We start from the raw sequence: 231,061 nt of genomic DNA, 5'->3' as shown, positions 1-231,061 counted from the left end.
GATCTGGGCACGAGGTAGGTACGTTTTTGCTAACGATCTCAGCTGCTGAGAGTACAAAGGGGAATTCGGCCACTATCGAAACACCTGCATACCACTATCGACGATGTCGATGTTCGTGGTACTATAGAATACATCGATAATATCGAAGATACCGCTGCCAGCTATGATTTTGAGCGGATATAGGACTGACTTCTCGAGGGGGGGGGGGGGGGAATCTGGAATATCTTCTCCCCAATAAAACCGGAGGACTGTTGAAGTTCCCTCAAATAAATTTACCCAAATTGAGCGTAATTAAATGAATATGTGTGTTTTTGTATATATATATACTCACACACACACACACACCAACACACACACACACACACACACTAAAACCTAGTCTAGTAACCTTAATCTAGTAATATCTATAATTTTAGTTTCGTTATAGGAAGTTATCGGTAGGTACCTAGTAATAACGAACGGTCGAATTAAAAAAAATTGGTTGTCTGTAAAGTTGGTTAACGGACGATAGTTTAACGTGACAACGTCATAACAAAACATTGATGAAATGATTGCATACTTTTATGAATAAAAGTGAATCATTTTTATTGAATTATCACTATTTTGTATGAATACAAAGAAGGAGTGAAATGAAATCTACATTGTAATTCAAATATGTTTATTACTTTAACGAACAGATTATTTTAACTATAACTTTTATACATGTTTGCTATTTAACTTCTTCCAATCTGTGTTATTCTGTTAAGGATAGGACGGTGATAGGAAAAGTAGGAAACGAATGGGAGTGTTTCAAGTTTAATGTGCCTCGAAAAAGTCAAATCGATGGTTGTTCGAATCGAGTGGAAGAGAGATAGATGCGGCGCAAGCGTACAATGAGCGTAACGGGACAATGAGCGTAACGGGACAATGAGTCATCCTTTTTCGTGCGTGCAGCCGGCGTTCATCGATTTATTAGACGTCACGTCCAAAACGTTTCCCACCAACTAAAGGAAATAATTTAAAAGCTGCCCTAAATGAAATTCTGCGTATGATCCTGGCTCTTTGTCGTGATCGATACTTTTTGGCATTGAGTAGTTTTCTTTCGATAGGTACCAATTCTTTTACACTCTACACTTTTAGCCATATAGTCTTTGGCAGCTTTCGTATAGAATCTTATTTTTAAATATAGTTTTCGTCAAATTAGTTCGAACTTATTAAAAATCTGGCTGTGTGTTTAGCTCAAACAGTTCTATTGCCGTTCTATTTATTTACAATAAATTAGCGTGTGAGTGAGTGAATGAGAGTTACGATCAGGGCCGGTCCTAGGGCGGTGCGAGCGGTGCGACCGCACTGGGCACCATCAAGGGAGGGGGCGCCGAAATCAAGCGACACATGAGACGAACGACGGTGACGATCGGTCTCACGGGAAAATGGACGAATTGAGGTACCCGCCCTCCGAAGTCACGGTGTCAGATCTCCAAATTGAATGAATCCAAATTAATAATTATTAGGTGTACGACAGCTCTTTTAACGTGGCTCATTCGTATTACATTACTAGCAATTGTTTTTTACATCCTGTGTCCCACAGTTCACAGTGGCGCTTCATCCGGCCGTTACTTGAACTGCTTGGCGCCTGAGTCTTCCAATTTCCAGTCGTTCATTAGGGGCAAGTGGGGCGCGGGGTTAAACTTCGTCCGTCACTTGTTTCGCTAGGCAAGCATTGTCTATTGAATTGCCAAGTCGTTCAAACATGCGCGAGTGTATATCTGTGTTGTACAGTGTGTGTGTCGTTAGATTATTACAGAATAATTCTTAATAGAAAACAGAAGTAGGTAAGTATTGTTTATATATGTTCCTTTCTAGTAGTGGAGCACAGATGCGGATACCGATTAATCGCATATTAACAGCAACGTATCCAAAGTTTTGTAAATATGGCGTCTTCGTGCATGTTCGGCGAAGTTTGTTTTAACGAATAAGAAATACATATTGCGACAATACGTTGGCGACACTTAATTTCCATACATATACATTGCATTCAAATGTTATTAACGTTTACTTGTTCTAAACGTTCACAATCGTTCTGAAATTATCTCCGTTATTTTAGTACAGTTATTTTCCGATAAGAATCTTAACTTATTTAAATGTTAACATATGATTATACACAAAGGCCAAACATGAATAGCGTAATAATTTATTACCATATAAAGCGGACGTTTCAAGAATCGGTAATCAGTAAAGTCATATCAGTGCACCACTACTTTCTAGTGTATTCTGCGGTACTGCGATAAGACATATCCACTTATCAACGAACGAAACCGCACGGCGAGATTAAACACGGTGTCTTAGGCATTTAATGATTACGTGCGTTTGTCGAGTACGTTTCTCCTTGCAGCCCGATGTACTGCGCTTTTGTAGTGTATTTATTATAGTGTATGTATGGTAGCTTTTGTATGGAAGTGATGTACCTGTTACGTAATAACTATTATTTAATCTTTGCCTATACTGCGTTTTATATATAAGGTGGTAAAGGTGTAGGTACTAGTTTGTTTTAACAAATTTGTATAGGCCTACTAAATATTATATATCACTCTTGTTAAAGTTATTTATTTTTTGTCCAATAACTATTACAAAACGTTTTGTCTAAGGGCCTGTTTTACTGCCTTTATTTAAGTGAAAATTAGCGTAACTGAGTTTTTACGTATTTTGAATGGAAAATAAATGAAAAATCAATCAGTTATACTAACTGCCAGTTAAATAAGGGTGGTTAAAAACAGGTCCGTAATTAATTAAAAGTGAAAAAAAAAAACGGGTATTTTAATAGTCCCTGAACTTAAATAAAGGAAAAAAAAACTTAATTTAATTATTTTATAACTGGCTACTGCCGGCGATTTCGATCGCGTGGGTCCGTGGGAATAGATTATCGCACATCAGAATTTAAATCTTTAACTCAAGTATGTCCTATTCTATGTCACTGATTTCCTGATATCATGTATGTAACGAGTGATGGTTAAATGTGTCTTTTACAGATTAAAAAACATGTCACAGTCTTCAAAAAAATTGTCTGGTGCACAAAACTTAAAAAGAAAACGGATAAAGCAAGCCGAAACTGAAAAATCTGCAAATTTGCTATCAAAATTTTTGAGAGTCGAAAAGTTATCTGACCCTTCATCACCAGAACTTCAATATCAACAAGCAATAGAAGAAGACCCGCTTGAAAAAAGTTCTGATCTTGAAGATACACAGCATCATTTTCAAGAAAATTTAGCTGTTCCTGGAACCTCATCTGCATCTCAAAATATTACAGAAGAAGTTGTAACAGATGAATCGTTATCATCATCTTTTAAAAATAGAAAACTAGATGATATTTCAAAATGGCCGCTTATTATTGACTCTGCAACAAAAGATGAAATCCTTCTTCGAGGCCCTGTTTGTAATGAAATGAACAACAAAAATTACCCAAAGAATTGTGACAGCCGTCATTTTTCAAATTCGCATTTTGAAAAAGTAATGCCAAATGGGGAGATTTTAAAAAGAAGATGGCTCGTGTACTCTAAATCTGCAGATAAAGTATATTGTTTTTGCTGTCGTTTACTCAACACAAACCCAAACTCTAATTTGGGAAAGAAGGATTTGACGACTGGCGGCACTTATCAACGCGTCTCAAAACACACGAAACATCCTCAGATCACCGACGTGCTTTGAACAGTTGGATACAAGCATCGATTAGGTTGAAGAACTGTAGCGGGATAGACAAATAATTACAAAAACAGATTGAAGATGAGAAATCGAGATGGGTTGCTATCCTCGAAAGAATGATGTCGATAGTGTTCTTCTTGGCAGGCAATAATTTGGCGTTTAGAGGGAGCTCTGAAACATTATACACCCCTAATAATGGCAACTTCTTGGGTTTGGTGCAATTATTAGGAAAATTTGACAATGTGATGATGGAGCACCTCCGCCGTGTTGTAAATAAAGAGACTAATGTCCACTATTTCAGCAAACGCATTCAAAACGAATTAATTGGCTTACTTGGAAGTGAAGTCGAAATAATATAGTGAATATGGTAAAGTCAGCTAAATACTTCTCCATCATTATGGACTGCACTCCTGATGTAAGCCACACTGAACAAATGTCACTAACATTCCGGTTCGTTGACGTTAATGAAGAAAAAGTGGAAGTGCGAGAGTGTTTTGTTGCCCACAAGCCAGTAAGTGACTCTTCGGGAGCAGGACTCACTGACCTCTTTCTTGATTCGATTGTACAAGAATTTGATTTAGACATGAACGATTGTAGAGGTCAAGGCTACGATAATGGAGCGAATATGATAGGGGCATTTTTTAATCCATGTGGTTGCCACAGCTTGAATTTGGTGATAGCAGATGCAGCCAAAAGTTCCGTTAAATCTGTTTCTTTATTTGGATTTCTCCAAAGACCATTTGTTTTATTCTCTGGATCAACCAAACGATGGGAAGTGATCCAAGCACATAGACGGATTATCATTAAAAAAAAGTTTGCGAAACTCGCTGGGAGAGTAGAGTTTCTAGTCTTGCTGCTGTTCGCTTTAACTACACTTCAGTTCGTGAAGCCCTTCAAAATCTTCATGAACAACTAATGACTCAGTTGCAGCATCAGAGGCATTGTCGCTTATTCAGAATATGGAGCAATTTGAGTTCATAATTACAATGGTGGCTTGGTATGATAGGGCCTATACTGTTTCAAGTAAATATTGTAAGTAAAGCTATGCAGTCTGAAACTATGGACTTACCAAATGCATCGCAATTACTGAAAAACTGTTCGCAATTCGTGAAAGAGTACCGTAGCTTTTCCTCAACTCTAATTACAGCTAAAGAAATAGCGTCTCTAGCCGAAATAAACCAAGTTTTTAAGGCAGTCCGATCGCGAAGAAAAAAACTGTTATTTGAATACGAAGCCTTAGATGAAACACCAACTGATCCGGAGGAATTATATAAAATAAACGTTTTTTACCCGATGATAGACACAATTGAGAATACATTGGTTACACGTTTTCAACAACTGTCAAAATTCATTGATACATGGTCATTTTTATACGACATTAAAATAATTCCAGAAAAATCCATGTTGGAAAAAGCCTGTGCTGAATTGCAAATCACTTTAACCGATGGAGAAAAATGTGACATATCTGGTCATGAATTGGTTGAAGAACTTGTGAGCCTGAACCCATTACTAAGAGATTTTCAGTCAGGATAAAAGTACTTCGACTTATAAAAAAATTATTGGCAAGATATTTTCCCGAATGTATGGACAGTGCTTCGTATCTTGCTAACTGTGCCTATAACTGTTGCCAAAGGAGAACGAAGTTTCAGTAAATTAAAACTTATAAAAACCTACCTACGGTCTACTATGTGTCAGGAAAGACTGTCCGATCTTGGAATTTTGTCTATAGAAAATGCTATTGCCCAAAAGTTGAATTATTCTGACTTGATAAAAAAAATTGCAAGTTCTAAAGCTAGAAAAGTGATTATCTAGGTATTTTTTTAATATTTTTACTACATGTCTACATACTTTTTGATTAATGTTTGCATGGAACATAGAATAAATTAAAGTTGACAATCATTATATTTATTATTATTATTATTTGTCATTTGTCCACTACATCTATCACATATAGGTAATCGCACAAACTGGTCAAACGAACATTTCTAAGATTTGACATTTTAGACAGCAGTAATTCGGCTTAATAATCTGAGGCGGCTGCTTTTTTTGGTGGAAAATTAAGCAACCAGTTTAACAATATTTTTTTTATTTAGAGGGGCGCCATTTTTAGATCTCGCACCACCTAAAAATTTTGATAGGACCAGCACTGGTTACGATGTCCTACTTGCTTGATCCTAGATACAAGAATATGCATTTCTATGATCTTTAGAGCTTGAACAATGGCAATAACTATTCGTGATTTTGTGTCGCGTTTCATGCTTTTTGTTGGTTGTAACTGAAGTTTTTGATTAAAATAAGTTTTAAGGAAAATCATCGATAACTTAAGGCATCGATACTGTTTATTAGATACTTTTATGATTACAATACTTTTCTTCCGAGACTGATACAAAAAAAATTAATCAGCATATTTAATCAAAATTCAATTCAGATTACGAGGATGAAATTTTTTAGTATATTTAATTCAAGGAATGCAAATTATTTAGCACGGAGTTTGTACTATAATGTATGATTTTTTGTTGCTTTTTTGATATTGTAACTGTTATTCATAACTAATCTATATATTACGACATTGGAACATTTTTAAAATACAAACACTTGCTGGTTATTTTTTATAGTTCCTAATAGTTAGAAATGCTTGCTACAAATCATTTTATTGTAAAGGTGCATCATGTATCAGTCAAAATTGACATTTAACATATAAATGTCGTATTTGTTGAAAAATGTGCTATCTTTATGAATAAACAGAGTTCACAATAATAATAATAATAATAATAATAATAATAATAATAACTCCGAAATCTCCTCTTTTATAAAAGAAATTGACCTAATAATAAAACAATCAAATGTTGTCTTTATCATTATTCATGGGTACGGTATCGACCACAAAGCAAGGAAGCTAAATAGTCGCAACTCAATGCCATAACTGTGCGGTATTCATCGGCAAACTAACAACATAACATTCGTTAACTTTTGGAAGAAAATGTAGGCTACATTGATTTTTTTTTTGGTCGTTCGTTGCTGGGAATATTTACCTTAAATTTTTCTGATGATCTATTTTCCAATACGGAACAACCAAAACACCATGTTTAAGTGCTTTATCATTTGTTTCAAAACTTAAAAACTGCCTAGCCGCAAAATCTGGTGATGAAAATCATAACTTCAGTTTCATTGCAAAAAAAAAAAAAAAAAAACACAGTTCACATTTGCACGTGTGCACATGACAGCCATGTTCATTTCATTGCCACCAAGATAATTCAGCAGTGTTAGAATATTTTACGAAGTATAATACATTGCAATTATACTCGACACAAGCGCGGCTCCAGAAGGGGGGCGGTGGGGGCGATAGCCCCTTCCGAGACAAATTTTATTGTTTAGTGTATATTTATGTCTACTTAAATATTTAATTTCATATGTTTAACTTTTATCTCATCAAAAGTTGCATGGAGATACTAAGGTTCTGTATTTGAAACCTGTAATTTGTAAATAATATTCCATGACCAATATATGACCACTTTCATTTTTTGCAATTACGACCTTTCTTTGTGCAATAGCCCCTCCCGAAAAGTCATCCTGAAGCCGCCATTGACTCGATACGCCACTCCTTCAACGCACCATTCCATAATTTCTGAACGATGAAAGTCTGAACAATTACTTTTTTTTTTAGTCATTATGTTAAAGAAATTTGTATGTTTTATTTATATTTAAAACTTAATTTTAGATGTTGGCATTCCTCAACCGCACGGTTTTTTCCAGTGGTCATATTCAGCCTGGTATCGACACCGCGTCCCGCTCACGCACGGAAGCAGCTGTCTCGCGGTCGGGCCGGGGAAGGGGAGGGGGCGAGTAGGGGAAGTAGGGGCGGTAGGGGAGGGGAGGCGCCGCTATCGACCCGCGCCGTGCTGCGGCCTGGCGGCGGCCGGGGCAGTCACGAGGCCCCAGTCGCGATGTGAGAGGCCTGGCGCGCGGACGGCCGCGGTGCTACCCCGCCTCCGCCATGGGGAACGGCATGAACAAGGTCAGTCCGCGCCGGCTCGCTTCCCCAGCCCCTTCCTTCACCAGCTCAGCTGTACGTGACTAGACTAGTCCCTCCACCCCCACTGTTTTACAAAACATTTCCCTACAAAATATCATATTGCCACCACATGTCAATCACACTGTTCCAAATAATCTTTTGATTAAACTAAGATTGTAAATAAAGTCGTTTTATTTTTAATACATCGCAAGTTGGATTATACGCGTAAAATTACAGTTTTTAAATATTTAACGATCTTTCAATGTGAATAATTCAGTTCATCTGCCTTCCAATATTTTTTTCTTTGTGTTCTAACACTGCAAAATTCAAGTAAATATATATATATATATATAAATATATATATATATATATATATATATATATATATAGTAAAATTTTCTCTGCCAGTTTAATTTACCCCCCCCCCCCCCGGCACAGCCGTGGCGCCCGGGACCCAAACCCCGTCTGCCCCCCCCCCCCCCCCTTCTTGTTGCGTCCCTGCCACTACGCGCCAGACACCGAGCTGTCGCGCAGTCTTCGCGTTCCGTAACGCCTCTCAGCGGCGAGCCTGTGTTGTTTCAGGCCGGGATGTCTAAGATAAAGGCGCCCTGAACGTCCCTATACTAGTTGCAATACTGTGTTTAGAATTTGTAGGGACTGGAAAAACTCGCGGTTTCAATGACCACTAAGATAGACTCCACGATTCTCTATGTACTCGGGCAACTATCACCTGGTCATTGGCTACCGACTCGGAACACCTGTTTACTGCGATTCTTATGATTCGATACTTCTTTTGTTGAGTGTTTGCCATTGGCTCAGAGTCCTTCAGGTAAATTGCGGTTCAATCACTGACGCAGCATTAAACTTAATGAGTTCGGATTCCAGCCTGTCTCGAAAGGAATCCGCGAATTTTTCCGGTCTCTAAGAATTTGTCATACTTAATAATCGGGCGTGAAAACACCCGTTAATAGACAAAACCACGGGACGAAACTTGCATAGGCAAATGCAACGGCTTGTAATCACTTTCAATAAATGTTGAGCTGTTTGTAAATGGTGCGTTTGACGCCCGGAGTTCTGCACGGCCAGGCAATCACCGCAAATGGCTATCAGGGAAAAAAAAGAATGGTGTAGGGGAAGGGGAGGGGGGGTTGTCTGCCCACACGCTGGCCAAATAGGTTAATGGCTCGCGTTTATAAGACCCAGTTCCCTCACTTCTCGTAAACGTCGTGACAAAGAGAGAGAGAGAAAGAGAGAGAGAGAGAGATGGGGGAATACGCCTCCCCTCCCCACCCCCCTCAAATTGGATCCGCACTTGGTTTTCTGCGAGGGTCTAGTTCAGGGGGGCATTACTAAATAGGCGGAATATTGCCACTAAAAAATCCACACGATTCAAAAATGTCAACGTAAAAATTAAAATTTTAATATAAATAAAGTATTGAAATTTCTTAAAAATGATAACTTAAATAAAAATTTACAAACATTGTTTGCTCATAATTTATGGAATGTTGTATTCACGAAGTGGCGTATTCAGAATGGCAAGATATTCTACTTTGGAATAATTTTTGACAATTATGAATTATCATGGTAGCAATGAAATAAGCATGGCTGCCTTGTGCAAATGTGCAGCTGTTTTCACGTGTGTAATTTTTGCAATTGGACCTGAGGTTATGTTTTTCAACACTCATAATTTGCGACTAAACAGGTTTTTTTTTTTTTTTTTTTAATTTTCGAACAAAATTTAAAGCATTTTAACATTTTTTGTTGTTGTTCCGTATTGCATAATATATCATCTTAAATATTCATAGTGAATAAATAAACAAAAATAAAAGTTGCCAACATTTACTTTCCAAACGTTAACGAGTTCGCTGATTTCGAAAGAAAATAAGAGCTTTAGTTAAAACATTAAGTTGCGCTTTTTTTCTTTCTTGTTCCGTATTGCAAAATATATAATCTTATACATTTATAGTAAATATTCCCAGAAACAAACGACCACAAATAAAAATCAAAGTTGCCAACATTTACTTTCCAAACGTTAACGACTTTAAGGTTAGGTTGCCGATGATACCACTTAGTTCGGATTTCAAAAAGAAAATAAGAGTTTAGTTAAAGCCTTTGCGCCTTTTTTCTTCTTCGTTTTGTGGTCCAGGATCTCCTTCCCGCCGAAACATCTCGAAACAACTGCTGGGTTGCGTGATAAAGATGTTGCGCTGGCCACATGATAGCTGACACAGACATGTCTAACTGTACCTTGGGGGCTGAAGACACTATGTCAACTTTAGGGGAAAAGGCACTTTTAACCATGTTTGACCACCATTTGATGTTATTTCTATTGATAAACAACACTAAATTCCACGATATTAAAAAAAAAATACACATTTTTGGGTAGAAAATAACCAAGTATAAAAGTGAGGCACTGTTCAAAATTCTTTAAATTTCTCTATTGAAAAATATGGTTTTTGTGACACAGTGTATTTATTATGTCTCCGATGTAGCAGGTATAAAATATTTTAAGGCGGGTCTCACATAACATGGTTCTTAGATATGTCAATTTCTTGGCATGATTGTTATTTAAAAGTTATGATATGAATTTTTTTCACGACATATCTATTGCACTTTACTTATGTTTAGTCTACTATTTTCCCAACCGATAATTTATTACTAAATTACACTAGTATTCATAATTATTATCACTTGTAAGATCTTTTAAATCTCGAAAATAAACATCTAGTTAATATCTGGCGAGGAATCTTGTGTGCCAACAACTGTAAAGGACCTATCGGGGTTAAATTATCAGAATAACCCTTAATTTTTACTGTTACGAGTGGGGAAAACGGGTTCGTAAGGATAGCCTAATTAATTTGTATACAGCTTTATCTACTACCTACTAATATTTACAACACTAATTAAATCACTACACTTAATGCCTGTTCACAAATCACTCCCGCTTAAAAATATATGTTCATTAATCACTAAATATCTGTCCAGTTCACAGTTCGCACTCCTCACTGGAGCTAGGCTCGACAGTGGTTCGCCCCTCACCTCGCACCTGTCAGCACACACTGTCTCGCGCCACTCAGTCGCGCCACTCGCAGAGGGGGGTCTCCCGTTCTCCTCGCAGAACTCGCACTTTCGGAACTCTCGGAAGCAACTCTCGCGGAGGCCGGAGTCACTGCTTTTATACCCTCGGCGGTCTTTCTGGAACCGACTGGAGCGGTTGTGACGTGTCGCGTCATCCCGACCCGACCCGACGCTCGAAGCATCCAGGACAACGGCGCTTATTCACGCCACGCCACGAGGAATTCCCAGGCCGATAAGGAATAGATAGCAGCGCCGAGGAAGAAGTGGGGGCGAGACCGGACCGCTGTAATCCCCGACGGTATGCGCGCGTGACTTCAGTGGCCGAGTGTGACCGCTAGACATCTGGAGCGCGTCGCTCCCCTGGCCTCCCACGTTCGTAACAATACTTATTGATTACAAGGAAATAATAAAAAAAACACCCTGAAGTGTGAGACCAAGCCTTAAGGGGGTCGCCTAGTCAGGGGTGTATGTGTGTCAGTGAGGCGGGATGATGAGCGCGACGCTAGCTGGTGCTTCTAGCGCGGTGTCGCCTCTGGACTGGCGCGCAGTCTTCTCCCAGTGCATTGAGCGGTGACCGTAACATTAAATGGCAGAGGAATGAAGATAAAGTTGTAATACAAGTTCAGTGAATGCTTTCAAGAATCTGTACAGGTTGTTTTATGCCTAAAAATTACTCTGAAAAGACGCCTTTTAGCCATTTTTTTCTCTTCTAAAAACACAGTTAAAAACTTAATCCGGAAACAAAACTACTTATCGGCCATCAGCGAATCCTTAAATGCTTTTTTTAAACACACCCCACTCGGATATCTTGAGTAGTTTTCAAATCGAAATAGTTTTTATGAATCTCTGCTCACCGTATGTGTGTGCAGGTAGGCGGGGTCAGTACAGACTATTGAAAAAAATTTCGTTTTGATTTTCCAAACAGAAGAGAAAAGAAAATGAATTTTTCAGTAAGCGGATTTGAGAGTAGCACTATTACTGTAGATCACCCATGACACGCTACTTCACACCTCTACCCCATCAAAAAATAATTAAGTCCTTGCTACCATCGTATATTCCGCTTAAGGTATTGATAGAGACCGGAAAAATTCGCGGATTCATTAGGCGATAGGCTAGAATTCAAATACATATACCTCTTAGATGATTTTGCTATTGGCTTACTGTTCATCTGGACGCATCTCAACCAATTATAAACCCTCAACCAAAGAAGGATCGAATCACAGACAAACCAACTGAGACGACTTACAAGTCAGCAGCCACTGAACTAGCGTTATTTACCCGAGTGTACAGGGGAATGTGCAGTCTATCCTGAAGGCCATCGAAACCGCGAATTTTTCCGGTCTCTAGGTATTGAGTAACAGCGTGAATCTCTGAACCCACAACTTTGGAAAGAATGCGAAAAATATCCTAGCACTACCTGTTTTCAATGATCTGTTAGTCTAGAATTAATTGTGACTTGTGACATAGCATGACGTACATTTCCCACTTTAATTACAGTTTGTCGCACTGAGAGTTTGTTTTGTTGTTTGTCGTACGTTTGCACACACATACACAGGGATGTTTTTTTTCTCCGCGGCCATAATGTTTGTCTCATCAATTAAAATTAATACAAAGCTATTGCTGGGCACGTATTAACTTTATCAGACGACGCGAGTATTTTTCGTGAAAACGTTATAGCTGTGCGGTATTTGCTCGTCCGTTGCCATAGCGAACCTTATCCTTAGATTTCAGTGTGCATTTAAATGGGCATTTACTTTCTCTTTCCAACGCACGATTTCTGCCATTAGCGCTGTCCTTGTTTGTGCGTGCCCTGTTGCCAGACGCACGCCATAGAGCGCTACAGTTTCAGACACAACTTTGCAAAGTAATGAAAATCGGTTTCATTTATATAAAAAAAATATTTTGCAAGAAAACATGTGAAATGAGAATTGTGAAAATCATCATCCGATAATTTCTATTTTTTTATTTCTAAGGAGATGTAATCGAGTGACGCCATCTTCATTTCAACCGTTGTGTAAACAGTTTGTTTATATGATTTAATTTTAAGAAGTTTGTCTCTTTTCAGCAGTGTTAACACCTTCATAAAATGCCTTGTTATAAATAGTGACTAACTGTTACAAATAGTTTCTCCGGAAAAATAATAAGTATTTAATTATTTGTCGGAGTGACCACAATTGTAATAATATTATCAGTAGACACTATTTTATGGTCTTAGAAAAATCAAGAAATAGCACAACTAAAAAATAAATAGTGCGTGTAACTCAGTGCACGCGATAGAAGTGAAACTTCAAACCTCGCCTTATAAGTGCTATCTTTATACCGCTTTGGCGCCGAAAACGTTCCAAAACAATGTTTCACAATAATAATCTTATAAAATTAGTGTATTGTCATCGGTCCTCGATAAATCTACAAAGTTCGAATGAAATCTGGTCGTTTAAAGTGAGTCAAAATCGCAGCCAAAGGAGTCGGTTACAAACATACAAACATGCAGGTGAAGCTAATATAAAGCGTGTAAAAATGTATAAAAATTCGGCCTTGAAATTGTAATTGAAATTTTTACTCTCATCGCATCCAAAGAAGTTTCACTTAAAAAAAATGAACACGTTTACCCTGGGAGTAGTGCAATATTACGTTTTTGTTGCTAATGGGGAAGTTACGCAATACGAGAATTTACCATTTACAGTTATGGCCATGGTAACTTTTAGTCTAACCAGCGGACTGTAACACCATTTTTCAACTCATAAATTGTAGCATGTGCTTTAAAATATATTTTGCTTATATTTATCACGTTCGGCATTGGACAGCCGTCTTTTCTAACACGTTATAAATACAAAGTTTGTAATACGAATCCATTCTTGGAAGTTATTTTCATAAAGTGAGTATTAATAATAAAAAAAGTTCTGTTATTCATATTGTAATGTCATTATAAAATTTGAGCTACATTCCTTTTGATGCCATGTTAATTCATCCTTTTAAAATTGGTACATAGGAAATTTACGAACTCATTATAAAACAAATAATTTCCTTAATAATAATACAATTTTCATCAAACATTTGCACATAATGTGTTTAATCAGTCTAATCAATACCCGTCTCTAATATTATTTCAATAACTATTTAGCTCGTTACCGAAGTTAGATGTTACACACCACTCGTGAGTACTAAAAGTCTCAATCACTTTTTATTTTTGACGTGACAACGTCTAATAAATCGATGAACGCCGGCTACACGCACGAAAAAGTGTTCCGTTACGCACATGGTTCCGTTACGCTGTGTCCCGTTACGCTCATTGTTCCGTTACGTTGTGTCCCGTTACGCTCATTGTACGCTTGCGCCGCACCGTTAAAAGTTAAAACTTAAAACTTTGTTTATAAATGTGTAATATGAAATAATTTTTACGTTAAATGTACGTAAGAAAATGAATATGATACTATTATAATTTCAAGCATTTATTCTTTTATTATTAAAAAAGGTAGCATCTGTTGGCGAGTGCAGTAATAATATGTTATGTTAGATATTTGATTACAATTTATTTATTTGAAAACTTGTTCATAATTATGTTTAAACTTTATAGCTAAACGCCAGTTTTTAAAATTAATTACAATTCATCTACACGTGAACTGTTTCGTCAACTGTTTATAAAGTGAAGTGAAAAGTTAATGTGGTTTTCATTGCTTATTACAACAACAATTTCGGCAATAAAGGTTAATTGTTCTTGCATTAAAAAAATCTGATTACTAGAATATTTCCAAGTATTTATTCTTTTATTATTAAAATAAAAATGATTCAATTTTATTCATAAAAGTATGCAATCATTTCATCAATGTTTTGTTATGACGTTGTCACATTAAACTATCGTCCGTAAACCGACTTTACAGACCACCAATTTTTTTAACATTTAACTTGGGCAGTGTAGCCCAGTGCGGTTGGGCGAGTGTTCTTTGTGGTTTAAAAATATCCTTTTGAAGCCAACATTAGCCACGTGTGAAACATTTATTATTGACTAGCAGATGTACCCGCGCCCTGCATCAGAAGTCTACTGGCAGAACACTCTCACACATCTCATTGCTAGAGACCGGAAAAATTCGCGATTTCGATGGCCTCCAAGATAGTCTACACAGTCCTCGGTACACTCGGGCAAATAACGCAAGTTCATTGGCTGCCGACTTGTAAGTCGTCTCAGTTGGTTTGTCTGTGATTCGATCCTTCTTTGGTTGAGGGTTTATAATTGGTTGAGATGCGTCCAGATGAACAGTAAGCCAATAGAAAAATCATCTAAGAGGTATATGTATTTGAATTCTAGCCTATCGCCTAATGAATCCGCGAATTTTTCCGGTCTCTACTCATTACTATACATGTCCCTTCCCTTGGGTACGCCGCTGCCGCGTCGTGAACAGAGAACAAAAAACTGAATATAATTTTTAAAAGCAACTTAGAACAATCATCAAAGTCAAGATAAACTCTGTGTGTGTGTGTGTGTGTGGGGGGGGGGGGGGGGAGGACGACCAAAGTCGCCATATTTTTTTAAGGTCCTTAAAATTAGCATTTTTTTAAAAACCAATACTGTAATGTAAAAAATTGGGTGCGTGTACTAATGTACGCACGTTAAAAGTTAAACTTACTGGACTTATAAAAAATAACTATAATTTTGAATTGAAATAATTAATATGAATAAAATAATTAAAGGAATAGAGTGATATTGTAAATACAGATAGTAGAGTATAAATACAATCAAATTAAATCCTCAGTAGTTAATATTAATATAAACACTTGTATTATTTTATTTACTTAACATATTAACATAAAATAAAAATTCATTCAAAAGAATTAAAAAAGATACATATCAATCAATAATGAAAAACAATAAATATGCAGAATTTTTATTCTAATTTATTAATTTTAATTATTTATTAAATAATAATGTAATAATTAATAATGAAATTTAATTATACATACGGTAACATAATCTCACTTATATAAATACACTTAAACTAATTTATAAACATAATTTATTAAACTGATGTTTACAACAAATAAATATTTTTAATTATATGGACCAGTAGGCCCATGGGCGCAAATCTGTAGGATTTCCAGGGGGGGCCCGTGAATTCTGTGGTTTAAGAATTTTGCGCTAGAGGTCAACCGAAACAAGTCTTCTCTGGATGATAAGCTCGTATGTTATACACTTTATTTTTACGTAAGTGATATTAACAATAAAGCAGAGCAACATATGTTTTAGTAATTATTAATTAATGACTATAAGAAATCATCTCTCAAACATGTTTGAATAATTTTCTAACCTAAATACATAAAATATCCATGAAAACATCTATTAAAATAATATACGTGAATATAGCGCTGTCCGTCCGTCTGTCTGTCCGTCTGCCACCAGGCTGTATCTCATGAACCGTGATAGTTAGACACAAATACTAAAAACATAGTAAAATAAATATTTAAGGAGGCTCCCATGCAACCAATGTGATTTTTTTGTTCATTTTTGCTCGATATTGAAAACGGCAACAGGTAGACACTTGAAATATTCACAGAATATTTAGTTATATATTCACTTTAAAATAAATGATTAAATTAAAACAAAACAAATATTTAAGGGGGCTCCCATACAACAAACGTAAAAACAGAATAAAATTTCACAAATGATGTATTTCTGTTGCCGCTATAACAAGAAATTCTAAAACAGAATAAAATAAATATTTAAGTGGGGCTCCCAATCCCATTCAACAGACATGATTTTTTTTTTTGCCGTTTTTATAGATAATGGTACGGAACCCTTCGTGCGCGAGTTCGACTCGCACTTTGTTGGGTTTTTTATGCCACATCACATAATTTATTACTGCGATTCAAATGCTGTTCGTGAAATTCTTTGTTCACAAATGTTTGATGCACCCTAAAAACCCAAAGCTCCAAAGCTAATAAACGGATCAACATCAAATGAACGATCGAATAATACTAAAACCCTTAAAGACTATTTTATTTAGTAAAGGCATCAACCAGGCAAAAAAGAAAAAAAAACTTAATGACACAAATGAAAAATCTCGGAGATAGAACTATGAAATTTATCCTACAGCTAATTGAACCACATACCTACATTTCTCGGCTTATTTTTAATATAATCAGTATTTTGGCAGTGAATATTATTTAGTTAAAATATACCGCTTGATTAGTTATTAAAGAGACGCGTTTGCTTCCTTATTAACTTAAATACGGATGTGTAACGTTTAAATACTTCTTTCTCAATCTTACTTCTGTATACTCGTGCAGTGTTTCAGTTATCAAATAACAAATGTTATAAAGTGATTATCGGCCATGAATTGTGAAAATTATCTTTTGATAATAAAAGGGGAGTGATTTTAAATTCCATATTGACGAGGAAAAAAATTATTCCCTGTATATTCACATGCAACGTACAGAGCAGCTAGCCTTACAGAATGGAGATGAGCTAAAAAAATTCCAGAAAATGGTATATTAGTTTAAGTTCGTAAATAAACTAAATTCTGCTATAATTACTGTTAAAGTATTAAGTTGTTTATTTACTGGAAAAAATAACGTTACATAATCACTCAAATAAAATATATTACCTAAATAATAGCCACTACTTATAAAACAATCAAGCTTACCAGGTGAGAATCAGATTCTGTTTTCCGTTTCTTCCGCGTCACGAAATCATCCATGTTGATGTTTGCCAAGAAAGCAGAAGACTGGCGCCCACGAGAGCAAAACCACTTTAAAAACAGACTACCTGAAACCTATAATACTGTCGTTTCAGAGGACAAGGTAGTGTGGGTAACAATGGGGAGGAAATGCTAACGGAACCCTACCCTAGCTTCGTCCTTTGGAATGAACGGTTTCTAGGAATTAAGGGTTTCAAAGTTCACACTGGAAAACTCCATACCATGGCTTTCGCAGAAGGGGTAGGGGAAAATAACTACGGAACTCGAAGGTAGGAATGTAAAGCATGTCAAAGTGTCTGTCGTCGTTGTAAATAATAATCTGATATATATGTTGTGTACACCATTAACTTTAAAATCACGAAGTGGGCCCCCCCAAGGAGGGGCCCATTAATTCCAGGGGGGGCCCGGGCCCCCCTGCCCCCCCGGGATCTACGCCCATGAGTAGGCCTATTCAATATCAAAATGTTCGATAACTTGGATCGGCCCCGGCTCCAGGTAATCAAGTTTAATGAGGTTCTACTGTACTTTTATTTCATGTATATCCCTGTATGTATACTACTATAGCTCTCCTGCATTTGTAGTTGGGTCATAAATGTTTACACCCGATATTTACTAAATAATATTTACGAACTGCAAAAGGTCACGCAAGTCATCACTTGCGAGACTTTTCACCACTTTTAAATAACAATACCGGTATTCCAAGACACGATAATAAGAGTTTAGGAGTTGAATAAGCTACACACGTACCTTAACCGTATTCATAGTGTACGATATAATATGACCAGACTCTTAGTTTTAGGGAACGGATTTTAGTTGCCGATATGTTGCCCGAATTCCGCGCAGGCGCAGAGCTCTCTCTTTAATTGATTTCGTTCAGATGGCGTCATTAACTCGTATAGAGTAATTTTATTGAGCATCAGGGGACGCACTAAGTGTGTTGGTGAGCCAAATGAAACTTTATGGTAGCGAAACTATCCTGTAATACATTTTGTACACTTTAATGGCAATAACAAGAATTAATTGCAACTTAAAAAGTACTTGAGGATATTAGAAAGGCGGTTCTATTTCTATGCGGTGGCGCTGCTATCTTTAGTGTTTTTTCTGTAACAATTGTATTGATGGATGCGAAACGTCTGCTAGAATGCGTTGGAACCAGTTTCTAGCCTCGCACAGGGCACAGTTTATTAAAAGGGTTGCCGATTTGTTTCCTTACGGGGATTCGGTTTGGACATGTTCTGGAATACGGCCAGCGAGTTAGGTCACAGCTATGTCCCAACAAGGCAATGCTTATTCGCTACCTTACCCGAAAAGTCTTGGAACACCGCCTAAGAAAACATTCGGCGACAAACGTTGTGACGAAAAATAAAATGCAAGAGAGCTTGCGGGATATATTTACAAGAATTTCGAATAATTTCGAATAATAGTGATGAAAATGAAACTAAATAACCAGAATGGCGAGAGCGAGAGAGAGAGAGAGAGAGAGAGAGAGAGAGAAAGAGAGACCCAGCCTTAAGGCCCCTACCTACCCGGGCACACACGCGGTGTGCAGAGCTTCAGGAAAAACAACGCGATTCCAAAACTACTCGAGTTATCCGAGTGGGGTCTGCTTACGAAAAGCATTTAAGAGTTCTCTGAGGGCCGAAAAGTACTTTTTATATCGGATTAAGGTTTTTAAACCATATTTTTAGAAGAGTTAAAATAACTAAAACGCATGTTTTCAGAGTAATTTTTAGGCGCAAAACAACCAGTACAGATTCTTGAAAGCACTTAAGGGACTTGCATTACACCTTTATCTTAATTTCTCGGCCATATAATGTTACGGTCACCGCTCAATACACGACGAGAAGACTGCGCGCCAGTCCAGAGGCGACACCGCGCTAGAAGCACCAGCGAGCGTCGCGCTTATCATCTCGCCTCACTAACACACACACACTCCTGACGAGGCGGGCCCCTTGTTTAGCGCACTACGAAAGAATAAAATTCGGGATAAACCACTTGCCTTTACGTGAGGCAAAAAAAAAAAAAACCGCTTGCGAAGCGCAGCCGTAAACGCAGTGTGTGCTTTCGGTGTAAACAGTTTTGCAATGAACGACGCAGCAGCGACATTATTCACAGCCCTCCGCAGAGCTTGCGTCAGCAACTGCGCGATGTGCACACGGGAAGACCACGATTCAGATTTTTTTTAATTAACTAAAAACCAAGCCCCGTCCTACAATGACACGGAAACGGACACGGATCACGTAAACGGACACGGATCTCACGGAACAGGGTTTATACATGACTTGATGTAAGCTTTTGGACATACGCCATTGCTAAAGCACATGCATGTCTGTAGAAGAAAACTACAAAAAACACAAAAGACAAAAACACAAATTAAGCACCTGTGTTTTCGTACCATGTGCGTCTCTGCCTGAGGACGGGAGCTGATCGCAGTTCCCGAAACGTCGCTTGTTTCTGTTTTAGAAAACTATTGTGTTTGTTTCGTCTTTTCGGTTTGTCGTGTTTTTGTCTCGTTTCAACTGTTGTGCTGAATTTTTTTGGGTTCAATATTTTTGTGCTGTCATCATTTGTGGTTTTTTTTTTTCGTTCACTTCTGTTTTTTTTTTTTTTGGAAAACAATTGTGTTTGTTTAGCCTTTTAGTTTTGCTGTGTTTTTGTCTCGTTTCAACTTTTGTGCTGAATTTTTTTGGGTTCAATATTTTTGTGCTGTCATCATTTGTGGTTTTTTTTTTCGTTCTGTTAGTCCGTTTTATTTGTTTTTCTTTGTTTGTGACAATATTCCTGTTATGGAATATTATGTGGTGTTTATCCTGTTGACAACAGCAATTTTTTGCTTAATTTGTGTTTTTGTCTTTTGTGTTTTTTGTAGTTTTCTTCTACAGACATACATGTGCTTTAGCAATGGTGTATGTCCAAAAGCTTACATCAAGTCATGCACTCCCATTGCACAAATCTTTCAAAGATAAGGGTTTATACAACATCACACAGACGGAGACGGATCAGCTCGGCAATGCTCAGCTCTTCCGTTTACGTTTCTTCATGCGACCAATAGAAGCCGAGTATTCGACTGCGGTGTTTGTTTATGTTCGAAATACGTTAAAAAAATGTTTCAAGTGCAAGCATAGTGTGTTTTATTCTGACTTTGTGGTTTATTTGTATTATATACGTGAACTATTCCCGTGCTATGGTCTTGAAACACTATTAATATTTTCATTAAATTAATATTTCGTAACCTTGAAATGCAATCTCATTGGTTGCAATTTGTTACAGCCCTATTGTGTATTGTGGAAGCAGCAGAGACGTGATAGTGAAATGTTCAGGGAAATACGTCTACGTCTACGTAAACCTTCTCCGTTTCCGTGCCATTGTAGAAAGGGCCTAATTGTATTTGGGAGTGATCCTGGTTAGGGAGGGACATAAGTGCGTCTCAGGCCGAAGCCTATACGCCTGGTCATGCAGGGATCAGCCACGCAGGGAGAGGGTCGCATGCATCGTGTGCTTTGTGCGAGGACTGGCCAGCCATAGCAGCTATTGAAGCCATGACCAACTACCCTACCTTAAAACTATGCTAAGTTGGGCCCAGGTAAAACTTGCATAGACACAGGGAAAACCCTGGACATAGACATGTGGGATGCAAGGGCATGCATTGATTGCGCAGGAGTATACATGATACAGAGGATGGTCTGGACGAAGAGTTGGACAGAGCAGAAAAGAGTCTACAATGTGTGGGAAGGAGGGGAAACTTGGACAAGAAGTACGCTCTCATATTTAGTATCCACTGCTGTATTTACAACCAGGGGCGCTCGCACCCTGGTGGTAAGTGGCTGCACTGACCACTCACTCCACTGCCAGTCAGCACCTGAAACTAGAGAAAAAAGAAAAGTAGTCAAACTTACATACGAGACACATGAATAATCAGTTTCTATGACATGCTCAGTTCACACCAGAGGCGTGGCGTACGTTGCTTTAAATTATACGTAATATAATATAATAAAACTATATTATTATTTTGTATTATTTATTTGTTTAGAAAATATAATTTTTATAAATTCTTTCCTTAAGGCTATTGCTTAGTATCTATACACTACTCCAATTGCTACTATAACGATACTAGTCATAGATGAACTTTCGGCGTATAGAAGTCACAGGCAAAGCAAGGGGAAACAAGCATTCATATTGAATTTATAAGTATTTTTAATGTGCAATCAATAACCAGTGACCCAAGTTCAGTCCCGAACATACCCGAAGATCGCTGCTGGCTCGTGCAACTTCGGTCGGAATAACAAACAATGTTTTCGATCTTTAAATGATTCATGCAATGAGAAATTTTGATTTCATGCAGTTTTTTTTGGACATACGCCATTGCAGTTTTGCACTGTTTGTCATGGAAATTTATCTTCCTATTTTTATTTATTTATTTTTTTGATATTCGGAATTTTTTCATGACAAACAGTGCAAAACTGCAATGGCTTATGTCCAAAAAACTGCATTAAAACTATTTTGCGAGATGATTACATTTCCGAGATTACAGAGTATTTATAATGTCGCTGGCAGAATGCAACCAACCTTTTAATTTTATTTTACGATCACTTTTACGTGCGAAAACCTATCCCCCAGAAAAAAAAATACACAGAGAAAGGTGCAGTTTGGGTCTGCACCGTAGATTTTTCTGTGAAAATGTCGGGATAAAATCACAACAAGTGTTTCGTATTAATATGTAATTTAATTATCAATCTCAATTTTTCATATCCTTTTCGGCGCTGCCGTAGCTTTCGCATTCGCTCGGCACTGGACATTTTTAACTTTATATACCTTTCGATGCGAATTTCCTCTGACTTACAGTGATCTGCAAACGCTTCACAATGACACCGGAATCAATATCATAGCTATACACGTTTCCACGCTACACGAAGTTCTACTTCACACAAATCTAATTCATAACAATCAACTGAATGCGCCTAAAAGGTACAATGACGTCCAGGCAAAATAAATACTACGTGACATACACTTACAGTCATGATCTGACTGGCTGTGGACTCAACCGATGACGCATTATTAGTTTAGTAGTTGTTAGCGATTCAAATCTGACGGTATGCCACACAAGAGAGTTCGACCGACTATCACTGTAACGAAAGAACACACGTTTTCAAGTCGAAAATAAAGGACGGATTGTTGCGACAATTTATATTATTGTAACACACCTAAAAAAAAAAAAATAAAAAAAAATATAAACGTGTAACTCAGTGCACGTGATAGAAGTGGAACTTCTTGGCCAATTCAAACCTCGACTCATGAAATTGCGGCTGATAGATAAAACGAGGACGGCGGCCGGAGGAGTCAGTGGAGTTCAGAGAGAGAGAGAGTTCAGGCCGGAGCCTTCCCGCGGCGGAGTTCCGGGGCGATAGTGCCGCGGGTGCGGCAGAGGGGCGAAGTCCTTGGACGAAGGTTCCAGGGCAGTGAGTGAGTGAGTTCAGTGAAGTCGGGAGTTTTCTCGCGGCGGAGTTTCCGGGTGATAGTGTCGCGGGCGCGGCGGAGTCCCGAGCGAAGTTCCGAGCGAGGCGTCGAGCGGACCCTCGGCGAAGGCAAGTGCGTCGGCGGCGGCGGAGTGCGGCGACGGAGTCCTGCGACGGAGGACCACGAGGGGTGCTGCGGCGAGAGTTGCGCCAGAGGTGCGGCCCAGTGAGGCATGTGGATTGTGAGAAACGAGTGACTGGAGGAAGCAGCATTTTTAAGTGCAATTGATTATTTGGCAATTTTTAGATTATTAGCTAGTGACATAAGTAGTGGCAATTAATAAAACTGTGTGTGTGATAAAAAATTTTTAATTGGGCTATCCTTTACGAACCCGCGGTAAATCGTAACAATATATATGGCAACACTACTCAGCGAAGAGCAGGTAACGAGGTCTGGCAACAATCCTCATTAATGAAATGTTACGAGGTCGGGAAAACTTTGCTTTGATGAAAAGGTCACGAGTTCTGGCAACACTGCTCCATGAAGAAGAGAATGTGTGATCTGGCAACACTGCTCAGTAATGAGGGGAATGCGAGGTCTGACAAAATTGTTCTGTGATGAATAGGATCTGAGGGTTGGCAAAACTACCTTGTGATGAAGAGGACAACAGGATCGGCAACACAGCTATGTGACGAGGTTCCAAGGTTTGGCAACGCTGCTCTGTGATGATAATGCGAGGTCTGACGAAACTGCTCTGTGATGAGTAGGATCTGAGGTTTGACAACATTATTTTGTGATAAAGAGGACACGAGGATTTGCCACAAAGCTATGTGATGAGGTTACACAGTCTGGCAACACTGCTCTATGATGAATATGATGTGAGATCTGGCAACAATGCTTTGTAATGAGGTGAATACGAGTCCTGACAACACTGCTCTGTGATGAATAGAATCTGAAGTTCGGCAACACTACCCTGTGATGAAGAGGACACGAGGACTGGCAACATCGCGACGTGACGAGGTTCCAAGGTCTGGCAACACTGCTCTGTGAAGAAGAGGACACGAGGATCGGCAACACAGCTATGTGATGAGGAGAATGCGAGGCCTGAAAACACTGCTCTGTGTTGAATAGGATCAGAGGTTCGGCAACACTACCCTCTGATGAAGAGGACACGAGGACTGGCAACATCGCGACGTGACGAGGTTCCAAGGTCTGGCAACACTGCTCCGAGAGGGAGTGCGTCGTTTGCCCTACAGGCGTTTGCCCTAAACGCATTTTCGAAGCATATTCTCGCATTCCTCATTCCAAACAGGCGTTTGCCCTAAAAGCGTTTGCCCTAAAGTCGTTTGCCCTACAGGCGTTTGCCCTACAGGCGTTTGCCCTACAGGCGTTTTCCCTAAAGGCGTTTGCACAAAATGTTTTATAATCACATTCGGACCAAGCTCCGGCATTTGCCCTAAAGGCGTTTGCCCTAAAAGAAGTTTTTCGACAGTCATTTGCCCTACAGGCGTTTGTCCTACAGGCGTTTGCCCTAAAAGTTTGCGAATTTTCAATAATCCGAAAATGAATGCTTGCCGGCGTTTGCCCTACAATCATTTGCCCTAAAGGCGTTTGCCCTACAGGCGTTTGCCCTACGAACCTTTTCGAAGATAGATGTCCTTACGTGTGTCGCCCCTGTTGACAAATGTTGGAACCATTCTCCAAATGAGTACAAAGTACAAAATTCACAAATTAGATGGCAGCACATACGGTTTGCTTTCCCAACGTTGAAGTCTAAGAATGCAGCTGGTAATTGAACCTTACAACAGATGGTGCGCCAATCTCAGTGACTGGATTGTATTTTTTAAATCATTTTTTAACAGAGAGGTTGATGATGTAATATTTTCCAAGGGTGGGGGGGGGGGAGGTTAACTAGCGAACGAATTAACTTAATTTAATATTGCTGCTATATATAAAAACAAGCGTTAACAAAAAGAGCTTACAAAATTTTATTATCCTTGCCTGCTGAAATTTTCACTTAAAGTCGTCCTAAAAACAATGACCCTAAAATAATATAAGGCAGAAGATTATACATATGCATTTATAAAAACATTTTCAGTGTTTAAAAGTTACTGTTAAAATAACCTCCGAGACCTTCATGCCTATTTTCAATTTTTATATAACATGTGCCCAACTGAATCTGTCGTTTTATTAATATGTTTGTAGAATGCGGTGAAAATACTTCCATCGAGAGTGTGAATATTTTGCTAATTCGCCCAGACCATCTATAGCTTAACCCCTAATAAGTTTTATGGGAACAAGTGAAGTATAATAAAAGACTCATTTTATGTGTGACAGCCAATGAAATGTACAACTTTTCAAAATGCATTTAATCATATCATCCATATTGCCACAATATTTGAATGAATTTCATAGGTATGAGTGTAAACGAGGAACGATTTTGATATGTCGTGGAATGTACAATAATGAATTACGTAAAAGTATAATACACAAGGAAAGATCATTAAATATAACTCTGTTTCAAATGCTAATGAATCAGCAAAAAAGTGCAAATTTAGTTAATATATTTTCAAAACAATTTAGTTTCAAAATTGCTATGATCTTGTTTTTAAACACTGAATCAACTTCTCTATATTTTTTGCAAGTGAAGCTTAGAAAATAAATATTTAAAAAAGTAATTCACCGAAATACATAATTTTCAAAATAAACCGTTGCAATTTTATTTAGTTAATTACATATTTGTCACATGCCCACAAACAGTCTTACGACTTTAACAGTGGGCACGATATATATATATATATATATATATATATATATATATATATATTCAGTATTTGGTTAAATATACGCAATAGGTTTATCCAACCCGACTTGCTTGCCTTGGTCGGCAAATATGTTGGCTGTTTTCTCTGTTAGAACTCTGGGTATCGTGTGTATGGAGTAATGAATTCTTTCTTCACTTCTGTTAATGAAGTTTATATACCCACTTTTATACCCATGGGTATAATAGAATATAAAGCAGAAATTGGGCGTCGTGTGGGGCGGGCTTACAGGACAGCAAACCATAACAAAAACTGTTAGCATAACAATCATGTATCAAAAATAGTATTAGTTGTGCACGCGCAGTTCATCTCCACATATTAAGTTTGTACGTGACTATAATTTTTTTTCTCCTGAGATTGTTTTTAGGTAGATTTCGCAGAGCGACTTACAGAAAATTTCACGATATTTTCTCCGATCTAGGTCATATGAATTTCAGAATTTCTAATTGAGGTAAATATGAATGTCTAATGTATTGTTGGATTGGATTTATATTCCATACATATTGATGAGCCAACAATTAATTTGCAATTTATTGTTACATTGGATATTCTAGAAATATTCATAAGATTTTACATAGTAATTGAAACTTCTGGAATTTTTCAGAAAGTTTATTTTTATATTGGTAGGCCGCGCGGCGAAATCTACCTTTACGACTGGCTGCCATCGGGGATTTTTCATTTATAATTATGGGATATATGATTTCACACTATAATGCACACAGACGCTTCATATCTAAAACAATCTTGTTCAAACGAAAGGTGTTTAATTTTTTAATAAGACATTTTTTTTTGTGACAGATATCTCAAAGAAAACAAAACCAGTAGTACGGCAGAATTCTATACGAGCCTCGTTGCCAAATTTAATGGACGCAATATATAAAATTACCTACACACAGACACAGCGAGGCTCTTTTCAGCGTAAATGTTACATGGCAGGACAAGATTCAAGAAAGGTTTAGCTTGTGAGAAGAGTCCTTTCAAAAAAATGTCAGGTAGGAGCCCTGGTTCAATAAACAAGAAAGTCATTCGTAAAAAGATTCGACACGGCACAACTTGGCGTAAACTGGCTTACCAAGAAGATAGTCGGTTGAAACTAAAACGGCGTAAACTCCAATCGACTAAACCAAATGTTGACTATGGATCCTCATCAGGGCTAGTTACTGATGTACAAGGGTGTGATCTTCCTGAAAATGAACTATTAAGTAAGTGTGAACATTACATCGCGTCACTGCAAGTCACTTTGGAAGAAGGAAGGAATATTGTGGAACAAACAAATATGCATACAATCCCGCAAGGAAAGTCGTTCTGTGTGTGGTGGGCTAAAGTCACATTATTATTATTGAGAAATACCATTACGTATCTTCATTATTTTATTTTGGGAATATAAGTGGAATCCACTATGGAAATATGGGAAATATAATGGATATATTTAAATATATATTATATTACGGATATAGCCTATTTTAAGAATCATGCCAACCAATGACTATTATCGGCCAACTCTTATAACTGAACGTCAAAATGTTATAACACAAACATTACAAACTAAATGCAAATTATGGAAAACCCAGAACAAAACGAACTGGAATACTTCTTCATTGTGTACTATAGCTGTATGTTGTGTATACATTCCAGAATAAAATAGTATGAACAATATGTAGGAGTTTAACCGCATTAGTACTATTATGCTAATTAAGAAAATGTTTAACAGCTAGTATTCGCATTATTTACCTATATGCTCGTAATATTTAAAGTAATTATAGCGTAATGCGCGTCTGACAGCTGAAATTGAAATAAGCAAAGCCCCGGAAAAAAAGTTGAACTTTTTTCCAGCGATATTTTTGTTAAATCACCAATACTGTTTTTTTATTAGCCTATAAGATTTTTTTTGGTGAAGACCTTACATCACCTAATGTTCCGAAACATTTTGCAGAAAAAGTATTCGATAACATTGAACTTAGCGCAGGGAACCATTTGTTGGTGAATCTAGGAAGTTCATACCACATTAATTTCCACCAAACCTCGATATAAGCTTACATAAGTGCCATCTAGCGACGGTTTTGTAAACTTTGAATTTAGAGGGAAAACATTTATTTAGGTACTGCAACCTGCGGAGGAAATATAAACTACAAGAACACTGTTTGAATCGATACATAATTGAAAAAACCTACATTACCCAAAATAACCTAAACTTCGTTTACTGTAAAGTAATTTGCCCTACAGGCGTTTGCCCTAAAGGCATTTGCCCCACAGGCGTTTGCCCTACAGGCATTTGCCCTAAAGGCGTTTGCACAAAATGTTTGATAATCCCATTCGGACCAAGCTCCGGCATTTTCCCTAAAGGCGTTTTCCCTAAAATAAGTTTTTCGACAGTCGTTTGCCCTACAGGCGTCTGCCCTACAGGCGTCTGCCCTAAAAGTTGGTGTGGTTTCGTTAATCCAAAACATAAGTGCTTGCCGGCGTTTGCCCTACAGTCGTTTGCACTAAACGGCATTTGCCCTAAAGTCGTTTGCCCTACAGGCATTTGCCCTACGTTTAGGGCAAACGCCTGTAGGGCAAACGATGTGTACCCCTCCGAGAGGTGGGTTCTGCGAGGGGCTGTACTGGAGCGCGTGGCAGGAGCGGCAGATAGCCGCCCGCTGATGGCAGCGAGTTGCCTCGCCTCGCCGCTGATCAATGGAGCGGCGCTGCGATCGCAGTCCGCAATCAGGGCGGCTCCGAGCCTAGCTCGTGTAGATAAGTGGGAAGCCTTCATTTCACAGTCGAGAGAGCCACACCCGAAGTTCCCGGGAAGTTCACTCTCGCTTTTTTTCCCGTTCTATCTCATTGTATAAACCGGTGTGGCATTAAATTTTGCGGTCGATTAGGATAGGTTAGCTACATTATAAATACTTTAAAACATTGTGGATGGTTGGTTATATTAGGTAAGTATAGCTACATTAAAAATACTGTAAAATCATTTTATGGTTGCTTAGCAAATAACATTTTAATATGTAGATATCCAGGGCTAGGAAACCGTTTACATGATTTCACAGTATCTTTAATGTAGCTATCCTAACCAAATCAACCGTCCACAATGTTTTAAAGTATTTATAATGTAGCTAACCTAACCTAATTGACCATTAGTTATCACGAGTTACAATGAACAAAAAAAAAAGATCCCGAAGATGCACGATCGGAGGTTTGGCTCTCTCGTCTGTGAAAAGAAGTCTTCCCGTAGATAAGTGGTGTGTGGCAGCTGCAGTGAGCTACAGTGGCCCCTCCTGCCTGGGCACACACACGGCGTGCAGTGCTTCAGGGAAAAACCCCGCGCGATATGGAAACTGCTCGAGGTATCAGGATGGTGTATTTTTACAGAAATAATCTAAGGATACGCCGAGGGCGGAAGAGTAGTTCTGTTTCTTTATTCCTTTTTCAAACTGTATTTTTTTTAGAAGAGTTAATATTACTAAAACGCGTGTTTTCAGATTAGGTTTTAGGCACGGAACACCCGATACAGATTCTTGAAAGCAGTCAAGGGAATTGCGTGTCACTTTTGTCTTCGTTTCTCCACCGTATAATGTTATGGTCACCACTTAAATCTCACAGTAGTCTTATGGACGACGAGAAGACTGCGCTTAGAGGCGACACCGCGCTAGAAGCACCAGCGAGCGTCGCACTTACCATTACTTATCGTTACTTATTGTCATTTTTGATGTGTAACATCTTAGTTATCGGTATACAGCATTTGGTGGGAGCAGTTTCGTGAATGGGACGGAAATGTGTAACAGGAAGTCGGGAAAAGCGCGGTGCTTCAGCGTGTCAGCGAGCGAAAACATTTCGATGGCGTTCGAAAAGAGAGAGAGAGAGAAAGAGAAGGAATACACAGCTGTTAAATATTTGTTCCGCCAACAGTAGTCTTGGACAGCACGACGCATTGTCATGTGGCTTTTATAATACGTTATAAATACTGAAATAATGTATACTATATAATATAAATTCAATAATGTTATAAATGTTGTATTAAAATTATACCCAGGGTCTGGGTACCCATAGGTCGTCAAAAGGCCTCCATCTCTCTCAACAGTAACCGGAGCATCACTGCTAGAACAACCCATTTCCATCTTATATTCTGCCTGTGCGGGACACCCCACGTGTCACACCGGTGGAACATTTCATTACATTAATAATGCTCGCAGGCTTTCACGGCCATTGATGGAGTAGCTTGGCTTCTGGGTTGTAGCCGCGTCCTTGGTGAATAATTCACCGACGTTTCAGTCGACATTGCAGTCGCCATCATCAGGGAGCAGTTACCTACTGTAGGTAGTAATAAAAGTGTCGGTTTCCGAACAGCTTGCATTTCATTTCATTTTAACATAGGGCGTTAGCTAATTGGTGACTCTATAGTTTTGAAAAATAAGTAATGGTGTCAATAAATGAAAACATATACCAACAAAATATTTTTTTTCCCCCAATTATTTTATTCAATATGAATGCAACCTAACATTTACAAAAGCAAAGATGCAGTTTAAAAAAAAATAGTTCAATCATTAAACAAATACTTTTTCTGAGATAAAACTTATATTTAATTCAGGGGTGTATTAGTTTTAGGCTGGATGATAAGAGCGATGCTCGGTGGTGCTCCTAGCGCGGTATCGCCTCTAAGCTCAAGGACGTGAATTGGCGCGCAGTCTTCTCGTCGTGCACAGGACAACTGTGAGATGGATTTGGGTGGTGACCATACCATGGCAGGGCGGAGAAATGAAGATAAAGTTGCAATACACGTTCAGTGAATGCTTTCAAGAACATGTACAGAGAGTTTCATATCTAAAAATTATTTTTGAAACTCGTGTTTAGCCATTCTCCCTCCCATAAAAATAAAGTTTTATAAACGAAATCCGGAAAAAGAACATCTAATCCTACCTCGTTGTAGTCTTAAATGCTTTTAATGAACAGGCCCTCCTTGGATGTCCGGAACAGTTTTAAAATCACGTTGTTTCTTCTGAAGCTATCAAATTGTGTGTGTGCCAAGGGGGGTTAATGAATTGTGTAATTGTGTTCTAGATCGTTGGCTATTGTGGCCAGAGTCCTGACCACTGCTTGGATTCCGGGCCTGGGGAACGTCCATAGGGATGTTAAGTCGTCCCGGTCGCTACTCGCATTAGTTCAGTTACATTAATCCAATATTTGAATGTTCTTTGAGTGGTTCTTGATTTTCTTTTTTAATTAGTGACATCCTAGCTCTCGGTACGCAGAAAACGGAAGGAGTAATTTCGTGAATGGAACGGAAGTCGCAAGGAACGGAAATGTGTAAACCACGGCGCTGCCATCTGTGGCGGATGGCGTGAACCAAAGTTCAAAATTTGGTTGTCTGTAAAGTCGGTTTACGGACGATAGTTTAACGTGACAACGCCATAACAAAACAAAACATTGATGAAATGATTTACTTTTATGAATAAAATTGAATCATTTTTATTGAATTATCACTATTTTGTATGGATACAAAGAAGGAGAGAAATGAAATATACAATTTAATTGATAAATTTAAATATGTTCATTACTTTAACGAACAGATTATTTTAACTATAACTTTTATACATGTTTGCTATTAAACTTCTTCCAATATGTGTTATTCTGTTAAGGATAGGACGATGATAGGAAAAGTAGGAAACGAATGGGAGTGTTTCAAGTTTAATGTGCCTCGAAAAAGTCAAATCGATGGTTGTTCCAATCGAGTGGAAGAGAGATAGATGCGGCGCTAGCGTACAATGAGCGTAACGGGACAGCGTAACGGGACAATGAGTCATCCTTTTTCGTGCGTGCAGCCTAGGTTCATCGATTTATTAGACGTTGTCACGTCAAAAACCAAGGAAAAATCTTTGTAGTATTAACTGTTAGCGATTTTTAACAAGATGGGCAGTATTTAAAAAAAATTCCTTGCTAAAAATGAGGTCCAAAGCCGGGGTTTGGTTGTTTTTTTCAATTCTTTTTTCGCTTCTATCGAAAACCATGTGATTATATAGTTTAAAATTTCGCTCTGCAAATCGAATGATTCGATAGTCGACGTAGCTGCTCCGGCAACGAATTCTAACGGCGGGTGGCTGAAACTACGCGTGATTCACGTCAATGAATGTGATTGAAAACACAATTTTCGTATATTTATCACGCTCGGCATTATTCTAAAAAAATTCTACGTTAAATTCCGTTTCCTAGTTTCGTATTGCAAGTGTGTTTGCAACACGAGAACACATGTATTTGCTGGTTACCGGGGTCATATGTCACACATCTCTTACGAGTACTGAAATACTCGCTCGGATTTTTTTTACATACGCCATTGATGACTATGTCATAGAGAATCCTCAATAACAAAAAAAAGTACGCAAACACAAATACAAGTCAAAATCAGCCAATGTTAAAAGTTAAATGCATAGACCGCCGAGGGGATTTGATGGAATACTGATGTTATCCGGTGTTCTGTGTGTTTGCGTATTCATCTTTTTTGTTGGTTTTTGAGGTTACGCTTTGACATACAGTGAAACCAACAATGACGCAAACAAACAAAATAATTGCATCATTTAATATAAATGATTATAACTAACATTTTATTGTTTAGGTTTGGTTGATAATATTTAAAAAAAATCCTTTCATTGGATAGATTAGACTTTCGATGCGATGATACATATGTAGAAGTCCGATAAGGAAAGTTTTTGCGCAAACATGCTTCAAGTTGAAAGAGAATTATAGTAGTGACTTTCCTGAAATTGCAGGCAGCATCCTGAGGCGATAAGAGGAGGAGAGAGACTTACTCCCGTCCCAGTACTAAATTGACTTAATGAAGCATGGGCCCGGATGTCTCACGCCACACAAGGACCGCCAAATGGCGGTATGAAGTTACAAATTCACCACATAATCAAGTGGATTAAACAACAATACAAACTACTACGATGTTCACATGATGGCTGATCAAAAAATATGAAAGGCAAGACAAAGGCACAGAATAAACAATTCTGTGACAAAGGTGACCTTCCTCGAAGTAGGAGGTCACAGATATTGACACAAGATGTCCAACTTGGTAGGCAAAATTATACAAACACAGGTTCAGTTCCGAAATGATGAATAATACAGATAAAGTAATTAGAAAGTTAAAATTATTTAAATTTCAGTTTCAAGACGTTTACCGGCCATAATTGTTTTTCATATTTTGAGGATTTTACTTTAAGTTAAACTTCACAAATATACATTGAGATATAATTAAATATATATTTAGACAACCTTAATAACAATAAGGTCTTCTACCCAGAACATAAAAAATTATTTTCACAAAATTGAGCTTACATAATGTCAGGTTTGCAAAAAAAAAATGGAAAAACACTTTGAGTACATGCCACATCACATAAAGAAACTACACACACTCCCCCCCCCCCTCAAAACCCAACACAGCCTGCAGATGGCAATAGTACCCAAACTAAAACTAAAATAACCCCTCACAAGGGTAACACCCCAATAAAAAAACACCATTTTAAAATTAAACAAGATACCATTACCCCTCGGTGGAGGATGAAGCTAAGGGAATCAAGCAAGATATGTCTATGGCAACTGAGTTAAGGTAGGAACTGGACTCAACATGCTGGCGGGGACCTAAAAGATCAACGACATCATGGAAAGGAACACCACTGGGTCGTGTGATACCAAAAGGTTACTAATATCCTTAACAAGGGAACTATTCCTGGTCAAATTAGGGAATGGAGAAAAGGCTATCTGACTTACATTAAAATGAAATTTAGGGATATGAATAGTAGGTAAAGATATATTTAAAAGTAGGGATGAACTAACAGAACCAAACATCTTAAAAAACGGGCTCACAATATCAAAATGAGATGCATTGCTAATGTATCCACTACCAATTATAGGTATGGTGAAAGGTGGAAAAGACTCAGTTGTCGTTCGACATAAAAAGGTTAACATCAAGGGATATGTTACTTGCAAAGATCCAAAAGTAATTAGATTTCAGAAAGAATAGAAATTGTAAAGAAACTATAGATTCAACAATAATTCAAAATAGGGTTTGTCGAGGAAAAGATTAAATTCACAATTATTACGGTGAGAATCGTGTATTTTGAGGGAGGTGTCATGGTTAGGGGAGGGACCTAGGTGCGCCTCAGGCCGGAGTCTATACGACTGGTCATGATGGGAGAGGTTTCTGTGCGGGGATTGGCCAGCCATGACAGAGATTGAAGCCATTACTAGCTCCTTTATCTTAAAACTAGACAAATAATATGTTAATTTGGGCCCAAATAAAACCAGCATGGGCACAGGGAATTCCCTGGGAAAATATATGCGGGGTGCATTAGGCATGCTTTAATGGTGTAGGAGAACACAGGATGGTCCGGTTGAAGAGTCGGTCGGGGCAGAAATAAGTCTCTCCCACGCGGGAGTGTGGGAAGGCTATATTTACACTAGCCGGCCGCTGTGACGTCACAGCCGGGCGAATCATGTGCCTTGGGCCGTTAACACCGACACCGCTACCGGGTGTTAGGGAAGTAACTTCACCTCGTTGGCGAACGAGTAGAGAGCTCTACTACTGCTGCTGAGTGACAGTAGCGGGTGTATGCCCCATTGCCCCTCCCACAATTTTACAGTCACGTGCTACATTATAATTGCATGTTTATTTCTCACCTACACCCTTTTTAGAATGTTATTTAACCTGAAAATACAGGGTAAAATTATGGTTCCCATTTTATAAGTCGAAACTAAGCTTTATTTATAAAATTATTTTACTTTAAAATAACCACAGCGAGTATGTACATGTATTTCACACACTGAGATAGGCCCGGGTCCACCCAGTCCCCCCCTTGTGGCGGCCATGGTCGTGTCCAAGTACTAAGTATCGGATTGCCTGCCGTGTCGCCCGAGGCGGAACAGAACCCGGAAGCCGGAAGCCGGAAGCCGGAAGCAGTGCGGATGTCCTTGGCGTGCTGACGACCATTGCACGTCACACTGCATCATTCAAGAGAGCGGACACGGCAGTTCTGCGGCGAGCGCAGTGTTGCCAGATCCTCGAGGCTTTGCTCCCGCCACACAGAGAAAAATGTTTGTTTGAACCAAACAAATATATTTTTGTTATATGTGTGGCGAAACAAATATTCACTTGCTGTAACAAAATATTTTGTTAGCTTAACCGAAATTGGTAAGTAACAAAATTTGATTTGTTACACCTTACCAAATATACAGTTGAGTTGAAAAAACCATTTTGGTTGGGTCAACAGAATCTTTCCTACTACAAAATATTTGTTTGAATTAACAAAATATATTTATCTCGCCATATACAATTAAATATTTTGTTGAGGCAAACCTTTCTCTCAGTGCAGTTTTCTGCAGACACTTTGGAGAAGACGCGGTGTTTAACAGCATCATTAGTAATCAGATAAACATCACAGTCGACAGTCAGTTTCGGCACAAGTGCGGAAGTTCCGTAGATCTGGCAACACTGGACGAGAGATGGGTCGACAGTTAACTTACGTAACTGGTACTGACCGATATGAATCTTTTATTTGTGAAAAAAATTGAAAGCATAAAAGAGAAATGATGGATCCAATTCGAGATATTCCTTCTTAGTTTTAGGATTTAAATATTTATATATTAGCAGTTATATAACTTTTTATGGACACAATATCTACCCTGATTTTGTACAAATTACTTTCAGACTGCAAATTAAATATAACGATGTAAAATTTGCCTCAGTTTCGTTAGTGGGCTTTATAGGACCAACATGGTATAAATGAGAAATGTATTTTTTGAAAATAAAAATAAAAATAAAAATCATAATTCTCTGTATATGTAAAATGTTCCATCTACTTAAAATTTGCAACTTAGAGCTCTAATTAAAATGTTTTATGAAATGTGTTTGATTACACCAACCATTAGCTCAAGGAGTAGATAAACATGGTTTGAAGGAAAAATTTCACAACTCTCTAAGAAGGCACAGCATCAAATACGTTTGAAATTATTCTAAACTAGCGACCCATGCTGGTTTCGTACGGATGTGATCTATTAATGTGGCGTAATTTAGATTCAATAAATAAGTACTTATTAGTAGCTTATGATCTATGTAAAGGCCAATTTTTATCTAGATTAATTGCCTAAGATAACTAACATAATTTAATAAGATATGATTTAATACTATGTCGGTCAAAATAGCTTCGCCAGTATCTCATTATTGTTGAAAAATTTTGAAAAGGTTACTGTGAATCATCCTTAGAAGATAGGCATATGCTATCCCTGAATTTTGTGTAGGCCTTTTTAAGACCTACAATTCTATAGTACATTAATTTGATGTATCAGTCATGTAAGTCAGCGTAAGACATGTAAGCGCTCTAAAAGCGTCTTTTTAGAACTTGATTACAAAATATCAAGATTTCTCTACTATTTTGAGATTTAATATGAATGTATGTATAATACACATAAACCTTCCGGAAGAAATTCTCTAAATGATGGGGAAAATCGCACAAAAACCCACTGTGTCTTTTAGAAGGAAACACACAGACAGAAGCGTATATTAACCTTTTTTATAGCTAAAACAATTTTTTTGTTTGACGAACAATTACTGCATGAAGTGAAAAAAAAAGTTTCAAATTAGAAAAATTCACAATTCTCTTAGTAGGTAAATTATAAATTTGTTTACAATTATTGGAAACCTTTGTCTGATTTTTTATAACTGCAACCCTAGTTCAAGGAGACAATAAATTTGTTTTAATAGTTATCTTTTGGGAGAAAAATGGTGTATTTTCATGGGGGTTTTCAGTAGCAGCACATTAAAGAACCTACCTAATTGCATCAGGCCAAGTCGTTTCGTTAAATGTGCGTAGTAAAATCTGCAATAGCTCTGAATATTTACATATTTACTGGTTCAAAACCTCTTGGTTTTGGTAAAACATTTATCAGGGATTCTGGTCCTTTAGTAAGAATAAAACATGTTCCTTTGGTCTTATTGCATGTAATTGATTTTATCGATATTGAGGTTTGAAAGTTCGAAACTCTGTCTTGACCGCTTGAAACATGTTGTTTTAGCTATCGACGAAAAAGGTCTTGTGGTTCGGAAATGTCTGGCTTATACGTCTGATATTAGGGATCCTATTGTGTAACCACCACGGTGCTGCCATCTGTGACGGATGGCGCGAACCAAAGTTCACAAAGCCAAAGGGAAACTTTATAGTATTAACGGTTTAATGCATTTAAACAAGATGGACCGTATTTAAAAAAAAAAAAATTGTTTCGGAAATTAGGTCCAAAGCCCGAATATTTATTTTTTTTCAAGCCTTTTTCGATTTTATCGCAACCGTTTCAATATATAGTTTAAAATGTCGGTGTGCTAATCAAATGTTTCAATTGTCGACGTGGAGCTCTGAGTTTCTTGCATAGTTTACAACCCCAGCCCTAAGCCACGCCTCCCCCAGCTGGTAGGTGGTACCTCCTCACCCCCACAGTGTTGATGCCCACAGTAGGGGAAGGGGGGTTGTTGGTACTATCTTCCCCGGAGCTCATTAAATTCATACGCAGCGGCAGGCGAGTTACCGCATGATGCGGTCCGGGGTAGTTGTTTGACGAAGGATGGGAGGGCGGGGTTTGGCAAGAACTGCTTGGCGCGAATCTATATGCAAATGTGGTGTCGTTACGAGACAGCCATATTTCCCGAATAGGCTCTACGCCGCAAGCAGCCATTGGTCGGTGACAAGCATTCACGCTAACACGTAACTTATACGCTGGAAAAAAAAAACCCATCAAATTTTCACTTTGAAATAAACTACTCAAAAAAACTTTTTGCATCACGGTTCTTAGGTTTCTGGATTTGTTTTCGTTAGATTTATACTGTGAAGTGAATGTTTTGGTGTCATAAAATTAGCGCTCTCATTAAATGTTCTCATTAATTTGTTAGTCACTTGCTTTCGCAGAATTAAAGGCGGCGCTAAACTTTTTTTACGTGGCAACGTCTAATAAATCGATGAACGCTGGCTGCACGCACGAAAAAGTGTCCCGTAACGCACATTGTCCCGTTACGCTGTGTCCCGTTACGCTAATTGTACGCTTGCGCCGCATCTATCTCTCTTCCATTCGATTGAAACAACCATCGATTTGACTGTTTCGAGGCACATTAAACTTGAAACACTCCCATTCGTTTCCTACTTTTCCTATCATCGTCCTATCCTTAACAGAATAACACAGATTGGAAGAAGTTAAATAGCAAACATGTATAAAAGTTAGAGTTGAAATAATCTCTTCGTTAAAGTAATAAACATATTTGAATTAATGAGTGCAAATAAAAGTAAATTTATCAATTAAATTATAGATTTAATTTTACTCCTTCTTTGTATCCATACAAAATAGTGATAATTCAATAAAAATGATTCAATTTTATTCATAAAAGTATGCAATCATTTCATCATTGTTTTGTTATGATGTTGTCACGTTAAACTATCGTCCATAAACCGACTTTACAGACAACCATAATTTTTTTTGGTAGTGGTGTAATCTAACGCATGTGAAAAACTTCCCCGTAAATTATATGAATGTCAAAATATTAGCCGAGGGGGGGGGGGGGGGGGGGCAAGTGTGTTAGTTCCGCGGGATGATAAGTGCGACACCCACTGGTACTTCTTGCGCGTTATCGCCTTTAGCGCAAGGCTGGGGAATAGCGCGCAGTGTTCTCGTTGAGCATGGGGTAAACATGAGAACTGAGCGGTGACCATAACATTATAGGGTGGAGTAATTAAGATGAAGGTGTAATGGAAGTACTTCGAGCGCTTTCAAGAATCTGTGCGGGATGTTTCATGGCCAAATTATTCTGAAAACACGCGTTTTAGCCAAACCCGAAGTTCCCTGAAGTTCATGCTCACTTTTTTTTTCCCGTTCTACCTCATTGTATAAACCGGTGTGGTTTAAATTTTGGGGTCGATTGGGATAGGTTAGCTACATTATAAATACTTTTAAACATTGTGGATGGTTGGTTACATTAGGTAAGTATAGCTACGTTAAAAATACTGTAAAATCATTTTATGGTTGCTTAGCAAATAACTTTTTAATATGTAGCTATCCAGGGCTAGGAAACCGTTTACATGATTTCACAGTATCTTTAATGTAGCTAACCAAACCAAATCAACCGTCCACGATGTTTTAAAGTATTTATATTGTAGCTAACCTAACCTAAGTGACCATTAGTTATCATGAGTTGTATATTTATTTACAATGAACAAAAAAAAAACCGAAGATGCACGATCGGGAGTTTGGCTCTCTCGTCTGTGGAAAGAAGGCTTGCCAACGTGAGTATTCGGGTCTGTGCAATACAGAATGTACATCACAGGCTTCCCTGAGAGAGCAGGCGAGGGTCGGCGAGAAAGGTCGTAAAGACGCGCGTAAACGTGCTTCTAGGGTCGTGACACGCCACGTCTCTGCCATCACGTCTCCTGGTGACTGAGGGGGGGGGGGGGGGGGATCACATGGCCACTACCATCTTGTCATCTTCCGGGCATGGATTTTGTTTCCCCATTTTAGACTGTGTCACATTCTTGGTGGTGTCGGAGCTGCGTAACCTACTCTGGGAGATTCTGGTTATGCTCGAGTGAGGTCAGCCAAATAATTCACAGAAAGACTCGGTCTCGCATACCATTTTTTAAAATATTATTTTATCGCCATTGCCCTTATTTGAGGGCATTCCCTGTAAACGTTTCCACGTAAGCTATCTTGCATTTTATGTTTCGTCTCAGATTTTCTCAACAGATGTTAACAAAATACAGTATGTCCATAGAAGAATGTCTCCGATGTGAATTTAAATAGTATCAACTGTAAGCGTTGTAGAGTGTTGGATCAAGGTGACAATTGAAGAGTTACTCAAACAGTTTTGGATAAGCGCATGCGCTAGTACTTCTTTGTTGTTTTCTCGCTTGCTGCGCGAAAGAATGGCTCTTTCCCCAATTAATAGAGGGCGAACCTGTAAACTTTATCTGGCAACAGGATGGAGCCCCTTCCCATTGGAATCTCTTTGCACGAGAGTGGTTGAACGGCGAAGTCCCTGATCGTTGGATTGGTCGTAATGGTAGAGACGACAGAGCTTTATTTCGCTGGCCTCCACGTTCACCTGACATAACGGAAGCAAATTTTTCCTTTGGGGCTTTATAAAAGATCGTGTCTACGTTCCTCTGCTACCTAATTATTTGCCAAAGTTGAGACAAAGAATTGAAGAGACTATTGCTTCCATTACTCCGGACGTGTTAACCAAAGTGAGGGAAAAATTGGACTTTAGGTTGGAGTTTGCCGTATAACTAAAGGTGAACATATTGAACATTTGTGAGAAGAAAACTAGGTTAGTTTAGCTTCAATTTGATGGATGATTTGTTGTAAATAGTTTAAATTAAACTGTTATAATATACCATTGAAACTGGACATTATAAACACTTTTTTTTTTAAAAATCTGATAGGAATAAAAATTCTCGCCTTTAGAAAATAGCTAACATATCTTTGACGGACATGAATTTTATCAATTGTAACTACGACTCAGCATCCTATTAGGCTCGTTCTACAACGACATGTAAACAGAGTACAATCACGTAAACGTAAACGGATCTCCCGGAATATTTACTATCGCGTCTGCCGCTTCCACAATGCACGGAAACGTAACAAATGGCAACCTAAGAGATTGCATTTCAAGGTTACGAAATATTAATTTAATTTTTAAAAATATTGTATTTCAATATCGCAGTGCAGAATTCGCATTTATAATAAAAATAAACGATAAAGTAACAATAGAACACTAGATATTCTTGTACTTCAATCAATTTTTAACGTATTTCGAATATAAACAAACATGGCTACCACCGCTGTCAAATACTCGGCTTCTATTGGTCGTATGGAGCAACGTAAACGGAAGCTGAGCTAATCCGTACGGGTCCGTCTCCGTCTGCGTGCTATCGTAGAAACTCTGTTCCGTGAGAGTTTACGTGATCCGTGTCCGTTTCTGTATCATTGTAAAACGGGCTTTAGTGTGGCCACAGTATTCTGTATTTCTGTCTGGACCTATAGAGCAAATATGAAAACAGGAACACGGTCATATGATATGAACGTATACAGGGAACAGTATGACCTAGATTATTGCAATGCACGTTGTTAGTTTTGGACATCTTGAAGTCTTAGTTCGTGGACTATAACTTCAGTTAATTGCATTTAAGACGGCATTCTATGGTTAAGAATATTCTGTAATCGGGCACCAATCGATCCATTCACGGTCTGATAATTTTTGCGGGTGGATTCAGGTTGTTTACCTTGGCCGCCATGTCTCATTCCTGTTTTCATTTCAGTACAGTGTTCCCTGTTATTTTAGTACTGTGGTTCCTGTTTTCTTTTCAGTACAGTGTTTCCTGTTTTCATTTTAGTACAGCTTTTCTTGTTTTAATTTCAGTACAGCATTTCATGTTTCATTTCAGTACAGTGTTTCCTGTTATCATTTCAGTACAGTTTTTCCTGTTTTCATTTCAGTACAGTGGTTTCTGTTTTAATTTCAATTTAGTGTTTTATGTTTTCATTTCAGTACAGTGTTTCCTGATTTCTTGCAATTACATTTTCACATTTCACGGGTACATTTACGTAATGATTTTTTTTAAGAATTTAAACTTTAATAGGTTATTATACTCTCAGTATTTTAATACTATTATGCTATACATGCATTTTTATTTGATATTCCTTTTAAAACTATTTTACGTTCAGTAATCCGAAAATATCTCTGATCCGGAATGCGCATGTTTCCGAACGGACCTGATGAAAGTTCTTTAGGTGAATTATGACAATGTAACAACGTAACACCAATTAGGAAGATATTAGTTTTGCCCAGTATTCAAAATAACTGGCATAATTGTGAGAAATTAAATTATAAGCAAAAAATCGCACAACAAACACTTTTGAACAATACTTAACTATTTTCCAGAGCCTTACGGTCGTGAAGTTAACTTCAATATGTACTCATTGTACAAAGGGAGTGTGATTTGATTGCTTATTTGTAAAAAGTAAACTCGAAAACTACTGGGTCATTAATTTTTTTTCACTTTCATAAAGCTACGTTGTTCATGATGAACATTTTTTTTTTTTAACAATATTTCTAATTAAATCCGGAGAAAAACGACCGAATCGACAACTTTCTTGGCTTCGCTGTAAACAACGCGTTCGAAGTATGCTAGCTTATATACATTATATATTTTAAGTCTGTGAGCATCATTTTCGGATCTCAATTTAATCTTTCTGTATTATTTCCACAATTCATTTGTTAAAAAAAATTTGAATTTGAAGACAGATATGAAATAATTACTTGGAATGTGAAATTGATTTAGATATTAGTTTATTATAGTGATTCTCAAAAGAAACCTTTTTCTGGTAACAATATTTATCCACACGTATGTATAACGCCAGAGACCACAGCTTGTGAAATATATAAAGAACTTTCTTCGCTAACACTTGGAAATGTGAATTTACTGCAGCTGCATCCGTATACAAGACTTAAGTGATTCACTAGAAGAGCATCGTAGTGAACGCGGCGATGTTTTCGTTGCTTCCGAATTATCACAGAGATGCATCGGCGTCTAGTGATGCGACACTCGCACCTACTGATGCGAACCCTACATCAATTACCTTCGGAATCGTGTTTTGTTTTGTTTTTATATAACATTACTTTACTTTTATGGCGTAAGAGTTGTTTAAAACTTTATAAGTATAAGTGATAACTCAAATAGAGACAAATAAAAACTTTAATAAAAATTACTAAAATCTGAAATTAAACTTACAAGGGAGTTTAATTTTTATTTTAAGTATTTTTAATATTTTAAAATTCATAAAAAAATTGATTTTGATCGCAGACTTTTATAACAGTCACATTATATATATTTTTAATTGGTCGTTGTTATTTATGTTTTGCCGAATATTCTTAGATATAACGACTCATAATGGCTACATGCACATTAGTGTGACCAATTGTCAGCAGGTGGTGCTAACAGTAAAAGTATTCGGATACTGCCCATCCCTTATAAATGCATCATTTACATTGTGGCTGCATTTGGTAAGTGATGCAGGGAGGTGTGTGCTGTGGACGCATCTTTATGTATTCGGACACAGCTGGTCGTTCTATTTCCCGTAGCTCCTGTTTTTCGTTATTGAATGAATGTTTGCCGAAAAGTTGTTGTCGCTCTGTTCGGAGGCAGCACCAATATCAGGCGCCAGGGTGGCAGATATTCTCTCTCTCTCTCTCTCTCTCTCTCTCATCCATTCTTGACGTCAGAGGGTGTACTTGTAGCGCGGAAGGGAAAGCTGGCAGTGTTGTCCACTAGCTGCACAAACACTCGACAACTTCGTTTCTTACGTCTTGTTTCTATGGAAACAGAGCGTGCGGCGGAGACACGAAAAATTCGGGATTTATTTCGCGTCATGTAACACTTGACTGATGTTCCAACTGGAGAATGAGACTTCAACGAAAGCTTGATCGAGATGTTACGGGAGGATACAGCACTTTTGCCAACTGTGCCCGAAAAATCTCTACGTCATTAGTCTCTCACTAGCATCATGAGTGAACGATATGTATCTTCAATTTCTATTTATTTGCACATTGAAAATGTGGTTTTTTAGAGCAGGGCCGGTGCAAGGAGTTTTTTCGGCACATGCGAGATCTGGATTTGGCGCCAATATATATATATATACACACACACATATTAGTGACTTCATATATTGGTGCAAACGCACATATATATGAGTAGTCCAGTTCCAAAACTCGCCTTGTCCATCACCAAGGAAAATTGAGTTATTTATTGTTTTGTGCAGCTTTTATAAGTGCGCAATAGATAGCATTATAACACGTTCCCCAACTCCCCATGTCTAATAACAGACACAATTTGAAAACCAGGTACTGTTCCAAAACTCTTCTTGTCCACAAGGATTTGTGTTACAAAACTCTCCTTGTCCATATATATAAAAACTGTTTCAAAAGTCGCCTTGTCCTATAAGCAGCCATGGACAAACTAACTGAATTAATCAAAAGTGGTTATGTCCACATAATATAAAGTCTAATGTAACATTGTTTTAGAAGGTAAAAACTGTTTTTTTTATAATCACATAAACATATTCATATTTTGGTATAACTCTATATAAGTATTATTAATTGTTGTAAACAATTTTTGACAATGATTACAATGTCAGCTTTCGTAGTCCAGCTACAGATAAGTGCTCTCGTTGCATTGAACTTGAAGGTAAAATAAAACTGAAAACAATGAGCATGTGAAACAAGGGTTGAGAGTCGAATTTAGGGTTCACAAACTCCGTTCGAAAGCTTTCTATGATATGCTGAAAGTAAATCATGATAATACCATCACATTTTCTTTTGATTGCCAAAAAAATATGGTACTACCAAAGGTACCAGATCAAAGTGCCTATTTTAGCAGACAATTCTATGTGTATAATTTTACTGTATGTCAAGGATCGTCTAAAACAGAACAAACGCGTTTATTTACACATGGACAGAACTTGATGCACACAAAGGCTCTAATGAAATTTCATCATGTGTTCACCACTGCTTGCAGAATACTGGAATCGATTACACAATAACAACTATAAGGCTTTTTGCTGACGGCTGCGGAGGCCAAAATAAAAATAGTATGATGGTAGGTATGGTATCAAAATGGTTAAAGTGTGAAGCACCACAACACATCAAGGAAGTACACATCATTTTCCCCGTACCTGGACACTCATTCCTGCCAGCAGACCGTGTTTTTGGTCGTATTGAAAAGCGGGTAAAAGCAAAGGAAGTGATAGTGTCACCCCAATAATATTTTGATATATTTGGAGAGTTCGGAACTGCAATCAAGCCTGGCAATGCTGGTTTTGCTTTCTACGATTGGAAATAAGCTATTGCAGAAGTTGTGCGACCTACCAGTTCATGGCACTTCAAATTTTGTAACACAAAGCGGTTCATTTTGAAGAAATCAAAAGAAAGTAAAGTACTTGTTCGAGGGGAACCCAATTACTGAACTGACCTTATGGAAAGTAAAGGTATTTGCAGACGTGGCAAGTGTTTCCAACAAATTAACCCAGTAATAGTTCCACTAGGACTCCACCCAAATGCTGCCAAAGCCAATGATGTGAATAAGCTACTGTCGAAGCACTATGGGTCTGAATGGAAGGAGAATGCAAGTTTGGCATTTTATAGAGATGTTATTGCCAGACAATACACAACTGTGCATGAAGAGGATGATGATGAACCTATGGTGGATGAAGATTTGAGAGTATGATGTTTTGAAATAGTTCAACATATTTTTTAGTTGACAATATTGAGAAAATAAGGAGAAACTTCAGTCAGTGTAGGATCTTAATAAGCACTAGAAAAAATATAATTTTTTGTTAAAAAAATGTATTTTGTATCATTATTAAAATACGAGATGTAATCAAAGAGTTGGTTACTGGTTTTCCTTACGAAAAAATTCATTTTGTATTATATACTGTTCCAAAATTCACCTTGTCCAAAGTATTGTTCCAAAACTCATCTTGTCCAATTTATTTTAACAGTTTTAATATTTGTGTATACTGTTACATTTCAAAGACCTTAAGAAACATATTTCAATTTAATTTTTGAAATGATTCATACCTACTGTGTGTTGGCTATGTCACAACCTCTTTGCATATCAGTTTTTCTCGATTTCCTCTGTTCCAGTGAAAGAGGACAAGGCGAGTTTTGGAACGGGACTTTATACACACTAGCCTACTGTAGTAATAAAAACAAAGGAAACAAAGACTAAAAATTTATGATACAACTATCTTATTTTATTTACAGTTTCTTGAACAGTCAATAACAAAACAATTAATAAGGTCATCATCATCAACATACTCATAACTTCCTAACTACACTTGTTCATCAGCAGTGTTCTACTTCAGAAAACCTTTCTTTCTTGATTTAGCTTTTGCAAAATCCTTTAAAATCGTATCTGTATCTATTGTGTTCAATATTTCATTTTCAATGGCCAATGTGGCAAGACCACTAAGACGTTCTTGTGAAATGCTAGATCGAAGGTAGTTTTTTTATTCTTTTTAGTTTTGAGAAGCTCCTTTCTCCACTGGCCACTGATATTGGTAATGTTAGTAGAATCCTCAACGCGATGAAAACATTTGGAAATATGTCTATTAATCTGTTTGTTGTGAGATAGCTCAGTGTTGTGTGAGGGGAGCTCTCTTCTTGTGACAACATTGGAATTAATATTGATATTTCCTTAAAGAGATCTTCTGCGTTAATGTCTCTTTCATCACCTGCTGTCAGTACTTCGCTCAAACGTTGACAATTTCCTTTGATAGTTTTTTTCTTCACCATTTTCTAATTTTTTCAAGTCATAAAGAAATTGGAAATGTTGGCTATGGTTGTGCATAAGATCAAATCTCTCGGACAATGAACTGATGGCTGTATCGAGAATCACAAAAAAGAAATTTATTTTGAAAGAATCTTTTCCTGTCCCTGTCTTAATTGGTTCGTCGACACCTTCATACAAAAATTGACGTTTAACCTTTCTTGCCCTTACTACCGTTTCATTAGGAAACTCAGAGCTGATTCCGAGTTTATCAGCCAACTCCTTTGCGTCTGTAACAACATTATTAAATCCATTTTCTGTTCTCATTTTGATCAAAAACGACTTTACGCTTTCAATTAGGGTCATGGCACTCTGCAGGTTGACTTCTTTTGCCTGAAGGGTTTTGCTTATCAAATTTATTTTGAACAAAACCTCATACCATGTGATCAAGCAACAAAGGAACCGAAAATCTGTTATTTTTTTGGCAATACCAGTGGCTGTATTTTTTCCAAAAACATCAATCTTGGCATCAGTAGAGGCTGCGTAAACAGCGTCGTATATTTCATCAATATGGTAGCGCAGAGGTTCAAGAGCGTCAATCCTACTTTCCCATCGGGTTTCACTTAAAGGTTTTACTGTTAAATTTGCTACGTGATGTTTCAATATGTCCCATCTATGGATGGATGCCGAAAAATAGTTATAAATCTCTTGAACGTTACTGAAAAAGTTCACGGCTACAGTACAGGAAAGAGCAGCGTCGTTTACTACTAGGTTTAGTGAGTGACTTCCACAAGGGACAAAGAAGGCTCTTGGGTTGAGGTCTAGGATCCTTTTTTGAACCCCAACATGTTTTCCCTTCATGTTAGACCCGTTATCATACCCCTGGCCTCGCATGTTGTTTAAAGCTATTCCTCTTTTTGACAACTCATCCAACAAAAGAGCTGTTAGTCCTTCTCCAGATGTATCAAACGCTTGCAGAAACCCAAGGAAGTATTCTTTGATTATTGCGTTTTCTCCTGGTATAGCGTGAACAAATCTGACTACTAGAGTCATCTGTTCTTGGTGGCTAACGTCAGGTGTACAGTCAAGAATGATGGAATAGTAGGTAGCTTTATGCAATTCACTTAAGATGAATTCATTAACTTTACGAGCAAGTACATCTATGAACTCATTTTGTATCTCTTTGCTTAAATAGTGTACATGAGTTTCTTTCGAAGTTATCCTGCGAAGATGTTCAGAGAGAACAGCGTCAAATCTGGAAATGTGCTCCACTAGTTTCAAAAAGTTTCCGTTATTTTCTTGGAAAATCTTATCATTAGTGCCACGAAAAGCTAATCCTTGAGCTCCAAGGAACTGCACTATAGTAAGAAGTCGCTTCAAAACTTCATACCAATGCTCTGTTTCTGATTTTATGATGCGTTGGTTTTCGTCGTCAATGGTTTTCCCTGACTTCAATCTCTGGGAAAGTTCTCGATAAGAAATGGCAGCTGTTATATGATGAGGTGACTTTTCGTGTTGGCGTAAGAATGTTGACATGTTTTGCCAATCAGAGTAACCCTCTGTTCCAGATACAGATATAACTTCATTACTGAAGAGTTTACAAAAGAAACAAAATACTGAATTTTTCGATTTTGAGTACACGAGCCATTCTCTGTCGATTTCTTCTCCATTTGACAATTTTTGTTTTGTTTGTGAAGCGTCTGCCAGATTTATGGTCAACAGGAAATTTAAAATGTTTAACCTGCACAGGGCCTTTCTCGACGAGAACTTGACGGATGTCATCGGTGATTTTAGCCGGCCATTCTCCACAGTCGTCAAGATCGTTCCTGTTTTCCTTGAGATGAAAATCCTGAAAACACATCAACACAGTGGTTAATTTCAGTGGGAACGCAACATAACGGCGTTCCCTTACCTCCCAAGAGTGCCGGAACGCAAGGGAACGCACGTAATTCGTAACTTGTAAAACTACAAATTAAAAAAAAAGTATATGGTTAGGATCAATTTTAGGCTTTGCTCGCGATCAGGGAGGGAAGTCAGTCATCTCGCCCGCGCTACACAATAACTAAACAAAACCCCCCGCCACTCTATTAAAACAGCTGTTTGTAAATGTTTGTTAGAAGTCTAGTCGGAAACCGAGAGGGTCAAAATCAGCACTTTAAGTATGTGTAATAATATAAAAATTGTTGTGATTTTTTACATCGTTTTTTGATTTGGATTAACATTAATAATAAAGTTAAAAACGAATTTTGAAAAAATAATTTTTGTTCATCCTCCCTTAATGGTGTGCTCCCTTAAAAAATAATAAAATAATTTTTGTTCATCCTCCCTTAATAATGTCCTCCCTTAAAGCTACGATTTCATGATCGGCTACTTACCAAATATAGAAACAATTAAACAAAAAGCACCTAAAATATATTCAAATTTACCTGCAGTGGATGTTGTTCGATGTTCTCAGATTCAATTTGAACAGTTGGTCTAGATGATTTGGGTAATGGAATAACCAAAGTTTCCTCGGAATCAGAATCCTGAAACACGTGTAACACATGTTGGATACTAAATCATCCCATAGAAAATGCACAACAAAAGTTGAGAAAATTTGTAAGTAAGATGGAGAAAACTTAATTTTTCGTTTAGTTTAAAAGTACAGATAAATATAATAATTGCTCTCTTACCTGCATTGTTTGTTGTTCTGCGGTGTCGTTCTTATGAGACTCAGACTCTACGGAAGAGCCAACTTCAGATCTAACAAAAAATTTACTCATTGCTTTCGCCTGTTTTTCGTTTTATCTTTCCATGTCCTTTTTTCTTTTTCTATAAAAAGTACCCGTAGGTTTCTTCTTGTCCGCCATGATACCACCACAATAATACTATCAAACTGGACAGTGGCGTGTGCATGCACTTGTCGAGTTGACAGATAGCACTAGCACTGAGACTGAGCGGTGCAGTGAGCAGGCACTTACGGTGGGGAGGGGGCAGCGGGAGGAGGGTGGAAAGGGCTTCACGTTGTGACAGGAAAGCAGGGAAGCACCGCGCGGCGCGCACCACCACCACATCGCCATCGCATCACCACCGATGCTCGAATATTGCTGTATTAGCAAACAGAAACACTCTATCTTTTATAAAATTATAATCATGTTCATGGCGTTTATTTATTTATAAAACTATTTTGCTCAAATAAATTAAAATTTTTTTGTATTTTTTTTTTTTCGATAGCTCCGTTGGCGCCACTGCCCGCGTGGCGCCACATGCGGCCGCATGTGCCGCATGGGCCTGGCGCCGGCCCTGTTTTAGAGTAATGTCTAAATTGATTAGGTCTATGCATGGTGTGTACTCAATAAAATTTGAATTTCATTCTGGTACCATGAATGTATGAATACTAGCTGTACAGATTGTTATATGTATGTCATTAAATGTTTACTTTAGTTTTGCTTCTGTTGGTTGTTAAGAAAATTCGAGAAGCACTGATTCACGCAAACAGCTGACCGATACACGGGCGACCCGCACGGGAAGGGACATGAGCTGGTAGTCAATGAACGCAAGGCAGCGATTTGATCATGCACGTTTTGTTTTTGTGGAGTCTAAGATGCAATTTTTGTTTCTTCTAACGGAAATGTTCATTTAAATATTACAGATGTGTGGAAAATTTTTACATTTACATGAAAACAAGCAGTGTTCTCAGTAATTCTGGGTTCTGATTCATACCCGGGAATTTATGCTTTGTGTTGTCCCAGTACCTCCAATTGTTATACACAGTTATTTGTAAACCGTTCCTTGAATAGCCTTCGAGTATCAACTACGCACATTAATATGCATGATGCAACAAAATAAAGCCGAGTTGATGAATATTCGATTATATTTTCTATGATTAAAATAAAGCTTGATTGAAAGATCAATTAACATATATAAATTATGTGCAAATTGTCGCAATAAGTAATCAGTATCATCTTGAAAGACGTATGTAATTTATGCAATATATTTCTTGTATTACGAACTATTTCTTGACAACTGGTTTCCAAAAGAATCTTTTCTACATGGTTCGAACTCTTAATTTAATTTTATATCAATAGAAAATAAATCTATGAATGAAGCTACGTATCTGATAATTCGGAGAAAGTTAGCAAAGTGGGTTTTAAAAATAATGAGATTTGTGAAAGTGACAATTAAAATACACATTCGAGGATTCAAGAGCCCCTGGTTAAACCTGTACGATGGTTCGCACTCTAAATTTATTTTTGACGTGATAACTTCTTATAAATCGATGAACGCCGGCTGCACGCACGAAAAAGCATGACTCATTGTCACGTTCCGCCTGAGCCGAGCGTGCAAGAACCGGCCAACCACCGTGCAAGAAAATCTTCTATAATATCAAACAGGTTAAGGCGGGCTTTTAAAAAGCAGCATTTAAAATTTTTTATTTATCTGTCCAACTTCGTCATTTCAAATTAACAATTTATTGACATTGCTTTGATTTCGTGATTATATTTTAAACAAATTATTTAAATTAAATTTGCAAAAACTGTAAATAAAATATGAAAATTAAAAAGTATGAAATTTTTCATCAATGTTTTCTTATGTCGTTATCACGTAAAATTATCGTCCGTAAACCGACTTTACAGACAAACACCCCCCCCCTTCTTATTATACATAGAATGTAGAGGAACCAGCGCGGATCTGGCGGGCCTCTGTTGACTAGACGCGAAGACAAAGCGCGAGTGGTGTTTGCCCGCGAGACAGCGCGTCACGTGCCGTGTGACGCGGCTTGCGGGGTTATGAACCCGGGGGTGACGCGGGCTCGCGGTTATCGAACCGACGACCCCCCGACACCGGTGCCTAGCTCCGCCTTCCCCCGCCGCGTCAACCCCTCCTCCTGTCGTCTCCCCCCCACCCCACCGTCCTAGATCCCGGGTCTAATAAGAGGAACCCCAAGATCCACCGACACGAAGTCAAAGCTACGCGAACACTCCGAGTTCTGGAACATCCGACTTTGTTTTTCCCGTTGTACAAGTGAGGTTAGGTCTTGTACATCATGTATGTGTTAGTCTATGGCAGGGGTCTGCAGACCAAATATTAAGTAAACATATTCTCCAATGTTTTAGAGAACAGCAACTGTATTTTCTTTGTATCTACATGGAATTTTAAGACGATTAAACAAACGAATTAAAATAAAAGTATTTTATTCACAATTTCAACACAGAGTCTTACAAATAAAGGCTACTTAAAAAAAACACGTGAATGTAAAAAAAATGGCAGCCATTAGTAGAGCTCTACTAATAAAACAAGAAAACCAATATTAATTTAATTAAATAATTATTAAAATAAAAAAAAACACCTGGGATTTGAAAAACTAATTATTAATTTATTTGGAACGGTGACCTTGTATCGCTTTCGCGAGTAATTTTTTTTTTTCAATTTTAGGCATGATTGTAAGTTGTTGTCGGTTAATTTACTTCTTAATTTATTTTTTTATCTGATTCGTTGAAGAGAACGGTTGTTAACATGAATGGGTAGACACAAAGACTGTTAGAATAGCAAATACTAGTTCTTTTTTGTTGTGCCATAGGTTCCACGAAGACTGTTCCACGTATCAAATATGATTTTCTCTATTTTAGGCATTGGTGAGATATAAGATTTATTTCTCTATTTATTAGTTTTCCAAGAGTCTGGTGAGCTCTTTGCGTAGCGCAGTGAGTTGTGGAGACGTGAACTATGAAGACCCCGTGGGAATGAACGTCTGTCCTGAGGTTCAAGCAGTTGTATGGCGAAAGTAATCGCAGATGCATAGCGACTAATGTTCTATAATGCCATCATGCAGTGAGTATTGCTGAAGAAACTCCGTTAACAACACATCAGCAAGGAATTAGCGTTAAACTGCATTGTAATGAAACATTATTTTGCTATTATTGTTTGGGAGTCGTTCTCATTTTGAATTCAGTTATTAACATGGCAATTATTGTACACATGAGCACCCATTTTCCTTACCTCCATGACCCACAAAAAAATAATCGAAAAGTCTATTGCGCACGTCTATCCGATCGTAAGTAAAATGAAAGGTCGTTGGGTTATGTCAGCAACATTCAAATTACTCTAAAATCGGTTGGAAATGTATGAAATCTTCGACCGCGAAGCTGCATAAAGCGAGCGCCGCAGTTCGGGTGTGTTCGGAACAGTTCGGGCGCCTGACTATTTCCCGCCCGATATGTAAAGACCGGAAAAATTCGCGGTTTCGATGGCCTTCAGGACAGACTGCACATTCCCCTGTACGCTCGGGCAAATAACGCGAGTTCATTTGCTGCTGACTTGTAAGTCGTCTCAGTTGGTTTGTCTGTGATTCGATCCTTCTTTGGTTGAGGGTTTATAACTGGTTGAGATGCGTCCAGATGAACAGTAAGCCAATAGCAAAATCATCTAATAGGTATATGTATTTGAATTCTAGCCTATCGCCTAATGAATCCGCGAATTGTTCCGGTCTCTACCCATGAGGCCGCGCGGCCTCCCTTGGGGGCGCTGTCCGATATCACACCCCGGCCGCCGCGGGATCTGGCCCCTGCCCCCGCTGCAGGGAGGCGCGCTCCGTTTCTCGCGCGGGTCCGCCGAACATGAAGTCTTTGGGCGCGACGAGAGTAACATTTCAAGGCCAAACTTTAATGCAACGTTTTCGTTAAACTTTGTTGTGAAACGTTTCTGACGCGGAAATGACAGGGAATAGGTACTCGGCCAAAGAGATATGAATAGAGCAGTATGCTATATACGTTACTGGGCTCATTTTCATTCTCCTTTTTGAGCAATGATTCGTTCGTCCCTCGCAAAAAAAAAAAAAAAGAACCGAGAGATATAAATGAACTAAATAATAAGACAGAGAGTCTGCGCATGCGCTTGTTTAAAATTATAGGTATAGGTATCCTATAAAGTCAGCTGTGACTGCCTTGAATTTTATATTTGCTACCAGCGTGCTACCGTTCTTCCTTCTTCAACCAGCAGCGTAGAGAGCGCTGTTGAGACAGTCCCTGAATTTCCCGCATAGATAGCGCTACCTGTTATGAATTTCACATTTCGTTCAGAGATTTGACTTGTTTCAAATGACAGAATTGTTTGAAGAAGTAGTAACACGCACATTTTTTCTTCATGGTTTATTTCAACAGTGAGTAATATTTATTGTTAAATTATAATTATTGATTGATCAATAATTATTGATATCCAGAGCAGTTATTTTGAAGTGAGTAAAAATTCTATTAATTCATGTTTATTAATTTATTTAGAAATTTGTCTTAAGTTTTAATAAAATGCTGACCATCTTGTTAAAATTTAAGTAACAGTTGATGCTATGAAGTTTCCGTTTGGCTCTGTGAGCTATTGGTTCGCTCCATCCGCCACAAGATGGCAGCACCGTGTGTCACACACATTTCCGCTCCGTGCGAATGGTAATGTAGATGTCGTCATGCAGTGCGAGACCGGGTCGTGGGTGGTATCGACGAGCGACGAGCGACGAGCGACGAGCGACGAAGCGCGTGTCGGCGTGGCGTGGCGCAGGGACCGTGAGGCAACCACGCGATGTCGAGCCGTGACAATAGTGACCCCCTCCCTCCTACCCTAGCTGTCCCGTGCGAGCGGGGAGCCGGTGTCACCCTTCTTTCCAGTGGGCTCCGTCTGCTCAGGGGTGTATCTTCCTAGGAGTTGTAAACAGTTAGGGGCAAATGAACCTAGGTCAAAAAGAGTTGGGAACTCTCCTATATGTGAAGAGAACGACTTGGGGTTTATTTTATATTATTTTATTTTATTTTCTAACATTGTACAAAACCAGACGTCTTGAAAAATACAAGTGCAAAGTAAGATTCGTCTAAAGGTGAAATTGACTTGGCAATACCTAATGTCGCACTAGAGATGATGAGAGCTCAATCAAATTATGTTGTACATATATATATTTTAAATGTAAGATCGTCGATACGAATATACAGAGATTTCTGCCAATATACTGCACGTAACCTTTAGTATTGAAATTTAAAAAAAACATGTTAACAAAAATACTTTATTCAAAATGTCATGATATATAGATACGCCAACATCACTGTCATATGTAACGTGATACATAAGTTATTTATTGCCCTAAAATCACAATATACTGGAAATGACGAGCAACACAGAAGTGTATGATCGCGCCGAAAAAATTTTACCGTGTGTATAGGTTGCAAGACTTTTAATGTTTTATTTCTGCTTTTAAAAACTTTTAAGGACACGAGAAAAACACTGAACCTTACCTGTTTACATGCAGATGTTTTTACATCATGTGACCATCACAAGTCATAGATAGGTTACTGCAGTGTGCTGGTAAATACCGTGTACTTCAAGAAAAAAACATTAAAGTTCCTTCCAAAACAGCTTCTAACTCAGGGGTACCAACCGAGATTTCAGTAAGAAGGAGAAGAATAACCGGAAAACTCGTCTGTGTATCGATTGTTTTGACTGTAGTGAAGATCATTCTAGAAATTTCGGTAGCATTCTCTAAAACTCGATATTCTCCTGGAGAATTGAGCGGTTATTAGGGGGGGATAGGTAATTTAGGGTATATATGCTCATGATTCGGGCAGTTAGAGAGGCAGCAGGACTGTCAGCGGAACATGGAATGTTAAACGCCGAGAGGTAGAGAGGCAGCATAGTCTGAATGGGTGTTTGGAGAGTTAAGAATAAAGCTTTTGTATGTAATGGTCAGCAGTAATTTTCTAAGTTCTATTTAATGTGGTTTTTTTGTACTTAGTCTTTGACCTGCCTGGGCGTGGCAAACTTGAGGGCGCCAGGTGTGGGAGGCAGGAGAACCTGTGCCCAGGTCGGGTCTATATATACTCCTCTGGTGCGCTTCCCTTTCGTTCCCGAACGAACCAGAAGGTGCTAGTTTCTCCTACTTCCACGTGGAAGAAAGGAGGGGTGATAAAGTCACGTGATCAGTCACGTGGTCCACCCCCACCACTTCACTGCCTCAGCCGAGGCGTGCGAAACCTGCTGAGAAGCCTTGCAAGGGGGAACAGACAAGCCACCCGCAACACGCGGGTGTTCGACGGAAGTGAGATCATGCAGGGGCAAACCAAGTCCGGTCCAAGGAAAGAAAAAAACTTCCGTTGTGGGCCGCAAATAGCAACCTCGACACCTGTCCAGGACTGTGCATTGCACGTCGAGTGTGTGCCTGCCAGCCCAGCACACCCGAGCGCGCTCACTTTCCCTGACAAGGACAGTTGAGTTTCGAAATTTTTTTTACGCTGATAGTGGAACAAAATTCGAAATTATATTGCTAATAAAAACTCATCGGAAACCTTACAAGTAATGGAATTTTTCTAGATCACGTTACAGTTATGGTCACAATAAAATATAGTTTTGCGAGGTTTTGAAAAATGTCTACATTGAATAATAGGAAGGGGGCCGAACCAAATTTATCTGCCCCCCGGATCTTTAGTATCTTTTGATGGCCCTAAGTACTGCCATACGTATGTCACTGAGTACGATCACTTTCCCTGGCCAGGACTGTGCATTGTACGTTGGGTGTGGGCCTACCAGCCCAGCGCACCCTTGCATGCTCACTTTCCCTGACCAGGACTGTACATCGTACTTTGGGTGTGGGCCTTCCAGCCCAGCGTAACCTTGCGCGCTCACCTTCCCTGACCAGGACTGTACATCGCGCCGCAGATACCATCTGCTGGCCGCTGCGCCGGCACTGACAGGCCCGCCAACCGCAGAGCGGAGACAAGTGATAGGCCGGCGCGACAGCAGGCACGCCAACCGCGCAGCCACACGCCACTCACGGCCCTGAGCTCGACCTGGGGACTGGCGGCCTAGCGGCATAGGGCGTGCGCAACGGCAAACACCAGAACATTCCGTGTTTTTGAATCACAAAGCTGTCGTAAAACTATTCAAAAATCACTAAGAAGATAGTAAAGGTAGCATCGTGCATGAATGAGATTATATATATATATATATATATATATATATATATATATATATATATATATATATATATATATATATATATATATATATATATATAACGAGGGTTGTCTGTAAAGTCGGTTTACGGACGATAATTTTACATGATAACGTCATAAGAAAACATTAATGAAAAATTGCATACTTTTTAATTTTCTAATATTATATATAGATTTTGCAAATTTAAATTTAAATAATTTGTTTAAATATAATCACGAACAATTAGTTAAAAATCCCGCCTTAACCTGTTTGATATTATAGAAAATTTTCTCGCACGGTGGTTGGCCGGTTTCATGCACGCTCGGCTCAGGTGGAACGTGACAATGAGTCATGCTTTTTCGTGCGTGCAGCCGGCGTTCATCGATTCATAAGACGTTATCCCGTCAAAAAAAAATTCAAAGCAGTCATGAGGACTGCCGAAACAAGTGAAAACGTTTTCGCAATTTTTACGAAACTATATGAACAGACAACAAATTTTTTTTATCACGTCAGTAAAATAACTCCTAAATTACTATAAAATACGCATTGCATAGTAATTGTTAATATTAAAAAATATTTAATGTTCTTAATTTTTAGGTTATATTGCTTGTTTTCTTCGTTATTCAAACTATATATCTATATGAGAATATGAATATATATTTTATACTCACTTTTTACTGCACAGTAATCGTATACTTAATATATAAAAGCGAAATGTTATACTAATAGGAACAGATAGAGTGTTATCGTTAACACGTCACGTGACTATGTCGATGACGACTTACATGAATTTACTCCCTATCCAAACCTTCCCATAAAAGTTTTCACTTAAAAAAAAGTGTTGTGTACTTATGTACGCGCGTTTGAATTAATACTTATTATTTATTTAAGACACCAAACTATTTTTAAATTTACTATAACAAAAATTAATTAAGTAAATACTAAGTATTCAGTATCAATATAAACATGTGTATAAAATTAATTATCTAGTTTACTAAATTTTGATTGATAATGAAAATCAATTAATATTCTGATATTTTATTGTATGTTATTAATTTTAATAATTTTTTATTAATAATGTAATGATTTATAAAGCATATAAATTATACTTTCAGGAAAATAACCTCACTTATATAAATACACTCGAAAATGTTTATAAACACAATTTATATCATTAATGTTTATAATAAAAAATGTTTTTAGTTATATGGACATTATTAAAAAACTAATTTAAAATTTTTATTCTAGCCTTTTTTTTAATTCTGTGAAACTTTCGTTTCATGGTGCGCGCGTATTGTAAAAACTCACTCTCGTCATTTTTCCATAACGCGCTTAAAGAAGTATGCATAACTTCAAAAACAATAATAGACTCTGAAATACTTGACAAAATGTAATATGACAGATTAGGGTCTGTTTTGTCGGCTATATATTTTCATTACAGAGGGCTATACGTTGAGAAATAGTCAATACAGTGTTTAGTGTTAAAACTTTTTGCAAGTGGTTTCTGTTCATAATAAATAAGAGCTTGTTATAAATATGAAAAAAAAAAAAATTATCTGTAAAATTATTAAAATCACATAAGAAAAGGAAAAGTCTCTTTAATAACCAAATCTTAGTAACGATATATATTTCAATTTTAATCTAATGTTCACTTATTTAAACATTCTAGTATGCAATTGTAAAATAAAATCATTTATATATATTTAATTAACAATGAACATTTGAAATACGACCAGAAATGAAATCGACGACAGTAGTATAGGATAGCCGGAACTGGCACAGGGTCCAGGGTGTGGATTGAAGATAGTTTACATTGTGACGTCACGGCGACCATCTTGGATGTGTATCGGGACACCGCGTAACGGGACACCGCGTAACGGGACACCGCGTAACGGGACATAACGTAACGGGACAAGTAGATCACGGCGGCCATTTTGGATCCGCCATCTTGGATCCGCTATATTGGATGACGTCATTGTGTTCTAGAAAATTCCGGTGATGTGTTTTCCGCCATTTTGAATTATGACGTCACCGCTGCAGTTTCCGTTACGACCGCCATCTTTAACTTTTTTATTTATTATCCGATTTTAATGAAATTTTTTTTAAAAATTATTAAAAAATTAAAATAATAAAATTTTAACAAAATAATTACAAAAAACAAACATGTACGACACGGAGTTCGGAGTCCTCGGTTCGAACCCGGTGAGGGCAAAAAAAAAATGGCGACCGATCCTTCCCTCACAGTGACTGCTGGCATACTGACTCCCACCACTTTTTTCAAAGCATATATATCATCCGGCAGTATGACGTCATATACGCCATCTTGAAATTTGGAAGCCATCTTGAAAATCTTTATTTATTATCCGATTTTAATGAAAAAAATTCCAAAATTCATCAAAAAATTAACGTACTTGAATTCTGTTTGATTATATCGATGTACGTCCTTGGTTCGATTACCGACGAGAGTAAACGGTCGATCCTTCCTCCATGAAAGCTACCTAGACTGATATACCACAACCAGTACCAAGGTATATATCATCAACTGGTATGACATCATGTCCGCCATCTTGTCTTCATCCGCTGGAGACCACCATCTTGTTTTCGTCAGCTAGAGTGTGCCGATACCATGTAGTATAATTATCTGGTCACTAAACTTGTGTCCTCAACTGTTGACATTGAACATTGACCTTGAACTTTGACCTTGACCTTGAAATTTGACCTTGAAATTTGACCTTGACCTTGAAATTTGACCTTGACCTTGAAATTTGACCTTAACCTTGAAATTTGACCTTGACCTTGAAATTTGACTTTGTCCCTGAAATTTGACTTTGTCCTTGTCGACCATCATGGATCCGACATTTTATGTTCAGTACATGCTACCAGAGGATACCACCTGCTGGAGTACGCCATCTTGTGTGTGTACTTGTATTATAGAGTACATTTCCATCTGGATAATTTTATTCTAACCCGCTACAGTGCAGTAATCATTTATTACCGAGGTGCCCCCGCCATCATGAAATTCGACCGCCATCTTGAAATCATGTAATAATGTAGCTAGAAAAGCGGGAAAAAATCCAAAATTCATTAAATAAATCACTCATTAACTTACATATCGATTCGATCCGCTCCAGTCCTTGGTTCGATCCTCGATCGATGCAAAACATTTAATTTTATGGAAAAAAAAAATAATTCCAATAAACCATGTTCAACATTCTTAAAGAGACTTTAAATCATCTACTACCATCATCCTATCAGACATCAAGACCACCATATTGGAAATTCGTAATTGTAATGCTAGAGATTCGGGAAAAAGTTCAAAACTCATTAAATAAATTTGTAATCTATATACTGATTGATTAGATCGACTAAGGTCCTTGACACGATCCTGGACGAAGCTAAAATAAATTTAATTAAAATACCAGAAAAGTGTAAGGTTCGAGGAATAAAACACCTAAAAGTCTTTTACAAACATAATATTTATTACACAATTTCTATCCTACTACAGAATCACTTGCGAAAGACAGCAATCTTATAAAAATTTAGCCCTGCATAGACGTACAACGACTACTTCTTAGCTCCAAATGGCTCCAAATGCTCCAAACGGCCTCCAAATGGCTCCAAAAGCTCCAACAGCCTCCAAATGCTTAACACAGTTCCAAATGGCTCCAAATGCTCCAAACGGCCTCCAAATGCTTGACAGCTCCAAATGTTTCCAGCAGCTCCAAATGCTCCAAATGCTTGACAGCTCCAAATGCTTCAAAAGGCTCCAAATGCTCAAAATGCTCCAAACGGCCTCCAAATGGCTCCAACAGCTCCAACAGCCTCCAAATGCTTAACACAGCTCTAAATGGCTCCAAATGCTCCAAACGGCCTCCAAATGCTTGACAGCTCCAAATGTCTCCAGCAGCTCCAAATGCTCCAACAGCTCCAAAAAAAGGCTCCAAATGCTCCAACAGCCTCCAAATGCTTAACACAGCTCCAAATGGCTCCAAATGCTTGACAGCTCCAAATGCATAACACAGCTCCAAATGGCTCCAAATGCTCCAAACGGCCTCCAAATGCTTGACAGCTCCAAATGTCTCCAGCAGCTCCAAATGCTCCAACAGCTCCAAAAAAAGGCTCCAAATGCTCCAACAGCCTCCAAATGCTTAACACAGCTCCAAATGGCTCCAAATGCTTCAAAAGGCTCCAAATGCCCTAAATGGCTCCAAATGCTCCAACAGCCTCCAAATGCTTAACACAGCTCCAAATGGCTCCAAATGCTTGGCAGCTCCAAATGCTTCAAAAGGCTCCAAATGCTCCAAATGGCTCCAACAGCTCCAAAAGACTCCAAATGCTTCAAAAGGCTCCAATTGCTCCAAGAGCTCCATCTTCAATTGGTTCCAACTGATTCCTATTACTTTTATCGAACTTGGCATGATTACTAACATGTCTTTATCAGTATACATTTTGACTGGCAGTGGTAACGTTTTTTACACCTTTAAGTTATAAGTTTTATTTAGAAATCAGATTTCGATAAATGATAGCTTCCATCTGGAAAGAAAATATATTAATTTATCTTCAAGTTTATACACATACATTTAATTTAAGCCATTATTGTATGTAGCATGCTTCCCTCAGTTCTTTGAGTATGAAGGATATTTCTTTAATGTTCGAATAGTTTCCTGCACAAAGCGATCCATGTAGTAGTCGTAGCCTGTTAACCAATATGTTAGGATCTTCCCATGAGGTATAATCAATCTCTTCTGCTGCCTTCATCATCCTTGCATGTTTATAATAAATATTATCTCTGGTGTCTATCGTTTTAACACCAACCACAAGGTCACTTTCGTCATCTTGCCAGTGATTATCACAAGCTTGATCAGGATAATTTATTTTATTACGTCGTTTCCATCGTTTTGGTCTCAAACCACCATCACAGTCTTCGCTCTTGCATGCTTTTGGTGCTTCAGTACAGTACTCAATCATGTCAGCCTCAGATGTGTCACCACAATCTTTAATCATGCCAGCTTCTGATGTGTCACCACAGTCTTCAATCATGTCAGCACCACAAACTTGATCAGGATAATTTATTTTATTACGTCGTTTCCATCGTTTTGGTCTCAGACTGCCATCACAGTCTTCGATCTTGCCTGCTTTAGGTGTTTCAGTACAGTACTCAATCATGTCAGCCTCAGATGTGTCACCACAATCTTCAATCATGCCAGCCTTAGATGATTCATCAAAGTCTTCGACCTTGTAAGCTTCAGGTGGTTCTCCATCTTTCACATTTTCATGGAGACGACTAGATATTGGAGTAAATATATTTTCATTTCTAATGTGGTTACAACTTCCTTCGTTTGTTTTAAATTTTAAATTATTATCTTGATCTAGATCAGTAATTTTAGCATTAGCTTTTTCGCCTTCGTTCCTCTTCCGCGATGTTGTAGCCCAGTATTCGTTATCTTTATTCATCTTAATTGTACAGGTCTTGTAATGTCTATCCAAGTAATATCTTCTACCAAAGGATTTCTGACACTGACTGCAATGAAATGGTTTTTGACAAGGACCCAAATTACACTCGCTTCTCTCATGTCGTTTAGCATTCTTTCTCAAGGTAAACACCTTGCTACAGTATCTACAGTGATGACGTTTTGATACAGCAACAAATCCCGTTTCAGGATTCATATTAGTTATTGAGACTAATGCCAGATGCAAACTAAGAGTTTTAAATTAGATATATTACTTAAATAGAATTTTTTAATTATTTCATCAGCGAGAATTAATTTATCTCATTCAAAGGTACTTGTTGCAAGTAGTTCTGCTTTTCAACAACAGATGTTGCCACATGTTACTTGCAGGTAAATAATATTTAGTTCTTTTATGCGGGATGCGGGATGCTCACTAACGATCGCAAAAGAAGGATGGCTTCGCTAGACTCCAAGGAGAAGGAAGTTCGTCCATCCTGTTAGTGCTTCTTAGATTTCTCAGAGATTATTTGACTGAGTAATGATATTTTTTTTTTTAAATTTCCACCTGATAAAAATATTACAAGTGCTGATTTATTGGCAGAATTTCAATAATTAAATGCAACCTTGAATAAAAAATGACATGACTCATTAAGTAAAAAATTCTTCATGCAGAGATCAATTCCTCATCAGTAACCAGAAGCACTCGGAGAAAACCATCAGATGTCTAGTCAGGAATAATCAGAAGCACCCAGAGAAAACCATCAAAATATTGTCAAGAATAAACGGGAGCACACGGAGAAAACCACCGCAAGTTTTCTTTGATATCATAAAATTTCAGGAAAAAAATAATAAAAAATAAAAATAAATTAATAAAAAATTTAAAAAAAATAAAATAAAAAAATACATAAATATATTCTGCTAGCTTGTGAACTTCTCATTGTTGAATAAAGATAGAGTTCTAGTACAAGCCAGAATTTTTAGTATTTTTTTATTTTATTTTTTTTTTATTTTTTATTAATTTATTTTTATTTTTTATTATTTTTTTCCTGAAATTTTATGATATCAAAGAAAACTTGCGGTGGTTTTCTCCGTGTGCTCCTGATTATTCTTGTCAATATTATGGTGGATTTCTCCGTGTGCTCCCGTTTATTCTTGACAATATTTTGATGGTTTTCTCTGGGTGCTTCTGATTATTCCTGACTAGACATCTGATGGTTTTCTCCGAGTGCTTCTGGTTACTGATGAGGAATTGATCTCTGCATGAAGAATTTTTTACTTAATGAGTCATGTCATTTTTTATTCAAGGTTGCATTTAATTATTGAAATTCTGCCAATAAATCAGCACTTGTAATATTTTTATCAGGTGGAAATTTAAAAAAAAAAATATATCATTACTCAGTCGAATAATCTCTGAGAAATCTAAGAAGCACTAACAGGATGGACGAACTTCCTTCTCCTTGGAGTCTAGCGAAGCCATCCTTCTTTTGCGATCGTTAGTGAGCATCCCGCATCCCGCATAAAAGAACTAAATATTATTTACCTGCAAGTAACATGTGGCGACATCTGTTGTTGAAAAGCAGAACTACTTGCAACAAGTACCTTTGAATGAGATAAATTAATTCTCGCTGATGAAATAATTAAAAAATTCTATTTAAGTAATATATCTAATTTAAAACTCTTAGTTTGCATCTGGCATTAGTCTCAATAACTAATATGAATCCTGAAACGGGATTTGTTGCTGTATCAAAACGTCATCACTGTAGATACTGTAGCAAGGTGTTTACCTTGAGAAAGAATGCTAAACGACATGAGAGAAGCGAGTGTAATTTGGGTCCTTGTCAAAAACCATTTCATTGCAGTCAGTGTCAGAAATCCTTTGGTAGAAGATATTACTTGGATAGACATTACAAGACCTGTACAATTAAGATGAATAAAGATAACGAATACTGGGCTACAACATCGCGGAAGAGGAACGAAGGCGAAAAAGCTAATGCTAAAATTACTGATCTAGATCAAGATAATAATTTAAAATTTAAAACAAACGAAGGAAGTTGTAACCACATTAGAAATGAAAATATATTTACTCCAATATCTAGTCGTCTCCATGAAAATGTGAAAGATGGAGAACCACCTGAAGCTTACAAGGTCGAAGACTTTGATGAATCATCTGAGGCTGGCATGATTGAAGATTGTGGTGACACATCTGAGGCTGACATGATTGAGTACTGTACTGAAACACCTAAAGCAGGCAAGATCGAAGACTGTGATGGCAGTCTGAGACCAAAACGATGGAAACGACGTAATAAAATAAATTATCCTGATCAAGTTTGTGGTGCTGACATGATTGAAGACTGTGGTGACACATCAGAAGCTGGCATGATTAAAGATTGTGGTGACACATCTGAGGCTGACATGATTGAGTACTGTACTGAAGCACCAAAAGCATGCAAGAGCGAAGACTGTGATGGTGGTTTGAGACCAAAACGATGGAAACGACGTAATAAAATAAATTATCCTGATCAAGCTTGTGATAATCACTGGCAAGATGACGAAAGTGACCTTGTGGTTGGTGTTAAAACGATAGACACCAGAGATAATATTTATTATAAACATGCAAGGATGATGAAGGCAGCAGAAGAGATTGATTATACCTCATGGGAAGATCCTAACATATTGGTTAACAGGCTACGACTACTACATGGATCGCTTTGTGCAGGAAACTATTCGAACATTAAAGAAATATCCTTCATACTCAAAGAACTGAGGGAAGCTGGCTACATACAATAATGGATTAAATTAAATGTATGTGTATAAACTTGAAGATAAATTAATATATTTTCTTTCCAGATGGAAGCTATCATTTATCGAAATCTGATTTCTAAATAAAACTTATAACTTAAAGGTGTAAAAAACGTTACCACTGCCAGTCAAAATGTATACTGATAAAGACATGTTAGTAATCATGCCAAGTTCGATAAAAGTAATAGGAATCAGTTGGAACCAATTGAAGATGGAGCTCTTGGAGCAATTGGAGCCTTTTGAAGCATTTGGAGTCTTTTGGAGCTGTTGGAGCCATTTGGAGCATTTGGAGCCTTTTGAAGCATTTGGAGCCATTTGGAGCTGTGTTAAGCATTTGGAGGCTGTTGGAGCATTTGGAGCCATTTGGAGCATTTGGAGCCTTTTGAAGCATTTGGAGCCATTTGGAGCTGTGTTAAGCATTTGGAGGCTGTTGGAGCATTTGGAGCCTTTTTTTGGAGCTGTTGGAGCATTTGGAGCTGCTGGAGACATTTGGAGCTGTCAAGCATTTGGAGCCATTTGGAGCTGTGTTAAGCATTTGGAGGCTGTTGGAGCATTTGGAGCCTTTTTTTGGAGCTGTTGGAGCATTTGGAGCTGCTGGAGACATTTGGAGCTGTCAAGCATTTGGAGGCCGTTTGGAGCATTTGGAGCCATTTAGAGCTGTGTTAAGCATTTGGAGGCTGTTGGAGCCATTTGGAGCATTTGGAGCTGCTGGAAACATTTGGAGCTGTCACGCATTTGGAGGCTGTTGGAGCTGTTGGAGCCATTTGGAGGCCGTTTGGAGCATTTGGAGCCATTTGGAGCTAAGAAGTAGTCGTTGTACGTCTATGCAGGGCTAAATTTTTATAAGATTGCTGTCTTTCGCAAGTGATTCTGTAGTAGGATAGAAATTGTGTAATAAATATTATGTTTGTAAAAGACTTTTAGGTGTTTTATTCCTCGAACCTTACACTTTTCTGGTATTTTAATTAAATTTATTTTAGCTTCGTCCAGGATCGTGTCAAGGACCTTAGTCGATCTAATCAATCAGTATATAGATTAAAAATTTATTTAATGAGTTTTGAACTTTTTCCCGAATCTCTAGCATTACAATTACGAATTTCCAATATGGTGGTCTTGATGTCTGATAGGATGATGGTAGTAGATGATTTAAAGTCTCTTTAAGAATGTTGAACATGGTTTATTGGAATTATTATTTTTTTTCCATAAAATTAAATGTTTTGCATCGATCGAGGATCGAACCAAGGACTGGAGCGGATCGAATCGATATGTAAGTTAATGAGTGATTTATTTAATGAATTTTGGATTTTTTCCCGCTTTTCTAGCTACATTATTACATGATTTCAAGATGGCGGTCGAATTTCATGATGGCGGGGGCACCTCGGTAATAAATGATTACTGCACTGTAGTGGGTTAGAATAAAATTATTCAGATGGAAATGTACTCTATAATACAAGTACACACACAAGATGGCGTACTCCAGCAGGTGGTATCCTCTGGTAGCATGTACTGAACATAAAATGTCGGATCCATGATGGTCGACAAGGACAAAGTCAAATTTCAGGGACAAAGTCAAATTTCAAGGTCAAGGTCAAATTTCAAGGTCAAGGTCAAATTTCAAGGTCAAGGTCAAAGTTCAAGGTCAATGTTCAATGTCAACAGTTGAGGACACAAGTTTAGTGACCAGATAATTATACTACATGGTATCGGCACACTCTAGCTGACGAAAACAAGATAGTGGTCTCCAGCGGATGAAGACAAGATGGCGGACATGATGTCATACCAGTTGATGATATATACCTTGGTACTGGTGGTGGTAGATCAGTCTAGGTAGCTTTCATGGAGGAAGGATCGACCGTTTACTCTCGTCGGGAATCGAACCAAGGACGTACATCGATATAATCAAACAGAATTCAAATACGTTAATTTTTTGATGAATTTTGGAATTTTTTTCATTAAAATCGGATAATAAATAAAGATTTTCAAGATGGCTTCCAAATTTCAAGATGGCGTATATGACTTCATACTGCCGGATGATATATATGCTTTGAAAAAAGTGGTGGGAGTCAGTATGCCAGCAGTCACTGTGAGGGAAGGATCGGTCGCCATTTTTTTTTGCCCTCACCGGGTTCGAACCGAGGACTCCGAACTCCGTGTCGTACATGTTTGTTTTTTGTAATTATTTTGTTAAAATTTTATTATTTTAATTTTTTAATAATTTTTAAAAAAAATTTCATTAAAATCGGATAATAAATAAAAAAGTTAAAGATGGCGGTCGTAACGGAAACTGCAGCGGTGACGTCATAATTCAAAATGGCGGAAAACACATCACCGGAATTTTCTAGAACACAATGACGTCATCCAATATGGCGGATCCAAGATGGCGGATCCAAAATGGCCGCCGTGATCTACTTGTCCCGTTACGTTATGTCCCGTTACGCGGTGTCCCGTTACGCGGTGTCCCGATACACATCCATGATGGTCGCCGTGACGTCACAATGTAAACAATCTTCAATCCACACCCTGGACCCTGTGCCAGTTCCGGCTATCCTATACTACTGACGACTCTTTTAATTCGTTAAAAGAACACAAAGATCTTTAATTACAGTGCTGCAAATCTATCACTTTAACGAGAGACATAAAATACTGTCCCCTATCCATCTGACCCAGTTTTAATGACCAAGAGGATTCATTACACTGTACTCACTAAATAGAGTAACTGCCATGTCAAACGCACTGAATCGAGACAAACACACACACACGGCCTTGCCAGCTAAAACGTCGCGATGTAATAAATGCTACTAGCATTTCTTGATGGCTTTTTCACGACTGTAATTAAAGATGCTTTAGGGACGTCATTAACAACGTCCGAGGTCATATCGATTGGCTAGCGTTGAGTTGGAACACCAGCGGAAGTCACCAAGCCACAAGAGTTTTTTGTTCGTGTTCGAATCGATAATTTCGTGACCAGACACGAGATGGCATTGCAGTTACCTCGTCAAGTTTGTCATGCTGATGTGACGAGCCGTGAAATAACTACAATATATCAGTGGGCAAGTGTGCGAGTATACAAGTGCAAGTGTGCAAGTGTGCTATATTTCAAACATGCCAAAAAGGACTCCCTCCCCCTGATTGCCATCGATTGCCCCACTCCTGAACGTAACACTTTTTGTTGCCCTCTGAGCGTGACACTTTCGATACGCTCTGATGACGTCATAGCCTCGTATTACCCTACCGACTGTAAATAAGTTTTATCTAAAAAAAATTGGTTGTCTGTAAAGTCGGTTTACGGACGATAGTTTAACGTGACGTCATAACAACACATTGATGAAATGATTGCATACTTTTATGAATAAAATTGAATCATTAATAGTGATAATTCAATAAAAATGAATTGAATCATTTTTATTGAATTATCACTATTTTGTATGGATACAAAGGAGTGAAATGAAATCCACAATTTAATTGATAAATTTACTTTTATTTGCACTCATTAATTCAAATATGTTTATTACTTTAACGAAGAGATTATTTTAACTATAACTTTTATACATGTTTTCTATTTAACTTCTTCCATTCTGTGTTATTCTGTTAAGGATAGGACGACGATAGAAAAAAATTGAAACGAATGGGAGTGTTTCAAGTTTAATGTACCTCGAAAAAGTCAAATCGATGGTTGTTCCAATCGAGTGGAAGAGAGATAGATGCGGCACAAGCGTACAATGAGCGTAACGGGACACAGCGTAACGGGAAAATGTGCATTACGGGATACTTTTTCGTGCGTGCAGCCGGCGTTCATCGATTTATTAGACGTTGTCACGTCAAAAAAATTAAATTATACTAGATTGGATCACAGAGAAGCGTGAAACTCATTTAAGTCTTAAATCCATGTATGGAATGTCAATAGTTAATTTAATCAAAGTTGCAGTGCTATGCGTTCTCTTACAGCCAAACGTGTACTGTATTTGTACCCTCTTTAATTATAGTCCTGGCGGCTTTTCTAACAAACTAGCGAATGTCCTCTTTTGCCAGTGGAAGTGAGAGAAAGAATATCTCTACTCTTTTGTTTTCTTTTCGACAAAATTACGCTATTAATTTGTCTTTTTTAGTACTTCCCTCCTTCCCGCCTCCTTCTCAATTAGCAGCGTTTTGTTTGCAATTGTTCACTGCTGGATACAAGTGCAAATGTGTTGTTTCTAAATGTTTTGTTTGTAACGCCCTGAACGAAATGTGTGTTTACTGAGCAGATAACAAAGAAGTTAGAGTTAAGTTTCAAGGCTGGGAGAAAAGAATGTGTTGATTGTCCTGCAGGGACGCACGTATCTGTGGCAAATTAAAATAGGTTCAAAATAAAAATGAACAATACATTACTTTCTTAGTTGCCGATTTTTCTAGAAAACAATTATTTTTTAATTTTTAATTTTACAATTGATCATTTTAACACAGGAACTACAACATAGCTAAAGATAATTATTTATCGAGGGAAAATTTGACTGCTCTATAGATTTACAACAAATCTTTCCTTATTGGCTCTTATCTGGTAAATAAATGATCCCGCATTAATTCAGTCAATGAAGGAACACACCCTGCAGTGTGGCATGCCTGCGACTTGCCATAAATTAATTACGTCATGTAATAATCATTTCTTCCAATAATCAGGAAAAAAATGAAAGGGTACAGTGATTTGCAGATTATGCTGATGCTAAACATTTTCCCGATAAATCATAATTTCTAAACGTAGCCGAACTGTAGGACTGATCACACTGTTTCTACTAGACCCAAAAATACGTGCGGTGAAATTTCAACTCGAGACAACGGAGTGCACTAAGGCCAACCAGTGGCGTCGTAGCTGCAGTCGCCTGCCCGGGGGGGGGGGGGGGGGCTGTTTCCCCAGCACTAATATTGGTAGGGGAGGGGCAAAGTATGTATTTTGCCACCCATCCCCACATATTTGCAAATAAATTGTGAATATATATTTTTTATATTTGTGCTTATATTATATTATATTATACTATGTCTCATGTTAATGCTTTCCTATTCCGGATAAGCAGCATTCACCTCATAATATAAGTGTGACGTATTTGCTTCCAACCTCACTTGAAATGTACGTGCACAATCGACCATGTGAAATTCCAGAGTAGATGCTGACACCCATTCCAGACCTCCAGTCCGGCGGGAGAGACCACACACACACACACACACACATACACACACACACACACACACAAATCTTTGTCCTATCACAAAAGATTCCTTTGGAAACCAGTTGCCAAAAAATAGTCTGCAATACTACAAGAAATATATTGTAACCTTGTACGACACATGGCTATGGTTATGTTTGCACATATTAACTACTGAGCACTGACTGCGATGTGGATTGTGGATGGGGTCAATGAACACCGCCCTGACGTCACGGCGACCATCTTGGACTCAAAATACCTCAAAAATTACTCAAAATTTCCCTACTTCGAAGGAAAAACACTGTTTTTAGGGAAGATTTCCCGTTTTATTTCCCAAAAAATCTGGATAGGCCAAAATTCCTCTGAGAGGGGCAATGTTTCTCAGAAGCCCCATTAGAGGTCATGACCTTGACCTTGATAGTAAAGTTGAAATCTTTAATTTTTGACCGAATTATTCCGAAAGATTTGCAAAAAATATTTAGTTATCGAATCCATCTCAGTCCTCGGTTCAATTCTGGCGAGAGTAAACATGTAAATTACGTATACAAATTTAAATAAATCTTAATTACAATTTAAATAAAACTTAACAAAAATGTTTCTTTGGTGACACACGCCATCTTGAATTCTAGAAACGTTACACTGTTCTTACGCCCGACATTTTGAAAAACTGTAATCATTATACTAGAAAATAAAAAAAAAATAAAAAATTCATTATAAAAGTTTAATGAATAACATTTTAACATAATTTTATTTTAAAAAACCAACTTACGCATTGAAGTCCTCGGTTCGAAACTCAGCGAGGTCATTCGTTTATAAATGGTGATGAATCCTTCCTCCACGGAAGCCACCACAAGTCTGACCTCCCACGAAAGCACATATTACGTCAGACAGTATTATGTAATGGCAGCCATATTGTTTTCGTCTGCTGGAGGCCGCTGCCACCATATTAGTTTAATATTCAGCCGCTAGAGTGCAGCTTTTATGTACGCAACTTAGCCCAGTATTTCCGCCTGGAGGCAGGCCACCCGCCATCTTGTTCTATCGCCACGCGGGCGCGTCTCCACTTTCAGAAGTTGGCTGCCTGCGCCGACCATGATGTCATCGCCACGTGACCAAGTGGCGACTACTGTATAGGACATTCTGGAAAGAAATGTACGCTACGAGGCTTGCTGGTATAAATAGGTATAAATTATCCGCCAATTTTCGAATGTAGTATATGAATGGCGGTACTGGTCTTGGTTCCTGGTTGTGGATTGTGGATGGGGTCAATTACCGACCGCCCTTACGTCATGGTGGCCATATTTGAGTCAAAATTTCTTAAAAATTCTAGAAATTTCCCTATTTCGAGGGAAAATATACCCTTTTTTAGTGAAACTTTCCCGGATTATTTCCCAAAAAAATCTAGAGGTGCCGAAATTTCTCGGAGAGGGGCAATTTTCCTCAGAAGCCCCTTCATAGTTCATGACATTGACCTTAAACTTTAAATCTTTAATTTTCAACCAAAAATTTCCGAAAAAATTTCAAAAATATTAAAAATGTTTTTTACTTCCTATGTTAAGTTATCGTATCCATCTGGTCCTCGGTTAGATTCCCGGAAATAGTAAAAATTTAATTTATGAATAAATATAAAAAATGCTAAATTACACAGTAAATAAACTTATAATAAAAAAAATGCCCACTTCACACCCGCCATCTTGAATTTTAGAAACTTTGCACTTTTAGGTAAGCTCGTCATCTTGAAAATATGCCTCCGAGGTGTATATATTTATATATACACGGCACAAATATATATATAGCCAAACTCGGGTTTATTTATATACATTTATATTTCTCTGTTTATTTTAATGTAGCTCTACTAACCTAACTAACCGTCCATAGTGTTTTAAAGTGTTTTAATGTAGGCAACCTAACCGACCACTTTTAATATTTGTATTCATTTTTCCTGCGCAACAATAAAACAAATCCCGAGGTTGGCCGAAGGTGAATATTCGGGCGTGTTCGGACAGGGACAGAACTTGATGTACATCTTAGGCTTCTCCAAAAGTACCGGCAATGTACCGGGAGTGTAGTGCAACTAGCGGGGTCGACGATGTTCTTACGTGTTTATAGCTTAGAAACGAAACGATTAAGTTCACGAATGCATGAAGTATTTTGGTGCACGGGCGTGCTACTAGACCAATCGGCGATTTGAATCCCGAGCTCGCTTGTAACGGTTGATGTTTTCGTGCTCCGAGACACGCCCTCGTGTGCCAGGCAAGGCATTGTTGGACCCTGCTGGATGGATAATCGCCAGGCCTGCGCTCCGGACACGCAAGTAAGTCTTGGCCTAGTCCCCGTTTTGGATTTAGCAAGAATATATGCAGAAGTTGGAGTGAATTACTACGACGGTTTAATTGTGCCGTGGCAATTCGTGTCGACGAATTAGTATCCGTGTTATCGGCCCCAGTAAACTGTGAAGTAAAGAACGTTTTTTCTTTAAAAATTGTTCTTTTTATATTGAGCTGGCTAGCAAGAAATTTGAAATGCAGCACACACCTATAAATTTAACTTTTAAAATGTTACTTCGTACAAACTTTAAGAACAAAAAAAAATATTCTATGAAATATTTAATGGTTTTAAACAATATTTGCTTTTTTATGTTAATTAAATTAGTCACTTGTTTAAAAGGTTTGTTTGGTAATATATAGCATGGTCCCCTATATTTTGAAACGCCGTGCACGACCTTTTAGGTTTTTAAATGTTGTTTGTGTAAAATATAATATTTTTTAGGTATTTAATTTTAGTGTATAGTTTAGTAAATTAGGTTGGTAACCCTAAAGTTGATCCCAACTACGAGCCATGCAGTCACGAGAGGCTATCTTTTTGTTTTGATTTGGAATTTCGTTCGCATTAAAAGTACCACCAAGTTAACGATATTTTTTTTATTTATTTATGCCGGGTATCACTTACTACTTGGTCCTTCTTTATATTGTTGAGATTTTTCTCTGCTATTGTTTGTTCTGGGCTCACGAATTGATTTATTATGAGCAGCTATGATACATGCGGTGAGCTAAAGTTATTTTGTTTAATCAAATTAATATTGCAATGTTTTCGAATGCCGGGTTTAAATCTGAATGATCCTAGCAAATCGTGGCGGCTGTCAATGCCATTTGTCCCTTGTGGTGACAACGTTTACTTATTATACTTTATACCATACGTATACGAATTTAAATTGTAACAGAAGTTAACCACTTATTCCTACAGACACTGAACCTACAATCGAATTTTCCATAATGGAGTTCGATAATATGCAGGCGACCATAACTTGTGTCATCGCAGTTCATTTGTGTGTTAGGGAAAAAAATGGGCGCGTGTTAGAAGTTGTACTTACTTGTCGTAATGAAGAACTAGGTAATCAATAGAAATAAAATAATAAAGGATTGGAGTGATTATATAAATACGGTTGGTAAAGTATAAATTCAATCAAATTAAAATTTTTAAATAAATCCTCAGTATTCGCTATTAATATAAACATGTGTATAAAATTAATTGCTGAATTTATTAAAAAGTCTAGATAAATTTTAATTAGTAGCGAAAAAAAATAAAATGCAGAATGTTTATTTTAGTTCATTATTTTTAATTATACACAAAAATACATTTGGTAATAAAGTTGAAAAATATTTATTTTTAAACATATGGACCAATCTCAAATATCAATCACTAAATTATATGATTTAAAAGCACATATGTAATTTTCATTTGTATGTAGCCTTTTTTGTTAATCCTGTGAAAATTTTGTTACATGGTGGGCGCGCATCGTAAAAATTCTCATCATTTTTTCATAACGCGCCTAAAGAAGTATAACTTCTAAAACAAAAACATTATATATTTGTTATAAATTTTTTATGTATAATGTCAATTTGTAATTTGTTTTTTTAATGTGAAAATTAATTATTTGTTGTAAATAAATTGTAAAATAATTGTATAGATATGTCCAATACGGTGATGTGCAAAACATATATACTGTATTTACTGGACAAAATAAAATTTAATGAAATATAAATATGTGGAATATGTGGAAATGTCAGCTATGCGAATTCAGTCTCATAACAAGTCTAAACACAGACAAAACATACGAACTGTCTTTTCCAGTGCTAGCAGCGTATTCTTTTGTTTCTGGGTTCTTGTGTGTTCAGTATGAGCTGTTTCTTCTGATTCAGAACGTGAATGCTACAGTCTGCAGGGCAAGCCGTCCATTTCGAAATACGCCGCTCTAAGTAGTGATATTCCGAGGAGGTCAATGATGGAAAAGGGGGGGGGGGGGGGTAATCGCCCGATATCCCGATCGGTGGAAGTGGTTAGGTGAGAGAGAAAGTGAGTGAGAGAAAGAGAGAGAGAGAGAGAGAGAGAGAGAGAGCGTGTGGGGAGGACGGTTTTCACGTGGAAGCCTATGATTCACTGACCCCCAATAAGTCCCCGAGCATACGCCGTTCACACGTGCAACTTCATGGTCGGATTAATAATAATAATAAATAAAATATTCTTTCAGTACTTGCCAAAGATGTGTAACATCTAACCTCTTTAAAGAGCCAATTCATGTGTTCTCATGTTGCAAATGAATGTATAGTAAGGAATATAATGTATAATAATTCAAAATAATGCCGAGCGTGTTAAATATACAGAAATTTTGTTTTCAAACTACTTTTCTGGACGCGAAGCACATGTAGTTTCCACACCCGCCGCTAGAATTCTCTGCCGAAGCAGCTCGTCAACTATTGAATAGTTAGATTTACAGATCGAAATTTTAAACTATATAATGAAACGGCTCCGATAAAAGCGAAAATCTTAAAAATATGTTAACCTTGGCTTTGGACCTGATTTTCGACAAGAGATTTTATTAAGATACTTGTCCATCTGGTTAAAATTCACTAAACAGTTAATACTATAAATTTTCTTTTTGTCTTTGTGAACTTCTGTTAGCGCCATCCACCACAGATGGCAGTGCCATCTGCCATGGTTACACTTTTCCGTTCCATGCGACTTCCGTTACATTCACGAAATTACTCAGTACCAAATGCCGTATACGTGCCTATCCTCCCAGAAAAAAAAATATAGAACTAATTTTCGGGGAAATGAAACACTTTAAAAACAATTTGACCTGTTATTTAACTTGCTGAGTTAACTTTACTTAACCTTTTATTTTTGTAGGTATCACGTGGTTGTGCTAAAACGTATTCTTACAAAAAAATTGGTTGTCTGTAAAGTCGGTTTACGGACGATAGTTTAACGTGACAACGTCATAACAAAACATTTATGAAATGATTGCATACTTTATGAATAAAATTGAATCATTTTTATTGAATTATCACTATTTTGTATGGATACAAAGAAGGAGTGAAATGAAATCTACAATTTAATTAATAAATTTACTTTCATTTGCACTCATTAATTCAAATATGTTTATTACTTCAAACGAAGAGATTAGTTTAACTATAACTTTTATACATGTTTGCTATCTTCCAATCTGTGTTATTCTGTTAAGGATAGGACGATGATAGGAAAAGTAGGAAACGAATGGGAGTGTTTCAAGTTTAATGTGGCTTGAAAAAGTCAAATCGATGATTGTTCCAATCGAGTGGAAGAGAGATAGATGCGGCGCAAGCGTACAATGAGCGTAACGGGACACAGCGTAACGGGTCAATGTGCGTTACGGGACACTTTTTCGTGCGTGCAGCCGGCGTTCAAAGATTTATTAGACGTTGTCACGTCAAAATATTTGCAAGTAAGTTATCTATGTAACATACCTGTAACCTAACATATTTTATTTTAAACCCTTTTACGGAAGGGAAATGGAAACGGAACATCTAAATGGTGAGGGATCTCGCAGAACGAACAATCTACAATGACACGCGTGCAAACGATCCATAGGGATTATCTCGCCAATATCCATCCCTTCCCTTTACGTTATTCCGTGTAGCTAACTAAAGCCAAATATTAAATACTTCATAAATTATTTTTTTCATCCACAGAAATACCTTTGAATTATAGGTTACGAGCTGAGATAATGCAATTTTTAGGTTAAATCATATCAATATGTCTAATATTTAAAGTAGTTGTATAACCAAGTTCATATTGGATAAAAATGTTACGCTGAAGAAATTATCAGTCGTCAACGATTCCAAACCAAAATCCACTTCAAAATGCAGACGATACCTGCGAATAGAAAGAAATGAACTTATATATCTATATTGAAAATTAGCACATGGCGAAGTAATATCCAGTTTATTGATCAAATTAGTGGTTGTTAATTCCAGCCAATAAAAGACGGGCGAGAAAGCAGATTATATATATTCAAGTTTTTTTAAATCGTAAACCCCACCTCAGCTCAAGCGTACTGACTCGGGGTATATGAATGCTAGGCTTCCCGTTCGCACGGATCGAGATGCAGTGGTGCCAACGAACTCGGCGGTGACCCGCGTGGGACAGGCCAGCCAGCAATCGGCGCATGCGCAGTGCGCCCGCCAACTAACACCCCCCCCCCCCTTTTGCTTCGTCACACTTTCAGCCCTTCTCGATACATCCACACCCCCTCCCCTCTATCACCTCTCCTGAATCGTTTGTTTCTTCCCTCACGCGATCTGTGCACTTGATTTACGACTTGCAACCGCACCGTAGCGCCTTCAGGTTTAAATGAACCTAGGTAGGCGTGGTTCTACTTATGTTCAGCGAAAAAGAGGGTTGTCTGTAAAGTCGGTTTACGGACCATAATTTTACGTGATAACGTCATAAGAAAACATTGACGAAAAATTGTATACTTTTATGAATTTATTTGAATTATTATCACTGAATTATCATTATGTTGTATTATAAAAAGGAGTTAATTGAAAATTACAACTTTTTTTCTTTGAATACTAAATAAAAGCAGTTGACTTTTTATACGATCGTTTATATGAGATAATAATTTTTTAGTCAAAATTGTAACATAACCTTTTATTACTGCACTCGCCGACCGATGCTACTTTTTTTAATAATCAAAGAACAAATATATGAGATTATATCGCTAATCAAATTCTTAAAATGCAAGAATTAATTACCTTTTTTTCCGCAATTGTTGTAATAATCCATGGAAACCACATTAACTTTTCACTTCACTTTATAAACAGTTGACAAAACAGTTCACGTGTAGGTTGTGTGCTGCCGCTGTCTCTCTTCTACTCGGACGCATCGGCCGATGGAGTGGAAGAGAGATAGATGTGTCACAAGCCGCTTGTTCCGCGCTCTCGCTTGCACGCTCGGCTCAGGCGGAACGTGACGAGTCATGCTTTTTCGTGCGTGCAGCCGGCGTTCATCGATTTACAATACGTTATCACGTCAAAAATATAATCTCTCATAGGCGAGTTTGACACGGGGATTATTTTAGCCGCTGGGTGCGCTGTGTTCACCCTGGGTGACATGTCCGCTGTATACGTTACATGTGAGAATCGTGAATCATGATAACATTGCTGCACTTTATATTTTTTGTACCTATATGTAAACTGGCAGTATTTATTTTTGACGTGACAACGTCTAATAAATCGATGAACGCCGGCTGCACGCACGAAAAATTGTCCCGTTACGCACATTTCCCGTTACGCTGTGTCCCATTACGCTCATTGTAGGCTTGCGCCGCATCTATCTCTCTTTCACTCGATTGGAACAACCATCTATTTGACTTTTTCGAGGCACATTAAACTTGAAACACTCCCATTCGTTTCCTACTTTTCCTATCAACGTCCTATCCTTAACAGAATAACACAGATCGGAAGAAGTTAAATAGCAAACATGTATAAAAGTTATAGTTAAAATAATCTCTTCGTTAAAGTAATAAACATATTTGAATTAATGAGTTGCAAATAAAAGTAAATTTATCAATTAAATTGTAGATTTTATTTCACTCCTTCTTTGTATCCATACAAAATAGTGATAATTCAATAAAAATGATTCAATTTTATTCATAAAAGTATGCAATCATATCATGAATGTTTTTTATGACGTTGTCACGTTAAACTATCGTCCGTAAACCGACTTTACAGAAAACCAATTTTTTACGCAAGTTAATTTCAAACTAAATCATTTATGGATTGCTGTGACTAACATGCTTCAAATCGTAAATTTTTAGGCTCTAGATCGATCACTTGCGTGACCAAGTTATTGAATTTGCGGAGTTCACATGCAGCTATCGTACTTACGCGCGATTACACTATACGTGGCAACCAAAACCTTAATTCCTAAGTTGGCACTTTTTCGAACACACCTTTAAAAATATGGTTACAAACGTGTGAGTAATGCAGCATGATGCAAATGTGTTGCTGGAGTCGATAATGTAAAAATATGCACTGAATTCCCACATCGCATGTGTGTTTGCAGCAAGCTTGTCATAGGACTTGAATTAGGCCTTCCGAGCAAGCTTGACACATGAAGCTTGATTCAAACTTAATTCAAGCTTTCTTTGAACCATGAACAATTGCCGCAAGCTGGCAGGCTTGTCATGGCAAGCTTGTTTCAAGCTTGTCGTATGTAAATAGTTACCTTAAATCAAGTTTGATTCAAGCTAAGAAACTTGTCATGGCAAGCTTGCTGCAAATTTGCCACGATAAGTTTGTTAGCTTGAATCAAACTCGCAGGCTTGCAATGACAAGCTTTTTTCAAGCTTGTTTTGCTATCACTGGCCATTCATTAATTCAGATAACAAAATAGACTTTGAATAAAGCTTGATTCAAGCTAACTAGTTAACACGTGACAACATATTTATTTCATTCTCTACTTTCAAGAAACACCTTGCTGAAGAAGGGGGTGGGACAAACACCAATGCTGGCCGCGAGGTCCAAGCTCCCGACCCCAGCATGGTTGGAACTTTCTGCCCTTGACCAACTCTTCTTCCTGGACCATACGTCTTGTCCTATGCTGAACCTGGCTACTTGATTCTTGCATTCTTTAACCCATCATGTTCCCTGTGTATATGCAGGTTTTACCTGGACCCAACTTAACTAGTTAGTCGAGATATAAGATAGGAGAGTTAGCCATGGCATGAATCGCTATATCACAAAATGCATGGTTAATAAAATACAGTAGAATCCCGCAAATCCGAACTAATTGGGACCGAACCCTGTTTGGATTAGCGAAAATTCTGATTAAGCGGAATTTTGTCACATAATGCCATATATTGTCTTTGTGAGGCGTATTTAGTGTCTGATATGTCAAATATGTATGAAAGGTCAGACGAAAAATTCACCTTTATTATTTAGCGTACATATTTAGTAACATTTAATATTTTTAATTACTCACATAGCCTAAACTGCATTTTCAAATATTCCGAGTTTAACAAATCCAACAGCCTACATTACGTGACAACATTGGGTCAAAATGATGGACGGTTCGTGAGTGTGTATTGGCGGAAGGGCAGTGATCTTCAACCAGAGTAAACAAAGCCCCCATCCTCCTTCCCGCTTAGGCTTACGCATTCCTCTCCTCTTCCGTTGCCAACTATGATGAGTCAGACAATCATTGCGTCACATGCTACTGCTGTGTCACCTGCTACTGCGCACTTGCCCTGTGTTTTGTGAGCCCTTGTGAGTGGCTGTGTAGTGTGGTTTTTTTACATTCTGTGCTGGTCCCTGCTGTTGGTCATCATGACAAGCAAGCGTAAACATAACACGTGTACGTTAAAATAAAAACTGGAAATGCTGAAAAGACTTGACAAAGATGAAAGTGCCAATCTGTTATCGAAAGCATTCGGTGTCGGCAAAGCAACCATTTCAGTAGATGGATATAGCCGGTTCTGGGACAGGCGCAGGATCCAGGATCCGGCGGCCATCTTGGATGACGTCATCGGCGGCCATCTTGGACTCAAAAATTCCCTAAAATTCCTTAAAAATGACTCAAAATGACTCAAAAATTCCCGTTTTGAGGAAAAATTTCCCGTTTTTGAGAGAAAAATTACCGTTTCGAGGGAAAATTAGGATTTCGAAAAACCTCAAAAGTCGTTTTGCCTTAGAAAAAACCCAAAATCCTAAAAGCGGCTTAATAAACCTTAGAGCTAACCACTCAATTAATAAAATTTTAATAAAAATATTAAAAAAAATAAATGTACACTTACGCCTTGGAGCGCATAGTCCTCGGTTTAAACCCCGCGAGATAAAAAAAAATGGCGACAGGTCCTTCCTCCACAGAAGCTATCGGCAGACTGACCTCCTACCACTTATGTCAAGGTATATATATATATCACCAGCTAGTATGACATCATGTCTGATATCTTGAAAATCCATAATTTTTATGTTAGAAAAATGGGAAAAAAATTAAAATTAATTAAAAAAATAACTAATCGAATTAAATAATAAAAATTAAATAAATTATTACTTAAAATCACTGTTGAACATATCGTTATGGTCGCCATCTTGGATTATATTTAATTGTTGCATGTTTCGTTATGCCCGCCATCTCGGTTGAGTACGATGTTATCGTTACACTTTACATTATGACCGCCATATTGGATCCTATTACTGTTGCATGTTTCGTTATGGCAGCCATCTTGGAATCGTGTAATTATTTAGCTAGAAATTCGGGAAAAAATCCATAATTCATTAAATAAATCACTGATTAATTTACATATTGATTCGATCAGTTCCTGTCCTTGGTTCGATACTCGATCGATGCAATAATGTTTAATTTTATGTAAAAAAACAATAATTTCAATAAACCATGTTCAAAATTCTTAAAGAGGCTTAAAATCCTCTACTACCATCATCCTATAAGCCATCATGTACGCCATAATGGAAATTCATAATTTCAATGCTAGAAATTCAGGAAAAAGTTCAAAATTCATTAAATAAATTTTGTAACCAATAAAATGATTAATTAGATCGACTTAGGTACTTGGTACGATTCTGGATGCTGAAGAAAAAATAAATATAACAACAATTTAACATAATAGTGACAGGTTCGTAAATAAAACATCGCAAATTCTTTCACAAAATAAATTTTATTACAAAATCTATATTTTACTACAGGATCACTTGCGAAAGCCCTGCATAGGCGTGAAATGACTAATTCTTAGCTCCAATCGGTTTATACTAGACAGAGACTAACCAGAACCTTTACAGACATAGTCCTCCTCTTCTTGACAGAGTTTCTGGATACCGTTTTTAACAGTTTGCTTCACATCGTCAGAACTGTAAATTACTGCAGCCGATGTCTTGAATGCACACTTCCTCACTTCGTCTTCGAATGGATACGGCTTTCCATATATACAGTCCAACCACAAGTTATATTTTGATGGACCGTTTGTTGCTACATCATCAGTAAGCTGATTGATTATGTCCTCTCTGATATCATCAAGAAAATTACAAATGTCTTTTGACTCACCTAACGTATTTAGATAATAGTAATCTTTCAATTTTCCACGAAATGCAGACTGCGCCAAGTAGAACCCATTATCATTCACTTGTAATGCACCGAGCAGTGTATTAGGTTTATTTTCATGTCCAGACGTTGTAGCAATCGGTTGCTGCACATTGGTTTTCTTGCTTGTACGCTAACGAGTCTCCAATCTAAAGCGAGGAGTCGAAATTTCTACAGGTAGTTCTTCAGTAGACACACGGACTTTACCGTTGCATTTTTTCACATGCCGTCGCAAACTATCAATACGTGTAAACCATTCATGACACTCATCACAGCGGAACTTTATGCGAGATGGATTCTTCTTGCATTTACTCCTCTCATGTCTTCGTGCTACATGAGAAAACGTGAACGACATATCGCAGTAGCTGCAAGGATACCTTGCTGATAAAGACAAGCCATTCAGACCCGATCCAGATACTGACGTTGCCGCAGTTGCGCCATCTCCAGGCATACTCTTATGAACATCAATGCATCGTTGTTGAATAGAAACCTTTACTTTCTGCCGAACAGCAGGACCTTTGCATGTCTTCATGTGCGTTTTCATATTATCTTTTCTGGCAAACTGCTTATGGCATTTCTCACAAACAATCATTTTACGATAAAGGTTCTTGACACATTCTCTCTTTTCGTGTCGTCGAGCATTGCTGTTGTTTGTGAAAATCTTGTCACAGTAACAACACCGATGTCCGTTAGTTGTTGAATCACCAGCCATTGAAGTCTCCATCGAGGCTGAAACGAAGTTCGTCGTGTTTTCCTGTGAAGCCAGCACCACCGGCATTAAATTCTCTTCTGCTGGTGGTACCACGACTGTTGAAGTCTCCTCCAGTGTTGTCAGAGACGTTGCCGTCGGGATCTGCTCCAACATCGTCGGCACTGACGTTAGAGTTCCAGTAGAAGATGGTACAACATCCATCAAGTTCATCATTTAGACAGTAAAGATGCCATCGAGTTCACAAGAACAGGTAATTACGCGACTTATGCACCAGAAGAAACAAACTAGGTGATCCTTACACCGATAACGTCAGTAACAAACTGAGCGACCTGCTGTATAGGACTCGCTTATATACATGCACAGGATGGAATAATACGCTAGTCAAATCAAATACCAATTACTATAATACTCCAGTCAAAACTACTTTAAAAATAGAAGCCCACTCAACGAAAAAGGCAGCACATTTGGAAGCAAATTCGACATATGAAATGGACACGCAATGCACGCACTTGCAGATTTCATCACAAAGTTAACATTTAAATTTCATTCAAGCGAAGTAGCAAGCCAATGTCACATCATCATATTAACATCCTATTGATCATACTATCCTCAAAATTTCACAGTATTATAAATCACACCAGTTATAGACGGACTTATGGTTTCTAACACACAACATTTCAGTCATTTTTCTTTAATAAATTCATATTTTAAAATGCAAAATATACATGGTAAACGAAGAACCAGGTACATAAATATTTTATATACTTTATATACACTGTAGACGCCAAGAGCTTGAAAGTACATATGTAAGAAAGATATTTAATAAAACTCGTATTAAATTGTATATTTATTCCCATTAATACACATCAGATCAAAAAAAGTAGGTTTTATTATATAAACCTCACATTTCTTAGTTCATGTTTCTTTGAGGACGTATAAATTTTCAGCATTTCGCGAACCAAGTAGAAGTTTTAGCCTATTCTTCAATCATTTGAATTGTCTCTCGATGAACAATTGGTCTCATGTGCTACGGCTTCCATCTTCTTTACATATTTGTTATTATTAGTCTTAAAATCCACGCATCCGTGTCACTATCACAGACGCAAAGTTATCATCATCATCGTAGCTGTCATCAATATTATCAAGAGCTGCATCAATATCACTCATTTTATGATATCGTTTCCGCATTTCAGTTGTCAGAGATTTACCACAATCTATGATCTTGTGAGCTTCACATTATTCTCTATTGTTTTGTAGACATGGTTAGTTCCATTCTCGTTTTCTTTAAAAGCCTGTGTGTCCAGTTTTATTATTTAATCCTTCAACCCATCATCCCAAACACAACTAAATCATCGTAGTATACAGAAAAAAAATCAACAAAGTTCCTTTCATTTAATCTTAGGGACCGCATCATCCTTTCCACCTATAGCATAGTTTCTTGAGCCCAAGAGTCTTTCAATATATAGCATGCAGTGTTCTTCAAGAGATGTGGTATACTTCTAGTTCTACATACAAATCCATCCTATCATTGATTTGTTGACACATTAGAAAAAAAACCTTAAAGTTAATTTTTACGTGTATTATTAAATTATCACTTCGGCTAAAAATAATTACCACACATAGTGTGTTATTACATTTCCTTCTTCATCTGAAATGCTAAGTTCCTTGATAATAAATCCATACTGACTAGAGAAGCCTTGGAGGTTTACACATTTCGTCATGGTGGTCGAGACGAGACTAAGCCGGTAATGTACTGTCAGGTCTTAGATAATAGACGACACAATCTACCTTGTTGCAGGATTTCTCGATTATGTCCGGAGCCTCCTCGTCACAATCACTGGTCCAGTGATGACCGAAGTTGCAGACCTGTAGTTGGAAGTAACCATCCTCGGTGACGTAGTGCACACGGCGGAATCCGGGCGTTACTTCCGCGTACTTTGCAGTTGGAATGAACAGCATTTGCTTGAATTTGTAGCAGTAGCTCTATACCCACACGACTATGTGTTGACTGCTGTGTCTAGGGTGTTGACCTCAATTTATTCCGCTAGGACCACCCTCCAGTCAAGTCAAATGTACCGTTGCTTCCGTTATTGTCCCCTGCCTTGCTGGCGACCTCCAACATTCCAACACGGTGATCAACCATCCAAGCCCTAAGCATGCTAGCATTGTGTCTTGAGATCGGACCTGGACATCCAAGTTACATAGAGTATGATATACTCTGAAATACATAATAAAGAGAAAATTGATATAAATAACATTATACTTTGCTTAATAGTTCCAGAAGTAATGAACGCACTGCTTGACCAGTGACAGGTGTAACTAAATATTAAATATATTTAATATTTTATTTTCCATTACCTTTCGTGGAATTTATTAATCATTCACTCTACGAAAAACAACTCAAGACAATAAACCTGACCAACGAATTAAATACAGTACTGCTATGCCTTACATGAAAGTATAATTATTCGATAATCTGAATAACCTATAAATCGTTCATGTACAAAGCCACACATACAGGACAATTGTCTATGGACCATGAGACCGAGTCATGACAATATCAGACGTATAGGCTAGTCATTTCAGGACCGCAGGACCTTCTTCGTCTTTAGATAACAACAGTCATTTAGACCATCATGAAATTTTTATACATACTAAAGGACCAAGTGACCTTGAAAAATATTTTAGTAACACCAAGAGGTTTTGAACTAGTAAATATTCAGTCACTACATATTTTACTACGAGCAATCAACAAAAAGGAAGCACCATCAACGAAAAGGCAGCACAATCAAAAAAGGCAGCACATTTGGAAACACCATCAACAAAATGGAAGCACATTTTGGAAGCACCATCAACGTAAAGGCAGCACATTTTGGAAGCACAATCAATAAAGGCAGCACATTTTGGAAGCACCATCAACGTAAAGGCAGCACATTTTGGAAGCACAATCAATAAAGGCAGCACATTTGGAAGCACCATCAACAAAAAGGAAGCACATTTGGAAACACCATCAACAAAAAGGAAGCACATTTTGGAAGCACCATCAACGTAAAGGCAGCACATTTTGGAAGCACAATCAATAAAGGCAACACATTTGGAAGCACCATCAACAAAAAGGAAGCACATTTTGGAAGCACCATCAAAAAGGCAGCACATTTGGAAGCACCATCAACAAAAAGGAAGCACATTTTGGAAGCACCATCAAACAGGCAGCACATTTGGAAACACAAGTTACGAGAACTAAGTCTTAGTTAGAAATCAGAATGCAAGAAATAAAAACATTAAATTTTTACTTTTAATATTTAATTTATTTCTTAACATTATACTAATAGAAGTAAAATAAGTCATTATTGTATGTAGCCAGCTTTCCTCAGTTCTTCGAGTATGTAGGATATTTCTTTTATGCACGAATAGTTTCCTGCACAAAGCGAGCCATGTAGAAGTCTTAGCCGGTCAACCAATAAGTTTGGATCTTTCCACGATGTGTAATCAATCTCTTCTACCACCATCTCACTTGCTTGTTTATTATAAATAATTTTAATATCACAATCGTCCCAGTGATCATAATAAGCGTTACCAGATTTATTTATTATAACACGTCGTTTCCATCGTTTCGGTCTCAGGACACCGTTACATTCTTCGATCTTGTCAGTTTTAGGTGCTTCATCACAGTCTATGCTTTTGTCAACAACCTCAGAGTCAATGTAACAATCACTGTAGAAGACATCCTCTTCACCCAGATTACCATATGAATTCGATATCGATGATGTCGAAGTGCCATTATCGTCTTCATGCTTCCTTTTTAGGAGTCCATCATTTTTACAAAGTAAGAAAGAACTCCTAAAAAGGAAGCATGAAGACGATAATGGCACTTCGACATCATCGATATCGAATTCATATGGTAATCTGGGTGAAGAGGATGTCTTCTACAGTGATTGTTACAGTGACTCTGAGGTTGTTGACAAAAGCATAGACTGTGATGAAGCACCTAAAACTGACAAGATCGAAGAATGTAACGGTGTCCTGAGACCGAAACGATGGAAACGACGTGTTATAATAAATAAATCTGATAACGCTTATTATGATCACTGGGACGATTGTGATATTAAAATTATTTATAATAAACAAGCAAGTGAGATGGTGGTAGAAGAGATTGATTACACATTGTGGAAAGATCCAAACTTATTGGTTGACCGGCTAAGACTTCTACATGGCTCGCTTTGTGCAGGAAACTATTCGTGCATAAAAGAAATATCCTACATACTCGAAGAACTGAGGAAAGCTGGCTACATACAATAATGACTTATTTTACTTCTATTAGTATAATGTTAAGAAATAAATTAAATATTAAAAGTAAAAATTTAATGTTTTTATTTCTTGCATTCTGATTTCTAACTAAGACTTAGTTCTCGTAACTTGTGTTTCCAAATGTGCTGCCTGTTTGATGGTGCTTCCAAAATGTGCTTCCTTTTTGTTGATGGTGCTTCCAAATGTGCTGCCTTTTTGATGGTGCTTCCAAAATGTGCTTCCTTTTTGTTGATGGTGCTTCCAAATGTGCTGCCTTTTTGATGGTGCTTCCAAAATGTGCTTCCTTTTTGTTGATGGTGCTTCCAAATGTGTTGCCTTTATTGATTGTGCTTCCAAAATGTGCTGCCTTTACGTTGATGGTGCTTCCAAAATGTGCTTCCTTTTTGTTGATGGTGTTTCCAAATGTGCTTCCTTTTTGTTGATTGTGCTTCCAAATGTGCTGCCTTTATTGATTGTGCTTCCAAAATGTGCTGCCTTTACGTTGATGGTGCTTCCAAAATGTGCTGCCTTTATTGATTGTGCTTCCAAAATGTGCTGCCTTTACGTTGATGGTGCTTCCAAAATGTGCTTCCATTTTGTTGATGGTGTTTCCAAATGTGCTGCCTTTTTTGATTGTGCTGCCTTTTCGTTGATGGTGCTTCCTTTTTGTTGATTGCTCGTAGTAAAATATGTAGTGACTGAATATTTACTAGTTCAAAACCTCTTGGTGTTACTAAAATATTTTTCAAGGTCACTTGGTCCTTTAGTATGTATAAAAATTTCATGATGGTCTAAATGACTGTTGTTATCTAAAGACGAAGAAGGTCCTGCGGTCCTGAAATGACTAGCCTATACGTCTGATATTGTCATGACTCGGTCTCATGGTCCATAGACAATTGTCCTGTATGTGTGGCTTTGTACATGAACGATTTATAGGTTATTCAGATTATCGAATAATTATACTTTCATGTAAGGCATAGCAGTACTGTATTTAATTCGTTGGTCAGGTTTATTGTCTTGAGTTGTTTTTCGTAGAGTGAATGATTAATAAATTCCACGAAAGGTAATGGAAAATAAAATATTAAATATATTTAATATTTAGTTACACCTGTCACTGGTCAAGCAGTGCGTTCATTACTTCTGGAACTATTAAGCAAAGTATAATGTTATTTATATCAATTTTCTCTTTATTATGTATTTCAGAGTATATCATACTCTATGTAACTTGGATGTCCAGGTCCGATCTCAAGACACAATGCTAGCATGCTTAGGGCTTGGATGGTTGATCACCGTGTTGGAATGTTGGAGGTCGCCAGCAAGGCGGGGGACAATAACGGAAGCAACGGTACATTTGACTGGACTGGAGGGTGGTTCTAGCGGAATAAATTGAGGTCAACACCCTAGACACAGCAGTCAACACATAGTCGTGTGGGTTTAGAGCTGCTGCTACAAATTCAAGCAAATGCTGTTCATTCCAACTGCAAAGTACGCGGAAGTAACGCCCGGATTCCGCCGTGTGCACTACGTCACCGAGGATGGTTACTTCCAACTACAGGTCTGCAACTTCGGTCATCACTGGACCAGTGATTGTGACGAGGAGGCTCCGGACATAATCGAGACATCCTGCAACAAGGTAGATTGTGTCGTCTATTATCTAAGACCTGACAGTACATTACCGGCTTAGTCTCGTCTCGACCACCATGACGAAATGTGTAAACCTCCAAGGCTTCTCTAGTCAGTATGGATTTATTATCAAGGAACTTAGCATTTCAGATGAAGAAGGAAATGTAATAACACACTATGTGTGGTAATTATTTTTAGCCGAAGTGATAATTTAATAATACACGTAAAAATTAACTTTAAGGTTTTTTTTCTAATGTGTCAACAAATCAATGATAGGATGGATTTGTATGTAGAACTAGAAGTATACCACATCTCTTGAAGAACACTGCATGGTATATATTGAAAGACTCTTGGGCTCAAGAAACTATACTATAGGTGGAAAGGATGATGCGGTTCCTAAGATTAAATGAAAGGAACTTTGTTGATTTTTTTTTTCTGTATACTACGATGATTTAGTTGTGTTTGGGATGATGGGTTGAAGGATTAAATAATAAAACTGGACACACAGGCTTTTAAAGAAAACGAGAATGGAACTAACCATGTCTACAAAACAATAGAGAATAATGTGAAGCTCACAAGATCATAGATTGTGGTAAATCTCTGACAACTGAAATGCGGAAACGATATCATAAAATGAGTGATATTGATGCAGCTCATGATAATATTGATGACAGCTACGATGATGATGATGATAACTTTGCGTCTGTGATAGTGACACGGATGCGTGGATTTTAGGACTAATAATAACAAATATGTAAAGAAGATGGAAGCCGTAGCACATGAGACCAATTGTTCATCGAGAGACAATCCAAATGATTGAAGAATAGGCTAAAACTTCTACTTGGTTCGCGAAATGCTGAAAATTTATACGTCCTCAAAGAAACATGAACTAAGAAATGCGAGGTTTATATAATAAAACCTACTTTTTTTGATCTGATGTGTATTAATGGGAATAAATATACAATTTAATATGAGTTTTATTAAATATCTTTCTTACATATGTACTTTCAAGCTCTTGGCGTCTACAGTGTATATAAAGTATATAAAATATTTACGTACCTGGTTCTTCGTTTACCATGTATATTTTGCATTTTAAAATATGAATTTATTAAAGAAAAATGACTGAAATGTTGTGTGTTAGAAACCATAAGTCCGTCTATAACGGGAGTGATTTATAATACTGTGAAATTTTGAGGATAGTATGACCAATAGGATGTTAATATGATGATGTGACATTGGCTTGCTACTTCGCTTGAATGAAATTTAAATGTTAACTTTGTGATGAAATCTGCAAGTGCGTGCATTGCGTGTCCATTTCATATGTCGAATTTGCTTCCAAATGTGCTGCCTTTTTCGTTGAGTGGGCTTCTATTTTTAAAGTAGTTTTGACTGGAGTATTATAGTAATTGGTATTTGATTTGACTAGCGTATTATTCCATCCTGTGCATGTATATAAGCGAGTCCTATACAGCAGGTCGCTCAGTTTGTTACTGACGTTATCGGTGTAAGGATCACCTAGTTTGTTTCTTCTGGTGCATAAGTCGCGTAATTACCTGTTCTTGTGAACTCGATGGCATCTTTACTGTCTAAAACGATGAACTTGATGGATGTTGTACCATCGTCTACAGGAACTCTAACGTCAGCGCCGACGATGTTGGAGCAGATCCCGACGGCATCGCCTCTGACAACACTGGAGGAGACTTCAACAGTCGTGGTACCACCAGCAGAAGAGAATTTAATGCCGGTGGTGCTGGCTTCACAGGAAAACACGACGAACTTCGTTTCAGCCTCGATGGAGACTTCATAGGCTGGTGATTCAACAACTAACGGACATCGGTGTTGTTACTGTGACAAGATTTTCACAAACAACAGCAATGCTCGACGACACGAAAAGAGAGAATGTGTCAAGAACCTTTATCGTAAAATGATTGTTTGTGAGAAATGACATAAGCAGTTTGCCAGAAAAGATAATATGAAAACGCACATGAAGACATGCAAAGGTCCTGCTGTTCGGCAGAAAGTAAAGGTTTCTATTCAACAACGATGCATTGATGTTCATAAGAGTATGCCTGGAGATGGCGCAACTGCGGCAACGTCAGTATCTGGATCGGGTCTGAAAGGCTTGTCTTCATCAGCAAGGTATCCTTGCAGCTACTGCGATATGTCGTTCACGTTTTCTCATGTAGCACGAAGACATGAGAGGAGTAAATGCAAGAAGAATCCATCTCGCATAAAGTTCCGCTGTGATGAGTGTCATGAATGGTTTACACGTATTGATAGTTTGCGACGGCATGTGAAAAAATGCAACGGTAAAGTCCGTGTGTCTACTGAAGAACTACCTGTAGAAATTTCGACTCCTCGCTTTAGATTGGAGACTCGTAACCGTACAAGCAAGAAAACCAATGTGCAGCAACCGATTGCTACAACGTCTGGACATGAAAATAAACCTAATACTGTGCTCGGTGCATTACAAGTGAATGATAATGGGTTCTACTTGGCGCAGTCTGCATTTCGTGGAAAATTGAAAGATTACTATTATCTAAATACGTTAGGTGAGTCAAAAGACATTTGTAATTTTCTTGATGATATCAGAGAGGACATAATCAATCAGCTTACTGATGATGTAGCACTAAACGGTCCATCAAAATATAACTTGTGGTTGGACTGTATATATGGAAAGCCGTATCCATTCGAAGACGAAGTGAGGAAGTGTGCATTCAAGACATCGGCTGCAGTAATTTACAGTTCTGACGATGTGAAGCAAACTGTTAAAAACGGTATCCAGAAACTCTGTCAAGAAGAGGAGGACTATGTCTGTAAAGGTTCTGGTTGGTCTCTGTCTAGTATAAACCGATTGGAGCTAAGAATTAGTCATTTCACGCCTATGCAGGGCTTTCGCAAGTGATCCTGTAGTAAAATATAGATTTTGTAATAAAATTTATTTTGTGAAAGAATTTGCGATGTTTTATTTACGAACCTGTCACTATTATGTTAAATTGTTGTTATATTTATTTTTTCTTCAGCATCCAGAATCGTACCAAGTACCTAAGTCGATCTAATTAATCATTTTATTGGTTGCAAAATTTATTTAATGAATTTTGAACTTTTTCCTGAATTTCTAGCATTGAAATTATGAATTTCCAAGATGGCGGACATGATGGCTTATAGGATGATGGTAGTAGAGGATTTTAAGCCTCTTTAAGAATTTTGAACATGGTTTATTGAAATTATTGTTTTTTTACATAAAATTAAACATTATTGCATCGATCGAGTATCGAACCAAGGACAGGAACTGATCGAATCAGTATGTAAATTAATCAGTGATTTATTTAATGAATTATGGATTTTTTCCCGAATTTCTAGCTAAATAATTACACGATTCCAAGATGGCTGCCATAACGAAACATGCAACAGTAATAGGATCCTATATGGCAGTCATAATGTAAAGTGTAACGATAACATCGTACTCAAACGAGATGGCGGGCATAACGAAACATGCAACAATTCAATATAATCCAAGATGGCGACCATAACGATATTTTCAACAGTGATTTTAAGTAATAATTTATTTAATTTTTATTATTTAATTCGATTAGTTATTTTTTTAATTAATTTTAATTTTTTTCCCATTTTTCTAACATAAAAATTATGGATTTTCAAGATGTCAGACATGATGTCATACTAGCTGGTGATATATATATATATATATATATATATATATATATATATACCTTGACATAAGTGGTGGGAGGTCAGTCTGCCGATAGCTTCTGTGGAGGAAGGACCTGTCGCCATTTTTTTTTATCTCGCCGGGTTTAAACCGAGGACTACGCGCTCCAAGGCGTAAGTGTACATTTATTTTTTTTAATATTTTTTTTAAAATTTTATTAATTGAGTGGCCAGCTCTAAGGTTTATTAAGCCGCTTTTAGGATTTTGGGTTTTTTCTAAGGCAAAACGACTTTTGAGGTTTTTCGAAATCCTAATTTTCCCTCGAAACGGTAATTTTTCTCTCGAAAACGGGAAATTTTTCCTGAAAACGGGAATTTTTGAGTCATTTTGAGTCATTTTTAAGGAATTTTAGGGAATTTTTGAGTCCAAGATGGCCGCCGATGACGTCATCCAAGATGGCCGCCGGATCCTGGATCCTGCGCCTGTCCCAGAACCGGCTATATCCATCTACTCAGTTCCGATTGGAAAAAGAACAGAGGTGAAATTGTACTACCACAATTGAAAAAATTATTGAAAAACGTAGCAAAACGACAGTGTCTTCTTACGAAAAATTGGACGAAGCACTTTTTTATGGTTTACCCAAGAAAGACAAAAAGGAATCCCTATCACTGGCCTTCTGATTCAAGAAAAAGCGCTTCAATTTTACAAGCTCATGGATGGTGATCCATCAATTACTGCTAGTTGCGGTTTCTTAGACCGATGGAAGAAACGACATGGAATCAGGCAGCTTACAATAACTGGGGAGAAACTGTCAGCGAACAACGAAGCAGCTATTGAATATCTTGAGTTGTTCAAAGATATAATTTATTCCTACTCGCCACAGCAAGTCTATAACGCGGATGAGACGGGACTTAACTTTAAAGCATTGCCTACCATAAGTCTTGCATCACAAGTGGAACAATCTGCACTAGGGTTTAAAATGGATAAACAACGCCTAACTGCGTTAGCCTGCTGCAACGCTTCTGCCACAAATAAGATTCCACTGATGGTTATCGGCAAATCGGCAAAACTACGCTGTTTTAAAAACATGAACATGAACACTCTCCCTGTATTTTACAGAAACCAAAAGAAAGCTTGGATGGATTGTGTCTTGTTCCAAGACTGGTTTGGAAAAAAAAATTGTGCAAAATTAAAGGATTTTAACAAAGAAGATGGATTGCCTCCTAGTGCTTTGTTACTCATAGACAATGCTCCGTCACATCCTTAAGAAATGCAATTGTTTGCGGTGATATCAAAGCCATTTTTCTCCCACCAAACGTCACTTCAATTTTGCAGCCAATGGACCAAGGAGTTTTGCAGGCTTTAAAACATAATTACAGAAAAAAAGGTTCTTCTGAGCCTGCTTGAAGAGAATGAAGAACTGACAATCTTGCATAAACTCAAGAAAATCACCATCAAATATGTTATTTACTGGGTAGAAGAAGCTTGGGAGAAAACACAAAAGGAATCTATACAGATATCATGGAAAAATATCTGGCCCGATTTAAAGTTTGTCCAAACGGTATTTCCCCCGGCAAAAGAAAAGTTTGAACTTCTTCAACTAGTGAAAAAAATTGTACCAGGTTGCGAAAATGCAGAAGAGTGCGTTGAAAAGTGGACGGCCATTGACGACTGTGGCCACAGATGAAGATATCGTAGCAGCTGTGCAGGGAACGTCAACTGATCTCGATGCAGACGATAGTGAGGAGGAAGGGGACGCGCCGAATGATGATGTTTCTCACACTGCCGCAGCCAGCGCCGTTGATCTGGCTTTGCGCTACGTCGAGCAACATTCCGATGCAACCCCAACAGATGTTAAGTTTATGCGGCGTTGGCGAAACATTGCATCTTCAAGCCGATTTAGTGCATTGCGTTAAAGGAAGATTACTGACTTTACCTCTTAGATAATTGTTTGCTTTTTTTACGTTTTGTTTTGTGTTAATCCTGTACAGAACATGAATTCTACATATAGTATGTAAGTAAATTCAATATTAGGTACCTACTTATGTATTTAATTATTCCGAACGAAATATTTTTTTTTTCTCTTTTTAGGTAGACAGTGAAATAGATAAATTATAAGTCTCTATTGTACATATTAATAAACGTACAACATTACTTAATTTTTTTTATCCTTGCCCTGTTCGGATTAGGCGGATTTTCGGATTAGCGGAACTCTACTGTATAGTGAATGAAGTTTCACTGGGTTGTTTGCCTGATAATACCTCGTGCATTACTTCTCACAACCAGTGAAGCTGTGTTAGTAATATATTGTTAAAGCTGCACTCTAGCGGGTGAGCTCGGAACTACCTCAAACAACTAGGTTCCGGTCTCTGCGGTTTATAGTTCACTCCCCCGTGGGCAAGGCTGGGATTGTACGGCTGCTGGCTGTCCGCCGCGTGCCCATTATTCTCCGTTCACTCTTAGCTGAGTTCTGAAATAAACAAACATCGCCGTATCACTGCGCCGCGTCAGCAAGTGATCGACTGAATTCATCTTGCGCGCCAAGCACTAGTTGCAATACACACACACACTTCAGTACAGTCGGTGCTAATAAAATAACGGAGACGTAATATAACAGGAAGCACCGTAGCACTTTGTTCAGCGTAGGTGGTTCATTTGCGAAGAAAAAACTATGCACTTTACGCCTAAAAACCGTCTTCACAAAATCATCACAAGTTTTTATAAAAGGATACTCAAGTTTCCTTTTCTTCCCGGAAGATGTTAATGTCCCGGTGTCCTGTAATTATTTCCTTGCACGAAGCACACTGCTCTTCGAAACACGCCTAAATTCCGCAGTTAAACTCGCGATATCGTTCACACGACAATCTGGATATTTGTCTGAAAATGTTTTAAAAACATTCAACACAATAGTTTTCTGTGCACTTTTCAAAGGCTTTCCCGTTCTGTGTTTTACAAAACTCGGTCCGACGTCAGCCATAACAAACCGTGCGCGCGCGAATCCGAAATGCAACTGTTGCGCCGGGCATCAACTGTACACTGTACAGTACCTTTTGTCTATGCCACCGTACACACGGCGTCTGCTAACATAATTGTAAGTACATACTTGCTGACACATTAAACTGTATTGGAAATTAATGATGAATCGCTATAATGCTATACATCAACAATTGTTATAAAAAGACAGTGTAAAAATACTTACAAATGGTACGTAACCAAGGGACTATTTCTTGCGCACGAATAATGTGCGCGGCGGCCGGCAGCCAATGAAAATGTTTGTTTACAAGAGGCTTTGTTTATTCCAAAACTCAGGTAAGAGTGAACGGAGAATAGTCAACTGCCCTCGCGCTGCAACATGGCCGCCGCGTCTGTCCGCCGGGTGCGCTAGCCGCTCGTGCGAGAGTCTGGCTGTGTTACCTACCGGCTGGACTTATGCTGCCATCTGTGGCGGGTGGCGCGAACCTGAGTTCACGAAGCCAAAGGGAATATACAATCGGAATAATCTGAAACGAAATGAAAAGGAAATTAAATACAACCATATGTAATGAAATGAATTGAAAACTAATGTATCAAAATAAATGATTGTTAACAATATAAATGAACAGTAATGTACCCAAATGAAAATAAATAAATGAAATTTAGTAAAACTACATTAAATGAAATCGAAATAACTCAATATTAATGAAAAAAAAAACTATTTGAAATGAAACTAAGTCAATGAATTGATCTTTTGAATTATTACGAAATAAATCAAAACAAAAGATTGAACTATATTGAAATGATACATAGGTAACTCTTCAGATCAAAGATCAAAATATGGGTAATCATTATCATTATCATTATATATAATAAAACTAAGTTGATAAAATGTGCGTGCCGATAAAACTTTAAAAGGAGTCCCGGCACGATAAAGGGACTTATATAGTGTGATAGCCCTTTATCCCCCATCGAACAAGAAAGTTCCCGTTTTAACCTAAAGGGCGTGTTTTTAAAAATATAAGGGCTTTTCCAACCCTTCAACTTGGAAATTAAGTGTAGTGGCGCCATCTGTTGTTGAGTATTTGAACTTCATTCAGAACGATTATTTGGGTTGCATTTCGTAAGGCGCTGCGAGCAATTGCAGCATGTGTAGTAATGGCGCGAAATTTAAAATTCCAATTTCAATAAATTCTTAAATTTTTTACTATAATAAAGTTATTAAATTTTGTGTATTTATACAGCAGTAGCTAACTTATATTTTGGAGTTAAAGCGACATAATTTTAGTTATTCAAATTAGTTCTGAAAACATTTTAAAATTTAAGTATGCTACAGCTGCAGAACCTATTGTTACGGCGGACGATAATATCCAGAACATTCTAGAAGGTGTGAGAAAGAAAATATTCTCAAACTTTCTCGAATATCCTAGAGCCTAGCTCTCTGCATATATAAGAGCCCGGTGTCGCCCGCCAGAGTTAGTTCGATTTGAACAGCGAAACAAGCGATTTCGAAACGAAAAGGAAAGAAGTTATCTGTGAGCCTTTATTTTGAAGTATCACGTGTGAGTATTTTTAATAGTGTGTTTAATTAATTCTCGATTTTGAAGCGAAGAAGAAAAAAGTTGTCTGTGAGCCTTTATTATGAAATATCAAATGTGAGTATTTTTAATAGTGTGTTTAATTAATTCTAATGTTTTTTCTTTTCTTTTAATTGTAATTTCCTTAACCTTCAAGCAGTCGCGCGACGTTGAATCGATGCCTTCTATATACTTTTGGCCGTAAACAAAATATCGCTTAATAAACTATGTAATGGAACGAGAATGATCGTAAAACAGCTATCGAATAATATCATTGAAGCTGAACTTATTTCTGGAAAGAACAAAGGACACACAGTATTTATACCTAGAATACCACTGATCTCTTCTGAATTGCCATTTCAATTTAAAAGATTGCAGTTTCCAATTAAATTAGCCTTTAGTTTTACAATTAACAAAGCGCAAGGGCAAACTTTAAAATATTGTTGCATCAATCTCAAAGAATCCTGCTTCTCTCACGGTCAGCTATATGTAGCTTGCTCAAGAAAAGGAAATTCAAAAAAGTTATATATATATATACCCCGGACAATAAAATGAAAAATGTTGTTTATAAATAAGTAGTGTAAATAATGAGAAAATGTTTTCAATAATTTTTTTTTTTTACTTTTTACGTCATAGTTTATTTTTTTTATTTCAACTACCACGTAATCTCATATCAACTCCCGAGCGAAGCCGGGTATCATAGCTAGTATTTTAATAAAATTCCTTGTCGGTAATCAGGTACACACAGTTTTTTTTCTTCAAATATTATTCGCTTTTATCGGAGCCGCTTCATTTTATACTTTAAAATTTTCGCTCTGCAAATGGAATGATTCAATAGTCGACGTAGCTGTTCCGGAAGCGAATTCTAGCGGCGGGAAAGGAAACTATAAGTGTTATTCGCGTCAAGATACGTAGTTGAAAACACGATTTGCGTTGATAGTCATCACACTAGGCATTATTTTAAAGAACTCTACGGTAAGTTTCGTATAGTAAGTGTATTTGCAACATGAGAACACATGGAACTGCTCGTTACTGCGGTCAGATGCTGCATGCACATCACTGGCGATTAATGGAAGACTAGCTCACATTGTTTTTCTTTTATACAGTTGTTATTAACTAAGGGGGTTATCGCCTACGATTCACACAGCCTTCTGGACATACCCGAATACTCACGTTCGTGCAACTTCGTGATGTGTGGGAAGCCTTCTTTTCACAGACGAGAGAGCCAAACGCCCGATCGTGCATCTTCTTTTTTTTTTTTGTTCATTGTAAATAAATATGGCGGTGTTGATAAAAGGAAAGACCATAAACAAGGCAACGGTATTTGTTTGTACGCCGCCATATTTTTCGTTTGCCGTGTGTCCGTGAATGTTTATTTTGGACAACTCACGATAACTAATGGTCAATTAAGTTAGGTTAGCTACATTATAAATACTTTAAAACATTGTGGACGGTTGATTTGGTAAGGATAGCTACATTAAAGATACTGTGAAATCATGTAAACGGTTTTCTAGCCCTTGATAGCTACATATTAAAAAGTTATTTGCTAAGCAACCATAAAATGATTTTACAGTATTTTTAATGTAGCCATACTTACCTAATATAACCAACCATCCACGATGTTTTAAAGTATTTATAATGCAGCTAACCTATCATAATCGACCGCAAAATTTAATGCCACACCGGTTTATACAATGAGATAGAACGGCGTATGACGTATGAGTAAGTTACATCCCAAATAAATACACCTGTTGTGGTACGGAAAAAAAATGCTAGCATGAACTTCGGGGAACTTCGGGTGTGGCTCTCTCGTCTGTGAAATGAAAGCTTCCCATTCGGGTATGTCCAGAAGGACGAGTGAATCGTAGGCTTCCCCTGGTCCTCCTTGTCTTCCGGCCGGGAGGGTGGTCAGTGCAGCCACCCACCCCCAGGGGCGCGCGTATCCCTGGCTACGAAAACCCACAAGCGCACGGGACCATGTTCTTCCGCGACCATCCTCTGTATCCTATTTTTTTCTACGCTATTAACGCATGCCTATTGCACCCTGCATGTTTGTGTCTGTGCAGGTTTTACCTGGGCCCAACTTAACATAGTTTCGATCTAGGTATAATAAAGGTAGGTTAGTCGTGGCTTCAATCGCTGCCATAGCTGGCCAATCCCCGCACAAAACACACGATACATGCGACCCTCTCCCAGCATGGCTGATCCCAGCATGACTTCGGCCTGAGACGCACCTAGGTCCCTCCCTAACCACGACACATCTTACATAATAGATTGTTCAAGTTAGGTGGATTATGGTGAGTCTTCGTACCCGTTGATGGGTGTGAAGCCAGCCCTAACGCCCCTATGCTTGCTAAGGCAGGATTATCCCGCAGTGGTTTGTCATAGCCTCCCGCGGGATGAAGTTGAAAGACACGTCACCAACACCGAGCCCTGGACCCTGGGAGGAGGTTGGTAGATTCCCCCCCCCCCCCCCCCAACCGGCCCCCTGGCCACCAGCCAGACCTCGTGGGCGGACTGCATGGCCAGGATAGTTTAGCTATTACAACGTTTCATCTGGCACGCCGATACACTTGATACGGCAACCCAAGCTCACATAATAGAATATAATTATACGAGTTAGTGGCGATAGACGCTGGTCTTCGTCTGGACGAAATCAACGAAAAAGTTAGCTCTGCGCATGCGCAGAATTCGGGCAACAGATCGTCCACTGATAGGACACCAGAATCAGTGCCCTAAAAACAATGGACTGGCCATGTCCGATCGTGCACTAGGAATACTGTTAGGTACACCATGGCCCCCACAAGGGTGGAGCTGGGTGGAGTCCAGGGCCCAGCCATGTTTATTTTGAAATGTTTAACTATCGTAATTTTTTACAAACTATAAAAACATAATGGATATTTTATAAATAAAACTTAGTTTGGACTTATAAAATAGTAACCATACGTATAACCTGCATTTAGGTTAAGTAACATTGTAAAAAGAGTGTAGGTAAGAAATAACCATGCAATAATAATGTAGAAGGTGTGGAGAAGGAACCCTCTCCGATACTGGGTCCAAGGCCCGTAATCGAATGTGGGGGCCATGGCGGACTGAGTTAGGCTGGAAGTAGCTGCCGGAGAAGCTACGTGGACTACCGAATCATTCCATCTGCACACCGAAATTTTAAATTGTGTTAAATGAAGCGGCTCCAATAAAAATCGAACAAGACTTGAAAAAAACAATTGCTGAACCACGGCTTCGGACCTGATTTTAATCATGCTGATCGTCATGTTAAAATTAACTGAACAAATAATACTATAAAGTTTCCCTTTGGCTTTGTGATCTTTGGCTCGCCGCAGATGGCAGAATCAGTGGTTACCCATTTCCGTCCCATGCGACTCCCGCCCTGTGATGTCACACTTCAGGAAGATGATGATGATTTTTTTTTTGTCCAGTGTGTGTATAGTTTGTTCATGGCGTGTCCTGAGTGTGTGGTGTGTGTCTTTGTACTGACCTGTGTGTACTGCGAGCTCGTTGTGTGTTTATTGTGTGTGTACTGTGTGTTTAACAAGAATCATGACCAACAAAATGGGCCCACGAACCAAAAAGAGAAGAGTCCTTCTCGGAGTAGTTCACTCAATCCTACTCTATGGAGCGGAAGTATGGGCAGATATTCTCAAGCAGAAGACCTATCGGCGGAAGATAGCAGCAGTACAACGGCGTGGAGCCCTCAGGGTGACCTGCGCCTATCGCACGGTCTCCGAAGCTGCCGTACTAGTTATAGCAGGGGTGGCGCCTATCGACCTACTAGCATTCGAGAGGGCGAAACTCTTCGACATCAAAGCTACCGGCGACAACACAAAGGAAGCCAGAGAAAAAGTGAAGGTGGAGACGCCGGAAGAATGGGAAGACAGATGGAAGACCTGCGACAAGGGCAGATGGACCTGATTCCGAACATCAAAACCTGGATCGACCGAAATCACGGGGAGACAATATTTCTTCCTGACTCAACGTTGACAGGCCATGGCTCATTCAACGCATACCTGCACAAATTGGGCCCACACCGCACTCCGATGTGCAAGTACTGCCCGGACAAAACCGATGACGCTGAGCACACGTTTTGCAAGTGCGAACGATGGGGGAACCACAGAGCTGACACCGAAGCAACAATGGGCAAGACTCTCAATCCTGCCAGCCTAGCGAACCTTATGATACAAAGAGAAGAAAACTGGAATGAAATCGCTGCATTCTCAAGGAAAATAGATCTGACAGAGTGAGACCAGTGAAACGGAAGCGGACGTCGTTCGACGCAACACGGACTGGGTTGAAGTAATGCCCGGTCTCCCCTACAATACTTACGGGGAAAGTGGAGAGGAGGTTTTTTAGTGAGTGGGAATACCACACCACCGACCATCATGTATCATCCCTCAAGGCGGTGTCTGTGAAATGATTTTCCCTCTTCTATAATAAAAAAACTGTGTGTTTGACGTGTGCGCGTGCTGTGGTTGCTGCTCGCAGGTGCTGCCCGGGCTGTACGTGGGCAACTACCGCGACTCCAAGGACTCGCTGCAGCTGGAGCGGTTCGGCATCACGCACATCGTCGCCATCCACGACACTGCGCGCAGACTGCACTCGGTAGGTGCCGCCCCTGGCTCACCCCTGGGGCTCACCCCTCGGACACAGTCGGGCCTCCAGACGGGAGTTGCTGTCGCGTCCAGGGCCGAGATATCACCCACGATAATCTTACGTGATAACGTCACAAGAAAACATTAATGAAAAAATTTCATACTTTTTTAATTTTCAAATATTATTTACAGTTTTTTGCAAAATTAATTCAAATAATTAATTCGTTCATATATAACCACGAACAATTAGTTATAGAAATAAACTGAAATCAAATCAACGTCAATAAATTGTTAATTTTGAAATGACGAAATTGGACGAATAAATCAAGTTTTTTCTTTTTAAAAATTGCTGCTTTTGAAAAGCCCGCCTCAACCTGTTTGATATTATAGATGATTTTTCTCGCACGGTGGTTGGCCGGTTCTCGCACGCTCGGCTTAGGCGTAACGTGACAATGAGTCGTGCTTTTTTCGCGCGTGCAGCCGGCGTTCATCGAAGACGTTATCACGTCAGAAAATATATGAAGATGGCGTGTGGGACCGAACCTTAAGGCCATGCATTCACTGGAAGCCCTGCGCAGGGCGGGACTGAGTGGTTGAGTGGGGTAAGGAACGCGTGTCTCCCCGGCCGAGGGAATGAAATACGTGGAGCTCTCAGCAGCTGCTGAGTGCAGACCTTCAGACAACTGGGACATTTATCCACGTCGGGCCATTACACCGCGCAGTTGGCTTGCCATTCTGTGCACTTAGCAGTTTATTATGCTTCTCTTTTTTTTAACTGTTCCTTTGTGCTGTCCATAATAACTGCGTTTTATTTAGGAGATACTAAATGTAGTAACAGGGCAGTGCACTGACAATAATAAAATATTGGTTTTGATTAAGATTAACTGAACTCTTTCTAACTTCTTTGTTTACATTTTGAAGGGTTCTTCAATAATAATTTATTGGTTTAAATTTTTTTCAGACCAAATTCAGAAAATAATTTTTTCCCCCGCCCCCCCCCCCCCCTCCTCCTCTCTCTTTCTCTCTCTATCTCTCTCTCTCTCCCAATTCTTCTTCTACTTGAATAATTCTTCAACAACACTACACTCCGCGGCAGCTGGTGACTGTTAACAAATAAATTAAATTAATACACACAATTAATATCAATCAACATGAAGTGAGCAATATCTAACAAAGGCTAGAAATTGCTAATTGTCTCAGAATTGATCAGCTCCTTGATGATGGCGGTTACAACCTAGAAGCCAGGCCACTCCAGACAATGACCGAGAAAGACTGTGATCTTTATTAACAGAACACTGAATTTGAAAATGTGATTTTTTTAAAATTTTCCTGAAATAGTGCATTGAACCATGATATATTACCGAAATATCAATTATTTCAATGACCTGAACTTTATCAGTTCAATTCCTGATTAATCATAGTAATTATTATATTTAGTCATTTATGACACCAAGTGACGTAATTTGAGTGAAAAAATTACAATTAGGGTTTTTTGCGTATCGATGGTTCATACTAAAACCGATTAGCAATATAACCGTGCAAGATATCCTCACCATGTACAAAGTATACATTAAGGACCATATTAAAAAAAAATCTTATATACTTGCGTAAGGGCTCTTAATTTCTCTTTGTAATTAGGCGCTATTTTAAATATCTTAATCTGTTTTTGAATACAAATTATTATACTAAAGCTTAGTACGCCATTTGCAGCCTACAAAAAAAGTCTGTACTTTAGCAAAAGATACCTTTGGAAACCAGTTGCCAAGAAATAGTTTGTAATACTACAAGAAATATAACGTTATATTTGTACAACACATGGCCATGACTAATATTGCATTTATGAATTACGTTTTTCAAGATAATACTGATTATTTCTTACGTAAATTGGCACATAAGTTTATATTATAATTGATGTTTCATTCAAGCATAGTTTTTTAAAACCGTGGTAAAGATAATCGAATATTCAACAATTTGACTTGATTTTGTTTTAACGTGCTTATGAATGTGCGAAGTTAAGCTGGAAAGCTTTCCAACTTTTACAAATGACCTTTACTGGAGGTAGGTACTCAGTACAACACAAAACATAAATTCTTGGTTAAGAATCCGAACTGAATATTAATGCGAACACTATTTTGTAATAATATAGTTGTTTTCGTGTCAATGTAAAATTTTTAGAACCATCCGTAATTTTACATGAATATTTATATTCCATTTACAAAACAAATTAGAGTGGAGCCAGGCAGCCACATTTTACGGAAATGAAATATCACCGATGGATGTCCGATCTGGTATGCAAGTATACGAATCTACGTACTTCTCGTTTACTTCTAGGTAAAGAAACGACGCCATTTTGAAAAAAGTTTTTTATGGACACTTTAGTGACTAACCATTTCGAAAATAATTTTTACTTTACATTTTACCGTGATTAAAGAAGGAAATGAAAAAAAAAAATAATGATCATATTTTAACAGGTTTATAAGAATGTTCAAACAAATACGTGCACCTATACTGATCGTAACTTGACGCAACAAAAGTATAAATTAATTAGATTGCCTTGAATTCGTGTTTTTTTTAAATTAATTGTAAACATTTACTGTATAATCTTGATAGTTAGAGACAGGAAAAATTCGCGGGTTCAATGACCTCCAGGATAGACTCCAATATCCTCTACACACTTGGGCAAATGCCAAGTGTTCATTGGCTGCTGACTTGTGAGTCTTCTCGACTGGGTGGCCTGTGATTCGACACTTGTATGAGTGAGGGTCTCTAATTGGCCCTCCAGATTAACAGTGAACCAATGACAGAAGCAGCACTAAGGTATAATTATTTGAATTTTAGCATAACACGAAATGAACCCGCGAATTTTTCAGGTCTCTATTGATAGTATAATTTTAAAAAGGTGAAAAATTACATGCGTCAAAAACGTCTCTAGTCCACAACAATGCTAAGCGACGTATGTGGAGGCGCAGGGAATTAGATTTGGACTTGAGTTCGGACATGGTCTTAGATTGTTTAGTTTTTTTATTGGAGATTCATAATGCGATTTGTTCTTGTGTACAAATAATAGGAGTTATGAATATACATTTGAAAAAAAAAATTAAGTACTAGGCACGGCCATTATTTTTAGCTGGGAATCGATTTGATTTCAATCTGAACTCCAAATCCCAACTCTCACAGCCATGTCACTTACACTTCTCTGCGATAACCCGAGCTAGCAGCCTGGACGTTGCTATTTATGGACTCTCATTCCTTTTTAAAAATAAATGGAAATTCCAATTAAATTCAAGAGCTTTTATTCGAAGATGGGAATTTTTTCAATTTTAGAGTAAATGGAATTTTTTGTTTACAATACGGTCGAATTTCGCCATCCATTCTCACGAGTTCGCTACAGGGATGGTAGACATAAGGGACTTCGTTCGTTACAGACTCGAATAATTGATTTGTCAAAGTGAATTCACTTATTTGTTTACTTCACTTTACAGATCTGTGCGTGCTTACCGTTACTTCAATGTTGGAATGATGCACTGTTAGAAATTACAGTAAATGTACGAACTTTTAAACAAAGAATTAATCTCAAATAAACGAATTGATCTTCATTTTTTATTTTAGATAGCTGGATTTTTGAAACAACATGGTAAATAAATCTTCGAATTATTTTTTCCCCGGTATGAACGTTGTAGAAATAAGTGTTTTTTTGCATGAGTCTTGGCCAGTTTTCGATTTTTTTTTTTTTAAGATACCATGATGATTCTTGTGGGTTCATTTTCAAATTACTTTCAAATTACGTGAGTTTGCACCGGTAAATTTGCGAAGATGACAACTTTCTGAACCTTTGTAATCAGTTTATATGTAAATATACGTGAACAATCTTAACAGTGTAATGGTTCTAGCCCTAGCAACCAACAGCCGCAAAACATATTGCTTCGTAAAATTATCTGTTTGGAACAAGGGGGGGGGGGGGATAACATCCTTATTTTCCATCAATTTTGTGACGGGTTGCTACCCTTAATTATTTCATAGAAATAATTTGACATGGTCAAGTTTTTCAGTGGTTCTGCAACTAAGGAATAAATTATCCTGACGCTTAGTGTATTCATCAAATAAACAAGGTGTTCAGTTCCAATTACAAAGGCTTATACCAGCCTTAGGAAGCACTTTAGACCATAAGTCATATATATATATATATATATATATATATATATATATATATATACTTGTGTGTGAGTGTGAGAGCTTGGACTTATCTCATCGTGATGAACCTGCAGTCGCAGTTTATCGGTCGAATACCGGCACATTCTGTATGTCAGTATTCACTCTACAGGATAACAAATATGTCCGTGTGAGTGAGGATGAAGAAGGAGCTAGCCAGGGAGGGGAAAGGGGAGTAAGAGAGAGGTTGATAAAGGAGAGAGCGGGAGAGAGCGGGAGACTGAGAGCGGGAGAGAGATAGTGAGAGAGAAGAGAGAGGGATAAAGCGGGAGAGAGCAGGATAGCATGATATAAGAGAGAGAGAGATGGCGAGTGGGAAGGGGAGAGAACGGTAGAGAGAGAGAGAGAGAGAGGAAATAAAAAGAGGGAGAAAGCAGGAGCGCATGATATGGGGGGGGGGGAAGAGTGAGAGATGGAGAAAGAGAGTGGTAGAGAGAGGGAAGGAGAGAGCTGTAGAGAGAGTGAAAGAGCGGGAGAGATTAGGAAAGCATAATATAGGAGAAAGAGTGGTGGATAGAGGGAAAGAAGGAGAGAGGCTGGGTTGGCGGAAGCCTTGCTCGTTCACGTGTGAACAGTCTTCACAAGGTCAACCACCGACCCGCCCAGACGAGGAGTCGATAACAGCGAGGAACGATACTTCACCCATCCCGAGCGGAGCGTTCTGAAATATCTCTCTCTCCTTCTCTCTCTTGTGCCTTTGGCCCGTTATTCCAACACTCTCAGGTCCTTTCTCGTGTGTCGTGCGAGTTGAACAGGTTCGCGCCCTGACCACAGCGCGGCTACGTCTTGTGTCCCACGCACTCCACTGGAGCATTTAGCACATTTTAGGACATGTTTAGCCAGTTAAAAAAAAGTTATTATGGTCATTTTTTCAATAATTACATTTAATTCAGAATTTAGCGAAATTAGCACATTTTATCATGCAACTACAAACACACGAATTTAAGACAATTTTTTCATGTTTCTACTAGTTATGTCTCAAATCCCCACTTTCTCTAACCCGAATCTCAAATTCGAATCCCATAGAGTACCACGAATATACTCCACTAATCCGAATCTAGGTGCTAAGGTTCGAAAATCAAATAATGTACAACAAATGAAAAATATTGACTGTGCTGTTGAAACATTCTACCGTTTAAATGGTTGTTAAAAAAATCTAAGTTTCCAGAATCAAAACATATTTTTAACTTATTTGTATAACTACATGTTAAAAGTACAATATCTTGGGGAATGTTAACATGATGTGTATGAAGAAAAAATTGACCTAGTAAACTTCATAAATTATAAGTGTTGAATTATTTAACTTTTCTTCATTTCTTCTAATATTTTTCTTCAAATCTTTCTCCTCGAATCTTTAATCCTACGAATACTGAGTATTCGATTATATTTGAGGATTTTATGATTTTATCGGCACATCCCCAGTTTATAAATTTGTTTTGTGAATTACTGTCGCCTTTATAAACCTGATTCTTTTTGTTTAATCTGTTAAACCGTATAAATAATATAGTTAAAATGAGCTTAAGATGTACTTATTGTCTGCAATGGATATTAACTGTTTATAGGTTCCGCTTGAACACAGACACAATAATCCTAATATTGTAAGTGTGAAAGTTTAGATGTTTGTTACTCAATCACTTCTTTAATACTGGTCGGATTTGGATAAGATTTGAAACAGATGTAGTCTGTAAACTTGCTACGTATAATACGAAAATCCTACCCCCAAGTAAGAGGACACGAGGTAAGTAATAAAAATAATAGATGGGCATGAATTGCAAACACTAAAACAAGGAGTGTCCTTCCTTTGTGAAGCTTTGCCATGTGGTCTTAAAAGCACAAAATATTGTTGTTTTTTTAGTTTAATATAATCTAAAATAGCGTGAAGTTTTACGCTGCTACGATAATGATTACATAATCTAGTCATTTCAGCGACGTTCCAGAACTATAACAGATAAACCGAAGCGGAAGCATATTTTCATGTATCTGAAACCTTTTCAACCTAAGATTCGCTCGTGCAAATTTCAGATAGTACCAATTCTGTAAAGTCATAACAACAGTAAGCAATAAACATCGTAAGTAAAACCAGAGACTCAATTAAATTTCAGGTTATTAAAAGGTTTAATTTAAAAAAAAAAAGTTTAGGTTTGGAATTTCGAAAACGATTTTATTTAAAACGTATCTTTTTCCATGAAGATAGCGTGCGCAAAATAAAATCACGCTTAACTCATTCCACTCCATTTGGATACGAATTTTGATAATATTACAATACACGCGCTCTGTTCATGTCCACTTTTACCTCATTTAGAATACAATTTTGAGATCTTGAGAAACATTAGGACTTTCACACACACACACACACACACACACACACACACACACACACACACACACACACACACACACACATATATATATATATATATATATATATTACAACAATAAACCTTTAATTTTCTTGTAGACATTTTAAGACTAAAATAACAAACTAAAAATTTCACCACTCGCGTTTTCCCTTCCAAGAATGGAATTGGAAAAAAAAGGGAGGGGGTAGGAGGTAATCTCAATTTTTAATATGAGTAGGTGTATTTGGTTCATATGGTGGCAGGGGTGTGGGGAGGGGGAGCCGGGGAGCCACGGCGGCCATCTTGGATTACGTCACTTCCGGCCGCCATCTTGGGTTACGACACTTCCGGCCGCCATCTTGGATTTGACTTTAACCTTTGACCCCGACGACCATTTTGTTTTCTAGAACATCCCGACATTTCGAGTTTCATCCGCCATCTTGAAAATCTTTATTTATTATCCGATTTTAATGAAAAAAATTATAAAAAAAATAAATAATCAAAATTTTAAAATAAAATAAATATTATTTAATAGAATTTTAATTAAAAACCTACGCATCGAACACCCCACACCTCTAAATTACGAATACACCATCTAGCACCCCACTCCTCTGTTACAATGACATCATCATCGAACACCCCACTCATTCCTGTTACAATTTTTCGTTACACCACATTCTTTAAAATAAATTTATTATCAAAATAAAATTTATATACCATCGTTGTCTGCGGAGGCAGCCATCTTATTTAGTGGAGACCGCCATCTTGATTTCATCTGATGGACTTCGTCATCAGGTGTAGGTTTAAAAGTACGTTAGTGTATATAAGGCCGAGTTTCAACTCTCTACCAACATTTTTATGAACCTTATAAGCCAAAATCCACAAAAATCCGGTAATTTTTGTTATAACCATCATTTTTTCATAAAGTCTTATCATTTATAGGTTTTAACTAAAATATATGTTATCAATACTGTCGTTGTGGATGCGATAGTTAAAGTACTGATATTTTTAAAAACATTTATCACTCCATCTTAGCGGACCAGAAATTTTTCAGAGTCCTAACTCACAAGTAATATTCTCTTCTCATGTTTGCGTACTCGTGTTTTAAAAGCTGCATGGAAGCAGATATTTTAATGTTTGTGTATAATTGCATTTCACCATTCTGTAAGACATTTATAAGTATCAGTACCTCGTGGGATATTGGATCTATATTAAAAATAATAAACAATATGTAGGTAAAATTGTATTTACTAAATTAAAAACATATTTTACACAACCAAAATGGAGCAAAAACAGAAACTACACATCAAAAAACTGAAACTTTACAACAAAAATGGAAACTATACATCAAAAACATAAACTGTACAACAAAAATGGAAAACTGTACAGCAAAAACATGAACTATACAACAAAATGAAAACTATAAAACACAAAACAGAAAAACTATACAACAAATGGAAACAACTACCAAACTGCCAAACTATTTAAATCAAAAACTATTTTACAAAAAAAAAATTATTCGTCGCCTCCAACATATCCGTGGGGGACTGTGTGGATACCATCTTCGCAGATCAGTCGTTTGTCGTCCTCCCACGTTATGGCCAGCTTATTACTGTACTCAGTATAGAGTATGTGCTGACGGGAGCGAATTGCTCTAACGCCTGCCCTCATTGTGCGATGGTCTTGCAGAGCATCCAGGTAATCATCGAATGTTATGTGGTTTTTGACCACACATCGCTGGATGCCCTTGGCCTTTTTCTCGCTCTTACCACCACACCTGTAGGCGTACAGTTTGGCCCGTAGGCTTACAAACTCCTCCATCACTTCTACCCCACATTCATCTTTGAATTAACCGACAAATTTCTCGTTGATGGGGGAGAAGCATGGGTGGCCGGAAGGGTAGCAGCTGGTGTCGAATATAGCCATCAGTGTAGGGTCGGCTTTGAGGTCTGAGTAAAAGTCTGTTGTCTGGATCTCATACACAAAACTGTCTGTATCCATATACATCAGGTGAATATTGTCATGGTAACGGGGTTTCATGGTATTGTAGTGGAATTCGTACATGAGAGTCTTTGAAAGATTTAGTACGGCCAGTCCGGCATAAATCAGCTTGTCGAAAATGATGGTCTCGTGATTAAGGTGGACTAGAGACAAATTCGGTTCGTACATTGTACGGTCCTTGAAGGACGGACGACACACCAACTTCTTGAACCTCTTCTCAGAGCACACCAACTCCATTTTGAGCCTCCGCCTTTTATTTTCCATCAGTTTACCAAATGTAGAGTTCACAGCGAATTTAAAGAACTCCTTCTCGAACTCGTTGGCTGCTGCTTTCCGCTTGTTGGTATTCAGCCGAATATAGGGCTCCAACCATGCCGACTGCTCAAACTGCAGGACTCGGTGTATCTTAGTCACTCTCAGCCCATGAGATACCGCTTGTTGTAGGTTTTTGTAGTGTACAATGTAGTGCTCTTTATTTTCAAGTGTTGTCATCAGCTTTGATTGATTTGAACCGGGCGGACACTGATTTACGGGGATAAATGGCAGGTCTTTATGACTTTCGTGGAGCTCGGGAGGGTACTCCACATCACACTCAATAATGTAGCCTGTAGGAGAATCATCTGGGACAGACACGACATCAATTAATGTGTCTGCCCATTGGAAATGCTGAATGGGGAGCGGCAGAGACATCGCCCACCCGTACAAATTATTTGCATCAATGTACTCCAGGAATGTGGATGGCTTGGATGCATCATGTGTTTCTGGTACGTAGGAGTTATTGGCTACGCAATGACGTTTAATGCTTTGTGCTACTCCCCCCCTAATACCGGCCTCCACAAACATGTACATATCATAATCGGTAAGAAGCTCTAGCTGTACACCTGTGGTTCGAAGCATCGCATCGAAAGCGAACCCTGGACAAGAAATATAGTGAGACGGATCAAGGCTGTATGTCTCCAAACATATGGAACGGAAATTCTCGAATACATCCGCCAAAATCAGAACATCCGTCTTTAGGTACAAGTCAGCGTACTCCCCCAAAGTAGCACACTGAAACTTGTCCCAGACTTTCACCGCATGTGCGTACTCCATCTCTGAAATCATGGAATCAGTCAGACTATTGTAGAAATCATCGATGGATGGAAGACTAGTATCATCTAGTCGAGCAAAAGAATCCACAAAATCATACGGGAAGACACCCTTGCGGGTAACCAACTCCAACTCATCAGGCGCGAAAAACTCAGTAGTACTGACAAACTTGTCTGCAGGCAAGAACTCAGCGAGCGAAGCAAGACCCCGACTCATAAAACGGAAGGTATCGACAAATTGAATGCTGAACTTATCATGTAACTTCTTGGAAAATGTTATCAGCTTCTCTTCCGAATTCGGAATGATGAAGATGTCTTTACTATCATACCCCAACTTCCTGATAATGAAGTTCTGATCGTATGCCAGGTTGTGGAAGAGCACAATCAACTTTTTCGGTCTGCGCCTGAGAAGGTTGCAGTCATTACATGCAGGTCCAATAAATTCGCCGGTGAAGTGATTGTGGTCACGAACTTTCTTTACAGCCCCTCCAAACTTTCCTCCACAGTAGCAACAACACCTTGCTTGCAGAAAAGCAATGTTCTGTGCATGTGTGAGCGGAGTCATAGGAACAGACGTAGAAAATATTTTCTGAACATCATGTCCAATCTCCACAATGCGGGATATGAATTTATCTTCTGCGTCACAACCGCGATACAATTCAGGCTGTGAAGGAAGTGAATAAGTGAGGTGTGCAGGAATGATGGAGTTATCTGCTTTTACGTAAATGCAGTAGCTGTATGCCTTATGCTTTTGGTACTGCAGTGTGTATGCTTCATCAGGATTCGGGTGACACGTATGGATTTTCTCCAGAATAGCTTCAAAGTCGCAATATACCACGATGGGCATCTTGTCACTGTGATGAAAGTTTTTGAACTGAAGTACAGGTGGCTGGCCGTTTTCATCAAGCTGTGGCATCTCCATTCGAACAGCAGCGTGTTGTTTGCAGAGCTCACTGTGTTTTTCCAAACACTGAAGACCGGTGAGCCCGCTAACCCTATCCCGATCATCATAATGCTTGAAGCATCTTTTACATACGTGGATAGCGTCATGATGTGCAGTGAGTTGGGACCGAACCAGGGCAGAAAAATTTTTAATGTAGGTGAAATGGGACGAATTGTCATTGACCAAGAGCAGCAGATCGAAATGATGTTCTTTCTCTTCAGGAGCGACTCGTGCAGGAACAACATTCAGATTTTCGTCGATACTGTAAATGTTGATGGAGACTTCGGGGTTCTGTTTTTCAAACAGCGGTATTTGCCTGATTGGAGTAGGAAACTCGATGTTGTTGAAGTTGAACTTCCCCTCCAAGTCATGGTAGCGCTGGTTGACACGTTCAGGATTCCATCCTTCCACATACTTGACAAGAATTGACCACTTAAAGCACATGTGGTCTTCAAGATTTTGCGGATTGATCACTGCGTATTTGTCTTTGATGGAAGTAGGTAGTTCGATGTAGGAGCTGGCACGGAGTGGATCGAGCTTGTTTATTCGTAGTTGAAGTCGCTTAACGGCCGACAAAGTCCATCCGGACCCCTTCCCCATGTAGTCTTCCTCCTCCTTGCAGATCTTGGAGATGGACTCGGCAACTGCTTCCTCCACCTCGTGAACTGCGTAGAGGGGGACATTCATGGTTTTGAAGGCCCTCTTGTCTTCACTGACATCTACTGGTTTTTCATAGTCGCACTCGAGCACGATATTAAACTTCAGTGGTCCATTCTCTTCAATATCCTCCACAAGTTGGTTTATTATTTTGTTCTTGATGGAGTCCAGGTACGTACCGATGTCCTTGGAAGAACTTGACATATTTACTGCGACATATGTCTTCAAGTTACCCTTGAATCCCACTTCGGCGGTGATGAAGCCGTGGGTATTGGCCAAACCCGCGCCGGTCACCACCTTTGTTCGGCTGGTTGATGGTTTAGGCAGTACTGCTGGCTTAACTGCTGACATTCTCTGCTTCTTTGTTGGAGGTGGAGCAGGCCCCTTGCATACCTTGATGTGGGCTTTCAATTTGTCAGCCCTGGCGAACTCCTTAGCACAGTTGTCGCAGGTATGTGCTATGCGGTTTGGGTTGAGACCGCAAGCCGACTTCTCATGTCGTCTAGCAAAATCAGCACGGGCGAAGGCCTTATAGCAGAAGCTACACCGCATGCCTGATGTCGTAGCAACAGCTCCAGCACATGATGCAAGGTGCTGCTGCATCTTATCGCTGCGTGCGACCATCTTTCCACATAGGTGGCACTGCTGGTAGTCACGATGCTGGTTCTCGGCACACTGTCGCTCGTGCCGGTAGCAATTCTTAGATGCCGTGAAGGAGGCAGAGCAGAAACGGCATTTCTGAACAGTAGATGCCATCATCACGACAATCGGTAGACTGGTCTCAACGTACGGAACACGCAACGGTAGCTCGACGCACAGAGAACTATAACAAAAGAATTAAGAATACAATTTAGCTAGATGTCAACACGATAAAGTTGCAAACATAACCTCAAAACTCTAGCCCTTAAGCCTACTAACCTAAACTGATAGCAATGTAACTAAATAAAAAAGTTGCAAAACATAACCTCAAAACTCTAGCCCTCAAGCTTACTAACCTAAACTGTTAGCAATGTTACTAAATAAAAAAGTTGCCTACATAATCTTAAAACTCTAGCCCTCAAGCTTACTAACCTAAACTACTAGCATTGTTACTAAATAAAAAAGTTGCAAACATAACCTCAAGGCTACTCCTTCATGTACAATCCTAAAAATGGTAGAATACTTAAAGTACTGATAAAAGTCAAAGCTGAAAAATATTCAATGCTAACTAAAAATTATTGATTACATAACCTCAAAACTACTCTAATTCACACCCCAAAAATGCTAGAATATTTAAAGTAGATACTGATAAAAGTTTAAACTGAAAAAATTTCTGGTTACCTACATATAAGTGTACAGAGAAAAAAACTAGCTAGCTGATAACCTACAAAAAAGCTGAGAAACATTCAATGTTAACGAAACATGTAACATACCTCAGAAAAATATGAAGTGGAGCTGTAGAACACGAAGTAACGTTGGTGGTAGAAATCGTGGTAGCAGCGAAACTCACACACGAACTAGCTCACTCAAACTCTAACAACACACTGAAGCTCCGACAGCTAATCCCGGCCTTTTATAGCCTCGGACCTGCCTGTTCTTGGAAAAACCATTAGGAACAGAGTATTTTTGTTGTATCCGCCAATAGGAATGTAGTACATGGAAGTGCCATTGTCTTCGGAAAAACCCAGCATGACTCATGTGCATGTCGTAGCAGGTCTGTGAGGGGTGGTGTTAGAAATGTAACCTGACAGCCAAACATGGGAAACCACTCTCGCGTAAAACCACTAATGACCTAGGTGATTAGAGATTAGGGCGCGAGGCACTGCCTGCACCGTGACTCATCACTCAGGAATGTCGTCTCGCAATGCTGAGAGGGCCCGAACAATATACTTGACCGTGCATGTCGTAGCAGGTACATTAGTCCGCGACTTTGTGGCGCCATGAGGTGCTCAGGAATGTCTGAGCCTGCCACAAACAGCTCGTCAAAGTGTCATCACGAAGCACTCGAGCTGCAGTCATGACGCACATGCTACAACAGGCCCGTTAGTCACCGACTTCGTGGCGCCAAGCTGACACTCGGGTAGACAGGTAGCTAAATGATAATACTAGTAATGCAAGGAAATAAATAATCGGGTATGTTTAATACATTTATTTAAAAGTAAGAACACATTACAAAACTAAAACATTAAAAATTTATTCTACATTTATTATGACCAACATTCGTTTAAAAAATTTTAGCATTTCATTGCGAACAATCAGTTGAACATCCACAGTATGACACAATTTGCTGATGTTCCAGGAACAACCCTTTTCACAACCATTTAAGGAGACATTCCTTAAGCTCTCTTTTCATTGGTCAAATAAAACATCTCACTCTCTATCCCTTTTACAATGATGCTGCTTCACCATCATGCTAAAATTCTGTAAGACCAAAAAAAAATTTTCTTCCCTTAAACCTTACGGTAGAAATTTCATCCTAGGTTGCTGTTACTACATCTAGAAATTAAAAATTATTTTATCTCATACAGGTTTTATTTACATGTTAGACTTAACCATCCTACCACACACACACACACACACACACACACACACACACACATATGCACACACTTACACACACATGTGTGCGCATGCGTGCACTGGGTTGAAATACATACTTGCCCACATAATGTACTTTTATTTACAAAGGCAACATATTAAAACACATAATATTTAAATTTTGTCTAGATTGGATGGTACCAGACACCATACGGCAAAACGAGCGGACAACACTCGAGTTTTTACTAGGATTGGGCTGACGGATTGCCTCTGGAACGCCCCTGTTACCTTCAACGACTCAGAATTAATACTTTTATCAAGGAAGCCCAACGTATGGAGAACTATAACAGAAGTCTTAAGAAAACAATGTAGCTAGCCATTACATGAAAATGTTTGCATACATAACTTCAAACCTACAAACTACAGTTTCAACAAACCAATCCTTAAGTCAGCACTACCTTGCCCCGAAAATAATCTAAAAATTCACTAAAATGTTAAAGTACTGAAACTGACAAGTTACACAGAAGTAGTCAAAAAATATTCAAAGTCCTGCTAGGTAACTGGTAACTTTTACAAAATTTTAAGTACAGAGAAGCATTTAGCTGAAAAAAATTCAAAGTCCACACAACCCCCTCTCCAAACAAATGTTTAAGTACAGAGAAGCATTAAACTGAAAAATATTCAAAAGCCCTCACAGCTACATTTTCACACAAAAGTTTAAGTACACAGAAGAAGCTAGCAGAAAAAAAATGTTCAAAGTACTGATAGCTAAGAAAATTATTTAAAAGATCATATAGATAGCTATTTACAAAAGGAAAAAAAATGAATACACAGCCTCAAATCCACTCATTTACACGAAATCCAAAAATTTCACCTACAAACTACAACTAATCATACTACCCCTCAATATAACAAAGAAGCCACTTGCTTGAAACCAACCAAACCTAAAAATTGTTACAATTTTAGCACAATACTTAGCTCATGTGCAGGTTTTCATAACAACTCCTGAGTTTCGGTAGGTCTGTGATGTGTGAAGTGGCATGGGGTAAAAAACATGTAGCAACCATGCAACAAGTATGATTAACCTCTATAGCTTGGACCAAGTACAACCACTATTGGCTTTACCAATTAGAGATGGGGTCGCAAGGTACTTTCACAATCATGATTCAATAATGTCTGAGACCCTGAGCTATCCACAACAGTCTCAAGCAATTCACGACATCGTGGACCCAAGAGTCCCTCAGCACACAGACATTATCTACACACACAGTTAAACTTCTACATGACAATACTTGACATGGTAAATGTTATAGTTATGAAAGGAAATAGTTAGAAAAATTGAAATCTAATACTTTTTTGGATTCAGAACATACACATACATGTGTGAAACTAAGCATGAGACTTGAGCGAAAACATTAGTTTCTCACGAGACATCTTGTGTAAATAACTTCATACCTACAAACCCACATTAAATCCATAATTCATAGTGATAAATTAACAAACCAACCCACAACACCATCAAATTAATCCGCACAATAGCATATTGCAGCTACCCCCACCACCCTTTGAATTCAATCTAACATAAAAATCACTCAAATACCACCAATGTAAAAATTACAAGTCGAAATATTATGCATGAGTTCTAGTATGGAGGTGATCTTATCCATGCCAGTATAGGTAGAAATAATCTGACTATGATGGATTATTACCCCAAAATTCACTGAAAAATGCTATGTGAGAATCAATTTTATTTCTAAATAAGGTCACATTCGTCAGTTCTAAGAGTGAACATTATGGAGGATGTATACTTAGTGTTCGCAAGAGAAGTAAGGATTCGATAGGTCTCAAGAGAAAAGCATCAAATTATTGTCAGGTAAAAAAGCAGAACACGCAAAAATAAATTCTGACACAGTAAAGTTGAAGCAAAAGTAGAAATTCATCGAAATTTCACGTGATAAAATAGGAGGACTCAGAGAAAACCATCAGGGAAAGATGTCGTTTTAAACATCATATATTATCAATTTTTTTAAAAACGTTCAAATTTAATCCTGCTTAAGCAACATGAGAGTTCTAGCACAAGTCAGCTTGTGAACTCTTTGCTTAAGCAACATGAGAGTTCCGGCACAAGTCAGCTTGTGAACTCTTTGCTTAAGCAACATGAGAGTTCTGGCACAAGTCAGCTTGTGAACTCTTTGCTTAAGCAGTATTTCGCGTGATGCAGGATTAATCAAACGAACAGGGAATGGTGGCATATTTTATGGACACCTTTTAGTCCGGTCAAAATATACATAAAAATAGTGATCAAATAACAAAAATTCCGACAGAGCTGAATTTTGGTAGAGACCTTGGGTACACCAGTAGAAATAAAATGCCAAAAGTCCCCATAGATCCCATATGTGCTAAAAATATTATTCAAGGTCAAAGGTCAAAATTTTCTTTTTGTAGATTTTTCTCAGAAACGGTAAAATTAATCAAAAATATAGCCCAGACAAAAATTGTAGATTATAAAATTATCTACGAAAATGGTCTTAATACCTTTTTTCCTAAGAATCACCATTCCTAATATATCGCCATTCTAAAAGTTTAAATAGATACTACACTATATACACATATTTCCACGCCACCTGTGAGGTTATGTACTTGGCGTGTTGTTTTTAACGTGGTCTCCCCGGTAGGCCTACTCCACGATCTGTTATGACGGAGTTCTACGGGAAAATACTGTATTTACTGCATGATGATTACTGATTTTGATATTGATATAGGTGATTGATTTAAATTGTAGTTCTGATTTATGTTAATATTCTAATCTCATTCATATTCTTCAAATTCAACTTCAACCGTCATGTCTTCTTTGATTTATTCTTCATCTTCTTCCTCTTCTTCTTGCTTGATGTTCAGAAATTGTTCAACTGAAGATGAATCAGCTGTCTCCGCATCGATATCACATGAATGTTCGTATATTGGATTAAATTGAACATTCAATCAAGACTGGCCGTGGCAATTAGTGCATGCTGCTGAACACAACAACTCTACTATTCTACAGCCACATTAAGCACTACAACCTTTTTTGCAATTGCAAAAAAAAAAAAATGTTTAGGAGTTTTTCCTGAGCAGGTGGGAGTATAGTTTGAATCGGTTCCAAAGTATTATCTTTTAATTCCCAACCCTAGTCTTCGGGGTTCAGTTGATTGCCTAGTCATGTCCATGTCTGAACTTGATAGAATACTCGATACAAGTGTTGACGAGCAGAAGCCGATGTTGGAGGAAGACAAGATAGTTGTAGGTACTTGTTTCTTGCTCCGTGTATTTTTTTTACAACAGTTAAATATCTGGATACAAAAGTTAAATATCTATACTTGTCGATACAATAAATTTTTGTTGGAGCTCCATAAACAGCAAGGAGAAAGCGAATTCCTTTTGTGATTATTGTTTGAGGAGGAGAGTCAATTTCTTCAAATACTTTAGTGCAATCAATCAAATACTTTTTCTCAAATAATTTCAATACTGATGTTTTACCCCTTCTGAACATTGCTGAAGTAGTATCACAACCGGTTATCGCATGTAAAAATAAAATATTGTTTTGGCATTTTGGATTAGCAGATAAACGTTTTGAAGAATATATTTCTGCTCGCTATTGAGCCTTTCCGGGTTTTAAAAAGTAAATAATTTTATCAATTGGAATCCGTGCATTAAGTAGTATTAACAAATCAACATCTTCACCAACCACAACAGTTGTGTGCATATAATGTAGTATCTAACTCCTTCAACTTTTAGAATGGCGATATATTAGGAATGGTGATTCTTAGGAAAAAAGGTATTAAGACCATTTTCGTAGATAATTTTATAATCTACAATTTTTGTCTGGGCTATATTTTTGATTAATTTTACCGTTTCTGAGAAAAATCTACAAAAAGAAAATTTTGACCTTTGACCTTGAATAATATTTTTAGCACATATGGGATCTATGGGGACTTTTGGCATTTTATTTCTACTGGTGTACCCAAGGTCTCTACCAAAATTCAGCTCTGTCGGAATTTTTGTTATTTGATCACTATTTTTATGTATATTTTGACCGGACTAAAAGGTGTCCATAAAATATGCCACCATTCCCTGTTCGTTTGATTAATCCTGCATCACGCGAAATACTGAACGAATTTAATTGAAACTTTTTGTCTGCAAGATTTTTGGCTAATTTACTAAACACTAGTGTGTCCGTGTATATATAAACTTTGAAGAAATGTTTGGTATCATAAAACTATATTTACCCCTTTTTTCATTTCCTTGGGAGTGTATATATATACATGTACTTATATAATAATGAAACTATACTCCTGAGGGAGGAAAAAATAGGTAAATATTTTTTTATCATTTAATGTCTCCAATTTTAATTAAGTGAAAGTCAAGGTTTTGAAGGTGACTAATAAACAAACAAAAACCTTTATCTCCCATTTTCCAAAGTTCCGCTCCTAAAAGAAGTAAAAAAAGGGGGACAATTAAGGTTATTTAGTTAGTTTCTTCGAGTATAACAGACTGGAAGATAACAAGAATGGTCACGTATTAGTTGAGAGAAAAAAAAAGCGTAGGTTAAAATCGTGATGTAAAGGTTTTCAAGTGACGTAACAAATGTACGTAAGGGATGAAAAACGAGAAACAAATTAACCTGTGAATTGCAGCAAGTAGCTTTGTCACGTCTCTCGAGACCTGGGTCCCTGCTGCTGTAGAGGCGAGCTGCTTGCAAGCACGCTCTGCCGCCCAGGCAGTGATAGTGCCGTGATAGTGCCGTGATAGTGCCGTGGCCGGCCGTGAATCCACCCACCAGGTTGAAAATATGCTTGTCGGTATTTATAATTATAACAAATCGCATTTCCTCTTTTTTTTACACTTTGATAACAATTCACTAAATTAAACAGGAAAATTTTTATCACTGACAAAAGAAAGCTTGTGTGTGAGTGTATCTTGTCAGAAAATAAATCTGTATGTGTATGTATATATATAAAGACTAAAGTTGATAATGACAGAACAAGTATAAGTACATAAACCTTACTTGAGTATTACCGAAAACTCTTCGTCGGTTATATTATTCAGCCAAGGGGCTTTGTTTCCACTTGCCCCGCGCAAACAGTGATGTCGCCGTCACAACCGGACTACTCGCGGGACATGTCCCCTCGTCTACCCGCCGCGGAACTGGTGTGGATATTTACGAGTGCAGTTTGCCGGATGACGGAGTGAACATGCGTCAATGCTAGACCACTGTTCATGCAGCTACGGACCGGCCACAGCGCTGCCACGTCGTGTGTGTGTAAATCGGCCTTTAAAAAACTTTAATTACCGTGAGGTTCAAAAAAAACCCTGCAGTTGCTCGAGGCCTAGTACAGTATGTCCATAAAAGAATGTGCCAGTTATACATTTTAATAGTTACAACTGTAAGCATCGTAGAGTGTTGGTTCGTGATAAGCGCATACGCGAGTACTGCATTGTGGTTTTTTCAATTGAAGAGCCACTTACGCAATATGGCAACTCTGAGCCTAATTAGTAGAGAGCTAAACTGTAGTTGGCCACAGGATGGAGCCCCTCCCCATTGGAATCTCTTTGAACGAGAGTGGTTGAAGGTCCAGGTCCCTGACAGTTGGATTGGTCGTAATGGTCGAGACGACAGAGCTCTTTTTCACTGACCTCCACGTTCACCTGAAATAACTCCATGTGAATTTTTTCTTTGGTGTTTTATAATAAAATATCGTGTTTACGTTCCTACACACAGAATTTAAGAAGTTATTCCTTCCATTACTCGGGACGTGTTAACCATAGTGTGGGAAGAATTGTACTTTAGGTTGGATGTGTGTCGTACAACTAAAAGTGCACTTATTGAACATTTGTAAGAAAAACTAGTTTAGTTTACCTTCAATTTGACATATGGTTTGTTGTAAAGAGTCTTAAATTTAACTGTTATAATATTCAATTGACTCTGGGACATTATGTTTTGGACATCCTATACGGGCGTGCACGGAATGATTTGTGAATAGCAGGTTTCCCCGATTGGCGGGTTGTAACAAGGGCGAGAAACTCTTATTGCCGAAACTGAGACCTAGTTTTTGAAGTAGTTTCGGGCCCGCCCTCTAGATAGTAGTTTCCATAATATATTACTAACATCTCTTCATTGATTTTGAGAAGTAATGCATCAACTATTATCAGGAAAACAAACCAGGAAAACTCAATTCCCTTTATTTTGGTAGCCACATATTATGTAGTGTGGCATACCAGAAATTTTGCATCTCCTACTAATTTTTATACATGATTTTTTTATTACTAAAGGAGCATTAAGGGTTTTTCGCACAGCTTAAATCGATTTTACTGAGTAATTTGTCGTCAAGTAATTAACGTAACATTATAAACGTAACACTTTGGATTGGAACCTCCCGCCCGAGTTGTTTTTGCAAGTAGTTTCGGGCCCGCCCAACAGATAGCGTCACGTGTCGCGCGAAACATGGTTTCAGTTATAACTAGAGACCGGAAAAATTCGCGGATTAATTTCGTGATAGGCTGAAATTCAAACATGTGCACAATTCTGCTGGTTCTGCTATTGGTTCGCAGTTCAACTGGAGCTCTCTGGGCAAATGAGAGACTATCGACCGAAGAAGCATCGAATCACGAGCTACCTAGTGGAGACGCCTCACAAGTTAGCACCCAGTGTACATGCGTGTTTGCTCGAGAAATGCAGATGTGTAATGGAGGCTACCCTAGAGGTCGTTGAATCCGCTAATTTTTCCGGTCTCTAGTTATAACTGTAAAGAGTCGCACTTGTGTGTCCTGTGGGCTGTGTGTTGGCGACACTGGGTGAGTGTCTGTTGTGCGCAGGACAAGCACTACCTGTGCGTGATGGCCTCGGACTCGCCCGACCAGAACCTCACGCAGTACTTCCCGCTGTGCAACGACTTCATCCACGCCGCCCGCCTGCGCGGCGGCCACGTGCTCATCCACTGGTGAGTGCGCCGACTCCAGTGCGCGTGCCGACACGCGTGCTCGTGCATCAGCTCACGTCATCGCGAGCAGCTGGGCCTCTGGGTAGTAGCCGGCAACTGCTCCCTCATGATGGCGACTGCAGTGTCGACCGAAACGTCGGTGAATTGTTCGCCAAGGACGCGGCTACAACCCGGAAGCTAAGCTACTTCAGACAATAGCCGTGAAAGCCTGCGAAAATTATTAACCCCAGTAGGTAACTGCTCCCTGATGATGGCGACTGTAACGTCGATCGAAACGTCGGGGAATTATTCGCCAAGGACGCGGCTACAACCCGGAAGCCAAGCTAATTTAGACAATGGCCGTGAAAGCCTACGGACATTAACCTCAGTAGGTAACTGCTCCCTGATGATGGCGACTGCAACGTCGACCGAAACGTCAGGGAATTGTTCGCCAAGGACGCGGCTACAACCCAGAAGCCAAGCTACTTCAGACAGTGGCCGTGAAAGCCTGCGAACATTGTCATATCATTACATTTTTTGTGTTATGAAGTTTCGTTTTGGAATTTTAATATATTTATTTATTGCCTTATTTTAAGTGGCGTAGTTAAGGTCGCCTTGTCTTACACTTAACCACATACATCTTTACTAACTAGGTATATGCAAAGTAAACCTGATAAATGTTATAGCCTACACATACCAAAATTTTTCACAAATACATTTAAATAAAAACTTAATTAACATATCAGTACTTACAAATTTTAAAATATTAACATATTAGCATATGAGATACACATTAATATACCTGAAGTATAATATATTATAGGCATATATATAAACCAGTAATATTTTGATATTATTTTCTTCGAACATCTTAACAACAGTTGTTAATAAAAGCAGGTTAGAACAGCTGATAAAATTATAAAAACGCCCACCCTATTGGTATGTGAAAATCAGACAGAAAATGGGGTGGGGAAACCGATTCACATCTGACGGTTAATGCTCCATCTGTATCCTTTCCAAATCTCAGAGGACCGCCTGCCCGTGAACTGCTCTGGCCACGACTGCATGACCACGTGCTGATCGGCTCATGCACGGAGCATTTGTAACATCTTAGTTCTCGTATACTGCATTTCGTAGGAGTGATTTAGTTAAAACGGAACGGAAGTCGATGAGTGAAAATGCGTGAACAGAGATAACGGACCCACGCATAGGCGTACCCAGGGGGGGTTTTTTGGGGGTTCGACCCCCCCCCCCCCGAAAAAATCCTGGGTACGCCTATGGACCCACGTGTAGCAACACAAACCCGTATATAGTCACATTCGTAAACAACAGGGTACATAACCAAACGTATCGGTGTGCCAAATGAAACCTGATAACAGTGTAACTACCCTGGAATATATATTTGGTGAACTAGAATAGCCATTGTTGAAAGTAAAGGGAATTAAGAAAAAAAAAAATGTCTTCTGAACTCCTTGTAAATGCCGGAGAGGCCCAGTAGCACAGCAGTGGAGTGCGCTTGTTGAAATACCGCAAGTGTGTGTGTGTCCTGGCTTGTCCCTCCTCTGGACAGGGGCGACTGTGCTGCTTGAGAGACGGGCCGGGCTGAGGCCTCGTGGAGGAGTCTGGCCGTCTGCAATCCGCGGTCGTGTTCACGTCCTGCAGGCAGCTGCTCCTTGCTAGCAGACTGCTTCCTGCTTGTAGCCTGCTTGGAGGACCTGGGCGGCGACACATGGTGTGGAGCTGTAGGCAACTGTGTTCCCTCTCCCCCTCTCGCAGCGGCCTGAGCTGGGCCAGGGGGGAGGGGGCGAGCTCTGGAGGCCAGACTCAGGACTCAACTTGAAGCTGACCACCTGATTTTCTTTTCCTAACCTAACTAAAACTAAGTGTGTTTTGGAGGGGTTTGGGTTAGGGAGGGACCTAGGTGCGTCTCAGGCCGAAGCCTATACGCCTGGTCATGCTGGGATCAGCCATGCAGGGAGAGGGTCACATGCATCATGTGCTAGGAGGGGATTGGCCAGCCATGGCAGCGACTGAAGCTCACTCTTAAATCTAGACTATAACTAGAGATAGGTTGGGCCCAGGTAAAACCTGCACAGACACAGGGAAAACCGTGGGCACATTCGTGCGGGATGCAAATCGGACCACCTGAATATCGTCGGATCCGTCCGGCACAGAGCAGCGCTCGGCAAACATCGGAGAACTTCGGGACTGTCCGGGTGTGGCACTGTTCGCCTCGGCCGGTCGCTGTCCGGAAACATGGCGCACCGGAAGTGGAACTCCACTCTCCGATAGTGTTTCTGAATGATGCAACTGCGCACACTAACACGCATGTCCACAGAACGTGTCGCTGAGAGACGGCACGTGTTTGTACAGCGGGCTGCGTCCATTGGGAGCGGCGGTCAGCAGCTCGAGTGTGTCAGAGGAACTTCACAAACACGCTGTACCTTAGGTTTGATATGTGGTAACGAAGCTGTCTCAGCAGTTATACCTTTTTTTTTTTGACAATGTTGAACATTTTTAATGACGAAACGACATTTCTTCAGACAAAAAAAAAAACCTCCAATAAACGCAATATAAATACAAACTGAAAATTTTCTATAGTAATTTTCACAATTGTAAAGGAATGTAATAAAATTTTTAAAGAGAAAACTGTTTTGCGGTTGCAGCATAACGACGAATGCTGCAATGTGAAGTCGCTTCACCGACGCGACGCTTGTTCGTGAGCGAGGGGTGAAGAGCCTTCGAGCGTCGAAATTCCCGAGTGGTTTCACTTTTAGCTACGCGCTGATGAATCAGCGACTCGACTACCCTAATGGACGTAAACCAGTTTCACCTAAAAAAATAAAATAAATAAATAAAATAAATGAGTTGTGGCTGTGTCATGGACACGGCCGTGTGTTGTACTTGAATACCTGTACGTAACAGGTAATATTTTCTATACAAAATATAAAATACGCAATTTCTTTTATTTAAAAACTATATATATTGACTGTAACTATTTTACACTAATGTTTTATACATGCAATCGATAGATTTTGACGATAGCTGACAACTGAAACTCTAACGTCGTAGCTTCTCCGAGTCAAAAGTTATACTAAATGGAAAACTCGAAACGCAGCAAAATGACCTCAAAATGGCGGCGCTTCCCCCTCCACCGCGCGCGATGCGTCACAGTCCTCACTTGGCGTAACGAGTTCTTTGATCCTTTATATATCCAGTGGTGTAATTAAATTTTGAATGGATATGATAGATGTGTAGCTGCAACACCAAACTGTACCCCCAATTTTGTTATCATTCGTTTTTAGACTTGCCTCCCACTGTGGAAGCAATTTTAAAGACGTGTTCACGTCACAATCCAGTGCCTGTTTAAACAATCGCCGCTAAAGATGTGGTGTTGGATAAGCCCTGCTCCGGCCGAGCGGATGCCACGCCCACCCCCTACCCCCTCACCCCTTCTCCCCTTCCAGCGGTCCCCGCTATTTCCCGATCCGCGCGTGTGAAGTCACAGCTCGCCAGGGAGCCGGCAGTTACGCCCTTCCGTGACGGACTGCCCCGGAGGGACAGGCGCGAGCAAGCTTATCGCCCGCGCGCACGGGGCGAATCTCGGTTTCCAAAACCGTGTTGCGACCTCGACTGTCGCCTCACCGGCTGGACAGGACATAAGCCTTGACGGGCAGATGCTGTCATCGTCTCTCAGTACTCGCCACAGATGTGCAACATCTGACCACGTCACACCGAGAGAAAAGTCTGTTTGCCACAGAAAAAAATATTTGTTTATATATGAGGAAATACATTTATTTTGTTGATTGAAACAAATATTTTGTTGTTGGAAAGATTTTGTTGATCCAGAAAAATGGTTTGGTCAGTTTAACTGTATATTTTGTTAGGTGTAATGAATCAATTTTGTTACTCACAAATTTGGTTTGGCTAACAAAATATTTTGTTACAGGAAGTAAATATATGTTTCGCCATATATAAATAAATATTTGTTTGATTCAAACCAACCTTTTTCTCCGTGCAGTACTCGCCAGGGATGTGCAACATCTGACCTCCGTAACGAGCGATTGCAAGTGTTTTTATGTTGCAAACACACTTATAATACGAAAATTCGGACACGAAATTTAACGTAGAATTATTAAAAAAAAAAAAATAATGCTGAGCGCGATAAATGTACGCAAATTAGGTTTTCAACTACATTTCTGAATGCGAATCACACGTAGTTTCCGCACCCGCCGCTAGAATTCGCTGCCGGAGCAGCTACGTCAACTATCGAATCATTCAAATTTGCAAACCGAAATTTTAAACTACATAATAAAACGGCTCCGATAAAAGCGAAAAGGACTTGAAAAATACTAAACCCCCCGGCTGTCAACCTTAATTTCGACAATCTAACTAAAATACTAATTAAAATCTTGTTAAAATTCATTAAACAGTTAATACTATAAAGTTTCCTTTTGTGCTATTGAACATTGGTTCGCGCCATCCGCCACAGATGGCAGCACCGTGGTTACACATTTCCGTTCCATGCGACTTCCGTTCCATTCACGAAATTACCCCCACCAAATGCCGTACAGCGAGAACTGAGATGTCACACGTCAACAACCACGCGTGATTTCTGTTCTGCGTGCTGTGATTGGCCTGTACCGTCGCAACGCCGAGAACAGTGAACTCAACTTGACGTTAGAAGAATAGAAGTTACGGATTGGGTGTGTGCAGTATTCGCCACGTTAATAATTTCACGTCAAAATGAGAACATCTCTCCCTCCCCATACTCTTTGCCATCTGGATAGCAAGGCATGTTTTGATTTTAATTAATGTTTAGGCTAAATCCTTGCTGATTAGTTTACATCTCTATTTGACAACACTCACTTCATGATGAAATTTTACGATTTTTCGTAGCGAGGTATCAACAGACCTTTGTAACGCATCTCATCTGTGGATTTCAGTGTGCATTTAAATGGGCATTCGCTTTCTCTTTCCAAGACACGATTTCTCCCATAAGCGCTGTCCTGGTTTTGACGTGTATTGTTGCCAGATACATGCCATAGAGCGCTAAAGTTTCAGACACAACTTTGCAAAGGAAGGAAAATCTGTTTAATTTATAGAAAAAAAATTGTATTTTGTAAGGTGAAATTTGGAATGAGAATTGTGGAAATACATTTTCCTGGTGTATTTCATCAAGAGCATCATCTTGATAATATTCATTTTTTTTAAATTTATAAATTGATATAATTGAAAGACGCCATCTTGGTTTTCAACCTTAATGATTAATATTGTTTATATAATTTAATTGTAAGAAATTAGCTCTTTTCAAAATTACACATACTTAAATGGAATGTATTTCTATTAATATGTAGTGACCGAGTGTTACAAATATTTTCTCCTGTGAAATAATTATAATAATTGGTGTTTTTTTGTCGGATTTACTACTACTGTAATAATACTGTCAGTAAACTCTGCTTTATGGTCTTAGAAAATTCAAGAAATAGTATATTTAAACATAAATATTAAAACTTATTAGGACTAAAAATGGTGTACAAAATAAAACTTTTAATTTTTAATAACCCGTGTCGTATCAATCTGGCAACAGTGTTCGCCTTTTATTCTGCACTGCAATCTAAGGGTGAAACAGACTATAGCATCAGCCTTATACAGAACAGACACCCGCACCATAGACAAATTCCTCCGTTAGAGAAATATTGAATACCAGTATTTCATGAGATTGGAATACTAAAAAAATCCATGCAAAACCTGTGTATATTCAGTTCATTTTGACTTTATGTAAGCTTTTGGACATACGCCATTGCTAAGCACTTGTATGTATGTAGAAGAAAACTACAAAAAACACAAAAGACAAAAACCCAAATTAAGCAAACAATTTCTGTTGTCAACAGGATATAAACACCACATAATTTTCCATAACATGAATATGGTCAACAAACAAAGAAAAACAAAGAAAAATGGACTAAATGAACGAAAAAACCCACAATTGATGACACTTTGTTATTAATTGTGTCATATATTTGGAGGGGGTTTTGCAACCTATCAAATCCAAACACAATGTAGATATAGTGTGGGCCAAACGTCTTTTAGCTGGGTTTCCCAGCCCGATGGAAACGGATGGCAATGCTGGATAGGGAGCAGAGTCCTGCGGAACGGTTTATTTAATAAATGTGAAACTTTCAAAAGTTTAAGTTGGCATCCTTGCAATGACTTCTGATCACCCGTTCGATAAGATTTTTTTTTTTAAATAACCTACAAATCAGTCAGTTCAGCATGTCAAGGCTGATTTGCACCGCGGAAGTACGTACATGTACCTAAGTTGTTTATTTGCATGTAACGTTTGGTTCTTAATGTTGTGGTATAAAATTTTGGTTATGCTTGTTAAAGTATCATTTTGTAACATCTTTGTATGGTTTGTATTAATCGAAACAGCAACTTGAAATTCTTTTGTTCCTAATTCAGTATTTTTGCTTGAACATTTTCTTTGTGTTTATAAAATCAACTATAAAAGATTAAAAGATCAAAATTATATTTCCAGTCGTGGAAGGTGTTAAAGGTAATGATATCCATGCAAGGATGTTAAAAGTGTATGGGGAAAATTGTTTAAACCGTTCGAATATTTACAAGTGGGTAGAACAATTCAAAAGTGCCGCAAAATTATCGGTGATGAGCATCGAAGTGGTCGATCAGTCGAAGTTGCCACTTCCTCCTTTGAATATCGCACTGACGCGATAATCCGAGACAACAGAAGAGTCACTGTTGAAAAAGTGTCTGGAAGTGTTGAAACTGTCCATAACATCATTCAAAATAAACTGCAATTCAAGAAAACCTGCGCGAGATGAGTCCCGAGACAACTTACGGACAGAAAGTAACGAGTATTCAAATCAGTGCACAGTTGAAAGTTGGATCTTCGACTGAGAATTAAAGTTTTTTTTTTTTTTAGAATTGTAACGTGTGATGAGACATGGATTCACTATTACGAGCCTGAGTCGATGAGACAAAGCCTTGAGTGGAAACACAAAAGTCCTCCAACACGGAAAAAATTCAAGACCCAGCCATCTGCTGGTAAAGTGATGCTTACACATTTCTGGGACTCACAAGGGCCTATTTGATGAGATTTTCTTGAAGACCAACGAACAATCAACATATGGTGGAAAACAAATTAAGGCCGGCAATTCACACTAAACGTCGTGGACTTGTGTAAAAAAAAAAAAAAGGTTGTGATTTTGCTTCCGGCTGCATACAGCACAGATAACGCGAGAATGCATTCAAAAACTGAGCTGGGAGAATCTTCCACACCCTCCTTACAGTCCAGATCTCGCCCCTCAGACTTTCACATGTTTTATCCCCTTGGGGAAGCTATACGCGGGAAAAAATTCAGCTCCAACGAAGTTAAGATTCAGGTGCAAAAATGGCTCAGAAAGCAGCCAAAAGAATTTCATGCCAGGGGAACATGCAACTTAATGGAACGATGGGACAGGTGTATAAGTGTTGGGAGGGGGGAAATTATGTTTTAAAATAGGTAAAATTTTATTTTTTATCAAACAAACAGTTTTTGAGCTACATCAATTTGTCTCGTTACTTGTTGAATGGCCCTCGTATATAGTGCCGCCTCTGCGTGGTCCGGTCACAAAACAACTGTTCTAAAAACATCAGCCATCACACTGGTACTGGTGCGTGAATCTACGGTTTTAACGTTAAGCACTACGAGGTCAAAATACGGGCAAGTACCATAGTACCGGCAGGTATGAACATACACTATTAGAAAAAAAAATCGGTTGTCTGTAAAGTCGTTTTACGGACGATAGTTTAACGTGACGTCATAACAAAACATTGATGAAATGATTGCATACTTTTATGAATAAAATTGAAACATTTTTACTGAATTATCACTATTTTGTATGGATACAAAGGAGTGAAATGAAATCTACAATTTAATTGATAAATTTACTTTTATTTGCACTCATTAATTCAAATATGTTTATTACTTTAACGAACAGATTATTTTAACTATAACTTTTATACATGTTTGCTATTTAACTTCTTCCAATCTGTGTTATTTTGTTAAGGATAGGACGATGATAGGAAAAGTAGGAAACGAATGGGAGTGTTTAAAGTTTAATGTGCCTCTAAAAAGTCAAATCGATGGTTGTTCCAATCGAGTGGAAGAGAGATAGATGCGGCGCAAGCGTACAATTAGCGTAACGGGACACTTTTTCGTGTAAACACGTAAAATGACGGGAAGTCAGGTACAATTATATCTCCGGAAAATTCCGTAAAATTAAAAATAAAAAATACAATTGATCTACGGCACTTCCTGTAAGTAATTATTAATTATGTAAAATTACATAGGCGCCTTTCCAATTTACACTAATTTATCGTCTTAGGAAAATCAACAAATGGCAACGTAAAAATAAGAAACACTATTATAATTAAAGATGATATACAAAATACGTTCTTTAATGCTAACAAGCAGAGCAGCATCATTCTGACGACATGTAACTTAGGCTCACACCTCATAAATTCATCAATACTCCCCCAGGCATATGATCCCGTTACGGTGTTATCCTGGTTAGGAGAAAGATGGGTCTTTTAAATGCCTGACACTGTTACCAGTGCCAAACATGGGTTCCGAGAACCGGGAAATAGATTCGCCATTTCCAATCGCGGCGTGTTACTGGCGAGCGCACGGCTAGGTCGAAAGGTTGAGGAGACCCATCCCAACATCGGCCCCACCGACCCGCCCCCAGCTCCGCCGTCCACCCCCAGACCACCTACAGAGCTAGCCCCCTCTGTGGAATCGTCACGGAACCATACCTCTCACATCCCTGGGACCCCTCGGTCACCCAGTTGCTCGTGATCCAGCTGAGGCCTATCCAACCTCTACTAGCTCAGCAGGCTAGTAGCTCACCACTTCCACTCGTCAACAGGGCGAAGACCCCTCGGAGTGTTCTCCAAGCATAGGAGGACCACTACCACCACGTTTCCTACTCCAATCCTGATCCTGAGCCATTAGAGGAAATCTCAGCAGGGAACTATCACAGTAAAGGATCAGTCCCGTGGCACCCTTCATTTTCAGGTATAGTGCTTTCCCGGGCAGTCTCACAGCGGCCGAGCCCCCCCCCCCCCCCCCCCCCTCCCCGAATCAGGACATGGATGTCCTTGGGTTCTTCAATATCAGCATATCCCCCGCCCGAAGGTTACAGCTGTGCCAAAGCCCGGGTAGGTACGGTCTGACGACAATGGGCGTAATTAACTCTGTCCTGCAATCGAGCGTGAGAAAGACTACAAGCGTGCTACTTTCCCTCCCAGAGACAGTTTAACAATCGCCTGTCAGAACGAGTGACGCTACTCGTGCAGTGAAGCAGCCTGTCGGATTGCCTACATCGCCGGGGTGCAGCACAGCTTTGATCGGCGAAAGCAGGCTGAAAAAAAAAAAACCTTTCTCACCATTATACGGTAATTTCACTTTCACGTGTCTCGGCCACGTACGTACATCTTCACGCATGAAGCAGGTCGCTTTCTTGTGCGCTAGCTGTTCGTGTCACGCTATGCGAAGGGGAAAAATTGACTTCATGTTTAAATCAAACACTAAACTGGTACAAACTCACGTTATTTTCCTACTGGTTTGGAGAAAAGCTTATACAAGACGCTTTAATTCAACCATTTCAGTTCATTCCATTATAAATCAAGGTATTCGTGGGGACAAGATTTTATGGTTTTTATTTTAAGATCAATTTAGTTTTTTAAAACAGGAGAAATAGGTGTTTTTATTTTTCCCATTTTAAAATTAAAACTAATGAAAATAATATACTAGTTAGCAAATATGAAACTCAACCCCCGGCCAAGTGTAGGGCCACCGCTGATTGGTCGACAGCTGTTGTTAGCCCGGTTCGGACACAGACGTCCGCACATAACCTCTGTTTCACAACAAGAGGCAGCGGGTGGCACTCCTAGCGGAGCCCTTGGTTCGATGCTCTGCTCTGGCACTCTGACCACGAAGCCCTCGGCGGCCGTGGTGACGACACAGTTGTCGCGGTGTTGCCTGATCGAGCAGACAAGCCGGGGGCCTCTCACTTCCCGCCTCTCGTCACTGCTGGTCTCTCTCCCCCCCCCTGACCCTGGAGACGTCCCGGGATCTTGGCCAGCGGCTGAGTAGGCTGGGAAGCCTTCTTTTCACAGACGAGAGAGCCAAACGTCCGATCGTGCATCTTAGGGTTTTTTTTGTTCATTGTAAATAAATATGGCGGTGTTGATAAAAGAAAAGACCATAAACAAGGCAACGGTATCCACAATGTTTTAAAGTACTTATAATGTAGCTAACCTATCCTAATCGACCGCAAAATTTAATGCCACACCGTTTTATACAATGAGATAGAACGGCGTATGACGTATGAGTAAGCTACATCCCAAATAAATACACCTGTTGTGGTACGGAAAAAAAAAGCGAGCATGAACTTCGGGAAACTTCGGGTGTGGCTCTCTCGTCTGTGAAATGAAGGCTTCCCGTGTAGGCTTGAGCCTAGGGTGGCAGATTTTTGAGGCGGCAAATTTTGGGACAATTTTAATTTATTTTTTTTTATTTTTTTGCTGCCTCATAGAAATCAAAAAAGATTTATACATGACGGTTTTCTGTTTTCTGATGTTTTGCAGATAGACGTCTGCAACAAATTTAGCCGATGACTTTCCCCTCTACCTTGTCATTGTACGTTCCGTGAATCCGTGTAGCGCAAACTTCCATATTATCAAGTATAACAGCTAGTTCGCCGCCCCCCCCCCCCTTTCCCAAAAACCATTAATCGGCCTCTGCGCCCTCTGCCCACATGATTGAGCTTTGATTAGCTCAAAAACATACCCAAAAAATTATTTTACGTGCAATTTCAACGAAATTGTTGGATTGTTAAAATAATCTAAGACATGAAAATTGTAGAGGCAAGGGCGGCAAAAACTTTACAGCCGATACCTTGAAAATTTGTAAATCCGCCACTGATCTTGGGGAAGCCTTTTTTTTCACAGACGAGAGAGCCAAACGCCCGATCGTGCATCTTCGGTTTTTTTTTATGTTCATTGTAAATAAATATGGCGGTTGTCGATAAAAGGATACTAATGGTCAATTAGGTTAGGTTACTTACATTATAAATACTTTAAAACATTGTGGACGGTTGATTTGGTTAGGATAGCTACATTAAAGATACTGTGAAATCATGTAAACGGTTTCCTAGCCCTGGATAGCTACATATTAAAAAGTTATTTGCTAAGCAAACATAAAATGATTTTACAGTATTTTTAATGTAGCTATACTTACCTAATATAACCAACCATCCACAATGTTTTTATTTATAATGTAGCTAACATATCCTAATCGATCGCAAAATTTAATGCCACACCGGTTTATACAGTGAGATAGAACGGGGGGAAAAAAGCGAGCATGAATTTCGGGGAACTTCGGATGTGGCTCTCTCGTCTGTGAAATGAAGGCTTCCCTTGAGAATATCACATGACAAGATTGCGGTAGGCCAAACGGCAGAGTTGTTCCATGTGCCCAACTGCTATGTATACACTTTCTTTATATGTTTATCCACTACTTTCCATTTCCCAATAATTATCTTAAACGTGTATAGATTGAAAATTGCCTGTAAAATAGAGTTGAAATATTTGTAAAGGCAAACAAACGAATATCGGGAAAAAAGAAATTATTTCTTCAATGGTGGTAAGAAGAAAGGGAGTTGGTGTGTGCATATTTTCCAAGTAAATAATTAGAGTCAAATTGACAGTGACCCCCCCCCCCCCCAAACCTCTTTTACTTTATGTATAGTAAAAAAATATATATATTTTGGTTATAATGAAGTTTAATGCTAATGTCTCGCAGATGTGTTGTTATATTGGTTTAACACCACTCACTTCATTATGACATTTTAACAATTCTTCCTAGAAAATTTCTTTCAAGTTTTAAACAAACTTATATTATCTTTGAAAGATTTGTGCAATGTTAGTGCATGACTTGATGTAGGCTTTTTGTAATACGCCATTGCTAAGCACATGTATGTCTGCAGAAGAAAACTACTACTGTAGAAGTTTTCTTCTACAGACATACATGTGCTTAGCAGTGGCGTATGTCCAAAAGCTTACATCGAGTTTTAAACAAACTTATATGATATTAGTGAACCCCCCTGCAGGCTGGAAGTCCCACTTAGCACAGTGGTTGGCTCCCTCCCTCCCTCCCTCCCTCCCTCCCTCCCTCCCTCCCTCCCTCCCTCCCTCCTGATCTCAGCGAGAGGTGAGGGGTCGTTACCACAACGCCAAAATACCATAACGCCGAATGTCAAAATTGACCACAACGCCGAAATAACAACTGAATGAATTTGTGTGTGTTTCTTAAATGTACCTTAACGTCGAAATACCACAATCAAACATAACCTTACCTAACCTAACCTAACCTAGCGTAATATAACCTAACCTTACTTAACCTAGTCTATCCTAGCCTAACCTAACCTAACCTAGTCTAACCTAACCTAACCTTTGTGGCAGTCCTGCAATGACGTATTTCGGCGTTTTGGTGCGTCCCCGAGGTGAGTAGTACACGTGGTCGAAGCATTTGTTACTGAAGCGGGAGTGCTCCCAGAAAAAAAAAAAACAGCTCAAGGTTATATCAGTCACGTTTCCCACAGGAGAAAAAATATATGCAAGCGAGTCTTTCAGCACTCGCCCGTGATGTGTAACATCTAACCTTGGTAACGAGCAAATTCAAGAGTTATCATGTTGCAAATAAACTTATTATACGAAACTAGGACACAAAATGTTACGCAGATTTCTTTAAAATAATGCCAAGCGTCATATATATACCTACTAGCGACTCTAATATCGCTTTTAATTGTAAATGTTCAAAAATCTAAAAAAAAATCTAATTTTGTATTAATTTATATTGAAAATGTGACACAAAATTGCACACACACACACACACACACACACACACACATATATATATATATATATACACACACACACACACACCTACACTAGCTGCAATACCCGGCGTTGCCCGGGCTGAACACAGGGTGTAGTTAGTAATTATCTTCTTAATTTGAATGTCAAGTGTGAAAATTAATTTATATCACTTTCAGATCCCGACAGACGTTGTTCTGCCAGTTTATAGTTATTTACCTGGTCTGTATGTAATTTAGACTTTATAAAACAATATAGAAAAAATCTGAAAAATAAGAGATTACTAATATTGAAAAGATTCCATTATATATCTAATGCTCGGCCTGCATTGCAATGCCTCATTCAGTTTTGTTTTGTTATATGTTTGAAGTAGTTCCACGTATAAAAATCATCTATCCATCTCTCTATATATATTTATCTCTATCTACATCTATATACATCTAGGTATCTCTCTATCTCTATTTATCTCTTTATATCATACTAATATTATAAACGCGAAAGTTTTTAAGTATGGATGTTTGTTTGTTACTCTTTCACGTAAAAACTACTGAATGGATTTTAATGAAACTTTACAATAATATAGCTTATACGTCAGAATAACACATAGGCTACATATTAATATGAAATTACATACTTACGGAGTGAAAAAAAGAAAAATTCATTTTATAACAGAAAAAAGCATAGGTCATAGACATACAAATAGTGAGTGAGTGTCATTTCTCTATGTCTACCACACGATAATACACATAGTAAGGTCGTGTAAATTCATATTTTTCTCCTTGGTGAGACCAGATCGCTTAGTGGAGCTCGCAGCGGCTAGCAAAATAAAGGTGCTAATAACAGTTTGGTTCTTAACTTCGTCAATAGATAGAGTTGCCTTGAATTTTAAACGCACCTTCGTTCGATGCGTTTGTTATGTCTTTAATTTTCGTTTGTTTGTGCCGTATGCGTTCCTATACCATTTATCCGATTGCGATTAAATTTTGGTGATTTGTTATGCGGATGCCCGTGAAGTTTTCTGAGACGGTATAACTATTTTGAAATAGTTGGAGCACGAATCGTTTCAAAAAAATGTGTTTATTTCATATTATATAGCGGCACTTCGCCTTTTTTTGTTGTCTAAGTGCGCACGCATGAGACAATTTATTTATATATAAAAGAGAGACAGAGATAGAGTGATATATATACAGATTGAGAATGAGAGAGACAGAGAGATAAGTTGAGATAGAGCGATGTATCGAGAATGAAATGGTTTTATAATAAAGAGATATATAGATGTATAGCGCTATATAGAGATTTATATATAGAAGAGATAGAGATAGTGGGAGGTATATATGTAGATATAAAGAGATAAATAGAGATAGAGAGATACATATATATAGATGCAAATATAGATAAATATATATTTAGAGATATGGATGGATGATTTGTACTTATATGTGTAACTACTTTAAACATATTACAAAACAAAACTGAATGAGGCATTCCAATGCATGCTGAGCATTAGCTAGATAATGGAATCATTTCAATATTAGTCATCTCTTATTTTTCAGCTTTTTCTATAGTGCTTTATAAAGTCTAGATTACATACAGACCACCAATTTTTCGATATATACAGGTAAATAACTATAAACTGGCAGAACAACGTCTTTCAGGATCTGAAAGTGATATAAATTATTTTGCGCACTTGACATTCAAATTAAGAAGACAATTACTAACTACATCTTATTTCGAAAAAGGTCCCCTTCACCCTGTTTTCAACCCGGGCAACACCGGGTACTGCAGCTAGTCTACATATATACTTCCCACTATCTCTATATCTTCTATATATAAGTCTCTATATAGCTTTATACATCTATAGGTATATCACTTTATCTAACCCATTTCATTCTCTATACCTCGATCTATCTCAACTTATCTCGCCGTCTCTATCTCACTATATATATATATATATATATAACACTATATATATATCACTCTATCGCTGTCTCTCTTTTGTATTTAAATCAATTGTGTCATGCGTGCGCACTTATACAACAAAAACAGACAAAGTGCCGCTATATAAAATGAAATAAACACATTTTTTAACATGATTCGTGCTCCAACTATTGGAAAATAGTTATACCGTCTCAGTAACCTCCATGGGCATGCGCATAACAAATCACCAAAATTTCATCGCAATCGGATGAATGGTATAGGAACGCATACGGCACAAACAAACGAAAATTAAAGACATGACAAACGCATCAAACGATGGTGCGTTTAAAATTCAAGGCAACTCTATCTATTGACGAAGTTAAGAACAAAACATTTATTAGCGCCTTTATTTTGCTAGCCGCTGCGAGCTCCACTAAGCGGGCTGGTCTCACCAAGGAGAAAAATATTAATTGGCCAGACCTTACTATGTGTATGATCGTGTGTCAGACATAGAGAAATGACACTCACTCACTATTTGAATGTCTATGACCTATGATTTTTTCTGTTATAAAATGAAATTATCACTTTTTCACTCACTTAGGGATGGAATTTCATATTAATATGGGGTCTATGTGTTAATCCAGGTTATAAGCTAGCTGTAGGCCACATTTCATTCAAATCCATTCAGTATTTTTTACGTGAAAGAGTAACAAACATCCATCCATCCATACTTACAAACTTTCGCGTTTATAATATTAGCAGGATATATATATATATATATATATATATATATATATATATATATATATGTGTGTGTGTGTGTGTGTGTGTGTTCATCCGATCGCTATCAAACTTCACAGGATCACCTGTTGGGCTAATATGAAGATTTCCTGAAAATTTCATCAAAATCGGTCCAGCCGTTTTGGAACTCATAGTGAACATACATACATGCATACACACACACACGCGCGCAAATTGTTTTTTTTAACTACAATTACGGGGCGCGAATCGCAAGAAAACACAATTTGCATATATTTATCACTGTCGGCATTATTTTAAAGAATTCTACGTTAAATTCCGTTTCTGAGTTTCGTATTATAAGTGTATTTGCAACATGAGAGAATATATGAATTTGCTTGTTGTCGAGGTTAGATGTAACACATCTCTGGCAAGTACTGTAGCACTCGCTCACAATTTTTTTTTATTTTTTTATTTACCGGTATGCTTACATAGGCTACATACGGTGTTAAAAATAAATAAAAATAATTTTAAATTTTTCAACTGCATGACAATTAAAAATAGTTACCGACAAGAGAATTGATAACAGATGATAAAATAAATTATTATCTGTGTTGCTAAATCAACCATTAATATATAAACACATTTAAGGTCATACATGAAACATTAACTCCGTTTATTGTCCCCCCCCCCCTTTTTTTATGCTCGCCTTAACATTTATCTTTTTCTTTTATCTCAAATATTTTTTTTTTACGTGACGTCTAATAAATCGGCGAACGCCGGTTGCATGCACGAAAAAGTGTCCCGTTACGCACATTGTTCCGTTACGCTGTGTCCCGTTACGCTCATTGTTCCGTTACGCTGTGTTCCGTTACGCTGTCGGCGAGTGCAGTAATAATAGGTTACGTTACAATTGACTAAAAAATTATGGTTATTCATATAATTGATGATAAATATTTGATTACAGTTTATTTATATGAAAACTTGTTCATAATTATATTTAAACTTTAAAGCTAATCGCCAGTTTTTAAAATTAATTACAAGTCGTCTACACGTGAACTGTTTCGTCGACTGTTTATAAAGTGGAGTGGAAAGTTAATGTGGTTTTCATTGCTTATTACAACAACAATTTCGGCAATAAAGGTTAATTATTCTTGCATTTTAAAAATCTGATTACTAGTATAATTTCAAGTATTTATTCTTTTATTATTAAAATAAAAAATGATTCAGTTTTATTCATAAAAGTATGCAATCATTTCATCAATGTTTTGTTATGACGTTGTCAAGTTAAACTATCGTCCGTAAACCGACTTTACAGACAACCAATTTTTTTGTATAGTCCTTGATGGCTGACGGTTCGCCTTACGAGTTGCAGATTGGCGTGAAGAAATCTGGCCAATGCGAGTGAGGTTGAAGCGGCTCCCATCCTATAACTCGCCATACCACTCCACGGCCATAAACACCACTCACTCTCTCACTCTCTCTCTCTCTCTCAGCCAGGCTTCGTGATAACATCTTTGCACACGCGAACCTCTCATCGGGGGACCCCACACCCCCGCCACCCCCAATCGCGTTTATGGAATGCATAAACTAGGATCGATAGCCGCGAACGACCTCTCCGCGAAATCTCGGCAGATTTCACTTTGCAGCTTCGAACCAACATCCCACAGCGACGACGCCATTTTGCGATCGAGTCTAAATGCACCCGGGAGTTCTTTAAAATCCCGCGCGAATTGCACTGATTACCACACAAACGTCTTCCCGGCCACCACGCGCTTCAGAAGTGAAACTTCACTCTTCAATTTCCCCCCCCCCCCCCCGCCATCTTGGATTATTCTGTTTTTTTTGACGTGATAACGTCTTATAAATCGATGAACGCCGGCTGCACGCACGAAAAAGCATGACTCATTGTCACGTTCCGCCTGAGCCGAGCGAGCAAGAACCGGCCAACCACCGTGCGAGAAAATCTTCTATAATATCAAACAGGTTAAGGCGGGCTTTTTAACTAATTGTCCGTGATTATATTTTAAACAAATTATTTAAATTAAATTTGCAAAAACTGTAAATAACATTTGAAAATTAAAAAGTAGGCAATTTTTGATCAATGTTTTCTTATGACGTTATCACATAAAATTGTCGTCCGTAAACCGACTTTACAGACACCCCCCCCCCCCCTCTTTTTTGTTGTAATTATAGTTTATAACTATCCATTCCAATTTTTTTTGGAGTGAAACATATCTCCCATATCTTCTATGCCTTGTTGTGTCCACATATTATCTAACAGGCTTTATTCTCTGAGACGCAAAGAACTATTCTTTCACACAGGCTACTAGTGTAGACTTCAATCGTTTTGCCTAAAGGCGTTTTGCCTAATTTTAGGAAAAACACCAATTAGGCAAAACACCAATTAGGCAAAACGCCGTTAGGCAAAACGCCGTTAGTAAAATCGCCGTTAGGAAAATCGCAGTTAGTAAAATCGCCGTTAGTTAAATCGCCGTTAGTAAAATCGCCTTTAGGCAATTCACTGTTAGGCAAAACGCCGTTAGGCAAAACGAGGTTTTGTCATCATAGTAACATTTTAGGCAAAACGCCGTTAGGCAAATCGTCGTCAGGCATAACTCCGTTAGGGAAAACACCGTTAGGCAAATCGCCTCTAGGCAAATCGCCTTTAGGCAAATAACCGTTAGGCAATTCGACGTTAGGCAAAACGCCTTTAGGCGAAATGACTTTAGGCAAATCGCCGTAACGAATTCATGTTTAGGCAAACCGCCTTTAGGCAAATCGCCTGTTACTCAACACCACCATGTCAAGATAATGTGCCGCTAGGAGACGGCCTGAGAGTGTATGTCGCCGTGTTTCCAGCGAGGAGCAGTCATCAGCACAAGTGTGTCACGGTGTGTCAGCAGCGCAACACTGAAGCGTCGCTTCACCGTGAGTGAGGAGTGGGGCGTTCAATATCCCCCCCCCCCCCCCCATTTCTCCTCTCCGCCATCGAGCGCACTGCACGTGAGCGTTGCATGTTTCGTTGCGCTCCGATGAGTCATCGCTTTGACCTATCTTGCCGGCTGTGCAGAAGTTATACTTCAAACATGTTATATTCATCATGTGTTTATGGTTTTGGTTCACTCGACACAACAATATAAACATTTTTATGCATTTATGAACGTTTCCGGCAGGACGGATTATTGATGTCTACATGACCGCTTTGTTCTTAATAAGTTATTTCAAGAAGTTAATCTCGTCAATATCATGATCTATAGTAATTTCAGTTTTCGTGTAATTTGCAAATTTGGTTAATCTGAAATGAAGTTTCCAGTTAAATCTAAAAAAATATCGACTGTAAAATAAATCTTACATTGTTTGCTTTTTAATGAAATTAGTTTATGATTGTTTTATTATTAATTTATATGTAATTTTTCTGTGATAGAAAAATATGTTTATTTTTATTTTCATAAATTTCAAATATGAATTTGAGTGTTTAAATGACTTTTTATTTAACATTTTTAGTTTTTATTTGGTTTTATTGATTGACAAACAAAATCCAAGTTGTTTTTCAATTTAATACAAATATATATTGTTATTAAGTAATAGAAAACGTTATATAGAAAAAAACCACTATTTTAAAAATAATTAGAATATTTTTAAAAAAATCCCTCATAATATTAAAATGCCATAATTTTTATGTATTAATACGCAATAAAAAACTTTTCAACTGCGAAGTCTCTCTGCACCGTAAGGTCACGTATGGTCAAATGGGGGAAAACATATGCACTAATGACCACGACGTAGATGACTATGGAACACCAGAACACACAAACCTTTGCAGATAGCATATTTTTAATGTGAAACCAAATTCGTCAACGTTTTTTTAATACACGGCCACGAAGAGGTGTACGGGTGTACCCAGTGTCCACAGACGAGAGAGCCAAACGCCCGATCGTGCATCTTCGGTTTTTTTTGTTCATTGTAAATAAATATGGCGGTGTTGATAAAATGATACTAATGGTCAATTAGGTTAGGTTAGCTACATTATAAATACTTTAAAATATTGTGGACGGTTGATTTGGTTAGGATAGCTACATTAAAGATACGGATGAACTTCGGGGAACTTCGGGTTTTGGCTCTCTCGTCTGTGAAAAGAAGGCTTCCCGTCCTCCAAGCGACTTTGCCTTGTGACGTTAAACCAGTCACAGAGACTTCTCGACCCGTACGGCAATCACGAAGTTTCTGACGTCAATAACAGTATCTTAGGTCTAAGTTACACACAGTTTTTTTTATAAACCCCAGTCAAACTCTCTTGGTGTCTTTAATGAAATACCTGACAGTTACTCCCCGTTTGGTAAAACTAATATAGTGACGTGAAAATGCAACAATACCATTAAGATCAAAGCTGAACCTTAATAATCAACTAACACAAATAAATATGATTGACGTGTAAGTGTATGATTTTATGATCATTGCATATTATAGATTTTCCCTGATATCAAACTATATATATATATATATATATATATATATATATATATATATATATATACCAAATTGATTATTTTAAAAAATTATGTCTTCCTGTATAAAATGTCTTAACTAACAAACAGCTTATTATATAATCTTTAAATTGAAACAGGTTTTAGGTCGTAACTGCCAAATAAATTTAATCTTTATTTTATTGTGATGTCTTGCACTTTTCCGAAGATACGAAAACTATCCAATAGGTACCATAACCTTATAGCTAGCATTATTATTTCTATTTTGATTGAAAACTAAAATAAATTGTAAATGATAAATAAATCCATTGTAGTAATTCAAAATATTTCAATTAATTTGTAAGTTCAATAAATACATCCTTTGCAATAACCTAAGTCATTGTGGATTTTTAAGTTGTTTTATCTCTAATTAGTTCGGTGTTCATTAAATATTTGGAGTAAGTAGGTGAATGATCAAGTTTAAATACGTAGCATATTTCGAGTACGTGATTCCACTTACGTTGTTGTGCTTGCTCCTGAATATAAAACCAAACATTTAGTTTACAACGAAGCTTCTATGTAATTTAGGCTTTAGTGTACACATTAATAAACAATAACTGTCCTTATTTTTCTCAAGATCTATCAAGTTATTTAGGTTATTTACCTATGAGAGTTATTCTGTCGATGCTAATATAGTCGCGAGGAACTAGTCTATAACATACATAAATATTGTCTTGCATCAAGATTCCTATCATCGGAGATACTTTCCATATAATCCTATTTTTAACGTACGCTTAGAAAACAAACCGTAACACTGAGGAGAAACAATGCGTGCGACTAACGAGAATCAGATAAAAGTCCCGAAACAGAGACTTGAAAGTTCCACCAGCTACTTTTCTGCGCGTTGGCACGATTGTCTTGAGCGTTGTTATTTCACGGCTGTTTAAACCAGAGATTTCACGATAAACAGCGTCTCTTGTAAATGTACTCGTCACGGCAAAGCGGAGGTCTTAAGGCCCCTACCTACCCGGACACACACTCGGTGCGCAGAGCTGCAGGAAAAACCACGCGATTACAAAACTACTCAAAATATCCGAGTGGGGTCTGTTTACGAAAAGCATTTAAGAGTTCGCTGAGGGCAGAAAAGTACTTTTGATTTCGGATTAAGCTTTCAAACTGTATTTTTATAAGAGTTTAAATGGCAAAAATTCATCTTTTCAGAGTAATGTTTAGGCGTAAAACAACCAGTACAGATTCTTGAAAGCACTTAAGGGACTTGCATTACACCTATATCATCATTTCTCCGCCATATAATGTTACGGTTACCGCTCAAATTTCACAGTTATCCTGAGACGACGAGAAGACTGCGTGCCAGTCCAGAGGAGAGACCGCGCTAGAAGCACTAGCGAGCATCGCGCTTATCATCCCGCCTCACTAACACACACACACACACACACACACACACACACCACACACACCACACACACCACACACACACACACACACACATGACGAGGTGGGCCCCTTAAGGCTCGTTTGTAGGTAAGGTATTATCGTGATATTTTTTACAAAAATCTTTATTAATAACTTTTGAAGATAAATGAATGATTCTGTGTTGAAGGAGACCAATATTTGATCCTTTTGGAACAGTCTACAGATAATAATAATTTTTTATGATGACTGGAGTAATAATGAAAAATAATTTAACACATGTACAACATATACAGGTAATTACCATGATAAGGTAGTTAATATTGTGATAGTAGGTAGTTAATATTGTTATAGTAGGTACCTAGTTAATATTGTGATAGTAGGTAGTTAATATTGTGATAGTAGGTAGTTGATATTGTGATAGTAGGCAGTTAATATTGTGATAGTAGGTAGTTAATATCGTGACAAAAAAAAGATCAAATCGTACACCGTTTCTCAAGATTTACCAGTATAATCACTTTCAAGAACTGATTGCTCATCACAATTATCACACATATATACATGGTCCATCAGTTCGAAAAATTCTGACATCTCACATGGTATGGGGTGGCACAAAAAGAACACTGAATCCAAGCAGCACTTGTAGGGGAGAGTAGGGTATAACGGGGTACTTAGTATAAATCGCTTAAATTTATTGTTTTAATATTGCGGTATATGTATGAAACCATTAGCATGCGTAGATTATAATGTGAGTTTAATTCTGCAACTAGTACCGTGTCTTCTGAAATATTATTATTGCAGAGATTTTTCATTATTTGAATGTATGCACACTACCCTGTTTTACCCAACTGGTTGGGTAAAACGGGGTACAGAAAGCAGATTTTTAAATGATTAAATATGTGCATTATAAAAAATTCTGAACAACATGTAGTGTGACAAATAAATACAATTGTCAGTAAAAATATGAGAATTAAGAAAAAAAATTCATTTATAAGCCTTCACCTTACATGTTCCTCTATATTTGCAGTAAAACTTCACAAAAACATTGGATTGCGGAAAATCACAAACATTGTTTGAACAACAATAACACATCACTGTTAGTTTTGAGGAAGTGGTTAGTCTAATAGCATAATCTAATTATGTATAATACAACCTTGCATATGCGGTTAACCCAAATATCTGACAAAACATATGATTGTTTAATTAGCCTAATATGGCTTAGTAGGCCCGTCAGAACACAAAATAAGGCCAGAGTCTATATTCCAAACTGGCAGAAATCACATTCACATGGCCTACAGTCATCTGTGTCTATACCAGCACATCCTTCATGGCTCCAAGAATGACACTTTAAGCATTGCACCCAACTTTCGGCTGATTTTGAAGTGGAGAACTGTTCAGCGCAATACATGCAAGGAACGTCATCATCATCAGACACACGCAAAGTTACTGTTGGTATGGATTTGTTGCTGTCTTCTTTATTCATATGTTTTTTAGAACTGTTTTGAGATTTAGACACACCAGCATTTTTCCTTTTTAAAGATTTTGGTGAAGCTGACTGAATAATAATTAGTTCGTTCTTATATGGCGAGTCGGTCAGCACAGCTGCCTTGCCACTTCGTCGTCCTCTTCCTTCTGCAGGAATTCTTTTGGCATGGGGAATCGGCATCACTGTAGTCGGTGGATTGTGAAGCTACTGTTTGATGAAGCACTTCGATTGTTTTTATAAGATAGGCCTAAACGAGATTCAGTTGGTGAAGATACCAAACCAGATGTCCCAGGAATATTACCAACACTGTCATTTCCACTCGGTTCTGAAGGCCTGGAGTTAGCTCGGTCAGTTGTTGCAGCAGTCAGTGGAATATCACCGACAGTGTCATTTCCACTCGGTTCTGAAGGCCTGGAGTTAGCTCGGTCAGTTGTTGCAGCAGTCAATGGAATATCACCAACAGTGTCATTTACTCTCGTTTCTGAAGGCCTGGAGTTAGCTCGGTCAGTAGTTGTCTTTTGGGTGACTGTATAAATGTACTGTAGGTAACTCTGTATAACATTTAGTGTGCATAAAAATACTATTTTTAATTTTAAAAGTCATTTGCACAATTGATCGAAAAGATGGTTAAAACAGGAAACTGATTGGGCAGACGGGGTACTACCCCGTTTTACCCATTACCTGTGTACCCTGTTTTACCCTACATGCAGGTTCTCAAGCAAAAACGAAAACAGAAAATCTTAACACCCGTCAATTTCATCGGTTACTATGGCACAACATAGCAAATATAATACTTTACTTGAATACAACTTACCATAAAATATATCTGCAACCACTGATTAAATATTGTATAGCCAATACACGCTAAACATTTTAGTGAAACATCATAAATTTGTAATTTCCATTATTACGCACGAAAGAATATTGTGCGACACTTCATACTACCTCACTCTAGTGACGACGTGTAGAGGAGTAACTTACCAAACGTACACACAGATAGCAGCACGTGTACGGAAAATAACAGTGGTACCCCGTTCTACCCAACTACCCTGTTTTACCCAACTCTCCCCTACATTTGTTGACATCTGCAGAGCACCGTCCATGATCACATCCACACACCCGGTCTTCACTGTCACTGACCTTATTTGTTTCGTTACTGGGAATCGGTTTGGACCAGTTCTGGAATACGGCTCGCGAATTAGGTTACGATTGTGTACCAACAAGGCATTACTAGAGACCGGAAAAATTCGCGAATTCATTTTGCGATAGGCTAAAATACAAATAGTTATACTTCAGTGCTGCCTCTGCTATTGGCTCACCTGAATGACTCTGGGCCAATGAGAAACACCCAACCATAGCTTTATCGAATTACAGGCTGCTACGTTGTAACGTCTCAAAACACAGCAGCCAATGAGTGGGTGACATTTGACCGAGTGTACGTAGAACTATGGAGTTCATCCTAGAGGTCATTGAACCCGCGAATTTTTCTGGTCCCTAGTCATTACTTATTCGCTACCTTAACCCGAACGTCTTGGAATACTGCCCTAAAAGTCAAAACTTCGCTAATCACCCAAAGGCAAAAGTGTAAACTACAACAACCAACCATCTACACCAGACTGCCTGTTGATGATGCAACTGACAAACTCTCAACGCCTGAGCTGGGCTCGTGGCTTGAGTATGAACGTCACTGCGCTTCGCTCGCGCGTCCTCTCAGCCAATGGAGTAGTTCTATTATGCGTGCGACATTCAATTTTGCAGGCTACTGTTCGTACCTGTACACCGTACAAGATTTTCACCTTTAATTTACAAATTATCCAGGGATCTTCGTAAATTTCGCGGTTATCTTGGTAAGTTTGCGGGTATTGAGTTTACCTATGTACTTTGATCATTAATCAACAGGAATAATCTCGGTATATTAACAAAACATCCAGAAACATTTTAAGTCTAAAACAAAACAAAAATGGTTGTCTGTACAGTTGGTTTACGGACGATAGTTTAACGTGACAACGTCATAACAAAACATTGATGAAATGATTGCATACTTTTATGAAAAAAATTGAATCATTTTTATTAAATTATCACTATTTTGTATGGATACAAAGAAGGAGTGAAATGAAATCTACAATTTATTTGATAAATTTACTTTTATTTGCATTTATTAATTCAAATATGTTTATTACTTTAACAAAGAGATTAAGTTAACTATAACTTTTATACATGTTTGCTATTAACTTCTTACAATCTGTTTTATTCTGTTAAGGATAGGACGATGATAGGAAAAGTAGGAAACGAATGGGAGTGTTTCAAGGATGATGTGAAGGAAAATGGCTTACCCAACACCATTAATGCAGTCTAAAATAATATATTTGCGCCACGGACTCTGCAGCAATGCTAGGAGGAACGGGTTAGCAAAGAGCAATGAAAATGTTATATTGAAATGCATGAAAACAGAATTACGCCACGGACTCGGTCGCAATGCTAGGAGGTTCAGGTTAACAAAGAGCAATATAAAATGAGCGTAACGGGACACAGCGAAATGGGGAATGTGCGTAACGGGACACTTTTTTCGTGCGTGCAGCCGGCGTTTATCGATTTATTAGACGTTGTCACGTCAAAAAAAATCTTATTTCTTTAATGTGTGTTTCTTTCCCAGTTTAAAACGAAACACAAAATTGGAAGTCCGAATACGAAGATTAAAATATAAAAAATTACAAAGATCTCTTCGTTTATTTCAGATAAATTCTTCGTTGAAAAGTCCGAGTTTACTGTAACTTTCAACAGTGTAACGTTGCTGCTTTTGTTGACAGTTGGAATGAATTCATATGAAAAAAGATTTTTTTTTTTTACAAACTACAAGCAGGTATCGTTTCTATAGAGATAAATATATAATGTTACGAAGTGACATTGGCCGGGACACGTGCAGGTGCAGAGCTGGCTGGCGACTGCCGCAACATGATATGCGCCACGCGCGCCTGGAAGATAACAAGGATTGTCACTTTCCCCCCTCCTTCCCAGCACTCCCCGCGCGGCGCCCTGCCTTTGACACGTAACTGACACCGGACAGATGGGAGTTACGCGAGCCGCCGACACGTGTTTCGAGAGATTTCTACCGTCGTGTCGGCGCGAAGTGACGCGACTGGCCCCGGCCGCTCTCGTGAGTTCTGGAATTGCGCCGGGGCCTATATATATGCCCGAGGACGTCAGGGCAGGGAGTATGGAGTTCAGAGAGTGAGAGTTCAGACGGGAGCTTTCCCGCGGCGGAGTTTCCGAGGCGATAGTGCCGCGGGTGCGGCAGAGTGGCGAAGTCCTTGGGCGAAGGTTCCAGGGCAGGGAGTGAGTGAGTTCAGTGGAGTCGGGAGTTTTCCCGCGGCGGAGTTTCGAGCGAAGTTCCGAGCGAGGCGTCGAGCGGATCCTCGGCGAAGGCAAGTGCGTCGGTGGCGGCGGAGTGCGACGACGGAGTCCCGCGGCGGAGATCCAAGAGGGGCGCTGTGGCGAGAGTTGCGCCAGAGGTGCGGCCCAGCGAGGTGTGCCGAACAAGTGACTGGGGAATAGACATTTCTTTAAGTGTAATTAATTATTTGCTATTTTAGAAGATTATTTGTAAGTGACATAAGTAGTTGCAATAAATAAAACTGTGTGATAAAAATCTTTAATTGGGCTATCCTTTACGAACCCGCGGTAAATCGTAACAATAATATAAATGTATACATGTATTAACTTTTGAGTTAAGAAAGATTTTGGGGTTTTATAAAAATTTAATGAAAAACTAAGTAGAAATTTTTCGGATGTTTCACCATGGTAACTACTGTCATAGTATTTATTCTAAGGCAACCTAAAATTGAAATAATTAACGCTACATAGCTTCTTAATAACTTGAGAATCAATGATTAATGTTCCGAAGTCTATATAATTAAATTTTGTTGAATCCCAAAACAATACACTGAAAAAAAAAATCTAATTACGAAATGGTGGTAGTACTCGTACACTCATTTTTACTTCACCCCAATAGCCTATTTATTGGTCATACCAAGCTCATTTGGCGAGGGTGGTGATAAAATTTCATTATGCTTATCTTGCCGCAACACCAGCCACCAATCCCAACTCATATTTAAGATGACTTTAAGATAAGCTGAGGCAGCTGAGGTCATGCAGGTTAGAAGTTATAGCAGCTGTGTGCCATCTTTGCCATGTTAATAATTGAAGTCCAAATGAGAACGATCCCTCACTCCTTTACCCTCTGAAATGCTAAATTTGTTTTTGTTTATAATTGAATATAAATCTCATTCCTAGATGATTTGATTTAATCCTCTTTTTTAACAATACTTATTTAATGAAGGCAGTTTTACCATTCTTTTTGAACTATTTATCAAACTTGAAACATTCGTCCTTTACACAGTTGCATTTTGTTTTGATAACCAATTGTTAACAATAGTGGCTTCACCTTTATAACATACACCAACTCCAAAGAACAGGTACCCACTCAGGGAAGGAAAAGGAAGGGGGGTCATGTCTGCATGATTACATGCTAACAGTTTTTTTCCCTTCAGATAATTGTTGCGCTATATTGGTAAAACGACCAAAACATTGGTTGAAGTATATTGTTTTCTGTGTGGAAACAGTTTTAAAAGACATTTTTTTGACGTGACAACGTCAAATAAATCGATGAACGCCGGCTGCACGCACGAAAAAGTGTCCCGTTACGCACATTGTCCCGTTACGCTGTGTCCTGTTACGCTTATTGTACGCTTTCTTCCACTCGATTGGAACAACCATCGATTTGACTTTTTCGAGGCACATTAAACTTGAAACACTCCCATTCGTTTCCTACTTTTCCTATAATCGTCCTATCCTTAGAATAACACATTGGAAGAAGTTAAATAGCAAACATGTATAAAAGGTATAGTTAAAATAATCTCTTCGTTTGAAGTAATAAACATATTTGAATTAATGAATGCAAATAAAAGTAAATTTATCAATTAAATTGTATATTTCATTTCATTCCTTTGTATCCATACAAAATAGTGATAATTCAATAAAAATGATTCAATTTTATTCATAAAAGTATGCAATCATTTCATCAATGTTTTGTTATGTCGTTGTCACGTTAAACTATCAGCCGTAAACCAACTTTACAGACAACCAATTTTTTAATGAAATAGACTGTTTATAACGAATTTTCTAATCCGTACTTACTAACTATCATCAGACGTGGTCAAGCAACATTTCAGCAATTTTTTTGGGCGTATGCAATATGGCGATGGTGAGGTTAAAAATAGTGGATTCACCTACATCACAGCATGCCGTCTCCTGACAATTCCTAACTCCATATAACCATTCCATACACTAGTACCTTTATAGAACATACATCAGCTCCATAGACTAAAACCATTGTAAAGTAGAACATCAGCTCCATAGACTAATACCACTGTTAAGCAGACACACGCTCTGCAGACTAATACCTCCGCAGAATAGACATTCACTACATGGACTAATACATCAATGAAACATAACACCCAATCCATAGACTAATTTAATATAGAACCAACACCTACTCCATTGACAAATATATTTATAGAATTGACGGCTACTTAATAGAATAATTCCACTTTGTAACCGATATCGGCTCTGCAGACTAATACCTCCATAGAACAGACACCCATTACATGGACTTATACCCATGTAACACACACCCATAGCATTATACCACCATAATAAAAACTACCAACACAACAGAATATCTCCATAGAAGAAACATCCACTTAAAAGACTTAACACCTCCATAAAACAGAAAACGCCTCCATAAACTAATACATGTGTAGAATAGACACCCACTCTCTAGACTAATATCCCCATGTAGGTCACCCACTCCACTATAATTCTCTGTCGGAGCTGCTTTTGAATCATTTGATTAGCAGACCGAAATTTTAAACTATATAAAGAAACGGTGCAGATAAAAACGTAAAAGGCTTGAAAATATACTAACCCCCGGCTTTGGGCCTGATCTTCGACAAGTAATTTTATTAAAATACTGCACAACTTGTTTAGATTTATTAAAGACTTATTACTATATCGTTTCCCCTTTCTCTTTGTGAACTTTGGTTAGCACCATCTACCACATATGGCAGCACCGTGGATTTTAATACATTAATCCATTAACTACATCCACTAATACCTCCATGGTCCATGGAACAGGCATCCACTCCACAGACTAAAACCTCCATGGAACAGACATCCACTCCACAGACTAATACCTCCATGGAACATACATCCACTCCACAGACTATAGTTGCGCCGTTGTAGGAACGGACTTGGCTCCGCCTGCAGCAGTGAGCGAGAGAGACAGTGACGCGTGCAAGAGCCAACCGGCGACGACCCGCTGGCTGGCCGCGGCGCGGCGTTGCCACGTCTACAGTAGCAGTAACGCTCCATGCAGTGTCGTGGGCGTACGGCCAGTTGCTGTGTGCTGACACACAAGGATGGAAGGTGGTAGAAAACGGGGCGTTTTGCTGTCGCAAAGCAGAGAGGTGGTAACTCGAGTGCGCGAGTATTTCGAGCGTGAGAAAGCAAACAATGGGCCGTTGTTACCTGTTTCGCAAGCAGTAAACAGAACATCAGAAGCAGTTGGAATTGCAAAGACAACTGTTATATGGATCTGCAACGAGAAAGATTCTGCCGATGCTCAAAACCAAAGACTGTCGACGCCAGGGAAATTATCTTTGAAAGATTTGTGCAATGGGAGTGCATGACTTGATGTAGGCTTTTGGACATATGCAATTGCTTAGCACATGTATGTCTGCAGAAGGAAACTACAAAAAAACATAAATGACAAAAAACACAAAATAAGCAAATATTGCTGTTGTCAGGATTTAACGCCACACAATATTCCACAACAGGAATATGGTCAACAAACAAGGAAAAAACAAAGAAAAATAGACTAACAGAACGAAAAAAACCCCACAAATGATGACAGCACAAAAATTCCGAACCCAAAAAGATTCAACACAACAGTTGAAACGAGACAAAAAACACAGCAAAACGAAAATACGAAACAAACACAATAGTTTTCCAAAAAAACAAAAAACAAAAAGAGAAACGAATAAAAAAAAACGAAAAAAACACCCACAAATGATGACAGCACAAAAATTATTGAACCCAAAAAAAATTCAGCACAACAGACAAAACGAGACAAAAACACGACAAAACGAAAAGACGAAACAAACACAACAGTTTTCTAAAACAGAAACAAGCGATGTTTCGGGAACTGCTATCTGCTCCCGTCCTCAGGCAGAGACGCACATGGTACGGAAACACAGGTGCGACTGAGAAGGGGCTGGAAAAATGAGGGTATTTATCAGAAAATGGACTACATCTTGCTCAGCCAATGGCAGACAAGCTGACTCCTCATTGGCTGTGCACCATGGAGTCCCTAGTCTCTGACGGATGCGGACCAGTCCTGTGATCCTCAGAGCCATGCCCAAGCCTAAGCGACTTAGCTTTGAGGCTCGCTACGAGAGCGGAATCGACAAGAGCTACGAGGGCCCAGTGTTCTCTGCAGAAGTGCACACACCGGGATTCATTCCAGTGGAAATAAAGGCGCAGTTCATGGAGCAGAACAAACTGTGTGGTGCCCGCTACTCCTTGCCCTGCCTGGAGGACAATTCCAGGGCGAGATGCTGGGTGCGGACCTCGCAGCAGATGCGCAGCATCCGGAGCTTCATTCAAGAAAAAATGACCATGGTGCAAATCGAAGAGATGGCAGTCCGCATTTGCTCGCGTCCTGTCCAGTATGTCTCGTGGTCTATCTACGAGAAGATGCTGGCAGTTGAGGCGGACACTGGGCTGCTGTCCCCAGGGTGCCCACCACCACCGCAAGAAGCACCACGGCAGATGAGGGATGGCTGGACGCAGTCCTCGACAGCCCCACCTGCCCCAAGGCTGTGTCACAGCAGCACACAGACAGACCAGCAAGCGGGAATACGACACAACTTGTGTCAGACGCCCGCCCCAGCCAAGTGGAAACACTCTGGCACCCAAACCGCCGTTTTTACGGCAGAGAAAGGTACCAGCACTGCAACCACAGCACCAGCACCAGATCAACAACAGCTGCGCACGCCTCGTGACCGCCCAGTGACGTCGGCCCCTCCAGCCAAGAAGAGGGAGGCGGCCGCCACTGCGGCGCAAGAACCAAGATCACAACCTGCTGCAAAAAATCGCCAGCAGCCTCCGCAACTGAAGAGAGTGCCCTGGCACTTTGTCGTCCTGCGGGGCGGCGGAGGGGCTGGGGTGCCGACCGAAGAAGTGGAGTCTGCACTGCACGAGGCCGGCCACAAACCGACCAAGTGTTGGCGCATACGCAGCAAGGCAACAGGGCGCCCCACCGGCCTTCACCGAGTGGCTTTTGCTACACCTGAAGAAGCCACTCGACTCCTGGAAGCCGGCCTAGCCACCAAGGGCGCACAGCTCGCAGCTGAACCAGCCCACACCAGACAGCAGCTCCCCAGGGCCTGGGGCCCCACCGAGCTGCAGTCTACTCCGCGCGCCGCAGTGCTGCAGTTGGCAGAAATGTTAACTGCGGTGCTGAGCCGCGCTAGGTACACACCGAGACAGCCGTGGGCAGAGGGGACTCGTCCCCTCCGCCGGCCTAGCCCCTCTTCCCGTTAAAGGGAGGGGGTCAGCAGCCCACGGTCTAGGAACCTCGCCACACACACAACACACTAGCTAACACAGTAAATCAGTCCAGCCTTTGCCCACACGCAAATAAATAAATCAACACGTTTTTAATAACAACATATAAATAAAAACAAACTGAGCAGCCAAGACCAACTGCTCAGCTTAAATTAATATTCACCCCCCTTCCCCCCCTTTGAATTTAAATTTTAAACTTAAAGGGAGGGCTGGACAACACACGAGTTTAAAGTAGAGTCACCACACGAAATTAAAGTAGATTATACCAGGTCATTTGCAACAAAACACAGCTTCGCAGCTTATTTAAAAGTCATTCACAAAAAGTCAAAACCGAATTCACATTAGGCAAAACAGGAGGTTATGGGTCGGCAGTAAGCCACCTGGTACTCCTAAAGGGTCGCGGAGTTCGATGCCAAGTTGCGGCATTCGGGCCCCGCGGCCCTCACGGGCGATGATGTTATCCCTTTATCAGTCAGACGAGAGTCTGCTGAGGGGGTGCTTCATTAAGCACAGATACTGAGCCCATTGCAGGTTGAGTATTGGCTATTGTTTTGTACTGCAGGGATGTTTCTCTCTTAATCAAAGGGATACACATATTTTTTAATTCAATGCTCTGCTGGCTGAAAATATTTTTATTGCTAATAATGAAAGCTGATTCTTTGATTTTCCTTTTTATTTTATCGGGTTCCTGTATGAGTGGTGTGGAGTCTTCCCAGATAATTTTGTGGCTATTTTCCCATGTATGTTCAGCAAGTCTGGATTTTAGGGTTTCACCCTTCTTGCAGTTGTTTTTGTGTTCTTTGATTCGGGTGGATAGAGCTCTGCCAGTTTCACCTATGTACACGTGGCCACATTCACAGGGGATCTGTTACACACAGTTGTGGGTTTGTAATTTTTCTGTGGCTGATTTCACCTTTGTAACAATGCTTTTAATAGTATATTTAGAACGGAAAGCTGTTTTGAGTCCATATTTGTTTCCCAGGCGTCTTATTTTTTCTGAAAGCCCTTTAACATACGGAATGACTAGAGTTCCTGCCGGTTTATCGGTTTCTGTGGGTTTGAGTGTTTTGTTGGATTTCATATGCTGTTTGATCGTGTTAGCAGGGTAACCATTGGCTATGAGTTCCTTTTTTATATGATTGTGTTCAACCGCAATAGATTTCTCATCAGAACAAATAATCTCAGCTCGGTTGGTTAGTGTGTGAATTATGCCAGTTTTTGTTGTTTTGGGATGGTTGGATGCAAAGTTAAGGTATTGGCCACAATGTTCCCTGTACCAGTGATTTGAAGAAAGCTGAGCTACTACAATTAGTGAAACATCACAAACCGCAACACACTGTTTACAAAGTAGATGAAGTGGCTCGCATTGCGGGATACCGAGTCATCAGGTTGCCACCGTACCACCCTGTTTACAATGCCATAGAACATATCTGGGCTCACGTCAAAGGACTCGTTGCAAGACGTAATACTTTGCCGCCATTTTCCCAGGCAAAAATATTAAAACTGCTACAAGAAGCTGTTCATGAAATCACTCCGGACAAGTGACGAAAAGTTGTCGAACACACCCAACAGACTATTCTTCACGACTGGGAGCAAGAAGGAGTGAAGGACATTGCTGTTGAGGCGATTATTGTGAGCCTCGGGCAGCAAGACAGCAGTAGCGAAAGCGACAGTGACGTCAGTTCTGTTGACGAATCTCCTACAGCTGGTACCAGTTCGCAATACGACGTTCTTGGTGTGTCGCCACTGTGTGACTGAATGTTCACTATGAGCACGAATTGATGCGGTTACGCATATTATGTACTATCATAACAATGCACGACAACAATTTTCGTTGTTACTTTTTCTTTTACATGTAATCTGCAAATTTGTTGGTATAAGTCGCCACCAATGCGTATAAATAGCCAGGATATTGGTTCATAAATTAATACAAATTTGTTTTTTTGCGAACAAACATTTAACTTGGTAGGCCATAATGTGTGTCATGCAATTATTTAATACACAATATAAATATTATTTGTCAATTAACTACGGAAACGCCTTATTTGTTTTGTTTTTAGTGGTAAATAATGGTTTATGATGAACGTTATGCAGACTAAGGCGCGTTCTACAATACAGTTGTTTTCATGTAAACACGTATACGGAAACGGATCATATTCCCGGAAACGCAACAAACTCTGTTTTCTTTATACTATACCCCAGACGGGAGTGGGCAACGTGCGCGGAAATGAAGGCTAACCTCGGCAATGTTGAACTATTACGTGTCGGTCAATACGTTCGTTATATTACCAGCTGCGTGTTCGTGTCCGCATCCGTGAATGTGATTGTAGAACGTGCCCGAGAACAGTGGCGGCTCAGGGTGTGACGTCACGTCGGGGTGGCACAAAGACGTGGCAACGCTGCCTGTTGTGTCCAACGACTACCTGGACTGCCTCCCACCCCTCTTGACCTCGCCGACCAATCTTTACACTTGTTCGCGCGAAGTGCGTCGTCATTGGTAGGTCTCGCAGGGAGGGGCCCAAGTCCTTTCCTACAACGTCGCGACTATAATACCTCCGTGTGCGAGGCAGCGCTTGCGAGAGGAACACGAGGCGCCAGCTGGAAAGCTATGCTCTACGCTCCAGCACGCTCGGGCGCCATCTCGGCGCGTGGACACGCTCGGCTAACGGTCACAGAGAGCGTGACGCTCCCTCGCTGCTGAAATTCCTCACGCACCATTTACGAAGCACACTCGTGTCGAATGATCCTCGTTTGCTTACTGTAAGCCCACAGCTGTGTTCATCCTGGCGACCAGAGTTGACTTGTGTCGGTTACCCCCACAAGTAAAACCTTTGCGCCATTAAGGGCATTAAGGGACTTTTCTGCGCGTTGGCACGATTGTCTTGAGCGTTGTTATTTCACGGCCTTTTAAACCAGAGATTTCACGATAAACAGCGTCTCTTGTAAATGTGCGCGTCACGGCAAAGCGGGGGTCTTAAGGCCCCTCCCTACCCGGACACACACACGGTGTGCAGAGCTTCAGGAAAAACAACGCGATTTCAAAACTACTCAAGATATCCGAGTGGGGTCTGTTTACGAAAAGCATTTAAGAGTTTGCTGAGGGCCGAAATGTACTTTTGATTTCGGATTAAGTTTTCAAACCGTATTTTTAGAAGAGTTAAGATGACTAAAACGCATGTTTTCAGAGTAATTTTTAGGCGTAAAACAACCAGTACAGATTCTTGGAAGCACCTTTATCTTCATTTCTACGCAATATAATGTCACGGTCACCGCTAAAATTTCACAGTTGTCCTGTGACGACGAGAAGACTGCGCGCCAGTCCAGAGGAGACACTGCGAGCGTCCCGCTTATCATCCCGCCTCACTAACACACACACACACACACACCCCTGACGAGGGATTCCACGGACCCCTTTTGCAAAGCCTTCAGTCGCCTCTGAAATCTATTAAATCTTCCAATCAGACTGTTGTCCTCCGAGACGGTTTGCAAGCAGCTGTGGACGATTACGATTACGATTACCTATCGCTCGATACTTCACTCACAGCTTCTGCAATAGTTTTTAAGGAAGTTTTTAGAGTACATTTTTTAAAGAATTTTTTAATGAATACGCGTCATTGTTGGTTTTTACTGAACGTCTTAGACAAACCACAAGAAGGGACAAGGAAGATGAATATGCAAACGCGCAGAAAAACCAATCAGATCAGCCGATGTCAAATATATGAATGCAGAGACAGCGCAGAGGGAAAAAAATGGCCAGAAAAAAAAATTACGGCACATACGAACACAATGGGTTGACAATGACGAGACAGTTTTAATAATAACAGAAAATACAGGCATATAGCAACATTGTACTGCACAGCGACAAAACAGACGGACGCAACGATTATACCAAAACAGATATTCTGGACAATAGAACGATGTCAGGCACAGACGAACTTAGTATAGGCTTTGCAAGACACACAGTTGTGGAAAATGACATCTGTTCCCGTCATCAGACACAAACCAATTAGTGAAAACTCGTGCTTCTATTCTAATTAAACAATTATATTTACTACAGTTTTCCTACAAATATGTTGCATGTGAAACAAAAAAAAACTGCGAGCTAGTATTTCATTGTTCGCCAGTGATGTAACATCTAACCTCGATAACGAGCAAATTCACGTGTTATCGTGTTGCAAACACATTTATAATATGAAACTCGGACACGACATTCAACATAGAATTCTTTGAAAAATGCCGAGCGTGATAAGTACATATACGAAAATTGTGTTTTCACCAACATTTCTTGAAACGAACCACACGTAGTTTCCGTAGAATCGTTAAACTGATGGTGACACGGCTCCGATAAAAACGAAAAAAGACTTAGTAAACTGGGGTTAAGTTTTTTTTTTCATCTGATTTTTGACGAGTAATTTTATTAAAATACTGATAATATTGTTAAAATTAATTTAACAGTTAGTACTGTAACGTTGCCCTTTGTATTTGTGAACTTTGGTTCACGCCATTCGCTACAGATGGCACCACCGTGACTGTTAAACATTTCCGTTCTATTACTTCCTTCGCATTCACTAAATTACTCCCATGAAATGCCGTGTACTGAGAGCTAAGATGTTACACATCAATAATCATATTTTCCGGTTTAAAAAATTGGCTGTCTGTAAAGTCGGTTTACGGACGATAGTTTAACGTGACGTCATAACAAAACATTGATGAAATGATTGCATACTTTTAAGAATAAAATTGAATCATTTTTATTGAATTATCACTATGTTGTATGGATACAAAGAAGGAGTGAAATGAAATCTACAATTTAATTGATACATTTACTTTTATTTGCACTCATTAATTCAAATATGTTTATGACTTTAACGAAGATGTTATTTTAACTATAACTTTTATACATGTTTGCTTTTTAACTTCTTCCAATCTGTGTTATTCTGTTAAGGATAGGACGATGATAGGAAAAGTAGGAAACGAATGGGAGTGTTTGAAGTTTAATGTGCCTCGAAAAAGTCAAATCGATGGTTGTTACAATCGAGTGGATGAGAGATAGATGCAGCGCAAGCGTACAATGAGCGTAACGGGACACTTTTCCGTGCGTGCAGCTGGCGTTCATCGATTTATTAGACGTTGTCACGTCAAAAGTACTATTTACAAATACAGGATCACGGGCAAGGTGCGTGGTAATGAACTGTACTTAGAAAAAGCATTCACGCCTGAAATGCGTGGTTCATAAAAGCATGCTTGATAAGTCCACGAAGTTGTCCGCCGCCAAATGCACGGTGACTGCAGCAGTCCACGCTCGCCTCGCATACTCGCCGCCGACCAGCTCGCAACGAGTGGCTGCACGCGCGGCGACTCGCTCGGCGAGTGGTGGCGCGCCAGGAGCAGCACTCGTTCCCCGGCACCTGGCAGGCAGCGGGTGTGTTGAAGTACAATCACTATACGAGCAGGTGTACTTTATATCGGTATTTTTGAAATTTTAAAAATAAATTTGTTTGTCACTCTAAAAAAATCTCAGGGAATAGTAGATTTTAAGTACTCCAAGTTTAAGTAACGATTTTTCTTGTGAAAAGAAAGTGAATTTATTTTTAAATTAATTTTTATTAATTGTTTTTATACATTGTTTCTAAATAAATTGTTTGATTCCGTTAAGACAAGTCATAAAAACTATATTATTGTTAATAAATGTAATTTTGTATTAAAGACATACTTACACATGTGCAAACTGGCGTGAAATATAGACTGTACTTGTAAACACAACTCCTGCTGTGTCTGTGTGAGAGGGCTGTAATATTGTAAGAAATACGCTAGTGTTGCCCACTAAGGATTATAATAATATTTACAAAATGATATCTTTGTAATGTTATTTAGCTAAATTTATGTTATTTTCTAATTCTGTTTTTTTATATATTTTTTTATTTTACGATGTTCCGGAGAGCATTGCTCTGTTTTGGAACTATACACGTCATTTTGGCATATTATGACACATCATTTTTCAGAACACAATGCCTACAGATATAATAAGTTTCACTGGTAATAGCATTACAGCTGTACATTAGACGCATAAAATATTTATCATACATTTAACAATAAGATCTAGCACAAATAAAATAGTTAATTTAACACTTATTTATTATTCATTATACTTTTAAAAAATAATTATTTAATACAAACATCAATTACACATTCAACACTTAATATAGTTTTTATTTTTTAATATAATTCCGGATGGGAGGGGTCCGTGGCCCTAGCACCTACCCCCCTGGCCTAGTCCCTGGCCAACTGCACCCGCCCGGTTGTCCAGTTGACACCCCCCCCCCCCCCCCAGCGACGAGGACGTCCACGGGAGGCGCTGTCTCGCGACTAGCCGATGACCCCGGGATACACCTCGCTCACCAAGCTGCCGCCGTTAAGGCGATTGGTGCATGGAAAATATTACGACAAAACTAATATAACTGTACATATTTATTTTTGATGCTTCTTTTTAAGACATAATATACCTAGGATATTTTTAATAAACTTTTTTTTACTGAGTTATGTCATTTTAAATGCATTTATTTTTATTCCAAGCCAGAATTATTTAGAAAACACATAATTATGTTAAACTTAAGTATAGTTCAAGAAACGAGTGTACGAATAGGTTTCTGCACATATAAAAGTATGAAGAAAAAATTTTCATCGTCAAAATTACAGTTTAATATTGACAATTTCCATTGATCACTGCTGGACTACTTCAGGAGCGATTTAAAGAATAAATTAAAATGAAAATGAAAACATAATTGACAGAACACTATTGAGTTATGTATAAATTTTCATATCCTTTTGTTTTTGATACGATCCGACTCAAAACATGCCCTCTGGAGTGACAGTTCTAGTGCTGCGTGTAAAACTCTCGCCGCCGGGAATAATGTCCCCGCGACGTGGCGCTGAGGGCGGCGCTTGTCGCAACCAGGTAGTCCGGCGGAGCTCCGGCCGGCGGGCTGCAGACTGCGGGTGGGGAGGGGGAAGAATGGGGTGTAGAGGGATGATGGAGAGGAGACCGAAAAAACGAAGGGACTGTCAAGGTCGCGCTCATGGAGCTAATATACAGTAATATCTGGAGAGGACAAGGGAAGGCCAGCAGAGGATGCGAGGTGAAGCCGGGTATCGGCTTCCTACGCTGGAAGAAAATGAAAAAGAGCCAAACTCGCCTCGCGCGGCCGAGAATCCTCCAAACTAAACTCGCAACAGCTCCGAAACTATCAAAACAATCAAGCTGATAATTTTACTGGAGTATCTATAAACATTTTTCCCCACATCGCTTTAATATTTTTTTCGAAACATGAATGCTTTCATTTTTAAAAATTAAATACTTATTTACTGCCAAAATTTTTTGTGATTACGCAGAGTAAATTACAACATCGAGGAAAAATTTTTGTTTGCAATTGTAAGTGGGGGACATTAGCGTATGAAATAAGGAAGAAGCCTCAAATTTTATTTGTATACCAGTAGTATGTGAATGACGGTCCGAGATCAGGCGCCAGGCGCTGGTGCTGGTGCCGGTGTCCGCCATCTTGGATTGTGACGTCACGGCGGCCATCTTGGATTGTGACGTCACGGCGGCCATCTTGGATAAGCGTAACGTGACACTTTTTCGTGTGTGCAGCCGGCGTAACAGGACACAGCGTAACGGGACACAGCGTAACGGGACATAACGTAATGGGACAAGTATATCACGGCGTCCATCTTGAATCCGCCATTTTGTATGACGTCATTGTGTGTTCTCGAAAATTCCGGTGATGTGTTTTCCGCCATTTTGAATTATGACGTCACCGTTGCAATTTTCGTTACTGCCGCCATCTTTAACTTTTTTATTTATTATCCGATTTTAACGATTTTTTTTAAATTTATAAAAAAATTCACTTAATATAAATTTAATAAATTATTTATAAAAAATTAAATAAACGACACGGAGTTCGGAGTCCTCGGTTCGAACCCGACAGAGGCAAAAAAAAAATAAAAATGGCGACCGATCCAACCCTCACAGTGGACGCAGGCAGACTGACCCCCACCACTTATGTCAATGCACATATACCATCAGGTAGTATGACATCATGTCCGCCATCTTGAAATTCGGACGCCATCTTGAAAATCTTTATTTATTATCCGATTTTAATGAAAAAAATTCCAAAATTCATCAAAAAATTAACGTATTTGAATTCTGTTTGATTATATCGATGCACGTCCTTGGTTCGATTCCCGACGAGAGTAAACAGTCGATCCTTCCTCCATGAAAGCTACCTAGACTGATCTACCACCACCAATACCAAAGTATATACCGTCAACTGGTATGACATCATGTCCGCCATCTTGTCTTCATCTGCTGGAGACAAACAATACATAAAAAACAGATTCTGCTAGCTTGTAAACTTATCATTGTTGAGCAAAGATAGAGTTCTAGTACAAGCCAGAATTTTATGTATTTTTTGTTTTTATTTTAAATTTTTTATTAATTTATTTTTATTTTTAAATATTTTTTTCTGTAATTTTATGATATCAAAGAAAACGTGTGTCGTTTTTCTCTGTGTGCTCCTGATTATTCTTGCCAATATTATGATGGTTTTCTCCGTGTGCTCCTGATTATTCTTATCAATATTTTGATGATTAATCCGAGTGCTTGCGATCATTCCTGCTTTTTCGGTCAAAGGTCAAAGTCACACCCATCCAAGATGGCAGCCGTGACGTCGCAATCCAATATGGCGGACCGTGAGAAATCTGAGAAGCACTAGCAGGAAGGACGAACTTCCTTCTCCTTGAAGACTATCGATGCCATTCTTCTTATGCGATCGATAGTGAACAACCCGCATCCCGCATAAAATAAATAAATATTATTTTACCTGCAAGCAAAACGTGACGTCATCTGATGTTGAAAAGCGGAACTGCTTGCAGCAAGTACCTTTGCATGAAATAAATTAACTCTCACCACTGAATAGTGCTATTGTAGTCAGTTAGAGACATAAAGTTTCGTAGCCATGCGGCCAATTAGTCATGCATTCTCGTAACCATGCGTTCTGGAAGCTTCGTAGTCCTATAGCCTCGCGATGACGTAACCTTGAAGACTTGCAATCGCATAGTCTCGTAACCTCATGGCTCGTAGTCTCTTAGTCATGATGTATTGGAGCCTCGTAGACTTGAATCTACGTAAGCAAGTAGCTTTGTAATCTTATAACATAATGCTGATGGTGTAGATGTAGCAAAAGAGAAAATTCCATCGAAGACAGATGTGTCAATTGGAGCCTTGTAGACGAGTAGCTTCGTAGTCAAGAACTCATGCAAACTTGTATTCCTGTATCCACGCAGTCACGTAAACTCGTTTTCTAGAGGCTTCGTAGCTCTGTAGCCTCACAGTCTCGTAAACATGAAGATTCGTAGTCACGTAATCTCGTAACCTCATGGCTCGAAGTCGCGTAGTCATGAAGTCTTAGGACCTCGTAGAATTGAAGCTACGTATCCAAGTATCCTCGTAGACTTGAAGCTACATAAGCAAGCGGCCTTGTAATCTTATAACATAATGCTGGTGGTGCAGTTGGAGCAAAAGAGAAAATTCTGACGAAAACAGATGCTGTAATTGTAGCCTTGTAGACGAGTAGCTTCGTAGTCAAGTACTCATGCAGACTGGTAGTCCTGTATCCTCACAGTCACGTAAACCTGTGTACTAGAGGCTTCGTAGCTCTGTAGCCTCGCAGTCTCGTAAACTTGAAGATTCGTAGTCACGTAGTCTCGTAACCTCATGGCTCGTAGTCGCGTAGCCAGGATGTCTTGGGACCTCGTAGAATTGTAGCCTCGCAGTCTCGTAACCATGCGTTCTGGAAGCTTCGTAGTCCTATAGCCTCGCGATCACGTAACCTAGAAGACTCGCAATCGCATAGACTCGTAACCTCATGGCTCGTAGTCTCGTAGTCATGATGCATTGGAGGCTCGTAGACTTGAAGCTACGTAAGCAAGAGGCCTTGTAATCTTATAACATAATGCTGATGGAGCAGTTGGAGCAAAAGAGAAAATTCTGTCGAAGACAGATGCGGTAACTGGAGTCATGTAGACGAGTACCTTCGTAGTCAAGTACTCTTGCAGACTTGTAGTCCTGTATCCTCGCAGTCATGTAAACCTGTGTACTAGAAACTTCGTAGCTCTGTAGCCTCGCAAGCCATGTATAACTCGTAACCAGCTAGATCATTTTAGACTCGTAGCCATGTGGTCTCATAGTCTCTTAGACTCGAAGAATTCTAGCCTAATATATTTGGGGCCAAAAGACTTTTGGAACCAAAAGACTGTAGGTGTCAATGACTGATGGAGCCAATGAATATTGGAGTCAATGAATATTGGAGCCATTGAATATTGGAGCCAATGAATATTGGAGCCAATGAATATTGGAACCAATGAATATTGCAGTCAATGACAAATTAATGTGCTTCCTTTTCGTCGATGGTGCTGCCTTTTCGTTGTCGGTGCTTCCAAATGTGCTTCCTTTTCGTTGGCGGTGCTGCCTTTTCTTTATCGGTGCTTCCAAATGTGCTTCCTTTTCGTGGGCGGTGCTGCCTTTTCTTTGCCGGTGCTTCCAAATGTGCTTCCTTTTCGTTGGCGGTGCGGCCTTTTCGTTGATGGGGCTTCCTTTTCGTTGTCGGTGCTTCCAAATGTGCTGTCTTTTCTTTGGCGGTGCTGCCTTTTCGTTGTCGGTGCTTCCAAATGTGCTTCCTTTTCGTTGGCGGTGCTGCCTTTTCTTTGTCGGTGCTTCCAAATGTGCTTCCTTTTCGTTGGCGGTGCTGCCTTTTCTTTGTCGGTGCTTCCAAATGTGCTGCCTTTTCGTTGTCGGTGCTGCCTTTTCGTTGTCGGTGCTTCCAAATGTGCTGCCTTTTCGTTGTCGGTGCTGCCTTTTCGTTGTCGGTGCTTCCAAATGTGCTGCCTTTTCGTTGTCGCTGCTGCCTTTTCGTTGTCGGTGCTTCCAAATGTGCTGCCTTTTCGTTGTCGGTGCTTCCAAATGTGCTGCCTTTTCGTTGTCGGTGCTGCCTTTTCGTTGTCGGTGCTGCCTTTTCGTTGTCGGTGCTTCCAAATGTGCTGCCTTTTCGTTGTCGGTGCTTCCAAATGTGCTGCCTTTTCGTAGTCGGTGCTTCCAAATGTGCTGCCTTTTCGTTGGTGGTGCTGTCTTTTCGTTGTTGGTGCTTCCTTTTTTGTTGATTGCGCGTAGTACAAAATGTAGTGATTGAATATTTACTAGTTTATCACCTCTTGGTGTTACTAAAATATTTTACAAGGTTACTTGGTCCTTTAGAATGTATAAAAATGTCACGATGGATTACGAAGGTCATGTGGTCCTGAAATGACTAGCCTATACGTCTGATAATGACATGACTCGGTCTCATGGACTGAAGGCAATTGATCTATATGTGTGGCTTTGTACATGAACGGCTTATATGTTATTCAGATTAATGAAAAATTAGACTTTCATAATAGGCTAATCGGCACTGATTTAATTCGTTGGTCCGGTATATTGACTTGAGTTGATTTTCGTAGAGTGAATGATTAATAAACTCCGCGAAAGGTAATGGAAAACAGAACCTAACATTTATTTAATAATTAGTTACAACTGTCTCTGGTCAAGAATCGAACCGTGGACAGGGATCCATCGATTCGATTTGTAAGTTAATGAGTGATTTTTTTGATGAATTTTGGATTTTTTCCCGCTTTTCTAGCTACATTATTACATGATTTCAAGATGGCGTCCGAATTTCAAGATGGCGGTGGGCACCTCGGTAATAAATGATTACTGCACTGTAGCAGGTTAAAATAAAATTAACCAGATGTAAATGTACTCTATAATATGAGTACACACACAAGATGACGTTTTCCAGCAGTTGGTCGCTCCTGGTAGCATGTACTGAACATTAAATGTCGGGTCCATGATGGTCGACAAGGACAAAGTAAAATTTCAAGGTCAAAGTCAAATTTAAAGGTCAAGGTCAAATTTCAAGGTCAAGGTCAAATTTCAAGGTCAAGGTCAAATTTCAAGGCCAAGGTCAAATTTCAAGGTCAAGGTCAAATTTCAAGGCCAAGGTCAAATTTCAAGGTCAAGGTCAAATTTCAAGGTCAAAGTCAAATTTCAAGGTCAAGGTCAAATTTCAAGGTCAAGGTCAAATTTCAAGGTCAAGGTCAAATTTCAAGGTCAAGGTCAAATTTCAAGGTCAAGGTCAAAGGTGTGGTGACCAGATAATTATACTACATGGTATCGGCACACTCTAGCATACGAAAACAAGATGGCGGTCTCCAGCAGATGAAGACAAGATGGCGGACATGATGTCATACCAGTTGACGGTATATACTTTGGTATTGGTGGTGGTAGATCAGTCTAGGTAGCTTTCATGGAGGAAGGATCGACTGTTTACTCTCGTCGGGAATCGAACCAAGGACGTGCATCGATATAATCAAACAGAATTCAAATACGTTAATTTTTTGATGAATTTTGGAATTTTTTTCATTAAAATCGGATAATAAATAAAGATTTTCAAGATGGCGTCCGAATTTCAAGATGGCGGACATGATGTCATACTACCTGATGGTATATGTGCATTGACATAAGTGGTGGGGGTCAGTCTGCCTGCGTCCACTGTGAGGGTTGGATCGGTCGCCATTTTTATTTTTTTTTGCCTCTGTCGGGTTCGAACCGAGGACTCCGAACTCCGTGTCGTTTATGTAATTTTTTATAAATAATTTATTAAATTTATATTAAGTGAATTTTTTTATAAATTTAAAAAAAATCGTTAAAATCGGATAATAAATAAAAAAGTTAAAGATGGCGGCCGTAACGAAAATTGCAACGGTGACGTCATAATTCAAAATGTCGGAAAACACATCACCGGAATTTTCGAGAACACACAATGACGTCATACAAAATGGCGGATTCAAGATGGACGCCGTGATATACTTGTCCCGTTACGTTATGTCCCGTTACGCTGTGTCCCGTTACGCTGTGTCCCGTTACGCTGGTTCCTGTTACGCCGGCTGCACGCACGAAAAAGTGTCACGTTACGCTTATCCAAGATGGCCGCCGTGACGTCACAATCCAAGATGGCCGCCGTGACGTCACAATCCAAGATGGCGGACACCGGCACCGGCACCAGCGCCTGGCGCCTGATCTCGGACCGTCATTCACATACTACTTATACCCCTTTTGACGCATTCAACCCCATACTTTTATTTTTACAGAGAGTTGAAGTGGGAATAATGTTTCAGTGGGTAACACTACCGAAATATGTCTTCGGAACGCACTTCTTTTTGTTATTATACATCTCAAAATTTATAATTTCATACACAACGTTTATAAAAACGAATTCTTACTTACCTCATTTAATCTATTACAAACCTCTTGTAATATACGTGTATTAGTAGAAGAACCAACGTAACATGCAAACCTTAGGTAAACACTGGTAGACAATTGTTTGGAATAACTGTAATGCTATGCATATACTGACAATGTAAGAAACTTCCAATTTTATTAATTGTTTGTATAAGAATTAATAATTTTAAAAAAATCATAGAATAGGCCTTCATAGACTGAAAACCTTTCACGTAGTTTCAAGTCGCGTACATAAAAGTTTTTTAATATATATAATTACCAAATATTGTTGAATATATTTAACATTTTTATACATGTTACAACACACATATAATAACAAACCTATATAGTATATAAAAAGACAAACGCCAAATTTTAGCATTTTGTATTTCTTTTCTCTGTGTGAATAAAATAACAGTTCTTAACGTAGTTGCTAATACTGTACTATATTTCTAAAAAAAAAAAAAAAATACGAAAACCCCTGACATCGTCACCATAACAATGATAAATTTGCAAAATAATTAAGGCACATTTTTTAATGCTACGAAGCACACTCTTAAGAGAAATGTTTTAAACTTATGTTGGGATGTAACTAATATATTAAAAGCATTCTGAAAACGTTACTTTGAGGGAAACCTTAATATACCGAACACCATACCATCCTTTAATCGAGTACGATTTTCGCTTCTTAAGACCCATTTGTCTTCAAAATGCACTGTACTGTGTAAGTAATAAATCAGTCTTAAAATCAGTTAATTATTTTATCTTCCTATTTCGTATTCTAATTGAGATAAATATCAGATAAGCATGTGTTACTTGTATCACGACATCAAGGTATTATTTATCAGTAATTAATATTTCATTTTATTTTTTTGTTAACTAATGTGCATAGGGCAGTGCACTAGACATCACTACCTGTGTGTAGTGTTGCGTTACACTTTTTAACGCATTAGAGTTTACATAAAATGATAAATTCAAAATTTCGTTTAAAAGTATAAATATCAGCGATCAATTTAATTAATGTCCAGTATAACTCAGTCAGTAAAACATTCGGAAATATGTATAGGACCTGTTAACCTAAATATTTGTTAACAGTTAAACTGAACTAAGATGTGTTAAGAGTGGTTTTTTCTCTGTCCGTATATTAGAGGTATGGAACATCAATAAATATAGTTTAAAAAACTAAAGAAACATGCTTTTAAAGATTATCAAACTAAAAAGTTAAAAATAATTTTAAAATTTAATTTATGACAATAGTATATAAGCAATACTAGTATAAATGAGAAAAAAAGCTTGAGGCGCTTTGTGCCATATTTTTTGTATATTAAGCGCCCCATGCTTTTTTCTCATTTATACTAGTATTGCTTATATACTATTGTCATAAATTAAATTTTAAAATTATTTTTAACTTTTTAGTTTGATAATCTTTAAAAGCATGTTTCTTTAGTTTTTTAAACTATATTTATTTTTAACTTTTTAGTTTGATATTCTTTAAAAGCATGTTTTTTTTAGTTTTTTAAACTATATTTATGTATAATTATCATAGGGAAATGAGTTACCGACACTACCTATTACCATCTGAGATAACTATTTGGAGTTGCAACGTCACAAAGAAATGGTAAAGTCTCTCCGAATCATTTACATTTAGATGTATGGATATAATCTTAGAATTTACCAGGAAAAAAAAAAAAACAATTTTTTTTTTTTTTTTTTCGGCGTGGCCGGGAGTAGAATCCACGATCGCTGAATCCGAAAGCTGACGTCTCAGAAGTCGCGCGCCTTAGACCGCTCGGCTAATGAACGTGATGAAAATGGTGGGACATTTTACAGCGACGAGCCACTCACTCTTAGTCAAAAGAGTTACAGACGGACAGACAAACAAACATACAGGTGAAGCTAATATAAAGCATGTAATAAAATACGCATCTGTCGCCCATTTACTTTAAATACAGAATTATAAACTACATATTGTGAAAACATTCTGCAGCAGTTTTTGCTGAACGGGAAAACACGGATGAGAAGACAGACGAAATGTGTTTGGTAAGTGATTTTTCGTCAAATGAAATGGAACAGGACAGTGCTTATCAGAATGAAATTACAGAACTACTTTTGTGCAAGGAAATGTATTGTATTTTACAAAGACATTTCAATAGAAATCACCTTTAAATGAAATAGATCTTGCTGACATGGAAGAAATAGACTTAGATTTAGAGGCCAGGCCCCTTTCAAGTGACGAAATTTCTCTTGAAGGGCTGAAATATGTTTCTGGCTATATAGCTCACCGTTTCAGAAATAAATATCCTGACCTTGGCACTACGGATTTCAATTCGGAGGACGATAGCTGAATACATGTACAATCAAAGGGTAACTTAAAATGTCCCACTAATGAATTTTTTGAATTAATAAAGATCTCTGAAATGTGTTTTGATAATATTCATGGCAACAATTTGTGCAAAAAAGAGCGGATTTTTGAATCACTGACTAAAATTATTTGCGGAACTACTGAAAATAAATATCCAGAAGAAGTTATATACTGTTTTGTCAGGACAAGAACGTATATGCGTATCAAGTATTTGAACATGAAATATTTTAACGAACAAGACCAAAAACGCAAAGAAAGAAATAAGATGAGGAAAACTACCCTCTAAGATTTTTCAGTGTGATAGTGTCCACTTTCCTTCACCATAATATGTATGTTCATAATTTATTTACGATGTTTTTTAATTACTATATTTAAGAAAAGCATTTATTGTGAATATCGCAGCAATTATGTAGGGCTTAAGGTATTTATTGTATTCCAAATATTGAGTATGTCATTTTTATTGCCTTTATTAAAAATAATATATATATTAACAATGTAACAAAATTGCGATATTTTTGTATTGCTATTGCAATTTCGTTTCTTGTAAAACATTATTGTAGACTTTTTCATATTGAAATTAAATTTGCTATAGGGTTGTTTGTATTTTAATTTTACAGTTATAAGATTTTTTATATGTTGTTTACTGTTTACAAACATTTGAAAAATATTTCCTTAAACATATTTCCATTTCCATGGCAATAGTCGTGTTAGCTTTTCGGGTAACTCTTCTACATGGATGATAAGATGGTGCGACATCTAAAACATATCACACCACCTTTACATAACTATAAAACTAAGAGGTGTTTTCTTTACATAATATTAAAGCACAATGTTTCCTTGTGGCGTAGGTGATTTAGAATTTCCATTTATCTAGAAAAATGGGCTTTCAGAATGTTTTTTAACACACAGTGTTTGGGAAGGTTTTTGAAGAAAAAAATTGACTACGCGTTTTATTTTTTTGCAGCTGAATTCGGGCACTTGCATGAAATATAATCAATCCGTAGGAAGCGCAATGGTTTAAAGTATTGATGTTGAAGATTTGAAAAGATTTATTGAAATAGTGTGAGAGAATGAGCGAGTTGAGTGAGAAGAGTGCGGGAGTGGCCACATGACGTCTGCGCAGTTGCGGACAAAAAATAATCCATTCCGCCTCCCCATGGCGAAGAATGAGTGAAAGAGAAACCTGATAAACCTTCCCCTCCTCCGGGCACGATAGAACCTTATCGGCTGTGTGTTAGAGGGAGAGCGAGATACAACCTTCGAGGTTTTGTTAGTTCCCGCTAGATGGCAGGCCGCAGAGCGACCACCAGCGACACCCTTCCCGTATGAAGGCCATCTCGCCACTGACGAGCTGGAACTAAGCTCCTGACCTCCCTACATAGTAACGGTCACCCACATAGGCATCTAGACTCTTTAGTGGTCATATGATACAAAATTCATTGTTTTCGGGCCTGTGACCGTTTTTTACCGTGCACCAATCGCCTAATGGACGGTTCTATTGCCCTGCAGCTGCAGCTGTCGGGTGATCCAAGGCTGGTTTCTTTTGATAATTCGTCAACAGTTTACGACACACTGCGACCATTTACGTCTCGGGAACTCATGAGCTATGTGTGGTGTTTACTTGACGTATCAGTACACTTCGTCGGCAAAACGTGTGCTGTAAAATATTGCAATACCGCAGGCAATAACCCCCCCCCCCTTTCCCTTACCCTCAGATACGCTGCCACCGTTAGTCAAAATCTACTATGCCCTCCATCATAAACGCCTCGAGCAAGAACACTTGTAGCGCGAGTCTGAATTACCACTCGCTTCGTTACTCGTAATCATCTGCCTTGAATCTACACAATTCGTCTCTAATTCCTATCCCGACGAAAAAGTTATCAAAGATTTTCTGCGTATAAGAATTGCGAGGGTTCTCGCCGAAATCCAAGTCCAATCTTCTGGAGGCGACTTCGGCGTGGTGTTGTGACTCGGACGCGGCGGTCGTGGACGGAGGTATCTGCTGTGGTGTCTCGTTGCCTTCCGTCTGTCGCGTGGGCAGCTAGTGGTGGTCGTATAGGCCTCCCCAAGTGATTGCAGACCGGCGCAGGCGCCAGCAGCACTGATAACTAGGGACACCTGTATTTCGCGAATACATTTCGTGTCAAGGTATTTCACAAAATACCGTAGCTTTTCTCCTGTGGTTATTGGCTGAGGTCGGTGAAAGGTGTCTTCCCGCTCTTGACGGGGCCAATGAGAATGTGGTCACCATACTGCTGCACCCTCACAATTTGCCATGACTCTTAGAAAAATCTACAGTGTTTTGTGAAATACCTTGACATGAAATGAAATCGCGAAATACAGGTGTCTCTACTGATAACGTCTGGGCTGAATACACAGTCAACAGTCTGGTTAGCTGAGTGATGCTAGGATGGGTAGCCCCAGACTCTCGTCATAGCCAACTCTCCAGCGGCTTTCTCGCTCGCGCATACGGCGTATCCACGCCCGTAGGGGCGCGGGTGGCAAGACCCCGTGGTAAGAGTGCTGGCTTTACGAAGGAAAAAAAGAGGGGGAACTCCCTTGGATGGTCTAATGTCGTGGCTTCTCTCTAAGAGGATATTTATACGGGAAGCCTTCTTTTCACAGACGAGAGAGCCAAACGCCCGATCGTGCATCTTCGGTTTTTTTTTTGTTCATTGTAAATAAATATACAACTCATGATAACTAATGGTCTGTTAGGTTAGGTTAGCTACATTATAAATACTGTAAAACATTGTGGACAGTTGATTTGGTTAAGATACTGTGAAATCATGTAAACGGTTTCCTAGCCCTGGATAGCTACATATTAAAAAGTTATTTGCTAAGCAACCATAAAATGATTTTACAGTATTTTTAATGTAGCTATACTTACCTAATATAACCAACCATTCACAATGTTTTAAAGTATTTATAATGTAGCTAACCTATCCTAATAGACCGCAAATTTTAATGCCACACCGGTTTATACAATGAGATAGAACGGAAAAAAATAACCTAGCATGAACTTCGGGAAACTTCGGGTGTGGCTCTCTCGTCTGTGAAATGAAGGCTTCCCGTATTCATACCCCTTCTGACCAACGAACACGGGGCCGAGAACAGCACAGCCATGTGCTCAGGTTCCCGAGAGAGACCGAAGATCCCCGACGGCCGCCGAGGCGAACGCCGCGGGGAATAAAAAGCGCGACGAGCTGCGAGTGTTGCGGGTGGTATCGCCAGGGAGTTCAGGCGCTCACAACACACCCGTTACGAAGGCCAAGTAAAGTATTTCTCTTTTTCATTAACCTGAGAAGTTGTTGTTTGAATTATACTTATCTGGCTCTGCAATGGCCCTTCGATACACGCACCAGTGTCATTACGATGACTGATATTTTTGGAACAGTTGATGTGTAACCAGGCTATGCCTAATCGGCACTGCTTGGTTCCTTGGCTCTGCTAGTCCTTTCCAAGAAATACCTTTCTTTCAAGCCAACTGTGGAGCCCGCCTCGCAATCATTTGGCTTGCACTACAATTTCCTAAAATGTTCTCTTTGTAGAAAACTTTCCATCGATATATGCTCACGACCAAAAACCAAAACTTACGTGAAAACTACCATTCTACTACTAAATATTCCACAGCTCATTCCATACCAGCAACGATGGAAGCTCGCAAGGAAAGCTTTCAATGTGAGGTACTAGCTTAAGACAATTTTAATTATGAGCAGGCCACATACTCAAAACTTTTATTTGCAGAGTTTAAATTAGTGAGAAAAAATAACAATAATAGTATTATAACGACTGAGTGCGACTTTGTTTTTTGTTTATAAAAGGTAAACTCGTAAACGAACCGTACCGATTTAAAATATCATTGACTGTTTGTAAAGCTACATATTTTGAGATGTGCACGACTATAAATTTTAACATAAGGTATTTATTATAGGATAGTTTTACTACTATAAAGTTTTATACTATAAAGTTTTTATGCGGAGTGTAAATTCAGTGATTTTAACGAAAGGAATATATGCGGACGAATCTCGTGTGCCCGCCATATTTTCATGATTTCTGAGACTTGCACATGTGGCAGCGCCGTAATTACACATTTCCGTTACAATCGACTTCTGTTCCGTTCAGGAAATTACTTCTGCCAAATGCCGTATCGTGAGAGCTAACATGTTAGTGCATTAAATATAAGTCACTCGAATCCTTCAAGCTTGCAAAAAAGAAGCGGAATACCAGTTTCAAAATCTTTTATGGAATAAAACTTCAGCGAACGAAACAAACTTGCAAGTGATACGTGGATTAGGCCTAATAGGATGCCAAGTCAAAAAAAAATACGCACCTAAAACTCTTCCTCTGTGGTGGCGAGAGAAAAAAAATATATATGAGAGAGAGAGAGAGAGTGAGAGTGAGAGAGAGAGAGAGAGAGAGTGTGTGTGTGTGTGTGTGTTTCATTTCACAGAAAGACATGGAATTCTCGAAAGGTTCGCGAAATAATACTCTCACACTTACCTTTTGCCTTTACAAAATAAAAAAAGGAGTTTTTGTATACATATTCATAAAAGAATTTCCCAGTTATACAATTTAATAGTATCAACTGTAAGCGGTGTAGTGATGTGTTGGGTCAAGGATACAATAAATAAAGAGTAATTCACACAGTTTTAGATAAGAGCATTGGCGAATACTTGCTTGTTGTTTCTCGCTTGCAGCGCGAAAGAATGGATCTTTCTCCAATTAGTAGAGGGTGAACCTGTAAAAATTATTAGTCAACAGGAATTAAGCCACTCCCCGTTGGAATCTCTTTGTACGATAGTGGTTGAACGTCGAAGTCCCTGACCGTTGGAGTGGTGGTAATGGTCGAGACGACAGAGCTCTTTTTCGCTGGCCTCCACGTTCACCTCACATAAAGCCTGGCATATTTTTTCCTTTCGTGTTTTATAAAAGATCGCGTCTACGTGCCGAGAGACAGAATTGAAGAAGACATTCCTTCAATTACTCCGGACGTGTTAACCAAAGTGTGGGAATAATTGTACTTTAGGTCGTAAGTGTAACGTATAACTAAAGGTGCATATATTGAACATTTGTAAAAAATATTGGTTGTCTGTAAAGTCGGTTTACGGACGATAGTTTAACGTGACAACATAACAAAACATTGATGAAATGATTGCATACTTTTATGAATAAAATTTAATCATTTTTATTTTAATAATAAAAGAATTAATACTTGAAATTATACTAGTAATCAGATTTTTAAATTAACCTTAATTGCCGAAATTGATGTTGTAATAAGCAATGAAAACCACATTAACTTTTCACTTCACTTTATAAACAGTCGACGAAACAGTTCACGTGTAGATGACTTGTAATTAATTTTAAAAACTGGCGTTTAGCTATAAAGTTGAAATATAATTATGAACAAGTTTTCATATAAATAAACTGTAATCAAATATCTATCTTCAATTATATGAATCACCATAATATTTTAGTCAATTGTAACATAACCTATTATTACTGCACTCGCCGACAGCGTAACGGGACACAGCGTAACGGAACAATGAGCGTAACGGGACACAGCGTAACAGAACAATGTGCGTAACGGGACACTTTTTCGTGCGTGCAGTCGGCGTTCATCGATTTATTAGACGTCACGTCAAAATATTAGGGTAGTTTAAATTCAATTTGATTTATGACTCGTTGTAAATAGTCAGAATTAAACTGTAATACCTAATATACCATTGACACTGGGACATTCTTTTAAGGACAACCTGTATATTGAATAGAGCATCCCGAATCGCTATGGTGTGTGGACTGGAGGCATGCAGAGGGTGTGGCTTGGGAGATCTGGCTATACGGCACGTACAAAGCCGCGGAAAGCCTTTTAGTTGGACACGTGTCACTAGCACACAACAGGAGGGCCGCCAGGATTTTGGACTAAAGCAACTCGCTGGCTTTTCTTTTCGTAAATAATGTTCGCAGGCTTTCACGGCCATTGTCTGAAGTAGCTTGGCTTCTGGGTTGTAGCCGCGTCCTTGGCGGATAATTCACCAACGTTTCGGTCGACATTGCAGTCGCCATCATCAGGGAGCAGTTACCTACTGATTCAGGAAACGGCTACAGCCCAGAAGCCAAGATACTTCCTTTTATTTTCGTATTGATTACCTATCATGGGGAAGGGGCGTGAATAGAATGGAATTGATTGGGCTTAACTTTTCGCTGGCGTAGAGGGCATTAGTTAATGTCATAGGAGAAGAGATGGTTTTGTGTAGCATTGGCGGAATGATTATTTTATGGGAAACAATCTCATGTTTCCACCACTTGCGAAAAAATATGGATTCCACCTGCCTAAAATATAAATCGCTAGCCTTTCTGTTTGCAATATTGGTGGGGGGGGGGGGGGTTTGCGATATGACAACTCAGTCACAATGACCACGAACACAACACTAATCAACAATCAGCAATTTTCAACAACATGAAGTTCACTTATGTGAAATTTCTGATCGAGGAGTACGTGGGCTTTGACCCCGTGGTTTCGGGGGGGGGGGGGGGGGGGGGGGAGAGTGCATTGTAATTAATCAGCTCCTCACTGAGGGCGAAACACTGCGTTGCATAAGCCGAAACGTGAAACGGGGTTGATAATAGTTAACATAATTTTTCATGGAAAACTTTATATGTTAAAGTTTTCTGCTTATTGCATGCTTGTATTCCAAAATATGGGCAGTGTACAACACGCAGGCAAACTGTCCAGAGACGAAGTGTGTCGGTTCACGGCACGCGCAAAACTCTCGGCCTTCCCCCCCCCCCCTTTTTTTTCCCATTATTTTGTGTCCAATAGTTAGCGCCCCTGGATGAGTAGATCGTGGAGGGTTGCAAACTGACCGCGGAAAACACCGAAACCATCGGACAACTGGTGTATGTCTGGTCATTGCTCCGGAGATATGCTGCGGTGTAGGGGATCAGTGTACCGTGTTGTTTCAAACAATTGTGTGGAGTGCACACGTCAGGGGGCAATAACCAGACCAGCACAAGTCACCATGACTGGATGTAAGCTTTTGGACTTACACCATTGCTAAGTACATGTATGTCTGTAGTTGTTACAGACATACATGTGCTTAGCAATGGTGTATGTCCAAAAGCTTACATCAAGTCATGCACTCCCATTGCACAAATATTTTAAAGATAATAAGTCACCATATGTTCGGCACTCAACCGATGAAGCGCTGGAGGGCTGCGTTAGGAAAATAGACAGAAATAGACATAATGACAGTCCTTTGCAAAACCTGTATTCCTCCTGTAATTAGTAGGCTAGCCCCTGTCGAGAGATGTCGGCCTGTCGAGAGATGTCGGCGTGGTCGCTGAAAGGTTCTCGTATATTTGGAATCTCGTCTTGTTTGCAAAACGTGCTCGGTACAATCTCTGTGCTCCGCTTGCATTGCTGCGCCCGTGTATCTCGCTGGAGATCCGCAGCACAGATGACGGTTGCTGCGAACTGCTCGTTAACGTCGCTTACTCGAAAGCAGCCCTCTAGCGCTGCACCGGTAGAGCTCCGAGCACACATTGTGTGGTGACTTGCGCCTGTCTAGTTGCGCATGTGAACTGGAGCTGGAAACATATTGTATGCATCAAGACTAGAGCAGTCGATAGGCCAGTATATTTAATAAAAACAACTTAATTTTAAAAATATCGAAATTTTCAAGCTATAGGCTTTTTTCCAGAAGTGAGACCCCAATCTGCACCAAATTATTATATCTATACTTTGACTAAAAAATTTTGCTACGCAAATATATATTAAAAAAAACTATAATGTTGATAACAATTCAAAATAAAATCAAAGATGGGAAAAATTTTTTTTGGAAAACTTTTAAGTAGGCGAATTTGACTAACTGTAAAAAAATGATCTATCTTAGAAAGTTATTTTAAAAGATAGCTAATTAAAAATAATAATTTTCTAGGCAAAGAAATTTTATGTGCAGCGTGAATAGTACAAGTTACCCTACCAAAAATCTTTGCTGCATAAGACGTGCAAAGAATTTCTTTTTTTCCGCAAAAGTATAGCAGGTTAAATTTTATTTTGAAATGTTATTGATAGTGTGGTTGTTTTTGATTGCGTAGAAAAACTGCGCATTTGCAGTATCAAATAATTTGTTGGTGGTGGTAAATTTAAAAGCTTCTGAAAAAAATGCCTACACCATGTAAATTTAAATTTTGGGTTTTTTTTATTCAAAACCGTGATTTCCTCGCCTATCAACTGTTCTCAGCTTGAAGGTGAGTTACGGGAGACTGTATGTGTACATGATTTTGCTCGCGAAACTTGCCCATACTTACCATAGTGCCTGAGTGCCTGAGTGCTAAAGTACTGTGTCTGAGCGCCTGAGAGACTGCGTGCCTGAATGCCTGAGCGACCGAGTGCCTGAGCACACGAGTGTCTTGAGTGTCTGAATGTCTGAGCACCTGAGTGTCTGAGCACCTGGGTGTCTGAGTGTCTGAGCACCTGGGTTTCTGAGTGTCTTAACACCTGAGTGTCTAATCACCTGGGTGTCTGAGTGTCTGAGCACCTGAGTGTCTGAGCACCTGGGTGTCTGAGTGTCTGAGCTCCTGGATGCCAGAGTGTCTTAACACCTGAGTGTCTGATCACCTGGGTGTCTGAGTGTCTGAGCACCTGGGTGTCTGAGTGTCTGAGCACCTGGATGCCAGAGTGTCTTAACACCTGAGTGTCTGATCACCTGGGTGTCTGAGTGTCTTAACACCTGAGTGTCTGATCACCTGGGTGTCTGAGTGTCTGAGCACCTGGGTGTCTGAGCACCTGGGTGTCTGAGTGTCTGAGCACCTGGATGCCAGAGTGTCTTAACACCTGAGTGTCTGATCACCTGGGTGTCTGAGTGTCTTAACACCTGAGTGTCTGATCACCTGGGTGTCTGAGTGTCTGAGCACCTGGGTGTCTGAGTGTCTGAGCACCTGGATGCCAGAGTGTCTTAACACCCGAGTGTCTGATCACCTGGGTGTCTGAATGTCTTAACACCTGAGTGTATGAGCACCTGGATGCCAGAGTGTCTTAACACCTGAGTGTCTGAGCACCTGAGTGTCTGTGCACCTGGGTGTCTGAGTGTCTGAGCACCTGAGTGTCTGAGCACCTGAGTGTCTGAGCACCTGGGTGTCTGAGTGTCTGAGCACCTGGATGCCAGAGTGTCTTAACACCTGAGTGTCTGATCACCTGGGTGTCTGAGTGTCTTAACACCTAAGTGTCTGAGTACCTGAGTGTCTGAGCACCTGGGTGTCTGAGTGTCTGCGCACCTGGATGTCTGAGTGTCTTAACACCTGAGTGTCTGAGCACCTGGGTGTCTGAGCACCTGAGTGTCTGAGTGAGCACCTGGGTGTCTGAGTGAGCACCTGGGTGTCTGAGCTACTGAGCACCTGGGTGTATGTGTTGCAGCCTGGCGGGCATGTCGCGCAGCGTGACGGTCGCCGTGGCCTACATCATGAGCGTGACGACCCTCAGCTGGAAGGAGGCCCTGAAGGTGGTGCGCGTGGGCCGCTCCGTCGCCAACCCCAACTTCGGCTTCCAGAAGCAGCTGCAGGAGTTCGAGACCTGCAAGCTGGCCGAGGTGCCCTGCCCCTTGCCCCCTTGACCCCTCCACGCATGGCTCGGGACTCAGCTGCGGCTACTTGTTGTACTGGCGTGGTCATCATGACAGTTGTAGTTGCCCGTAGTTGTAACAAGGTATATAATGTCTGCGAGATATGACTTATCCCCTTTATAGTGCCAAAAATTTGAGATAAATACTCAAAAATTATAAAAATAGCAAAAAAAGGAAGGATAATTCCAAGATGGCTGAGCCTATTCCCCCTTAAGGTGGCCTGTCAAGAGATCCGCAGCTCCGTCAAATACTTTCCCATGTTGATGTTGCCAAACTGACTGCGCGCTTGAATAGTGGTGACAATTTATTAGATTGACGATCATGATAGTTAAGCACTAAAAAGGTTAATTAGTCATAATTTTTTTGCTCTGATATTTATTAAAATATTTTAATTTGTATTTTTTTTTTTTAAATTTAAGTTTAAACTATTTAATGAAATCATCAAAATAAATAAACGAAGTAAAAAAACACCTTAAGATAATAAAGGTTGCAGAAAATAGGCATCTGTCTAACATTTGGGAGGTTATTCCATCCGCCCGCCTGTGTGTCCGTCGGTCCTAAGTTAAAGCTTGGTGATGTTCTGACGGACAGACGTATGGACTTTTCCAGGACATCTGATTGGCAGCAGGAGACGTCACTGACGGGTGGTTGAAAAGGATTGTTGTGAGTCCAGCTTAAGGTGCGCTGCGACGTAGTTGAAGTCATTTTGTACATCAACTGCGCCGCATTGCAACCCCCTGATGACCAGTTGCATCACTCTGCCCTTTGATTCGCGATCCGGTGATCTTGGTCCGAGAACGATTCGAGAATTATTCCTCTGAACGTTGCGCCAACACGTACTGCTACCACGCGATCTTTGTTCGCGTGAACTGTAGTTCATACATTTCCAATCTGCGACAACAGGCAGCAGCAGTGTCGCAGAAATGTCACGTGCATTTTTCTATTGGTGGGTTAGAACGATGTTGGAAGTCGCTACAATCGATTGTAACTCGGCGAAGAAATGGTTGATGCGATTGTTAACAAGACAAGCAGCACACAAGAGTCGCGTCCTCATCTTTTGAATTTTCATAACGACTGAAAACACATTCTGGTGTTTAAGAGTTAATACAAAACGAAGCAGTCGGCAATATTCTATTTGATATGGAAAGTAATCGTGACGAAATAAAATATTAAGCATTTCAACATTAAAAATTTGGTGTTTCTCGTGAGAAGAGGCTGTAACACTAGAATAAGTAAAAAATTTGATACTGAAATATTGTAAATAATGCTATAATATTGTTACGATTTATTAAAATGAAATAGTAATTCGTCTTGAGAAAACTACTGGGTTCGTAAATGGATAGCCCAATTAAATATTTTACTATCACAGTTTTATTGATTGCCAATATTTACATCACTAACAAATAATCTTCTAAAAATGCCTAATAATCAATTACACTTAAAAATGTTTATTTCCCAGTCACTCGTTTTTACACACCGCACACCTCGCTGGGCCGCACCTCTGGCGCAACTCTCGCCGCAGCACCCCTCGTGGACCTCCGTCGCCGCCGTCGCACTTCCCTTCGCCGAGGCTCCGCTCGACGCTTCGCTCGGAACTTCGCTCGGGACTCTCGCCACTCAACTATCGCCGAGATAGTCTCTCGCCCCGGATCTCCGCGGCGCCCGCGGCTCTATCGCGTAGATAACTCTCCACTGAACTCAACTCCAAGGCCGGCGTCCCAGGCGCCACTTCTAGAAGTGACGAGCGCGGCTGGGGCCTTTCGCGTCATTCCGCGCCGACCTGACGGCAGAATTCTCGAGAAAGGCGTCGGCAGCTCGCCAGCTGCCAGGTGTCAGGTAAACACTGCTGAGACAGAGCGCCGCGTGGGGAGGGGGGAAAGCGGCGACACTTGTAATCCACCAGGCGCGCGCGGCACGTCTCATGTTGCGGCGGCCACATGACGTCAGTGGCCGTGCGGGGCCGCCAGCCAACTCCGAACCTGCGCGCGCCGCGACCCTGTTCACATTCGTAACAACGTGTACGTTTGATTAAATTAAACTGAATAAAGTCAGTGAAATTACCGGGTGTGTCTGCTAGCGCGGCGTGGATCCGAGAATTCCCACGAACCGAGCCAAGAGTCGCTTCACATCGAAGTTCCTTGCGATCCCCGCCCAGCGCTCACAACTCACTGGTGCTACAGGAAGTGTGGTCGGACGAAGATCGAACCAGCTTATGACTCTTAGATCACACCTGAACTCCAGTGGTGCAACTGGCCATAAGACATTGCGGAAGCGGTGCTTCACCACAGCCGATAAAGGTCGATGCGTGTGAAATGCAACTGCCGTAGTAGTATGTCAATGTTCCTCCGGGCACAGGGACCAGGGGGTGGAGCCGGTAGCCGAACTACCATCTTGGATTCTGACGTCATGGCGGCCATCTTGGATGAGTGTGACGACCTTTGACCTTGACCCTGGCGGCCATTTTGGATCCGCCATTTTGGATCCGCCATCTTTAAATCGAGCGCCCCACTCAAAAGGTCAAGGTCACACTCATCCAAGATGTCCGCCGTGACGTCAGAATCCAAGATAGTGGTTCGGCTCCCGGCTCCACCCCCTGGTCCCTGTGCCTGGAGGAACATTTACATACTACTTGCCGTCTCCAAAACAGTCGCTGCCTCTGTTGCCACGATGGAAACACCACGCTCAAGCCATGTTCTCGGCGTCGCACGGACCCGGCACGGACATCATCTGGACGAGAAGTGGCTTCACGCTGCGTCCAAGTGTTATGCGTGTGTGGGCAGTTGACCAGTCCTCACCCCACACCCAGACACAGACTCCAGGCAGCCAGCTCTCTGGGCAGATGATCTTCAGCCGTCAGCCTTCTTTTTCCAGTTCCCCCAAACATCATAACATTTTCAAATTCGAGCTTATTTACTATCAGTTTTAAAACAGCAAATTATGGAACTAAAAACCAAGGTTTTTTCAAATACATAGACTGTTTGTATTTGTTTTCGTAATACATTTAATGAATGGTTGTTTCAGTTATGCATGGCTGTTATAACTACTACTACAATTAAACATGAGTTATGGTATTTTGTAGATTGCTAAACGAGTTTGAAATCTATTCCTAAAGTATTTGAATTAAGGCCTAGTATTTTTAAGCGCACTGTAATAGCTAGTATAAACTGACATTTCCCTTGACATGTATTGATCAATATCAAATCAATACCGTAACCCGTATTTTTGTCGTAATTATTTCGCACCTCAGATTCTGCAGTACCTCATAATGGGCAAATTCCCTGTTGGCCCGTTACCCCGAACAAATCAAGTTCGTTTACAAACAAGGGGTTGGAAGGAATGCAATGAGTAATGCTGCGAGTAAATAATGCTACAATTAAATTCTTAAGTCTGTCTCACACGCCCTGTTGTCTATTTATTGTGCTTGTCACTACTTTTGTTTGAGGGATGTTCCTGAATATTTACCTCGATAGTTCACTTGCATTTTATGATGCTTCTAAAATTTTTGTCACGAGACATTTTCTACATACATCAAATAATGTCAGAAGGTCACGCTAGTGTTTGTGATTATAATTACTAGCGACATTTTGCAGCCCGCAATGAACGTTTTGTAAAAATCTGGTGACAAAAGGTAGCGTTCACGATATATTTGCAGAAATAGCTCGTAGACCGAAGTGATGATGGAAAAAAAATGAAATCATCAGCATGGAGTCATAAAATATTTAATGAAGGAATGTATGTTCGGTAGCGAAGCTCGGCACGTGGAATGCAGGAGGCGAGTGTGAAGGGGGAACACGGCGTGTCGCAGGAGGCGAGTGTGAAGGGGGAACACGGCGTGTCGCAGGAGGCGAGTGTGAAGGGGGAACACGGCGTGTCGCAGGAGGCGAGTGTGAAGGGGGAACACGGCGTGTCGCAGGAGGCGAGTGTGAAGGGGGAACACGGCGTGTCGCAGGAGGCGAGTGTGAAGGGGGAACACGGCGTGTCGCAGGAGGCGAGTGTGAAGGGGGGAACACGGCGTGTCGCAGGAGGCGAGTGTGAAGGGGGGAACACGGCGTGTCGCAGGAGGCGAGTGTGAAGGGGGAACACGGCGTGTCGCAGGAGGCGAGTGTGAAGGGGGAACACGGCGTGTCGCAGGAGGCGAGTGTGAAGGGGGAACACGGCGTGTCGCAGGAGGCGAGTGTGAAGGGGGGAACACGGCGTGTCGCAGGAGGCGAGTGTGAAGGGGGGAACACGGCGTGTCGCAGGAGGCGAGTGTGAAGGGGGGAACACGGCGTGTCGCAGGAGGCGAGTGTGAAGGGGGAACACGGCGTGTCGCAGGAGGCGAGTGTGAAGGGGGAACACGGCGTGTCGCAGGAGGCGAGTGTGAAGGGGGGAACACGGCGTGTCGCAGGAGGCGAGTGTGAAGGGGGGAACACGGCGTGTCGCAGGAGGCGAGTGTGAAGGGGGAACACGGCGTGTCGCAGGAGGCGAGTGTGAAGGGGGAACACGGCGTGTCGCAGGAGGCGAGTGTGAAGGGGGAACACGGCGTGTCGCAGGAGGCGAGTGTGAAGGGGGAACACGGCGTGTCGCAGGAGGCGAGTGTGAAGGGGGGAACACGGCGTGTCGCAGGAGGCGAGTGTGAAGGGGGAACACGGCGTGTCGCAGGAGGCGAGTGTGAAGGGGGAACACGGCGTGTCGCAGGAGGCGAGTGTGAAGGGGGGAACACGGCGTGTCGCAGGAGGCGAGTGTGAAGGGGGGAACACGGCGTGTCGCAGGAGGCGAGTGTGAATGGGGAACACGGCGTGTCGCAGGAGGCGAGTGTGAATGGGGAACACGGCGTGTCGCAGGAGGCGAGTGTGCAGAGGGAACACGGCGTGTCGCAGGAGGCGAGTGTGCAGGGGGAACACGGCGTGTCGCAGGAGGCGAGTGTGAAGGGGGAACACGGCGTGTCGCAGGAGGCGAGTGTGAAGGGGGAACACGGCGTGTCGCAGGAGGCGAGTGTGAAGGGGGAACACGGCGTGTCGCAGGAGGCGAGTGTGAAGGGGGAACACGGCGTGTCGCAGGAGGCGAGTGTGAAGGGGGGAACACGGCGTGTCGCAGGAGGCGAGTGTGAAGGGGGGAACACGGCGTGTCGCAGGAGGCGAGTGTGAAGGGGGAACACGGCGTGTCGCAGGAGGCGAGTGTGAAGGGGGAACACGGCGTGTCGCAGGAGGCGAGTGTGAAGGGGGAACACGGCGTGTCGCAGGAGACGAGTGTGAATGGGGAACACGGCGTGTCGCAGGAGGCGAGTGTGAAGGGGGAACACGGCGTGTCGCAGGAGGCGAGTGTGAAGGGGGGAACACGGCGTGTCGCAGGAGGCGAGTGTGAAGGGGGGAACACGGCGTGTCGCAGGAGGCGAGTGTGAAGGGGGAACACGGCGAGTCGCAGGAGGCGAGTGTGAATGGGGAACACGGCGTGTCGCAGGAGGCGAGTGTGAAGGGGGAACACGGCGTGTCGCAGGAGGCGAGTGTGAATGGGGAACACTGCGTGTCGCAGGAGGCGAGTGTGAAGGGGGAACACGGCGTGTCGCAGGAGAGGAAGCGGCTGCGGGAGCGGTTCCCGAGCCTGGCGCTGTCCGGGGACGACGAGGACACGTGTCGCCAGATGCTGCACTGCTACCAGTCGCTGATCCTGTCCAAGGACCTGTGCGAGGGCAACTGCGCGCTGGGCGAGACCTGCCCCACGGGCCTCTGCAGGAACCCCAGCAAGAGGTCTCCCACTCTCCCTCTCTCTCCATAGCCTTGGCATTCTCGCAGTTAGGACGATCATAATCTAGAAACATTGTACTTATAACTATCATGACCTAGAAACATACAACTTAGCACTGTCATATAATAAAAAATACAACTTAGAAACATTGTAACTTAGAACCATAATGACTTAGAAACACACAACTTAGCACTGTCATAACTTAGAAACACACAACTTAGAAACATTATAACTTATAACCATAGTGACCTAGAAACACACAACTTAGCACTGTCATAACTTATAAACACACAACTTAGAAACATTATAACTTATAACTATAGTGACCTAGAAACACACAACTTAGCACTGTCATAACTAAGAAACCTACAACTTAGAAACATTGTAACTTAGAACCATCATGACCTAGAAACACACAACTTAGCATTGTCATAACTTAAAAGAATACAAATTAGAAACATCGTAACTTAGAATAGTATATAATAGTTATTGAAACATTGAACTCTTGCACTCTATATTATTATTACTATTATTATATCGATTGTTTGACCTTTATGTTATGCCCTGTGGCAACACTATTCACTATGCAATTGTTTTGTTATTTTGTTTTTCGTTTTCGTTTCTTTCTTCCTCACTGGTAGAATAACCATCAATGGCGTAAGGTGACGAAATGTTGATTACTGAACGAATAAAGTGTCTGGGCAATTACTAAACGTTTTACAATGTGTATCAGTAATGCGCAATACAAAGCGATAACCCAGTCCATTCCTTAAAATCTCAATAGGTTATGGGCCCAGGATCGCAGGACTGTTTTTATCGACTTTATCTTTTCGTTGCGCGTGTGTTAACCCGTTTCAAGTTCTTGATCCATTAGTCGGTCGAAGTTTTTCGAAATGGATCTGAAGGTAAACATTGGCAATCTCGAAGGAAAGAACAACTGGGCTACATGGAAGTACAAGGTACTTATCCTACTCAGAAGTATTCCCGGGGGTGAGGACGTTGTCATCGGCAAGTTGACCAAGCCTGTCCCACCCGATCCAATGGCTTCTGCTCAACAGGTAACAGCTCATGATACCAAATTAGACTTCTACCAAAATGCGGACACGAAAGCTTTATTGATTCTGACAAGTAACATGACAGAAGAAACTTTAACGCAAGTAATGAGGTACAACACTTCAAAGGAAGTCTGGCAAGAGTTACATAGATTATATGAAGGTGTCACTGAAGATAAAGCTTTCTGTCTATGTATGCAATTTTTCACGTACAAGTCAGATTCCAATGACGACATGGCTAGTCACCTGTCAAAGATTAAAAATATTTGGAATAACCTCAACATACAGTTGTCTGAAAGCATGGAAATTAAAACTCTGCCAGATATGTTACTCATTTGTAAGGTTCTGGAGACTCTGCCCCCTGAGTATTTCTCTTTCAAATCCAGCTGGCTTCTAATGCCTAAAAGTGAAAGGACGGTTGAGAATTTAACCAGTCAGCTCTGTACCCACGAAAGAGAATTATCAATCAAAGGCTCTCAGGCCAAATTTTTAGACTCACAAGAGGCACTTGTTGCATTCAAACATAATTTCAAGTCCAAAGTAACCTGTTACTACTGCCATAAAGAAGGTCACGTTATTAAGAATTACATAAAATGGAAAAGGGATGGTAGGCCACCTAAAAATAAATCTCAAGACCTTTCTGACAGCAACATGGTGTTATATGCTACCAACAATGAAGTATTTTCCGCCAACTGTGATAATGAAAATTGGTTTGTAGATAATGGCGCCACAAACCATGTTTGCAACAACAAGTCTCTTTTTATGTCTGTTAAAGAATTCAGTTCTCCCCATAAGGTGACAACAGCAAATGGCATTAGTGTGCCAGCCATCGGTACAGGCAATATTGTTGTCCACACCTACATTGACGGTACACAGAGAGAATTGACATTTTCTAATGTTTGGTACGTGCCAGAAATGAGCAAAAACCTATTTTCTGTCTTGTCTGCTCAGGACAAAAACCCTGGCAACAAGTTCGTTTCCACAGCCGAGAAATGCTGTTTCCATGTCAATAACAAGAACATCTTGACCGGCTCCCGAATGCGGAACGGTGGACTGTATCAACTGCATCTATCCAGTGCTAATCATGTAAACTCTGTATCCAGCGACGAAGATCTTCTGCAGCTCTATCATGAACGCTTAGCACAACAAAATAAGAAGCATGTCAAGGCATTCATCGAACGAGAACTAGGCATAACTGTCAAGATAGATTCTGAAGTTTGCGAAGGCTGTGTTTATGGCAAAGCACACAGACTCAAGTTTGGCAGAAGGAAAAGAGCCACAGCACCCGGTGAAATCATCCACGCCGATGTATGCGGCCCATTCGAACCATCATGTTCAGGTTCCCGTTATTATGTATTATTCAAAGACGATTTCACGAGATTTCGATTCATATATTTCATAAAGGAAAAATCTGAGGTCTATGAAAAATTCCTCCTAGTGCTGAAATAATGTGAACGTGCTGGTCACAAGGCACAGTCATTTCTGAGTGATAACGGCGGAGAATTTGACAACTCCAAAATGAAGAGATTATTAGATGACCAAGGTATCCAACAGATTCTCACGATGCCCTACTGCAGCGAGATGAACGGATACATAGAAAGAGACAACCGATTGGTCGTGGAAGCTGCTCGAGCTATGTTACACGCTCATGACAACCTACCTCAAGCATTGTGGGCTGAATTGACCAATACAGCTGTCTACATTCTAAATATAACTGGTCCAACCACAATATAAGACAAGACTCCATTTGAACTTTGGTTTGGGAAGAAAGAAAGCCTCAAGCACCTTAAGATAATAGGAAGCGAATGCTACGCTCACATACCAAAGCAAAGAAGGGGTAAACTGGACAAAAAAGCCATCAAAGGTATCCTAGTCGGATACGACTTCTGCGGATACAGAATATGGAACAACGGAAGACGGATTATAAGATCCGGAGACGTAGTCTTCAACGAAAAACCATTGACAACAAAAATGGCAATTTCCCTTCCCAACAAGTGTGAGGAATCTCAGTCACAAGAGGGTCAAGAAAAGGAAATCGAATCAGAGGACGAAGAACAGTTCAATAGCCAAAATACTCCCGAAAAATGTCAAGGAGAATCAAGTGATCTGGAAGATTTCCTAGAATTCAGCGACCCAGAGAATGTCAAAAACCAGAAGATGGCACTGAGAGACAGGGACAAAATAAGGACCCCCCCCCCCCCCCCCCCCCCCGCAATACGAAGAATATGTTTCACTCATTAAGACAGAGAATGCCGACACCCCAGGTACTTACCAGGAAGCAATAAATTCGAAAAACTCCGAGAGCTGGCGACAAGCTATGAACACAGAAATGAAGGCATTGACAGAAAACGAAACATGGACACTTCATAGCTTACCCAAAGACAAGAAGGCACTGGCTTGCAAGTGGACATACAAGATCAAGGAAAACCCAGATGGAAACATCGAAAAATACAAGGCCAGATTAGTCGTCAAAGGGTTCTCACAAGAGAAAGGGGTAGATTACAATGAAACATTTAGTCCTGTTGCGAAGATGAGTACTATAAGAACCATCCTAAGCATCGCAGCAAGCAAGAAGATGTCACTCGCCCAATTTGATGTGTCCACTGCCTTTCTCTATGGTGAGCTCTATGATAGCGAAGAAATTTACATACAGCAACCCGAAGGATACAACGACGGCACAAATCAAGTCTGCAGACTCAAAAAGAGCTTGTACGGACTGAAACAAGCAGCACGATGTTGGCACAAGAGATTCGTTGATTTTCTGAAAACCCTAGATTTCACTACTTGTAGCGCTGACCCCTGTCTATTTGCAAGAAAAATAGGTGAAGATCAACTCATCCTAGCACTGTACGTTGGCATGGGCTCATTGCATCAACCAGCAAAAGGGAGTTGGACAATTTTTTGGAAGCGCTGAAATCTGAGTTCAAAGTCAGCAATAAGAAGCTGTCCTACTTCCTCGGACTGGAAGTAACCCATCAAGACGATGGTACAATCAAAGTAGACCAAAGGAACTACACTAGGAAGATTTTGAAGAGATTCGGCATGGAAAACTGTAGGAGCGTGTCGACACCCATTGTAAGTAATCCACAAGGGAATTCTGAATCAGGGAGAGAAATCGAAAACTACCCATATCGTCAAGCGGTAGGCGCACTGATGTACTTAATGGTAGCAACAAGACCGGACATCGCGTTCGCTGTAGGCGTTGCCTCGCGTGCACTGGAAAAACCAACTGCTGAAGACATAGTTCGTGTCAAAAGAATATTCCGATACCTGAAAGGAACTGAGGAACTTGGAATCGTATACCAATCAGGAAAGGACCCAAGTTTCCTCGAATGCTACAGTGATGCGGATCTTGGTGGAGACCCCAGCACCGGACGGTCCACATCAGGGATAATATCCAAGTATGCTGGAGGAGCAATTTCATGGTACAGTCAGAGACAGACCAGCGTTGCAATATCCACTACTGAGGCAGAGCTCGTGGCCGCTAGTGAGGCCGCAAGGGAATTGGTCTGGCTGAGAGGACTTCTAACAGAGCTCGGCAGCCTTCGTGAGACTCCGAGCCTCTACGTCGATAATGAATCCGCTATCAAACTAGCCAAGAACCCGGAAATGCACCGACGAACAAAACAGAGAAGTCGTACAGGAAGGACTAATTGACATTCAACCTATATCAACGGACAACCAATTAGCGGACATGCTAACAAAACCACTTCACAGACCGAAGCTATCAAACCACATGGATGGAATTGGACTAAAGTGATGACGACTAAAGTGCACTCTTCAATGAGGGAGAGTATTGAGACATTGAACTCTTGCACTCTATATTATTATTACTATTATTGTATATCGATTGTTTGACCTTTATGTAATGCCCTGTGGCAACACTATTCACTATGCAATTGTTTTGTTATTTTGTTTTTCGTTTTCGTTTCTTTCTTCCTCACTGGTAGAATAACCATCAATGGCGTAAGGTGACGAAATGTTGATTACTGAACGAATAAAGTGTCTGTGCAATTACTAAACGTTTTACAATGTGTATCAGTAATGCGCAATACAAAGCGATAACCCAGTCCATTCCTTAAAATCTCAATAATAGTTCCTCCGGCACCAGGGTACAGGTTGAGGTGCTGAGATGCCAACCACCATCTTGGATTCTGACATCATGGTGGCCATCTTGTATGACCTTGACCCCAGTGACCATTTTGAATGATATGATGCCCGCCATATTATTATCTAGAATTTTCCGCCCTCTTGGATGTGTATGACGACATCGTTCCAATTTCCAATATGGCCACCATCTTGAATATCTGTAATTTTTAAGCTACAAAAACGGGAAAATTTTTAACATTTATAAAAAAATTAGTTAACTGAATTTTGAAATAAAATTTATAAAAAGGTACTGGGTTTGAACCAGCCCCCTTAAACATTTTGCGACCACCCCCATTAAACATGATCAAATTTGTTATCATTATCTAAGTCTTTCTTTTTTATATATTCTATGACCGAGGATTATTTTACACTATGTTTAAGTTTTATGTTTTATACAGAGTGATTCTTAACTCGACTGACGAACTTTGGTTGCAGGTTTATCCCGAAATAATAAGTTGAAATCATATGTACGACTTTTGGTCTAATGTACTGGCCAAAGCAGGTAAGGTCTTTTAAGTTAGGGGTGAACGATAATTTTATTGTAAATAGTAGATAAAGTATTTAAGATAGAGCACTGTATCCTGGATTATGATTAATTGAATGAAGTTCTACAGCCACCACGAATTTTGACGCTGTAGCAAAATTATTCCATTGGATTAATTGAGTATAGTAACATTTGTAACGCCCCTCGTGCCTCTAAATTAAATTATTTTAAATTAATTAAAAAAAAGACCTTGGAAACTGCTGGGTTTAAACATATTGAGGAAATTAAAGTTATTGACCAGAGGTGGCACGAGGTGGAGAACAAGACAAATTGGAACTCCCTGCACACAAACAACTTGGTAGCTAGTGGATCGTTAAAGAGAATAAGGTATATAATAAATAAATAAACACTACACAAGTAGCTTGGTCTATAGGTTCCTGTTTTTATTTAAAAATGTAAATAATTAATTCGGTTTTCCATTTGTTTTGGCATTCGTAAGTTTCCCATTGAAGGGTATTAACAATATATTTAACTTATTTGAAAATGGCCCGGCCCGATATTATTAAAACAACACATATTCAACTTTAACAAACGACGATTACATAAACAAAAATTTGAAGTATCACACCAACATTTGATTCGTCCAATGATTACATAGATGATTAGTTTCCTTGATTCTACATGTTCTTGAGGATTAAGTTCTTAAGTCACTGCTCGCTGGTAGGCTACGCATTCTTTTAATGTAGTTCGTAGATAGAAAGGGGGGAGATGTTTATTTTACATTATCACCCGGGTCTTCACGGTAAGACGTCGGGCCAGGAAATATCTCTTCTAACGGGACTCGGAGCTCGAGGTCCAGGACAACAAGCTGGGAGCAATTTGTCTCCCCAGCACTTGGACCCTGTCTGAAACACAAGTCAAATTCAAAACGAATTAGACCTGCTTCCAGCCAGTCATACACAGTCGGCGCGAAAGGCCAACACACGGGAATTTGGGGAGGAGAAAAAAAACGCCGGATTACTCACCAAACAGGGTGTAGATTCCGGGCTCACGAGATGTCTCGCGCCGACATCAGGATGGCGCGCACCGAGATACCGCGGATGACACGGAAGAAACCAAATTTTTAGTAAAATAAAAAAAAATTAAAATTTAACTAAACATGACTTTTTCTAATGACTACTCCTGACTGGCTACTGTACAAATGGGATCACATCCCTCAAGACCGCTGACTACATTCTTAATAGGTGTTTCCGTCGTAGCCGCGACAAGAGACGGAGAGAAGTTTCGCCCGAACTGCTGCGCGGTTAGTAGCCAATGTCAGAGTCCCCTCATGGAGGACCACGCTCCTAATTAAAACGGGCGCTAAGGCCCTAGGTCAAAGGAGGGGGAAGCTTCGGTTCTAGGCCGAAAATTTCCGAAGAAGTCCGAGGCGGGCGTGACAACAACACGACATGCGCGCTCTCTACCGGCGGTAACAGGAAGCTACAAAGAATCGACTTTAACAGGACGCGACTAGAAAGCATAGTGCCTTATGGCGTGGTTGGTGGTGCGCTCTGGCGGCCTAAAGGGGAACTAGCGGAGGCGGTGAACTGAACCGCCGCCAGGTGTCACTGGCGTTGCCTCTGCCCGCTGGCCACCAGGGCCGAAGTTGCTTTTTCTGCCGCTAGATGTCGTGGAGGTCTCTGTAGGACCTGGGAGAATGTCCTTGAAGTAGGCCATCGTCTTGGCGCGGTTCACGTCAGGTCACTGCTCCTAGCATAATTTCTCAGAACTAAGAGGGGGGAGAGAGAGGAGGGTGGACAGAAAACGCCACTAAGCTGGGAACGGATGTCCACTGGAGACTCGTTCGTGACGAGACTCGCTATTCTCAGCAGGCCTCTAAGAAGTAGCAGCTTACAGCCCAGAAGCTGTTCTATGCAATTTTGGTCATGCAGGGAATTAATATTACAAACCCGGGACGTGACTGCAGGCGAGAGAAATTTCAACCGGCCTGCCCACGTCCACATTAGACTAGCAAAATATCAGATTGGCCCCTGAGAAAGGTGCTTCAGTCCACTGGCACAAAGTTTAACTACGTGGCATACACCAGCCTAACAAAGAGTAAATCACCCCTTTAGTAACCAAATAAATTTTTAAAAAAATTCCAAAAAAAATTAAAATTATAATAACAAATTTAAAAGGGTGTCGAAATTCCTAATTTCCGGCACATATTCCACAAAAATGAGTGGAAAATAAAGGTGTTGCCCCCATTTATTTCAATGAAATAAATTTGCTATAGTGACAAATTCCATAGTAGTTGTAGAACTTCATTCAATAAATCATAACCCAGATTCTCTGTGTTCTGTCCTATAGATATTCTCTATTATTTACAATAAAAATGCTGTTCAGTCCCAACTTCAAAGAGGTTTATCAGCCTTGAGAAGCATTGACACCATAAGTCATAAAAATATTTTCAACCAGTTTCGTCGTTATGAACCATCATAGGTGTGCCCAGACATTTCCATTAGGGGGCCCTGCTAAATTTTTAAATCAGAAGCCGTATTTAGAATGTTAAATAGCCTAAATACATTCACTCATTGACTTGTTTATATTTTTGTGCAGTATCAACGAGATATGTTTACTAGTTAATATTTATATCCGTATAATTTTAGCAATCTTGAAAATATGTTTTTTTTTCCATAAACAATGTTTAAAGTGTACTTACACTTTTTCCCCCCTCGAATTTCCAATAGCTTGGTCCGGATCTACCTTGAAATGAACTTCTTTTTAGTGAATGCAAACACAGCAATTCAGACAACAGAACTTTAAAAAACCTCTTAAAATATTTTTTTTTTTTTGCTTGGCCATTACAAGGGACCTCACGTTTTAAATAAACTAAGGCGGCCGTGTTTCCAGAACGATAAAATGTTTAAAAATATTGTTAATTAGCATGCTGCAACACTGAAACACAGTTTGAGTGTCACAGTGCCAGGAATATACGAATATTAACGAACGCATTAGAGAAAATGCCGATCTGAGTGATTACATTAGGGGGGGGGGCAATGGCCCACCTGGCCCCTCCTGTAGGCACGCCTATGTGAACCATGTAGCCGATGTTTGTTGGTCTGATTCAGACTCATCCTGTATATCTGAAGTGGAAATTACTTAAATAATTAACGCTAGTTATGTGTTAATCTGAAACTGTTGCAGAGGAGGTAGATGCAACCGGAGGGAAGCCGCTATCAATGCCGTGACAGTCTAAGCGTGTGGATAGTGCGATAACACAACCTCACGTTCATACACAGCTGTGGGCTGCAACACTTGACAAGGACACTCTTCGTCGGTTCAGTGACGTCATTGGTACTTGCGTGAACACAAGTGTGTGTGTGTGTGTGTGTGTGTGTGTGTTGCAGCTTCTTGCAACACTTTGATACGTCTGTCTCACGCGCGTTCAGAGCTTTGCATATGTGTGTGTGACGTGGAAACATCAATTTTTTATTATTATTATTGTTTGTCATTCCAGTGTGATATGCACATGCGCTCACTGGCTTTTACCTAGTTTCAACTGTCTCCCGAATTTTCTTTGCTTAAGTCAGGTTATGTAATGATTTTTGAACACACAACTTGTTTGTTTTTTTACTGTTAATTTTTTTTTTGCCGACGATAGTTTCAACTCATCAGTGGAAATTATCTTCACAAATATAATGTCATGAAGTAATTCGCATGTTTAGAAGTGTGATTTTTTAACATCGCTACACAATTGCTGTATCAACAATGAGTTAGCTTCGTGAGTAATAGGCAATGCCAACCCAGTATCGGCCAAAAATTATTTTCAGACTCTTTAATTTAACATGAGTATAGTTTCGTGTTGATGAGTTAACAAATAAAGCGATGTCACGGATATTATTATATTTGACTCGAGGTATTTAAATTGCTTAGAGAGGAAACTCTGCAGGAAACTAAGTCCTTTGTTTTGAATGTTTCATTTTGGTGAGTGCTGTATGGCTTATAAGCATGGTGTCTCTAATGGGTAGCCTATTTAACTTTGGCATGGAGGGAAGAATTTAGGGATTAGGGAGTCGGTGTGTGTACTATTTCCCTTGTTAATAGTTTAATGTTAAACGTTACCCTATCCCATTATCTTGATTGCAAAACATTTTTTTATGATGAAGTTTAATGCTAGTTCTTGCTGAGGTGTTGTCTAAATGTTTGTATGGCAATAATCACTTCATGATTACACTTGTTAAAGTTTTGAGCGAGTTCATTTCAAGATATCAAACAAACTTCTAGCATTATCATTTATACAACTACGGTTTGCTTTGCTATCCAACAGCAACCGGAGGGACTTAAACCTTAGAGCAGACACCCACCCCATAGACTTAATGCCTGCATTGTATTGTTGTCCCTGTTTAGCCGATTACATTGCACTAGCTGGCGGATTATCCAAAGATACGGACAAGTCTTTGGCTGCCAATAAGGTTTGGCTTAGCCCTTTAAGCCCTCCTGTAATGCGCTTATATCACAAACACCCTATCACAAGCAATAGATTATTGGTATGGTATAGTAGTCACCTCATCTCACCTTGACCTTCGGACAAGGAAGTTTAAGGATAGTTTGTAAGCTGTGTCCCGCCATGCCTTCCAGAATAAGGAAGAAACTTCAATATATGTTACAGTTTGTTTAATATATTCTCACCCCTCTATGCATTTAAAATGTTTTCTTTTTTTCTTTTCAATCCATTACTGAGGAAACCATTAATTTCTCATTAATTACTAAATAAACTATTTGGTTTATACTCATTAGTGAGGTAACCCTGAACTTTTATATTCATTACTAAGGTAACCCTAAGGTTCCCTTTTATTTTATACCCATTACTAAAGGCAACCTTTTACTTTCACATCCTTTAATAAGGTGTCCTTTACTTTTATAGCCTTTACTGAGGTAAACCTGAACTTTTAAACCTTTCTATGGTAACTTTTTTTTTCTTTTTAACCATTACTGAGGAAACCTGTTACTTTTACATCAATTACTTGGGCGATCCTTTAATTTTCTATTAATTATTAATACTAACCATAATTAAGGTGATAAACACTGTATGCATTAAATCATTATATTTCTTTTGCTGCCCTGGGATTCACTCCTCGTGTAGAGAACCGATATAAAATAATTTGTACAGGACCAGCAGTTAATGCTTCTCCAAGTACCGAATGTCCTCCACAGACTGTGTTTGTTTGGTCCGGAGACGAGGGCTCAGTGAAGATCTGGGCATGGCCCCCGCAAGGTGGGGCTGGGTGGACCCCTGGGTCCAGGACCCGTGCCTGTTTGTTTTTGAAATGTTTAACTATTATAAGTAGTCTTATTCTATAGCCAGTGTCTATGATTTACATAGATCCTAATTTTATTTTTCTGTGACTATTTCCATTTTTATCTCAGTGTGTGAAATAAATGTACATAATCGCTGAGGTTATTTTAAAGTAAAATAATTTTATAAATAAAGCTGAGTTTGGGCTTATAAAATTGTAACCATAATTATACCCAGTATTTTCAGGTTAAATAACTTTCTAAAAAGAGTGTAGGTTAGAAATAACCATGCAATTATAATGTAGCACGTGACTGTAAAATTTGGGGGGGGGGGGGGGGTGCGTCTCCGATCCTGGGTTCAGGGCCCGTAATCGAATGTGGGGGCCATGAATTATTTATTCGTACTTTTGATAAGTTTTCAGGGGCTTACATTTAATTTTTTTTAACATGATGGGGTCATTATTTAAGCATTAGGCACCGCCCGATGCTAGCGCTATGCTGCCGATAACGCCACGTTAGCAGAGTGCTTGGATTCTCCCCCGCCTGCCGTCACGTACGACTACAAGCGCCCGGCGCATCCCGTTCCTGTGGCACCAGGCACGCAAGGCACCTGCATTGCATCCTGCCTCCGTGTGCACTGTTCCCAGCATCGCCTGTCAGGGTCGTTACCACAACGCCAAAATACCACAACGCCGAACGTACAATAACACCGAATACCATAACGCCGAATGCCAAATTGACCGCAACGCCGACAGCTAGAAAACTGCTGTGTACCACAACGCCGAAATACAGTAACGCCAAAAAATGTTGCTCCGGGGAGGGGGGCCACAGGAGCAAAATTAAAAACAACTGAATGAATTTATGTGCTAACCTTACCTAACCTAACCTTTGTGGCAGTCCTGCAATGACATTTTTCGGCGTTAATGTATTTCGGCGTTGTGGTAATTCGGCGTTGTGGTACACAGCAGTTTTCTAGCTGTCAGCGTTGTAGTCATTTTGGCATTCGGCGTTATTGTACGTTCGGCGTTGTGGTGCGTCCCCCGCCTGGAATTTTCTTACTCCCCCCTCCCTTTCCATCCTATCATTGTCTCGCCACTACGATGGCATGATTTCCCTGACCTCTCTCTCCCCGTCCTAGTGTTGTCCACCATATTGTCGCTACCCCCCCCCCCCTCACTGGTCCATGTTAGGGAGGGACCTAGGTGCATCTCAGGCCGAAGCCTATACGCCTGGTCATGCAGGGATCAGCCATGCAGGGAGAGGGTCGCATGCATCGTGTGCTAGGAGGGGATGAGACAGCCGTGGCAGCGACTGAAGCTCACTCTTAATACTAGACTATAACTAGAGACATGTTGGGCCCAGGTAAAACCTGCACAGACACGGGAGACAAGAAAATGGTCTGGTTGAAGAGCTGGACATGCGGGGGTTGGAAGCTTGGACTCGTGGTCCGCTGCTGGTAGAGCTCGGTGGAGAGGGGAGATGCCGGCCCGAACCGACCAGAACCTTCGGGAGGGGCCGGGCAGGAGGGGGGGAGGACCGCCTGGAAGGTACCAGAAGCCACGGGGGGAGGTAAAAGCGGGGAGGCGCGGCAGTTGTAGAGCGGTGGGGGGTGTGGCGGTGTGGCAGGCTGCTGAGGCGCAAGTCGTCCGTCTCCCGGCCGACGCCGCCGCCGTCGCCCCGCGCGCTGCCGCCGACGCCCGGGGGCGTGCTGCCCCGCAGCAGCAGCGGCGCGCTGGGCCGCCGCCCCCGCAGCGGGCCCGCGGGGCTGCACTACTACACCGGCTCGGCCCCGCCCTCGCGCGCCGTCTCCCACCTCGACATGAGCGACCTGGTGGTGCCGGCGCGGCGGCGCGTGGGCGGCTCGGCGCCCGTCACGCCGCAGTCGTCGCCGCCCGTGTCGCCGCAGCGCTTCACCCGGAGGCTGTCCGGCTCGCCGCCCGAGCGGCCCGCATAGTGCGCACCACGGGGCGGCGCGCCTGCTTCCCCGTCTCGCCACGCGCCCCTCGGCTGCGTGTGGGCGGCCCACGTCGTGCCTGCTGCCCCGTCCTGCCCCACGACCTGTCCGTGGGCCCGTTTCCCTCCACTCAGTGCGGTCCCAGTTCCTTCCACTCGCTCCTCGCCTGCCTGTGAATAGCTCACACAGCGTGGGCCCGTTTCCCTCCACGCAGTCCTCACGTGTCCACTCAGCGCGGTCCCAGTTCCTTCCACTCGCTCCTCGCCTGCCTGTGAATAGCTCACACAGCGTGGGCCCGTTTCCCTCCACACAGTCCTCACGTGTCCTTCAGTGGCCCACATAGCATGGCTCAATTCCCTTCACATACTCATCATGTGTCATTGAACAGCTGAAATAGTGTGAGCCTTATTCCCTTCACATGCTCCTCATATTTCCTTGAATAGCTTACATAGCACAGGTCCAATTCTCTTCACACGCTCCCCACATTGCCTTGCACAAGCTCAATTCTTTTCACTCACTCCCCACATTGCCTTGCACAAGCTCAATTCTCTTCAAATGCTCCCCACATTGCCTTGCACAAGCTCAATTATCTTCACATGCTCCCCACATTGCCTTGCACAAGCTCAATTCTCTTCACACGCTCCCCACATTGCCTTGCACAAGCTCAATTCTTTTCACACACTCCCCACATTGCCTTGCACAAGCTCAATTATCTTCACATGTTCCCCACATTGCCTTGCACAAGCTCAATTCTTTTCACACACTCCCCACATTGCCTTGCACAAGCACAATTCCCTTCACACGCTCCTCACGTTTCCTTGAACTTGAACTTTAATTTTCCGCATAGCGCGCACACCAAATTCCTTTCACACTCGGCCTTGGGACAGTTTTTGAATGGGGGTCACATAAAGCAGCCCACAGAGTGGCATATCTTATCCAAATGTTCCTCTCACTGTCTTTCGCAGAAGTTGGTGAGTAGTTCACATCTTATAGACTTTGCTGCTGGTGCGTCTGTATCCTGTTTTTCCCTGTCCCGCGCTCCTAACTTCTCTGCTAATGTGCGTGGTGGTTGAACTGCCGTCGTTGGACTCTATGTGTATGCGAGGTCTTTGTTCGTCCCGCATCTGTGTCAGTGCAGTAACAGTTGGTTGATGCACTGTGCTGCTGGTGCCGTGTTCCATATGCGAACCGCACACCTACACAACATTAATGAATGCTGAAGACCTTGGAACAGGTACTCTTAAGCATTCTACATCATTAAGCTAGCTTTGTGTGAGACACTTTGTTGCTGTTAATGACTGGTTTGTCGTTACATAGTTTAATTATGCGCAATTGGTGCTTTTTTTAACTTTTACATGGAAAATATTGTTAACACTGAAAAAAAAATTATATCTATAAATTTAATGTAAGCAAGTGATTAGTTGCATGCAATATAATGTAAATTGCCAGTTACCAAATTCAAGACATCTGTTTTAACAATTTTGTAAACCCTGTTTGAAATGCATGAATGTGTCAGACTCCCTGTGACATTTTAATTCCTATAAGTATGTGTTTTGTTTCTTAAAGCCAAACTCAAGTTGTTTATCAAGTAGTTACCTATACGTAACTATAAGTGGTAAAATTTTACAATGTTATTTATTGAAGTACTATCATAAAGTTGTTTATTTTGCAAGTTGTTTGCTGATTGGTGTGTACTAATGTATCAAACTTAAACTTAATTTTACAAAGCTAAACTTTTGCTTATACAACTTAAGATGCTTCTTTACTAATACGGTGAAGTCTCAATTTTTTATAAACCGTTGTTTGTCAAACTTCTCGGTTTTTTCCTGTCATTAGTTTCAGTAAAGAGTTTGGAGTGATAAAGTAAATATGAAAGCAAAATCTTTACTGGGTAAAGTTATGGTAAAATATTTATATATTGACGAATTCTGGAGGTTTTTGGGTAGCTTGGATACGAAGCAAAGTTGGCTGTAAAAAATCGTTAGTCTGCCGGGGTTCTTGGTATTATTTTAAGGTTTTAATTTCTGGTTGTATTTATTAATCAATAAAGCGAAGAAAGTAAGAACGTAGAGTTTACCAGAGGCTATAATATATTACATAATTAATCAAATGTCGTTTAATAGGTCATAGATTATGACTAGATTAGAGCATTATAGGAGGTCATTGGAGATATGCGTCAAACCAAACTGAAATCAATTATACTTGACCAACAAATATTAACAAACTGCTCGAAGACTTTTTTTTAATTTTATACTATTTCTTCACTTAAAATTTAAAGCATGAAATTAGTGTTTCCAATGCAAACTGACCTTCACCTGTGGATGATTGACCTATTTGTTATTTTTCTGGCCATGCCAGTAACATGTAATATTTCCACAATTCACCTGCAATTTTTTTAAGTGAAATTTTTATTTATTACTACTCTTGAAATACACAATAAACTAAGTATGAATATATAATTTACATTCATATACCGTAGCAGCTATCTCTCATGCGAGCAATTATATATTTAGACGTTATGTCAGAGATTTTAAGGTGTCTTTCTGAACAAATTTCTCATTTGTTATGCCTGGAAAGTATGACAAGAAATTTTTAACTTGCGGAATTATCCAGACAATTATTTTAATGGTGATTTTTAATAACGCAAATGGCAATACATAAATTGTATCTTAATTCTTTTATACCTATCATCTAGCTTACGCCTCATGCAAATCATGATAATAAGAAAAGTATAATAATCAAGGCCACGGATAAGTTGCATTGGGTGTCTTTTACTTCTCCAGTCACTGTGACTGCTCTTTGGAAATGGGAACTGCTGTGACATCACTTGTGTCTGTGTGTGTGTGTGTGTGTGTATATATATATATATATATATATATATATATATATATATATATATATAGTTTTCAAATATTGCTAGGCATAAACTTAATGGGTGGCAGGGATGGTTCAAACAATCAATTTTTGTTATGGACATAGTCCGGAAACGCAACCCTGCAAAGTTACAGGAGCGAACAGTGACGCACGCCGTACGAAATTCTTCCTCTCTGGTATACGTCATTTAACATATAGCAGGTCTCTTCAAATGTTAAAGTATGCCGTTATATTTCTGTTTGTCGAATATGTTATCGCAGCACCGTAGTTGCTAAAAGTCGACACTGCCCAAATCGCCTAAAGCCAAGCGTGTGAACGTACGATAGCCAACCATGCAGTGTGCTGTACGTCAGACTGCTGCTAGTGGGTCTGACTGAAGCCGGACTCTTCAATGATCCGTCGCGTCCGTCTTCGACAAATGTCCGTCAAATGGGCCCGGTCATATTTCGTCGGGAATAATTTTTTTTCAAAATTCGTTAGTGCTACGTTAGTGATGGTTAGTGCCGAAATTTGGTCGTTAGTGCTCCAAAATTGCAACTTTTATGGCCGATTTAGTGATCCGGGCCATCTTGACGTCCAGCCAGCCCGAATCACTAAATCGGCCATAAAAGTTGCAATTTTGGAGCACTAACGACCAAATTTCGGCACTAAACAGCACTAACGTAGCACTAACGAATTTTGAAAAAAAAAAAAGAATTCCCGACGAAATATGACCGGGCCCATTTGAGAAACATCGTCGAAAATCCGAGCGATTAACAATGATGCGCACGTCCTTCATTATATTTCTATACTCGGATGCCGCCAACAACTATTAAGGCCTACATTTTCGAGGAAATTTATCTTGTAAAAGTTTACCAGTTGGACGATCATGTACGCTAAGCATTTATAAATGATTAAACGAACTCTAAAATATTTATTCAAATATATATTTGGTGCTACTGTGCTTTATTAATTAATTTTGCATCTCAGTCAATTATTGCTTCAAATATTAAACTCAAATACGTGTTCACAGTAAAGTTAAGAACAAAAATCGGAACCAGCTTAGCAATTAACAAACTAAAAAAAACCTTCAAAAATAAGCCTGTTCGAATATGTTTGAGGTTATAATTGCATCCCTTCCGTCCGTCGAAAGTTAAAGCTTGGTGATGTTTTGACGGTTGGACGGATATAATTTTTCGGGCTGTCTGATTGGCTGCAGTTAATGTGACGTGTGACGGACGGATGAGACGGATTATTGTTGAGTCCATCCTGCGGCCTGCTAGTCGCCTGCTTCCCACGGAGCCAAGCGCGGCTCCAGAAGGGGGGCGGTGGGGGCGATAGCCCCTCCCGAGACCAATTTTATTGATTAGTGTATGTTTATGTCTACTTAAATATTTAATTTCATATGTTAAACTTTCATCTCATCAAAAGTTGCATGGAGCTACTAAGGTTCTGTATTTGAAACCTGTAATTTGTAAATAATATTCCAAAGCTAATATCTGACCACTTTCATTTTTTGCAACTACGACCTTTCTTTGGGCGATAGCCCCTCCCGAAAAGTCATCCTGAAGCCGCCATTGCACGGAGCGTGTGAACGCCACTGAGATGCGATCTCTCGTCCTCTCAGCCTGGAGGCGCGCGAAATTAAAAATTGTGAGCACTACTGTTCTCATCTGTAACTTTGCAGAGTTGAGTTTCCAGGTGCACGTTACTTGACAAAACTTGTTCCTTGTTCTGGCATTCCCTGACACCCACGAACCGTATGCTAAGCAGTTTCGGAAAATTCTGAATGCAACATCTACATGTATGTTCTCGTAGCGGTGTTGCTCCTGCCTTCAATTCGGGGATTCTAGATAACTTTTCCAGTTAGTTTTTTTTTTCCTATAATTTTTTTATGTAAAACATCTAAGCTCGCGGTATACATAATTTTATAGGAGTAATTTCGTGAATGGAACGTATATCGCATGGAACGGAAATGTGTGACCACGGTGCTGTCATCTGTGGCGGATGGAGCGAACCAAATTTCACAAAGCTTAATGGAAACTTTATAGTATTAACTGTTTAATGAATTTGAAAATTGATCAGTATTTAAATAATATTCATTGTCGAAAATAAGGTCCTAAGACGGGGTTTAGTATTTTTTTCAAGTCTTCTTCGCTTTTATCGGAGCCGTTTCATTATATAATTTAACCTTTCGCTCTGCAAATGGAATGATTCTGTAGTCGACTTAGCTGCTATGGCAACGAATCCTAGCAGCGTGTGCGGAAAATACGTGTGGTTGGTGTCAATACACGCAAGTGAAAAATACAATTTTCGTATATTTTTCACGCTCGGCATTGTTTAAAAAAATTCCATGTTAAATGTCGTGTCCAAGTTTCTTATTTCAAGTGTATCTGCAACATGATAATACATGAATTTGCTCGTTATTGAGGTTAGATGTTACACGTCTCTGGTGAGTACTCAAAGGCGTATTTGTATTATATTTATACGCGGACCTTCGTAGCACAGTTGGTAGGCACACAAGCCAACTTCGTTTGCGGTAGTATCTAGGTAAAGGCAGTGGTTCAGTACTCACACAACGTATCCTCAAATTTGTTAAGTTTTGTTATGATTAGAGATTAATGATAGCCTTACAAACGATAACTCACTCCTCGATTATTTAACTAACGTAAATGAAGTGCATCGAATGCATCCGCGGTAAAGTTACATACTTACAGGGATGATGGTATGTGTCATCAGCAAACTACTTTCAAAACTTGCAAGCCGGTATTGCTTATACGTTATGTAAATTTTCTTTCATGTGCGTGCGTTTATGATGCAAATGTGAAATATTGTCAGTAAGTCAGTGGCTGATTTAATAAATAGATACATAGACGTTATTGAAATGAGTTACGTTGCGAAAAATGACTTGTTTGCAATTTGTCTGGTGCAGTGTTAAATACAACATTACTTTAATACTCTCTCTCAAAGCACATATCAAAACAATGTTTGTTACGTGTTTCAAAAAGCAATTTATTTATTTAAAAATGTGGTGGTGATAAAGTTACCATAATTTAGGCATAGGTGTAAATATATATATTCTTAACTTCCTGTTGCTACACGGTAAAGGTTACAAAACATGTCTCTCGGTGTTACTGTTATAAAACGAAAGTGAAATATCATATTATTGAGTTTATGTTTGTGCTTAAGTTTTATAGCAAGATCGTGAGACTGTGTAATAAATGTAGTGACTATATCACTTTTGCGAGTAAGTATAAATTTCGCAAGAAAAGCAAGATCTCAAGATGCCAAAAGTTTTTAAAACCAGTTTTTCGAATACCCGTACATTAATTACGCAAGACACAAGAATGCAATTCAAGCATCGATCAGTATTCAACTTTTTTTTTTGCCTGAATTTCCGCTTTCTATATTTGCAGTTGAGTGTTCCGAAATAAAACACACACTTTTGTGTACAGAAGGCTATGTTTTCTTTTTATCACACATATCTTGTTTTCGCTTATTCAAGTATCTCCCAGTAAAGATAATGATGCTTTCATAATAAATTATTAAGATTTTCACAGATTTTTTTATGAAAAATGTTACCAACGAAACGAAGATTGACGAAGAGTTTTTACCTAGTTTTAGCTACGGTTTTAAGTGATGTGCGTTTTTTGTACACTGCTGTGGTTTTCTTGCGTGTTGTGTAATTTGCTTCTTGCTTTTCCTGCGAAGTTTATAAACTCAGCGTAGAACTGTTGCACATATTTCATGTTCAGATCAAGTTAATATCGCAATGTCTGATGAGTTGGGAATATATTTGGACAGTTTCCTACCGCACACTTGCTTAGCTTGAAAACAATTCGTGGGAGCTTGCAGTCCATTGAAATTCCAAGATCACTCTTGGACGTCACTGATAAAATAGCTGTTTAACATTACAGCCACGTCAAGATTTACTTTCCATGTGCCTCAAACTTGTTTCATATTTTCATGTAACTTATGATTCACAACTGAACATTTGGTTTTGCAATTACATAACTTAAATTTTATTTGATGAAATGATGAAACTTTTCATCGAAACATTTAAAGCTCTTAACAAATCAATTATTCTCTCCTGCATACTGATTTTCGAGTGTTTACGTATAGAATATTTCTTTAAACAAGTGGTAAAATTATTTTCTCATCAAACGTTTATTTAATTTATTTTTCAACGGTGGTTATCCTCATATTAGCACACCCGTGTTACTTCTTGCGATGTTTTGGCTACATACTTGCACAAAGATAAATAACAAAAATTAAACAATCAGCTAGTGATTGTAATAAAAAAATTATATTTAACATAAAATCAAATCAACAATTCATCATCAGTAGTCCAAACCCATATTGCATAAACATTAAAAATATACTAGTAAGGTATTCAAGATTGTTGATTGTTATGTTTTAAGTTTTTTGTGTACTCCGTGTATGTATATGTCTTAACTAAGTTGCGTGTTATGAACGACAGTATATTTTCTCTAAGCTGATGATTCTTGTTCCAATTGATAAATGTTACATATCTCAAATTCAAACTTGGGTGTGTTGCTCTAAGAACTACTAAATGTAAATAATCTTATGTGCAACATTATACATGATCAGTACAATGGCTGTATTTACAATGTATTCCAGTTTGTACAGTTGGCATATGCACATATGGAACACTAACTAAAAATCTAATTCCTTCACGTGATTGCGTTATTAACTTAATTCCATACAGTAGTTTTATATATACTTATTTTTTATGTGTTTGGTTGCTAGAATTTACTCTGGACAAATTAATTAATTCGTTGGCTAAAGTTTTGTTTTTGTGTAAATGTATAAAACTGAAATTAGTGGTTAATTCATTTATTTTTTACCATTTTTTACTATTCAAGCAGGCCTTGCCTAGTTACGTCTAATAAATTTAGCATAAGTGGTGGTACGGCAATCTGTAATGCTATTTGATTTCAAAATAAATCAATATGTATAATAATTTATTGAAAATATGAAACTGCAACTGGTAAAATATATAAACTTAAAATTCAGTTGTACGACATTAATTTGTGGAGTGTGGTTTTGAGGCATATTTATCAATTATTATTTATTACAAAAATCTACATCAACAATATATTAAAGTATAGTTGCTACGCCCCTTTTTCCTCTAGCTTAAGAGTGGGAGTACATCAGTACGGTACCTTCACATTGAGAATACTTTGAATTGCATTTTTACTTTCTTTAGTTTGATTGTTATAGATATTTTATTTTCGTCAGTAACATGAATTAAAAGCATACTCTAGAATACAATTTGTATTAGTGATATAATATTTAAAAAAAAGCTTTGCTTTGTCACTATGTAGTTTCCCATAATATTATTTTCATAAAATGTACCTGAAAACGTATCAACTTGTGGTTTCATTGAAATCCATGCTGAATAATAATGGATGTTTTGTAGTCGCAACGGACCGAGAGCTACAAAGAGCTAACTTTAAATTGCACAAAGTTGTAAACGGCTATGTCTTAGAGACCGTTAGACCGTCCAGTTCTATCCTAGAATAGATTTATAATAAATACTTATTTTGACATGTTGGCATAGTTAAAATTGTGTAAATTTATGCTCAATATTTTATAAATGTTTCTTTTGTGTATGTGTATGTTTTAAAGTAAAATTGTGTGCAAATTGTTTATCTCAGATGTGATACCTACCTAAATTGTGAAATGTTTAAAAGTGTGTAAAGATTACGTTGCAAATATGTCTCATAGGTACTGTGTTTTTGTGTCTGTTTGTTTTGTTTTTCCCCCTTTATGTTTGATAAATACTAAGAAATGAACAATAAAAGTACTTTGCATAATTTCACGAGTTGATGTTATACTTTCGACCGATCGGTGCTGCCATTTGCAGGTTACTATAGCGCTGTAACTGCCCAATGCCCACCGCCAATATTCAGCTATCCACTTCAAAGGTAAAACTAAACAATGGAGAACACAATGGCGATTCACTCTAAAGATTCACAATTATAACAAACAGGCAACAAACACTTAAAATAGTCGTACATTTGTCTAACTCTCTACTTTTCCCTTCACCATCCCTCTCCTCCAGCCATCGAGTGCCCCATTCCTGAACGTGGAACTTTCCGTTCCGCTGTGATGAGTCACCGCCTCGACCTACCATGCAGGCTGCAAAGAAGTTCTTTAAAAACTAAAAAAAAAAAAGTGCCTGTACTTATGTACGCACATTAGAATATATACTTACATGATGAAGTAATAAGCTAATTTTAATTTTGCATTCAGATAATTAATATAAATAACATAATAATATTACTGGAGTAAATTATAAATATGGAATGTGTAAATCCAATCAAATAGAAAATTTTAAATAATCGAGATGCCTATGATTAGGAGTTCGTCAATTTGCTCCCCGCATGGCAGTGCCCAGGGTTTTCCCTGTGTCTATGCAGGTTTTACCTGGGCCCGACGTATCTAGTAGTTTAGTCTAGAGTTGAGAGTGAGGGGAGTTAGTCATGGCATCAATCGCTGCCATGGCTGGCCAATCCCCTTCTAGCACACGATGCAAGCGACCCTTCCTGCATGGCTGATCCCAGCATGACCAGGCGGTCTGAGATGCACCTAGGTCCCTCCCAAGCCCGGACCCCTCATACAAAATAGTTAGTTTTAGTTGGGTTGGGGGAAAAAATCAGGATTTCGTCGTCAATCTTCGGGCACTTTCGTATTCTTCATATAAAATTTTTTAGGTGCTGACTGGCGGCGGAGTGAGTGAGTAGTATATAATAGGGGTTCCGAGATCTGGGTTCTGGGTGTGGAGCCGAGAGCCGGCTCCGCCATCTTGGATTGTGACGTCACGGCGGCCATCTTGGATGGTTGTGACCTTGACCTTTGACCTTGACCTTGACCCCGGCGGCCATTTTGGATCCGCCATCTTGGATCCGCCATTTTGGATGACGTCATTGTGTTCTCGAAAATTCCGGTGATGTGTTTTCCGCCATATTGGATGATGACGTCACCGTTGCAATTTTAGTTACGGCCGCCATCTTTAACTTTTTTATTTATTATCCGATTTTAATGAAATTTTTTTTAAAATTTATAAAAAAATTCATTTAATAAAATTTTAATAAATTATTTATAAAAAATATACATTAACGACACGGAGTTCGGAGTCCTCGGTTCGAACCCGGTGAGGGCAAAAAAAATTAAAAATGGCGACCGATCCTTCCCCCGTGGTGGGTGCTAGCAGACTGACTCCCACCACTTTTTTTCAAAGCATATATATCGTCATCTAGTATGACGTCATGTCCGCCATCTTGTCTTTGATGCTGTATCGTCGGCGAGAGTGCGCTGACGCCATGTTAGTTTAGTTCTTATCCGCTAGAGTGCAGTAATCATTTATTACTGTAACACCCGCCATCTTGAAATTTGGACGCCATCTTGAAAATCCGTAATTATTTAGCTAGAAATTCGGGAAAAGTTCCAAAATTCATTAAATAAATTTGTAATCTATATACTGATTGATTGGATCGACTAAGGTCCTTGGTTCGATCCCTTGTCGATACAAAACAACATTAATATTTTAAAAAAGTACCACTTAAGTGTAAGGTTTGAGAAAATAAAAAACACTGCAAGTTCTTTTAAAAAAACTTTTATTACATACAAACTACATTACTACAAGTACAAAAAAAATACACAGACAAATTACTAAAGTTTTTTGGATTTCTCGATTTCCGCATCAGCCACCCACGAATTAAAGCGAGGTGGAAAGCCCCACCACTTGACGTAAGACCGTCCATTTCTTCGTTTTATAATCTTCTCCACCAAGTACATATCGGGATACAACGTAGGCTGAATCTCTTCGGCATAGAAGCCGCCATGGATAGGTTTGTGGTCCAAATCTTCGAGGTAGTAGGTCCTAGGCTCTGATTCACGAACATGTGTCACACGGAAAAGTTCGGGACTCCAGTTCGCAGTGAAACCTTTCTCGAAGATACCTTTCTGCTTGGAGATTCGCACAATGTCGCCGACGTTAGCTTTACGCTTTCGTGGATCTTTCTTCTTCGTGTTGGAAAACACTGTTTGAAGCAGGCGATTGTCCTTTACGTCCTTTGGCTTCATTTTCGTGGTTGAATGCACCGTGGAATTATACTCGCTTATTAGTTTCGGCAAGATGTCAAGCCACTTGTAATTTCCGTTAGCCGTGAACTGTCGCCACATCTTGGAACGCAAAGTTCTGTTAAACCTTTCGACAACGGAGGCCTTGACGTTACTAAATGTAGAGTAGTGTTTGATGCCATACTTCTTCATCAAAGCCTTGAAGGTCGCATTGTAGAATTCTTTCCCGAGGTCCGTTTGCAGGTGCGACGGTACACGTCCATCACGCAAAATATTGTTCATTGCCTTGACTACGTCAGTTGCAGTCTTTGATTTTACAGGTCTAGCCCAAGCGAACTTGCTATAAACATCGATGACTGTCAACATGTACTTGAAACCTTTATTCAATCGGGAATACGGTATCATCTCAACAAGGTCTGCCTGGAATAAATCGTCAATTCCACGAACTATGACTTTGCGACGAAGGTATTTTCGTCTAGCAGGAGCATGAAGTTCGCGAGCGATTCCGGTTCGACTCATTGTATGTAGCCGGCTTCCCTCAGTTCTTCAAGTATGGAGACTATTTCGTTGATGTGCGAATAGTTACCTACACTAAGCGAAGCATGTAGAATTCTAAGGCGATCAACTAATTCATTAGGGTCGTCCCAATATACATAGTCAAATATCTGACCACTTTCTAGCTTTTTTAAACCTCCGTGTATTGTTAGTTCACTGAAGAGATTAGCGAGAATGTCGATTTTTTCATGATCTACGTCTTTATATACACCACTATCTGGATCGTTATCGCGAAAATGTGCATTGGTTAGCTCTAGCAGTTTTTTGTACTCTTGTAAGTCGTTGTGAGAATATCCTTTAGGCTCCCTGCGAAACAGCAATTCGTACAGACCCGGAGTCCCGCGCGTTTTGAACGCTTCTACGCGCACGATATTTCCTGGTAGAAAGTCTATTTCTTTAGCACCGAGGAACCACTTATTATGTTTTCTGTACACTCCGTAGGTCGTGTCATTATTCCGGCTCGTAAACGATATCAGGTATGGTCGGACCATTGCATTAACTTGATGTCCCTTTTTCGGTATTTTCTTCTTGTGCATGGACTCTGTACTTGTTAAGTACTCTTCTTCTCGATCTGGTTCATACTTTCTCTTCTTTACAGTCGGCATTTCATCTTCAACTTCTGTCTTCACAATGATGGCTGGTTCTTCCTTGTTTTTAAGTTCGTCGAGGCGACTAGTGATTGGTTTAAATATCTCCTCATTTTCCATCTCACGTGCAAGTCTGGTTCGTCTAGCAAGTAAATATTTTTCACGAACAGACTGTATAGCTCGATGAAGGTCACTAGCCAGGTCCGACATTGTACTGGCTGAAAACTTATTGCAAGACCTCCTTTTATACTTTTTTATTCGTTCGCAGAAACTTCTTTCTTGTGTTTGGCTGAATCTGAATTTGTTGACAAGTGAGATAGTGATGCTTTCAGACCACTTTGAAAAGTCCTCAGATCGTCCCGTCTTTGTGCATTCGATACTTCGATCATGTCGCGAATGCGAGAATCCGAGGCTTCCACACGCTGGTCGATGGCAACGAGATACTCTAGTAATTCGTTTTTCACACTTTCCACCTTTTGAGCCATAGCGAAATGTATTTGCGGATATCGCTGTCATGAGACTTGAGAGCAGTACGTAAGTCTCGACTGCTACGACCGAATTTCGAAATGCTATGACTCATGTTTGGTGATAAACTGATCGAAACCTCGTCTGTACCTGCCCTTATATAGAGGCCAGTCTTTGACTATAACTAGGAATCCGTGTTCTTCTTTCCAACACAAGGAGCACATGTCTTTAAATTCCTGGAACGTCATGTCGGTGTTTACGTGATCGTCGTAAGCGTGGCGTAAATTAAGTTCGTCCATGCGAAACAAAACTATGACATTCGCGTTGTCTCGTAGGAGATGTTTTGGTATTCTACTGTACGTCTGACACAGGTAAACGCAGTCTACCTTGGCGTGTCTGCCCATGGAAAAGTACTCTTGTATTATGCCTTGTTTCTCGCACATTACATCGTCGAAAACAAACACGGAATTGGCTTTTGCTTCGCTTGGAGGTACAACATCGGTATTATCGCTAAACGGAAAATACTCCAGACCATCCACCGAGCGTAGAACAGTTGCTAGGCGCTGGTACTTTGGCTGTTGCAACGACTTGGAATACAAGTAAACGTTCTCGAACCGAAGACCGTTTGGTTCCTCCAGTAAACTCAGTAAAACACACGTCTTGCCACAGTTTGACGGGCCCGCCATTATGCATCGTACGGCGGAAGGCAACAGTAAGCCATGTCGTGATTCACGTGCACTAAATACATCGTCTTGCGTAATGCGTACGGGCAAACACACGTCTTGCTTGACGACCTGCATTGTACTAAAGTATTTGTATAAAAGAAGCGTATTTATACTTTCTGGTCAGTTGTGCGTAATGACTCGAAGAGGTAAGAACAAAAAACACATCGGCGCGGGACTCGTAAACTCGCTGATAAACAACCTACCATTCGAGCTACACATTCCCGGCTACAGATTCTGCGGCCCCGGCACGAAACTAGCGAAAAGGTTAGCTCGCGGTGACGTGGGCATTAATTCTCTCGACGAAAAGTGCAAGCAGCACGATATCGCATATTCATTAAGCAAGGATCTGGAATCTAGGCACAGAGCAGATCAGATACTGGCACAGGAAGCCGAAGATATAAGCAAATCGTCGGACGCGGGACTAGGAGAGAAAATCGCAGCGTGGGGCGTATCTAAAATCATGAAGGCAAAGACGAAATTAGGACTGGGCGCTCGTCGAGCCAGCTCCATCAAGTCAAAGACTAACTCACGCAAGACCAAACGCAAGACTGGTGCAGGCGTGCAAAAAGCCAAGCAAAAATTACAGACTCTCGACAAGAAGATTATAGGAGGATTTCTTCCTTTGCTTTTGCCTGCATTGGGTGCTCTCGGCGGCCTCATCGGTGCAACGAGTGGTATAGTGCGGGCAGTCAACACTTCGAAGAATGAGCGCAAGCAGTTAAAAGAAGCACAGCGACACAACGCCAACATGGAAGCCATTGCCATCGGTAAAAAAAACGGCGCAGGACTCTACTTGCAACCTCACAAGACAGGACGAGGCATGAGGAAGAAACGAATGAAAAAATCCTAAGTTCCCTACCGAAACGACCGCTCACCAACGTAGATTTAATAAAATACGCACGCAAACTGAAAATACCAAATTTCCGTGGCGTGTTTATGCGAGATACTTTGCCCAGCAAGCCAAAGACACGTGAGCGCGCCATAATTAATTTAGACACGTCGTCGGGTCGAGGCACGCACTGGGTGGCCTATGTAAAGACTGGAAACATGGCCGAGTACTACGACAGTTTCGGTAATTTGAGGCCTCCGTCCGAACTGCGACAGTACCTGGGTCGGACCACTACGTTGTTTTACAATTACGAAGGAACAGAGGCCTAATCAAACAAACTGTGGACACTTGTGTCTTCGCTTTTTAACAAACAAAAATTAGCTGGCAAATATAAATTGCTATTTAAAGGTTGTGCAGTGATGTTAATTTATTAGTCATGTCGATAACACTTACCTTGACAGGTCACGCATCTGAACTGCGGGCGGTTCATTTCCCACCTCTGGATTTAGACGGAGAATGGTGTATCGGACTCGTAGATTTTCAAACGTATAATGCCATACCTAATATCGACGAAGAAAATTGCAAGATCTGCTTCCTGAAAAGTGATGGGACCGCTCATGAAATACGGTTACCTGTTGGCTCTTACGAAATTGACGACATTGCAAATTACATCAGGGATATGTTACCACAGGATGTAGACTTTCAACTGCGTGGAAATCCAAACACTCAAAAAAGCATTCTAACATGCAGTGAAAATGTCGACTTTAAGAAACCTGGCACCATAGGTACCATGCTCGGATTCGAATCAAAGGTTTATGATACGGGAAGAACGTACGAATCTACACGCGCAGTAAACATTTTGCCTGTGAATGTCATAAGAATAAACTGTAATTTGGCAAGTGGAACGTATCTCAACGGAAGACTAAGCAACATGCTGCACGAGTTTTCGCCGATGGTCCCGCCAGGATATAAACTGGTCGAAGTACCGCAAAGTATCATTTACGTTCCAGTCGTCGTGAAGTGCGCACACGAAGTCGTCGTCCGAATCGTTGACCAGCGAGGACGATTGGTGAATTTTCAAGACGAAGAAATTACATTACGTCTGCACTTGAAGCGATGGGCATAAAGTTCGTAACACCGAACAGTTATAAAAGAAATCGTATTGGCGTGAACAAGAACAGTTCTCTACCAGACATCGGTGCATTAACACCTGACAACATAAAGTATCTTCTCAGTATTGGACAAGTGCCGAATAAATATGGAAGACGAAATCCTCAACGTGGAAGATCCAGTCATTTTTGATGACAGCATTACGAAAATGGAATTGCACGAGTACCAGCCTTTCCTGCTCGGACCGTACGCACTACCATCGGAAGTACGCATTGCAGTACAGCACCAAGATATTTGTACTTTACCTTCGCAGTCATTTCTACGTATAAGAGGCACGCTTACAAAAGCGGATGGTACGCATCCGACAACGACGTCAATATCCTGCAATGGTATTCTTCACCTAATCGAGCGCATTACTTATGTACTCAATGGTGTCGAGGTAGACCAGACGAGAGATGTAGGCATAACATCTGCTATGAAAAATTACCTTTCGCTCACGCCAAATGAACTGTCTGCTGCAAAGATGGCCGGTTGGGCTCTCGAGGATGAATATAAGCTTCCGGTTTATGCCGAAGGGAAGTTCGAAGTTTGTGTTCCTCTGTCCATGCTTCTTGGATTCGCTGAGGACTACAAGCATATAATCATTAATTCGAAACAAGAGCTCGTACTGCTTCTAGCCAACACGCACATTAATGCAATTTTCGCCGCTGCAGAAAACCCTCAAGATGTCTCGCTAACACTACAGTCTATCGAGTGGATGCTGCCCCACATCCAAGTGAGCACCGTTGAACGAGTCAAGATGTTAAAGAACATAGAAAATGGCAAGAATTTCGATGTGCCATTCCGATCCTGGAGCCTGGAAACTTATCCTGGCTTGCCTCATAGTCAGCGTATCAATTGGATAGTAAAGTCCAGCTTCGCTACGGAAAAACCAAGATACATCATCGTCGGGCTTCAGACCGGAAGACAGCTCAATGCAGGAGTAAGTCGCTCCGTATTCGATAACTGTCAAATACGCAATGTAAAAATATTTTTAAACAGCGAAAGTTATCCGTACGTTGACATGAACATGGACTTTGAAAGTGGAAGATTTCTTCTAGCATATCAAATGTATGCCAAGTTTCAGCAAGCTTACTATGGGCAGAGACAGTCACCGATACTGAGTCCTGACAGTTTCAAGAACAAGGCACCGTTAATGGTGTTTGACGTTTCCAAACAGGATGATCGAATAAATTCAAACATCATCGACTGTAGGATCGAGATAACGACTAGCGGAAATATTCCGCCAAACACCTATGCTTTTTGTCTGATACTTCACGATCGGCTTGCATCGTACAATTGTCGAGACAAACTTGTGAAAATCCTGACATAAATACTGTTTCGTTTTCGATAATAATTTAGTTACGACCGAGCATTGCTAGCGACAACATGTACTGCAACCTGCAAGGTTTCCAGAGTCAAAATGGATTCGTGCTCAAGGAAATTAGCGTCACCTCCGGAGACAAGACTCGAACACGCACTTTCCGACCTCCGTATCCGTGGAAACTACTAGACGAAAAAAGTAAACAATCGAACGAATGGCTATGTAAATACTACCATGGCCTGGAGTGGGACGAAGGAAAAATTCCGTACCACCAAGTGAAAAACACTATTGAAGATTTACTAGTTCAAAACGAAATAATCTACGTTGCCGGACCGGAACAGAAGAAATGGCTGAGCAAGTTGTGTGATGCGTCAGTTGTAATTGTAGACCTACAGACCGACTACGGCTGTCCTTCCCTGCGCAAGCTTAGTGCAATATACGACGTGCAGCTACGTGACAAGTTTGAACGTGTCTGTGCCTGCACAAACTCGCAGTTAATGCAGAAATGGCACACACAATGTTAGTAGGAGCCTGCATATATAAATGGCGTACATACGTACGTGCCTTCAGTTGACGTTCGACCTGCAAGAAGATGTTTACGTTTCATCCTGCTAACGTGTACGTGAGCGCAAGACCTAGCTTCAGCAGTGTCGAGTACAGCTACTGGGATTCCGGGTATCTACGTACATATACAGAAACCTGTGATGGAAGTGCTCAGCATTGGCGGTTTGCGCACTTTCCTGTGTCCTACGAACCGGCTCAGCAGCTGGTAGCTTGTTGCGAACCTGGAAACTGTGTCGTCTATCACATGAGACCACACACAATCCTTCCTGCTAGCATCGCTGAGGTAGTCGCCTCGTCTGCATGTGCAACACCAAACATGGACGTGTTGCAACCTGTTGCGACCTGTGATGCATCTACGCAGACGTCCAAACGGTGTGCGTCTCGTCATCGCAGTTCAGGCAGTGAATCTGTCCCAATTAGCACTGAGCCAAAGCCCAGGCGTAGACGTGGTCACAGACGTCATCGACCATGTCTTGTCGGAGTTGTCAACGTCGCAGAAGATGACCAGCTGGAAACCTGTGTTCCTGATCCTGTGGCCTGCGAACCAGTTGGAACCGGAGTCAACGAACCAGTTGGAACCGGAGTCGACGTGTCAGTTCGTGCGGCATTAAAAACTTTGCTTGTGAATATGCTTGATTCCTTAACCTAATATGTATTTGTGTACTCTTTATAAATAAATGTGTAAAACTTGAACTCGTGTGTTTTTATTTCTACAATTTTTAGGTACCTAATAAAAAAATTTTAAATACAGACAATATTTTGACTCATGTAGTATACCAGAAGACCACGGGTATATAAGCGAGGTTCAGACGACTGGACCCGCAGTTCACCTCTGGCCGCGGTGCAGTACGGACGTGCTCTCTCCATTAAGTTTCGTGAGATTTAGTTATGTCGACCGGAATAGACTGTTTACCGACAGCAGCGGGGACCTCGATGACAGCAACGATGATGGAGTCGGAGATCCCGATACCGACTGCAGAGGAGACCACGACAGCGGTGGAGATCCCGATACCGACTGCAGAGGAGACAACGATACGTGCTGTTCCATCATCAGCTGAAGTTTCACCATCTGCATTCCAGACTTCAATTCATGAAGAGCGTGCATCGCATCAATGCAAATATTGTGACGCATCATTTACTAGAACTTCAAATGCGCGCAGACATGAAAGGAGCAGCTGTCAGAATAATGCTCAAAGAATACTGTTTCAGTGTATAAACTGTAATAAACTAATTTCACGTCTCGACAGCTTACATCATCATTATAAAAAATGCTCCGAGAAAGTTTAGTTCACGTTTAATAAACATGGTTATTGTTTCGACTCATGTGTTGTACCGGCTAATGAGACTATATAAGTGATATGGACTTCAGTCCGTCTCTGGCTGCGGTGATGACTGGATCGGATAGACATTTAAAGTCATGTAAAAGGCTTAGTCCGTACAATAAGAAGACTGTTTCAATCGAGGAATCCAAAAAACTTTAGTAATTTGTCTGTGTATTTTTTTTGTACTTGTAGTAATGTAGTATGTATGTAATAAAAGTTTTTTTAAAAGAACTTGCAGTGTTTTTTATTTTCTCAAACCTTACACTTTAGTGGTACTTTTTTAAAATATTAATGTTGTTTTGTATCGACAAGGGATCGAACCAAGGACCTTAGTCGATCCAATCAATCAGTATATAGATTACAAATTTATTTAATGAATTTTGAACTTTTTCCCGAATCTCTAGCATTAAAATTACGAATTTCCAATATGGTAGTCTTGACGTCTGATAGGATGATGGTAGTAGAGGATTTAAAGTCTCTTTACGAAAGTTTAACATGGTTTATTGAAATTATTATTTTTTCATAAAATTAAACATTATTGCATCGATCGGGTATCGAACCGAGGACGGGAATCGATCGAATCAATATGTAAATTAATGAGTGATTTATTTAATGAATTTTGGAACTTTTCCCGAATTTCTAGCTAAATAATTACGGATTTTCAAGATGGCGTCCAAATTTCAAGATGGCGGGTGTTACAGTAATAAATGATTACTGCACTCTAGCGGATAAGAACTAAACTAACATGGCGTCAGCGCACTCTCGCCGACGATACAGCATCAAAGACAAGATGGCGGACATGACGTCATACTAGATGACGATATATATGCTTTGAAAAAAAGTGGTGGGAGTCAGTCTGCTAGCACCCACCACGGGGGAAGGATCGGTCGCCATTTTTAATTTTTTTTTGCCCTCACCGGGTTCGAACCGAGGACTCCGAACTCCGTGTCGTTAATGTATATTTTTTATAAATAATTTATTAAAATTTTATTAAATGAATTTTTTTATAAATTTTAAAAAAAAATTTCATTAAAATCGGATAATAAATAAAAAAGTTAAAGATGGCGGCCGTAACTAAAATTGCAACGGTGACGTCATCATCCAATATGGCGGAAAACACATCACCGGAATTTTCGAGAACACAATGACGTCATCCAAAATGGCGGATTCAAGATGGCGGATCCAAAATGGCCGCCGGGGTCAAGGTCAAGGTCAAAGGTCAAGGTCACAACCATCCAAGATGGCCGCCGTGACGTCACAATCCAAGATGGCGGAGCCGGCTCTCGGCTCCACACCCAGAACCCAGATCTCGGAACCCCTATTATATACTACTTGAGTGGTCAGTGTAACCACTCACCATCAGGGGCGCTTGCGTCCCTGGTAAATTAATTCCAGATACAAATAAAATTCAAAGCGGACCACGAGTCGAAGTGCCCAACCCCCGCATGGTAGACTCTTTTCTACTCTGTCCAACACTTCATCCACACCATACTCTGTATCCTGTAAATTCCTACATGTAATGCATTAATGTGCCCAGGGTTAATCCCAGCATGACTAGGCGTATAGGCTTCGGCCTGAGACGCACCTAGGTCCCTCCCTAACCCGGACCCCTCCAAATTACACTTAGTTTTTAGTTAGGTTAGAAAAAAATCCTGCACAGTGGAGTGGGCTTCGAGTAGCAGTGGAGGATGGACGTGTCCACAGGAGCTCCACTGAGGTCACGGGTAAGTACTGTCTGTGAGCTCGCGCACAGGCCCAGGTGGTATCACAGTTACATACAACACAGTTACATACATCACAGTTACATACACGGAAACACCCGAGACGACAGCGCCTCCAGACCTAGCCACAAGTCCCTGTAGTGTGGTCAGTGGGTTTATTGTGTGTGTGCTGCAGGGTGTATTGTGTGTAGTGTGTCTCTCTGCCTGAGGCCACGGACGACCAGTCAGCGCCACGGATGAGATCCGGCAGGGATGTATAGACACTGCTGCCTGGTGACCACGAAATGTTCGACAAGGGAAAATGGCAGCAGCAGCCGGGATAAGAGTGAGACAGGCCGCGTCCTCCGCTGAATAACCCAGCGATCATCCGGCGAACTGGCCACGCAGACGTCCAGCCAACAGGCTGCAACACGAGCGCATGAGTAACAGCTTCCCCCCCCCCCCTCCCTTTTACAACCTCACTGTGCAGATCGACAACAAATCCGGCAAAAACCCAGTGCAAAACCACAGGTTAAACTCCTGAACGTGTTTGTGGATGAAAACCACGCCTATCCAGTGGTTAAGACCAACCTGTACGCGACCCTGAAGGAGAAAAGGTCGTGTGTGAGCAGGGGCCTTGATGAGCTGCTAGTCACGACTGCCACTGTGGTCCACAAAAGTATAAAACAAACAAAATATAAATTACCAAAATTTAACAAATTAGAAGTGGTCGGTATAAAATTTACGATAAATAATCAGCCAATAGTGCTAGTATCAATGTATGCACCGCCGGTTAAGTCACTAACGGTAATACCTAAATGGCTTGGCTGCAAAATTTTTGACAGTAAAGAGTATCAAATTTATGCTCCCTCCGAGCTAACTTATGACAGTGGAGCACTAGGTTCCAATCCCGATATATTGGATATTGTGTTAAATAAAAGGGTTCAAACGAGCTTCGAACTCAGAGTGATACACGTAATGTCGTCTGATCATTTTTCAGGCCACTTATTATTCGATGACGCGAACACTGTCACCAATCCGCCGAGGAATGTTAACGACTATAAAAGATTTGAATGGCGAGGCTTTCAGATGTACTTAAATGATAATTTTCCTGCAGTCGATGCTGCCAACCTAGAAACAAAAGATAACGTAGAATCAACTGTAATAGAACTTACAGTAAAAAATACGAACCGCAATAAACTCGTGCATCCCGGAAAAGGAGGTTGAGTTTAAGCAGGATGAACTATTGACGTATATAACGGTTTTAGGGCGCTATTCCAAGACATTCGGGTAATGTAACTTTTTTCAAATTTTTTTTTACTTGTAAAGTGACCTACAGCTCTACGCCAACGGCCAAAGGGTTCAGTCGTTCCAATTCAAACACCAATTTCAATTCTTTATCAAATATCAGCATGTATAGGGTACGTGACACCCATTCCTTACCCGGGACTCGAACCCAGGACCCCTCGCACCATAAGCCGGTGTGCATCCGACTACGCTACGGAGGTCGGCGGGTGAGGTAGCGAATAAGCACTACCTTGTTCGGATACAACCGTAACCTAACTCGCAGACCGTGTGCCAGAATGTGTCCAAACCCAATCCCTGTTAGGTAACAAAAATGCAACGGTTTTAATAAATTGTGCCCTGCACTAGTCTATAAAATGATTTCAGTGCATTCTAGTGGACATTTGGCAAACATAGATACATTTGCCACACCATATATCTTACAGATAGCAGCGCCATGGTACGAATTAAATTGTGCTATTTTAGTTTTCTCAGGTACATTTTAGGTTGCGATTATTTCTTGTTATAATCATTAAAGTGTACGAAATGAATTCCAGAATATTTTCCCCAATGTTCATAAAAATCAATATATATGAGTAAGTGGTGCCATATGCGATTCAGCCATCTGGACTGAATTAACGAAAAAGTAAGCTCTGTGCATAGGTACGCGTAAATTTAACAACAAAACAATAAAAGACAGTACAACAAAACCGGTTGCCTAAAAATAAGGGACTGATCATATCCAATCGTGCACTAGGAATACGGTTAGGGTACAGGTGTAGCTTATTCAACACCTAAACCCTTATTTTTGTGTCTTAGCATACCAACCTTAATTTCTCAGAAAAATAGAATATTTTGTGAATATAATAGGTGTAGGCAGCGTTGCATTAAAACGCGCATTAATGAATTACAAAGAATAATTTCCAATTTCCAGTTAAATAACTTTATGGAGGAATGGGAGGCGAAATATTCCCAGTTTCAGGTGCAAGATGGTAGTACCTGGAGTATGACACAGTGGTTTCTCCATGAGACAGATAAAATAAATCCACTGCAAACCCACACAGTAGTCACATATAAAACCATAGAAAACACATAAGACTTCCCAGATACCCTCGAGTTACCCTTTCAACCTAAACTCTATCCCTGTGATCCGCAAGTTAGTGCTGGAAAATATAGATACCTTAGAATCAAACTTCATCAGCCTTTAGCTTCAGAACATTAACAACCCAATCACAGAAAGTTAAACAGCATCAAGCGTATGAAACCACGTAAAGCACCGGGAAACGATGGCATTAATGCAGTTTTACTCAAGAAACGGCCTGACGAAATTTTGGAATACCTAGCTCCCCTCTCCGCCCCCACCCTAGTTCTGAGAAATTATGCTAGGAGCAGTGACCTGACATGAACTTAGCAAAGACGATGGCCTGCTTCAAGGACATTCCCCTGGGTCCTACAGAGACCTCCACGACATCTAGCGGCAGAAAAGGCAACTTCGGGCCTGGTCGCCAGCGTGCAGAGCACACGCTCGTGACACCTGGTGGGAATTCAGCTCACCGCCTCAGTTAGTTCCCCTTTACACCGCTAGAGAGCAGCGCCGCGGCGCCATAAGGCCCTATGCTTCCATCTCGCGGCCTGTAGAAGTCGATTCTTTGTAGCTTCCTGTTACCGCCGGCTGAGAGCGCGCATGTCGTTTTGTTGTCACGCCCGCCTCGGGCACTTCCGCATGTTTTCGGCCCTGAGCCGAACCTTCCCCCTCTTTTTTCCTAGGGCCGACCGCCCGATTTAATTAGAAGCCTTGTCTGCCATCGCGGGGACTCAGTACTCTGACCTCGGCTACTGACCACATCTTCTCGGCGTCCTCTGTGCTAAGAGGCTTTTCGCGGGAACAGCGAATTCGGTTGCATAAAAGATGTAGTCAGTTGCTTTAAGGGATGTGATCCCATTTGTACTGTAGCCAGTCAGATGTAGTCTTTAGATAAAGTCATGTGTAGTTAAATTTTATTATTTTTTTATTTCTCTAAAAATTTGGTTTCTTTCGCGCATCCGCGATTTCTCGGTGCGCGCCATCCTGATATCGGCGCGAGACATCTCGTGAGCCCCGAAATCTACACCCTGTTTGGTGAGTAATCAGGCTGTTTTTTTCTCCTCCCCAAATTCCCGTTTGTTGGCCTTTCGCGCCGACTGTGTATGACTGTCTGAATGCAGGTCTAATTCGTTTGAATTTGACTTGTGTTTCAGACAGGGTCGAAGTGCTGGGGAGACAATTGCTCCCAGCCAGTAGCGGATCCAGAGGGGGGGCTAAGGGGCTCAAGCCCCCCCCCCCCCAAAAGCATCTGGGTCCACTATTGTTTTAGTGTTTGCCTTGATAAAGCCTAGCCTCAGCTGGGTCAAGCCCCTCCCAAACCAAAATCCTGGATCCCCCACTGCTCCCAGCTCGTGGTCCTGGACCTCTAACTCCGAGTCATGTTAGAAGAGATCTTTCCGGACCAGACGTCTTACCGTGAAGACCCGGGTGATGATATAGAATAAACATCTCCCCCCTTTCTATCTACGAACTGCATTAAAAGAATCAGTAGCCTACCAGCGAGCAGTGATTTAAGAACTTAACCCTCCAGAACATGTAGAATCAAGGAAACTAATTATCTATGTAATCATTGGATGAATCAAATTTTGGTGTGATACTTCTAATTTTTAAATTTTTGTTTATGTAATCGTTCGTTGTTAAAGTTGAATATGTGTTGTTTTACATAATTTCGGGGCGCCCCCATATTTTTGTTACATACTAAGATCTTGATTGTGATATCAGAATAATTCGAAAACAAAACTTTTTCATAATAAACCAGGCAAACCTATAGACCAAACTATTTATGTAGTGTATTTATTTGTCATATTCCTTCTTCTATATAACGATCCACGAACTCCCAAGTTGATTATGTGCAGGGAGTGTGAAATTTGTCTTGTTCACCGCCTCGTGCCCCCTCTGGTAATATATCTTTAATTTTCTTAGTATTTTGCCCAGCATTTTCCAAGGCCTTTTTACTAAGTTAAAATAATATAATTTTAGAGCACGAGGGGCGTTACAATTGGTATCAAAGCATGGTTTGGACTATAGGCATAGCTAAATTAAGTAGGCATACCAAAAATAAAAAAAATAAAAACTTTAATCTGATCGCAGGTACACCCTGGGACGGTGTTTTGCGCGCTGTATTAGACACCACACGGTCTTGTCGGGGTCACGCCCGCGCAGCAGCGTGCATTATCTCGTATGTGACTATCTTCCGACACTGCCCTGTTACTCCAGCACACCCCTCTCCCTCTGTCCTTCGTGGCAGACGACCTTGCGAGTGGCAGGTCAATCCCCCTGTTGTCGTATACAGGTGACGCAAGTCAAGCTGAGAGGGAAGTTCGTGCAGCTGTGAATTGTGTTTGAGTTGCACTGCGGAATTATACGCAAATAAGTTTGGGCACATACCCCCCCCCCCCCCCCACCTTGAAAGTGTGACTTACTCCCGGCGCAATGGGGCTAGTTGGTATTTTATATTAATATAGGAAGCCTTATGAGATATTTAAAATTAAGATAGTTCTTAAGAGAGAAGTGTTTATATATGTATACATTTTTGTTTTAATTAGCAGTAAATTACATCCGAGCAGTATGTTTAAGCCGGAGTTATTGCTGTCATGAGCTGACCTATGAGTTACAGCTACGCAATTTGCCCTCCAGTGGCAATGTGCAAGTCCTCAGGAAGAGACTCAGAGCCGCCCTTCATGATGGCGTGCCCACTAGTATATCGAATTTGGATTTAGATGTAACTGGAGAATTCAACATTGCTTGCGCCAAGTTTTATGATATTTCGGCTTTCGTAAGCTACCTAGATGTTGAGGAAAATTTACCCAATGTCGAGCGACATATAGTCAGGCTAAAACATGTTACCCGACGCTTACAAAACCTGAAACAGCTTTCGGCAGACATTCTACATGGAATTTATATAAAAGAGATAGAACGATGTTTGCAACAGAAGGCAGGTTTTCACACAAAATTAGCGGCGAGAGCAGCCTTTTTGGAAGACACACGACGCAGTCAGCACTATGTCGCTGAAGCACAGGCTCTCGGCATCGATTGCCCCGCCTTGCCGGAAGGGGACTCTCCTAGCTTGCCCCTGGGGGTAGAGCAACCCGACATGCGACAATCAGAAGTACGGCCGACGGTAAACACACAGGAGAGTGAAACGAGCAGATCGCCAGACGCAGCCCCTGACTCTCAGCCACTAACGTCGCTTCCAAATCAACCAATATCCGTATCTACCACTCATTCAGAGCTGCTTGTGCATTTCACGACAGCGGCGACAAACATTACAACGGGTCACGTGACAACCCACCCTGTCACTAGCGTGATATTTTCACAGGAATTACCAACCTTGTCACACCAAATTACACAACCATACCCACCAAACATGTTTTCCCGTATCCGACCGCTCAGGGCTATTTTAATCCTTATGCTCAATTTCAGCCACAGTTTCCTTCATGGCAAACCACCCCACTTCCGAGTGCTGGTATTTTGCAGCCGCCACTCACAACGCCCCAGCTCACTCCACCACAACTCAGACCCTCGGTTGCGACTCGGGAACAGGCTCAGTCGCACCCAGTGCCACAAAATCAGCCTTCACCTCAGCCGGCGGTACCCTCGGATCATCCCCATGACTCAGTACTGAGGAGCACGACAGCCCCAGAAACTGGCTACAGTTTCTACAGAAAAATCACCCATCCTGTAGAAAGGCTACTCAAAGATTTGCCAGAGGCGTCGGGTCTGGACGCACACAAACTGATTGACTTTCTTCGAGTCTTGTTAAAGCTACGACAAAAGGGAGGGATTCCCGACAAACGAATTTTTGAAATTATTTATCCGTACACCCAAGCGCCCTTAAGCGAGCGGATTATGGCAGCCATTGAGAATGACCTCACTTTCGACGAGTTTCATGAAGATGTGTTAAATTTTTGTATACCGAGTAGGCTACTCACAAACATCCGGTTGGAGTGGTTTAACCGCTTGCAGCAGCATAATGAAGCCTTGCCGAATTACGTTGCTGACATACGTGAAGCCAACCAGGTACTCAGGCTAAAGGTTCCAGAGAGAGAGGTCGTGAGTACGATTCTAGACGGTTTGAACCCAGCGGAGCGCTCGTGCTCAGTGTTCCAGGCGCGCCCCCAAAATTATGCTGAGCTAGATAAACTTTGCGTACACGCCACAAACATGGAATACGCTGATTTTCAGCGAAATAAACAAGCCACATTCGCTATTCAACAAGGTAGCAGCACGGGAACGGAGCGCAGTAATTCACAATATAAGAATGCAGCACAGAAACATCAGGGCAATACATTTTTTTCTTCAAGGCCACAAGGTAAATATCAAAAAAATTTGTATTGTGATTTCTGTAAAAGAGACGGACATTCCCTGTCCCAGTATTACCACAAAAACAAAAATCAAAATGACGACACTCAAAAAAACGCCTAACGCGGTGGCCCGAACAACCTTATTTAGGGCCACCGAAAAATTCAAGTGTTAAAATTTTTTCTTATAAATGGGAAGTTTAACTTGCGCAAAATAATGACAGTACACAATAAAAATCATTACACAAACAATAATCATAAGAACAAGGAGCCCAAAAATAAAAGTAACAAGCGAGGTCAGAAACATAAACAAAGGAAGCACAAAGCAGGAGAAATAGCAAAAATAAGGGAAATGATAATTCAACGCACACGTAATCATGTAAGATGTGTGTTGATCCTACAAATAAGGGCAAGAGAAAGTGCCACCAAAATGTTTGGCAATATTCCTACAGTGATTCCGTATGCAGTAACCACGATTGGCGAACACACTGTACCGGGACTAATTGATACGGGATCAGCACGCAGTCTGATTTCTGGGCAGTTTTTTAACAAGTTAAAACAAAGCAAATTAATTCTAAGAACTGAGACCACTAAGTTACAATGCTTCACAGCTTCAGAACAGCCATTAAATATTAAGTTAGCAGTTGTGATCAAGGTGAAAATTGATTTATATTCATGGAATTTCCCATTTTTGGTGTCTGATCAACTTGCCACAGACCTGATCTACGGGTCTGATTTCATTGCCAAGACAGGTCTACTCATTAATCTTCAGGCTAAGAAATTTGTTTTTAAATCAATATGCATAATCCTATTCCTTGTGGGACCCCTGAGGAAATAGTTTCGAGTCCTGCCGACACAACGGCAGCCATCTTGGATCAGGGAAACACCATTTCACACGAGCACCTTAATACACAGCAGCGGGGCGCCATTGATAAATTATGCAGCAGTTTTCCAGATGTCTTGACTAGTAAACTAGGTCGCACGAATTTAATCGAGTACCAAATTGAGTTAGCGGATAAAATACCAGTGAGATCTCACCCTTATCAATTTTTAGGTCCTAAGATGCAAACGATGCGCAATCATGTTCAGGAGCTTTTGGACAAAGGGGTAATCGAACCCTCGACCTCCGCCTACAGTTCCCCAGCCTTTCTGGTGCCTAAGGGCAAGGATCAACAACGATGTATAATTGATTACAGAAAAGTTAATGAGAAAATAGTCATACAAAACATACCTTTGCCAGACCTAAACACTGCTTTTCATTGGTTCAGTAAGGCCAAATATTTTAGTATGTTTGATCTAAATTCTGCTTAACACCAAATTCCCCTTACTGCGGATTCAAAACCCATCATAGCCTTCTGTGTTCCTTGGAACTTGTACCAATACACAGTAGTACCTTTTGGACTGGCCACTGGAGCCCAAGTACTAACTCGACTCCTGGATCAGATACTAGGGGATCTAAAATTCAAAACAGTGTACAATTATCTAGACGATGTCGTCGTATATTCAAAAACGTTTGAAGAACACATCAAACATTTAGAGGAAGTCCTAAGTAGATTTCGTAAAGCAAGGTTGACAGTCAACACAAAAAAAGTTAAGTTTGCAGTCCAAGAACTGTCTTTTCTAGGACACTTGGTTTCTAGCAAGGGAGTCACCATTGATCCTTCACGTACACAAGCTATTCGTGATTTTCCGCCTCCTACAAACCCTAAGGGTATTTCACGTTTCATTGGTATGGCAAATTTTTACTGAAAATATATTCCTAATTTCACTGAGCACGCAGCACCACTAAATATGTTGCGTAATAAAAACACACCTTTCACTTGGGGTCCGGAACAAGAAAAAGCTTTTAATTTCCTGAAACAGGCGATTTCTTCCCCGCCTGTACTCCGCATGGCAGACTTCACCAAACCTTTCATTTTACAGACTGATGCGTCCAGTGTGGCTATTGGCGCAGTACTGTCACAGGAAGTCGAAGGCTGCAGACAGCCCATTGCGTTTGCGTCGCGGACACTGACCCACGCCGAGAGGAAAGCCTCCTCGATCTACGAATTAGAATGCCTCGCGGTGGTATTTGGCATTGACAAATTCCGACAATTTATAGAACACATGGAATTCCTGTTAGAGACAGATAATCAGGCAATAGCCTGGCTTTTAGCACACCCGAAACAATTAGGGAAACTCGGGTGGTGGATTGCAAAAATTTCCTCTTTGAAGTTCAAAATCCAACACATTCGTGGCACACAGAACATAGTAGCGGACACACTGTCTCGCATGTTCGAAAACCCAACTCAGACTCCGCCCGAAGAAACACCACTCTTTTGTCAAGCCCTATTGACCGATTTCCCGTTGGCGTTTCAGGATTTACAGAGCCAGCAGGAAGCTGATCCTCACATTTCCAGCATTATTAACCTTTTTAGTTCAGGAACGGCGCCAAAATACTTTAGGATGTCTAAGGGGCTGTTGCAAAAACGCACCCCGCAATCAAAAACATACAAAATTGTGCTCCCACAAAATCTGCATAATATGATATTCCACTATTATCACACCTCGCCGGTGGGCGCACACCTTGGCATATATAAAACCATTCAGGCTATCCAATGTCACTGTGTGGGACGGCATGCACAAGGACATCACCGAGCAGGTAAAACTATGCAAAATCTGCGCGCTGAGTAAGCCAGCACAGAACACTCCTTTCGGTTATTTAACTTCAGATGTGGCCGAGCGCCCCATGAAAAAGATTGTAACACCCCTCGTGCCTCAAAATTGAATTATGTTGAATTAATTAAAAGGAGCCTTGGAAACTTGCTGGATACAAAAAAAATAAGTTAAATAAATAAATGGATTTACCAGAGGCGGCACGAGTTGGGGAACAAACAAAATTTAGGAACTTCCTGTAACAAGCAAGGAGGAAGTTGGTGTGGATCGATAAAATCAATAAATAAAAACTACACGATTAACTTGATCTATAGTTTCCCTGTTTTATTTGCCCTGATGAATTATCTTGTTTCCATTATTTTACACACAAAAGGTTTTAACAAGTTTCAAAGATTAAAAAAAAAGAACAACGAAAAGGGGGCCGGCCGGCGATTAGTTAACACAATTTACATTCTTAGTTTGAAATATACACATTTGCATTGTGAGTTTCACACCCCAAGTTGGATTGATCCGATGATTACATTGATAATTAGTTCTATTCGTTCTACATTTTCTTGAGAAAAACACTGGTCGCTGGTGCGTTGGTCCTCCGCTTAAGATAGTTCGTAGCTAGGTAAGGGGGGATGTTGAATTTACATTACCACCCGAGGTCTTCAAACGATCACGTCGGGTGGTAGAAACGTTTCTTCTAACGTGACCCACGAAACAGGAAGGGGAGGGGCCACGAGATGGGAGCACTCAATCTCTCCCTGTCATCGACCCTGTCTGCAACAGTCCAAATCAAAACTGATTAGAACTTGTATACAGGCAGTCTATGGGGCAGAAAATGCCCAAAAAAAATTTAAGGGGAAAAAAAGAGGGGTCGCGAATTATCACTCACCAAAACAGGGGAGTTGCCCAGCACGCTGCAGTGGTGGAGTCAGCCAGGGTCTGGAGCTCGCGAATTGCGCGGCAGGACGCGGATGATTTCTTCATGATTAAATATAAAAGAGAAAAATTTCTAAGGCAAATAACTAAACTATGCAGACAGACTAATCTACTAGAATTGACTTGAGGGATAGCATCCCTTATACAAAGCGACTACATAGTCGTTAGCGTTCGGATGAAGTCTTGCCGATTCGCCGATACTCGATGGAGGTCTGTCTGCAGACGCGACGCGAGTTGATCTGTGTGTCGCGGCTTGACGCGTTTCGTAATTAAAAGTGCCCGCCGGCTCTAACAGGTGGAGGGAGGTCTGGGCCGCCGAACGATTCCGAACTTGCCCGAAAGCGGGCGAGAAAAAAACTCTAGCAGGAGTCTTGAAGTTGGCCTCACTGGGCGACAGTAGAGACCTCTGTCGGAGGGGTCTGAGTTGAAAACAATCGACTCGCGCCTGGCGTCCATATAACTCAAGGGAGAGCAGGTGCTGCTCTCTGGCGCCCTAGAGGGTAGGCAAGCGGAGAAGTTCGCGACTTGGTCGCTAGGTAGCGCTTGCTATCAGTTCTGGCGCACTCGTTTTTGCGAGAAGACCTTGAGAACGGTCACTGGTGTCCAGGGGGTTACGACCGGTCATTGGTCTTACTTGGAACTGAGAAGGGGGGGAGGTGGGGTAAAATGCAACGCTGATGGGAAACTACGCCCCGTCGTGGCTGCAGAGGGGCGAACACAATACTAATACATGATGAAAACAGCCAATCTCAGCTCGTCTCTGCGAACTGGTCGCCTGCAAGCTACAGGCTTGTCTATGCAGTTAGGGTCACGAAGAGAAATAATATTACAGGCTTGAGGCGTGACTGAAGGCGGGGGAAATGGTAAGCGGTCTGCCAGTCAGGGATTAGGCCAGCAAAATATCCGATACGCCGATGGGAAAGGGGCTTCAGAGCACTGAGACAAAGTTTAACTCAGAGGAGTACACCAGACTAACAAATTAAAATCACACTCTAGTAGAGCAAATAAAATTTCCACACAAAAATTTAAAATCATAATAAAAATTTAAAATATATCGTGTCGAATTTACAAATTAACGGCACAAGATGTTTATAGACTTTGTCGGGCCTTTCCCGCGCTCAAGGACAGGAAACACTATGCTGTTGGTGTGTATCGACGCCTTTACTAAATTTGTCTGGCTCATCCCGATGCGAAAAGCCACCGCAGAAAACACTGTTTCTGCGCTACGTAGTCAGGTCTTCAAGACTTCGGGAGTCCCGTCTATAGTAGTTTCAGACAATGCAACCCAGTTCACGGCTAGGATTTTCAAGAACATGTGCTTCTCACATGGCATCCGGCACGTCACAACCACGCCTTATTATCCACAGCCTATGCATGCTGAGAGATTCAACCGCAATCTCCGGTCTGCTCTAATAGCTTACCATGCGCAGGAGCAGGATAAATGGGATTCGAATTTGGTGTGGCTGCAAATGGCCTTTAATTATGCACATCATGAAGGACACAAAAGTACTCCTTTCGAACTCATGTTCACTTACCGACCTAATACCCCTCTTTCAAATCTTTGGTCTTTGGATGACCTATTGCCCGATGATCCGAAAGACATCAGGGAGATTTGGAGAAGAGCTCGTAAAAATCTCAATCTGGCTCATGAGAGCAGAAAAAGTAAATACAACGAAAACCGATCTCCTAACCCTTACAGGGTAGGCGATTTTGTGCTTTGTAAGGCAGGCCCACTCAGCAAGGTAGTGGATAAGTTTTCCGCCAAGCTGGCGTACCGCTGGAGAGGTCCCTTTCAAATACAGCGATTTTTAACACCAGTTACGGTTAGCCTAGCTGACCCCAGTTCGGGAGAAATCGTGACCAGAGCGCACATCTCCCATCTAAAGAAAACACAGGCTGACTTAAAGTAGATGTGTTTAATTTCCTTCCCCTAACATAGGGGACTCTCTAATATTAGGCATGCCAAAAACCTCGAGGTCTTACAAATCCATGGTACTAGAAATAAGAATGCTAGCATTAAGTTGTATTAGTTTTAAGTGGCCACTTAGTAAATAAGCATTTAGTGATAAGTTTGTTTAAGGTTTATCGATATGTTGTGCCTGAGAGGCGGATGCATAACAAAGGTGTTAGAATATAAGTAGTAGGATATAGGTGAACCTGGTACTAGTTTTACTGAGGAGTGTAAGTGTTGTTTTTTTTTTCCCCTATATGCTCCGCATTCAAGCGGGGGAGTATGTGCCGGAAATTAGGAATTTTGACACCTTTTTAAATTTTGTTTTTATATTTTAATTTTGTTTTTAAATTATTTTTTTTCAATTTATCTGGTTGTTAAGGGGGTGATTTACTCTTTGTTAGGCCGGTGTACGCCTCGTGTTTAAACTTTGTGCCAGTGGACTGAAGCACCTTCTCAGGGGCCTATCTGATATTTTGCTACTCTAATATGGACATGGGCAGCCCGGTTGAAATTTCTCTCGCCTGCGGTCACGTCCCGGGTTTGTAATATTAATTATCTTCATGACCAAAATTGTATAGAGCAGCTTCTGGGCTGAAAACTCCTACTTCTTATAGGCCTGCTGAGAATAGCAAGTCTCGTCACGAACGGGTCTCCAGTGGACCTCCGTTCCCAACGGAGTGGCATTTTCTGACCACCCTCCTCCCCTCTCCGCCCCCCACCTTAGTTCTGAGAAATTATGCTAGGAGCAGTGACCTGACGTGAACTTAGCAAAGACGATGGCCTGCTTCAAGGACATTCTCCCGGGTCCTACAGAGACCTCCACGACATCTAGCGGCAGAAAAGGCAACTTCGGGCCTGGTCGCCAGCGTGCAGAGCACACGCTCGTGACACTTGGTGGGAATTCAGCTCGCCGCCTCAGTTAGTTCCCCTTTACACCGCTAGAGAGCAGCGCCGCGGCGCCATAAGGCCCTATGCTTCCTTCTCGCGGCCTGTAGAAGTCGATTCTTTGTAGCTTTTTGTTACCGCCGGCTGAGAGCGCGCATGTCGTTTTGTTGTCACGCATGCCTCGGGCACTTCCGCATGTTTTCGGCCCTGAGCCGAACCTTCCCCCTCTTTTTTCCTAGGGCCGACCGCCCGATTTAATTAGAAGCCTTGTCTGCCATCGCGGGGACTCAGTACTCTGACCTCGGCTACTGACCACATCTTCTCGGCGTCCTCTGTGCTAAGAGGCTTTTCGCGGGAACGGCGAATTCGTTTGCATAAAAGATGTAGTCAGTTTATTTTAAGGAATGTGATCCCATTTGTACAGTAGCCAGTCAGATGTAGTCTTTAGATAAAGTCATGTGTAGTTAAATAATATTATTTTCTTATTTCTCTAAAAATTTTGTTTCTTTCGCGCATCCGCGATTTCTCGGTGCGCGCCATCCTGATATCGGCGCGAGACATCTCGTGAGCCCCGAAATCAGGCTTTTTTTTCTCCTCCCCAAATTCCCGTTTGTTGGCCTTTCGCGCCGACTGTGTATGACTGTCTGGATGCAGGTCTAATTCGTTTGAATTTGACTTGTGTTTCAGACAGGGTCGAAGTGCTGGAGAGACAATTGCTCCCAGCTCGTGGTCCTGGACCTCTAACTCCGAGTCACGTTAGAAGAGATCTTTCCGGACCAGACATCTTACCGTGAAGACCCGGGTGATGATATAAAATAAACATCTCCCCCCTTTATATCTACGAACTACATTAAAAGAATCAGTAGCCTACCAGCAAACAGTGATTAAAGAACATAACCCTCCAGAACATGTAGAATCAAGGAAACTAATTATCTATGTAATCATTGGACGAATCAAATTTTGGTGTGATACTTCTAATTTTTAAATTTTTGTTTATGTAATCGTTCGTTGTTAAAGTTGAATATGTGTTGTTTTACATAATTTCGGGGCGCCCCCATATTTTTGTTACATACTAAGATCTTGATTGTGATATCAGAATAATGCGAAAACAAAACTTGT

General features: G+C 39.8%; 1 protein-coding gene across 1 annotated transcript; it reads left to right on the top strand.

Annotated features, from left to right (window-relative positions):
* Positions 1-7,610: 7,610 nt before the first annotated feature.
* LOC134538468 (dual specificity protein phosphatase 22-B) lies at positions 7,611-196,802 on the top strand. The gene is made up of 6 exons (XM_063379801.1): positions 7,611-7,690; positions 100,189-100,305; positions 120,902-121,026; positions 177,823-177,994; positions 183,575-183,753; positions 196,343-196,802. The coding sequence occupies exons 1-6, from the start codon at positions 7,670-7,672 to the stop codon at positions 196,668-196,670; spliced, it is 942 nt and encodes a 313-aa protein (XP_063235871.1). The 5' UTR covers positions 7,611-7,669; the 3' UTR covers positions 196,671-196,802.
* The last annotated feature ends 34,259 nt before the right edge of the window (positions 196,803-231,061 follow it).

This window comes from Bacillus rossius, chromosome 13 (genome assembly GCF_032445375.1).
Source record: "Bacillus rossius redtenbacheri isolate Brsri chromosome 13, Brsri_v3, whole genome shotgun sequence".
NCBI classification, from domain to species: Eukaryota; Metazoa; Arthropoda; class Insecta; order Phasmatodea; family Bacillidae; genus Bacillus; species Bacillus rossius.
This window is presented reverse-complemented; position numbering and strand designations above follow the sequence as displayed.

Excerpts from the sequence above, each read along its gene's own strand:
- LOC134538468 (XM_063379801.1), top strand. The coding sequence starts at position 7,670 with ATGGGGAACGGCATGAACAAG. Across the intron at positions 7,691-100,188 it reads TGGGGAACGGCATGAACAAG|GTGCTGCCCGGGCTGTACGT; the intron begins GTCAGTCCGCGC and ends TGCTGCTCGCAG. Across the intron at positions 100,306-120,901 it reads CTGCGCGCAGACTGCACTCG|GACAAGCACTACCTGTGCGT; the intron begins GTAGGTGCCGCC and ends TGTTGTGCGCAG.